The sequence below is a fragment of the Anas acuta genome, chromosome 25 (assembly GCF_963932015.1).
Source record: "Anas acuta chromosome 25, bAnaAcu1.1, whole genome shotgun sequence".
In the NCBI taxonomy this organism is placed as follows: domain Eukaryota; kingdom Metazoa; phylum Chordata; class Aves; order Anseriformes; family Anatidae; genus Anas; species Anas acuta.
In genome coordinates, this window is record NC_089003.1 from 4951152 (window position 1) to 5227598 (window position 276447).

Sequence of the window (276447 nt, forward strand, 5' to 3'; positions counted from 1 at the left end):
GATTTCCCCTTGGTGAATCCACACTGACAATTCCAGTCACTAGTGGCGTTCCCCTGTGTTCAGTACTGGGGCCACTCCTCTCTAATGTCTTTATCGATGATCTGGATGAGGGGATTGAGTGCACCGTCAGTAAGTCTGCAGATGACACCAAGTTAGGTGCATGTGTTGATCTGCTCGAGGGTAGGAAGGCTCTGCAGGAGGATCTGGATAGGCTGGACAGATGGGCTGAGGCCAACCGTATGAAGTTCAACAAGGCCAAGTGCCGGGTCCTGCACCTGGGGCACAACAACCCCAAGCAGAGCTAGAGGCTGGGAGATGAGTGCTTGGAAAGCTGCCTGGCGGAGAAGGACCTGGGAGTATTGGTTGATAGTTGGCTGAATATGAGCCAGCAGTGTGCTCAGGGGGCCAAGAAGGCCAACAGCATCCTGGCTTGCATAAGAATCAGTGTGGCCAGCAGGTCTAGGGAAGTGATTGTCCCCCTGTACTCGGCTCTGGTGAGGCTGCACCTCCAGTACTTTGTTCAGTTTTGGACCCCTTGCTACAAGAAGGACATGGAGGTGCTCGAGCGAGTCCAGAGAAGGGCAACGAAGCTGGTGAGGGGTCTGGAGAAAAAGTCTTACGAGGAGCAGCTGAGGGAGCTGGGCTTGTTCAGCCTGGAGAAGAGGAGGCTCAGGGGTGACCTTATCACTCTCTACAAGTACCTTAAAGGAGGCTGTAGCGAGGCGGGGGTTGGTCTATTCTCCCATGTGCCTGGCGACAGATTGAGGGGGAATGTGATAATGTTGCACCAGGGGTGTTTTAGGTTGGATATTAGGAAGAACTTCTTTACCGAAAGGGTTGTTAGGCATTGGAATGGGCTGCCCAGGGAAGTGGTGGTGTCACCATTCCTGGAGGTCTTTAAAAGACGTTTAGATGTAGAGCTTAGGGATATGGTTTAGTGGAGGACTGGTTAGTGTTAGGTCAGAGGTTGGACTAGGTGATCTTGAGGTCTCTTCCAACCTAGACAATTCTGTGATTCTGTGATTCCTCATAACCTTCTTCTCTTCCAATTGCTTGGAGATAGCATCCAGAACAAGCTGTTCCAAGACCTTTCCAGGGACAGAGCTGAGACTGACTGGCCTGTAGTTTCCCGGATACTCCTTCTTGCCCTTCTTGAAGACCGGAGTGACAATGGCTATTCTCCAATCTTCAGGCACCTCTCCTGTTCTCCAGGACCTTTCAAAGATGATAGAGAATGGTTTGGTGATCACCTCTGCCAACTCTCTTAGCATACATGGATGCATCACATCAGGACCCATGGATTTGTGAGCGCTGATCCCATTCAGATGCTACCGAACCACTCCCTTCTCAACAAGGGTGGAGATCTCCACTTCCCAGACTCTTTCTCCTCCTCCAGAGTTCAGGAGTCCCGTGGGGAAGTCCTTGAAGCAAAGAGTGTAGCAAAGAAAACATTCAGTATCTCTGCTTCAGTGAGACCCCACCTGGAGTGCTGTGTTCAGCTTTGGGGCCCCCAGCACGGGAAAGATATAGACCTGTTAGAGTGAGTCCAGAGCAGAGCCATGAAGATGATCAGAGGGGACCCATCCAGCACTTCCAGTGAGTCTTCTGCCCTCACTGATACATTCCTGCCCTAGAAGTCCTTGGACATTTCATCCCAGCACTCTAAAGAAATCATCACTGCGGAATGGCCATGGCCTAGATCTGCAAGTAAAAAGGCAGCAGTGCAGGAAACCAGCACACAGCCCATATCATTTGTTGGGATGGTTTGCATTCAAGACGAACCTGTCAGAAAATTGTTACCTCTGCCAAGGGTGCCTCTGGGCCTGTGGCAATGAAGTACCAGTATAAAAGGCAGACCAGCTCCTTGCTCTCTCATCCAATTCTGTAGCTTCATCCTCCTTGGGAACCAGGTGAGTCTGAAGCCCTCTCTCCTCCTCTTCTCAATTAGAAGGGATCTTGCATCAATAGACATCTCATCTGGTGGTGGTTCAGAGCTATGCTGGGCCTTGGAGTTCCTTGACATGGGAGAATGGTGGAGAGAGAAGTTCTGTGTAGAGAGAGACTGTGACATGGTGCAGAGGCAGCCTTTTGGATTATGCGCTCTGTGATGGTGTCATTGGATCTTCCTCTCTGCCCTCTCTCCCAGGTGCATCTCCAGCCCAAGACATGTCCTGCTACAACCAGTGCCTGCCATGCCGGCCCTGTGGCCCGACTCCACTGGCCAGCAGCTGCAATGAGCCCTGTGTCAGGCAGTGCCAGAACTCCACCGTCGTCATTGAGCCCTCTCCCGTGGTGGTGACCCTGCCCGGCCCCATCCTCAGCTCCTTCCCGCAGAACACCGTTGTAGGATCCTCCACCTCTGCTGCCGTTGGCAGCATCCTCAGCTGTGACGGAGTCCCCATCACCTCCGGGTGCTGTGACCTCTCCTGCATTACCAGCCGCTACTGTGGCAGAAGGTGCCTGCCCTGCTAAAGCCACTGCCCATGGCCCTGGGGTTCCAGCACGACCATGGTGCTGGACAATAGAAGGAGGAGTCTTCAGGCCATTGCTTTCAGAATGACTGACCTTCCTCACCTCCTCTGGCAAACATTGGCAGGAGCCTGACCAGGGGCTAGCCTGAGATCTCTGAAAACATGGCCCAAGTCTCTTCTTCCATTCCTCCACCTACCGCCTTGCCCCCCTTTTCGTACTGTTCTCCTCCCTTGCGCTGTGGGGATCATCAGATCCGGCCCTGCCACTGTGGTAACAGCAGACTAATGCCCTGCATGAACTCCTCCATGGGCGAAGGATGCTGCCTCTTGGTTGGCCCTGGTGATCCCTGCACTGAAGGGCCTCTGCTCAGAATGACCTCCTTTTCCTCTCTACACTAATTAAAGTTTTCTGCATCACCAGCCTTGGTTGTACATGTTTCTTCCCTCTGCATATACCCTCCTCAACTGCCCACCGAGAAAGGTTTTGCCCTTGGTGGGTATAAGATGGGTGTTTAAGGAGCCTCTTCCCCACTCCTAGAACAATGGGAGGTTGCGACACACTGCAGAGGGTCCTCTCTTGGACACTGCCCCTTGGGGCTGAAGAAGACATCCCTGCCTTTAACAGAGGTAGGGGTATCTACCCTTGCCTTGCAGCGTCTCTGCCCACAGCTCCCCCCTGTCCTGCAAACAGAGAGCACAACCTCTGCTGTCCTCACGGGAAAAGCTATGAGCCTGTGGGAGGCTGTGGAGGCTTGGCACCCTGTAGGCTCTTAGGAACGGGCTTCTTCTTGCTCAGGACAGTGCTGTGCTGGGGAAGCAGGTGGGGACAGAAGATGGATGGCAGATGTGGGGAATGGGTGGAATAAGTGCTGGAATGATCCACCACTTCTACTCCACCTTCATCTTCCCTCTTTCGCCCTACCTCAGGGCTATGGCCAGCACACATGGGTATGTGCGGCAGGAACATGTGTCCCATGAGGCCCAACTGCCCCCAGCAGAGCACTTGGCAGTGCCCAGGTGATGGCACACATGCAGGGCTGATCCCCTTCCACAAGTCAGCATCGGTGTTCGCCGTAATGGACCATACATGGCAATCTCCAGTCCCTGAGGACCCTGAACCCATATGGGGTGGGTCAGTGCAGAGACAGCAAGCAGTTTGCATGCCCCCACACTGCTCTAGGGTGCCCACTTGCCCTCAAGCATGCAGCAGCTTTCCTCAGGTGCAGGACGTGCACTCACAGGGACTTCCTCATGCTCATTTCCACTTTTCCTGACCATTTGCTTTGCTCCTGCTCAGGCAAGCTGTTTCTCTGTTTCTTCTTTTGGTTATGTAGAGGCTATGTTCAGGATGTGTGCAGCTATCTGGTGCCCAGTTGCACTTCAAGGATGCCCATTGTTTCCAGGCCCTGTTCGACTGCTGGCAGATATTTTTCCTGTCAGTGCTTTTCACCCCCATGATGTTTCTCACCAGTATCTAATTAGAGCATAGTAACCTCTGTAACAGCTCCCATCAGAAGGGAGCTGTCCTTCCTCCCTGTCTTTCCCTGCTTAATTACAGAGCTCTTTCCTTATGGATACACGTATGTCCCTGCTTCGTACAGCCTTGTCACATCCAGAAGGAATCAACCATGCAAGCAAGAGACGAGCCAAAGGTGTGCTGGGGTAAACCCTTTGTCTTTCCTGGTGTCAGAGGAATGGAATCAGCCACAGCTGCAAGAGAATGCAACCAATTTAGCCCAGGTGAAGGTATGGCACTGCCAGGGCTAAGGTGTGGGGTAGACCACAGGAAAGAGACCCAGGCAGAGCTCTAACAAACATTTCTGCTTTGTTGGGATGGCCCATTGCCCTGGAAGGGCTTGGCCCATGTTGCAACCCAAAATATGACTAGTAGTTCCTGGAGACATTGGCTTCTTAATTGCTCTGCTGTTTATTGCCTACCTTAAATGCCCCAGGACACTGTTAGCAGTATATAATGCTTGGGTGAAGTTCTGGGTGCATGTCATTGGCAAATGGACAAAACTGTGGTTGGGATACGCTTCTACGTTTGCACAAGGCAGCTTAGCTTGGTTGAAAAACACGCTACCATGAGCAAACACCTTTGCTCTAAAATAAGACGTTAGGCTGCCCCTTTGCCTTCAGGAGAAACAGCCAGACATGGGCTGGATGGGATTCTGTATCCTCTGCGATGCATTTCTGAGACAATGCTGGCCGGCCTTTATAGACAACTGTGAGGAGATAGGCCTGTCTCCAGCACTGACTCCCAGAAGAACCTGGCAGTGTCCAGGGGCGGAAATCCCTGACTGACAGGCACTCTCAGGAGCCTCACAGCAGTCTGCTTCTCCTATACATCCCAAGGTCATCGATGGACAGCCACGCTGAGGCACTCCAAACATTGTTACCCTGAATTAAACCAAGGATGCAAACTGTCCTGATTCGGTCCTTGTTTGGGCATGAATTTGGGAGAAACTGAGGAACATTGTTGCAGAGTGAGGAAAAGGAGGGCTCAGGAGAAAGGGGCTGTGTTTCAGTGCCTCTTCCCTGCACACACCTCTGCCAGGCTGCTGCCATCTCCGTTCAGCTGCACCCAGGCTCCAGACCCTTTCAGCAGAACCGAAGTGCCTTGGAGGGGCCGGGCTGGCGGGGGAACCCCCGCGGCTGCGGGACGAGGTGGTCCTGGCGGGCGGAGCGGCAGCGCCCCCTGGGGGCTGTGCCCCTGCCTCGCCCCCGCCACACACGCCCGGCCCCGCCCGCCACGGTTCCTGCACGGCCGCAGCCCCGGCTCCTCTCCCCGTGGCTCTCAGGGCGCAGTAATACACCGCCGCGTCCCGAAGCTGGGGCTCGGTGAGCCACAGGGTGCTGGACCGGCGGTCTGCTGCCACCACGAGCCACCCCGGCAGGTCCGTCAGTTCTCTGGAACCACTGAAAGCGCTCATGAGGAATGCGGGTCCTTGGCCCGGGAGATGGCGGTACCAGTAGATGACCTCGGTGATTTGGATGTTGGGGTGTGAGCAGGTGATGTTGATGCCCGTGCCCTCGGTGGTCTGTGCCCACGGCTCCTGCTGCACCTGGGCTCTGCACACAGCCACTGCCGAGAAAGAAAGCAGGAGAAAACTCAGAAAACGTCTTTCCTGCACCGAAAATATCACGCAGGGGGAGAGGGGAGAAGAAAACGGTTGATAGCCGATGCGAGCTTTTTCTCAGAAGAAAGCACACAAAGGCATTTCACTGGGAATGGTTATTAGGGGACCAAGTCGGAGCAGGGCTGTTTGGGAGGAGAGTCCGAGCCAGGAGGAGAAGGGAAGCAGGCAGCAATGAGTGGGGGTGTGCCGAAAGGAGAGGAGGAAGGCAGGGAGCAAGGCAAGGTGGGATGGAACTGCCAACTGAGCTCGCTGGAGGCAGGCGGGATGGCTGCAGAGGGAGGCCAGAGGGGAGCGAGGTCCGTAAGAAGCCGGCGGGCCAGAAGCGAGGGCAGCCCCGTCCCGTCCCGTCCCGTCCCCGGCGCCGGCAGCCCCGCGCACCCAGGAGCACCGCGGCCAGCGCCGCCAGCCCTGCGGCCCGGCCCTGCCGCATCCCGCCGCTCCGCCGCCCGCGCCGCGCTGCCCCCGCCAGCCCCGGCTCTGCTCCGCCCGCGGCGCCTCCTCCCCGCCGCCGCCGCCCGGCGCCGCCAGCTCCGCCCCGGGGCCGCTCGGGGGCTGGCCCGGGCTGCGAGTGCTGGGCGCCTGTGGGCGGGCAGGGCTTCGGCTGCTGCCCGCGGGGCTCTGCCCGTCCTGTAGCCCAGCCCGGGATAGGAGAGGCAGAGGGAGAGAGAGTGGGAGATGGAGCGGGAGCGAAAGGGCGAGGGAGCAGAGACAGCAGCTGCCCGTCTGCTACGGCATCTCCTTTGGGAGTGGGAAGGGGAGAGGAGGGCAGTGAACATGGTAGGAGATGAGGAGGCATAGAGGAGAGCAGAGAAGGAGCCTCAGCCCCATGTACCCCACGCAAGTGATGTGACTGCCCACATTTGGTCTCCTCACTGCCTCCCTCAGTCAGGTTTGTATCCCTGTGTGTTGTTTCCAGCTTCCTGCTGTTCTTTCTCTCGGCCCCCCTCCCAAGTGCTGAAGGGCTGATTCTAGGGTGGGAAACAAGGAGGGAGGAGCTGAAAGGTAAGAAAGAAAATGAGGGCTGCTGTGGAAGCAGTGATGGCAGCTTCCCCAAGACCTCCATTGCAGAAGAGAGTAGAGAAAACGGCATGGCCCTGAAAGCAGAGACAGAGAACACAGCAGGGGAAACAAAGAAAAAACCTCCCTCGGTTTTGCATGGCTTCCTTCATTTTCTCGGTCCCTAGGCTGCAGATTGGTGCATGGAGCAGAGGGAATCACAGCCCTGGAGAAGATGGACACCACTTTGTTGTGGGGCAAGTTGGCAATGGGTTGGGTATAGAGGAGGGAACGTAGCCCCCGGCATGATACAAGTGCAGGGAAGTGAGAGTGAGCAGACAGTGTCTTGTGTCTCCTCACATGTCTACATTCAGAGGGAGGAGCACCCTGCAGGAGCTCAAGGAGCACAGGAAAACTGGTGGTGCTGTTGTATTCAAGAAGCACAGCAGTCCAGAAGCTCTCTGCAGAAGGCAGCTGCATGACTGACAGCGAGTCCCAGAAGGAGCTGCGATTGTGTAGGGCCAGAGCAGGGCAAACGAAGGGTGAGCGCCGCTTGTGCCAAGGAGGGGAGCAGGAGCTCAGCCCACAGGCCTCCCACCAGACTGGAGTTCTGCAGTGGGTGGCAGATGCACGCAGCTTGGTCATAGGCCATGAGTGTGAAGAGGACATCCCAGTTTAGGCCCGCTAGTGGAGGAAGAGGAGCCAGACCACACAGCTGGAAAAGTTAATTGTCCATAAAGAGGCGTTCTGACCAAGACATGGCACATGTCAATGAATGAGAGGTTTCCAAAGACAAATTACACAGAAGGATGCATGGGCTATTTGGGCACCACACATGAGTGTATTCCCAACCTGGATCAAGAGGTAGATATCTGAGTCCAGAATAAAGAGCAGCAGCTCTCAGCTCTCAGACAAACCCAGCAGCAACAAAAGAAACCTCTCTCTAGACCTTCCCCTCACTCCTGTGGGAAGGAGATAGAGTTGCTGCTCAGGATTCCTTGCCTTCCACCACTCGATATTTTCTGGAGGTAAAACACAGCAGGGCCTCAGCAATCCAGGATGTTCCTTGACAGACAGTTGAAAGTAAAATCCGAACTCTGGAGTTCAGGAGAGCAGTATTTGTTTTCTTCACTGTGTGCACAACTCTCTCTGTGCGTTCCCAAATATACTTCAGTATGCATCCAGGAGTGTCTGTGAGTGCACCCATGAAATCATGCATCTTTTGACATCAGCAGCAGTGTGCATGAGTGCTGTTCCCTCCGCCCGCTTTTGATATCATGAATGATATCGGTACGTGATCATGGGTCACCCTGGGAATTAACAGAAACAGTGATCCGTCAACAGCATCCCTCCAAGGCTGATATGTGGTGACTGTGCATGATCCTCCCCCAGAGGATCACAGGCTGCACCTCCAGCACGCATGTAGTCCAACCCTGTTTTCAGAGCGGGTCTCATCAGATCAGGTTGCTTAGGATCAAGTCCAGGCAAAGTCTGAACTTTTCAGAGGGTGGAGCTCCAATAGCATCTCTTTGGCAATCTGCTCTAGGACTTGATCGCCTTCAGGGTAAATATTCCTTCCATGTATATTTCATCCATATAACCAAGCCTACCAATTTCTGAAATTGCACGCATTAGCCCCAGACTTGCTATGCTTCATCTCCAGAGTTCAGCTCTGTGTCCTTTGAATCCCCCTGTGAAGTGGGAGTAGACAATACACATGTCTGTTTGGCTTTCTGTGTTGCACCCACAGGGTCTTTCCCTCCTCCCACAGCACAGCAACACCAGGACCCATATTCCTCTGGTTCAGTACCACTTCTGCCCAAGGTTTCAGGCCCTGCATGACTCAGCACCAGGCCCATGAGTCACAGATGTATGTGTGGCATTGGTTTCCCCATGGGGGACCTCTGTCCCACCCCACACACCACTGACACTGCACCGGCAGCAGATCCACGCAGGGCTGGGCCTGCTCGAAGAGTGCAGGATTTCTCAGCCTTTCTCCTTGTACATAAAGCTAACACCATCCTTTTGAACACTCTAGCCATGGGGAGTGCAGCTGTGTCCTGGCCTGGAGAGGCAGGGAGGGGTGTCTGCCACCATGCTCTTTCACTCTGAATCCTGTGGTACAGAATTAAAGAAAGGATCCAAACTGTTGTGGGTCCATCCTTGTTGGGGACTGACATTGGCAATGAACTTCTTAGGGTCAGGAGAAAGAGGGCTTCAGATACAGAAGGCCGCATTTCAGCATGTGTGCAGTGGGCACTTCTGGGCTGTTTTTGTTCTGTGATTGCTCAGCTCTTCTCAGGTTCCTTCTTCCTCTCTTCTTGCCAACTAAACATCCACCACACAGCTCTCTCACACAATCTGCTGAAAGCAAGATGTGGGGAGAGAATGTGATTTAAGCTAAAGGGCTTACAAGTATAGACAGGGATAATATAATTAAATGAAAAAGGAAGAATAATTATGAAACTAAAGAGTGAAGGGTGTTTGGAAACAAATTGAGAGAAAATTATACTCCACTTCCCATCAGCAAGTGATGTTCGTTGAAGTCTTTGGAAGCACTGACTCAGTATGCCCACCCCTGTTTTTCCTTCCCCTTTCACATCTTTCCTGCTGAGTGTGACATCATCCAGTACGGAACATCCCTTTGGTTGGTTTAGGTCAGCTGCCCTGGTGATGTCCCCTCCCAACCTCGTGCCCACCCCCCACCTCCTTGCTTTGGGGGGCTTGGAGAGAGTCTTGATGCCGTGTCACCACTGCTCCACTATAGCCCCAATGTTAGTGTGATGGCAATGCTGTTCTAGCTCCAAGTGCAGAGCACAGCACTCTAGGGGCTGCTGTGGGGAATGCTGAGTTTGTCCCACATAGCCCCAATACAGGCAAGTGCCCACAAGGGAGGAACATGTGCATGAATGTGACAACATGTACAGCAAAGACAGAATTTGAGCAAAGCACATGTTTTGAAGAGATAGAGAGGGGAGGCGGACTGTGAGCCTTCCAGAAGGCACGGGAGCCAGGTCTCTTGACAAAACAATGTCAGCTTTCTTGGGCCTTGAACTTAAGGCCTGAGAAGCCCATTTGTTAGGCTGAGTAGCAGTGGTAAGGAAAGTGCTGGAGTGCCCCGACTGATCACTGGTGGGTGTCATGACAGAAATAAGCTTGCGTCATGTAAGGAGGTGGTGTATGATTTTATTCATTTTTTAAAGCAAAAACGAAAGGCATCAAGTTATGGGAGTGAAGAAGGAATTCCCTATGGACAGGATCTGCAGTGTGTGTCTTGGGAAAACCCAGCCGGCTCTGTCCGATGCTGGTAGAAGGCAGGATCACCTGCACATGAAAGGTTTCCTTTCTGTGTACATTCATCTTGTTATTCCTTCTAACTAAAACAGCCACTGACCTGTTGGGCCTTTCTTTTGTGATCCAGAAAGGGCCCTGCACAACGTCTCCCCCTTTACAGACACCCCTGGGTCAGAGCAGGAGGAGGCAAAACAGGCCAGCAGGTTTTCCCTGAGGGCAGTGTCAGCAGGGTTAGGGTCACAGGCAGGAGCTGGGTCACCTGTAATCAAAAGAGCCCCAGAGAGTCCCTAGGGAGTCACCCTGACTGACAACATTTGCCTTTACTGGACTCTTCCAGCACTTGAGCAGTCTTCTGCCCACACTGACATGTGTTGCCTGGAAATACTTGGGCCTCCCTACCTGCCACTCAGGAGTTGCCTTCTTTGGGGAAAGGGCATAAAGCAGGAAATGAAAAGCAGCATCACAGGAAGGCAACACACATCCCGTATCATTAGGTGGGATGTTTTGCATTCAAGAGCAGCTTGTCAGAAAATAGTCCCTGCTTCAAGGGATGCCTCTGGACACGGGGCAGCTAAGGCCCACTATAAAAGCCAGCCCAGCTCCGTGCTCTCTCATCCACTTCTCTGGCCTTCTTCTTGTTGGGAACCAGGTGAGTGTGAAGCCTTTTCTTGTTCCCCTCATTCTCCCACAGGAGGACTCAGTTCCTTGGACCTTTCAGCTGCTATCAGCTGTGTGCCCTGCCAAATCTTGGGACTGCTGGTTGTGGGAGAGTCAAGGGGTAGAAGGTTTGTCATGGAGGAAGATTGGGCCTTTGGTATGATGGCTCTTATGCTGAAGCCTAGGGTGTATCCTGGCTGCGGTGGCTCTTTTTGGGCCCTGTCAGGATGCAGCCAAGAATGACTCGCACATCCCTGCACAGCCTCCAGCTCACAGTACTGCCTGTGCCTTGGATCTGTTAGGGTGGGGTGACTGGCTGCTACTCATGCATTTCCATGTTAAACTTCCTATCTGCCCTCTCTCCCAGGTGAACCTCCTGCCACCAGACATGTCCTGCTACGACCAGTGCCAGCCATGCCAGCCCTGCGGCCCTACCCCGCTGGCCAGCAGCTGCAATGAGCCCTGCGTCAGGCAGTGCCAGAACTCCACCATCGTCATCCAGCCCTCTCCCGTGGTGGTGACCCTGCCCGGCCCCATCCTCAGCTCCTTCCCGCAGAACACGGCTGTGGGATCCTCCACCTCTGCTGCCGTTGGCAGCATCCTCAGCTGTGACGGCGTCCCCATCAACTCTGGGTGCTGTGACCTCTCCTGCATTACCAGCCGCTACTGTGGCAGCAGGTGCCGCCCCTGCTAAAGATGCCAGACAGTGCCCCAGACCAGGACCCCAGGAACTCACAACATGCTGCTGGCCAAAATGGATGGAAGAAGAGACCTCATGTTGTTGTTTTAAGAGGACCTGACCATCTCTGGCTTGTCCTGTAAGGATAGATAGGAAGGGGCCAGCCTGGAGTCTATGACAACATGACCAATGTCTACCTAACCTGTTTTCCACACGCTCTTTTTCTTTCTTTGCTTTCTTGCCCTCTCCTTTGCATGAGGCCCCCAGAAACCAGCCTGGAGAGACCTGGTAGACCCTCTCCCCATGTGGGCCAGGTAGATTGATGCCCTGTTGCAAGTCTGCCATTGGAAAAGCTGAACAGATTTTTGTCTGCTCCTGCTGTGCTACGATCTCGGGGCCTCCTCTTGGAGTCACCTCCTTTCCCTCCTGAGCCTTGATAAACATTTGCAGCAACCCTGAGTGTGTCCCTGTGTGGTCTTTTCATCTGGATACTGATGGCCAAGGGAGAAAACCATTCCTTAGTGGGAATAGGCTGGGGGCACTGCCTCATTCCTCTAGGCACTGGAGGGTGGGGCATACTGCAGCAATTCATCTTTCAGGCACTGTCTCTCGAAGGTGAGGAAGACATCTTTAGTTCCTCCACAGCCAATGGCCACCAGTCCTTGACTTGTGACGTCTCTGCCTAGACAAGCGCTGTTGACATTGTAGGCCCCAGCCCTTGGGGAAGAGTGTTTGTCTTGCTATGGGTGGAGCTGTGCTGGGGATGGAGGTTCAGACAAAGATGATCTCAAAGGATCAGGCCCTGTGAACTCAACTCCTTTTTTATGAAGGCAGGCCCAGGACAGGCACCGGTGCAGAAACACTCATGGCTTCTCTGTCTTGCTTTCTTTTTCCCAAGCATGGATCATCTTTCATCAGGCCTTGGAACTCAGAGGCCCACAGGCAGTACAACCCCATCATGGTCCCGAAAAGAGATCATGTGGGGGCAGATATCCCACTGTCTCTGATGAGACATGGCAGTGAGAATGCGACCTGGTTGTGCACTCAGCAAGGTCTGTATATGGGCGCTGAATGTCACAGGGTATGCACCAGCCCAACCACAGGGCACACGCTGGGGGATCTTCTCCCAGGCACCAAGCTCCTCTGTCATTCCCAGAGCCATGAGGATGAAGTGGTCCTTGTGCTTCATGCAGCACCACTGCTCTCCACACCCAGGCAAGGGCCTTCCCACAGTAGCACACCTTGGGGCCCTGTGGTGTGGGGGTGATTTAGTTTCACACAGGCTGTACATGCTGCCAGTGCCAAGGGACCAGGATGGGGGATGGGGCTATTGCTCCATGGTGTGAGGATGGGGTGACCTCTCCCCAGGCCAGGTTCTCTGGGAGGCAGTGCTAGCTCAGGTGGCAGCGCAAGGGCAACAAGCATCAGAACCAAGCCCACCAAAGTCCAGGATAACCATGGCTCCCAGCTCTGGCCTGAGCCCTAGCCCAGGGTCTCTGCATAAGCTCAGGCCTAGCATAGCCCTGCCCCAGCTCTGCTGCATGTGTGCCTGTGCCTGGCCTTGCCTAATCTTGTCTTGTCTTGGTAAAAAGGCATCATCCACATAGCATCTCATTGTCTCTGAAAACCATCGAAAAACAGAATGCTAGGATATACTAAGTTAGAACAGAAAAACAAGGGTCATCAAGTCCATCTCCTCTAGCTTCACCTGCAAACTACGGGTATGAGACTGTTGTCCGTGTGGTGCAATTTCCTGAAGTAACTAGGAAAATAAAACTAACATTCACATTTCAAAGAAAATGTACAGCATTGAAGAGGCTTTCAGGGTGGGGTGTAGCTGCATTATAAGCTGCACTTTTTGCTACCCTGATCCAAGGACCTGTCATGTTTTGACAAACGCTGTACCCTAGTGTACTGTTGCTCATTATAATATCATTATAATACCAAAACACACCTCCATCCCAAAAGCTACCTGCCTCCAAGGTGTGACCACCCCACACTGAGCATGCGCTCTGAATTTCTTGGAGCCTATTACTTTAAACAGAGACGGGAGAACTTTTCACCAATCATAATGTATTGGATGTAGGAATAGAAGGTATTTTGAGCAAGTTTGCTGATGACACCAAACTTGGAGGAGTTGTGGACTCGAATGAGGGTGGAAAGGCCTTGCAGAGGGATCTGGATAGGTTGGAGAGCTGGGCGATCGCTAACCGCATGAAGTTCAATAAGAGCAAGTGCCAGGTCCTGCACCTGGGACGGGGAAACCCTGGTTGCACGTACAGACTGGGCGATGAGATGCTGGAGAGCAGCCTAGAAGAGAGGGATCTGGGGGTCGTGGTAGACAGCAAGTTGAATATGAGCCAGCAGTGTGCCCTGGCAGCCAGGAGGGCCAACCGTGTCCTGGGGTGCATCAAGCACGGCATCCCTAGTAGGTCAAGGGAGGTGATTGTCCCGCTCTACTCTGCACTGGTGCGGCCTCACCTCGAGTACTGTGTGCAGTTCTGGGCACCACAGTATAAAAAGGACATGAAACTGTTGGACAGTGTCCAGAGGAGGACTACAAAGATGGTGAAAGGCCTGGAGGGGAAGACGTACGAGGAACGGCTGAGGGCACTGGGCCTGTTCAGCCTGGAGAAGAGGAGGCTGAGGGGAGACCTCATTGCAGTCTACAACTTCCTCGTAAGGGGGTGTCGAGAGGCAGGAGACCTTTTCTCCATTAACACCAGCGACAGGACCCGCGGGAACAGGGTTAAGCTGAGGCAGGGGAAGTTTAGGCTTGACATCAGGAGGAAGTTCTTCACAGAGAGAGTGGTTGCACACTGGAACAGGCTCCCCAGGGAAGTGGTCACTGCACTGAGCCTGACTGAATTTAAGAAGAGATTGGACTGTGCGCTTAGTCACATGGTCTGAACTTTTGGGTAGACCTGTGCGGTGTCAAGAGTTGGACTTGATGATCCTTAAGGGTCCCTTCCAACTCAGGATATTCTATGATTCTATGATTCTATAACTAAGATATGCGTGACTAGAGTCACTCAAGCTCCACCTAAAAGACAGAAAATAATATAAATTGGCCTAAGAGAGAGGGGATGTTAGGGAAGATACCACCATCAGGGGAGATACCATCCCAAGGGAATACAACATCCTCAGGACCTCCTGACTCCTGGGACCAGTCAATGGGCTGAGCCTCTCTTCCCCCCCATTGGGACACATTTGGGTGAGGTTTGAACACTTGGTTATAAATCTCTCTGGAGTCTTTGATCCTTTTAATGCGTTAATATCTAGGCTGCGCACCTGTAACACCTGTAACATCTGTAACACCTGTAATGCCTGTGTCACCTGTGTATTTCATGCATGCTAGCTTGCTTTTGCAGGCAGTATCGCCGGCAATCCAAAGAACCCGTGTACCTGTTGCTGTAATAAATCGTACTTAATTGCATTGTTATAGCTCTCATTAAGCGCGACTAGTGTAAGGGTGGTTATACGTTATTGGTGAATCTGTGACTGTGATAGTTCAGTGTTCTGAATCCAACCAGACCCCTAACAGTTAATACGCTATTAGTGAATATCTGACTGGACCGTAATGGTTGATGTGTTATTGGTGAAATTTGTGATTGTGATAGTTCAGTACCCTGAATCTGACTGGGCCCATAATGGTTAATCAGCTACACCCCTTAACATGACAGTCCGAATGCTTCTTGAACCCCAGCAGGCTTGTTGCTGTGACCACTTCCATGGGGAACCTTTTCCAGTGCCCAAACTCACTTGCCATGCACTTCTTAGTAAACTGCATATATAGACAGAAAAGTACTCAGAGAATGGGAACCGTGATGGGGTGGGATAAGGTGGGGTGCATAAGCAGGAAATGCCTTGTGGTGAGTGAAAAACAAGGGAACAGGGAAAGTGTGTGGATACAGTCAAGGATCTTGCTCAGCATTATAGCCTCACAGGCCAGGCTCAGAAGAGGCCCAGCACCAGAGCAGAAACAGGCAATGGTGTTCCTGGTACCCCCTCCGCACCCATGCTCTGAAGGAGAGCAGGAAGCAAAGTTTCTTTCTCATGACTGAGGTATAATGCAATGCCTCGTGTGTGGCAATCAGAGAGCAACATTGTGAAAATGAGAAACTCAGTGATACCCTGGAGAAGGGGAAAAAATATATATGCCAGGCAGCTGGAAACACAAATGGTTCACCTGATGACATGGAAAGTCTCCAGTGTTTGGGGAGCAATGGTGGTGGAGTACAAGTTCTCCAAGAAGGTGAGCGTGCTGAGTAAAAAGTGAATTGGGGTATTCAGCGGGTGGTGGTCACTCCCCACAGTGACAAACGGAAGCCATTCCCCATCGCCTTCAGAGATGAGGAGAAGATAATGACAAAGAGGATGATGTGCCAGCCACAATGGTCTGTTAAGCTCAGAAGAAGGTATTCAGTCCCAAAGGTCCTGTTCTTTGGTCCAGGCTTTGGACATGAACTGGCTGAAGGTCTGGAGATAACCTGGTGGCTGGGGTGCAAATGCACTTTACTGACTGACTCATTGAAGAGAGGGAAGAACCCTGCAAATCTCTGTCAGAGTTACTTCTAGGGGTCTCTGGGCTGGGCTGGACAGGGCTTGAAGCAAGCAGCTTTATCATGGGCTGGCAGGAATTTACTCAACCTGGGGCTGAGGGGCTGAGAGCAATCCCCCAGGGGAGTTCTGTTTCCCAGCAGGCTCTGTCCTATTCCGGCAGCCTGCGAAGGGAGGAAAGGACCATGTGGTCCATGTCACCCAGTCAGGATCAGCAATCTCCACACAGCCACATACACCAGCCTGTCTGGGAAAGAGGATCTGGCTGGCAGGTCATGGAGTGAACATGTGAAACAGTGCTGCAAGGGGAGAGCTGAGGGCCCCATCACAGACCTATGCCTTGCACAGATACATCCTTTCCCTCACCGGTGTTGTTGCACAGCCAGGGCAGCTCTGTGCAGCAGGGTGTCACTCACAGCACAGAGGTACAAGGCGCTGTCAGAAAGCTTGACTTCCTTCAGACGCAGAACACTGGATTTCTCCTCAGTGTTCAGCTCCGTGGTGAAACGGTCCCTCTGCTTGGTGCCTGCTCCTGCTTGATAAGAAATCAGTTGAGGGGCTTGTCCCTTCTTCTGCTCGTACCAGAGCAAGCCATAAAATCTGGAGGTTTCATATGTGCAATTTGTCTGGAAGGTGTTTCCCTGCTCCACGGAGACTTGTCCTTCTTCCTGGGTGACGGACACCTGCCCCGTGGTTTCTGGAAGAAAGAGAAGTTCAGTAGCTCTAAAAGGAAGCCTTGAGGCATCCAAACAGGAGTGAATTCAGACCTATGGGAGATAAGTCTCCCTGTCCTTTACTGGGCTGAAATGTCACAAGGCTGGAGCAGTGCAAGGTGGTCTGGGGGCAGAGCTCCCTGGCCAGAGCAGACCCTGAGGAGAGCTGTGCTGTGTGCCTGCTCCTCCTGCCTGCTCTCCTTCTGCGCAGAGGACCAGGGCATGGCCTGTCACACCTGGCTTTGTGTGCTGGGACCAGTACCCTCCAGCAGGTTGAGGGGCCCACGCAGCTATGGAGAAAAGGTTCAACCTGCTTCCTCGATCCTGTCATCTCAGGGGCCTCCAAGTCCCATCAGTACAAACAAAGCTGAGGTGAGTGGTGGCAGGAGGGAGCCCTGGCTGTGCTGATGAGCAGGGAGGGAATGATTTTGGAGGCCATGGCAGGAACACAACAGGCAGAAGACAGAGTGGACACCCTGGTAATGAGTCCACTTGGACACAGTCTGGCTTATTCTATAGGAAAGGAAAAATGAGGGGCTGCAGAGACATTTCCCTGTGATTCAAGATTTGTTCCCCACATAAATGTGGTAAGGCTGACGAGGGCTTCCTGGGGAAAGAAGATTTATGTCTTGATTAAAAGCCAGCACTTACCCAGCAGTTGCCCCAGAAAGGCAGTGAGGATGAGATACCCACGCTGCATGCTGAGACCGACCCTCCTGTTTGCTGTGGGAGAGAGAGTCAGAAAAGCACCTCCCAGCCCCAAGAGAACAGAGCTGCCGGATGTGACACCTGGGGAGATTCAGTGACAAGATATATTCTGGTCTGACTGTGCCCAGAATGCTCCCTGGGGCTTCTCTCTCCTTCAGCAGGAGCAACCATTGAGGATTGTCACAGTCAGGGGTCCTGGAAGCTGTGGAGGCCACATCATGTGCAGGGGCTGCTCTCATCTCCTCTCCCAGTGGGATCCTCACCTCCTCAGCTCCAACTGCCTTTTCTTCCCCACCAAACTTGTGCACCTTCACCTCAGCTCCTTTGGGATGTTCCTATTTCCTCTGGGAGCAGAAGACACTTTGATTTCTCTCCCACATCCCCAGAAAGAAGGGAATAACCATGTTATGCAGTAGCTAAGGAGCTCTGGCCGTGTGCTGTCTGGTGGGATAACGTAGCATTTGCAAGAGGAACCTGTCTCCAATGGGGTGTGGGATGCCACAAGCCCAGAGGGGACAAGGACCAGCTGTTCCATAGGGTAAAGGGTGGGGAGTCAGCAGAGAAATAGGTGTGGGTTCAGTGGGTCACGTGCACTCACAATGATGGGCCACATGGGGCACCCACCCAGGGCCACATCCCTGGGAGTTTCTGCTTCCCTGATGCTCGGTCCCCCTCTATCACCACCCCTAACACCTTGTCTGGCTTTTCTGTACCTGGCTAGTTGCGTTGTCTTCCCCCATACCTCCCTCAGCACACCTCTAATGTGGAATTCTCAGACACCCAAAGGAATGACTCTCTAAGCCCTGCAGACCCCTACTGTTCCTTTCATACCCACCAGGCAGTGTTAACTTTCTCCTGAGAGAGGGAGTTAGAAGAATCTTTTCAAGTAGAGATACAGCACTGACAGCATTAAACTAGGATGCTACGTAGTGTCTTTACTAACTATGCTGCATTGTGCAAATTAACTAAAACAAGAAGCCTTGGGCCCCTTACCAAGGTCAGTTCTCTTAATAAGAGTGTAAGCGTATCTTAAGAAACTGGCAAAACTGGTCTTGTGGATGGACAAGAGCCAAGGAGCAACTGAGTCTGTGCAAAGACAAGAGGTCAACTAGTGGTGACGAGGATGAGTAATCAACCTTCATCCCCATGACCTCCAATGACCACCACCAGGACACGCTGTGCAAGTGCAGATGGGAGGATTTAATGGAAATGATTCTTTGGATCTAATTTTAATATGAAGCGGGGACATGTTATGAATATGTATAGGCGTATTGTGAAACTTCATGTATATGTAACTCTTTACTGCATATAACCAAGGCAAGTTGCCGCGTCAGGTGCGCATGACTTTGGTGGGACTATCCCCCATACTGCCCTGAATAAACATACCTACTTTACAATCTTATTGATTCTGGAGTCCGTTTTCCGCAAGTCACTCCCTCTCTCCAATAAATTTACCGTATGAAGCAGTTAATCCACTTCACTGCCTGTGGTGTCCCGAAACAGAAGGAGATTTTTTGTGGAGAAGTTTGGGATCTGCATGGCAGTTCACCTGAGCAGCCACAGAGCTCTTCTGTGCTGTACAGAGCTGTGCTGTCCATATCTTTTGGCATGTGGCAGTGAGCATGTGGTGAGTCTGTAGGAGTGAATCAACGTGTTGTTTGATGAATAGAGTTGTCCATTTCTAAGAAAAAGCACAACAAATCCCAGAAAATCTCCAGATAACTTGCCAGTGAATCTCAGCAGGAGCAGGACCTGCAGCATGTGCCTTGCCCTGACAAGTGGTCTGTCTTATGTTCTTTGGTGAGCTCCACCACAACCACTCTCAGTCCCCCTCATCAGAAGAGGGTGAGAAGAAAGAAATTTGATATAAGGGAAAAGTAAGAGAGAAAAATAAGCAAGGGCCGCACAGAAGCACAGAGAGAAAAGAAAATTATTCTCTACTTCCCCTCAAAGTGATGCTTGGCCATCTCCTGGCAAGCAGGGCCTTAATACTCATAGCAGTTGTTTGGGAGGACAGATGTCTTCATAATGAGAGCTCCCCCATTTCCTACCCCTTTCCCACCTTTTATTACTGAGTGTGACATCACATGGTATGGTATATCCCTTTGGTTGGTATGGGTCCGCCACCCTGGTGATGTCGCATCCCTACCTCTTGCCCACCTCCTGCTTCCTGGCTTTGGGGGGCTTTGAGGAAGTCCTGATGCTGTGCCCTCTGCTCAGCAGTCAGCACCTCTGCTCACACAGACAGTAGTGATTCCTGCACCAAGGACAGACCTTCAACAGTGCTGGCTAGTGCAGCAAACTCCTCAGTGACTCAGTCCTTTGGCAAGATGCAAGGTTCCACAAGGTGTCACTAGAGTGAGTGTCAAGCACAGATATTTGTTGTATTGCCAGGACTTCATCTCAGCGCCAGAGGTCCTGGATTTGGGCTTGGGACAAAGCTTGTACAACAAGCTCTTGAAACGTTACCGATGCAGAAAATGGACGAAACCCAATGTGTCTGTTCTGAGGCTCCCTCGGGCCTGTGCTGTTTAACTCCAGGCCCTGCAAGGGGACTTCCAAGCATCGGCAACAACCCCACGTGGCTCCGGCTGTGGCTGTGCACCCGCCTCGCCCTCGTCCCACCTGCCTGGCCCCACGCACTGCAGGGCACCCCCTGATGCCCCCAGCTCCGCAGGCCGTTGGCTGCCTTTGCTGCAAGGGCACACTGCTGGCTCGTGTGTGGCTGGGTGCCTCCTGCACCCAAAACCCTTTCCTGCAGGTCTACTTCCTTGGCAGCCAGTCCCCACCCCGTGTTATTCTGGGGGTGGTTCCAGCCCAAGAGGAAAATCCTTTTCTTTGCTCCTTTGCACCATCATGAGGTTCTGGTCAGCCCCTTCCTCCAGCCAGCCTGTGTTCTCCACAGCACATTTGTGACCTACGCAGTCACCACCTGTGTGCCCTGGTTGGGGACCATGCACAAACTGACAAAGGGTGCCTTCCTTCCGACTACTTGTGGCCTTAATGAAAGCATTCTGCAGGACTGGATGTCTCTGGCATTGCCAGCTGCTACTCGGGCAGAAGGTGCCCTCCATGTCAAAGGTGCTGGGCAGGGCGTGTGGGAAGGGCTCCCAGGAACTATGAACACTGTGCTTGATGGGCAGCCATAGTGAACCACTCCAAATGCTGAGCATTCATCTGGTGCAAGGAGGGGATCAGTTTACTCTTGGCACTGTGTGATCCCTTTGCTGTGATATCCCACATGCATAGGAGTGACAGCTGCCCCTTTGCCTTCAGGAGAACCAGTCTGACATGGGCTGGATGGGAATCTGTCCCCTCTGCTATGCAATTCTAGAACAATGCTGGCAGGCCTTTATAGACGGGTGTGAGGAGATGGCCCTGGCGCCAGCACTGACTCCCAGGAGGACCTAGCAGTGGCCAGGGGGTGGAAATCCATGACTGATAGGCACCATCAGGAGCCTCACAGCAGTCTGCTTCTCCTATACCAAGGATCCAAACTGATACGGTCCTTGTTGAGGCCTGAATTCTGCAGGAACGGAGGGTGATTGTTGCAGCGTGAGGAAAAGGAGGGCTCAGGAGAAAGGAGCTGTGTTTCAGTGCCTCTTCCCTGCACACATCTCTGCCAGGCTGGTGCCGTCTCCATTCAGCTGCTCTCAGGCTCCTTCTGAGCCCGGGAACCTGCTTCTCTGCAGAACTCATGCACAGAGCACAGGAGAGTGCTGCCAAGTGCACATACCCTTGTGATAAAGGGGAAACAAGGACACACGCACGTGCTCATCTATACCTGCATGGAGTCCTGCACAAATATGTGCATGCACGTGCATTCACACAATGTCAGCTGCACAGTGGCTGTCACAAGACAAGAGCAGATGTGTGAACACAAGCAACCAGGCACTCAGGTGAGTGCACAAGGTGAGCCTACAAGGAAAGGTTCTGTATTCTGGGCCTTGATCTCACAGCAACTGGGGCTGGTGGGAATGTGAAGCTCAAAGGCAGCCTTGGCTGCAGTGACAGTGAAATGGTGGAATTGAGGATCCTGAGAACAGCGGGGAGGAAGCACAAGAAACTTGCTGCCCTGGACTTCTGGAGAGCAGACTTTGGCCTGCTGAGGCATCTGCTTGGTAGAGTACCATGATACAAAGCTCTGAAGGGCCCAAGAAAGCTGGTTAGTATTCAAGGATCACCTCCTCCAAAGTCAGGAGCGATGCGTCCCACCAAAGAGGGAGTCAGGCAAAATGCCAGGAGACCTGCATGGATGAACATGGAGCAACTGGCTAAACTCAAACATGACAGAAAAGGCCATAGAGGGTAGGAGCAAGGACAGGTCACCTGGAAAGAATACAGGGAAATTGTCTGAAGAGCAAGTTAGGAGAGCTGAATCAAAGAGAATATTTAGCCAAGGAAAGACGCTTTGTTTACATGCTTGTCTGCCTTGACAGAAGCATGACCAGAAGGTGGAGGGAGGTGATTCACAGCCTCTGCTCCGTTTCAGTGAGACCCTGCCTGGAGTGCTGTGCTCAGCCTTGGTCCCTTGGCACAGGAAAGATATAGACCTGTTAGGATGGGTCCAGAAGACAGCCATGAAGATAATCAGAGGACTGGAATATGTCAGGGGATAATGGTTTAAAACTAAAAGCGAGACAATTTAGATGAGATATTAAAAGAAATTCCTTACTAACATAGATGAGGTCAAAAGCCAGTAGAACAAATCACACACCTGGGGAGGCAACAAGGGACCATCAGAGTGAGTTGACGAGGAAAGGAAGGGAAGGATATGGCATGTCCTCATTCACAGACACGGTTTGGAATCCAACTGAAGCTCATGGGAGTTTCTTCCTCAGAATGGAACTTCAAACAACCCCAATAGAGTGACCAAGACAGACATCACCTGACTGCCTGGGACCTGTCCAGCACTTCTGGTGAGTCTGCCCTCACTGATGCATTCCTGCCCTAGAAATCATCCTCCATGGGGAGGTTTCTAACGCCTCCATGGGGAGTGCAGCTGTGTCCTGTAGAGGCAGGGAGAGGTGACTGCCACCATGCTCTTACACTCTGAATCCTGTGGTACAGAATTAAAGAAAGGATACAAACTGTTGCGGACCCAACTTTGTTGGGAACTGAAATTGGCAATGAACTTCTTAGGGTCAGGAGAAAGAGGGCTTCAGATACAGAAGGCTGCATTTCAGCATGTGTGCAGTGGGCACTTCTGGACTGTTTTTGTTTTGTGATTGTTCAGCTGTTCTCAGGTTCCTTCTTGCTCTCTTCTTGCCAACTAAACTCTACCACACAGCTCTCTCACACCCCCTGCTGAAAGCAAGATGTGCGCAGAGAATGTGATTTAAGCTAAAGGACATACAAGTGTAGATAGGTATAATATAATTAAGTGAAAAAGAAAAAAAATTATAAAACTAAAGAGCGAAGGTTGTTTGGAAACAAACAGAGAAAATTATACTCCACTTCCCATCAGCAAGTAATGTTCGTCGATGTCTTTGGAAGCACTGACTCAGTATGCCCACGCCTGGTTTTCCTTCCCCTTTCACATCTTTACTACTGAGTGTGACATCATCCAGTACGGAATATCCCTTTGGTTGGTTTAGGTCAGCTGCCCTGGTGATGTCCCCTCCCAACCTCGCGCCCACCTGCATATCTGCTGGCTTTGGGGGGCTTGGAGAGAGTCTTGATGCTGTGTCAGCACTGCAGGAAAGCGAATAAAGCAGGAAATGAAAAGCAGCATCACAGGAAGGCAACACACATCCCGTATCATTAGGTGGGATGTTTTTCATGCATGAGTACCTTGTCAGAAAATAGTCCCTGCTTCAAGGGATGCCTCTGGACATGGGGCAGCTAAGGCCCACTATAAAAGCCAGCCCAGCTCCGTGCTCTCTCATCCACTTCTCTGGCCTTCTTCTTGTTGGGAACCAGGTGAGTGTGAAGCCCCTTCTTGTCCCCCTCATTCTCCCACAGGAGGACTCAGTTCCTTGGACCTTTCAGCTGCTATCAGCTGCATGTCCTGCCAAATATTGGGACTGCTGATTGTGGGAGAGTCAAGGGGTAGAAGGTTTGTCATGGAGGAAGATTGGGCCTTTGGTGTGATGGCTCTTATGCTGGAGCCTAGGGTGTATCCTGGCTGCGGTGGCTCTTTTTGGGCCCTGTCAGGATGCAGCCAAGAATGCCTCGCACATCCCTGCACAGCCTCCAGCTCACAGTACTGCCTGTGCCTTGGATCTGTTAGGATGTGGTGGCAGGCTGCTCCTCATGCATCCCCATGTAGAGCTTTCTATCTGCCCTCTCTCCCAGGTGAACCTCCTGCCACCAGACATGTCCTGCTACGACCAGTGCCGGCCATGCCAGCCCTGCGGCCCGACCCCGCTGGCCAGCAGCTGCAACGAGCCCTGCGTCAGGCAGTGCCAGAACTCCACCATTGTCATCCAGCCCTCTCCCGTGGTGGTGACCCTGCCCGGCCCCATCCTCAGCTCCTTCCCGCAGAACACGGCTGTGGGATCCTCCACCTCTGCTGCCGTTGGCAGCATCCTCAGCTGTGACGGCGTCCCCATCAACTCTGGGTGCTGTGACCTCTCCTGCATTACCAGCCGCTACTGTGGCAGCAGGTGCCGCCCCTGCTAAAGATGCCAGACAGTGCCCCAGACCAGGACCCCAGGAACTCGCAACATGCTGCTGGCCAAAATGGATGGAAGAAGAGACCTCATGTTGTTGTTCTGAGAGGACCTGACCCTCTCTGGCTTGTCCTGTAAAGACAGATAGGATGGGGCCAGCCTGGAGTCTATGACAACATGGCCTATGTCTACCTAACCTGTTTTCCACACGCTCTTTTTCTTTCTTTGCTTTCTTGCCCTCTGCTTTGCATGAGGCCCCCAGAAACCAGCCTGGAGAGACCTGCTAGCTCCTCTCCCCATGTGGGCCAGGTAGATTGATGCCCTGTTGCAAGTCTGCCATTGGAAAAGCTGAACAGATTTTTGTCTGCTCCTGCTGTGCTACGATCTCGGGGCCTCCTCTGGGAGTCACCTTCTTTCCTCCCTGAGACATGATAAACATTTGCAGCAACTCTGAGTGTGTCCCTGTGTGGTCTTTTCATCTGGATACTGATGGCCAAGGGAGAAAACCATTCCTTAGTGGGAATAGGCTGGGGGTACTGCCTCATTCCTCTAGGCACTGGAGGGTGGGGCATACTGCAGCAATTCCTCTTTCAGGCAGTGTCTCTTGAAGGTGAGGAAGACATCCCTAGTTCCTCCACAGCCAATGGCCACCAGTCCTTGACTTGTGATGTCTCTGCCTAGACAAGCGCTGTTGACATTGTAGACCCCAGCCCTTGGGGAAGAGTGTTCGTCTTGCTATGGGTGGAGCTGTGCTGGGGATGGAGGTTCAGAAAAAGATAATCCCAAAGGATTGCATAAACTGGGAATGGGAAATTGTCTAGGGGATAGCCCTCTGTCTCTCATCGACTTTCACCTTTCCGGCACCACGTGATCATGGGCATCATGTCTGGGCATGGAGAGCAGGAACAGCTTCCCTGTGCATCCCAATCACACTTCAGCACAGCGTCTGGCATGGCCCAGCTATTGGCAAGACAGGGACTGATGGCCAAACACTCATGGCTGCTTGGTCTTCCTTTCTTTTTCCCAAGCATGGGTCAGCTTTCATCAGGCTGTGGAACTCAGAAGCCCCATGGGTGGCACAATCACACTATGTTTCAGAAAAGCCATTCTGTGGGGCAGATATCCCACAGTCTCTGATGAGACATGGCAGTGAGAACGGGACCTGGTTGTGCACTCAGCAAGGTCTGGTTATGGGCCGTGAATGGCACAGGGTATGCACCAGCCCAACCACAGGGCACATGCTGGGGGATCTTCTCCCAGGCACCAAGCTCCTCTATCATTCCCAGAGCCATGAAGATGAAGTGGCCCTTGTGCTCCATGCAGCACCAATGCTCCCCACACACAGGCAAGGGACTTCCCACATCTGCAAACCTTGGGGTCCTGTGGTGTGGGGGTAGATTAGTTTCACACAGACTGTACATGCTGCCAGTGCATGTCTGTTTTCTATTCTTGTCCCTGACTTTTTCTCTTGTGTCAGTTTCCAAAAACCAAGTAGGTCAGACAAAGCTGGAGTATTTGACAGAAATTATTTATTCAGGTTTCAAAGAAATGTTAATGTTATAATATTATATAAAAATTTATATTATATTTATATATTTATATATAAATATATATATTATATTATATATATAAATTATATATATATATAATATATATATAATATATATATAATTTATATATATAATATAATATATATTTATATATATATATTTATATATATTATATATTATATAATATTATATATATTATATTATATTATATTATATTATATTATATTATATATATAAATATATATATTATATATATATTGTATTTATAAATAATATAAATGTTAATAATATTATATATATATATTTTGCATTGCTAGATTTCTTCGTGTCCCACGGTGCTGTAAGACGTACAATAATTTTCTGCATAAAAGAAGCTCCCAACTCATAAGAATTCCAGCCAGCAACAGAAATACTGCTATACAAGATCATCAGCATCAACCCAGTGTTTTGGTTTTTTTTTTCGACCAAAGTGAATAGATATTATGCTTCAGAGTGTTGCAAAAGAAACAAAGATATAAATGAAATGTTAGAAGCAAGTCACAGAATCATAGAAACATAGACTATCCCGAGTTGGAAGGGACCCATTAAGGATCATCAAGTCCAACTTCTGGCACCACACAGGTCTGCCCAAAATTTTAGGCCATGTGACTAAGTGCACAGACCAATCATTTCTTAAATTCAGACAGGCTTGGTGCAGTGAGTACTTCACTGGGGAGCCTGTTCCAGTGTGCGACCAACCTCTCGGTGAAGAACCTCTTCCTGATGTCCAGAATAAATCTCTCTGGTCTCAGCTTGACACTGTTCCCACAGGTCCTATCACTGGTGATTATGGAGAACAGGTCAGCACCTGCCTCTCCACTCCCCCTCATGAGGAAGTTGTAGACTTCGATGAATCTCCCCTCAGCCTCCTCTTCCAGAGGCTGAACAGGCCAAGTGACCTCAGCCACTCCTCATATGTCATCCCCTCTAGGCCCTTCACCACATTTGTTGCCCCAAGTATTTTTAGTCTCTACTTTTATCAGTTCAGCTTTTTCTGAACAGGGTTGCGGAATGCTCAGGAGATGATGAGTTTTAAATGTTTACCTTGATGGAACTTTTTTTTTTTTTTTTTTTCCCCCAATATCAAGTGCAGCATTCTGACTCTCAAACTAAAATTTTGCAGCTGTTCAGTCAGCTCCAGGCATGTTCCCAGGCAAGAACCGGAGGGAAGGCATTATTCCTACAGAGGTGTTCAATGTCTCCAGAGAATCCTTGGGGCAATGATCCCGGGGGTAGATCAGACCCCTGCTGAGACACGACTGAGGCTGGTGCTGCCTTCCCTGAGAGCACAGAGAAAAGAGGGCCCATGGCTGTCCCCTGCTGGGAGCTGCCTGGGCCAAGCTTTTCTTTCTCCAGGTTGCGTTGCTTCTTGCTCTTGCAAGCAGACAGAAGAGCTTCCTCAAGCCTTACGATGTAAAAACCCCATATTCAACATGGTTTGTGAGACAGAGTAGCTTCATCAGTGCAGCTTCATTTCTCCTGCCTGGTCTCAGAATTTGCAGCCTACAGGACACCCAGCTTGTCCCAGACATGCAATACTGCGCTGCCACAGCAGCTGGTCATTATGACACTTCTCCCTGTTCAGGGGCTGAGGATGATCCCACATGCCTCCAGCTCCCCTGAGGATTTCCCCTTGGTGAATCCACACTGACTATTCCAGTCACTAGTGGCGTTCCCCTGGGTTCGGTACTGGGGCCAGTTCTCTCTAATGTCTTTATCGATGATCTGGATGAGGGGATTGAGTGCACCCTCAGTAAGTTTGCAGATGACACCAAGTTAGGTGCGTGTGTCGATCTGCTCGAGGGTAGGAAGGCTCTGCAGGAGGATCTGGATAGGCTGGACAGATGGGCTGAGGCCAACCGTATGAAGTTCAACAAGGCCAAGTGCCGGGTCCTGCACCTGGGGCACAACAACCCCAAGCAGAGCTACAGGCTGGGAGATGAGTGCTTGGAAAGCTGCCTGGCGGAGAAGGACCTGGGAGTATTGGTTGATAGTTGGCTGAATATGAGCCAGCAGTGTGCTCAGGGGGCCAAGAAGGCCAACAGCATCCTGGCTTGTATCAGAAGCAGTGTGGCCAGCAGGTCATGGGAAGTGATCGTCCCCCTGTACTCGGCTCTGGTGAGGCTGCACCTCGAGTACTTTGTTCAGTTTTGGAACCCTCGCTACAAGAAGGACATGGAGGTGCTTGAGCGAGTCCAGAGAAGGGCAACGAAGCTGGTGAGGGGTCTGGAGAACAAGTCTTACGAGGAGCGGCTGAGGGAGCTTGGATTGTTCAGCCTGGAGAAGAGGAGGCTCAGGGGCGACCTTATCATTCTCTACAAGTACCTTAAAGGAGGCTGTAGCGAGGCGGGGGTTGGTCTATTCTCCCATGTGCCTGGCGACAGATTGAGGGGGAATGGGATAATGTTGCACCAGGGGTGTTTTAGGTTGGATATTAGGAAGAACTTCTTTACCAAAAGGGTTGTTAGGCATTGGAATGGGCTGCCCAGGGAAGTGGTGGTGTCACCATTCCTGGAGGTCTTTAAAAGACGTTTAGATGTAGAGCTTAGGGATATGGTTTAGTGGAGGACTGGTTAGTGTTAGGTCAGAGGTTGGACTAGGTGATCTTGAGGTCTCTTCCAACCTAGACAATTCTGTGATTCTGTGATTCCTCATAACCTTCTTCTCTTCCAATTGCTTGGAGATAGCATCCAGAACAAGCTGTTCCAAGACCTTTCCAGGGACAGAGCTGAGACTGACTGGCCTGTAGTTTCCCAGATACTCCTTCTTGCCCTTCTTGAAGACCGGAGTGACAATGGCTATCCTCCAATCTTCAGGCACCTCTCCTGTTCTCCAGGACCTTTCAAAGATGATAGAGAATGGTTTGGTGATCACCTCTGCCAACTCTCTTAGCATACGTGGATGCATCACATCAGGACCCATGGATTTGTGAGCGCTGATCCCATTCAGATGCTACCGAACCACTCCCTTCTCAACAAGGGTGGAGATCTCCACTTCCCAGACTCTTTCTCCTCCTCCAGAGTTCAGGAGTCCCGTGGGGAAGTCCTTGAAGCAAAGAGTGTAGCAAAGAAAACATTCAGTATCTCTGCTTCAGTGAGACCCCACCTGGAGTGCTGTGTTCAGCTTTGGGGCCCCCAGCACGGGAAAGATATAGACCTGTTAGAGTGAGTCCAGAGCAGAGCCATGAAGATGATCAGAGGGGACCCATCCAGCATTTCCAGTGAGTCTTCTGCCCTCACTGATACATTCCTGCCCTAGAAGTCCTTGGACATTTCATCCCAGCACTCTAAAGAAATCATCACTGTGGAATGGCCATGGCCTAGATCTGCAAGTAAAAAGGCAGCAGTGCAGGAAACCAGCACACAGCCCATATCATTTGTTGGGATGGTTTGCATTCAAGATGAACCTGTCAGAAAATTGTTACCTCTGCCAAGGGTGCCTCTGGGCCTGTGGCAATGAAGTACCAGTATAAAAGGCAGACCAGCTCCTTGCTCTCTCATCCAATTCTGTAGCTTCATCCTCCTTGGGAACCAGGTGAGTCTGAAGCCCTCTCTCCTCCTCTTCTGAAGTAGAAGGGATCTTGCATCAATAGACATCTCATCTGGTGGTGGTTCAGAGCTATACTGGGCCTTGGAGTTCCTTGACATGGGAGAATGGTGGAGAGAGAAGTTCTGTGTAGAGAAAGACTGTGACATGGTGCAGAGGCAGCCTTTGGGATTATGCGCTCTGTGATGGTGTCATTGGATCTTCCTCTCTGCCCTCTCTCCCAGGTGCATCTCCAGCCCAAGACATGTCCTGCTACAACCAGTGCCTGCCATGCCGGCCCTGTGGCCCGACTCCACTGGCCAGCAGCTGCAATGAGCCCTGCGTTAGGCAGTGCCAGAACTCCACCGTCGTCATTGAGCCCTCTCCCGTGGTGGTGACCCTGCCCGGCCCCATCCTCAGCTCCTTCCCGCAGAACACCGTTGTAGGATCCTCCACCTCTGCTGCCGTTGGCAGCATCCTCAGCTGTGACGGAGTCCCCATCACCTCCGGGTGCTGTGACCTCTCCTGCATTACCAGCCGCTACTGTGGCAGAAGGTGCCTGCCCTGCTAAAGCCACTGCCCATGGCCCTGGGGTTCCAGCACGACCATGGTGCTGGACAATAGAAGGAGGAGTCTTCAGGCAATTGCTTTCAGAATGACTGACCTTTCTCACCTCCTCTGGCAAACATTGGCAGGAGCCTGACCAGGGGCTAGCCTGAGATCTCTGAAAACATGGCCCAAGTCTCTTCTTCCATTCCTCCACCTACCGCCTTGCCCCCCTTTTCGTACTGTTCTCCTCCCTTGCGCTGTGGGGATCCTCAGATCCGGCCCTGCCACTGTGGTAACAGCAGACTAATGCCCTGCATGAACTCCTCCATTGGCAAAGGACGCTGCCTCTTGGTTGGCCCTGGTGATCCCTGCACTGAAGGGCATCTGCTCAGAATGACCTCCTTTTCCTCTCTACACTAATTAAAGTTTTCTGCATCACCAGCCTTGGTTGTACATGTTTCTTCCCTCTGCATATGCCCTCCTGAGCTGCCCAACGAGAATGGTTTTGCCCTTGGTGGGTATAAATAAGATGGGTGTTTAAGGAGCCTCTTCCCCACTCCTAGAACAATGGGAGGTTGCGACACGCTGCAGAGGGTCCTCTCTTGGACACTGCCCCTTGGGGCTGAAGAAGACATCCCTGCCTTTAACAGAGGTAGGGGTATCTACCCTTGCCTTGCAGCGTCTCTGCCCACAGCTCCCCCCTGTCCTGCAAACAGAGAGCACAACCTCTGCTGTCCTCACGGGAAAAGCTATGAGCCTGTGGGAGGCTGTGGAGGCTTGGCACCCTGTAGGCTCTTAGGAACAGGCTTCTTCTTGCTCAGGACAGTGCTGTGCTGGGGAAGCAGGTGGGGACAGAAGATGGATGGCAGATGTGGGGAATGGGTGGAATAAGTGCAGGGATGCCCGACTGCTTCTACTCCACCCTCATCTTCCCTCGTTTGCCCTACCTCAGGGCTATGGCCAGCACACATGGGCATGTGCGGCAGGAACATGTGTCCCATGAGGCCCAACCGCCCCCAGCAGAGCACTTGGCAGGGCCCAGGTGATGGCACACATGCAGGGCTGATCCCCTTCCACAAGTCAGCATTGGTGTTCGCCGTAATGGACCATACATGGCAATCTCCAGTCCCTGAGGACCCTGAACCCATATGGGGTGGGTCAGTGCAGAGACAGCAAGCAGTTTGCATGCCCCCACACTGCTCTAGGATGCCCACTTGCCCTCAAGCATGCAGCAGCTTTCCTCAGGTGCAGGACGTGCACTCACAGGGACTTCCTCATGCTCATTTCCACTTTTCCTGACCATTTGCTTTGCTCCTGCTCAGGCAAGCTGTTTCTTTGTTTCTTCTTTTGGTTATGTAGAGGCTATGTTCAGGATGTGTGCAGCTATCTGGTGCCCAGTTGCACTTCAAGGATGCCCATTGTTTCCAGGCCCTGTTCGACTGCTGGCAGATATTTTTCCTGTCAGTGCTTTTCACCCCCATGATGTTTCTCACCAGTATCTAATTAGAGCCTAGTATCCTCTGTAACAGCTCCCATCAGAAGGGAGCTGTCCTTTCTCCCTGTCTTTCCCTGCTTGATTACAGAGCTCTTTCCTTATGGATACACGTATGTCCCTGCTTCGTACAGCCTTGTCACATCCAGAAGGAATCAACCATGCAAGCAAGAGACGAGCCAAAGGTGTGCTGGGGTAAACCCTTTGTCTTTCCTGGTGCCAGAGGAATGGAATCAGCCACAGCTGCAAGAGAATGCAACCAATTTAGCCCAGGTGAAGGTATGGCACTGCCAGGGCTAAGGTGTGGGGTAGACCACAGGAAAGAGACCCAGGCAGAGCTCTAACAAACATTTCTGCTTTGTTGGGATGGCCCATTGCCCTGGAAGGGCTTGGCCTATGTTGCAACCCAAAATATGACTAGTAGTTCCTGGAGACATTGGTTTCTTAATTGCTCTGCTGTTTATTGCCTACCTTAAATGCCCCAGGACACTGTTAGCAGTATATAATGCTTGGGTGAAGTTCTGGGTGCATGTCATTGGCAAATGGACAAAACTGTGGTTGGGATACGCTTCTACGTTTGCACAAGGCAGCTTAGCTTGGTTGAAAAACACGCTACCATGAGCAAACACCTTTGCTCTAAAATAAGACGTGAGGCTGCCCCTTTGCCTTCAGGAGAACCAGCCAGACATGGGCTGGATGGGATTCTGTATCCTCTGCGATGCATTTCTGAGACAATGCTGGCCAGCCTTTATAGACAGGTGTGAGGAGATAGGCCTGTCTCCAGCACTGACTCCCAGAAGAACCTGGCAGTGTCCAGGGGCGGAAATTCCTGACTGACAGGCACTCTCAGGAGCCTCACAGCAGTCTGCTTCTCCTATACATCCCAAGGTCATCGATGGACAGCCACACTGAGGCACTCCAAACATTGTTACCCTGAATTAAACCAAGGATGCAAACTGTCCTGATTCGGTCCTTGTTTGGGCCTGAATTTGGGAGAAACTGAGGAACATTGTTGCAGCGTGAGGAAAAGGAGGGCTCAGGAGAAAGGGGCTGTGTTTCAGTGCCTCTTCCCTGCACACACCTCTGCCAGGCTGCTGCCATCTCCGTTCAGCTGCACCCAGGCTCCAGACCCTTTCAGCAGAACCGAAGTGCCTTGGAGGGGCCGGGCTGGCGGGGGAACCCCCGCGGCTGCGGGACGAGGTGGTCCTGGCGGGCGGAGCGGCAGCGCCCCCTGGGGGCTGTGCCCCTGCCTCGCCCCCGCCACACACGCCCGGCCCCGCCCGCCACGGTTCCTGCACGGCCGCAGCCCCGGCTCCTCTCCCCGTGGCTCTCAGGGCGCAGTAATACACCGCCGCGTCCCGAAGCCGGGGCTTGGTGAGCCACAGGGCGCTGGACCGGCGGTCTGCTGCCACCACGAGCCACCCCGGCAGGTCCCTCAGTTCTCTGGAACCACTGAAAGCGCTCATGAGGAATGCGGGTCCTTGGCCCGGGAGATGGCGGTACCAGTAGATGGAGTCACCAGTCTGCATGTTGGGGTGTGAGCAGGTGATGTTGATGCCGGTGCCCTCCCTGGTCTCTGCCCATGGTTCCTGCTGCACCTGGGCTCTGCACACAGCCACTGCCGAGAAAGCAAGCAGGAGAAAACTCAGAAAACGTCTTTCCTGCACCGAAAATGTCACGCAGGGGGAGAGGGGAGAAGAAAACAGTTGATAGCCGATGCGAGCTTTTTCTCAGAAGAAAGCACACAAAGGCATTTCACTGGGACTGGTTATTAGGGGACCAAGTCGGAGCAGGGCTGTTTGGGAGGAGAGTCCGAGCCAGGAGGAGAAGGGAAGCAGGCAGCAATGAGCGGGGGTGTGCCGAAAGGAGAGGAGGAAGGCGGGGAGCAAGGCAAGGTGGGAGGCAACGGCCGGCTGAGCTCGCTGGAGGCAGGCGGGATGGCTGCAGAGGGAGGCCAGAGGGGAGCGAGGTCCGTAAGAAGCCGGCGGGCCAGAAGCGAGGGCAGCCCCGTCCCGTCCCGTCCCCGGCGCCGGCAGCCCCGCGCACCCAGGAGCACCGCGGCCAGCGCCGCCAGCCCTGCGGCCCGGCCCTGCCGCATCCCGCCGCTCCGCCGCCCGCGCCGCGCTGCCCCCGCCAGCCCCGGCTCTGCTCCGCCCGCGGCGCCTCCTCCCCGCCGCCGCCGCCCGGCGCCGCCAGCTCCGCCCCGGGGCCGCTCGGGGGCTGGCCCGGGCTGCGAGTGCTGGGCGCCTGTGGGCGGGCAGGGCTTCGGCTGCTGCCCGCGGGGCTCTGCCCGTCCTGCAGCCCAGCCCGGGATAGGAGAGGCAGAGGGAGAGAGAGTGGGAGATGGAGCGGGAGCGAAAGGGCGAGGGAGCGGAGACAGCAGCTGCCCTTCTGCTACGGCATCTCCTTTGGGAGTGGGAAGGGGAGAGGAGGGCAGTGAACATGGTAGGAGATGAGGAGGCATAGAGGAGAGCAGAGAAGGAGCCTCAGCCCCGTGTACCCCACGCAAGTGATGTGACTGCCCACATTTGGTCTCCTCACTGCCTCCCTCAGTCAGGTTTGTATCCCTGTGTGTTGTTTCCAGCTTCCTGCTGTTCTTTCTCTCGCCCCCCCCCAGGTACTGAAGGGCTGCTTCTAGGTAGGAAACAAGGAGGGAGGAGCTGAAAGGTAAGAAAGAAAATGAGGGCTGCTGTGGAAGCAGTGATGGCAGCTTCCCCAAGACCTCCATTGCAGAAGAGAGTAGAGAAAACGGCATGGCCCTGAAAGCAGAGACAGAGAACACAGCAGAGGAAACAAAGAAAAAACCTCCCTCGGTTTTGCATGGCTTCCTTCATTTTCTCGGTCCCTAGGCTGCAGATTGGTGCATGGAGCAGAGGGAATCACAGCCCTGGAGAAGATGGACACCACTTTGTTGTGGGGCAAGTTGGCAATGGGTTGGGTATAGAGGATGGAACATAGCCCCCGGCATGATACAAGTGCAGGGAAGTGAGAGTGAGCAGACTGTGTCTTGTGTCTCCTCACATGTCTACATTCAGAGGGAGGAGCACCCTGCAGGAGCTCAAGGAGGACAGGAAAACTGGTGGAGCTGATGTATTCAAGGAGCACAGCAGTCCAGAAGCTCTCTGCAGAAGGCAGCTGCATGACTGACAGCGAGTCCCAGAAGGAGCTGCGATTGTGTAGGGCCAGAGCAGGGCAAACAAAGGGTGAGCGCCGCTTGTGCCAGTGAGGGGAGCAGGAGCTCGGCCCACAGGCCTCCCACCAGACTGGAGTTCTGCAGTGGGTGGCAGATGCACGCAGCTTGGTCATAGACCATGAGTGTGAAGAGGACATCCCAGTTTAGGCCCACTAGTGGAGGAAGAGGAGCCAGACCACACCCCTGGAAAAGTAAATTGTCCATAAAGAGGCGTCCTGACCAAGACATGGCACATGTCAGTGAATGGGAGGTTTCCAAAGACAAACTACACAAAAGGATACATGGGCTGTTAGGGCACCACACACGAGTGTATTCTCAGCCTGGATCAAGAGGCAGATGGCTGAGAACTCCAGAATGAAGAGCAGCAGCTCTCAGCTCAGAAAAACCCAGTAGCTACAAAAGAAACCTCTCTCTAGACCTTCCCCTCACTCCTGTGGGAAGGAGATAGAGTTGCTGCTCAGGAGTCATTGCCTTCCACCACTCGATATCTTCTGGAGGTAAAACACAGCAGGGCCTCAGCAAGCCAGGATGTTCCTTCAGAGAGAGTAGAAAGTAAAATCAGAACCCTAGAGTTCAGAAGAGCAGCATTTGCTTTCTTCACTGTGTGGACACCTGTCTTTGTGCGTGTGTGCCCAAATATACTTCAGTATGTATCCAGGAGTGTCTGTGAGTGCACCCATGAATTCATGCATCTTTTGACATGAGCAGCAGTGTGCATGAGTGGTATTCCCTCTACCCACTGTTGATGTCATGAATCATACCAGTATGTGATCAAGGGTGACCGTGGGAATTAACAGAAACAGTGATTCGTCAACAGCATCCCTCCAAGACTGATATGTGGTGACTGTGCATGTTGCCCCATGCTTCCTGAGCAGTCCTAATGAGAGGTCATCTGAGAAACCCTCCAGAGGATCACAGGCTGCACCTCCAGCACGCACGTAGTCCAACCCTGTTTTCAGAGTGGGTCTCATCAGATCAGGTTGCTAAGGATCAAGTCCAGGCAAAGTCTGAACTCTTCCAAGGATGGAGCTCCAATAGCATCTCTTTGGCAATCTGCTCTTGGCAAACCATGCAATCTTGCATGGGAAACCATGTTCTTACACTCTGAATCGGGTGCTAAAGAATTAAAGAAAGGATACAAACTCTTGTGGGCCCATCCTTGTTGGGGACTGAAATTGGCAATGAACATCTTAGGGCCAGGAGAAAGAGGGCTTCAGATACAGAAGTCCACATATCAGCATGTGTGCTGTGGGCACTTCTGGGCTGGGTTTGTTCTGTGATTGTACAACTGTTCTCATGGACAGAGCAGTGAAGAATGCCCTGTGCTGACCAGCCCATTTTCTTATGAGGAGGGGCCACACAGGTCTCACAGACACCTACCTGCTCATGCACACCTGCGTGGAATCATGCAAAACGCCATCCACAGACACTTGCACAAATCCAGCACACAGGCTGTCCTCGTTTCACACTGATGACCAGCTAAATTCCACACCACAGCTCTCTCACACCCCCTGCTGAAAGCAAGATGTGGAAAAAGAATGTGAGTTAAGGTAAAGGGTTTACATGTTGACACAGGGATAACATAATTAAAGGATTAAAAAAATAAAAAACAAATAAAAAAGAGCAAAGGCTGTTTGGAAACAAATTGAGGGAAAGTTATTCTTCACTTCGCATCAGAAAGTAGTGTTTCTCCATGTCTTTGGAAGCCTGGACTCGGTATACCTGTCTACTCACCCTGATTTTCCTTCCCCTTTCACATCTTTACTGCTGAGTGTTCGATTACAGAATATCCGTTTGGTTTGTTTAGGTCAGCTGCCCTGGTGATGTCCTCTCCCCACCTCTTTCCCACCTGCATACCTCCTGGCTTTGGGAGGCTTGGAGAGAGTCTTGATGCTGTGTCACCACTGCTCCACTGTAGCCCCCATGTTGGCAATGCTGTTCTCGCTCCAAGTGCAGAGCACAGCACTCTAGGGACTGCTGCGGGGAATGCTGAGTCTATCCCAGGCAGCCCCAGTACAGGCAAGTACCCACAAGGGAGGAACATGTGCATGAACGTGACACAGTGTGCAGCAAAGATTCTGGACAGCATTTGGTCCAAGTACATATTTAACGTGATAGAGAGGGGAGGTGGACTGGGAGTCTTGCAGAAGGCACCGGAGCCAGGGCTCTTGACAAGACAATGTCAGCTTTCTTGGGCCTTGCACTTAAGGCCTGAGAATCCCATTTGTTAGGCTGAGTAGCAGTGGTAAGGAAAGTGCTGGAGTGCCCCGACTGATCACTGGTGGGTGTCATGACAGAAATAAGCTTGCATCATGTAAGGAGAAGATGTATGATTTTATTTCTTTTTTTAAAACAATAAATGAAAGGCATCAAGTTATGGGAGTGAAGAAGGAATTCCCTATGGACAGGATCTGCATTGTGTGTCTTGGGAAAACCCACCCAGCTCTGTCCGATGCTGGTAGAAGGCAGGATCACCTGCACATGAAAGCATTCCTTTCTGTGTACATTCATCTTGTTATTCCTTCTAACTAAAACAGCCACTGACCTGTTGGACCTTTCTTTTGTGATCCAGAAAGGGCCCTGCACAACCTCTCCCCCTTTACAGACATCCCTGGGTCAGAGCAGGAGGAGGCAAAACAGGCCAGCAGGTTTTCCCTGAGGGCAGTGTCAGCAGGGTTAGGGTCACAGGCAGGAGCTGGGTCACCTGTAGCCAAAGGGGCCCCAGAGAGTCCCTAGGAAGTCACCCAGACTGACAACATTTGCCTTTACTGGACTCTTCCAGCACGTGAGCTGAGTCTTCTGCCCACACTGACATGTGTTGCCTGGAAATACTTGGGCCTCCCTACCTGCCACTCAGGAGTTGCCTTCTTTGGGGAAAGGGCATAAAGCAGGAAATGAAAAGCAGCATCACAGGAAGGCAACACACATCCCGTATCATTAGGTGGGATGTTTTGCATTCAAGAGCAGCTTGTCAGAAAATAGTCCCTGCTTCAAGGGATGCCTCTGGACATGGGGCAGCTAAGGCCCACTATAAAAGCCAGCCCAGCTCTGTGCTCTCTCATCCACTTCTCTGGCCTTCTTCTTGTTGGGAACCAGGTGAGTGTGAAGCCTTTTCTTGTTCCCCTCATTCTCCCACAGGAGGACTCAGTTCCTTGGACCTTTCAGCTGCTATCAGCTGCGTGTCCTGCCAAATCTTGGGACTCCTGGTTGTGGGAGAGTCAAGGGGTAGAAGGTTTGTCATGGAGGAAGATTGGGCCTTTGGTGTGATGGCTCTTATGCTGGAGCCTAGGGTGTATCCTGGCTGCGGTGGCTCTTTTTGGGCCCTGTCAAGATGCAGCCAAGAATGCCTCGCAGATCCCTGCACAGCCTCCAGCTCACAGTACTGCCTGTGCCTTGGATCTGTTAGGATGTGGTGGCAGGCTGCTCCTCATGCATCCCCATGTTGAGCTTTTTATCTGCCCTCTCTCCCAGGTGAACCTCCTGCTCCCAGACATGTCCTGCTACGACCAGTGCCGGCCATGCCAGCCCTGCGGCCCAACCCCGCTGGCCAGCAGCTGCAACGAGCCCTGCGTCAGGCAGTGCCAGAACTCCACCATTGTCATCCAGCCCTCTCCCGTGGTGGTGACCCTGCCCGGCCCCATCCTCAGCTCCTTCCCGCAGAACACGGCTGTGGGATCCTCCACCTCTGCTGCCGTTGGCAGCATCCTCAGCTGTGACGGTGTCCCCATCAATTCTGGATGCTGTGACCTCTCCTGCATCACTAGCCGCTACTGTGGCAGCAGGTGCCGCCCCTGCTAAAGATGCCAGACAGTGCCCCAGACCAGGACCCCAGGAACTCACAACATGCTGCTGGACAAGAATGGATGGAAGAAGAGACCTCATGTTGTTGTTTTAAGAGGATCTGACCATCTCTGGCTTGTCCTGTAAAGACAGATAGGAAGGGGCCAGCCCGGAGTCTATGACAACATGACCAATGTCTTCCTATCCTGTTTTCTACACGCTCTTTTTCTTTCTTTGCTTTCTTGCCCTCTCCTTTGTGTGAGGCCCCCAGAAACCATCCTGGAGAGACCTGCTAGCCCCTCTCCCCATGTGGACCAGGTAGATTGATGCCCTGTTGCAAGTCTGCCATTGGAAAAGCTGAACAGATTTTTGTCTGCTCCTGCTGTGCTACGATCTTGGGGCCTCCTCTTGGAGTGTCCTCCTTTCCCTCCTGAGCCTTGATAAACATTTGCAGCAACCCTGAGTGTGTCCCTGTGTGGTCTTTTCATCTGGATACTGATGGCCAAGGGAGAAAACCATTCCTTAGTGGGAATAGGCTGGGGGCACTGCCTCATTCCTCTAGGCACTGGAGGGTGGGGCATACTGCAGCAATTCATCTTTCAGGCAGTGTCTCTTGAAGGTGAGGAAGACATCTTTAGTTCCTCCACAGCCAATAGCCACCAGTCCGTGACTTGTGGCATCTCCGCCTAGACAAGCGCTGTTGACATTGTAGGCCCCGGCTCTTGGGGAAGAGTGTTCGTCTTGCTTTGGGTGGAGCTGTGCTGGGGATGGAGGTTCAGACAAAGATGATCTCAAAGGATAGCAGAAACTGGGAATGGGTAATTGTCTTGGCAATGGCCCTCTGTCCCTCATCAACTTTCACATTTCCTCTACCACCTAATCATGGGCGAGGTGCTTGAGCGGGTCCAAAGAAGGGCGACAAAGCTGGTGAGGGGCCTGGAGAGCAAGTCCTATGAGGAGCGGCTGAAGGAGCTGGGTTTGTTCAGCCTAGAGAAGAGGAGGCTCAGGGGTGACCTTATTGCTCTGTATAAGTACATTAAAGGAGGCTGTAGCGAGGTGGGGGTTGGCCTGTTCTCCCATGTGCCTGGTGACAGGACGAGGGGGAATGGGCTAAAGTTATGCCAGGGGAGTTTTAGGTTAGATGTTAGGAAGAATTTCTTTACTGAAAGGGTTGTTAGGCACTGGAACGGGCTGCCCAGGGAGGTGGTGGAGTCACCATCCCTGGAAGTCTTCAAAAGACGTTTAGATGTAGAACTTAGGGATATGGTTTAGTGGGTACTGTTAGTGTTAGGTTAGAGGTTGGACTCGATGATCTTGAGGTCTCTTCCAACCTAGAGATTCTGTGATTCTGTGATTCTGTGATTCTGTGATCATGTCTGGGCATGGAGAGCAGGAACAGCTTCCCCGTGCATCCCCATTACACTACAGCACAGCGTCTGGCATGACCCAGCTGTTACCAAGATGCATAGGGCTGAGGGGATCCACAGGTTTGTACTGGTACCAGTCCCATCAGGCCACACACTGGAGCCTCCAGGCCTTGTGAACTCAATTCCTTTTTCATGAAGGCAGGCCCAGGGCAGGGACCAATGCCCAAACACTCACGGCTGCTCAGTCTTGCTTTCTTTTCCCCAAGCATGGATCAGCTTTCATCAGGCCCTGGAACTCAGAGACCTCATAGGTGGCACAATTGCACCATGCTCCAGAAAAGACATTCTGTGGGGGCAGGTATCCCACAGTCTCTGCTGAGACATAGCAGTGTGAATGGGACCTGATTGTGCACTCAGCAAGGTCTGTGTATGGGCCGTGAATGTCACAGGGTATGCACCAGCCCAACCACAGGGCACACGCTGGGGGATCTTCTCCCAGGCACCAAGCTCCTCTGTCATTCCCAGAGCCATGAGGATGATGTGGCCCTTGTGCTCCATGTAGCCCCACTGCTCTCCACACCCAGGTGAGGGCCTTCCCACAGTAGCACACCTCGGGGCCCTGTGGTGTGGGGGTGCTTTACTTTCACAAGGACTCTTGGCCCCTAGTCCAAAGACTCTGCTCATGCTCAGGCCTAGCATGGCATTGCCCCAGCTCTGCTGCCTGTGTGCCTGTGCCTGGGCTGGCCAAATCTTGTCAGCCTGGCCTAGCCAGCCTCTTAGGTGGTGCAGGGCCATCACTGGATGGAGCCTTCATCCAGGCCTCTCTGGAGTCTGGCCTATCAGGTATTAGCCCCGGCCCAGCTCTCATGCTGGGACCGAGACTTTCTACGCATAACACATCTCTTGCCTGGGTTAGAGCAATAATCAATAGGTGCTTCTGAGCCAGAATTATCTCCTGGCTAACACTGAAGTCTGAGATGGAGGAGCATATTCACAATTTGGAGATTCACAATTGTCTTGGAAATGACAGAATCCTTCTGGAGAACAAGTCCCCTCCACATCCAGAGTTGTTGCACAGCCAGGGCACCTTCCTGCACCAGGGTGTCACTCACAGCACAGAAGTACAAGGCGCTGTCAGAAAGCTCGACTTCCTTCAGCCGCAGAACACTGGATTTCCTCTCAGTGTTCAGCTCCGTGGTGAAACGGTCCTTCTGCTTGGTGCCTGCTCCTGCTTGATAAGAAATCAGTTGAGGGGCTTGTCCCTTCTTCTGCTGGTACCAGAGCCAGGCATCAAGTGTGGAGCTCTGGTACATGCAATGGGTCTGGAAGGTGTTTCCCTGCTCCACAGTGACTTGTCCTTCTTGCTGGGTGACGGACACCTGCCCCGTGGTTTCTGGAAGAAAGAGAAGTTCAGCAGTTCTGTGGGGAAATCTCCAGACAGCCAAACAGGAGTGAATTCAGACCTGTGGGAGATAAAGCCCCTTGTCCTTTACTGGGCTGAAAGGTCTCCAGGGCTGGGGCACAGCAAGGTGGTGTGGGGGCAGAGCTCAGAGCTCCCTGGACAGAGCGGACCCTGAGGAGAGCTGTGCTGTGTGCCTGCTCCTCCTGCCTCACACATCAGGCAGAAGACAGACTGGACACCCTGGTAATGTCCATGGGAGGAGAGCTTTCATGTCCCTGTATCCACTTGGACACAATCTGTCTGTTTCTATAGGAAAGGGCAAAATGAGGGACTGCAGAGACTGATGAAACCTTCTCTGGTGACAGTAGGTGGACCAGAAGAGAGATGCAGAAAAGACATGAACTGAAAAGAAGATAAACAGGAGACATCTCTTTTGCACCTCCATTTGCAAAGTTTGAAGAGTAACAGCATCATGAGAGAACTATTCCAAGCACCAGAAATGGGAGACAACATTTACCAATATTTTCCCTGTGATTCAAAAGCTGTTCCCCACATAAATGTGGTAATGCTGACGATGGCTTCCAAGGAAAAGAAGATTTATGTCTTGATTAATAGCCAGCACTTACCCGGCAGTTGCCCCAGGAAGGCAATGAGGACAAGATACCCACGGTGCATGCTGAGACCGACCCTCCTGTTTGCTGTGGAGAGAGAGTCAGAAAAGCACCTCCCAGACCCAAGAGAACAGAGCTGCCGGAAATGACTCTGCTGGGGGAACAAGGGCAGATTCAGTGACAAGATATATTCTGGTCTGACTGTGCCCCAAATGCTCCCTGGGGTTTCTCCCTCCTCCAGCTGCAGCAACCACTGAGGATTGCCACAGTCAGGGGTCCTGGAAATTCTGGGAGGCACATCATGTGCAGGGGCTGCTCTCGTCTCCTCTCCCAGTGGGGTCCTCACCTCCCCAGCTACATCTGCCTTCTCTTCTGCACACACACTGCTTGGCCATTGCTGATGTCAGGGCAGTCTTCCCCACTGAGCTTGTTCTTTCTACCCTGGGGTCCTCTGCTCCATAGAGATGTTCCTATTTCCTGTGGGAGGAGAAACACTTTGATTTCTCTTCCACATTTCCAGAAAGAAGGGAGGAACCATGCTATGCAGCAGCCCAGGTTTTCTGACTGTGTCCTGTTCTGGTGGGATAACCTAGCATTTGCAAGAAGAACGGGGCTCCATTGGGGTGTTGGATGGCACAAGCCCAGAGGGGAGCAGGACAATCTGTTCCATAGGGCAAGGAGTGAGGAGTCAGCAGGAAAAAGGATGTGGGTTCAGTGGGTCACATGCATTTACAATGATGGGCCACAAGGGACATCCATTTGGCTCTTTAATCACCAGACCACACAGCTGGAAAAGTAAATTGTCCTATCTGATGAGAAAGCACCTAAAAGAAAAAGAGGCATCCTGACCAAGACATAGCACATGTCAGTGAATGGGATGTTTCCAAAGACAAACGACACAAAACGATGCAAGGATGTGTTGGGCACCGCCGTCACGAGTGTATTCCCAGTCTGGAGCAAGAGGTAGATATCTGAGTCCAGGATGAAGAGCAGCAGCTCTCAGCTCTTAGACAAACCCAGCAGCAACAAAAGAAACCTCTCTCTAGACTTTCCCCTCACTCCTGTGGGAAGGAGATAGAGTTGCTGCTCAGGAGTCATTGCCTTCCACCACTCGATATCTTCTGGAGGTAAAACACAGCAGGGCCTCAGCAAGCCAGGATGTTCCTTCAGATAGAGTAAAATGTAAAATCAGAACCCTGGAGTTCAGGAGGGCAGTATTTGCTTTCTTCACTGTGTGCACACCTATCTTTGTGTCTGCCCAAATATACTTCAGGATGCATCCAGGAGTGTCTGTGAGTGCACCCATGAATTAATGCATCTTTTGACATGAGCAGCAGTGTACATGAGTGCTGTTCCCTCCGCCCGCTTTTGATGTCATGAATGATATCGGTATGTGATCAACGGTCACCCCGGGAATTAACAGAAACAGTCAACAGCATCCCTCCAAGGCTGAGATGCGATGACTGTGCATGTTGCCCCATGCTTCCTGAGCAGTCCTAATGAGAGGTCACCTGAGAAACCCTCCAGAGAATCACAGGCTGCATCTCCAGCACACACATGTTTCTTCCATGTATCTAACCAAAACTACCCGTTTCTGAACTTTCACTTATTGGCCCTAGACCAAGTATGCTTCATCTCCAGAGTCCAGCTCTGTCTCCTTTGCATCCTTCTGTGAAATGGGAAAAGACAATGCACATGTCTGTTTGGCTCTAGGTGTGGCACCTACAGGGTTTGTCGTCCTTCCTCCCACAACACAGCAACACCAGGACCCATGCTCCTCTCATTCACTGCAATTTCTGCCCAAGGTTTCACGCCCTGCATGATTCAGCACCAGGCGCATGATTCCCAGACATATATGTGGCACTGGTTTCCCCATGGGGGACCTCTGTCCCACCTGATACACTACTGACACCGTACCAGCAGCAGATCCACGCAGGGCTGGGCCTGCTCGAAGAGGGCAGGATTTCTCAGCCTTTCTCCTTGTCCATAAAGCCAACACCATCCTTTTGAACTCTCTAGCCATGTGGAGTGCATATGTGTCCTGGCCTGGAGAGGCAGGGAGGGGTGACTGCCACCATGCTCTTACACTCTGAATTCTGTGGTACAGAATTAAAGAAAGGATCCAAAGTGTTGTGGGCCAATCCTTGTTGGGGACTGAAATTGGCAATGAACTTCCTCGGTTCGTGAGGCAGTGGTATACAGATACAGAAGGACACATTTCAGCATGTGTGCTGTGGGCACTTCTAGGCTATTTTTGTTTTGTGATTGTTCAGCTGCTCTCAGGTTCCTTCTTCCTCTCTTCTTGCCAACTAAACTCCACAACACAGCTCTCTCACACCCCCTGCTGAAAGCAAGATGTTGGGAGAGAATGTGATTTAAGCTAAAGGGCTTACAAGTGTAGATAGGTATAATATAATTAAATGAAAAAGAAAGAAAAATTATAAAACAAAAGAGTGAAGGGTGTTTGGAAACAAATTGAGAGAAAATTATACTCCACTTCCCATCAGCAAGTGATGTTCGTCGAAGTCTTTGGAAGCACTGACTCAGTATGCCCACCCCTGGTTTTCATTCCCCTTTCACATCTTCACTGCTGAGCGTGATATCATTCAGTATGGAATATCCCTTTGGTTGGTTTAGGTCAGCTGCCCTGGTGATGTCCGCTCCCAACCTCTGCCCACCTGCATACCTTCTGCCTTTTGGGGCTTGGAGAGAGTCTTGATGCTGTGTCACCACTGCTCCAATGTAGCCCAAAGGTTGGTGTGATGGCAATGCTGTTCTCGCTCCAAGTGCAGAGCACAACACTCTAGGGGCTGCTGTGGGGAATGCTGAGTCTATCCCAGGCAGCCCCAGTACAGGCAAGTACCCACAAGGGAGGAACATGTGCATGAACGTGACACAGTGTGCAGCAAAGATTCTGGACAGCATTTGGTCCAAGTACATATTTAACGTGATAGAGAGGGGAGGTGGACTGGGAGTCTTGCAGAAGGCACCGGAGCCAGGGCTCTTGACAAGACAATGTCAGCTTTCTTGGGCCTTGCACTTAAGGCCTGAGAATCCCATTTGTTAGGCTGAGTAGCAGTGGTAAGGAAAGTGCTGGAGTGCCCCGACTGATCACTGGTGGGTGTCATGACAGAAATAAGCTTGCATCATGTAAGGAGAAGATGTATGATTTTATTTCTTTTTTTGAAGCAAGAAATGAAAGGCATCAAGTTATGGGAGTGAAGAAGGAATTCTCTATGTACAGGATCTGCATTGTGTGTCTTGGGAAAACCCACCCAGCTCTGTCCGATGCTGGTAGAAGGCAGGATCACCTGCACATGAAAGCATTCCTTTCTGTGTACATTCATCTTGTTATTCCTTCTAACTAAAACAGCCACTGACCTGTTGGACCTTTCTTTTGTGATCCAGAAAGGGCCCTGCACAACCTCTCCCCCTTTACAGACATCCCTGGGTCAGAGCAGGAGGAGGCAAAACAGGCCAGCAGGTTTTCCCTGAGGGCAGTGTCAGCAGGGTTAGGGTCACAGGCAGGAGCTGGGTCACCTGTAGCCAAAGGGGCCCCAGAGAGTCCCTAGGAAGTCACCCAGACTGACAACATTTGCCTTTACTGGACTCTTCCAGCACGTGAGCTGAGTCTTCTGCCCACACTGACATGTGTTGCCTGGAAATACTTGGGCCTCCCTACCTGCCACTCAGGAGTTGCCTTCTTTGGGGAAAGGGCATAAAGCAGGAAATGAAAAGCAGCATCACAGGAAGGCAACACACATCCCGTATCATTAGGTGGGATGTTTTGCATTCAAGAGCAGCTTGTCAGAAAATAGTCCCTGCTTCAAGGGATGCCTCTGGACATGGGGCAGCTAAGGCCCACTATAAAAGCCAGCCCAGCTCTGTGCTCTCTCATCCACGTCTCTGGCCTTCTACTTGTTGGGAACCAGGTGAGTGTGAAGCCCCTTCTTGTCCCCCTCATTCTCCCACAGGAGGACTCAGTTCCTTGGACCTTTCAGCTGCTATCAGCTGCATGTCCTGCCAAATCTTCGGAGTGCTGGTTGTGGGAGAGTCAAGGGGTAGAAGGTTTGTCATGGAGGAAGATTGGGCCTTTGGTGTGATGGCTCTTATGCTGGAGCCTAGGGTGTATCCTGGCTGCGGTGGCTCTTTTTGGGCCCTGTCAGGATGCAGCCAAGAATGCCTCGCACATCCCTGCACAGCCTCCAGCTCACAGTACTGCCTGTGCCTTGGATCTGTTAGGATGTGGTGGCAGGCTGCTCCTCATGCATCCCCATGTTGAGCTTTCTATCTGCCCTCTCTCCCAGGTGAACCTCCTGCCCCCAGACATGTCCTGCTATGACCAGTGCCAGCCATGCCAGCCGTGCGGCCCAACCCCGCTGGCCAGCAGCTGCAATGAGCCCTGCGTCAGGCAGTGCCAGAACTCCACCATCGTCATCCAGCCCTCTCCCGTGGTGGTGACCCTGCCCGGCCCCATCCTCAGCTCCTTCCCGCAGAACACGGCTGTGGGATCCTCCACCTCTGCTGCCGTTGGCAGCATCCTCAGCTGTGACGGTGTCCCCATCAATTCTGGGTGCTGTGACCTCTCCTGCATTACCAGCCGCTACTGTGGCAGCAGGTGCCGTCCCTGCTAAAGATGCCAGACAGTGCCCCAGACCAGGACCCCAGGAACTCAGAACATGCTGCTGGACAAGAATGGATCGAAGTGCAAACTTTGTGCTGTTGTTCTGAGAGGACCTGATCCTCTCTGGCTTGTTCTGTAAAGACAGATAGGAAGGGGCCAGCCTGGAGTCTTATGACAACATGGCCTATGTCTACCTAACCTGTTTTCCACACGCTCTTTTTCTTTCTTTGCTTTCTTGCCCTCTGCTTTGCATGAGACCCCCAGAAACCATCCTGGAGAGACCTGGTAGACCCTCTCCCCATGTGGGCCAGGTAGATTGATGCCCTGTTGCAAGTCTGCCATTGGAAAAGCTGAACAGATTTTTGTCTGCTCCTGCTGTGCTACGATCTCGGGGCCTCCTCTTGGAGTCACCTCCTTTCCCTCCTGAGCCTTGATAAACATTTGCAGCAACCCTGAGTGTGTCCCTGTGTGGTCTTTTCATCTGGATACTGATGGCCAAGGGAGAAAACCATTCCTTAGTGGGAATAGGCTGGGGGCACTGCCTCATTCCTCTAGGCACTGGAGAGTAGGACATACTGCAGCAATTCCTCTTTCAGGCAGTGTCTCTTGAAGGTGAGGAAGACATCCCTAGTTCCTCCACAACCAATGGCCACCAGTCCTTGACTTGTGGCATCTCTGCCTAGACAAGCGCTGTTGACATTGTAGGCCCCAGCTCTTGGGGAAGAGTGTTCGTCTTGCTATGGGTGGAGCTGTGCTGGGGATGGAGGTTCAGACAAAGATGATCTCAAAGGATTGCAGAAACTGGGAATGGGAAATTATCTTGGGGGTGGCCGTCTGTCTCGCCTCCATGTTCACCTTTCCGGCACCACCTGATCATGGGTATCATGTCTGGGCATGGAGAGCAGGTACAGCTTCCCTGTGCATCCCTATAAGATTTCAGCACAGTGTCTGGCATGGCCCAGCTGTTGCCACGATACATAGGGCTGAGGGGATCCACAGGTTCGTACTGGTACCAGTCCCATCTGGTCACACACTGGAGCCCCCAGTCCCTGTAAAATCAACTCCTTTTTCATGAACTCAGGCCCAGGACAGGGACTGATACCCAAACACTCATGGCTGCTCGGTCTTGCTGTCTTTTCCCCAAGCATGGATCAGCTTTTGTCAGGCTCCAGATCTGAGGCTACATACGTGGCACAATTGCACCATGCTCCAGAGAACAGATCATGTGGGGGCAGATATCCCACAGTCTCTGCTGAGTCATAGCAGTGAGAATGGGACCTGATTGTGCACTCAGCAAGGTCTGTGTATGGGCCGTGAATGGCACAGGGTATGCACCAGCCCAACCACAGGGCACACGCTGGGGGATCTTCTCCCAGGCACCAAGCCCCTCTGTCATTCGCAGAGCCATGAGGATGTAGTGGCCCTTTTGCTTCATGCAGCACCACTGCTCTCCACTCCCAGGCAAGGGCCTTCCCACATCTGCAAACCCTGGGGTCCTGTGGTGTGGGGTGATTTAGTTTCACACAGACTGTACATGCTGCCAGTGCCATGGGACCAGGATGGGGGATGGGGCTATTGCTCCATGGTGTGAGGATGGAGGTACCTCTCCGTAGGCCAGGTTCTTTGGGAGGCAGTGCTAGCTCAGGTGGCAGCGCAAGGGCAACAAGCATCAGAACCAAGCCCACCAAAGCCCAGGCAACCACATCTTACAGCTCTGGCCTGACCCCTAGCCCAGGGTCTCTGCACAAGCTCAGGCCTAGCATAGCCCTGCCCCAGCTTTGCTGAGTGTGTGCCTGTGCCTGGCCTGGCCTAATCTTACCAGTCTGGCCTGGCCAGCCATCTGGGTGGTGCAGCGCCATCACTGGATGGAACCTTTAGCCAGGCCTCTCTGGGGTCTGGCCTTAGTCTGCGCCCCAGACCCAGCTCTCACGCTGGGACCAAGACCTTCTATGCATAACATATCTATTTCCTGGGTTAGAGCAATAATCAATAGGTGCTCCTGAGCCAGAATTATCTCCTGGCTAACACTGAAGTCTGAGATGGAGGAGCATATTCACAATTTGGAGATTCATTCACCTTTGTCTTGGAAATGACAAAATCCTTCTGGAGAGTAAGTCCCCTCCTCCTCCAGAGTTGTTGCACAGCCAGGGCAGCTTCCTGCACCAGGGTGTCACTTACAGCACAGAGGTACAAGGCGCTGTCAGAAAGCTCGACTTCCTTCAGCCGCAGAACACTGGATTTCCCCTTAGTGTTCAGCTCCGTGGTGAAACGGTCCCTCTGCTTGGTGCCTGCTCTTGCTTGATAGGAAATCAGCTGAGGGGCTTGTCCCTTCTTCTGCTCGTACCAGAGCAAGCCATTAAAGCTGGAGGTTTCATATGTGCAATTGGTCTGGAAGGTGTTTCCCTGCTCCACGGAGACTTGTCCTTCTTCCTGGGTGACAGACACCTGCCCCATGGTTTCTGGAAGATAGAGAAGGTCAGCAGTTCTGTGGGGAAATCTCCAGACAACCAAACAGGAGTGGATTCAGACCCGTCCTTTCTCTCTGTCCTTTACTGGGCTGAAAGGTCCCCACGGCTAGGGCACAGCAAGGTGGTGTGGGGGCAGAGCTCAGTGCTCCCTGGCCAGAGCAGACCCTGAGGAGAGCTGTGCTGTGTGCCTGCTCCTCCTGCCTGCTCTCCCAGAGGACCAGGGCACTGTCTGTCATGCCTTGCTTTGTGTGCTGGGACCAGTACCCTCCAGCAGGTTGAACGGCCCACACAGCTATGGAGAAAAGGTTCAACCTTCTTCCTCGATCCTGTCATCTCAGGGGCCTCCAAGTCCCATCAGTACAAACAAAGCTGAGGTGAGTGGTGGCAGGAGTGAGCCATGGCTGTGCTGACAAGCAGGAGGACACTGTAGGCCACAGCAGGAAGACATCAGGCAGAAGACAGACTGGACACCCTGGTAATGTCCATGGGAGGAGAGCTTTAATGTCCCTGTATCCACTTGGACACAATCTGGCTTTTTCTATAGGAAAGGGAGAAATGAGGGACTGCAGAGACTGGTGAAAACTTCTCTGGTGACAACAGGTGGAGGAGAAGAGAGACGCAGAAAAGAGACGGACTGAAAGAACTTAAGTAGCAGGAGAGGTCTCTTTTCCATCTCCTCTTTCCAAATTTCAAAGAATAACAGCATCTTGAGAGAACCAGATCATGAACCAGAAATGGGAGACAACATTAAGCAACCAGAAATGGGAGACAACATTTAGCAACGTTTTCCTTGTGATTCAAGAGTTGCTCCTCACATAAATATATTAAGGCTGACGAGGGCCTTCTGGGGAAAGAAGATTTGTACCTTGATTAAAAGCCAGCACTTACCCGGCAGTTGCCCCAGGAAGGCAATGAGGACAAGATACCCACGGTGCATGCTGAGACCGACCCTCCTGTTTGCTGTGGAGAGAGAGTCAGAAAAGCACCTCCCAGACCCAAGAGAACAGAGCTGCCGGAAATGACTCTGCTGGGGGAACAAGGGCAGATTCAGTGACAAGATATATTCTGGTCTGACTGTGCCCCAAATGCTCCCTGGGGTTTCTCCCTCCTCCAGCTGCAGCAACCACTGAGCATTGCCACAGTCGGGGGTCCTGGGAATTCTGGGAGGCACATCATGTGCAGGGGCTGCTCTCGTCTCCTCTCCCAGTGGGGTCCTCACCTCCCCAGCTACATCTGCCTTCTCTTCTGCACACGCGCTGCTGGGCCATGGCTGATGTCAGGGCAGTCTTCCCCACTGAGCTTGTTCTTTCTACCCTGGGATCATCTGCTCCATAGAGATGTTCCTATTTCCTGTGGGAGGAGAAGATACCTTTATTTCTGTCCCACAGCCCCAGAAAGAAGGGAAGAACCATGTTATGCAGCAGCCCAGGTTTTCTGGCTGTGTCCTGTTCTGGTGGAATAACCTAGCATTTGCAAGAGGAACAGGGCTCCATTGGGGTGTTGGATGGCACAAGCCTAGAGGGGAGCAGGACAACCTTTTCCATAGGGCAAGGAGTGAGGAGACAGTAGGAAAAAGGACATGGATTCAGTGGGTCACGTGCGCTCACACTGATCAGCCACAAGGGACACCCATTTGGCTTTTTAATATAACACCTAGTAATGCAATTTGAATAGACAGCTGAAAAACAAAGATTAGGAGTATTCTAATGTGAAGTCACCATGTACTATCCTAATTACAAGAGTAAAAATCATGCCCCTGTGCTGGGAGACCCCGGCCCAACAAGGGACTCTTCCTCTCTGAGGATGTGCAGAATGATTCTGTCATGGCAGCACTATGGTAGTATGTAACCATTCAGAGGAGCGGGGATTGTACAAACATGCAAATGTATTGAGAAGGGGTTTTATGAAAGTGGAAAGTCTTAAGGGGTTCCTGCTTTGTGGGAAACTAACAGCTACCCAGACTTGCACTATTCTGAAATAATGTCTTGACTATGTCTGTGGATTGGCTCAGAATACACTGGGTAACAAATCTGGACTTTTTACCTGGTTGTGTCTCCTTCTCCTTCATCTGCACCTCCAGCGTCCTTGGTGGAGGGTAGCGTGAGAATCACAGAATCACAGAATCTCTAGGTTGGAAGAGACCTCAAGATCATCGAGTCCAACCTCTAACCTAACACTAACAGTCCCCACTAAACCATATCCCTAAGTTCTACATCTAAACGTCTTTTGAAGACTTCCAGGGATGGTGACTCCACCACCTCCCTGGGCAGCCCATTCCAGTGCCTAACAACCCTTTCAGTAAAGAAATTCTTCCTAACATCTAACCTAAAACTCCCCTGGCATAACTTTAGCCCATTCCCCCTCGTCCTGTCACCAGGCACGTGGGAGAACAGGCCAACCCCCACCTCGCTACAGCCTCCTTTAAGGTACTTATACAGAGCAATAAGGTCACCCCTGAGCCTCCTCTTCTCTAGGCTGAACAAGCCCAGCTCCTTCAGCCGCTCCTCATAGGACTTGCTCTCCAGGCCCCTCACCAGCTTTGTCGCCCTTCTTTGGACCCGCTCAAGCACCTCGATGTCCTTCTTGTAGCGAGGGGCCCAAAACTGAACACAGTACTCAAGGTGCGGCCTCACCAGAGCCGAGTACAGGGGGATGATCACCTCCCTAGCCCTGCTGGTCACAGTGTTTCTGATACAAGCCAGGATGCTGCTGGCCTTCTTGGCCCCCTGAGCACACTGCTAGCTCATATTCAGCCAACTATCAACCAATACTCCCAGGTCCTTCTCTGCCAGGCAGCTCTCCAACCATTCCTCTCCCAGCCTGTAGTTCTGCTTGGGGTTATTGCGCCCCAGGTGCAGGACCCTGCACTTGGCCTTGTTGAACTTCATACAGTTGACCTCAGCCCATCGGTGCAGCCTATCCAGATCCTCCTGCAGAGCCTTCCTACCCTCGAGCAGATCGACACACGCACCTAACTTGGTGTCATGTGCAAACTTACTGAGGGTGCACTCAATGCCGTCATCCAGATCATTGATGAAGATGTTAAAGAGGACCGGCCCCAGCACCAAGCCCTGGGGGACGCCACTAGTGACTGGTCTCCAACTGGACTTGGCTCCATTTACCACGACTCTTTGGGCCCAGCTATCCAGCCAGTTTCTAACCCAACGGAGCGTGCGCCAGTCCAAGCCCAGAGAAGCGGAAAAGTCCTCGACATCATCAAAGCACTGTTCTGCAACAGCCAAAACACTTGTTTCTTTGGCTGATAATTCCCTTTCCAACCTTCTGTTTTCTTCCTCTAAACTTCCAGCCCACTCCTTCTCAATTTTCCACGTTGCAGCTAATAACCAGCACGCTCCTTCCTTCCTTTTCTCATTCCTTATATTACACACATCTTTCCAGTTATTAAATTCATTTATTGAGGCATTTAGATTGTGGTGTATTGACCTTAGCCATCGCTGCTTTGCATCTTGCCTTCCATTTCCAAGAAAACCCTTTCACAGTGTGGCCCATTTATCAAGGGAACCATTCATTATTCTAACACAAGGCTCCTGCTGACTACACCCAGCTCTGTCTCACAACACTACAGAGCACTGGCAGGTTCCTTAGGGATCCTTGGCAGAATGAGGACCGGCCACTGGTTGTGGTTGTAACTAGAAATTTATTACTACAAAATAAATTACAATAAAATACTAAAAATTACTACAAAAACATAAAGCTTACTACAAATAAATTACTAGTTGAATTACTAGAATGATAACACCAATGCCCTTTCTCACCACAATGGTGGGTGTCTCCACATGCTGCGGCCAGTGGGAGGGAGAGACAAGGAGGCAGGGGTGCACATTAGCAGCCTCCTTCCACATGATGGATATTTGCCTTGCTGTTGGTTATGCTAACCACACTGCCAGGCATCAGGAGCAGGGGCTGCTGGCTCACCACAAGCCCCAGGTGTCCTTGGTGGGCAGGCTCAGCTCAGAGCGCTATGCAAACTGTGATGAGACGGAACTGCACCTCACAGCACCCACACCTTCCTGTATAAAGCTGCAAGCTGAGGGCACCAGTGTGGGCTCAGTGCACACAGGTAGACAGCGCTGTCCTGGAGCTTGGCATCTTGCACGTGGAGAAGCACCTGGGAGTTCTCCATGGAGAGCACAGAGGAGATCCTCTCAGAATGCACATGAGGCTTGAACTTGCTCACCTGCAGCAAGAACTGAGGGGACTGGGTCAGGCGCTGCTGGTACCAGAAGATATAGGGAGCAAAGAAGCTGGTGGAGAAATTGCAGTGCAGAGTAGCGTTGTGTCCCACCTGGATGGCAGTTTCTTGGGCAAACTGCACCACAGAGTCCTTCTGTGCATGACCTGCAAAGCCAGAACAGCATCTCATCACTGCTTGAAGATGTATCTGTATCCTCTCTCTCCTTTGTGTATCATTTCACCAACTTTCTCACTGTCTCCACTCTCCATCTCCCTTTTCATGGGCTGTAAAATGCTGAGCTAAATACACATGCACTCTTCTTTCTGCAGGTGTTATTCAATTCCCATACCCAAGTCTGTCAGCTTACCTACTTTTTAGCAGTATCTTACCAGGCTTCGAGTCCATCCATATCTATGAACAATACATGTAAGAACACTAGGCATCTGCAAAGGAAAAGTGCAGATGCTTATTCATCCCTGTACACTCGTTGCTCCTGACATCTCCCAGACTGTCTCCCGTACTGGTCTTCAGCCTCTGCTCTCCCTACAGAAAGCACTTCCACTTCTTCCAGGGAGGCAGGACTCCAATTTGCCCCCTCCAGAAATGTTGGGATGCCATCTGGCCCCTAGCTTGCCCTCCTGAATGTCACATCTCACCAAAGTCTGACAGTGCCAACAAGGCTGCCAGGAAAAGCAGGACCATGTCACGCTCTCGCCTTCACAGGGTGCCCACGTAGTGCCTGGAAAGAGGGAGCTCAAGCTTGCGAGTTTACTTCCCCCTCTGCCAGCTCAAAGCAGCCTCTAAACCTCAGCACAGAGGGTGGAGCAAAGCTCTCCCCCTGCTGCTCCTTGGGGCTCACCTCTGCCCCAGCAAGGCTCTCAAGAGAGGGATGGACTAGTGGCTAAAGCAGTCAGAAAGGAATCCAGCCAGTCTTTGCTGTGCTCCAGGACCCCTTGGCCAGCCAGAAGTGTTCCAGCACAGGGAGCGTCACACTTGTGCAGTTAGCTCACAGCTGCAGGCCTGTGAAGGCTAGGACATTTCACTTGGTCAGCAGTAAGGCAAAAGGGCACCAACATGGCTGCTGTGTGCTTCCCTCTTTTTGCCCCTCCTGGCAGGTGGGCAGCCCCAGCAAGGGGCAAGTGTCCCCAGTGGCCTCCCGCTGCCATCCAGAACCCAGCCAGACACAGAGACCTGCACCCACCTCTGCTGTCAATGAAGATGGGGTTCCTCACCCCCTGCACCCAACCCCTCAGGAGAGCCATGGTCTCTCATGCTGGCAGGGAAGGACACCCCACCACGGCCCTCTGCTCAGTCAGCAGCTCTGCACACACACACAGGAGTGAATCCTGCACCAAGGGCAGACCTTCGACAGCGCTGGCTAGTGCAGCAACCCCCTCAACGACTCAGTCCTTTGGCAAGATACAAGGTTCCAACACATGTCATTAGAGTGAGTGTCCAGCAGAGATAGTTGTTGTATTGTCAGGATATTGTCTCAGCGCCAGAGGTCCTGGATTTGGGCTTGGGACAAAGCCTGTACAACAAGCTCTTAAAACGAGGCACAAAAGAGAATGGAGGAAACACAATTTGGCTGTTCTGTGGCTGTGCCCCTGCCTCATCCCCGCCCAACCTGCCCGGCCCCATGCACTGTGGGACACCCCCTGACCCTCCCAGCTCTGTAGGCCATTGGTTGCCTTTGCTGCAAGGGCGCTGTGAAATGTGTTCATCTGATTCGTGTCAATAAGGAGTAACACTAGGGCCGCTTGGTATGATGGATGTGACCTTCTGTCTTACATACCCTTTTATAACCACAAGCCTAAGAAAAACAGAGTGGTTAATGCATATAGTTCTTGTATCTTGCAAAGGAATGTTTTAGCAATTCGTGTCAATAGAGAGCTTGAAGGGAAATATATTTGTAGGCTTTTCCTTGAAGTCTCTGATATCTGGGGGGTTTCAGAATATCTGCTAACTATTATGACTATTGCATGGGACACTATGCAAGGCTCTCATATCTGGCCAGAAGATTAAGGAGATGGGGAGAACTGAAGAACAACTAAAAGACAAAGCTTGCAGGGGACGCTGCACAAGTCTCTGACATACAGCCAAGTTGGACAAAGGAGAAGGACAAGAGGGAGGAAGACTTTGAGCCTTCAGCACAAGAGACCCCCAGGGACCCCCAGAGACACCACTGGAGACTGATACGCATGCTCCAGTAGGAGGGTTTGGATTCTGGAAACTAATTATAATAACCCTGTTTTTTTTAGAAGTAGTAATAAATATGTATTAGTCTAGGAGCATAAAAATCAGCTGCTTGATGTAACTGGTATGCATCTTGGTGGAGCAGAGACTCCTGGCGCACCCAGCACTGTTTGCTTACCTCTATTCCTTTAATAAATTGTAAACTTTGATTATAGTCCTATTTTGAAGGCTGAGCCATTTCTTACAGCACACTGCTGCCTCGTGCGCAGCTGGCTGCCTCTTGCACCAAAAACCCTTTCCTGAGGGTCTGCTTCCATGGCAGCCAGCAACCACCCTGCATTACTATGGGGCTGCTTCCAGCCTTAGAGGAAAATCATTTTCTCCAGCCTGCCTGCATTCCCCAAAGCCCCCTCGTGACCTACGCTGTCACCACCTGTGTGCCCTGGTTTGTGCCATGCACAAACTGGCCAAGGGTGCCCTCCTTCCGACTGCTCATGGCCTTAATGAAAGCATTCAGCAGGACTGGATGTCCCTGGCATTGCCAGGTGCTGTTCAGGCAGAAGGTGCCCTCCATGTCAAAGCTGCTGGAGAGGGCCTGAGGGAAGAGCTCCCAGGAACTATGAACACAGTGCTAGATGGGCAGCCATGCGGAAGCACTCCAAATGCTGAGCATTCCTCTGGCCAAAGGAATGGTGTGGATCAGTTTACTCTTGTAAATGTGACCAATTTGCTGTGAAATCCCATACATAGAGGAGCAGCACCTGCCCCTTTGCCTTCAGGAGAACAAGCCAGACATGGGCTGGGTGGGAATCTGTCCCCTCTGCGATGCATTTCTGAGATAATGCTGGCAGGCCTTTAAAGACAGATGTGAGGAGATAGGCCTGGCTCCAGCACTGACTCCCAGGAGGACCTTGCAGTGTCTGGGAGTGGAAATCCCTGACTGACAGGCACTATCAGGAGCCTCATAGCAGTCTGCTTCCTTTGCTCTGTCTTGTGGCCATTACTCCTTGTCCTGTCCCCGCAATCCACTGAAAAGAGGTTGGCTAAATCCCTCTGTCCCGCAACACCTCAGGTATTTATACACATTGATGAGATCCCCTGTTGGTCTTCTTTTCTCCAGGCTGAATAGACCCTGTTCTCTCAGCGTTTCCATATAGAGAAGATGCTCCAGACCTCGTATCATCTTTGTGGCCCTCTGCTGGACTCTTTCCAGGAGATCCTTGTCTTCTTTGTACTGGGGAGCTCAGAACTGGACACAGTACTCCAGGTGAGGCCTGACCAGGGCAGAGTAGAGGGGGAGGATCACCTCCCTTGACCTGCTGGCCACGCTTCTTTTAATGCACGCCAGGATCCAATTGGCCCTCTTGGCCACGAGGGCACAGTGCTGGCTCATAGTCAGCCTGTTGTCCACCAGGACCCCCAGGTCCTTCTCCCCACAGCTCCTCTCCAGCAGGTCATCCCCCAGCCTGTACTGATACATGTGGTTGTTCCTTCCCAGGTGCAGGACTCTACACTTGCTCTTTTTAAACCTCATTTGGTTTCTTCCTACGCATCTCTCCAGACTGTCGAGGTCTCGCTGAATGGCAGCACAGCCTTCTGGCATGTCAGCCACTCCTCCCAGCTTTGTGTCATCAGTGTACTTGCTGAGGGCAGACACTATTCTCTCATCAAGGTCATCGATGAAGATGTTGAACAAGACTGGACCCAGCACCGACCCCTGGGGAACACCGCTAGTCACAGGTCTCCAGCCAGACTCTGCGCACCTGATCACCACCCTCTGAGCTCAGCCAGTCAGCCAGTTATCAACCCACCATACTGTCCATTCCTCTATCCAACACATTCTCAGCTTTGCTAGTAGGATGTCATGGGAGACAGTATCAAAAGGCTTGCTAAAGTCAAGGTAGATGACATCCATTGCTCTCCCCTCATTTACCCAGCTGCTGATGCCATTACAGAAGGCAATGAGGTTGGTTGAGCACGACATCCCCTTGGTGAGTCCACGCTGACTACTCCGGTCACTAGTGGCGTTCCCCAGGGCTTGGTACTGGGGCCAGTCCTCTTTAATGTCTTTATCAATGATTTGGATGAGGGGATTGAGTGCACCCTCAGTAAGTTTGCAGATGACACCAAGTTAGATGCATGTGTCAATCTGCTCGAGGGTAGGAAGGCTCTGCAGGAGGATCTGGATAGGCTGCACCGATGGGCTGAGGCCAACCGTATGAAGTTCAACAAGGCCAAGTGCCGGGTCCTGCACCTGGGGCACAACAACCCCAAGCAGAGCTACAGGCTGGGAGATGCGTGCTTGGAAAGTTGCCTGGCGGAGAAGGACCTGGGAGTATTGGTTGATAGTTGGCTGAATATGAGCCAGCAGTGTGCTCTGGGGGCCAAGAAGGCCAGCAGCATCCTGGCTTGCATAAGAAGCAGTGTGGCCAGCAGGTCTAGGGAAGTGATCGTCCCCCTGTACTCAGCTCTAGTGAGGCCGCACCTTGAGTACTGTGTTCAGTTTTGGGCCCCTCACTACAAGAAGGACATGGAGGTGCTTGAGCGAGTCCAGAGAAGGGCAACAAAGCTGGTGAGGGGTCTGGAGAACAAGTCCTACCAGGAGCAGCTGAGGGAGCTGGGCTTGTTCAGCCTGGAGAAGAGGAGGCTCAGGGGTGACCTTATCACTCTCTACAGGTACCTTAAAGGAGGCTGTAGCGAGGTGGAGGTTGGTCTATTCTCCCATGTGCCTGGCGACAGATCGAAGGGGAATGGGCTAAAGTTGCACCAGAGGTGTTTTAGGTTGGATATTAGGAAGAACTTCTTTACCGAAAGGGTTGTTAGGCATTGGAATGGGCTGCCCAGGGAAGTGGTGGTGTCACCATTCCTGGAGGTCTTTAAAAGATGTTTAGATGTAGAGCTTAGGGATATGGTTTAGTGGAGGACTGGTTAGTGTTAGGTCAGAGGTTGGACTAGGTGATCTTGAGGTCTCTTCCAACCTAGACAATTCTGTGATTCTGTGATTCCTCATAACCTTCTTTTCTTCCAATTGCTTGGAGATGGCATCCAGAACAAGCCGTTCCAAGACCTTTCCAGGGACAGAGCTGAGACTGACTGGCCTGTAGTTTCCCAGATACTCCTTCTTGCCCTTCTTGAAGACCGGAGTGACAATGGCTATCCTCCAATCTTCAGGCACCTCTCCTGTTCTCCAGGACCTTTCAAAGATGATAGAGAATGGTTTGGTGATCACCTCTGCCAACTCTCTTAGCATACGTGGATGCATCACATCAGGACCCATGGATTTGTGAGCGCTGATCCCATTCAGATGCTACCGAACCACTCCCTTCTCAACAAGGGTGGAGATCTCCACTTCCCAGACTCTTTCTCCTCCTCCAGAGTTCAGGAGTCCCGTGGGGAAGTCCTTGAAGCAAAGAGTGTAGCAAAGAAAACATTCAGTATCTCTGCTTCAGTGAGACCCCACCTGGAGTGCTGTGTTCAGCTTTGGGGCCCCCAGCACGGGAAAGATATAGACCTGTTAGAGTGAGTCCAGAGCAGAGCCATGAAGATGATCAGAGGGGACCCATCCAGCATTTCCAGTGAGTCTTCTGCCCTCACTGATACATTCCTGCCCTAGAAGTCCTTGGACATTTCATCCCAGCACTCTAAAGAAATCATCACTGTGGAATGGCCATGGCCTAGATCTGCAAGTAAAAAGGCAGCAGTGCAGGAAACCAGCACACAGCCCATATCATTTGTTGGGATGGTTTGCATTCAAGATGAACCTGTCAGAAAATTGTTACCTCTGCCAAGGGTGCCTCTGGGCCTGTGGCAATGAAGTACCAGTATAAAAGGCAGACCAGCTCCTTGCTCTCTCATCCAATTCTGTAGCTTCATCCTCCTTGGGAACCAGGTGAGTCTGAAGCCCTCTCTCCTCTTCTTCTCAAGTAGAAGGGATCTTGCATCAATAGACATCTCATCTGGTGGTGGTTCAGAGCTATGCTGGGCCTTGCAGTTCCTTGACATGGGAGAATGGTGGAGAGAGAAGTTCTGTGTAGAGAGAGACTGTGACATGGTGCAGAGGCAGCCTTTGGGATTATGCGCTCTGTGATGGTGTCATTGGATCTTCCTCTCTGCCCTCTCTCCCAGGTGCATCTCCAGCCCAAGACATGTCCTGCTACGACCAGTGCCTGCCATGCCGGCCCTGTGGCCCAACCCCGCTGGCCAGCAGCTGCAATGAGCCCTGCGTTAGGCAGTGCCAGAACTCCACCGTTGTCATTGAGCCCTCTCCCGTGGTGGTGACCCTGCCCGGCCCCATCCTCAGCTCCTTCCCGCAGAACACCGTTGTGGGATCCTCCACCTCTGCTGCCGTTGGCAGCATCCTCAGCTGTGACGGAGTCCCCATCACCTCCGGGTGCTGTGACCTCTCCTGCATTACCAGCCGCTACTGTGGCAGAAGGTGCCTGCCCTGCTAAAGTCACTGCCCATGGCCCTGGGGTTCCAGCACAACCATGGTGCTGGACAATAGAAGGAGGAATCTTCAGGCCATTGCTTTCAGAATGACGGACCTTCTTCACCTCCTCTGGCAAACACTGGCAGGAGCCTGACCAGGGGCTAGCCTGAGATCTCTGAAAACACGGCCCATGTCTCTTCTTCCATTCTTTCACCTACCTCCTTGTCTCCCTTTTCGCAGTGTTCTTCTGCTCCGTTGGGTTATGGGGCTACTCAGATCCAGCCCTGCCACTGTGGTAACAGCAGACATATACCCTGCATGAACTTCTCCATGGGAAAATGACGCTGCCTCTTGGTTGGCCCTGGTGATCCCTGCACTGAAGGGCATCTGCTCAGAGTGACCTCCTTTTCCTCTGTACACTCATTAAAGTTTTCTGCATCACCAGCCTTGGCTGTAGATGTTTCTTCCCTCTCCATATACCCTCCTCAACTGCCCAACGAGAATGGTTTTGCCCTTGGTGGGTATAAATAAGATGGGTGTTTAAGGAGCCTTTTCCCCACTCCTAGAACAATGGGAGGTTGCGACACACTGCAGAGGGTCCTCTCTTGGACACTGCCCCTTGGGGCTGAAGAAGACATCCCTGCCTTTAACAGAGGTAGGGGCTATCTACCCTTGCCTTGCAGCGTCTCTGCCCACAGCTCCCCCCTGTCCTGCAAACAGAGAGCACAACCTCTGCTGTCCTCACGGGAAAATCTATGAGTCTGTGGGAGGCTGTGGAAGCTAGGCATCCTGCAGGCTCTTAGGAACGGGCTTCTTCTTGCTCAGGACAGTGCTGTGCTGGGGAAGCATGTGGGGACAGAAGATGGATGGCGGATGTGGGGAATGGGTGGAATAGATAGAGAAAACGGCGTGGCCCTGAAAGCAGAAACAGAGAACACAGCAGAGGAAACAAAGAAACAACCTCCCTTGGTTTCGCATGGCTTCCTTCACCTTCTCGGTCCTTAGCCTGTAGATTGGTGCATGGAGCAGGGGCATTACAGCCCTGGAGAAGATGGACACCGAAGTTGGCGATGGGGTGGGTATAGAGGAGGGAACGTAGTCCCCGGCATGATACAAGTGCAGCCAAGTGAGAGTGAGCAGACTGTGTCTTGTGTGACTGTCAAAACTGGTGTGACTGTCAAAACTGGTGGTGCTGTTGTGTCCTGGCCTGGAAAGGCAGGGAGAGGTGACTGCCACCATGCTCTTACACTCTGAATCCTGTGGTACAGAATTAAAGAAAGGATTCAAACTGTTGTGGGCCCATCCTTGTTGGGGACTGACATTGGCAATGAACTTCTTAGGGTCAGGAGAAAGAGGGCTTCAGATACAGAAGGCCGCATTTCAGCATGTGTGCAGTGGGCACTTCTGGGCTGTTTTGGTTCTGTGATTGTTCAGCTGTTCACAGGTTCCTTCTTCCTCTCTTCTTGCCAACTAAACTCCACAACACAGCTCTCTCACACCCCCTGCTGAAAGCAAGATGTGCGCAGAGAATGTGATTTAAGTTAAAGGGCTTACAAGTGTAGAAAGGTATAATATAATTAAATGAAAAAGAAAGAAAAATTATAAAACTAAAGAGTGAAGGGTGTTTGGAAACAAATTGAGAGAAAATTATACTCCACTTCCCATCAGCAAGTGATGTTTGTCGATGTCTTTGGAAGCACTGACTCAGTATGCCCACCCCTGGTTTTCATTCCCCTTTCACATCTATCCTGCTGAGTGTGACATCATCCAGTATGGAATATCCCTTTGGTTGGTTTAGGTCAGGTGCCCTGGTGATGTCCCCTCCCAACCTCGCGCCCAACCCTAATCTCCTGGCTTTGTGGGGCTTGGAGAGAGTCTTGATGCTGTGTCACCACTGCTCCACTGTAGTCCCCATGTTGGCAACGCTGTTCTAGTTCCAAGTGCAGAGCACAGCACTCTAGGGGCTGCTGTGGGGAATGCTGAGTCTGTCTCAGGCAGCCCCAGTACAGGCAAGCACCCACAAGGGAGGAACATGTGCATGAACGTGACACAGTGTACAGCAAAGATTCTGGACAGCATTTGGTCCAAGTACATAGTTTGACATGATAGAGAGGGGAGGTGGACTGGGAGCCTTGCAGAAGGAACCGGAGCCAGGGCTCTTGACAAGACAATGTCAGCTTTCTTGGGCCTTGCACTTAATGCCTGAGAATCCCATTTGTTAGGCTGAGTAGCAGTGGTAAGGAAAGTGCTGGAGTGCCCCGACTGATCACTGGTGGGTGTCATGACAGAAATAAGCTTGCATCATGTAAGGAGAAGATGTATGATTTTATTTATTTTTTAAAACAATAAATGAACGGCATCAAGTTATGGGAGTGAAGAAGGAATTCCCTATGGACAGGATCTGCACTGTGTGTCTTGGGAAAACCCACCCGGCTCTGTCTGATGCTGGTAGAAGGCAGGATCACCTGCTCATGAAAGGTTTCCTTTCTGTGTACATTCATCTTGTTATTCCTTCTAACTAAATCAGACACTGTCCTGTTGGGCCTTTCTTTTGTGATCCAGAAAGGGCCCTGCACAACCTCTCCCCCTTTACAGACATCCCTGGGTCAGAGCAGGAGAAGGCAAAACAGGCCAGTAGGTTTTCCCTGAGGGCAGTGTCAGCAGGGGTATGGTCACAGCCAGGAGCTGGGTCACCTGTAGCAAAAAGGGCCTCTGATAGTCTCTAGGGAGTCACCCAGATTGACAACATTTGCCTTTACTGGACTCTTCCAGCACGTGAGCTGAGTCTTCTGCCCACACTGACATGTGTTGCCTGGAAATACTTGGGCCTCCCTACCTGCCACTCAGGAGTTGCCTTCTTTGGGGAAAGGGCATAAAGCAGGAAATGAAAAGCAGCATCACAGGAAGGCAACACACATCCTGTATCATTAGGTGGGATGTTTTGCATTCAAGAGCAGCTTGTCAGAAAATAGTCCCTGCTTCAAGGGATGCCTCTGGACATGGGGCAGCTAAGGCCCACTATAAAAGCCAGCCCAGCTCCGTGCTCAATCATCCACGTCTCTGGCCTTCTTCTTGTTGGGAACCAGGTGAGTGTGAAGCCCCTTCTTGTCCCCCTCATTCTCCCACAGGAGGACTCAGTTCCTTGGACCTTTCAGCTGCTATCAGCTGCAGTGTCCTGCCAAATCTTGGGACTGCTGGTTGTGGGAGAGTCAAGAGGTAGAAGGTTTGTCATGAAGGAATATTGGGCCTTTGGTGTGATGGCTCTTATGCTGGAGCCTAGGGTGTATCCTGGCTGCGGTGGCTCTTTTTGGGCCCTGTCAGGATGCAGCCAAGAATGCCTCGCACATCCCTGCACAGCCTCCAGCTCACAGTACTGCCTGTGCCTTGGATCTGTTAGGATGTGGTGACAGGCTGCTCCTCATGCATCCCCATGTAGAGCTTTCTATCTGCCCTCTCTCCCAGGTGAACCTCCTGCCCCCAGACATGTCCTGCTACGACCAGTGCCGGCCATGCCAGCCCTGCGGCCCAACCCCACTGGCCAGCAGCTGCAATGAGCCCTGCGTCAGGCAGTGCCAGAACTCCACCATCGTCATCCAGCCCTCTCCCGTGGTGGTGACCCTGCCCGGCCCCATCCTCAGCTCCTTCCCGCAGAACACGGCTGTGGGATCCTCCACCTCTGCTGCCGTTGGCAGCATCCTCAGCTGTGACGGTGTCCCCATCAACTCTGGGAGCTGTGATCTCTCCTGCATCACTAGCCGCTACTGTGGCAGCAGGTGCCGCCCCTGCTAAAGATGCCAGACAGTGCCCCAGACCAGGACCCCAGGAAATCAGAACATGCTGCTGGACAAGAATGGATGGAAGAAGAGACCTCATGTTGTTGTTTTAAGAGGATCTGACCATCTCTGGCTTGTCCTGTAAAGACAGATAGGAAGGGGCCAGTCTTGAGTCTATGACAACATGACCAATGTCTTCCTATCCTGTTTTCTACACGCTCTTTTTCTTTCTTTGCTTTCTTGCCCTCTCCTTTGTGTGAGGCCCCCAGAAACCAGCCTGGAGAGACCTGCTAGCCCCTCTCCCCATGTGAGCCAGGTAGATTGATGCCCTGTTGCAAGTCTGCCATTGGAAAAGCTGAACAGATTTTTGTCTGCTCCTGCTGTGCTACGATCTCGGGGCCTCCTCTTGGAGTCACCTCCTTTCCCTCCTGAGCCTTGATAAACATTTGCAGCAACCCTGAGTGTGTCCCTGTGTGGTCTTTTCATCTGGATACTGATGGCCAAGGGAGAAAACCATTTCTTAGTGGGAAGACACTGAAGGGTGGGGCATACTGCAGAAATTCCTCTTTTCAGTCACTGTCTCTTGAAGGTGAGGAAGACATCCCTAGTTCCTCTATAGCCAATGGCCACCAGTCCTTGACTTGTGACATCTCTGCCTAGACAAGCGCTGTTGACATTGGAGGCCATAGCTCTTGGGGAAGAGTGTTCGTCTTGCTTTGGGTGGAGCTGTGTCGAGAACGGAGGCTCAGACAAAGATGATCCCAAAGGACTGCAGAAACTGGGAATGGGTAATTGTCTTGTCGATGGCCCTCTCTCTTGCCTCCACATCCACCTTTCTGGCAACAACTGATCATGGGCATCATGTCTGGGCATGGAGAGCAGAAACAGTTTCCCTGTGCATCCCCATCACACTTCACCACAGTGTCTGGCATGGCCCAGCTGTTGCTAAGATGCATAGGGCTGAGGGGATCCACAAGTTTGTACTGGTACCAGTCCCATCAGGTCACACACTGGAGCTCCCAGTCCGTGTGAACTCAACTCCTTTTTCATGAACTCAGGCCCAGGACAGGGACCGATGCCCAAATACTCATGGCTGCTCAGTCTTGTTTTCTTTTTCCCAAGCATGGATCAGCTTTCATCAGGCCCTGGAACTCAGAGGTCCCATAGGTGGTACAACCCCATCATGCTCCAGAAAAGAGATCATGTGGGGGCAGATATCCCACTGTCTCTGATGAGACATGGCAGTGAGAACGGGACCTGGTTGTGCACTCAGCAAGGTCTGTATATGGGCGCTGAATGTCACAGGGTATGCACCAGCCCAACCACAGGGCACACGCTGGGGGATCTTCTCCCAGGCACCAAGCTCCTCTGTCATTCCCAGAGCCATGAGGATGTAGTGGCCCTTTTGCTTCATGCAGCACCACTGCTCTCCACTCCCAGGCAAGGGCCTTCCCACATCTGCAAACCCTGGGGTCCTGTGGTGTGGGGGTGATTTAGTTTCACACAGACTGTACATGCTGCCAGTGCCATGGGACCAGGATGGGGGATGGGGCTATTGCTCCATGGTGTGAGGATGGAGGTACCTCTCCGTAGGCCAGGTTCTTTGGGAGGCAGTGCTGGCTCAGGTGGCAGCGCAAGGGCAACAAGCATCAGAACCAAGCCCACCAAAGCCCAGGCAACCACATCTTACAGCTCTGGCCTGACCCCTAGCCCAGGGTCTCTGCACAAGCTCAGGCCTAGCATAGCCCTGCCCCAGCTTTGCTGAGCGTGTGCCTGTGCCTGGCCTGGCCTAATCTTACCAGTCTGGCCTGGCCAGCCATCTGGGTGGTGCAGCACCATCACTGGAAGGAGCCTTTAGCCAGGCCTCTCTGGGGTCTGGCCTTATTCTGCGCCCCAGACCCAGCTCTCACTCTGGGACCAAGACCTTCTACACATAACACATCTTTTGCCTGCTAAAGTTTTTGCAAGAAAACGGCGCCTCATTGAGTGTATCATTGGTGTTTGATGTAGATACTTGGGAACATGCAGAGACAATTGTCTGGGACACTGCTTCTTCGGGAAATACCACAGTGGTAGAAGTAATGACGACTTGGTGTTTAGTAACTGAAGCATTGAGAGCTTTTATATTGTATAAACTCACTTTAGGATAGAATAAATCTTGTAGTTAAAATATAATGAGAACAAAATATACGACACCTTGTTATCTGTCGACCTTCAGTTATGCTGAAACTTGAGCTAACTTGAGCCAACTCGGCATTCCTGTGGCTTGGAAAACAACTGATTCAGCCAACCTGGCATTCTTTAGCAAAAGGTGAGAAGTACACCATGAGGAAGACCACGGTCTTCCTCCCAAAGACCACTGCCCACGTCCTGAAGACCCTGGCCCACAATTCTTTTGAGGCTTCCTTGAGCGCAAGGACTGATAAGCTAATTAGCATATGAAGCGAGAGTAGGCAGGTTTAGGTAATGAACATGTATAGGCATTAATAGAATATTTGTTGTTTTGCTGTATAAATATGAGATAGTTTGTTACTTCGAATATGCACGTTAGGTGGAAGGATCCCCCGTGCATCCAGCGCTGACAATAATGGATACTTCGTCACTTAGAAATTTCGGCTTCGATCTTTGAATCAATCTTGTACCCCAGATAGGACAGCCTGTCTGCCGGACTGCAGGACCTGCTGGGAATAGGACTCCCTAGGGTACCCCCAGGATTTCTCGGAGGGACTCCTTGACCCAATGGATCACTGTGGAGGCAGACAAGGATCCCATCTCTGTAAGTGACAGTATTCTTTATTTTAGTTTTGGTTTGTTTGTTTGGTAGACTGGTCATTTGAAACTGCCCATAAGTAGGAAGATAAAAGTTCTGCCAGGTGGTGTATACTTTTGTGGCTAGCACCTTAAGTATATGTTTGATTTTGTTGACATTTAATTGCCATTTGGAAGCTGGCAAGTTTGCTTTAAGGTTCATTTGTTTGGTTTTGTTGGCATTCAATTGCCCTTTGGAACCTGGCAAGTTTGCTAGTAAGGTTCATTTGTTACAATGTTACTTATTTTGGTTTTCTGACTTATGGCATATGGAATTTGACTCTGATTATTGTTATTGTGATTTTGGCAATATTCTTGGTGATAATAGTAAGTTCTTGGCGTCTCTATAGAAAGATACCTGTGTGCTGCATTTTGTAAGTGGTAAGTGTGTTCTGAAAGTGTGAACTGGGAAAATGGGAGGAAGGCAAACTGGTGGTATTTTAAAGAAAAGCCATTTAGGATGTGTTTTGAGTTATTGGAAGGATATTGGAGGATCTGCCGGTGGAAGTGTGAACAGGAAAACATTGATAAAATATTGTAATCAATGGTGGCCACTTTATAAGCTGGAATGTGGAGAAAAGTGGCCTTTTAATGGAACTTTAAACTATAATACTTTGCTACGGTCAATGTTGTTTTTGAGAAGAAGAACAGGATGAAATGTTGTATACTGATGTTGTTTCAGCATCTTGGTGGGAAAAGGTATGGAATTAAGTTGGCCCCTGACTGAGCCTTTGATGTTGGCATTAGAAAAGTACAGGCTGGAGATAGATAAAGGAAGTGTTAAAAAGGTTGTTGAAAGTGTTAAAGGTGTTTGAAGTTGAATGAGCAGGGAAAGAGGATGTAGGAATGTTAATAGTTCTGCCTCAGCCCAAGGATGAGATCTTAAAATCACAGGTGTTAGCCCTCTGGGGCAAAGGGATCGTGATGGGTCCAAGAGAGTTGTCATGGAAACAGAAAAGCAGTTAACTCTTAAAACAACCTGAGTTCATTTACGAGCTCAGACTGCAGATGGGACTGCTCAGGGAACTGTGGACAATTGCATTCCCCTGACCAACCCCCACTGAGACCCTAATCATCCCGAAAATTATGAATGGTTAAGTAAATACTAAAATCTGGATGAATTGGGAATTGAGAATATGCTTCCAACAAGGTCCAAAAGAAACCTCTATGGAATTTTTGGACCAACTCTGAAATGTAAGGAAAAATTAAAAAAAAATAATAATAAAATAAAAAAATAAATAAAAAGATTTGATTTGGACCTGGCTTGGGAGGACAAATTGACTAGCCTTTTCCTAGGGTAATCATTGGCCCCTGATTTCAACAGGAACGAGAGATGATTTAGATCAAAAGGAATTTACTCCGATAACTGCTCGTACAAGGAGTAAAGTAGGGCTAGTAATTCAAGCCCCTTTGTGGCAAGCCATGGGAACTAACGGGCCTGCCAGAAAAAGGGTGCCCTTTAAAACAAATGATTTAGATTCCTGGAAGGAAGCAGTAAAAGGGTACCAAGATGATCCAGAGGCAGTTGCTATAAGATTTGAGCTAATTGTGAAGAACTTAGATCCAGATTGGAAAGATATAGATATAATGCTGGCTGCATTATCCGAGACAGAAAAAACAACTAGTAATTAAAACTGCTCGGACACAAGTACAAATTCAAATAGTAACGGGAGCTTCTTATTCAGTGCTGAACCAGAAACTAATACCAGAAAATAAAGACTTTGTGACTGTGATGGGATCCACTGGCCAACAAGAAAAATTTTTTTTCTTAAAACCATTGAAATATAAATTGGGAAAACAAATGGGGATACATAGATTTTTATATCTACCTGGATCTCCAAAATCTCTATTAGGTCGAGATTTGTTAGAAAAATTAGAAGCAGAAATTGTCTTTGAAAAAGAGAAAATGGAATAAAGGATAGGAGAAGAACAACTAATAAATGTGTTGACCTTGACACTAATAGAAACTGACCCTAAAAGTGAAATACCCTTAGAGATCACAGATCAAGTATATCCAGGAGTTTGGGCCACGAAGTCCCTGGAAGAGCTAAAAATGTGACCCCAATAATTATTAAATTAAAGCCAGGAGAGAAACCCATTAAGGTTAAGCAATATCTTTTGAGGATAGAAGATAGGAAAGGAATTAAAGAGACAATTGATAAATTTCTACAGTATGGATTATTGATTGAATGCAAATCAGAATACAATACACCAATATTGCCAATTAAAAAGGCAGATGGAAAAAGCTATAGGCTAGTTCAGGATTTGAGGGCCATAAATAAAATCACTGAGGATATACATCCAGTAGTGGCAAACCCTTATACTTTGCTGACTAAATTAAAGAACAGTCAAGTCTGGTTTACCGTACTGGATTTAAAAGACGCCTTCTTCTGCCTAACCTTAGCCACAGAAAGCCAAAACCTATTTGCCTTTGAATGGGAAAACCTCAACGCAGGCAGAAAGATGCAGCTTACGTGGACGGTTCTAGCTCAAGGATTCAAGAATAGCCCCATTATTTTTGGAAACCAATTAGCAAGGGAATTCGAGACTTGTGTTATAAATGAAGTCTCACCTCAATCTGAATTTAGTAATATATATAAAAGAAATATTTATAAAAGGTATAAAAGGCAGTTAAACAGCACTGGGTGTGCGGGGAGTCTACTCTCCACCAACACGCACACATGAACATCAAACATTCTAAATATACAGAACATTGCTTTACATACTAAACCCGAGTACGCCTATTCATACGTACAATCAGATATGGTAACAAACAATCCTTTAAGTTCTATGACTTAACAGTCTCCATTTTCCATTCCTTTTCTTGACTACAAACAAGTCTCCATTTTCCATTCCTTTTGAACAATATGTCTCGCTTCAAGTTGTCAAGCAACTCGGTCTTTGGGCCTTATGTATCCCGTTCTTCCCGAATCGAAGAAAAGCACATCCATCTCCTTTTCAAGGCCCATGGGGCCTGGGTCAAAAGGCACGTCCAGGTCACCAGGGGGCGTAACAGCAAAAGCTTTCGATGGCTGTAGCAGCAGATGGCGTAGCAGTCGGATCAGTAAAGGAGCCCGCAGCTCCCTCACTGTCTGGCAAACCACACACGTCTGGCTGTGGTCCCACAGGGCTCTTTAAGGCCTCAGAGACTGCTCGCCAGGTGCCAAGCAATCCCACTGCAACCTTGTCATTTTTAGTTGCAGAGTCCCACACCTTGACCTCAGTTTGGTTCCATGTTTCAGGATCATAAACTGTCCGATTATTTACAGGTAGAATAAGCTGTAAGGTTACCAGGACAGTCTTTGTTTCTAAGGACGTATGATTCCCCATAATGTGCAACTGTTTACCAGCGAGGGGCAGTTGTGTGCACAGGTCCGCTTCTCTCAGCTTGAGCTTCTTTCCAGCTCCGGTGTGCCCATTTCCAGCAACTTTCAGTACAAGCTTCTCTGAGCGGTTTGCTGAGTTTGGCTGAACCTATCTTCATGAGGCAATCAAAGTGCCTGTTCCCATCCTGGTCTCCATTCTGCCAGCCTGTTCCTCTTCACTTCTTTTTCCTGCTTCTTTATTGATGACATAACTTCATCACATCGCGTTGCCTTTTTTTTTTTTATCTTGAGGGCAGGCTCCCCTCTTATACCCTTCTCTCCACAGCAGTTCTTTTCAAAACAACTTTTCATTGGCCAAACAACTTTGAATGTAACAACAACAGCAAACACCCAGAAACTTCCATGCCTTAATGGCTGGAGAAAAAGAAAACCCAGACTGCATGGAGTCTCCTGAATCACCCTTCTTTGTTCCCTCTAAACTCTTTTATATTCCTGATAGCATCATCGTTAAGAGTCTAATGTTATCTCAACCACGGGGCTTTCCAACCCCCATGGCCACATTCCCACATCTCCCCCTTCTTTATTAATATCAACCATTTTCTTGACTCGAATTACCACTCCATATATAACACTTGGATACCTCTGGACACTGAAGGGGCTTTGTTACACTATGTAGATGATCTCTTAATAGCTACCGAGACTAAAGAGAGTTGTATTCACTGGACTATAAGTCTCCTTAATTTTCTGTGTTTAAATGGATATTGAGTCTCTCAACAGAAACCCCAGCTGGTTCAATAAAGCATGACCTATTTGGGATTTGAAAGTTCGGGAGGACAACGAGAACTAGGAACTGAACATAAGGAAGTCCTTTGCCAGACTCCAGAACCCCAAACGGTAAAGGAGCTATGAACCTTTTCAGGAATGACAGGTTGGTGTCGCCTTTGGATTTATAATTATGGACTAATGGTAAAGCCTCTATATGAATTGATAAAGAGTAATCAGTCAAAGTTAGTCTGGACTGGAGAAGCACAAAAAGCCTTTAAACAACTTAAACGAGAATTGATGCACGCTCCGACTTTGGGATTACCGGATCTCTCAAAACCCTTTTGGTTGTTCTCTCATGAGAGACAAGGGATAGCTTTGGGAGTACTAGCACAAAGAGTGGGTCCCTATAAACGAGCAGTAGCCTACTTCTCTAAACAATTAGATGAAGTAAGTAAAGGATGGCCCAGATGCTTTCGGGCTGTTGCAGCTGTTGTTATCAATATACAAGAAGCTCTGAAGTTTACAATGGGACAGAAAATGACAGTATTAGTCTCCCATATGGACTCAGCAGTTTTGGAACAAAAAAGAAACCATTGTCTTTCGCCACAAAGATTTTTAAAATATCAAGCAATATTAGTAGAACAAAATGGTGTGGAAATTGTGGTCACTAATGTCGTAAATCCAGCTTCTTTCCTTAGCGGAACTCTGGATGAATCCATAACCCATGATTGTATAGAAACAATGGAGACTGTGTATTCTAGTCGACCTGATCTTAAGGAAGAACCTTTAGAAGATGCTGATGAATCTTGGTATACTGATGGAAGCACCTTTGTGAAACAAGGACAATGTAAGGCAGGGTACGCCATTACAACCACTCAACAGGTAATCGAGTCCAAACCATTACCCCCTGGGACGTCCGCCCAGAAAGCAGAGATAATTTGTCTTACGTGAGCACTGGAACTAGCAGCAGGAAGGAAAATAAATATTTGGACAGATTCTAAATATGCATTTGGCGTGGTGCATGCTCATGGAGCAATTTGGAAAGAACGTGGATTGCTGACCACTCAAGGAAAACAGATAAAACATGCTGAAGAAATTTTAAAAATTGTAAGAGGCTGTAAAGCAACCAGAAAAGATAGCTATCATGCATTGTCGGGGACATCAAAAGGGGAATGCCTATTTTGAAATTGGAAATTGATTGGCAGATCAGGAGGCTAAGCGGGCAACTGAATAACTGAAGTGATGGCATTGTCTTTGATACCAGACAGTAAAATCCAAACTACATACATGAACCAAAGCCAAATTATGCAAAAGAAGACCTAAAATTAATTGAAGATTTGAAAGGTAAAAGGAAACCAGATGGATGGGTATTTTTAAAAGATAACCACGTAATAATACCCTCTAATTTGACATGGCCCATAGTTCTTACGGAACACAGTAAAACACATTGGGGAGCTGACACATTGCATAAGAGCCTGAGTCAGACATTAGTGGGACAAAATTTATATACAACAATAAAACAAGTAACTCAACAATGTAGCATTTGTTTATACAATAACCCCAATACCAAGAATAGAATAAAATTTGGAATAATTGGTAAAGGAAATTATCTGGGGCAACAGTGGCAAATTGATTTTTCAGAACTCCCTAGAAAAGGGGGGTATTGTTATTTACTGGTTCTGACTGACATGTTTTTAGGATGGTCCAAAGCCTTTCCCTGTCGAACAAACAAAGCAAGAGAAGTGGTTAAAGTCTTGTTAAATGAAATAATACCATGCTTTGGGATTTCAGTAGCAATGTCTTCTGATAAAGGTTCACATTTTTGTGCACAAGTGGTACAACAGATAAGTAAGATTCTAAAGATAGATTGGCAACTACATACTCCTTATAGACCGCAGGCAAGTGGACAGATAGAAAAAATGAAACATTTAATTAAACAAAAAATAGCTGAAATCGGACAAGAAGCTAATTTGTCACAGCCTCAATCTCTCCCTTTAGCATTACTTAGAATCAGAGTTAAACCTAGAAAAAAAGAGAATTTGAGTCCCTTTGAAATCTTATATGGAAGGCCGTATCAATGTCTATTTAGTGGAGAGGATCTAACGCAGTTAGAACCAGAATATTTATATGCTTATACAACTGAACTTCAGAAACAATTAAATAAAGTACATAAATTTGTTTTAGGGACCAGGGCTAGAGGGTTGGATCAACCAATCCACCCCTTTAAGACCAGGGATTATGTATATATAGAGACTTTTTCAGGACAACCCTTAGAGGAAAAATGGAATGGACCGTATCAGGTGTTTCTGACAACTCATAGTGCTATCAAGATTAGAGAACAAGCCGCTTGGATCCACCATTCCCGAGTGAAGAAACCTCCAGAAGTCCCCTGGAAAGTAACGCCAGGTGACGGTGAAATGAAACTAAAGCTTAGTCAAACAAAATGAGGACATTATGGTCGGGAGTATTTGGTAATATAGTTGGCAGAAATTTTGTTGATAGAATTGTTTTGTTTCTATGGCTTATAGTTGTAATTGTGATTCAAGAAGGTGCCTCTATGATAATAGAGAATGGTGAGTGGCCTTGGACCGAAGCCATAACAACAGAGGATAAAAGCATTAATGGAAAGTTAGCAGTTATGGTCATCTGGCGAAAAAATGGTAACCATTTATTTACACCATCAGAATGGTGAAAATTAGGGGAAGAGTGAACACACCAAAGAACCATAGAGGAAGAAATTAAGTTAGCCACAGACAAAACTAAAACAACCCCTACAATCATCCTTATTGGCATTGGGAACTAGCCAATGGCAAGTTTCAAAGGTGTTACCGAGATGGGAAAAGGCTGAAGACCAAGACCACAAAATAATAATAGATGCACTTAGTATGGTTCAAGATAATGTATCTTTAGCTCTTAGTTGTATGCAAGCACAGTTATGGTTGCAGGCAACAGCTGGCTTGATCATTAGGAAAGGAAGTGAAGGCATGTTTCCGGCTGAAGTCCGAAAGACTGTTTGGGACAATGCCAATGATTTTGAGAAGAAGTTCCAGTCTTGGTGGACTCTGGTAAATTTTACCTATGATCCCATTGTTAACATGGCTACTGCCTTTGTGCTTACTATACGTAATGCCACAGTTTATGTTACCCACCCGATCACTGCACTAGGATTAAACCATGAGGAGACAGTGCTCTATCCTTTGGAGCATAGAACATGGGCACAGATGGAGAATGGGAAATGGCAGTCTGTAAATCTAAAATCATGTGTTAGCCGGGATCAAGGATTTATTTGTGAAAGCAATACAAATGATGCTCAGGATGTATGTTTTGACATGGAGCAAGGTGTTTGCCACTTTGAAATTCATCCAAATACTAGTCAAAAGACTGTGCTTGTATATATTAGTCAAGGCTGTGTGTGTTTAAGAACTGCTTGTGATTTTGTAGAAGTAGATAAGGAGAACATAACTCTCCGTAGCAAAAATCATTCTAACTTTTGTATTTGTAACTGTTAGAATCATCGGGTGTAATTTTCTATATTTGTCACCAGTGGTATCCCACCAGTTGATCAAGTCTAACAGCACAATGTATCATTGGTCCCAGCCAGCATGGGTTTGTGAAGGGTAGGTCCTGCCTAACTAACCTGATTTCCTTTTATGATAAGATCACCCGTATGGTGGACCAAGGGAAACCAGCTGATGTGATTTTTTTGGACTTCAGCAAGGCTTTTGACATGGTTTCCCATAGGATCCTACTGGACAAAATGTCCACCATACAGCTAAATAAAAACATCATACGATGGGTGAGCAATTGTTTAACGGGCAGAGCCCAAAGGGTTATGGTAAATGGGGCTGCGTCAGGCTGGCGGGCGGTCACCAGTGGGGTCCCTCAAGGCTCCATTTTAGGGCCGGTACTTTTCAATATTTTTATAAACGATCTGGATGTAGGAATAGAAGGCATTTTGAGCAAGTTTGCTGATGACACCAAACTTGGAGGAGTTGTGGACTCGAATGAGGGTGGAAAGGCCTTGCAGAGGGATCTGGATAGGTTGGAGAGCTGGGCGATCACCAACCGCATGAAGTTCAATAAGAGCAAGTGCCGGGTCCTGCACCTGGGACGGGGAAACCCTGGCTGCACGTACAGACTGGGCGATGAGACGCTGGAGAGCAGCCTAGAAGAGAGGGATCTGGGGGTCGTGGTAGACAGCAAGTTGAATATGAGCCAGCAGTGTGCCCTGGCAGCCAGGAGGGCCAACCGTGTCCTGGGGTGCATCAAGCATGGCATCGCTAGTAGGTCAAGGGAGGTGATTGTCCTGCTCTACTCTGCGCTGGTGAGGCCTCACCTCGAGTACTGTGTGCAGTTCTGGGCACCACAGTATAAAAAGGACATGAAACTGTTGGACAGTGTCCAGAGGAGGGCTACAAAGATGGTGAAAGGCCTGGAGGGGAAGACGTACGAGGAACGGCTGAGGGCACTGGGCCTGTTCAGCCTGGAGAAGAGGAGGCTGAGGGGAGACCTCATTGCAGTCTACAACTTCCTCGTAAGGGGGTGTCGAGAGGCAGGAGACCTTTTCTCCATTAACACCAGCGACAGGACCCGCGGGAACGGGGTTAAGCTGAGGCAGGGGAAATTTAGGCTTGACATCAGGAGGGGGTTCTTCACAGAGAGGGTGGTTGCACACTGGAACAGGCTCCCCAGGGAAGTGGTCACTGCACTGAGCCTGTCTGAATTTAAGAAGATATTGGACTGTGCGCTTAGTCACATGGTCTGAACTTTTGGGTAGACCTGTGCGGTGTCAAGAGTTGGACTTGATGATCCTTAAGGGTCCCTTCCAACTCAGGATATTCTATGATTCTATGATTCTATGATCCCCCATGCATCCAGAGCTGACAATAAAGGAAAAAGAGCTGTTTTCTTATGGATCCACTTATGGCCCTGCTTGGTACAGCCTTATCATGTCCAGAAGGAATCAACCATGCAGGCAAGAGAGATGAGCCAAAGGTGTGCTGGGGTAAACCCTTTGTCTTTCCTGGTGTCAGAGGAATGGAATCAGCCACAGCTGCAAGAGAATGCAACCAATTTAGCCCAGGTGAAGGTATGGCACTGCCAGGGCTAAGGTGTGGGGTAGACCACAGGAAAGAGACCCAGGCAGAGCTCTGACAAACATTTCTGCTTTGTTGGGATGGCCCATTGCCCTGGAAGGGCTTGGCCTATGTTGCAACCCAAAACATGACTGGTAGTTCCTGGAGACATAGGTTTCTTAATTGCTCTGCTGTTTATTGCCTACCTTAAATGCCCCAGGACACTGTTAGCAGTATATAATGCTTGGGTGAAGTTCTGGGTGCGTGTCATTGGCAAATGGACAAAACTGTGGTTGGGATACGCTTCTACGTTTGCACAAGGCAGCTTAGCTTGGATGAGACACACACTATGCTGAGCAAACACCTTTGCTCTAAAATAAGACGTGAGGCTGCCCCTTTGCCTTCAGGAGAAACAGCCAGACATGGGCTGGATGGGCATCTGTCCCCTCTGCGATGCATTTCTGAGACAATGCTGGCTGGCCTTTATAGACAGGTGTGAAGAGATAGGCCTGTCTCCAGCACTGACTCCCAGAAGAACCTGGCAGTGTCCAGGAGTGGAAATCCCTGACTGACAGGCACCATCAGGAACCTCACAGCAGTCTGCTTCTCCTATACATCCCAAGGTCATCGATGGACAGCCACACTGAGGCACTCCAAACATTGTTACCCTGAATTAAACCAAGGATGCAAACTGTCCTGATTCGGTCCTTGTTTGGGCATGAATTTGGGAGAAACTGAGGAACATTGTTGCAGAGTGAGGAAAAGGAGGGCTCAGGAGAAAGGGGCTGTGTTTCAGTGCCTCTTCCCTGCACACACCTCTGCCAGGCTGCTGCCATCTCCGTTCAGCTGCACCCAGGCTCCAGACCCTTTCAGCAGAACCGAAGTGCCTTGGAGGGGCCGGGCTGGCGGGGGAACCCCCGCGGCTGCGGGACGAGGTGGTCCTGGCGGGCGGAGCGGCAGCGCCCCCTGGGGGCTGTGCCCCTGCCTCGCCCCCGCCACACACGCCCGGCCCCGCCCGCCACGGTTCCTGCACGGCCGCAGCCCCGGCTCCTCTCCCCGTGGCTCTCAGGGCGCAGTAATACACCGCCGCGTCCCGAAGCCGGGGATCGGTGAGCCACAGGGCGCTGGACCGGCGGTCTGCTGCCACCACGAGCCACCCCGGCAGGTCCGTCAGTTCTCTGGAACCACTGAAAGCGCTCATGAGGAATGCGGGTCCTTGGCCCGGGAGATGGCGGTACCAGTAGATGACCTCGGTGATTTGGATGTTCGGGTGTGAGCAGGTGATGTTGATGCCCGTGCTATCGGTGGTCTGTGCCCATGGCTCCTGCTGCACCTGGGCTCTGCACACAGCCACTGCCGAGAAAGAAAGCAGGAGAAAACTCAGAGAAGGTATTTGCTGCACCAAAAATGTCACGCTGGGCGTGAGGAGAGAAAACAGTTGACAGTTGATGCGAGCTTTTTCTCAGAAGAAAGCATACAAAGGCATTTCACTGGGACTGGTTATTAGGGGACCAAGTCGGAGCAGGGCTGTTTGGGAGGAGAGCCCGAGCCAGGAGGAGAAGGGAAGCAGGCAGCAATGAGTGGGGGTGTGCTGAAAGGAGAGGAGGAAGGCAGGGAGCAAGGCAAGGTGGGAGGCAACGGCCGGCTGAGCTCGCTGGAGGCAGGCGGGATGGCTGCAGAGGGAGGCCAGAGGGGAGCGAGGTCCGTAAGAAGCCGGCGGGCCAGAAGCGAGGGCAGCCCCGTCCCGTCCCGTCCCGTCCCCGGCGCCGGCAGCCCCGCGCACCCAGGAGCACCGCGGCCAGCGCCGCCAGCCCTGCGGCCCGGCCCTGCCGCATCCCGCCGCTCCGCCGCCCGCGCCGCGCTGCCCCCGCCAGCCCCGGCTCTGCTCCGCCCGCGGCGCCTCCTCCCCGCCGCCGCCGCCCGGCGCCGCCAGCTCCGCCCCGGGGCCGCTCGGGGGCTGGCCCGGGCTGCGAGTGCTGGGCGCCTGTGGGCGGGCAGGGCTTCGGCTGCTGCCCGCGGGGCTCTGCCTGTCCTGCAGCCCAGCCCGGGATAGGAGAGGCAGAGGGAGAGAGAGTGGGAGATGGAGCGGGAGCGAAAGGGCGAGGGAGCGGAGACAGCAGCTGCCCTTCTGCTACGGCATCTCCTTTGGGAGTGGGAAGGGGAGAGGAGGGCAGTGAACATGGTAGGAGATGAGGAGGCATAGAGGAGAGCAGAGAAGGAGCCTCAGCCCCGTGTACCCCACGCAAGTGATGTGACTGCCCACATTTGGTCTCCTCACTGCCTCCCTCAGTCAGGTTTGTATCCCTGTGTGTTGTTTCCAGCTTCCTGCTGTTCTTTCTCTCGGCCCCCCCCCAGGTGCTGAAGGGCTGATTCTAGGGTAGGAAACAAGGAGGGAGGAGCTGAAAGGTAAGAAAGAAAATGAGGGCTGCTGTGGAAGCAGTGATGGCAGCTTCCCCAAGACCTCCATTGCAGAAGAGAGTAGAGAGAACGGCATGGCCCTGAAAGCAGAGACAGGGAGCACAGCAGGGGAAACAAAGAAACAACCTCCCTCTGTTTCTCAGGTTTTGAATGGCTTCCTTCACCTTCTCGATCTTTAGGCTGTAGGTGGGTGCATGGAGCAGGGGCATCACAGCCCTGGAGAAGATGGACACCACTTTGTTGTGGGAGAAGTTGGCAACGGGGTGGGTGTAGAGGAGGGAACGTAGCCCTCGGCATGATACAAGTGCAGGGAAGTGAGAGTGAGCAGACAGTGTCTTGTGTCTCCTCACATGTCTACATTCAGAGGGAGACCAGGAGCACCCTGCAGGAGCTCAAGGAGCACAGGAAAACTGGTGGTGCTGTTGTATTCAAGAAGCACAGCAGTCCAGAAGCTCTCTGCAGAAGGCAGCTGCATGATTGACAGCGATTCCCAGAAGAAGCTGTGATTGTGTAGGGTCAGAGCAGGGCAAACGAAGGGTGAGCGCCGCTTGTGCCAAGGAGGGGAGCAGGAGCTCAGCCCACAGGCCTCCCACCAGACTGCAGTTCTGCGGTGGGTGGCAGCTTGATCATAGGCCAAGAGTGAGAAGAGGACATCCCAGTTTAGGCCCGCTAGTGGAGGAAGAGGAGCCAGACCACACAGCTGGAAAAGTAAATTGTCCATAAAGAGGCGTTCTGACCAAGACATGGCACATGTCAGTGAATGAGAGGTTTCCAAAGACAAACGACACAAGAGGATGCAAGGGCGTGTTGGGCACCACCATCACGAGTGTATTCCCAGTCTGGAGCAAGAGGTAGATATCCGAGTCCAGAATGAAGAGCAGCAGCTCTCAGCTCTCAGACAAACCCAGCAGCAACAAAAGAAACCTCTCTCTAGACTTTCCCCTCACTCCTGTGGGAAGGAGATAGAGTTGCTGCTCAGGATTCATTGCCTTCCACCACTCGATATCTTCTGGAGGTAAAACACAGGAGGGCCTCAGCAAGCCAGGATGTTCCTTCAGAGGCAGTAGAAAGTAAAATCAGAACCCTGAAGTTCAGGAGAGCAGCATTTGCTTTCTTCACTGTGTGCACAACTATCTTTGTGTGTGCCCAAATATACTTCAGTGTGCATCCAGGAGTTTCTGTGAGTGCACCCATGAATTCATGCATCTTTTGACATGAGCAGCAGTGTGCATGAGTGCTGTTCCCTCCGCCCGCTTTTGATGTCATGAATGATATCGGTATGTGATCAAGGGTGACCGTGGGAATTAACAGAAACAGCGATCCGTCAACAGCATCCATCCAAGGCTGATATGTGGTGACTGTGCATGTTGTCCCATGCTTCCTGAGCAGTCCTAATGAGAGGTCAACCGAGAAACCCTCCAGAGGATCACAGGCTGCACCTCCAGCACGCACGTAGTCCAACCCTGTTTTCAGAGTGGGTCTCATCAGATCAGGTTGCTAAGGATCAAGTCCAGGCAAAGTGTGAATTCTTCCAAGGATGGAGCTCCAGTAGCATCTCTTTGGCAATATGCTCCAGTACTTGATCACCTTCAAGGTAAATATTTCTTCCGTGTATCTAACCAAAACTACCCATTTCTCAACTTGCACGCATTAGCCCTAGAATAAGTATGCTTCATCTCCAGAGTCCTGCTCTGTTTCTTTTTCGTACTCTTGTGAAGTGGGAGTAGACAATGCAAAAGTCTGTTTGGCTTTTTGTATGGCACCCCCAGGGTTTGTCCTTCCTCCCACAGCACAGCAACACAAGGACCCATGTTCCTCTGGTTCAGTGCCACTTCTGCCCAAGGTTTCAGACCCTGCATGACTCAGCACCAGGCCCATGAGTCACAGATGTATGTGTGGCATTTGGTTTCCCCATGGGGGACCTCTGTCCCACCCCACGCACCACTGACACCGCACCAGCAGCAGATCCACGCAGGGCTGGGCCTGCTCGAAGAGGGCAGGATTTCTCAGCCTTTCTCCTTGTCCATAAAGCCAACACCATCCTTTTGAACTCTCTAGCCATGTGGAGTGCATATGTGTCCTGGCCTGGAGCGGCAGGGAGGGGTGACTGCCACCATGCTCTTTCACTCTGAATCCTGTGGTACAGAATTAAAGAAAGGATCCAAAGTGTTGTGGGCCCATCCTTGTTGGGGACTGAAATTGGTAGTGAACTTCCTCGGTTCGGGAGGCAGTGGTATACAGATACAGAAGGACACATTTCAGCATGTGTGCTGTGGGCACTTCTGGGCTATTTTTGTTTTGTGATTGTTCAGCTGCTCTCAGGTTCCTTCTTCCTCTCTTCTTGCCAACTAAACTCCACAACACAGCTCTCTCACACCCCCTGCTGAAAGCAAGATGTGCGCACAGAATGTGATTTAAGCTAAAGGGCTTACAAGTGTAGATAGGTATAATATAATTAAATGAAAAAGAAAGAAAAATTATAAAACTAAAGAGTGAAGGGTATTTGGAAACAAATTGAGAGAAAATTATACTCCACTTCCCATCAGCAAGTGATGTTCGTCGAAGTCTTTGGAAGCACTGACTCAGTATGCCCACCCCTGGTTTTCATTCCCCTTTCACATCTTTACTGCTGAGTGTGACATCATCCAGTACGGAACATCCCTTTGGTTGGTTTAGGTCAGCGGCCCTGGTGATGTCCGCTCCCAACCTCGTGCCCACCCCCCACCTCCTGCCTTTTGGGGCTTGGAGAGAGTCTTGATGCTGTGTCACCACTGCTCCACTATAGCCCCAATGTTGGTGTGATGGCAATGCTGTTCTTGCTCCAAGTGCAGAGCACAGCACTCTAGGGGCTGCTGTGGGGAATGCTGAGTCTGTCCCAGGCAGCCCCAGTACAGGCAAGTACCCACAAGGGAGGAACATGTACATGAACGTGACACAGTGTGCAGCAAAGTTTCTGGACAGCATTTGAGCAAAGCACATGGTTTGACGTGTTAGAGAGGGGAGGTGGACTGGGAGCCTTGCAGAAGGAACCGGAGCCAGGGCTCTTGACAAGATAATGACAGCTTTCTTGGGCCTTGCACTTAATGCCTGAGAATCCCATTTGTTAGGCTGAGTAGCAGTGGTAAGGAAAGTGCTGGAGTGCCCCGACTGATCACTGGTGGGTGTCATGACAGAAATAAGCTTGCATCATGTAAGGAGAAGGTGGATGATTTTATTTATTTTTTAAAACAATAAATGAAAGGCATCAAGTTATGGGAGTGAAAAAAGAATTCCCTATGGGCAAGATCTGCATTGTGTGTCTCGGGAAAAGACACAAAGTGTCTCTGTCCAATGCTGGTAGAAGGCAGGATCACCTGCAGATGTAAGGTTTCCTTTCTGTCTACATTCGTCTTGTTATTCCTTCTAACTAAATCAGACACTGTCCTGTTGGGCCTTTCTTTTGTGATCCAGAAAGGGCCCTGCACAACCTCTCCCCCTTTACAGACATCCCTGGGTCAGAGCAGGAGAAGGCAAAACAGGCCAGCAGGTTTTCCCTGAGGGCAGTGTCAGCAGGGTTAGGGTCACAGGCAGGAGCTGGGTCACCTGTAATCAAAAGAGCCCCAGAGAGTCCCTAGGGAGTCACCCTGACTGAAAACATTTGCCTTTACTGGACTCTTCCAGCACTTGAGCAGTCTTCTGCCCACACTGACATGTGTTTCCTGGAAATACTTGGGCCTCCCTACCTGCCACTCAGGAGTTGCCTTCTTTGGGGAAAGGGCATAAAGCAGGAAATGAAAAGCAGCATCACAGGAAGGCAACACACATCCTGTATTATTAGCAGGGATGTTTTGCATTCAAGAGCAGCTTGTCAGAAAATAGTCCCTGCTTCAAGGGATGCCTCTGGACATGGGGCAGCTAAGGCCCACTATAAAAGCCAGCCCAGCTCCGTGCTCTCTCATCCACTTCTCTGGCCTTCTTCTTGTTGGGAACCAGGTGAGTGTGAAGCCCTTTCTTGTCCCCCTCATTCTCCCACAGGAGGACTCAGTTCCTTGGACCTTTCAGCTGCTATCAGCTGCGTGTCCTGCCAAATCTTGGGACTGCTGGTTGTGGGAGAGTCAAGAGGTAGAAGGTTTGTCATGGAGGAAGATTGGGCCTTTGGTGTGATGGCTCCTGTGCTGGAGCCTAGGGTGTATCCTGGCTGTGGTGGCTCTTTTTGGGCCCTGGCAGGATGGAGCCAAGAAGCCCTCGCACATCCCTGCACAGCCTCCAGCTCACAGTACTGCCTGTGCCTTGGATCTGTTAGGGTGTGGTGGCAGGCTGCTCCTTGTGCATCTCCATGTTGAGCTTCCTATCTGCCCTCTCTCCCAGGTGAACCTCCTGCCCCCAGACATGTCCTGCTATGACCAGTGCCGGCCATGCCAGCCCTGTGGCCCAACGCCGCTGGCCAGCAGCTGCAACGAGCCCTGCGTCAGGCAGTGCCAGAACTCCACCATTGTCATTGAGCCCTCTCCCGTGGTGGTGACCCTGCCTGGCCCCATCCTCAGCTCCTTCCCGCAGAACACCGTTGTGGGATCCTCCACCTCTGCTGCCGTTGGCAGCATCCTCAGCTGTGACGGTGTCCCCATCAACTCCGGGTGCTGTGACCTCTCCTGCATTACCAGCCGCTACTGTGGCAGCAGGTGCCGCCCCTGCTAAAGATGCCAGACAGTGCCCCAGTCCAGGACCCCAGGAACTCAGAACATGCTGCTGGCCAAAATGGATGGAAGAAGAGACCTCATGTTGTTGTTCTGAGAGGACCTGACCATCTCTGGCTTGTCCTGTAAAGACAGACAGGAAGGGGCCAGCCCGGAGTCTATGACAACATGGCCAATGTCTACCTAACCTGTTTTCCACACGCTCTTTTTCTTTCCTTGCTTTCTTGCCCTCTGCTTTGCATGAGGCCCTCAGAAACCAGCCTGGAGAGACCTGCTAGCTCCTCTCCCCATGTGAGCCAGGTAGATTGATTCCCTGTTGCAAGTCTGCCATTGGAAAAGCTGAACAGATTTTTGTCTGCTCCTGCTGTGCTATGATCTCAGGGCCTCCTCTTGGAGTCACGTCCTTTTCCCCCTGAGCCTTGATAAACATTTGCAGCAACCCTGAGTGTGTCCCTGTGTGGTCTTTTCATCTGGATACTGATGGCCAAGGGAGAAAACCATTCCTTAGTGGGAATAGGCTGGGGGCACTCCCTCATTCCTCTAGGCTCTGGAGGGTGTGACATACTGCAGCAATTCATCTTTCAGGCACTGAATCTTGAAGGTGAGGAAGACATCCATAGTTCCTCCACAGCTAATAGCCACCAGTCCTTGACTTTTGACATCTCTGCCTAGACAAATTATGATGAAATTGGAGGCCCTGGCTCATGGGGAAGAGTGTTTGTCTTGATTTGGGTGGAGCTGTGCTGGGGATGGAGGCTCAGACAAAGATGATCCCAAAGGATTGCATAAAATGGGAATGGATAATTGTCTAGGGGATAGCCCTCTTTCTCTCCATGCAGCACCACTGCTCCCCACACCCAGGCGAGGGCGTTCCCACATCTGCACACCTCGGGGCCCTGTGGTGTGGGGGTGATTTAGTTTCACACAGGCTGTACATGCTGCCAGTGCCTTGTGTCCAGGATGGAGGATGAGGCTATTGCTCCATGGTGTGAGGATGGGGGGACCTCTCTCCAGGCCAGGTTCTCTGGGAGGCAGTGCTGGCTCAGGTGGTGGTGCAAGGGCAACAAGCATCAGAACCAAGCCCACCAAAGTCCAGGATAACCATGGCTCCCAGCTCTGGCCTGACCCCTAGCCCAGGGTCTCTGCACAAGCTCAGGTCTAGCATAGCCCTGCCCCAGCTTTGCTGAGTGTGTGCCTGTGCCTGGCCTTGCCTAATTTTGTCTTGTCTTGGTAAAAAGACATTGTCCACATAGCATCTCATTGCCTCTGAAAACCACAGAATAACAGAACGCTAGGTATCCTATAACAGACAAACAAAGGTCATCAAGTCCATCTCTAACTTCATGCAGGATTACCTGCAAATGAAACCACATGTCCTCAAGTGTTGTCCGAATGCTTCTTGAACCCCAGCAGGCTTGTTGCTGTGATCACTTCCATGGGGAGCCTTTTCCAGTGCCCAAACTCACTTGCCATGCACTGCTTAGTAAAGTATATATATTGACAGATATGTACTTAGAGAATGGGAACCGTGATGGGGTGGGAGGCATAAGCAGGAAATGCCTTGTGGTGAGTGAAAAACAAGGGAACAGGGAAAGTGTGTGGATACAGTCAAGGATCTTGCTCAGCATTATAGCCCCACAGGCCAGGCTCAGAAGAGGCCCAGCACCAGAGCAGAAACAGGCAATGGTGTTCCTGGTACCCCCTCCGCACCCATGCTCTGAAGGAGAGCAGGAAGCAGAGTTTCTTTCTCATGACTGAGGTATAATGCAATGCCTCATGTGTGGCAATCAGAGAGCAACATTGTGAAAATGAGAAACTCAGTGATACCCTGGAGAAGGTGAAAAAATATATATGCCAGGCAGCTGGAAACACAAATGGTTCACCTGATGACATGGAAAGTCTCCAGTGTTTGGGGAGCAATGGTGGTGGAGTACAAGTTCTCCAAGAAGGTGAGCGTGCTGAGTAAAAAGTGAATTGGGGTATTCAGCGGGTGGTGGTCGCTCCCCACAGTGACAAACGGAGGCCATTCCCCATCGCCTTCAGAGATGAGGAGAAGATAATGACAAAGAGGATGATGTGCCAGCCAAGATGATCTGTTAAGCTCAGAAGAATGAATTCAGTGCCAAAGGTCCTGTTCTCCTTTGCCATGGCTCTAAGAGTTCAGAAGGAGATGATGTCACACTGAGGTTCCATGCTGCACTAAGAGTAGCCATAAACATCAACCAAAAACCTCTTCCTTGCCTCTCATGGCCTCTCATGATCTCTCATTTTCCTTCACAGAATCACACAGAATCACAGAATTTCTAGGTTGGAAGAGACCTCAAGATCATCGAGTCCAACCTCTGACCTAACGCTAACAGTCCCCACTAAACCATATCCCTAAGCTCTACATCTAAATGGCTTTTGAAGACTTCCAGGGATGGTGACTCCACCACCTCCCTGGGCAGCCTGTTCCAATGCCTCACAACCCTTTCAGTAAAGAAGCTCTTCCTAACATCTAACCTAAAACTTCCCTGGCGCAACTTTAGCCCGTTCCCCCTCGTCCTGTCACCAGGCACGTGGGAGAACAGGCCAACCCCCACCTCGCTACAGCCTCCTTTAAGGTATCTGTAGAGAGCGATAAGGTCACCCCTGAGCCTCCTCTTCTCCAGGCTGAACAAGCCCAGCTCCTTCAGCCGCTCCTCATAGGACTTGTTCTCCAGGCCCCTCACCAGCTTCGTCGCCCTTCTTTGGACTCGCTCAAGCACCTCGATGTCCTTCTTGTAGCGAGGGGCCCAAAACTGAACACAGTACTCGAGGTGCGGCCTCACCAGAGCCGAGTACAGGGGGATGATCACCTCCCTAGCCCTGCTTGTCACGCAGTTTCTGATACAAGAAGGCCGTTGGCCTTCTTGGCCACCTGAGCACACTGCTGGCTCATATTCAGCCGACTGTCCACCATCACTCCCAGGTCCTTCTCTGCCTGGCAGCTCTCCAACCACTCATCTCCCAGCCTGTAGCTCTGCTTGGGGTTATTGCGCCCCAGGTGCAGGACCCGGCACTTGGCCTTGTTAAACTTCATGCAGTTCATGCAGCATAGTCCTTCTATCTGCCCTCTCTCCCTCACATTCTACTTCCATATAGAGAGCCATACAAACAGCTGTCCATCCTTCTCCAGGCATCCACCTACCCACTCTTCACTTCATGACCCTTCTTGAAGTGAGATACAAATTACAGTCTTTCCAGTCCAGATTCTCTTTTCTGTTCTTGTCCCTGACTTTTTCTCTTGTGTCAGTTTCCAAAAACCAATTAGATCAGACAAATTTGGAGTATTTGATATATATTATTTATTAAGGTTTCAAAGAAATACTTAAGTTCTTTATTTTTTTTTTATTTGTGTTGCTTGTGAAAGTTTTTTTGTATCCCACAGTGCTGTATCATGTACAATAATTTTCATCATAAAAGAATCTCCCAACTCATAAGAATTCCAGCCAGACAACAGAAATACTGTTATACACGAACATCAGCATTAACCCAGGCTTTTTGTTATGTTTTGTTTTGTTTTGCTTTTCAAACAATGTGAAGAGAAATTAAGCTTCAGAATGTTGCAAAAGAAACAAACATAAAAAAAAATGAAATGTTAGAAGCAAGTATTTTTAATCTCTGCTTTTCTCAGTTCAGCTTTTTATGAACAGGGTCGTGGAATGCTCAGAAGAAGATGATGAGGAAAGAGTTTTAAATATTTTCCTTGGTGGAACTTTTTTTTTTTTTTCCTCCAATATTAATTACAGCATTCCAATTCTCAAACTGGAATTTAACAGCTCCAGTCATGTTCCCAGGCAAGAACCGGAGGGAAGGCATTGTTCCTGCAGAGGTGTTCAATGTCTCCAGAGAATCCTCAGGGCAATGACCCCGGGGGTAGATCACACCCCTGCTGAGACAAGACTGAGGCTGGTTCTGCCTTCCCTAAGAGCACAGAAGAAAGAGGGCCCATAGCTGTCCCCTTGCTGGCAGCTGCCTGGGCCAAGTTTTTCTTTCTCCAGGTTGCTTTGCTCAAGTTTCCTAAAGTCTGAGGACATCAAAATACCATATTCAACATGGTTTTGAGACAGAGGATGCTTCATCAGCATAGCCTCACTTCTCCTGTCTGACCTTGGCATTTGCAGCCTGTAGGACACCCAGCTTGTCCCAGAAACACACCAGGTTGTCCCATGCACACAATCCCCCACTGCTGCAGGAGCTGGTCACTATGACACTGCTCCCTGTGCAGGGGCTAAGGATGATCACACATGCCTCCAGCTCCCCTGAGGAGATGTCAACGAACTCAGTGGGCTATAGGTCTTCGTTTATCTCTTGCTCTGATTGCTTGCTGTGGTTAATTGTTCTTTCCCTTAGGCACAGGCTTTGGACATGAAGTGGCTGAAGGTCTGGAGATAACTTGGTGGCTGGGATGCAAATCCAATGTAAGGACTGACTCATTGAAGAGAGGGAAGAACCCTGCAAATCTCTGTCAGAAATACTTCTAGGGGTCTCTGGGCTGAGCTAGTTAGGGCTTGAAGCAAGCTACTTAGTCATTGGCTGGCAGGAATTTACTCACCCTGGGGCTGAGAGGCTGAGAGCAATCCCCCAGGGGAGTCCTGTTTCCCAGCAGGCTCTGTCCTATTCCGGCAGCCCGTGATGGGAGGAAAGGTCCATGTAGTCCGTGTCTTCCAGCCAGGGTTAGCCATCTCTGCACAGCCACATACACCAGCCTGTCTGGGAAAGAAGATCTGGCTGGCAGATTGTGGAGTGAACACGTGAAGCAGTGCTTCAAGGGGAAAGCTGAGGGCCCCATTGAAGACCTGTGCCTTGAATAGACACATCTTTTCCCTCACCAGTGTTGTTGCACAGCCAGGGCAGCTCTGTGCAGCAGGGTGTCACTCACAGCACAGAGGTACAAGGCACTGTCAGAGAGCTTGACTTCCTTCAGATGCAGAACACTGGATTTCTCCTCAGGGTTCAGCTCTGTGGTGAAACGGTCCCTCTGCTTGGTGCCTCTTCCTGCTTGATAAGAAATCAGCTGAGGGGCTTGTCTCTTCTTCTGCTCGTACCAGAGCAAGCCATTAAATCTGGAGGTTTCATATGTGCAATTGGTCTGGAAGGTGTTTCCCTGCTCCACGGAGACTTGTCCTTCTTCCTGGGTGACGGACACCTGCCCTGTGGTTTCTGGAAGAAAGAGAAGTTCAGCAGTTCTGTGGGGAAATCTCCAGACAGCCAAACAGGAGTGAATTCAGACCTATGGGAGATAAGTCTCCCTATTGTTTACTGGGTTGAAAGGTCCCAAGGCTGGGGCAGTGCAAGGTGGTTTGTGGACAGAGCTCAGAGCTCCCTGGCCAGAGCAGACCCTGAGGAGAGCTGTGCTGTGTGCCTGCTCCTCCTGCCTGCTCTCCTTCTGCGCAGAGGACCAGAGCACAGCCTGTCATGCCTTGCTTTGTGTGCTGGGACCAGTACCCTCCAGCAGGTTGAGGGGCCCACGCAGCTATGGAGAAAAGGTTCAACCTGTTTCCTCATCCCAGTCATCCCTGGGGGCTCCAAGGACCATCAGTACAAACAAAGCTGAGGTGAGTGGTAGCAGGAGGGAGCCCTGGCTGTGCTGATGAGCAGGGAGGGAATGACTTTGGAGGCCATGACAGGAACACATCAGGCAGAAGACAGAGTGGACACCCTGGTAATGTCCATGGGAGGAGAGCTTTAATGTCCCTGAGTCCACTCGGACACAATCTGTCTTCTTCTATAGGAAAAGGAGAAATGAGGGGCTGCAGAGACATTTCCCTGTGATTCAAGATTTGTTCCCCACATAAATGTGGTAAGGCTGACGAGGGCTTCCTGGGGAAAGAAGATTTATGTCTTGATTAAAACCATGCACTTACCCAGCAGCTGCCTCAGGAAAGCAGTGAAGATCAGATACCCACGGTGCATGCTGAGACCGACCCTCCTGTTTGCTGCGGGAGAGAGTCAGAAAAGCACCTCCCAGCCCCAAGAGAACAGAGCTGCCGGATGTGACACCTGGGGAGATTCAGTGACAAGATATATTCTGGTCTGACTGTGCCCAGAATGCTCCCTGGGGCTTCTCTCTCCTTCAGCAGGAGCAACCATTGAGGATTGTCACAGTCAAGGGGTCCTGGAAGCTGTGGAGGCCACATCGTGGGAAGGGGCTGCTCTCATCTCCTCTCCCAGTAGGATCCTCACCTCCCCAGCTACAACTGCCTTTTCTTCCCCACCAAACTTGTGCACCTTCACCTCAGCTCCGTTGGGATGTTCCTATTTCCTCTGGGAGCAGAAGACACTTTGATTTCTCTCCCACATCCCCAGAAAGAAGGAAGGAACCATGCTATGCAGCAGCTAAGGAGCTCTGGCCGTGTGCTGTCTGGTGGGATAACGTAGCATTTGCAAGAGGAACCTGTCTCCAGTGGGGTGTGGGATGCCACAAGCCCAGAGGGGACAAGGACCAGCTGTTCCATAGGGTAAAGGGTGGGGAGTCAGCAGAGAAATAGATGTGGGTTCAGTGGGTCACGTGCACTCACAATGATGGGCCACATGGGGCACCCACCCAGGGCCACATCCCTGGGAGTTTCTGCTTCCCTGATGCTCGGGCCCCCTCTATCACCACCCCTAACACCTTGTCTGGCTTTTCTGTACCTGGCTAGTTGCGTTGTCTTCCCCCATACCTCCCTCAGCACACCTCAAATGTGGAATTCTCAGACACCCAAAGGAATGACTCTCTAAGCCCTGCAGACCCCTACTGTTCCTTTCATACCCACCAGGCAGTGTTAACTTTCTCCTGAGAGAGGGAGTTAGAAGAATCTTTTCAAGTAGAGATACAGCACTGACAGCATTAAACTAGGATGCTACGTAGTGTCTTTACTAACTATGCTGCATTGTGCAAATTAACTAAAGCAAGAAGCCTTGGGCCCCTTACCAAGGTCAGTCTCTTAATAAGAGTGTAAGCGTATCTTAAGAAACTGGCAAAACTGGTCTTGTGGATGGACAAGAGCCAAGGAGCAACTGAGTCTGTGCAAAGACAAGAGGTCAACTAGTGGTGACGAGGACGAGTAATCAACCTTCATCCCCATGACCTCCAATGACCACCACCAGGACACGCTGTGCAAGTGCAGATGGGAGGATTTAATGGAAATGATTCTTTGGATCTAATTTTAATATGAAGCGGGGACATGTTATGAATATGTATAGGCGTATTGTGAAACTTCATGTATATGTAACTCTTTACTGCATATAACCAAGGCAAGTTGCCGCGTCAGGTGCGCATGACTTTGGTGGGACTATCCCCCATACTGCCCTGAATAAACATACCTACTTTACAATCTTATTGATTCTGGAGTCCGTTTTCCGCAAGTCACTCCCTCTCTCCAATAAATTTACCGTATGAAGCAGTTAATCCACTTCACTGCCTGTGGTGTCCCGAAACAGAAGGAGATTTTTTGTGGAGAAGTTTGGGATCTGCATGGCAGTTCACCTGAGCAGCCACAGAGCTCTTCTGTGCTGTACAGAGCTGTGCTGTCCATATCTTTTGGCATGTGGCAGTGAGCATGTGGTGAGTCTGTAGGAGTGAATCAACGTGTTGTTTGATGAATAGAGTTGTCCATTTCTAAGAAAAAGCACAACAAATCCCAGAAAATCTCCAGATAACTTGCCAGTGAATCTCAGCAGGAGCAGGACCTGCAGCATGTGCCTTGCCCTGACAAGTGGTCTGTCTTATGTTCTTTGGTGAGCTCCACCACAACCACTCTCAGTCCCCCTCATCAGAAGAGGGTGAGAAGAAAGAAATTTGATATAAGGGAAAAGTAAGAGAGAAAAATAAGCAAGGGCCGCACAGAAGCACAGAGAGAAAAGAAAATTATTCTCTACTTCCCCTCAAAGTGATGCTTGGCCATCTCCTGGCAAGCAGGGCCTTAATACTCATAGCAGTTGTTTGGGAGGACAGATGTCTTCATAATGAGAGCTCCCCCATTTCCTACCCCTTTCCCACCTTTTATTACTGAGTGTGACATCACATGGTATGGTATATCCCTTTGGTTGGTATGGGTCCGCCACCCTGGTGATGTCGCATCCCTACCTCTTGCCCACCTCCTGCTTCCTGGCTTTGGGGGGCTTTGAGGAAGTCCTGATGCTGTGCCCTCTGCTCAGCAGTCAGCACCTCTGCTCACACAGACAGTAGTGATTCCTGCACCAAGGACAGACCTTCAAGAGTGCTGGCTAGTGCAGCAAACTCCTCAGTGACTCAGTCCTTTGGCAAGATCCAAGGTTCCACAAGGTGTCACTAGAGTGAGTGTCAAGCACAGATATTTGTTGTATTGCCAGGACTTCATCTCAGCGCCAGAGGTCCTGGATTTGGGCTTGGGACAAAGCTTGTACAACAAGCTCTTGAAACGTTACCGATGCAGAAAATGGACGAAACCCAATGTGGCTGTTCTGAGGCTCCCTCGGGCCTGTGCTGTTTAACTCCAGGCCCTGCAAGGGGACTTCCAAGCACCGGCAACAACCCCATGTGGCTCCGGCTGTGGCTGTGCACCCGCCTCGCCCTCGTCCCACCTGCCTGGCCCCACGCACTGTGGGGCACCCCCTGATGCCCCCAGCTGCACAGGCCGTTGGCTGCCTTTGCTGCAAGGGCGCGCTGCTGGCTCGTGTGTGGCTGGGTGCCTCCTGCACCCAAAAGCCTTTCCTGAGGGTCTGCTTCCTTGGCAGCCAGTCCCCACCCCGTGTTATTCTGGGGGTGGTTCCAGCCCAAGAGGAAAATCCTTTTCTTTGCTCCTTTGCACCATCATGAGATTCTGGTCAGCCCCTTCCTCCAGCCAGCCTGTGTTCTCCACAGCACATTTGTGACCTACGCAGTCACCACCTGTGTGCCCTGGTTGGGGACCATGCACAAACTGACAAAGGGTGCCTTCCTTCCGACTACTTGTGGCCTTAATGAAAGCATTCTGCAGGACTGGATGTCTCTGGCATTGTCAGCTGCTACTCGGGCAGAAGGTGCCCTCCATGTCAAAGGTGCTGGGCAGGGCGTGTGGGAAGGGCTCCCAGGAACTATGAACACTGTGCTTGATGGGCAGCCATAGTGAACCACTCCAAATGCTGAGCATTCATCTGGTGCAAGGAGGGGATCAGTTTACTCTTGGCACTGTGTGATCCCTTTGCTGTGATATCCCACATGCATAGGAGTGACAGCTGCCCCTTTGCCTTCAGGAGAACCAGCCTGACATGGGCTGGATGGGAATCTGTCCCCTCTGCTATGCAATTCTAGAACAATGCTGGCAGGCCTTTATAGACGGGTGTGAGGAGATGGCCCTGGCGCCAGCACTGACTCCCAGGAGGACCTAGCAGTGGCCAGGGGGTGGAAATCCATGACTGATAGGCACCATCAGGAGCCTCACAGCAGTCTGCTTCTCCTATACCAAGGATCCAAACTGATACGGTCCTTGTTGAGGCCTGAATTCTGCAGGAACAGAGGGTGATTGTTGCAGCGTGAGGAAAAGGAGGGCTCAGGAGAAAGGAGCTGTGTTTCAGTGCCTCTTCCCTGCACACATCTCTGCCAGGCTGGTGCCGTCTCCATTCAGCTGCTCTCAGGCTCCTTCTGAGCCCGGGAACCTGCTTCTCTGCAGAACTCATGCACAGAGCAGGGGAGAGTGCTGCCAAGTGCACATACCCTTGTGATAAAGGGGAAACAAGGACACACGCACGTGCTCATCTATACCTGCATGGAGTCCTGCACAAATATGTGCATGCACGTGCATTCACACAATGTCAGCTGCACAGTGGCTGTCACAAGACAAGAACAGATGTGTGAACACAAGCAACCAGGCACTCAGGTGAGTGCACAAGGTGAGCCTACAAAGAGAGGTGCTATTCTAGATATTGTTCTCACAGCAACTGGGGCTGGTGGGACTGTGAAACTCAAGGGTAGCCAGGGCTGCAGTGACAGTGAAATGGTGGAATTGAGGATCCTGAGCACAGCAAGGAGGAAGCACAACAGACTTGCTGCCCTGGACTTCTGGAGAGCAGACTTTGTCCTGCTCAGGCACCTATCTTCTTGGTAGTGTACCATGATATAAAGCCCTGAAGGGGAGATGGTCCCAAGGAGGCTGGTTAATATTCAAGGATCACCTCCTCCATGCTCTGGAGCGATGCATCCCAACATAGAGGGAGTCAAGCAAAATACCAGGATACCTGCGTGAATGAACATGGAGCAATTGGCTGAACTCAAGCATGACAGAAAAGGCCATGGAGGGTGGGAGCATAGACAGGTAATCTGGAAAGAATACAGAGACATAGTCTGATGGGGCAAGTTAGGAATCATGTTAAGAGAGCTTAATGGAAGACAGAATTGAATTGGAAGACAGAAATGAAGCCCCATATCCTCCTCTTCCGAAGAAAAAGGGATCTTGCAATAATAGACATCTCATCTGATGGTGGTTTAGTGCTGTGCTGGGACTTGTAGCTCCTTGCCACAGAAGAGAGGTGAAGAGAGAAGTTCTGTGTAGAGAGAGGCTGGCACATGCTACTGAGGCAGCCTTTTGGATTATGCACTACCTGATTGTCTCATTGCATCAGGCAGCTCTTTGAATGGCCTTGTCAGGACAAAGCGGTGAAGACTATGAGCCTCCTCATGCAACCTGGAAAGAATACAGAGAAATTGTCTGAAGAGCAAGTTAGGAGAGCTGAATTGAAGAGAATATTTAGCCAAGGAAAGAAGCTTTGTTTCCATGCTTGGCTGCCTAGACAGAAGCATGACCAAAAGGTGGAGGGAGGTGATTCACGGCCTCTGCTCCACTTCAGTGAGACCCTGCCTGGAGTGCTGTGCTCAGCCTTGGGCCCCTCAGCATAGGAAAGATATAGACCTGTTAGGATGGGTCCAGAAGAGAGCCATGAAGATAATCAGAGGACTGGAATATGTCAGGGGATAATGGTTTAAAACTAAAAGCGAGACAATTTAGATGAGATATTAGGAAGAAATTCTTTACTAACGTGGATGAGGTCAAAAGCCAGTAGAACAAATCACACACCTGGGGAGGCAACAAGGGACCATCAGAGTGAGTTGAGGAGGAAAGGAAGGGAAGGATATGGCATGTCCTCATTCACAGACACGGTTTGGAATCCAACTGAAGCTCGTGGGAGCTTCTTCTTCAGAATGGAACTTCAAACAACCCCAATAGAGTGACCAAGACAGACATCATCTGACTGCCTGGGACCTGTCCAGCACTTCCGGTGAGTCTTCTGCCCTCACTGATGCATTCCTGCCCTAGAAATCCTTGGACATTCCATCCCAGCACTCTAAAGAAACTGTCACTGGGGAACATCCATGGCCTAAATCTGAAAATGAAAAGGCAGCAGTGCAGGAAACCAGCGCACAGCCCATATCATTTATTGGGATGGTTTGCATTCAAGATGAGCTTGTCAGAAAATTGTTACCTCTGCCAAGGGTGCCTCTGGGCCTGCAGCAGTGAAGTAACCGTATAAAAGGCAGCCCAGCTCCCTGCTCTCTTATCCAATTCTCTCGCCTCATTCTCCTTGGGAACCAGGTGAGTCTGAAGCCCTCTCTCCTCTTGTAAAACGGAAGGGATCTTGCATCAATAGACATCTCATCTGGTGGTGGTTCAGTGCAATGCTGGGCCTTGGAGTTCCTTCCCATGGGAGAGGGGGGGAGAGATGTTCTGTGTAGAGAGAGGCTGGGACATGGTGCTGAGGCACTTTTTGGATTATGTGCATGACTGTTGCATTGTATCAGGCTGCTCTTTGAAAGGCCCTTTCAGGACAAAGCGATGAGACCGTGAGCCTCAAGACCATGAGATTCCTGGCACAGCCTCCACATCCACCCTCACCAGTTGCCCATGCAACTGGTGGGATAACCGGGCTGCTCCTCACCTACCCATGTGCTCTGCTTCCTCTCTACCATCTTTCCCAGGTGCATCTCCAGCCCCAAAACATGTCCTGCTATGACCAGTGCCTGCCATGCCGGCCCTGTGGCCCGACCCCACTGGCCAGCAGCTGCAACGAGCCCTGCGTCAGGCAGTGCCAGAACTCCACCGTTGTCATTGAGCCCTCTCCCGTGGTGGTGACCCTGCCCGGCCCCATCCTCAGCTCCTTCCCGCAGAACACCGTTGTGGGATCCTCCACCTCCGCTGCTGTTGGCAGCATCCTCAGCTGTGACGGAGTCCCCATCACCTCCGGCTGCTGTGACCTCTCTGGCATTTCCAGCCGCTACTGTGGCAGAAGGTGCCTGCCCTGCTAAAACGACTGCCCATGGCCCTGTTTTTTTTCTCCAAGGAAGTATTGGAGAAAACTTGCTGGACAAAGGAGGAATCTTCAGGCTATTGCTTTCAGAATGACTGACCTTCCTCACCTCCTCTGGCAAACATTGGCAGAAGCCAGATCAGGGGCTATCCCAAGTTTTCTGAAAACATGGCCCATGTCTCTCCTTCCATCCCTCCACCTACCTCCTTCTCTCCCTTTTCTTTGTGTTCTCCTGCTCCCTTGGGCTGTGGGGATTCTCAGAGATAGCCCTTCCACTGCAGGAACAGCAGACACTTGCCTGCATGAACTCCACCATAGGCAAGGGACACTGCCTCTGTGTTGGCCCTGGTGATCCCTGCACTGAGGGGCCTCTGCTCAGAGTGACCTTCTTTTCCTCTCTACACTCATTAAAGATTTCTGCATCCCAGCCTTGTTTGTACATGTTTCTCCCCTCCACATATGCCCTCCTGAGCTGTCCAGGGAGAATGTAGCAGTGGGGGAAAGGCCAGTGAAGTAGTGGGGCATCCATGGAGAAAAAAGATTTTACATAGCTAAAGGTGGCTGATCAAAGTGGACATGGAGGAGCTGAGATTGGGTCTGAAGGAAGAAGAGCAGTTTGTTGGAAGTGGAGTTAACGTGTTGCTTGTATTCACTGAAGAAGAGCTTCTGCAAAAGTGGCTTCTGGTATGGAAGACAAGCCCTCAGGGATCGTGAGGCAAAGAAGCAAAAGATTACAGTCAGTGGCTCCTTGAGGTCTATTTGGTTATCTGTTGGCAGGAACCTGACACAGGCTGGAAGGCTTGGCATGGACAGCGTCAGTCTGCAGGGCTTGCAGGGTTCTTCCTTCAGGGGTCCCTGAGAGCTGAAGCCTTTGGGTTTCCCAAGAGGGCTTTGGGGCCAGACTCACTGGAGCAGGCAAGTGCAGGCAAAGCAAGTAAGGAACAGGGGAGGTGGGAGACTCAACTATATCAAGGAAAGAGCTTTGCAAGCATGTATCTGCAGTACATGGGTCAGCAAGGCTGGCTGTTGGGTTTGAGGACTTTCTCCAGCAAGGGAAGTACAGAGGGGAGAAGGGGAAAGTGGAAGAAGAGGGATCTCTGCATGTCTGGGAGCACCCTGAAAAGGAACTGTGAGCCCTGTGCCGAACTTCCACACCTGTTGATTTACAGGCCTCTCTCTCTGCAATGTGTTAGTGACTTGAAAGAAGCAGTGGGAGCAGAACTATGTGGAGGTCTCTCTGGTGCTACACACAGCTCATGCAGTCAGGTATGCCCCTCCAACAACGCTGGGTGTGCCATACTGCCCCCTCACACCTAGCTGGGTGTGACCCACATCAGACCCCCAGCGACCTACCAGGAAGAACTAATGGGCCTCAGCAGGACCGGTCCGGGCCAGGGCTGGACTGGCGGGGGAACCTCCGCGGGTGTAGCACAAGACCGCCCCGGCCGGCAGAGCAGCAGCGCCCCCTGGGGGCTGTGCCCCTGCCTCGCCCCCGCCACACACGCCCGGCCCCGCCCGCCACGGTTCCTGCACGGCCGCAGCCCCGGCTCCTCTCCCCGTGGCTCTCAGGGCGCAGTAATACACCGCCGCGTCCCGAAGACGGGGCTCGGTGAGCCACAGGGCGCTGGACCGGCGGTCTGCTGCCACCACGAGCCGCCCTACCGGGTCCGTCAGTGCTCTGGAGCCTCCAGTACCGAACACTAGGAATGCGGGTCCTTGGCCCGGGAGATGGCGGTACCAGTGGATGACTTCACCAGTCTGGATGTTGGGGTGTGAGCAGGTGATGTTGATGCCGGTGCCCTCCCTGGTCTCTGCCCACGGCTCCTGCTGCACCTGGGCTCTGCACACAGCCACTGCCAAGAACAAAACGAAGGAGAAAACTCAGCAAATGGCTTTGCTGCACCGAAAATGTTATGCAGGGGGAAAGGGAAGAAAATGGCTGACGGCTGATGGGAGCATTCCCTCAGTAGAAAGCACACAAAGGCATTTCACTGGGAATGGTATTAGGGGACTAAGTCGGAGCAGGACTGTTTGGGAGGAGAGTCCGAGCCAGGAGGAGAAGGGAAGCAGGCAGCAATGAGTGGGGGTGTGCCGAAAGGAGAGGAGGAAGGCGGGGAGCAAGGCAAGGTGGGAGGCAACGGCCGGCTGAGCTCGCTGGAGGCAGGCGAGATGGCTGCAGAGGGAGGCCAGAGGGGAGCGAGGTCCGTAAGAAGCCGGCGGGCCAGAAGCGAGGGCAGCCCCGTCCCGTCCCGTCCCGTCCCCGGCGCCGGCAGCCCCGCGCACCCAGGAGCACCGCGGCCAGCGCCGCCAGCCCTGCGGCCCGGCCCTGCCGCATCCCGCCGCTCCGCCGCCCGCGCCGCGCTGCCCCCGCCAGCCCCGGCTCTGCTCCGCCCGCGGCGCCTCCTCCCCGCCGCCGCCGCCCGGCGCCGCCAGCTCCGCCCCGGGGCCGCTCGGGGGCTGGCCCGGGCTGCGAGTGCTGGGCGCCTGTGGGCGGGCAGGGCTTCGGCTGCTGCCCGCGGGGCTCTGCCCGTCCTGCAGCCCAGCCCGGGACGCGGAGGCGTGGAGGCGTGCGGGGAAAGGCTGAGGCAGCTCCTTCGGCACGGGAGAGGAGAGGGGAGAGGAGAGGAAGTGGGAGAAGTACAGAGATGTAGCGGAGTATAGGGTGAGGAGAAGATGGAGAGGGCAGAGGAGGCGAAGAGAGGGTGGTGAGAAAGCAGCTGCCCGTCTGCAGCGTCCCCAGCAGGAGGGGCACGCAGAGGGTAGGGGGCCGGCCTGATCAGGGCAACGTGGCACTGCTAAGCGACTGTCACCCATCTGTGGCTGCAGTCCCAGCATCAGCGCAAAGGTGCATGGTGCTGAAACTAGCAACCTGAGCCCTGGGGCCCCACCAGCTTGCGTCGCGGGGAGAAAGTCTCTGTCCAGGCTGAGGTCTGTGGCTGCCTCTTTCCCCATTACAGGCTCCACTGTTATGGAAGCTGAGCACATATCTGTGAGACACACAGACAGGGACATGCACACCCCATTTGAGGAATATACACCCAGACCGATATTCACAGTAGCTGCTTTTGGGGGCCCAAACCACTCTTGACACATTTGCCTGGAGGCTGAGACCCCGTTTCCCTGCTTCAGGAGCTTCATGGGGACCCCCTGGCTCCAGCCGCTGATAGCACAGGCAAGGGGTGTCCTCATGCCAAGCCTTACTCCAGCAGCTGGCACCAAACCTACTCCTGCTGCTCCACCAGGATCTCGCACTTTCTTCTTGCAGCACGTGTGCATGGGACAAAGCGAGATTACGCAGAGGTAAGGAAAGATTCCAGAAGAGGACAGGACAGATGGTGGTGTTCAGGTACAGGTCCAGCTGCACAAGTACATGGAGTGGCCCCTTTTGCACCCTGCTCTATCTGCCCTTGTGTGCTCCTTGCAGTTCCCCTTGCCCTGCACATCCCCTCATAGGTTTGTATAGGTCTGTCCTGCACCCATTCCAGCCTGTGTACTGGCCCACAGCTGTAACAGTTACATGGCCCAAGTTGATCTTCCTGGCAGTGGTGCCTGTGGGTTTGTGATAGGCCAGAAACTGGTGTAAATGGTGAGGTTTGTCTTTTCTTAGCATCCCGATTGACAAGGTCCCCAATCTGATAACCTCACTGGCATAAACTCAGTCACAGCCTCATATACCCACCACAAGTGGTGCAACTGTCCACATTTGGTCTCCTCACTGCCTCTCTCATCGTCTCTTGGTCAGGATTGTGACCCTGTGTGTTTTTTTGTGCTTCCTGCTGTTCTTTCTCTCTATCCCCCTCCCAAATGCTGATGGGCTGCTTCTAGGGAAGGAAAGAAGGAAGATAAGAAAGAAAGAAAGAAAGAAAGAAAGAAAGAAAGAAAGAAAGAAAGAAAGAAAGAAAGAAAGAAAGAAAGAAAGAAAGAAAGAAAGAAAGAAAGAAAGAAAGAAAGAAAAGCAAGCTGGAAGGTATGAAACGAAATCAGGGCTGTAGAAGCAGTGAGGCAGCTGCCCCCAGTCCTCCATTGTGGATGCGCATGGAGGAACACTGTGGTACTGAAAGCAGAGATAAATCACAGCATACAAAAACAAACAAACCTCTGTTTCTCAGTTTTCCCATGGCTTCCTTCAGCCTCTGGGACCTTAGGCTGTAGGTTGGTGTATGGAGCAGGTATATCACAGCCCTGGAGAAAATGGACACCACTTTGTTGAGGGAGACCTTGGCAACGGGGTAGGTATAGAGGAGGGAGTATGGTCCCAGGCACAACACAACCACAGCTAAGTGAGAGTGAGTGGACAGTATCTTGTGTCTCCTCATAGGCCTACATTCAGAGGGAGACCACAAGAGCACCCTGTAGGAGCTCAAGGAAGACAGGAAGTCGTCTGGAAAACTTAGTGGTATTGTAGCCAAGGAGCACAGCAGTCCAGAAGCTCTCAGCAGGGGCCAGCTGCATAACATCAACGACCCTGATGAGGGAATAGTGTCCACCCTCAGCAAGTATGCCAATGATACAAAGCTGGGAGGAGTGGCCGACACACCGGAAGGCTGTGCTGCCATTCAGTGAGACATGGGCAGGCTGGAGAACTGGGCAGGAAGAAACCAAATGAAGTTTAAAAAGAGCAAGTGTAGAGACCTGCAACTGGGAAGGAAAAAATGTATGTATCAGTACAGTCTGGGGGATGATCTGCTGGAGAGGAGCTGTGAGGAGAAGGACCTGGGGGTCCTGGTGGACGACAGGTTGACTATGAGCCAGCAGTGTGCCCCTGTGGCCAAGAAGGCCAATGGGGTCTTGGCATGCATAAAAAGGAGCGTGGGAAGCAGGTCAAGGGAGGTGATCCTCCCCCTCTGCTCTGCCCTGGTCAGGCCTCACCTGGAGTACTATGTCCAGTTCTGGGCTCCCCGGTACAAAAAAGACAAGGATCTCCTGGAAAGGGTCCAGAGGAGGGCCACAAAGATGATACAGGGTCTGGAGCATCTTCCCTATGTGGAAAGGCTGAGATACCTGGGTTTGTTCAGCCTGGAGAAAAGAAGACTGAGAGGGGATCTCATCAATGTGTATAAATGCCTGAGGTGTGGGAGACAGAGGGACTTGGCCAACCTCTTTTCTGTGGTTTGTGGGGACAGGACAAGGGGTAATGGCCACAAGATAAAACAGAGAGAGTGTTGCACCAACATGAGAAAGAACTTCTTCACAGTGAGGGTGACAGAGCACTGGCTGCCCAGGGAGGTTGTGGAGTCTCCTTCTCTGGAGATATTCAAGGCCCATCTGGATGCCTACCTGTGCTATCTGGAGCTTGGAGAGAGTCTTGATGCTGTGCCAGCACTGCTCCACAGTAGCCCAAACATTTATGCAATGGCAGTGCTAGCTCCAAGTGCAGAGCACAGCACTCTACGGGCTGCTCTGGGGAAAGTTAACTTCATCCCAGGCAGCCCCAGTTCAGGCAACTGCACACAAGCGAGGAACGTGTGTGTGAACATGACACAGTGTGCACTCATCTGAGACCCCATCAGAAAACAAGCCCAGCAGTTTCTGAACAGCATTTAGACGAAGTACATGGTTTGAAAAGGTACCCAGAGAGACTGCACAGAGAAGGGAGATGGACTGGGAGCCTTGCAGAAGGCACTGGAGACAGAGTTCTTGGCAAGACAATGACAGCTTTCTTGGGCTTTGCTAATAAGCGCTAAGAAACCCATTTGTTAGTCTGAGTAGCAGCAGTAAGGAATGTGCTAGAGTACACCATGGTGGGCACTGGTTGGTGTCAAGAGAGACATAAGCTTTCATCTTACAAGTAGAAGTTGTATGATTTATTTATCTGTTTTTTTAAACAAAAAAATGGAAAGTATGGGAGAGAAGAAAGAAGTCTCTACAGACAGGACCTGCACTCTGTGTCTTGTTAAAATCCACCTTGCTCTCTCTGATGCTGCAAAAAAGTAAGGTCACCTGCACAGGAAAGATTTAGTTGCTTTCTACATTTCTATTCTTGTTCTTTCTAAATAAAACACACAATTTCCTGTTGGGCCTTTCTTCTGAGTTCCAGAAAGGCCCTGAACAAGCAAGCCCCCCTCATACAGACATCCCTGGGTCAGAGCAGGAGGAGGCAAAACAGGCCAGCAGGTTTTCCCTGAGGGCAGTGTCAGCAGGGGTAGGGTCACAGGCAGGAGCTGGGTCACCTGTAGCCAAAAGGGCCTCAGAGAGTCCCTAGGGAGTCACTCAGACTGACATCATTTGCCTTTACTGGACTCTTCCAGCACGTGAGCTGAGTCTTCTGCCCACACTGAAATGCGTTGCCTGGAAATACTTGGGTCTCCCTACCCATCACTCAGAAGTTGCCTTCTCTGGGGAAGGGCATAAAGCAGGAAATGAAAAGCAGCATCACAGGAAGGCAACACACATCCCGTATCATTAGGTGGGATGTTTTGCATTCAAGAGCAGCTTGTCAGAAAATAGTCCCTGCTTCAAGGGATGCCTCTGGACACGGGGCAGCTAAGGCCCACTATAAAAGCCAGCCCAGCCCCGTGCTCTCTCATCCACTTCTCTGGCCTTCTTCTTGTTGGGAACCAGGTGAGTGTGAAGCCCCTTCTTGTCCCCCTCATAGTCCAAAGGCAGGTCTCAAATTTATGGACCTCTCAGCTGCTATCAGCTGTGTTGCATGCCAAATCTTGGGGCTGCTGGTAGTGGTAGAGGGAAGCAGTTAGAAGTTTTGTCATGGAGAAAGACTGGACCTTTACTATGATGGCTCCAGTGCTAGGGTCTAGGCTGTAACAGATAAGTTTTGGTGGCTCTTTTTGGGCCCTGGCAGGATGAGGCCAAGAAGCATTGGCATATCCCTGCACAGACTCCAACTCAAAGCCCTGACTGTGCAGTTCCCTCTCAGTGTGGTGACAGGCTGCTCATCATGCATGCCCACGTTGAGCTTCCTCTTTGCCCTTTCTCCCAGGTTCACCTCCTGCCACCAGACATGTCCTGCTACGACCAGTGCCGGCCATGCCAGCCCTGTGGGCCGACCCCGCTGGCCAGCAGCTGCAACGAGCCCTGCGTCAGGCAGTGCCAGAACTCCACCATTGTCATCCAGCCCTCTCCCGTGGTGGTGACCCTGCCCGGCCCCATCCTCAGCTCCTTCCCGCAGAACACGGCTGTGGGATCCTCCACCTCTGCTGCCGTTGGCAGCATCCTCAGCTGTGACGGCGTCCCCATCAACTCTGGGTGCTGTGACCTCTCCTGCATTACCAGCCGCTACTGTGGCAGCAGGTGCCGCCCCTGCTAAAGATGCCAGACAGTGCCCCAGACCAGGACCCCAGGAACTCAGAACATACTGCTGGACAAAAATGTATGGAAGAACAAACTTTGTGCTGTTGTTTTAAGAGGACCTGACCATCTCTGGCTTGTCTTGTAATGTCAGACAGGAAGGGGCCAGTCTGGCTTCTCTGACAACATGGCTAATGTTTACCTTTTTTGTTTCCTACTCACTCTGTTTCTCTCTTTTCTTTGTTGCCCTCTGCTCCCCTTCAAGCTCTCTGTGAGGCCCCCAGAAACTAGCCTGGAGAGACCTGCTAGCCTGTCCCCATACATGGGCCAGGTAGATGGTGCAACTGTGCCAAAGGAAAAGTTGAACAGATTTTTGTCTGCTCATCCTGCGCTGTGTTTTGGGGACTTCATCTTGGAGTCACCTCATTTCCCTCCTGAGACTCAATAAACATTTGCAGCAACCCTGAGTATGTTCTAGTCTGATCTTTCCATCTGCAGAAATGGACAGGGGAGAAAGCTATTTTTCTGGTGGGATTTATCTGGGGGCACTACCTCTCTCTTTTGGGCATTGGAGGGTGGGACGTACTGCAGCAATTCATCTTTCAGGCACTGTCTCTTGAAGCTGAGGAAGACATCTCTAGTTCCTCCACAGCCAATGGACACCAGCCCTTGACTTGTGATATCTCCACCTAGACACAGTCCCTTGATCTTAGAGGTCCCAGATCTTGGGGAATACTGTTGCTCTTGCTTTTGTTGGAGCTGTTCTGGGGACAGAGGCTCAGACAAAGATGATCCCAAAGGATCCCCAAGGATTGCAGAAACTGGGAACGGTTAATTGTCTTGGAAATGTCCCTCTGCCTCTACTCCATTTTCCCCTCTCCTCTACCACCTGTTCACAGGCACCACGTCTGGGCTGCTTGGTCTTGGTTTATTTTCCCCAAGCATGGATCAGTTTTCTTCAGGTCTGGGAACTCAGAGCCCCCATAGGTGCCACAAATCCACTTGCTCCAGAAAAGACCCTCTGAGGTTGCAGAAATCCTAGGCCCCACTGAGACATAGCAGTGAGTACGGGAGCTGTTCTCCTTTACCATGGCTCTAAGATTTCAGGAGATGATATCAGAATGACCTCAAAATGATCAGAATGATTCATCAGAATTCATCAGAATGATCAGAACGATGAAGCTTCAGGCCATTGCTTTCAGAATGACTGACCTTCCTCACCTCCTCTGGCAAACATTGGCAGGAGCCAGTCCAGGGGCTACCTTGAGATTTCTCAAAATATGTCCCATGTCTCTCCTTCCATCCTACCACCTACCTCCTTCTCTTCTTTTCCTTTGTGTTCTTCTCCCTTCAGGTCTGTGGCTCCTCGGAGCCAGCCCTTCCACTGAGGGAACAGCAGACACATGCCCTGCATGATCTCTGCCATGGTTGGCTCAGGTGATTCCTGTATGGAGGTCACTATGTCACCCGATTTTGATGTCATGAGTAATATCGGTATGAGTTCAAGGGTCACACTGGGATTTAACAGAAATATTGATCTGACAGCAGCATCGCTCCAAGGCTGAGATATGGTGACTGTGCATGTTGCCCCATGATTCCAGAGCAGTCCCAGAAAGAGGTTATCTGAGAAACCCTCCAGATGCTCATAGGTTGCACCTCCAGCATGCACGTATTTCAACCGTTTGTTCAGAGCAGGTCTCATCAGATCAGGTTGCTCAGGATCAAGTCAAGGCAAAGTCTGAAGTAATCCAAGGATGAAGATCCTTGGTAACCTGCTCCAAGACTCAACCACCTTCAGGGTAAATATTTCTTCCATATAGCTAACTAGAACAAAGTATTTCTGAACTTTCACCCATTGGCCCCAGTCTAAGTGCACTTCATCTCTAGAGTCCAGCTTCATCTCCTTTGCATCTTCCAGTGAAGTGGGAATAGACAATGCAAATGTCTGTTTGGCTTTCTCTGTGATGCTCACAGCATCTGTCCTTCCTCCCACAGCACAGCAACACCAGGATCCATATTTCTCCGGTTCAGTGCCACTTCTGCCCAAGGCTTCAGCCCCTGCATGACTCAGCACCAGGCCCATGATTCACAAACGTATGTGTGGCATTGGTTTCCCCATGGGGGACCTCTGTCCCACCCCACACACCACTGACACCTCACCAGCAGCAGACCCACACAGGGCTGGGCCTTCTTGAAATGGGCAGGATTTCTCAGCCTTTCTCCCTGTACATAAAGCTAACGCCATCCTTTAGAACTCTCTAGCCATGGGGAGTGCAGATGTGTCCTGGCCTGGAGAGGCAGGGAGGGGTGACTGCCACCATGCTTTTACACTCTGAACCCTGCACTCTGGAATTAAAGTATGTATCCAAACTGCTGTGGACCTTGTTGGGGACTGAAATTGGAAGTAGTAGAGGGTGAACTTCCTAGGGTAAGGAGAAGAAAGGCTGTAGAAACAGTCACAGAAGGCTGCATTTCAGCATGTGCTGAAATGTGCTGTGGGCACTTCTGGGCTGGGTTTGTTCTGTAGTTGGTGAGCTGTTCTCGGGTTCCTTCTTGCTCTGGCTGCTCTCTGAAGCTCATGGACTGAGCACTGGAGAATGCCCTGAGGTGATCAGCACATTCACTTGTGAGGGGGGACATACAGATCACACAAACATGCACCTGCTCATGCATGCTTGTGTGGAATCATGCAAAAATCACTGCCCACAGACACATGCATAAATCCAGCACACAGGCTGTGGTGTTTTCAAATGGATGGCTAACTTAAACTGCACCACGTGGCTTTCTCATTCCCCCACCTCAAAGAAAGATGTGAGGAGAAAATATTTAAACTACAGGGCTTATGAGTTGAGATATGATAGTTTAATTAAAGGAAAATAAAAGAAAGAGAGAAAAAAAAAATGAAGAACCAACAAGCAAAGCCCATTTGAAAGCAAACTGAGAGAAAACAACTATTCTCTACTTCCCATAAACAAATAATGATCATCCATGTCTTTGGAAGCAGAGCCTCAATAAGCCTAGCTGTTTTTTGAGTGGAACATAAGAGCTCCCCCTTTTCCTTCCTCTTTCACATTTTTACTGCTGAGTATGACATCATCCAGTTTGTAATAGCCCTTTGGTCAGTTTAGGTCAGCTGCCCTGGTGATGTCCCTTTCCCAAGTCTTGTCCACCCCCCGCCTCCTGTCTTTGGGGGGCTTGGAGAGAGTCGATGTTGTGCCAGCACTGCTCCACCATAGCCCCAACATGGTTGTGATGACAATGCTGTTCTAGCTCCAAGTGCAGAGCACAGCACTCTAGGGGCTGCTGTGGGGAATGCTGAGTCTGTCCCATGCAGCCCCAGTACAGGCAAGTGCCCACAAGAGAGGAACATGTGAATGAACATGACAGAGTCTGCGTTCAACTGAGGCCCACCTGGGAGCAACCCCAGCAGAGTTTCTGGGCAGCATTTGTACTTTGGGTGAAGTCCATGATTTCATGTGGTACCCAGAGTGGAGTAGGTCACAGCCAGTAGCTGGGTCCCAAAGTGCCCCTAAGGAGTCACCCAGGCGGACATCATTTCCCTTTACTGGACTCTTCCAGCATGTGAGTTGAGTCTTCTGCCCACACTGATATGTGTTGCTGCCACTCAAAAGTTGCCTTCTCTGAGGCAAAAGCACAGCATAAACCAGGAAATGAAAAACAGCAGCATCACAGGAAGGCAACACACATCCTGTATTATTAGCAGGGATGTTTTGCATTCAAGAGCAGCTTGTCAGAAAATAGTCCCTGCTTCAAGGGATGCCTCTGGACATGGGGCAGCTAAGGCCCACTATAAAAGCCAGCCCAGCCCCGTGCTCCCTTATCCACTTCTCTGGCCTTCTTCTCGTGAAGACTCAACAGGTGAGTGTGAAGCCCCTTCGTGTCGTGGTCATTCTCCAAAAGGACTGGGGCTGCTGTTTGTGGGAGAGGGAAGGGAGGAGAAGGTTTGCTATGGAGGCAGGCTTGGCCATCTGTACTGTGGTGGCTTCTGGGCTGTGGTCTAGGTTGTACCCAGATAGGTCCTGGTGGCTGTTTTTGGGCTCTTGTAGGATGAGGCCAAGAAGCCTTCACAAATCCCTCCAGCTCACAGCATGGCCTGTGCCTTGGTTCCCTCTCAGTGTGGTGACAGGCTGCTCGTCACGCATGCCCATGTTGAGCTTCCTCTTTGCCCTCTCTCCCAGGTTCACCTCCTGCCACCAGACATGTCCTGCTACGACCAGTGCCAGCCATGCCAGCCATGCGGCCCAACCCCGCTGGCCAGCAGCTGCAACGAGCCCTGTGTCAGGCAGTGCCAGAACTCCACCATTGTCATCCAGCCCTCTCCTGTGGTGGTGACCCTGCCTGGCCCCATCCTCAGCTCCTTCCCGCAGAACACGGCTGTGGGATCCTCCACCTCTGCTGCCGTTGGCAGCATCCTCAGCTGTGACGGCGTCCCCATCAACTCTGGGTGCTGTGACCTCTCTTGTATTACCAGCCGCTACTGTGGCAGCAGGTGCCGCCCCTGCTAAAGATGCCAGACAGTGCCCCAGACCAGGACCCCAGGAACTCAGAACATACTGCTGGACAAGAATGGACAGAAGAACAAACTTTATGTTGTTGTTTTAAGAGGAGCTGACTTGTCCTGTAAAGACAGACAGGAAGGGGCCAGCCTGGCTTCTCTGACAACATGCCCAATGTCTACTTTTCCTGTTTTCCACTCACTTATTCTTTTTCTCTCTTTTCTTTGTTGCCCTCTGCTCCCCTTCAAGCTCTCTGTGAGGCCCCCAGAAACTAGCCTGGAGTAACCTTCTATCCTCTCTCCACTTGTGCGTCCAGTTAGATGGATGCCCTGTGTCAGCTCTGCCTTAGAATGATTTTTGTCTGCTCCTGCTGCTCTCTGCCCTCGGGGCCTCCTCTTGGAGTCACCTAATTTTCCTCCTGAGACTCAATAAACATTTGCAGGAACCCTGATGGTGTCCCTGTCTGGTCTTTCCATCTTCATAGAGATGGCCAAAGGAGAAAGTTGTTGCTTTGGTGGAAATTTTGGTGTCCCTCACAGGTCTGCTGTTGGAACGTTACTGTTTCATGTCCTTATTAACAGCATAGACTTTGGGATCAAGTTCTCCCTCAGCAAGTCTGAAGATGACATCAAACTGAATGGACTATTCTATACAACTGAAAGAAGGGATGCCATCCAAAGGGACCTGGGCAAGCTTTAGAAGTGGGCCCAAATGAACCTGATGAGGTTCAACAAGTCTAAATGCAGGGTGCTGCACCTGGTCTGAGGCAATCCTGGACATGATTGCAGACTACGAGAAATACTCATTGAGACCAACCCCACAAAGAATGACTTGGGGATTGTGGCGGACAAAAAGCTCAACAAGAACCAGCAGTGTGTGCTTGATGTCCAGGATGGCAACTGCTTCCTTCGATGTATCAAAGAAGTAGTGGCCATAAGGCTGAGGGAGGTGATTGCCCCCTCTACTCTATCCTCATGAGGCCCCACTTGGAGTGCTACATCCAGGTCTGGGGCCCTCAGAACAAGAAGGATGTGGACCTGCTAGAGCGAGTCTGGAGGAGGGCTGGAAAGATGATCAGAGGACTGGAGTACCTCCCCTATGAAGAAAGGCTGATAGTGCTGGGGCTGTTCAGTCTACAGATGGGAAGGCTCTTGAGAGACCTCACTGCAACTTTTTAATACTTAAAGGGGGGTTATAAAAAAGATGTAGAACAACTTTTTACTTGGTCAGAAAATTTGATTGGTCTTCCATGATATTCTTGTCTCTAAAATGGAGAGACATGGATTTGACAGATGGACCACGTGGTAGGTAAGGAATTGGCTGATTGTTTGCACTCAGAACATTGCAGTAAATGGCTCAATGTCCAGGGGGAGATCAGATATGAGTGTTGTTTTTCAGGGGTCAGTACTGGGACTGGTACTCTTAAATATCTTTGTCAGTGACATGGACAGTGAAATTGAGTGTATCTTAACAAGCTTCCCAATGACACCGAGCTGTGTGGTGCGGACAACACGCTGAAGGGCAGGGATGTCATTCAGAGGGACCTTGACAGGCTTGAGAGGTGGGCCTGTGCGAACCTCATGAGGTTCAACAAAGGCCAAGTGTAAGGTCCTGCATCTGGGTCAGTCGATGCCAAGCACATCTATAGGCTGTATGGAGAGCAGCTCTGAGGGGAAGGACCTGGGGTTGCTGGCTGATGAGAAGCTCCAAGCACTTCTTGAAGCCCAAAAGGCTTGATGCTTTATCCACTTCCCTGTGGAGCCTTTTTCAGTGCCTGAACCATGCTAGTGTCAGTTGCCATGGACTGCTTAGTAAAGTATAAATATTGACAGAAAGATCTTCAAAGAATCAGAACTGTGGTGGGATGGGAGGCAGAAGAAGTGAATGCCTTGTAGTGAGTGAAAGACTATGGAACAGGGAGAATGGCAAAGATGATGCAGATGTAGGAGTCTGCCATGAAAAGTAGCATACTTCAGATGATGAGGGCAGAAAGGATACATTCAAGGTTCTCGCCTAGCATTGTACTCCCCAGGCCAGGCTCAGAAGAGGCCCACCACCACAGCAGAAACAGACAATAGTGTTCCTGGTATCCACTCTGCATCCATGCTCCTAAGGAGAGGAGGAAGCAGAGTTTCTTTCTCACGACTGAGATGTAATGCAATGCCTTGTGTGTGGCAATCAGAGCTCAATATTGAGAAGATGAGAAATTTAGTGATATCCAGAAGAAGTGGAAAAATAACTGTAATAGGCAGCTGGAAACACAAAAGTTTATTTCTCCTGAAGACATGGAAAGTCTCCAGTGTTTTGGGAGAAATGGTAATGGTATACCAGCTCTCCAAGAAGGTGAGCAGGCTGAGGAAGAAGTACATTGGGATCCTCATGTGCTGGGCACTCCCCCCAGCGACAAAGAGGAGATCATTCCCATCAGGATTAGGAGAAAGGTGGAGAATATAATGATCAAAAGGGCGATGTTCCAGCTGCAATTTTCTGTTGAGCTCAGGAGAATGAATTCAGTCCCAAAAGTCCTGATCTCCTTTGCCATGGCTCTAAGATTTCAGGAGATGATGTCAGAGTGAAGTTTTATGCTGCAATAAGAGCAGTAGTAAACATCCACAAAAAAAAACTTTTCCTAGCCTAAGTGGCTTTTCTCACGGCCTCTCCTGATCACTGCCACTCTCATTCTCCCTCCACCTTTCCTCTCTACTTCACAGTCTCCTTCTATATAGACAACCATACAAACATCTATCCATCCTTCTCCAGGTATACATCTACACACTTTTTTTTCATGACCCTTCCAGAAGTCATCTACAAATTACAGTCTGTCAAGTCCAGATTCATTTTTTTCCCTGTTTCTGCCCTCTTATCTCAAAGCAGTTTCCAATTACCAAGTAGGTCTGAAAAAATTGGAATATTTTATAGAAATTAATTGCCAAGGTTTCAAAGAGATTTTTAAGTTGATGGAAAGTGATGATGGAATTTCCCTGCTTTCCTGTATACTATGGGGCTGTGGAGAAAGGTCTACTGCACTTCAGCTAAGCCTGAATAACGAGGAAGGCCTGCTGCTGAGAAACATCTCATGTGAGGTTTCCTTTGGGGTATGATGACAAGGCCATATTGGGATGGTGTTGCACATCCTAGATGTCACAGGACTCTTACAGTGTCAGTGATGCTTTGTTGAAGCCATTTTCCCCAGACCGAGTGTCACCACCTCCCTTTATCCTCATCTCTCCAGGCATGCCCTACTCTCCCAGTAGCTGCAGAATCAGACAAAGGCCTCTCTGAAAATAAAGGCTATTTCATCCCCAGGGAGCCAGCTGAGACTCATGGAACTGTGTTTTTACCTGTTTCAGGAGGCAGGATGGCCTCAGAAACAGATGAGTGCTGGGAGGCACTTGGCCAAAGCTTGGGACCCTCCACAGGCAGACCCAAGCACTCCAGCCCTGAACACATATCCTCAGATTACCAGGGGCTGAGGCTGAACCAGCACCTGGCACACCACACAGACATAACACTATAGGTACTGGGACAGTCTGGACACATGCCTAGGATCAGGAGAATTACATACACATTGCACTAGCATATACCAAGAATATATACACATTTCACACACAGATCCATGGACACATGCAAACATGCATGTGCATGCATGCACACACAGTTCCATAGATGCCCTGAAAAATGCAGGCACAAACACCACATACACAGGAACACGAGGCCATGCATGTGTGCACATGCAGACATCAGGTACATGTGCACACTCAGTGCCTCTGATGGGTTCACAAGGGGTCTGCTCCACATGCGTGTGCACACATTCCCAATGGGGTAGGAGCAGAGGCCAAAGGCAGCTGACAGAGGAGATGCTGGGGACCTTTCTGGCAGAGCAGGGCTGTGGCACTCTGAACAGGACAAGGCTCCAGAGGATAGGACAGCACAGTATGGGGATGCGCAGGGACTGCCCAGAGAGAGGAATCCAAGGATGTCAACCCATTTCTCCAGAGGGCAGCTTTAGGAGGAAGAGAAGGGAAACCCCACAGTGCAGTCCACCTGCCTAGAAACCAGCCCCATAGGGCTGTTGGAGGAAGTTGGATGGGAGGGAAAGAGGAAGACAGGAAGACATGGCACATCCACATGCAGGGAAGCCCTTGGGTGACCAGGCAAGGATCGCAGGTCTGGGAGCAGCTGGGCCCCTTCCTGTTACTGCAGCCACATACAACACCACCAAAGTGCCGCAGGCAAGCACCACTTGCCTGTGCTGGACCCATCTGGCACTTGATCTGAGTCCTCTGCCACCACTGACTCAGTCCTGGCTCAGAAATCCTGGCTCAAAAAGCCTGTCCATCCCAGTACTCAGCAGAAGCTTCTAAAAGGGAATGGGTATGACATAATCCAGGAAACAGCTCCACAGCCCACATCATTACATGTATGTGGGAGGTTTTCCATTCATCACAAACACCCAGAAAAGTATCACTTCTGTGGAGGCTACCTCTGGTCCTAGGGCAGTGCAAGGCCACCAGAAAAGCCAATCCTGCTCCTTGACCCCCTCATCTCCTTCTTCTTGGGAACCTAGTGTGTCTGAAGCCCTTTCACATGTACTTTTCAACTAATGCCAATATGTGTTATGATGGGTCCTGGTGATGGTGGTCATGAGAGAGTGACTGGGAAAGGTGTGACTCAGACCATGTGGGACCTGGATGAGATGGATTGTCATCTAAGAGAGATGCAGGAGCCTTGTTGGTCCTGGCCACTCTTTTCGGATCATGTCTTGATGAAGACATTTTGCTCCCCACATGTCGCTGTGCTCTGCTTCCTCTCTGCCCTCTCTCCCAGCTGCACCTCCTGCCCCCTGACATGTTCTGCTATGACCAGTGCCTGCCATGCTAGCCCAATCCCACTGGCCAGCAGCTGCAATGAGTCCTGTGTCAGGCAGTGACAGAACTCCATTGTCATCATACAGCCCTCTCCTTTGATCGTGGCTCTGCCTGGCTCCATCCTCAGTTCTTACCCACAGAACACCATTGTGGGACCCTCCATCTCCACTGCTGATTGAAGCATCCTCAGCTGTGACAGAGTCCCCATCACCTTTGGGTGCTGTGACCTTTCTGGCATTTCCAACCACTACTATGGCAGATAGCGCCCCCCCCTGCTAAAGGTACTGGTGACACACCACATGAGGACTCCTGGGAACCCAGAAGGTGATGACAGACTGAGGACAGAACTTCTGGCCAATGATGTCTGAGAGGCTGAGCATCCAGTGTCCCCTCTCAAAAGGAAGGGAGATGGAGCTCTCTGAAAATATGGCCAAAGCCTATCTTCCATGTCTTTTACTCTCTCCACTATCTTCCCACTCTTCTGTTCTTCTGGGCCATAATGCCACCCATACCCATTCTGGGGGACCTGCTGGCCCCTCTCCCTCTGTAGGGAGGCAGATGGATGTCCTGTGGGATCTCTGCAATGGGTGATGGGCACAGATTTCTGGCACCTCCTGGTTCTGTTTGCACTGACAGCCTACTCTAGAAGTGACCCCATCTCCCTTGTCAGAGTCATTAACATTTTCTGCATCCAACCCTTTGCCTCCACCTGAGCCTTTTCATGGTGGTCTCATGTTACCAAGGAAGAAGGGCATTGCCTTTCTTCATATTCTTATCTTATTCATATTATTCATTTCTTTCTTCATATCCCCATTGGCAGGGGATATGATGAGCATGGGAGAGGGCCTTTCATCCTTCCCAGAGTAATATGACAGTAAGGCAGATGAAAATGAGGCTTTTTTTCAGGCACTGCCCCTTGGAGATACAGTTGTGGACAAAGTCACAGAGAACTGTTTAAAGTACAAGAAAACAACGGATTATCTCCTATGCTTCTCCCCACTCAGGGATCCCCTGCTCCTTGTGGGCAAGGGGAATCTGAATCTTGCTGAAGTTGTGTGCCAGCACCGTTATGTTCTCTTGACATACCCACTGAGGGAAGGTCCGTTCTACCAGAGCTCTGGGGAGAAGTCAGAAGACAAAGAAGCTTTTTGCATGGAACTTCCAGGCTCAGGTGAGTCTCTGTCCTGTTTCTTCCAGCCCTTGGTATGGAGAAGAGCCCATGGATCTGAATGGACCATGAGCTTTTTGAACAGAAAATGGCAAAAGCTGCCTTGTGCAGAGGTGCATGGGGAGAAGATTTCCAGGGCAGAGGCTCTTTCTGCACCTTCTCCTTTGTCTTAAGCCACTGACTTTATAGTGAGGCACTATGCCTGTCCCTGTGGGGGGAGTTTCTGCAGCAGTTGTTCATGGAGGCATTTCCCTTGAGGAGCCTCTTCTGTGCTAAGGAAAGAAAGGACACACAAACCCTTGGAGAAGAGAGCAGCACTCCAGGCACGGTTGGTTCCAGGGAGACTGAGCAGGTACAGGACATATGGTACCAAGACTGCCAGTCCACAATCCCAGGCAAGAACAGGAGGGAAGGCACTGTTAATACAGAGGTGTTTAATGTCCCCAGAGACTCCTTGGGGCTTTGATTCCAGGGGGTTGATTAGACCCCTGCTGAGACAAGCCTGACAGTCATCCTGACTTCACTTAGAGCACAGAGGAAAGAGGGCCCATTGATACCCCCTGCTGGTAGCTGCCTGGGTTGAGCTTTTCTTTCTCTGGGTTGCTTTGCTTCTTGCTCTTTTGATGTCTGAGGACACCAAAACACTACATTCATCATGGTTTGTGAGATGGAGGAAGCTTCATCAGCACAGACATTTTTCTTCTGCCCAGGCTAAGCTTTTGCAGCCTGCAGGATGCCCGGCTTGGCCCAAACATGCAATACCCTACTGCCGTGGGAGCTGGTCGCTATGACACTTCTCCCTGTGCAGCAGATGTGGATGATTTCCTCAGCTCCCCTGAAGAGACATCAATGACCCCACGGGGTTGTAAGTCTTTATGTCTTCCTCTGCTTGCTTATTGTGATGAACATGGAGTGCTTTAGGGCCTTTGGCAGTCAGGGTTGCTCTATGTGTTTTGTTCTGTCCCTCAGGCATAGGCTTTGCACACAGGCTGGCTGAAGGTCTGGAGATAACCTGGTGGCTGGGATGCAAATCCAGTTCATTCACTGACTCATTAAAAAGAGAGAAGAACCCTGTAAATCCCTGTTGGAACTTCTAACTGTCTCTAGGCTGGACTGTCGACGAAGGCTTGAAGCAAGCTGCTTAGTCATGGGCTGGCAGGAATTTGCTGAGAGCAAGCCCCTGCAGGGAGTCCTGATTCCAAGCAGGATCTGGCAGCCCTGGAAGAGGAAAAAAAATGCCTGCTGTGGATCAGGTCAGCCAGTCAGGGTCCGCCCTCTCTGCACAGTTTTGCTCCTTCTCAGGAAAGACGTTGTTCCTGTGTTTCTTCTTTTGCCTTTGTTGAGGGTAACTTCAGTATGTCTGCAAGTTCTCCAGTGCTCAGCTTTACTTCAAGGATGCTCAGGACCAGTTCCATAGCTGGCAGACATTTTTCCTGTCAGTACTTAACTGCCATCTAATGTCAGCACTTTCTCATTACAGACAGGTTACATCTGTAACAGCTCCCATCAGCAGGGTGCCTTGTTCTTGCTTGATTACAGCACTGTTTTCTTAGGATTCCACGTATGGCTCTGCTTGGTACAGCTTCGTCATGTCCAGAAGGAATCAACCATGCAGGCAAGAGGGAGGATCCAAAGTGTGCTGGGGTAAACTATTTGTCTTTCCTGGTGTAAGAGGAATGAAATCAGCTGCAGCTGCAAGAAAAAGTAACCAGTTTAACCGAGGTGAAGGTCTTTCCCTGCCACGGCTGAGATGTGAGGTAGACTATGGGAAAGAGTTCCAGGCAGAGCTCTGACAAACATTTCTGGTTTGTTGGGATGGCCCATTGCCCTGGAATGGCTATCCTGCGTTGCAACTCAATACAGGACTGGTAATTCCTCGGGACATAGGTTTCTTAATTGCCCTACTCTTTGTTGCTTGCTTTGAAAGTCAAACCACACTGTTAGAGGTAATTTAACCATTAGCTGAAGATCTTGGAAAGTATTCTTTGCAAGCAGAGAAAACTGTGGGTGCATGCTGCTGCTGTGTTTGCACCAGGGAGCTGAGCTTCAATGAAACATCCACTAAGCTGAGCATCTGTCTGGCACAAGGGGGATCACTGGGCTAAACTTTTCTTTCTGGGTTGCTTTGCTTCTTGCTCTTGCAAGCAGACAGAAGACCTTCCTTGAGTCTGAGGACATAAAAACACCACATTAAGTATGGTTTGTAAGACAGAGGAGGCTTCATCAGCACAGCCATGTTTCTCCTGCCTGGTCTCAGCATTTGCAGCCTGCAGGACACCTGGCTTGTCTCAGACATGCAATCCCCTACTACCATGGGAGCTGGTCACTACGATACTGCTCCCTGTGCAGCAGATGTGGATGATAGATTTTGCCAGCTCTCTTGAAGAGACAGCAATGACCCCAGCATGTTGTAAGTCTTTATTTATATCTCGATATGATTGCTTACTGTGATGAACACGGAGAGCTCTTGAGCATTTGGCAATCAGGGATATTCTATGTGTTTTGTTCAATCCCTCAGGCACAGGCCTTGCACATGGGCTGGCTGAAGGTCTGGAGATAACTTGGTGGCTGGGATGCAAAACCAGGTCATTTACTGACTCATTAAAGAGAGAGAGGAACCATGCAAATCTCAAATAGAACTTCTTCTAGGGGTCTCTGGGCTGGGATAGCTAGGGCTTGAAGCAAGCTACTTAGTCATGGGCTGGCAGGAATTTACTCACCCTGGGACTGAGAGGCTGAGAGCAACCACTGGGCAAGTCCTGGTTGCCAGAAGACTGCTTTACTCTGGGAGCCCAGGAAAGGATTAAAACTGAGGTCCAGGTCATCCAGTCAGGGTCAGCCCTCTCTCCACAGCCACAGACACCAGCCACTTTGGGAAAGGGGATATGGCTGTCAGATCTTGGGGTGAACAGGGGAAGTAGTACTGCCAGGGGAGAACTGAGGGCCCCATCCCAAAGGTCTGCCTTACACAGACATATCCCCTCCCTCAACGGTGTTGTTGCTCAGCCAAGGCAGCTCCCTGCACCAGGGTGTCACTCACAGCACAGAGGTACAAGGCGCTGTCAGAGAGCTCGACTTCCTTCAGCTGCAGAACGCTGGATTTATCTGAAGTGTTCAGCTCTGTGGTAAAACGGCCGTTCTGCTTGGTGCCTGCTCCTGCTTGATAGGAAATCCGTTGAGGGGCTTGTCCCTTCTTCTGCTGGTACCAGAACAAACCATAAAAGTTGGAGCTCTGGTACGTGCAATTGGTCTGGAAGGTGTTTCTCTGCTCCACGGAGACTTGTCCTTCTTCCTGGGTGACAGACACCTGTCCCATGGTTTCTGGAAGAAACAGAAGGTCAATAGCTCTGCAGGGAAGCCTCCAGGCCACCAAACAAGAGTTGATTCAGACCTGTGGGGGATAAGGCTCCTGTCCTTTGCTGGGCAGAAAGATCCCAAGGCCTGGGCACAGCAAGGTGGTTTGGGGACAGAGCTCAGAGCTCCCTGGACAGAGCGGACCCTGAGGAGAGCTGTGCTATGTGGCTGCTCCTCCTGCCTGCTCTCCTTCTGCCCAGAGGACCAGGGCACTGTCTGTCACCCACATACACAACACCCTCCAGCAGGTTGAGGGGCCTATGCAGCTTCTGGGAAAAGGTTCAACCTGCTTCCTCATCCCAGTCATCCTTGGGGGCTCCAAGGCCCATTTGTACACACAAAGCTGAGGTGAGTGGTGTCAGGAGGGAGCCTTGGCTGTGCTGACAAGTGGGAGGACATTGGAGGACATGGCAGGAACACATCATGCAGAAGACAGACTGGACACACTGGTAATGTTCAAGAGAGAAGAGCTTAATTGTCCCTGTATCCACTTGGACAGGATCTTGCTTCTTTCCATAGGAAAGGGAGAAATGTGGGACTGCAGAGACTGCTGCAATCTCCTCTGGTTACAGTAGGTGGAATAGAGGAGAAAGGCAGAGAGAAATGGACTGAAAGGATGAGAGAAACAGGAGATGGGATTCGGGACTCTCCTCTCTGTCTTTTCATTTCCAAGAATAACAGCATCTTGAGAGAAGTGGTGCAGAGTCAAAAATGGGAGGAAAACAGCATTTCCCTGTGAATCAAGATATGTTCCCCACATAAATGAGGTAATGCTGATGAGAGCTTCCTGGGGAAAGAAGATTTATGCCTTGATTGAAAGCCAGCACTTACCCAGCAGTTGCCCCAGGAAAGCAGTGAGGATGAGATACCCACGCTGCATGCTGAGACCGACCTTCCTGTTTGCTGCGGGAGAGAGAGTCAGAAAAGCACCTCCCAGCCCCAAGAGAACAGAGCTGCCGGAAATGACTCTGTTGGGGGAACAAGGGAAGACGCAGCAATGAGAAGTGATTTGTTCTGACTGTGCCCAAAATGCTCCTTGGGGTTTCTCCCCCTTCCAGCAGGAGCAACCATTGAGGATTTTCACAATGAGTAGCCCTGGGAGCACGGGGGGGCGACATCAGGGAAAGGGGCTGCGCTCATCTCCTTTCCTAATGGGGTCCTCACCTCCCCAGCTACAACTGCCTTCTCTTCTGCACACGCCCTGTTTGGCAACGGCAGATGTCAGGGGAGTTTTCCCCACTGAGCTTGTGGCATCTACCTCTGGCATCTTCAGCGCCATGGGGATGTTCCTATTTCCCCTGAGACAAGATGACACCCCAGGTTCTCTCCCACATCCCCATAAAGAAGGGAGGAACCATGCTGTGTAGCAGCCCAGTGTCTCATTCTGTGTCCTGTTCTGGCAGGATAACCTAGCTTTTGCAACAGGAACCTGGCTCTAATGGGGTGTGAGGTACTAAAAGCCCAGAGGGGACAAGGACAATCAATTCTGTAGGGGTGGGCAGTCAGCAGGGAAAAGGATATGGGATCAGTGGGTCTCCTGCACTCACACTGATAGACCACAGGGGGCACCCACCCAGGGCTACATCCGTGGCAGTCTTGGCTTCCCTGATGCTTGGGCCCCCTCTATCACCACCACTAACACCTTGTCAGGCTTGGCAACTATTGGGACCATTGCACTGTCTTCCCCCATACCTCAGCATATCGTGAAGGTGGAGGACTCAGACACCCACAGGAATGACACTCCAAACCCTGCAGACCCCAACTGTTCCTTTCAAACCCTCCAGGCAGCGTGAATATTCTTTCTCCAAAAAATGATGTACTGCATGGGCGGAAGGCATTTTTATTTGTCAACTAATTCCCTTTTCAACCTTCTGTTTTCTTCCTCTAAACTTCCAGCCCATTCCTTCTTAATTTTCCACAATGCATCTGACAACCAACACCTTCTTTCCTTTTCCCTTTCCTTACCTTACAAATCTTGCTATGTAGTTAGTTAATTCCCTGCAGCATTTGGATGGTGGCTTATTGACCTTAGCCTTTCCTGCTTTGGATATTGCCATCCATTTCCAAGAAAATGCTTCCACAGTGTGGCCCATTTGTCAAGGGAAGCATTCATTATTCTAATACAATGATCCTGCTGACTACTCACAATTCTGTCACCCAACACTACAGAACACAGGCAGGTTCTTTCTACAGTTTCTAGTGTTTATCACAGAGTAGAGTTGCACTACATTTTTAGGAGGCTCAGTTACATAAGATTTAGTCACCAGGACAGACCCTCTGCAGATCACCTATCACCATGTGATAAACTCACAGCTTGGAAACATGCTTTACATAAATGAACACTAGTCGCTCACTCAGTCCTCAGAGGAAAAAGACAATGGTGGATACATCCCTGACCAGCAGGGATCACAGGCTTTGCCTTCCAACAACAGTCCTGCACTAAGTCCCACTTAGGAATTGCTGCTGCCTGATTTTATAGACAGGGCTTGCTGTGCTGTTATTCTTCCCTATTCCCAAAAAGGTGTCACCATCTCCTGCCAACCCAGAACCTGGGTATTGATAACACTGATGGGTTTAATCCCCCATTCAATAGCTGCTCCCCACACCCTCGTGGTGACTCAGCACTGAGGGCTTGATAACACCAATGCCCTTTCTCACCTCAACAATGGCTGTCTCCACACACTGGGGCCAGTGAAGAGGAGAGACAAGGAGGCAGAGGTGCACATTAACAGCCCCCTTCCACATTCTGGGTATTTGCCTTACTGTTGGTTATGCTAACCACACTGCCAGGCATCAGGAGCAGGGGCTGCCACTCACACCTGGCTCACCACAAGCCACAGGTGTCCTTGCTGGGCAGGCTCAGCTCAGAGCTCCATGCAAACTGTGATGAGAGGGAACTGCACCTCACAGCACCCGCACCTTCCTGTATAAAGCTGAAAGCTGAGGGCACCAGTGTGGGCTCAGTGCACACAGGTAGACAGCGCTGTCCTGGAGCTTGGCATCTTGCACGTGGAGAAGCACCTGGGAGTTCTCCATGGAGAGCACAGAGGAGATCCTCTCAGAATGCACATGAGGCTTGAACTTGCTCACCTGCAGCAAGAACTGAGGGGACTGGGTCAGGCGCTGCTGGTACCAGAAGATATAGGGAAGAGAGCTGCTGGTGGAGAAATTGCAGTGCAGAGTTGCATTGTGTCCCACCTGGATGGCAGTTTCTTGGGCAAACTGCACCACAGAGTCTTGTGCATGACCTGCAAAGCCAGAACAGCATCTCATCACTGCTTGAAGATGTATCTCTTCTCTCCCTCTCTCCTGTGTCTATCATTTCACCAAATTTCTCACTGTCCCCACTCTCCATCTCCCTTTTCATGGGATGTGAAATGCTGAGCTAAGTACACATGCACTCTTCTTTCTGCAGATGCTATTCCCATACCCAAGTCTGTCAGCTTACCTACTTTTTAGCAGTATCTCACCAGGCTTTGAGTCCATCTGCTCTCTTTCTCCCTCAGCTCTATTAACAGTTTGTCTCTCTTCCCACATGCAGCACAAGAGATGAGCCATTCCTTCTGTACCTCATGTCATTATTTTTTACTGCAACATTTACTCCATACTTCACACAATGTGATGTGTCCTTGCTTTGTCCTCATGTAGCATCTCAGTTCTTGACCGAACTTAGCTTTCTTTCCAGGTCTACCAAGGATTACATTCATGCTGATGGCACATCCAGGCACATCTAGGCACATTTAGGAGGGCACAAGCTCCTATCTACTGTTCTGTTCTGTTCCCTAGCAGCAACCTCTCTTTCACCATCCATACCTATGAACAATGCATATAAGATTGCCAGGCATGTGCAAAGCAAACATGCAGAAGCTCATTCATCCTTGTATACTCATTGCTCCTGACATCTCCCAGACTGATTCCTGTACCCATCTGCAGCCCCTGCTCTCCCTACAGAAAGCACTTCCAGTTCTTCCAGGGAGGCAGGACTCCAATTTCTCCCCTCCAGAAATGATGGGATGCCATCTCCCCCCTAGCTTGCCCTCCTGAATGTCACATCTCACCAAAGTCTGACAGTGCCAACAAGGCTGCCAGAAAAAGCAGGACCATGTCACGCTCTAGCCTTCACAGCATGCCCACGTAGTGTCCGGAAAGAGGGAGCTCAAGCTTGTGAATTCAGTTCTCCCTCTGCCAGCTCAAAGCAGCCTCTGAACCCCAGCACAGAGGGTGGAGCAAAGCTCTCCTTCTGCTGCTCCTTGGGGCACACCTCTGCCCCAGCAAGGCTCTCAAGAGAGGGATGGACTAGTGGCTAAAGCAGTCAGAAAGGAATCCAGCCAATCTTTGCTGTGCCCCAGGTTCTCTATGGCTGGGCACAGGTTGTTCAGCACTGCGAGTTTCACACTTGCACAGTCAGCTGAAGGCTTCTGAAGACCAGTTTTTTCACTCGGTCAGTGGTAAGGCAAAACGACACCAACATGGCCACTATATGCTTCCCTCTCTTTGCCCTTCCTTGAATGGGGCAGCCCCAGCAAGGGGCAAGTGTCCCCAGTGGCTTCCCACTGCCATCCAGAACCCAGACAGATACAGAGGCCTGCATCCATCTCTGCTGTCAATGGAGAAGAGATGCCTTCTGCTGCCCTTGTCCTATTCTTCCCTAGGGGCTGTCTGGATGGAGGTAGGACCAGGCACAGGCAAAGGTGCCTAGACCCAGGTGCCCTACTTTCTCTGCCAGTCTGGTTATCCTTCACCTCTGCCCTGGGCAAGGGGGAAGGCTCTGCAAGGAAACATCTCCATTGACAGTGCCTGCTGCAAAGCCCCCTCCGCCAGGGAGAGCCACACTTTTTTACGCTGTCAGAGAAGGATGCCCCACCACGGCCCTCTGCTCAGCAGTCAGCACCTCTGCACACACAGACAGGAGTGAATCCTGCACCAAGGGCAGACCTTCAACAGCGCTGACTAGTGCAGCAAACTCCTCAACGACTCAGTCCTTTTTTCAAAATCCAGGACTCCAAAAGCTGTCATTAGAGTGTCCAGTGTCCAGTGCAGATATTTGTTGTATTGCCAGGACGTCATCTCAGTGCTAAAGGTACTGAATTTGGGCTTGGGACAAAGCCTGTACAACAAGCTCTTAAAACACAACTACAGAGGATGGAGGAAACCAAACCTGACTGCTGTGATGCTCGCTCGGGCCCGTGCTGTTTAACTCCAGGCCCTGCAAGGGGACTTCCAAGCACCGGCAGCGCCCCCACGCGGCCCGGCTGTGGCTGTGCCCCCGCCTCACCCCCACCCCACCTGCCCGTCCCCACGCACTGCGGGGCACCCCCTGATGCCTCCAGCTCCGCAGGCCGTTGGCTGCCTTTGCTGCAAGGGCGCGCTGCTGACTCGTGTCCGGCTGAGTGCCTCCAACACCCCACAGCCTGTCCTGCAGGTCTGTTTCCTTGGCAGCCGGCCCCCACCCTGCATTATTCCTGGGGTGCTTCCTGCCCAAGAGGAAAACCCTTTTCTTTGCTCCTTTGCACCATCATGCAGTTCTGGTCAGCCCCTTTCTCTAGCCTGCCTATGTTCTCTGAAGCCAAAGAACCAGCCCCACAGAGACCGGCCCTGCACAGAAGGATGTGGTTGTTGTTGTTGTTGTTGATAGCAAGCTGAATATGAACCATCAGTGTGCCCTGGCAGCCGGAAGGGCCAACTGTATCCTGGGTTGCATCAAGCACAGCACTGCTAGTTGGTCGAGGGACGTGATTGTCCAGCTCTACTCTGCGCTGGTGCAGCCTCACCTCGAGTACTATGTGCAGTTCTGGGCACCACAGTATAGAAAGTATGTGAAACTATTGGAGAGTGTCCAGAAAAGGGATACTTGGATGGTGAAGGACCTAGAGGGGAAGACTTAGAAGGAGCGGCTGAGGTCACTTGGCCTATTCAGCCTGGAAAAGAGGAGGCTGAGGGGAGACCTCATCGCAGCCTACAGCTTCCTCATGAGGGGGAGTGGAGAGGCAGGTGCCGATCTATTCTCTCTGGTGACCAGCAATAGGACCTGAGGGAATGGAGTCAAGCTGTGACAGGGGAGGTTCAGGTTGGATATCAGGAAGAGGTTCTTCACCGAGAGAACTAGAACTCGCGCACTGGAACAGGCTCCCCAGGGATGTAGTCACAGCACCAAGCCTGTCAGAGTTTAAGAAGCATTTGGACTATGCTCTCAGTCATATGGTCTGAAGTTTTGGGTAGACCTGTATGGAGCCTGGAGTTGGACTTGATGATCCTTGTGGTTCCCTTCCAACTCAGGATATTTTATGATTCTATAAGCCCAGTTGTGACCTACGCTGTTACTACCTGTGTGCCCTGGTGGGGGCCATGCACTAACTGGCCATGGGTGCCCTCTTCCGAATGGTTGTGGCCTTAATGAAAGCATGCAACAGGACTGGATGTCTCTGGCATTGCCAGCTGCTTTCTGGCATTGCCAGCTGCTACTCAGGCAAAAGGTGCCCTCCATACCAAAGCTGCTGGCCCAGGGCCCATGGGAAGGGCTCACAGGAACATGGTGCTCAATGGAAAGCCACACTGAGGCATTCCAAATATTGTTACCCTGAATTAAACCAAAGATCCAAACTGTCCTGATATAGTCCTTTTTGGGGCCTGACATTGACAATAACAGAGGGTGATCGTTGCAATGTGAGGAAAAGTAGTGCTCAGGAGAGAGGAGCTGAGTTTCAGTGCCTCTTCCCTTGTGTCCTGGTTTCAGCTAGGATAGAGTTAATTTTCCTCCTAGTAGCTGGTAGTGCGCTGTGTTTGGGATTTAGGGTAAGAATAATGTGGATACCATGCTGATGTTTTAATTGTTTCAGAGCAGTGCTTACAATAAGCCAAGGACTTTCCAGCTTCTTACACTGTCCTGTCAGTGGGCAGGCTGGGGGTACAGCAGGAGCTGTGAGGGGACAGCACCAGGACAGCTGACCTTAACTGTCCAAATGGATATTCTGTACCATAGGACATCACACTGAGCAATTAATATGCAGTGGCTGGCCAGGGAGCAGAGACCGCTGTTCAGGGATATGCTGGATATCAGTCATCAGGTGGTGAGCAATTGCACTGTGCATCACTTGTTTTGTACACATTAGTAGTAGTAATACTGTTATCATTATCATTATTATTATTATTTTCCTTTCTTTTCTGTCCTAATCAACTGTATTTAACTCAACCAACAAGCTTTCACTTTTTTTTTCAATTCCATCCCCCATCCCACAGAGGGGGGTGGGAGGGTGAGACAGCTGCTGTGTGGTACTTAGCTGCTGGCCGGGTTAAATCACAACACCTGGACAGATCTCTGCCAGGCTGGTGCCTTCTCCATCCAGCTGCACTCAGGCTCCTTCTGAGCCTGGGAACCAGCTCCACTGCAGGGCTCATGCACAGAGAAGGGGACAGTGCTGCCACTATGCACATTCCCTTATAATGTGATTGTGCCTGACAAATCTGGTGGTTCTTTTACAATGGTGGATAGTGTCGTGGTTCCGCTCGAGTGGGCAGCCGAGCTCCACCACAGCCGCTCTCTCACTCCCCCTCCTCAAAGAGGAATGGGGAGAAAATATGTGAAAGGGGCTCAAGGATTGAGATAAGGACGAGAAAATCATGCAATAATTAGTGTAATGGGCAAACCAGACTCAGCATAAGAAGACAGATAGTAAGATTTATTGCTCATTACTAGCAAGCTAGAGAAGTGAGAAACAAAGGAAAGAAACCAAAAGCACCTTCCCCCCCATCCACCCTCTTCCACCTCCTCCCCCCGAGCGGCGCAGGGGAACGGGGGAATGGGGGTTATGGTCAGTCTACAGCACTTCTTCTCTGCCGCTCCTTCTCGGTCACTCTCGTCCCCTGTGCTGTGGGGTCCCACCCACGGGATGCAGTCCTTGACGAACTGATCCGGCGTGGGCTTCCCACAGGCAGCAGCTCTTCCAGAACTGCTCCAGATATGGGTCCGTACCACGGGGTCCATCCCTCAGGAGAAAACTGCTCCAACCTGGCTCCCCTACGGGCAGCAGCTCCTGCCAGATCACCTGCTCCTGCGTGGTCTCCTCTCCACGGGCTACAGGTCCGGCCCGGAATCTGCTCCGGCAGGGGTCTTCCACAGGTGGCAGCCTCCGTCGGTGCAGGGCCACCTGCTCCACCGTGGTCTCCTCCACGGGCTGCAGCGTGAAACCCTGCTCCACCGTGGTACTCCATGGGCTGCAGGGGGACATCCTGCTTCACCATGGTCCTCACCACAGGCCGCAGGGGACTTCTGCTCCGGCGCCTGGAGCACCTCTCCCCCTCCTTCTACACTGACCTTGGCACCTGCAAGGCTGTTTCTCACTCCCTTGACTCTCCCGGCTGCTGTGTGGCGCAGCGTTTTTTTCCCTGTCTTAAATATGCTCTCACAGGCGCAAAACAACATCGCTTATTGGCTCAGATCTGGAAAACAACGGGGCCCTTCCCAAACATGGGGCGGCTTCTAGATCTTTCTCACAGAAACCACCCCTATGGCCCCCTGCTACCAAACCTTGCCACGTAAACCCACTACATTCCACCCCTCGCCTCTGTGAAAAGCATATTTAAGATTACTCACAATATACTCTTACTTTACAATTATCACAACAACCTTCACAAACTTCACTTAAATCAAAAAGAAAACAAAATTCACCACACCAAAATAAACATAACATCATCACAGCACCGACAAGGTGGACATTTTACACACACACCACCCCTCGTCCCTTCACCACACTAACATCTCACAGTTACTGCTTTCTTAAATTCTTCACAACTTGTACATTCTTAACAATCATCCTGCACATATTTTGCCCGTTACTTCTACCAACTATCATCCTTATCTCAAATTCCTCGAGCCCCACGTTGGGCGCCAAAAAGGACTGTCGTGGTTCCGCTCGAGTGGGCAGCCGAGCTCCACCACAGCCGCTCTCTCACTCCCCCTCCTCAAAGAGGAATGGGGAGAAAATATGTGAAAGGGGCTCAAGGATTGAGATAAGGACGAGAAAATCATGCAATAATTAGTGTAACGGGCAAACCAGACTCAGCATAAGAAGACAGATAGTAAGATTTATTGCTCATTACTAGCAAGCTAGAGAAGTGAGAAACAAAGGAAAGAAACCAAAAGCACCTTCCCCCCCATCCACCCTCTTCCACCTCCTCCCCCCGAGCGGCGCAGGGGAACGGGGGAATGGGGGTTATGGTCAGTCTACAGCACTTCTTCTCTGCCGCTCCTTCTCGGTCACTCTCGTCCCCTGTGCTGTGGGGTCCCACCCACGGGATGCAGTCCTTGACGAACTGATCCGGCGTGGGCTTCCCACAGGCAGCAGCTCTTCCAGAACTGCTCCAGATATGGGTCCGTACCACGGGGTCCATCCCTCAGGAGAAAACTGCTCCAACCTGGCTCCCCTACGGGCAGCAGCTCCTGCCAGGTCACCTGCTCCTGCGTGGGCTCCTCTCCACGGGCTACAGGTCCGGCCCGGAATCTGCTCCGGCAGGGGTCTTCCACAGGCGGCAGCCTCCGTCGGTGCAGGGCCACCTGCTCCACCGTGGTCTCCTCCACGGGCTGCAGCGTGAAACCCTGCTCCACCGTGGTACTCCATGGGCTGCAGGGGGACATCCTGCTTCACCATGGTCCTCACCACAGGCCGCAGGGGACTTCTGCTCCGGCGCCTGGAGCACCTCTCCCCCTCCTTCTACACTGACCTTGGCACCTGCAAGGCTGTTTCTCACTCCCTTGACTCTCCCGGCTGCTGTGTGGCGCAGCGTTTTTTTCCCTGTCTTAAATATGCTCTCACAGGCGCAAAACAACATCGCTTATTGGCTCAGATCTGGAAAACAACGGGGCCCTTCCCAAACATGGGGCGGCTTCTAGATCTTTCTCACAGAAACCACCCCTATGGCCCCCTGCTACCAAACCATGCCACGTAAACCCACTACAGATAGGGAAAGAGCAATTGACATCATCTGCCTGGACTTGTGCCAAGTATTTGACACCATCCGGCACAACATCCTTCTCTCTGAGCTGGGGAGGCATGGACAGATGGAATGCTCGGTGGATAAAGAATTAGCTGCATGGTCGCGCTCAGACCATGCAGCTGATGGACCCTTGGTATCCCTCAAGGGTCTGTACTGAGACCGGTATTAGTTAATATCTTTCCTGGGGGCATGGAGTATGGCACTGAGTGGCACCCAGAAAGTTTGTTGATGATACCAAGAGGTGCGTTTGACACATTAGAGGGAAGGGATTCCATTCATGGAGACTTAGCCAGGCTTGAGAAGTGGGCCCATGCAAGTCTTATGAGGTTCAACAAGGCCAAGTGCAAGGTCCTTCGTGTGGATCAGGGCAATCCCAATCACAACTATGAGCTGGGCTGTGAATAGGTTGAGAGGAGCCCTGAAGAGAAGGACTTGGTGTAGGTGTTTGATGAAAAACTCAACATGAGCAAGCAAAGTGCACTTAGAGCCCAAAAGGCCAACCATAATCTAAGCTGCATTGAAAGAGGCGTGAGCAGCAGGTGGTGGGAGGTGATTCTCCCCCTCTACGTTGCTCCAGGAAGACATCAACTGGAGTGCTGCATTCAGCGCTGGGGCTCCCAGCACAAGAAAGACAAAGACCTGTTAGAGTGGGTCCAAAGGAGGGCCACAAAGAGGATCAGAGGGCTGGAGTACGTCAAGGGGTAATGGTTTTAAACTAAAGAAGAGTAGATTTAGATAAGTTATTAGGGAGAAATTGTTTACTATGGGGGTGATGACAGAGTGGAAGAGGTTCCCCAGAGAACCTGTGGAAGCCCCATCCCTAGAAATATTCAAGGCCTGTTTAGGTGGATTTACATGGCAAGGTTTTCTTCAGAGGAGCTGGAAGAGGGTGGATGTGGGGAAGAAGTTGCAATGAACACCCAGACTCCAATGCAAGTTGCAAGCAAAGGAAAAGAATTTTTTATTGGCTCTTCTCTATCTGTCCTGAGATAGCGCAATACCATAGAAACCTCCTAGTGACAGAGTACAGCCTATGAGCACTTTGGTATTTTCTCACTGTCCAAGGTTAAGCAATTTCATGTTAGCGCTTATACTACAAAAACAACCTTTTGGTGTTCCCTATATCCTCCTAATCATCACGTTCCCAGGGCTTTCTGCTGACCAAAGCGATATGACTTTGGTGGCTATCCAAGTTCATATACACCTCTGGCCCAAGAGAAAGTGGTTTTAGTTTGTTTTCTTTGTTTCTCACTTCTCTAGCTAGTTAGTAATAGGCAATATGTTTTCTTAATCTCAGAATACTGAGACTGTTTTGTCCATAACAACAGTTTTTGAGTGATTTCTCTGTCCTTATCTCAAACCTTGAGCTCATTTCATCATATTTTCTCCCCTTTCCCTTTGAGGAGGGTGAGTGAGAGAGCAGCTGTGGTGGTATTCAGATGCAGAGCTGGGTAACACCACCTCAGCCACATTGGATGGCATTCTGAGTAGTCTATTCCAGTGGAAAGTGTTCATGCACATGGCAAGGGGGGTTGATCTAGATGATCTTTAAGGTCCATTCCAATGAAAGACATTCTATGATTCTGCCATTCTGTGATTTTACGGCATCGCTTATGAATTTACAGACTGCACAGAGAAACGCAGAGTCAAAAGCGGAAAGAATGTTAATCCTGGAGAGCGGTGTAAATGGGGATACGATCAAAAGCCAGTACAACAAATCACACACTAGGGGATGTAACAAGGGACCATCAGAGTAAGTTGAGGAGGAAAGGAATGGGAAGGATGTTCAATATCTTCATGCATAGGAGTCCTTGGGCATTTTTCTGAGACTTGGTGGAGCTTCTTCCTCAGAATGGCACATTAAACATCCCCAACAGTGTCACCCAGAAACACATCACCTGACTACTCAAGACATATGCCGCACTTGAGATGAGTATTCCGCCCTCACAGATGCATTCCTGCCCTAGAAATACTTGGACGTTTCATCCCAGCACTCTAAAGAAGCCATCACTAGGGCATGGCCATGACCTAAAATCTGGAAATGAAAAGGCAGCAGTGCAGGAAACCAACGCACAGCCCATATCATTTGTTGGGATGGTTTGCATTCAAGATGAGCTTGTCAGAAAATTGTTACCTCTGCCAAGGGAGACTCTGGGCCAGCAGCAATGAAGGACCAGTATAAAAGGCAGCTCAGCTCCCTGCTCTCCCATCCAATTCTCTCGCCTTGTCCTCCTTGGGAACCAGGTGAGTCTGAAGCCCTCTCTCCTCCTCTTCCAAAGTGGAAGGGATCTTGCATCAATAGACATCAAATCCGATGGTGGCTCAGAGCTATGGAGTTCAGTGCCTTGGAGTTCCTTGCCATGGAAGAGGGCTGGATAGAGAAGTTCTGTATAGGGAGAGGTTGGGAAAGGGGTCTGAGGAAGCTTTTGGTTTATGTGCTATGTGACTATGTGAGGGTGTTCCTGAGCCAGGCTGCTCTTTGAAGGGCCTTGTCAGGACAAAGTGATGAACACCATGTGCCTCCTGGCACAGCCTCCACATCCACCTTCAGCAGTTGCCTTGGCTCTTTTGTGATGGGGTAACTGAGCTGACCCTCACCTACCCATGTGCTCTGCTTCCTCTCTACCATCTTTCCCAGGTGCCTCTCCAGCCCAAGACATGTCCTGCTACAACCAGTGCCTGCCATGCCGGCCCTGTGGCCCGACTCCACTGGCCAGCAGCTGCAACGAGCCCTGCGTCAGGCAGTGCCAGAACTCCACCGTTGTCATTGAGCCCTCTCCTGTGGTGGTGACCCTGCCCGGCCCCATCCTCAGCTCCTTCCCGCAGAACACCGTTGTGGGATCCTCCACCTCCGCTGCCGTTGGCAGCATCCTCAGCTGTGACGGAGTCCCCATCACCTCCGGCTGCTGTGACCTCTCTGGCATTTCCAGCCGCTACTGTGGCAGAAGGTGCCTGCCCTGCTAAAGAAGCCAGTGGCCATGGCCCTGGGGTTCTTCTCCCAGGAACTTCGTATATGGTGCTACACAAAGGAGGAATCTTCAGGCCATTGCTTTCTCAGCTCCTCTGGCAAATGCTGGCAGGAAGGGGCCAGCCTGTGCTTTCTGAAAACATGGCTCATGCCTCTCCTTCCATCTCTCCACCTACCTCCTTCTCTTCCTTTTCCTTGTGCTCTTCTTCTCCCTTGGTCTGTGGGGCTCCTTAGTGCCAGCCCTCCCACTGCGGTAACAGCAGACACATGCCCTGCATGAACTCCACCATGAGCAAGGGACACTACCTCTATGTTGGCCTTGGTGATTCCCACACTGAGGGGCTTCTGCTTGGAGTGACCTCCTTTTCCTCTCTACACTCATTAAAGATTTCTGCATCCCAGCCTTGTGTGTAGATTTTTCTTCCCTCCGTGTATGCCCATCTGAGCTGCCCAGGGAGGATGGCTTTGCCCTTGGTGGGTATAAGACGGGTGTTTATGGAACCCCTTCCCCACTCCCAGAAGAATGGCAATTTGTGACACACTGCAGAGGGTTGTCTCTTGGGCACTGCCCCTTGGAGATGGAGAAGACATCCCTGGCTTTTGCAGAGAGATAGAGGGAGGGTAAGGGAAGGAAGAGAGGAGGGGAAGCGAAGGGAGAGGAGGGGACGGGAGAGGAAGGCAGGGGAGGGTATTGAAGGGAAGAGGAGGTGAATCATCACAGCACTGGATAATATGGATGTTATTTTGTTCAGGGAGATGTTGGCAAGGGGTGTGTATAGAGGAGGGAGCATGTCCCAGGGCAAAACACAACCATAGCCAAGTAAGAGCGAGCAGACAGTGTCTTGTGTCTCCTCAGATGGCCTCTGCCCAGGCTGAGGAGTGCAGCTGCCCACTTTCCCCTTTGCAGGCTCCACGGTTATGGAAGCTGAGCACATAACCAGGAGACACACAGACAGGGATGTGTATGCCCCGTCTGGGGAAGATATACCCAGTCTGGTACTGGCAGTGGCTGCTTTTGGGGGCCCAAAATGCTCCTGATGCATTTGCCTGGAGGCCGAGACCTCCTCCCCCTGCTCCAGGAGCTGCACAGGGACGTCCTGGCTCCAGCAGCTGACAGCATAGGCCGGGGGCAGCCTCGCCCCCAGTCTGACTCTGGCAGCTGGCACCAAATCTGCTCTCATTTTTCTACCAGGAGCTGGCACTTTCTCCTTGCAGTACACGTGCACACAGGTAAGGACAGATTCCAGAGGAGGACAGGACACCCCGCTCCGTCTGCCCTTGTGTGCTCCTCCCAGCTCCCCTTGCCCTGCACGTCCCCACATGGGTTTGTATGGGTCTATCCCACACCCATTCCTGCCGGCGTCCATGTTTCACAACCATTGCAGTTGCAAGGCTCAGGCTGATCTTCCTGGCAGTGGCACCTGTGGCTTCTTGATAGGCCAACAACCGGTGTGAATTGCGAGGTTTCTGTCGTGATCGCTTTCATGTTTCTTTGGTCTGGTCGCTGTCTCTGTATGCTTGTTGATTGTGTTCCCTTTTCTTAGCGTCCCAACTGAAAACATCCCCAATCTGATAATCGCGCTAGCATAAACACGGCCACAGCCCCGCATAGCCCCCCACAAGTGGTGTGCCCCCTCCCCCCCTCACTGCCTCCCTCATCATCTGTCAGAGAAAACAAACAAAGAAACAAACACCCTTTGTTTCTCAGTTTTCCCATGGCTTCCTTCACCTTATAGGTCTTCAGGCTCTAGGTTGGTGCATGGAGCAGGGGCATCACAGCCCTGGAGATGATGAACACCACTGTTCAGGGCGATGTTTGCAATGGGGTGGGTAGAGAGGAAGGAGCATGGCCCCAGGCACAACACAACTGCAGCCAAGTGAGAGTGAGCAGACGGTGTCTTGTGTCTCCTCACAAGCCTACTTCCAGAGGGCAACAAGGAACACCCTACAGGAGCTCAAGGAAGACAGGAAAACTGATGGTGCTATTGTAATCAAGGAGCACAGCAGTGCAGAAGCTCTCAGCAGATGCCAGCTGCATGACAGGTAGCAAGTCCCAGAAGAAGCCGTCAGTTACTATGTAGGGGCAGCACAGGATTATCGAAGCAGGAGTGCCACTTGTGCCAAGGAAGGGTGCAGGAGCTCAGTCCACAGGCTTCCCACCAAACAGGCACATACCTTCTCTCCCATGGCAGTGGATGGTAGATGCCAACAGATCTATCCTGGTCCTTGAGTGTGAAGAGAAGATCCCATTTTAGGCCCACTATTAGAGGAAGAGGAGCTAGACCACACAGCTAGAGAACAAAATTATCCTCGCTACACAGAAGGCATCTAAAAGCATAAGAGGCATCCTGACCAAGACATGGCAGGGATGACACCCACTAGATCAGGTTGTCCAGGGCCATCTGGTCGTGAACACCTCCAGGGACTGGGCATACACACCTTCTCTGTGCATGCTGTTCTAGTGCCTCAACAACCTTTGTATTGCCTCCTAACATCTAATCTAAATCTCCCTTCCTTTACTTTAAAGCCATTATCCCTAAATCCTATCATTACCTGATGTACTAGATGTTGCTCTCCATCTTTTTTATAAGGCCCTTTTAAGTATTAAAGAGCTGCAATCAGGTCTCTCTGGAGCCTTCTCTTCTGCAGACTGAACATCCCCAGCTCTCTCAGACTTTCTTTGTAGGAGAAGTGCTCCAGCCCTCCAATCATTTTGTGGCTGTCCTCAGGACCTACTCTAACAGGTCCACATTCTTCTCGTGCTGGGGACCCCAGACCTGGCTGCAGCACTCCCAAGTGGGACCTCGCAAGGTCATAGCAGAGGGGGACAATCACCTCCATTGACCTGCTGGCCACTTCTCTTGATACAGCCCAGGATGCAGTTGCCATTCTGGGTTACAAGTGCGTGCTGATGGCTCATGTTGCACTTCTTGTCCACCAGAACCCGCAAAAGTCCGTCTCTGCAGGGCTGCTCTCAATGACTTCACCCATTCTGTGCCCATGCCTGGGATTGCTCCAAACCAGGTGCGGCACGTTGCAGTTGGACTTCTTGAACCTCATGAGGTTCACATGGGCCCACTTCTCAAGCTTCTCCAGGTCCCTTGGGATGGTATCCCTTCGTTCTGCTGTACCAACTGCATTGGTCAGCTTCATGTCATAAAAAGACACGAAACAGAACCAGTCTGTAGGCAGACACCGGAAGGACACCAAAATTCCCACCAAAGCAATGGCTTTCTCCCTTGGCCATCTCTTTGCAGATGGAAAGACCAGACAGGGACACACTCGGGGATGCTGCAAAAGTTTATTGAATCTCAGGAGGGAAAAGAGGTGACTACAAGAAGAGGCCCTGAGAGTGGAGATCAGCAAGAGCCACCAAAATCTGTTCAGATTTTGAATGGCAGACTTGCCACAGGGTATCCATCTAACTGGACCCACAAGTGGAGAGAGGCTTGCATGTCACACCAGGTTGGTTTCTGGGGATTTCACAGAGAGCTTGGAGGGCAGCAGAAGGCAACAAGGAAAAGAGAGAAAAAGAGTGAGTGAGTGGAAAACAGAAAAGGTAAACATTGGCCATGTTGACAGAGAGACCAGGTTGGCCCCTTCCTGTCTGTCTTTACAGGACAAGACAGAGATGGTCAGCCCCTCTTAAAACAGGAGCGTGAAGGTCTGTTCTTCTGTCCAGCAGCATGTTGTGAGTTCCTGGGGTCCTGGTCTGGGGCACTGTCTGGCATCTTTAGCAGGGGCGGCACCTGCTGCCACAGTAGCGACTGGCAATACAGGAGAGGTCACAGCACCCGGAGTTGATGGGGACTCCGTCACAGCTGAGGATGCTGCCAACGGCAGCAGAGGTGGAGGATCCCACAACGGTGTTCTGTGGGAAGGAGCTGAGGATGGGGCCGGGCAGGGTCACCACCACAGGAGAGGGCTGGATGACGATGGTGGAGTTCTGGCACTGCCTGACGCAGGGCTCATTGCAGCTGCTGGCCAGCGGGGTCGGGCCACAGGGCTGGCACGGCAGGCAGGGCTGGCACTGGTCGTAGCAGGACATGTCTGGGGGCAGGAGGTTCACCTGGGAGAGAGGGCAGGGAGGAAGCAGAACATGGGGATGCATGACGAGCAGCCTGTCACCACACCCTAACAAAACCAAGGCACAGGCCATAGTGAGAGCTGGAGGCTGTGCAGGGATGTGTGAGGGCTTCTTGGCCTCATCCTGCCAGGGCCCAAAAGGAGACACCAGAGACTATCTGGCTACAGACTAGGCCCTAGTCCAGAAGCAATCTTAATGCACACCCAGCATCCCTCTGTGAGAAACCTGCTTCCCTCCTCCACAACCAGAAACCCCGAAATTTGGCATAGAACAGAGCTGATTGTAGCTGAGAAGTCCATGGAGACGAGACCTCGGATAATGAGGAGGACAAGAAGGGGCTTCACACTCACCTGGTTCCCAAGGAGGAGAAGGCCAGAGAAGTGGATGAGGGAGCACGGGGCTGGGCTGGCTTTTATAGTGGACCTTAGCTGCCCCATGTCCAGAGACATCCCTTGAAGCAGTGATTATTTCCTGACAAGCTCCTCTTGGATGCAAAACATCCCAGCTAATGATATGGGCTGTGTATTTCCTTCCTGTGATGATGTTTTTCATTTCCTGCTTATGCTGTTTCCCAGTTATGTCGCCTTTTGAGTGGCAGGTAGGAAGGCCCAGGTATTCCCAGGCAACACATGTCATTGTGGACAGAAGACTCAGCTCACATGCTGGAAGAGTCCGGTAAAGGCAGATGATGTCAGCCTGGGTGACTCCTTAGGGGCTCTTTAGAGCCCTTTTTGCGACAGGTGTCCCAACTCCTACTGTGACCCTAATCCACCTAACACTGTCCTCAGGGAAAACCTGCTGGCCTGCTTTGCCTCCTCCTGCTCTGACCCAGGGATGCCTGTATGGGGGGAGAAGTTGTTCAGGGCCCTTTCTGGATCACAAAAGAAAGGCCCAACAGGACATTGTCTGTTTTATTTATAAGGAATAAGAAGAGGAATGTAGACATAGAGTAAATCTTTCATGTACAGGTGACCTGGCTTTTGTGCAGCATCAGACAGAACTACATGGATTTTTTCCAAGACACACAGTGCAGATCCTGTCCCTAAAGAATTCCTTCTTCACACCCATGCCTTGATGCCTTTCATTTTTGTTTTTTTTTTTTTAAATTAAAAAAACATACACCTTCTCCTAGGCACGCCCTCCTACCCGAGTAGCTGCAGACCCTGACAAAGGGCCCTCTGAAAATAAGGGTTATTTCATCTGCTGAGAGCCTGTTGAGTCTCAAGGAATTGTCTTTTCACCTGGGTCAGGATCCAGGACAGCCTCACACAAACAGATGTTCCCCAGAGAGCTGTTGGGATGCACTGGGGAAGGATTTGGTCTAGGCTTGGGGCTCTCCACAGTGAGACCCAAACCCTCCAGCCCTGAACCCATGTCAACAGACTACCAGGAGGTAACACTGCACCAGCACCTGGCAGCACTACACAGACATGACACAGGTCCTGGGACCAGCTGGACATATGCCCAGGGTCAGGTGAATTATGTGCACACAGATGCACTGGCAAATACTGTGTTGGGTCTGTCTGGGATGGAGTCACCTTGCCCTGCAGCAGCCCACACAGTGCTGTACTCTGCACTCGTAGCTTGAACAGCACTGATACCACTCCAGTGTTGTGTCTATTTCTGCATAGTGCTGGCACAGCATCAGGACTTCTTCCAAGCCCCCAAGAGCCAGCAGGCTGGGGGTGGGCTAGTGAAGAGGAGGGGACATTGCCAGGGCAGCTGACCTAAACCAGTCAAAGGGATATTCCATAACACCTGATGTCACACTCAGCCATAAAAGGTGGAAAGAGGAAGAAGAGGGGACGGGTGGGCTCTCGTTGTGAAAATGTCTGTTTTACTCAGGTGGGCAGCCGAGCTCCATCACAACCACTCTCTCACTCCCCCTCTCCTCAAACAGAAAGGGGGAGAAAATACAACACAGACAACTCGAGGTTTGAGATGAGAAAGGTTTAATTAAAGGGAAAAAGAATGGGGAGAAAAAGAAACAAAAGAAACAATAAGTCTGTGCGGAAGCATAGAGAGAAGGAAAAAAAATATACTCTACTTCCCATCAACGAGCGATATTTGGCCACGTCCTGGGAAGCAGGATCTCAAAACGCATAGTGGTTGTTCAGGAGGAGGTGTTCTGTGGGAAGGAACTGAGGATGGGGCTGGGCAGGGTCACCACCACAGGAGAGGGCTGGATGACGATGGTGTAGTTGCACTTGGACTTTTAATTTAAAAAAAAAAAAAAAAAAAAAAAAAAAAATGAAAGGCATCAAGGCATGGGTGTGAAGAAGGAATTCTTTAGGGACAGGATCTGCACTGTGTGTCTTGGAAAAAATCCATGTAGTTCTGTCTGATGCTGCACAAAAGCCAGGTCACCTGTACATGAAAGATTTACTCTATGTCTACATTCCTCTTCTTATTCCTTATAAATAAAACAGACAATGTCCTGTTGGGCCTTTCTTTTGTGATCCAGAAAGGGCCCTGAACAACTTCTCCCCCCATACAGGCATCCCTGGGTCAGAGCAGGAGGAGGCAAAGCAGGCCAGCAGGTTTTCCCTGAGGACAGTGTTAGGTGGATTAGGGTCACAGTAGGAGTTGGGACACCTGTCGCAAAAAGGGCTCTAAAGAGCCCCTAAGGAGTCACCCAGGCTGACATCATCTGCCTTTACCGGACTCTTCCAGCATGTGAGCTGAGTCTTCTGTCCACAATGACATGTGTTGCCTGGGAATACCTGGGCCTTCCTACCTGCCACTCAAAAGGCGACATAACTGGGAAACAGCATAAGCAGGAAATGAAAAACATCATCACAGGAAGGAAATACACAGCCCATATCATTAGCTGGGATGTTTTGCATCCAAGAGGAGCTTGTCAGGAAATAATCACTGCTTCAAGGGATGTCTCTGGACATGGGGCAGCTAAGGTCCACTATAAAAGCCAGCCCAGCCCCGTGCTCCCTCATCCACTTCTCTGGCCTTCTCCTCCTTGGGAACCAGGTGAGTGTGAAGCCCCTTCTTGTCCTCCTCATTATCCGAGGTCTCGTCTCCATGGACTTCTCAGCTACAATCAGCTCTGTTCTATGCCAAATTTCGGGGTTTCTGGTTGTGGAGGAGGGAAGCAGGTTTCTCACAGAGGGATGCTGGGTGTGCATTAAGATTGCTTCTGGACTAGGGCCTAGTCTGTAGCCAGATAGTCTCTGGTGTCTCCTTTTGGGCCCTGGCAGGATGAGGCCAAGAAGCCCTCACACATCCCTGCACAGCCTCCAGCTCTCACTATGGCCTGTGCCTTGGTTTTGTTAGGGTGTGGTGACAGGCTGCTCGTCATGCATCCCCATGTTCTGCTTCCTCCCTGCCCTCTCTCCCAGGTGAACCTCCTGCCCCCAGACATGTCCTGCTACGACCAGTGCCAGCCCTGCCTGCCGTGCCAGCCCTGTGGCCCGACCCCGCTGGCCAGCAGCTGCAATGAGCCCTGCGTCAGGCAGTGCCAGAACTCCACCATCGTCATCCAGCCCTCTCCTGTGGTGGTGACCCTGCCCGGCCCCATCCTCAGCTCCTTCCCACAGAACACCGTTGTGGGATCCTCCACCTCTGCTGCCGTTGGCAGCATCCTCAGCTGTGACGGAGTCCCCATCAACTCCGGGTGCTGTGACCTCTCCTGTATTGCCAGTCGCTACTGTGGCAGCAGGTGCCGCCCCTGCTAAAGATGCCAGACAGTGCCCCAGACCAGGACCCCAGGAACTCACAACATGCTGCTGGACAGAAGAACAGACCTTCACGCTCCTGTTTTAAGAGGGGCTGACCATCTCTGTCTTGTCCTGTAAAGACAGACAGGAAGGGGCCAACCTGGTCTCTCTGTCAACATGGCCAATGTTTACCTTTTCTGTTTTCCACTCACTCACTCTTTTTCTCTCTTTTCCTTGTTGCCTTCTGCTGCCCTCCAAGCTCTCTGTGAAATCCCCAGAAACCAACCTGGTGTGACATGCAAGCCTCTCTCCACTTGTGGGTCCAGTTAGATGGATACCCTGTGGCAAGTCTGCCATTCAAAATCTGAACAGATTTTGGTGGCTCTTGCTGATCTCCACTCTCAGGGCCTCTTCTTGTAGTCACCTCTTTTCCCTCCTGAGATTCAATAAACTTTTGCAGCATCCCCGAGTGTGTCCCTGTCTGGTCTTTCCATCTGCAAAGAGATGGCCAAGGGAGAAAGCCATTGCTTTGGTGGGAATTTTGGTGTCCTTCCGGTGTCTGCCTACAGACTGGTTCTGTTTCGTGTCTTTTTATGACATGAAGCTGACCAATGCAGTTGGTACAGCAGAACGAAGGGATACCATCCCAAGGGACCTGGAGAAGCTTGAGAAGTGGGCCCATGTGAACCTCATGAGGTTCAAGAAGTCCAACTGCAACGTGCCGCACCTGGTTTGGAGCAATCCCAGGCATGGGCACAGAATGGGTGAAGTCATTGAGAGCAGCCCTGCAGAGACGGACTTTTGCGGGTTCTGGTGGACAAGAAGTGCAACATGAGCCATCAGCACGCACTTGTAACCCAGAATGGCAACTGCATCCTGGGCTGTATCAAGAGAAGTGGCCAGCAGGTCAATGGAGGTGATTGTCCCCCTCTGCTATGACCTTGCGAGGTCCCACTTGGGAGTGCTGCAGCCAGGTCTGGGGTCCCCAGCACGAGAAGAATGTGGACCTGTTAGAGTAGGTCCTGAGGACAGCCACAAAATGATTGGAGGGCTGGAGCACTTCTCCTACAAAGAAAGTCTGAGAGAGCTGGGGATGTTCAGTCTGCAGAAGAGAAGGCTCCAGAGAGACCTGATTGCAGCTCTTTAATACTTAAAAGGGCCTTATAAAAAAGATGGAGAGCAACATCTAGTACATCAGGTAATGATAGGATTTAGGGATAATGGCTTTAAAGTAAAGGAAGGGAGATTTAGATTAGATGTTAGGAGGCAATACAAAGGTTGTTGAGGCACTAGAACAGCATGCACAGAGAAGGTGTGTATGCCCAGTCCCTGGAGGTGTTCACGACCAGATGGCCCTGGACAACCTGATCTAGTGGGTGTCATCCCTGCCATGTCTTGGTCAGGATGCCTCTTATGCTTTTAGATGCCTTCTGTGTAGCGAGGATAATTTTGTTCTCTAGCTGTGTGGTCTAGCTCCTCTTCCTCTAATAGTGGGCCTAAAATGGGATCTTCTCTTCACACTCAAGGACCAGGATAGATCTGTTGGCATCTACCATCCACTGCCATGGGAGAGAAGGTATGTGCCTGTTTGGTGGGAAGCCTGTGGACTGAGCTCCTGCACCCTTCCTTGGCACAAGTGGCACTCCTGCTTCGATAATCCTGTGCTGCCCCTACATAGTAACTGACGGCTTCTTCTGGGACTTGCTACCTGTCATGCAGCTGGCATCTGCTGAGAGCTTCTGCACTGCTGTGCTCCTTGATTACAATAGCACCATCAGTTTTCCTGTCTTCCTTGAGCTCCTGTAGGGTGTTCCTTGTTGCCCTCTGGAAGTAGGCTTGTGAGGAGACACAAGACACCGTCTGCTCACTCTCACTTGGCTGCAGTTGTGTTGTGCCTGGGGCCATGCTCCTTCCTCTCTACCCACCCCATTGCAAACATCGCCCTGAACAGTGGTGTTCATCATCTCCAGGGCTGTGATGCCCCTGCTCCATGCACCAACCTAGAGCCTGAAGACCTATAAGGTGAAGGAAGCCATGGGAAAACTGAGAAACAAAGGGTGTTTGTTTCTTTGTTTGTTTTCTCTGACAGATGATGAGGGAGGCAGTGAGGGGGGGAGGGGGCACACCACTTGTGGGGGGCTATGCGGGGCTGTGGCCGTGTTTATGCTAGCGCGATTATCAGATTGGGGATGTTTTCAGTTGGGACGCTAAGAAAAAGGAACACAATCAACAAGCATACAGAGACAGCGACCAGACCAAAGAAACATGAAGGCGATCACGACAGAAACCTCGCAATTCACACCGGTTGTTGGCCTATCAAGAAGCCACAGGTGCCACTGCCAGGAAGATCAGCCTGAGCCTTGCAACTGCAATGGTTGTGAAACATGGACGCCGGCAGGAATGGGTGTGGGATAGACCCATACAAACCCATGTGGGGATGTGCAGGGCAAGGGGAGCTGGGAGGAGCACACAAGGGCAGACGGAGCGGGGTGTCCTGTCCTCCTCTGGAATCTGTCCTTACCTGTGTGCACGTGTACTGCAAGGAGAAAGTGCCAGCTCCTGGTAGAAAAATGAGAGCAGATTTGGTGCCAGCTGCCAGAGTCAGACTGGGGGCGAGGCTGCCCCCGGCCTATGCTGTCAGCTGCTGGAGCCAGGACGTCCCTGTGCAGCTCCTGGAGCAGGGGGAGGAGGTCTCGGCCTCCAGGCAAATGCATCAGGAGCATTTTGGGCCCCCAAAAGCAGCCACTGCCAGTACCAGACTGGGTATATCTTCCCCAGACGGGGCATACACATCCCTGTCTGTGTGTCTCCTGGTTATGTGCTCAGCTTCCATAACCGTGGAGCCTGCAAAGGGGAAAGTGGGCAGCTGCACTCCTCAGCCTGGGCAGAGGCCATCTGAGGAGACACAAGACACTGTCTGCTCGCTCTTACTTGGCTATGGTTGTGTTTTGCCCTGGGACATGCTCCCTCCTCTATACACACCCCTTGCCAACATCTCCCTGAACAAAATAACATCCATATTATCCAGTGCTGTGATGATTCACCTCCTCTTCCCTTCAATACCCTCCCCTGCCTTCCTCTCCCGTCCCCTCCTCTCCCTTCGCTTCCCCTCCTCTCTTCCTTCCCTTACCCTCCCTCTATCTCTCTGCAAAAGCCAGGGATGTCTTCTCCATCTCCAAGGGGCAGTGCCCAAGAGACAACCCTCTGCAGTGTGTCACAAATTGCCATTCTTCTGGGAGTGGGGAAGGGGTTCCATAAACACCCGTCTTATACCCACCAAGGGCAAAGCCATCCTCCCTGGGCAGCTCAGATGGGCATACACGGAGGGAAGAAAAATCTACACACAAGGCTGGGATGCAGAAATCTTTAATGAGTGTAGAGAGGAAAAGGAGGTCACTCCAAGCAGAAGCCCCTCAGTGTGGGAATCACCAAGGCCAACATAGAGGTAGTGTCCCTTGCTCATGGTGGAGTTCATGCAGGGCATGTGTCTGCTGTTACCGCAGTGGGAGGGCTGGCACTAAGGAGCCCCACAGACCAAGGGAGAAGAAGAGCACAAGGAAAAGGAAGAGAAGGAGGTAGGTGGAGAGATGGAAGGAGAGGCATGAGCCATGTTTTCAGAAAGCACAGGCTGGCCCCTTCCTGCCAGCATTTGCCAGAGGAGCTGAGAAAGCAATGGCCTGAAGATTCCTCCTTTGTGTAGCACCATATACGAAGTTCCTGGGAGAAGAACCCCAGGGCCATGGCCACTGGCTTCTTTAGCAGGGCAGGCACCTTCTGCCACAGTAGCGGCTGGAAATGCCAGAGAGGTCACAGCAGCCGGAGGTGATGGGGACTCCGTCACAGCTGAGGATGCTGCCAACGGCAGCGGAGGTGGAGGATCCCACAACGGTGTTCTGTGGGAAGGAGCTGAGGATGGGGCCGGGCAGGGTCACCACCACAGGAGAGGGCTCAATGACAACGGTGGAGTTCTGGCACTGCCTGACGCAGGGCTCGTTGCAGCTGCTGGCCAGTGGAGTCGGGCCACAGGGCCGGCATGGCAGGCACTGGTTGTAGCAGGACATGTCTTGGGCTGGAGAGGCACCTGGGAAAGATGGTAGAGAGGAAGCAGAGCACATGGGTAGGTGAGGGTCAGCTCAGTTACCCCATCACAAAAGAGCCAAGGCAACTGCTGAAGGTGGATGTGGAGGCTGTGCCAGGAGGCACATGGTCTTCATCACTTTGTCCTGACAAGGCCCTTCAAAGAGCAGCCTGGCTCAGGAACACCCTCACATAGTCACATAGCACATAAACCAAAAGCTTCCTCAGACCCCTTTCCCAACCTCTCCCTATACAGAACTTCTCTATCCAGCCCTCTTCCATGGCAAGGAACTCCAAGGCACTGAACTCCATAGCTCTGAGCCACCATCGGATTTGATGTCTATTGATGCAAGATCCCTTCCACTTTGGAAGAGGAGGAGAGAGGGCTTCAGACTCACCTGGTTCCCAAGGAGGACAAGGCGAGAGAATTGGATGGGAGAGCAGGGAGCTGAGCTGCCTTTTATACTGGTCCTTCATTGCTGCTGGCCCAGAGTCTCCCTTGGCAGAGGTAACAATTTTCTGACAAGCTCATCTTGAATGCAAACCATCCCAACAAATGATATGGGCTGTGCGTTGGTTTCCTGCACTGCTGCCTTTTCATTTCCAGATTTTAGGTCATGGCCATGCCCTAGTGATGGCTTCTTTAGAGTGCTGGGATGAAACGTCCAAGTATTTCTAGGGCAGGAATGCATCTGTGAGGGCGGAATACTCATCTCAAGTGCGGCATATGTCTTGAGTAGTCAGGTGATGTGTTTCTGGGTGACACTGTTGGGGATGTTTAATGTGCCATTCTGAGGAAGAAGCTCCACCAAGTCTCAGAAAAATGCCCAAGGACTCCTATGCATGAAGATATTGAACATCCTTCCCATTCCTTTCCTCCTCAACTTACTCTGATGGTCCCTTGTTACATCCCCTAGTGTGTGATTTGTTGTACTGGCTTTTGATCGTATCCCCATTTACACCGCTCTCCAGGATTAACATTCTTTCCGCTTTTGACTCTGCGTTTCTCTGTGCAGTCTGTAAATTCATAAGCGATGCCGTAAAATCACAGAATGGCAGAATCATAGAATGTCTTTCATTGGAATGGACCTTAAAGATCATCTAGATCAACCCCCCTTGCCATGTGCATGAACACTTTCCACTGGAATAGACTACTCAGAATGCCATCCAATGTGGCTGAGGTGGTGTTACCCAGCTCTGCATCTGAATACCACCACAGCTGCTCTCTCACTCACCCTCCTCAAAGGGAAAGGGGAGAAAATATGATGAAATGAGCTCAAGGTTTGAGATAAGGACAGAGAAATCACTCAAAAACTGTTGTTATGGACAAAACAGTCTCAGTATTCTGAGATTAAGAAAACATATTGCCTATTACTAACTAGCTAGAGAAGTGAGAAACAAAGAAAACAAACTAAAACCACTTTCTCTTGGGCCAGAGGTGTATATGAACTTGGATAGCCACCAAAGTCATATCGCTTTGGTCAGCAGAAAGCCCTGGGAACGTGATGATTAGGAGGATATAGGGAACACCAAAAGGTTGTTTTTGTAGTATAAGCGCTAACATGAAATTGCTTAACCTTGGACAGTGAGAAAATACCAAAGTGCTCATAGGCTGTACTCTGTCACTAGGAGGTTTCTATGGTATTGCGCTATCTCAGGACAGATAGAGAAGAGCCAATAAAAAATTCTTTTCCTTTGCTTGCAACTTGCATTGGAGTCTGGGTGTTCATTGCAACTTCTTCCCCACATCCACCCTCTTCCAGCTCCTCTGAAGAAAACCTTGCCATGTAAATCCACCTAAACAGGCCTTGAATATTTCTAGGGATGGGGCTTCCACAGGTTCTCTGGGGAACCTCTTCCTCTCTGTCATCACCCCCATAGTAAACAATTTCTCCCTAATAACTTATCTAAATCTACTCTTCTTTAGTTTAAAACCATTACCCCTTGACGTACTCCAGCCCTCTGATCCTCTTTGTGGCCCTCCTTTGGACCCACTCTAACAGGTCTTTGTCTTTCTTGTGCTGGGAGCCCCAGCGCTGAATGCAGCACTCCAGTTGATGTCTTCCTGGAGCAACGTAGAGGGGGAGAATCACCTCCCACCACCTGCTGCTCACGCCTCTTTCAATGCAGCTTAGATTATGGTTGGCCGTTTGGGCTCTAAGTGCACTTTGCTTGCTCATGTTGAGTTTTTCATCAAACACCTACACCAAGTCCTTCTCTTCAGGGCTCCTCTCAACCTATTCACAGCCCAGCTCATAGTTGTGATTGGGATTGCCCTGATCCACACGAAGGACCTTGCACTTGGCCTTGTTGAACCTCATAAGACTTGCATGGGCCCACTTCTCAAGCCTGGCTAAGTCTCCATGAATGGAATCCCTTCCCTCTAATGTGTCAAACGCACCTCTTGGTATCATCAACAAACTTTCTGGGTGCCACTCAGTGCCATACTCCATGCCCCCAGGAAAGATATTAACTAATACCGGTCTCAGTACAGACCCTTGAGGGATACCAAGGGTCCATTAGCTGCATGGTCTGAGCGCGACCATGCAGCTAATTCTTTATCCACCGAGCATTCCATCTGTCCATGCCTCCCCAGCTCAGAGAGAAGGATGTTGTGCCGGATGGTGTCAAATACTTGGCACAAGTCCAGGCAGATGATGTCAATTGCTCTTTCCCTATCCACCATTGTAAAAGAACCACCAGATTTGTCAGGCACAATCACATTATAAGAGTAAATATCACACCCCTAATCTGAGAGACCCTGCCCTAACGAGGGACCCTTCCTCTCTGAGGATGCGCAGAACAATTCTGACATGGCAACACTATGCTAATTAAGGAAGCAATCAGAGGCAATGGGATTATACAAGCACATAAATGTATTGAGAAGGGGTTGTATAAAAGTAGTGAGGAAATTTCTAAGGGGTGCCAGATTTGTGGGAAGTCACTGGGTACCCTGACTTGCACAATTCCAAAATAAACAATCTCTCAAACCTTCCGTGTGTATTGGCTCATTGCACACCAGATGATGGATCTGGAATTTTAACCTGCTTGTGCCCCCTCCCAGCTTTTTATGCACCTCCAGCCTCCTTGGTGGGAGCCTGGTATGAGAAGATAAAAAGTCCTTAAATTTGTAGAACAAGAGTACTGCAGAAGTTAAAATGTATGTGTCATTGGATGAGAATTCCCTTTTCAATCTTAGGTTTTCTTGGTGTCACCATCTCCTGGCAAACCAGTACCTGCGTATTGATAACCCTGATGGGCTTAATCACCTTGTCAGTAGGTGCTCCACACACCCTCGCGGTGACTCAGCACTGGGGACCTGATAACACCAGTGCCCTTTCTCACCTCAACAATGGCTGTCTCCACACACTGGGGCCAGTGAAAGGGAGAGACAAGGAGGCAGGGGTGCACATTAACAGCCCCCTTCCACATTCTGGATATTTGTCTTACTGTTGGTTATGCTAACCACACTGCCAGGCATCAGGAGCAGGGGCTGCCACTCACACCTGGCTCACCTCAAGCCCCAGGTGTCCTTGCTGGGCAGGCTCAGCTCAGAGTTCCATGCAAGCACTGGTGAGAAGGAGTTGTTCCTCACAGCACCTGCACCTTCCTGTATAAAGCTGCATGCTGCAGGTGCCAAAGTGGGCTCAGTGCACACAGGTAGACACCGATTTCCTGGAGCTTGGCATCTTGCATGTGGAGAAGCACCTGGGAGTTCTCCATGGAGAGCACAGAGAAGATCCTCTCAGAATGCACATGAGGTTTGAACCTGCTAACCTGCAGCAAGAATTGAGAGGATTGTGTCAGGCGCTGGTGGTACCAGAAGATGTAGGGAGCAGAGTTGCTGGAGAAGAAATTGCAGTGAAGAGTTGTGTTGTGTCCCACCTCGATGGCAGTTTCTTGGGCAAACTGTAACACAGAGTCCTTCTGTGTGTGTCCTGCATGCAGACTGTAACAAGGAGTTCTTTTGTGAATGACCTACAAAGCCAGAACAGCATCTCATCACTGCTTGAAGATGTATCTCTTCTCTCCCTCTCTCCTGTGTCTATCATTTCACCAACTTTCTCACTGTCCCCACTCTCCATCTCCCTTTTCATGGGATGTGAAATGCTGAGCTAAGTACACATGCACTCTTCTTTCTGCAGATGCTATTCCCATACCCAAGTCTGTCAGCTTACCTACTTTTTAGCAGTATCTCACCTGGCTTTGAGTCCATCTGCTCTCTTTCTCCCTCAGCTCTATTAACAGTTTGTCTCTCTTCCGGCATGCAGCACAAGAGATGAGCCATTCCTTCTGTACCTCATGTCATTATTTTTTACTGCAACATTTACTCCATACTTCATACAAGATTATTTTTCCTTGCTGTGTCCTCATGTAGCATCTCTGTTCTTGCATGGACTTCTTTCCATGTTTACCAAGGATTACGTCCATCTCCACATACACTGACAGAATTTTGACCAGAACATCTAGGAGGGCACAAGCTCCTATTTGCCATCCTGATCTGTTCCCTAGCAGCAACCTCTCTTTCACCATACATACATATGAACAACGCATGTAAGATTGCTAGGCATCTGCAAAGGAAACATGCAGATGCTTATTCATCCCTGTACACTTGTTGCTCCTGACATCTCCCCGACTGATTCCTGTACCCATCTGCAGCCCCTGCTCTCCCTACAGAAAGCACTTCCAGTTCTTCCAGGGATGCAGGACTCCAATTTCCCCCCTCCAGAAGTGATGGGATGCCATCTTGCCCTTAGCTTGCTCTCCTGAAAGTCAGGTCACAACTAAAGGCCTCCATGCCAACAGGCATGCATGGATGGACAAGGAGCAACTGGTAAACTGTATGAGAAAGAAGAGGCCTACAGAAAATGGAAGCGAGGACAGGTACCCTGGCAGGAACACAGAAGAATCATCAGCAGCCAGGGATCAGGTTAGGAAAACTAAAGCCCTATTAGAATTTAATTTGGCCAAGGACATCAAGGACAACAAGAAAGGCTTCTCTAGGCATATCTGTGATAAAAGGAAGACCAGGGAAATTTCAGGTCCTCTCCAGAAGGAAACAGGGAACCTGGTTACCCAGAATTTGTGAAGGCTGAAGTATTCAATCATTTTTTTTGCCTCAGACTTCACCAGCAAAAGCTCTAGGCAGTCCTCGGCTGCATTAGCAGTGTTGCCAGCAGGTCGAGGGAGGTGGTCATTCCCCTTTACTCAGCACTGGAGAGGCCACTCTGGGAGTAGCATGTCTGTGTCTTAGCTCTCCAGGACAGCAAAGTCAAAGACATCCTGGAGAGAGGCAATGACAGGCCACAGTGACGACTGAGAGACTGCAGCATCACTCCTCTGAGGAAAGGCCAAGAGACCTGTGACTGCCTGGGAGTCACTGCAAACTCCAAGGAGGAGTTTGCCTTCGTTGATGAGGACTGGATTAAGGACTGATTAAGTAAGCTGGACCACGGGTCCTGATGGGATGCACCTGTGTGTGCTGAGGGTGTTGGTGGAAGTCATTCCTAGGCCACTCTCCATCATCTTTGGTAAGTTGTGGGTAACAGGAGAGGTGCTTGAGGACTGGAGGAAAGCAAATGTCACTCCGGTGCCCTTGAAAGGGGCAATAAGGAGGACCAGGGTAACTATAGACTGGACAGCCTCACCTCTATCCCTAAAAAGGTGATGGAACAAGTTATCCTTGGTGTTGTCTGTCCTGGTTTCAGTTAGAACAGAATTAATTTTCTTCCTAGTAGCTGGTGGAATGCTATGTTTTGGCTTAGGATGAGAAGAGTGCTGATAACACCCCGATGTTTTAATTGTTGCCGAGCAGTGCTTATACTAAGCCAAGGACATCTCAGTTTCTTGCTCTGTCCTGCCAACGGGCAGGCTGGGGGTGCAGTAAGAGCTGGGAGGGGACAGACCCGGGACAGGTGACCCAAACTAGCCAAAGGGGTATTCCATACCATCTGACGTCATGCTAAACAATATATAGGGGTGGCTAGCTGGGGGGAGGGGGCCGGACTGCTCGGGGTTAGGCTGGCCATCGGTCAGTGGGTGGTGAGCAATTGCATTGTGCATCACTTGTTTGTACACATTATTAGTAGTAGTACTATTATCACCATTGTATTATTATTATTATTATTATTTTATTATTATTGTTATTATTATTTTCCTGTCTTATTAAACTGTCTTTATCTCAACTCACGGGCTTCACTTTCCATTTCTCTCCCCCGTCCCAGAGAGGGAGGGGGGAGGGTGAGCGAACGGCTGCGTGGTGTTTAGCTGCCGGCCGGGCTAAACCACGACATTGTCTCTAGGCTTATCAAGGAGAAAAGGGTCATTAGGGGCAGTCAACATAGCTTCACCTCGGGGAAGTCGTGCTTGACCAACCCGATAGGCTTTTATGAAGACATAACCAGATGGATAGGTGATGGTAAATTAGTGTACATGGTCTATCTTGATTTCAGTAATGCCTTTGACATCATCTCCCACAGCATCCTTGCTGCTAAACTGAGGAGGTGTGGCCTGGATGATCAGGTAGTGAGATACACTGTGAACTGGCTGAAGGGAAGAAGCCAGAGAATTGTGGTCAATAGGACAGAGTCTAGTTGGAAGCCTGTATCTAGTGGAGCCCCTCAAGGGTTGTTACTGGGACCGGTGATGAGGGAATAGAGTGCAGTGTCAGCAAGTTTGCTGATGACACTAAACTGGGAGGAGTGGCTGATGTTCTAAAAGGCTGTGCTGCCATCCAGTGGGACCTAGACAGACTGGAGAGTTGGGCAGGGAGAAATTTAATGAAATATAACAAGGGCAAGTGATGCCACCCACTAGATCAGGTTGTCCAGGGCAATCTGGTCTTGAACATCTCCAGTGACTGGGCATACACGCCTTCTCTGTGCTGTTCTAGTGCCTCAACAACCTTTGTATTGCCTCCTAACATCTAATCTAAATCTCCCTTCTTTTATTTTAAAACCATTCCCCCTTTGACATCCCCCCCACTGTCAAAAGACAAGAACAGATGTGTGAACACAAGCAACCAGACACTCAGGTGAGTGCACAAGGTGAGCTTATGAGGACAGATGCTATGCTGGACCTCGTTCTCACAGCAACTGGGGCAGATAGCATGTGAATCTCAAGGGCAGCCTTGGCTGCCCTGACTGTGAAATGGTGAAATTTAGCATCCTGAGCACAGCAAGGAGGGAGGACAGCAAGCTTGCTGCCCTGGACTTTGGGAGAGCAGACTTTGTCCTCCTCAGGGATCTCCTTGGTAGTGTACCATGATACAAAACGCCGGAGGGAAGAGAGGCCTAAGAAAGCTCAGGCCTAAGAAAGCTCAGGAGAGATGCATCCCGACAAAAAGGAGTCAGGCAAAATGCCAGCAAGCCTGCATGGATGAACAAGGAGCAACTGGTAAACTCTATGAGAAAAAGGAGGCCTATAGAGGGTGGAATCGAGGACAGATAGTCCGGGAGGAGCACAGAAAAATCATCAGAACATCCAGGGATTAGGTTAGGAAAGCTAAAAACCCCATTAGAATTTAATTTGGCCAGGGACATCAAGGGCAACAAGAAAGGCTTCTCTAGGTACGTCTGTGATAAAAGGAAGACTAGGGAAATTGTGGACCTCTCCGGAAGGAAATGGAAAACCTGGTTACTCAGGATATGGTGAAGTCTGAGTTAGCCAATGTCTTTTTTGCTTCAGCCCTCACCAGCAAGAGCTCTAGACACCTAGCCCAAGTCTCAGAAGGCAAAAGCAGGGACTAGGAGAATGAAGAACCACTGATCAGGTTCAGGTTCAAGACCAACAAAGGAACGTGAAGGTGCACAAGTCCATGGGATTAGATGAGATGCATCTGTGGGTCTTATGGGAAGTGGTGGGTGATGTTGCCAAACTACTGTGCATCCTAATTGAGAAGACAAAGGGAACTACATGCTGGCCAGCCTCACCTCTGTGACCCACAAGATCATGGAACAGATCCTCCTGGAAACTATGCTTGCACACACAGAAAATAAGGAGATGATTGGTGAAAACAAACATGGCTTCACTAGGGGCAGATTGTGCCTGACAAATCTGGTGGTTCTTTTACAATGGTGGTGTAGTGGGTTTACGTGGCAAGGTTTGGTAGCAGGGGGCCATAGGGGTGGTTTCTGTGAGAAAGATCTAGAAGCTGCCCCATGTTTGGGAACAGCCCCATTGTTTTCCAGAGCTGAGCCAATAAGTGATGTTGTTTTGTGCCTCTGTGAGAGCATATTTAAGACAGGGAAAAAAAACGCTGCGCAACACAGCATCTGGGAGAGTGAAGGGAGTAAGGAATGGCCTTGCAGGCACCAAGGTCAGTGTAGAAGGAGGAGGAGACGTGCTCCAGGCGCCGGAGCAGAAGTCCCCTGCGGCCTGTGGTGAGGACCATGGTGAAGCAGGATGTCCCCCTGCAGCCCATGGAGTACCACGGTGGAGCAGGGTTCCATGCTGCAGCCCATGGAGGAGACCACAGTGGAGCAGGTGGCCCTGCAGCGACGGAGGCTGCCACCTGTGGAAGACCCCTGCCGGAGCAGATTCCGGGCCGGACCTGTAGCCTGTGGAGAGGAGCCCACGCAGGAGCAGGTGACCTGGCAGGAGCTGCTGCCCGTGGGGGAGCCAGGTTGGAGCAGTTTTCTCCTGAGGGATGGACCCCGTGGTATGGAGCCATATCTGGAGCAGTTCTGGAAGAGCTGCTGCCTGTGGGAACCCCACGCTGGATCAGTTCATTAAGGACTGCATCCTGTGGGAAGGACCCCACAGCACAGGGGATGAGAGTGACCGAGAAGGAGCGACAGAGAAGAAGCACTGTAGAGTGACCATAACCCCCATTCCCCCGTTCCCCTGCACCGCTCGGGGGAGGAGGTGGAAGAGGGTGGATGGGGGGGAAGGTGCTTTTGGTTTCTTTCCTTTGTTTCTCACTTCTCTACCTTGTTAGTAATGAGCAATAAATCTTACTATCTGTCTTCTTATGCTGAGTCTGTTTTGCCCGTTACAATAATTATTGCGTGATTTTCTCATCCTTATCTCAACCTTTGAGCCCTTTTCACATATTTTCTCCCCATTCCTCTTTGAGGAGGGGGAGTGAGAGAGCGGCTGTGGTGGAGCTCGGCTGCCCACTCGAGCGGAACCACGACAGGTGGATAGGGAAAGAGCAATTGACATCATCTGCCTGGACTTGTGCCAAGTATTTGACACCATCCGGCACAACATCCTTCTCTCTGAGCTGGGGAGGCATGGACAGATGGAATGCTCGGTGGATAAAGAATTAGCTGCATGGTCGCGCTCAGACCATGCAGCTAATGGACCCTTGGTATCCCTCAAGGGTCTGTACTGAGACCGGTATTAGTTAATATCTTTCCTGGGGGCATGGAGTATGGCACTGAGTGGCACCCAGAAAGTTTGTTGATGATACCAAGAGGTGCGTTTGACACATTAGAGGGAAGGGATTCCATTCATGGAGACTTAGCCAGGCTTGAGAAGTGGGCCCATGCAAGTCTTATGAGGTTCAACAAGGCCAAGTGCAAGGTCCTTCGTGTGGATCAGGGCAATCCCAATCACAACTATGAGCTGGGCTGTGAATAGGTTGAGAGGAGCCCTGAAGAGAAGGACTTGGTGTAGGTGTTTGATGAAAAACTCAACATGAGCAAGCAAAGTGCACTTAGAGCCCAAACGGCCAACCATAATCTAAGCTGCATTGAAAGAGGCGTGAGCAGCAGGTGGTGGGAGGTGATTCTCCCCCTCTACGTTGCTCCAGGAAGACATCAACTGGAGTGCTGCATTCAGCGCTGGGGCTCCCAGCACAAGAAAGACAAAGACCTGTTAGAGTGGGTCCAAAGGAGGGCCACAAAGAGGATCAGAGGGCTGGAGTACGTCAAGGGGTAATGGTTTTAAACTAAAGAAGAGTAGATTTAGATAAGTTATTAGGAAGAAATTGTTTACTATGGGGGTGATGACAGAGAGGAAGAGATCTTTTAGATGCCCAATTTGTAGAGATCTTCTAGATGCCCAAGAGAGATCTTACCAATGCCCGATTTTTGGAAATGTTCAAAGATATTTTGGATGGGGCTCTGGGCAGACTATTCTGCTGGAAAGTACTCATATCCATGGCAGGGAGTTCACTCAGTGATCTTTAAGGTCTATTCCAATGAAAGCCATTCTATGATTCTGCCGTTCTGTAATCCTATGGCATTGTTTATGAACTCAGATTGCACAGAGAAGGGCAGAGTCGAAAAGGCAAAAATATAAATTCTGGAGGGCAGTGTTAATGGGGATGGGATCAAAGCCAGTAGAAAAAATCACAGACCTGGGGATGCAAGAAGGGACCATCAGAGTGAGTTAAGCATGGAAGGAAAGCGAAGGATGTGACACATCCTCATGCACAGCTGCCTTTGGACATCCTTCTGACACTTGCTGGAGCTTCTTCCTCAGAACGGGAGAAGTCCAATAAAGTGATCCAAACAGACATCACATGACTACTCAGGACATATACAGCCCTCACAGATGAGTATTCTGCCGTCACAGATGCATTCCTGCCCTAGAAATACTTGGACGTTTCATCCCAGCACTCTAAAGAAGCCATCGCTGGGACATGGCCATGACCTAAAGTCTGGAAATGAAAAGGCAGCAGTGCAGGAAACCAACACACAGCCCATATCATTTGTTGGGATGGTTTGCATTCAAGATGAGCTTGTCAGAAAATTGTTACCTCTGCCAAGGGAGACTCTGGGCCAGCAGCAATGAAGGACCAGTATAAAAGGCAGCTCAGCTCCCTGCTCTCCCATCCAATTCTCTCGCCTTGTCCTCCTTGGGAACCAGGTGAGTCTGAAGCCCTCTCTCCTCCTCTTCCAAAGTGGAAGGGATCTTGCATCAATAGACATCAAATCCGATGGTGGCTCAGAGCTATGCTGGGCCTCAGAGTTTCTTGCCATGGGAGAGGGGTGGATACAGAAAGTCTGTGTAGACAGTGACTGGGACATGGGTCTGAGGCGGCTTTTGGTTTATGTACTATGTGAGAGCGTTCCTGAGCCAGGCTGCCCTTTGAAGGGCTTTGTCAGGACAAAGTGATGAAGACCATGTGCCTCCTGGCACAGCCTCCACATCCACCTTCAGCAGTTGCCTTGGCCCTTTTGTGATGGAGTAACTGAGCTGATCCTCACCTACCCATGTGCTCTGCTTCCTCTCTACCATCTTTCCCAGGTGCCTCTCCAGCCCAAGACATGTCCTGCTACAACCAGTGCCTGCCATGCCGGCCCTGTGGCCCGACTCCACTGGCCAGCAGCTGCAACGAGCCCTGCGTCAGGCAGTGCCAGAACTCCACCGTTGTCATTGAGCCCTCTCCCGTGGTGGTGACCCTGCCCGGCCCCATCCTCAGCTCCTTCCCGCAGAACACCGTTGTGGGATCCTCCACCTCTGCTGCTGTTGGCAGCATCCTCAGCTGTGATGGAGTCCCCATCACCTCCGGCTGCTGTGACCTCTCTGGCATTTCCAGCCGCTACTGTGGCAGAAGGTGCCTGCCCTGCTAAAGAAGCCAGTGGCCATGGCCCTGGGGTTCTTCTCCCAGGAACTTCGTATATGGTGCTACACAAAGGAGGAATCTTCAGGCCATTGCTTTCAGAATGACTGACATTCCTTAGCTACTCTGGCAAATATTGGCAGGATCCAGCCCAGTGTCTACCCTGAAATTTCTGAAAACACAGCCCATGCCCCTCCTTCCATCCCTTCACCTACCTTCTTCTCTCCCTTTTCTTTGTGTTTCTTCCTTGGGCTGTGTTGCTTCTCAGAGCCAGCCCTCCCACTGCGGTAACAGCAGACACATGCCCTGCATGATCTCCACCATAGGCAAGGGACAGTTGGCCTTTTGATTGGCCCTGGTGATCCCTGCACTGAGGGGCTTCTGCTTGGAGTGACCTCCTTTTTCTCTGTATACTCATTAAAGATTTGTGCATCCCAGCCTTGACTGTAAATAATTTTTCCCTCTGCATAGTCCGTCCTGAGCTGTCCAGGAAGAATGTAGAAGTGGGGGAAAGGCCAGGGAAGGAGAGGGACACGCATAGAACAAAAGGATTTCCCAAAGCTAAAGGTGAAGAAAGGACAAAGGTGGATCAAAGTGGCCATGAAGCAGTTGAGATTGAGTCTGAAGGAAGGAGAGCAGTTTGTTGGAAGTGGAGTTAAAGTGTTGCTTGTATTCACTGAAGAAGAGCTTCTGCAAAAGTGGCTTCTGGTACGGAAAGAAGCCCAACATCGCTGGGTGTGCCGTCCTGACCTCTCACACGTAGCTGGGTCTGACCCACATCAGACCACCAGCGACCTACCCGGAAGAACTAATGGGCCTCAGCAGGACCGGTCCGGGCCAGGGCTGGACTGGCGGGGGAACCTCCGCGCCTGTACCGTAAGACGGCCCCCGCCGGCAGAGCGGCAGCGCCGCCTGGGACCTGTGCCCCTGCCTCGCCCCCGCCACACACGCCCGGCCCCGCCCGCCACGGTTCCTGCACGGCCGCAGCCCCGGCTCCTCTCCCCGTGGCTCTCAGGGCGCAGTAATACACCGCCGCGTCCCGAAGACGGGGACGGGCGAGCCACAGGGCGCTGGACCGGCGGTCTCCTGCCACCACGAGCCACCCCGGCAGGTTCGTCAGTGCTCTGGAGCCTCCAGTACCGAGCTCTAGGAATGCGGGTCCTTCGCCCGGGAGATGGCGGTACCAGTGGATGACTTCACCAGTCTGGATGTTGGGGTGTGAGCAGGTGATATTGATGCCGGTGCCCTCGGTGGTCTCTGCCCATGGTTCCTGCTGCACCTGGGCTCTGCACACAGCCACTGCCAAGAAAGAAAGCAGGAGAAAACTCAGAAAATGTCTTTCCTGCACCGAAAATGTCACAAAATGGGAAAGGGAAGAAGAAAACAGTTGACAGCTGATGGAAGCATTTCCTCAATAGAAAGCACACAAAGGGATTTCTCTGGGAAGGGTTATTTGGGGACCAAGTCAGAGCACGGCTGTTTGGAAGGAGGGTCCGAGCCGAGCCAGGAGGAGAAGGGAAGCAGGCAGAAATGAGTAGGGGTGTGCCGAAAGGAGAAGAGGGAGGCAGGGAGCAAGGCAAGGTGGGAGGCAACGGCCGGCTGAGCTCGCTGGAGGCAGGCGGGATGGCTGCAGAGGGAGGCCAGAGGGGAGCGAGGTCCGTAAGAAGCCGGCGGGCCAGAAGCGAGGGCAGCCCCGTCCCGTCCCGTCCCCGGCGCCGGCAGCCCCGCGCACCCAGGAGCACCGCGGCCAGCGCCGCCAGCCCTGCGGCCCGGCCCTGCCGCATCCCGCCGCTCCGCCGCCCGCGCCGCGCTGCCCCCGCCAGCCCCGGCTCTGCTCCGCCCGCGGCGCCTCCTCCCCGCCGCCGCCGCCCGGCGCCGCCAGCTCCGCCCCGGGGCCGCTCGGGGGCTGGCCCGGGCTGCGAGTGCTGGGCGCCTGTGGGCGGGCAGGGCTTCGGCTGCTGCCCGCGGGGCTCTGCCCGTCCTGCAGCCCAGCCCGGGACGCGGAGGCGTGGATGTGTGCGGGGAAAGGCTGAGGCAGCTCCTTCGGCACGGAAGAGGAGGCGGGATAAGAGAGGGAGTAGCAAAGGGAGAGAGAAAGGGAGAGGGAGCAGAGACAGCAGCTGCCCGTCTGCAGCGTCCCCAGCAAGAGGGGCAGGCAGGGGGCAGTGGGCAGCGCCAGGCCAGGTCGGGTCTGGTATGCGGTGCTGCGAGCAGTGGTTCCCGGGCTGCGGCCGGCACTGCACTTGGACGGGGCGCACCGACAACACCCCGAGCCCCAGGGTCCCTCCAGCTGGTGCTACCCGTGGAACTTGGCAGCACCGGTCGAGGGCCTCTGCCCAGGCTGAGGAGTGCAGCTGCCCACTTTCCCCTTTGCAGGCTCTACGGTTATGGAAGCTGAGCACATATCCAGGAGACACACAGACAGGGATGTGTATGCCCCGTCTGGGGAAGATATACCCAGTCTGGTACTGGCAGTAACTGCTTTTAGGGGCCAAAAATGCTCCTAATCCATTTGCCTGGAGGCCGAGACCTCCTCCCCCTGCTCCAGGAGCTGCACAGGGACGTCCTGGCTCCAGCAGCTGACAGCATAGGCCGGGGGCAGCCTCGCCCCCAGTCTGACTCTGGCAGCTGGCACCAAATCTGCTCTCATTTTTCTACCAGGAGCTGGCACTTTCTCCTTGAAGTACACGTGCACACAGGTAAGGACAGATTCCAGAAGAGAACAGGACACCCCGCTCCGTCTGCCCTTGTGTGCTCCTCCCAGCTCCCCTTACCCTGCACGTCCCCACATGGGTTTGTATAGGTCTATCCCACACCCATTCCTGCCGGCGTCCATGTTTCACAACCATTGCAGTTGCAAGGCTCAGGCTGATCTTCCTGGCAGTGGCACCTGTGGCTTCTTGATAGGCCAACAACCGGTGTGAATTGCGAGGTTTCTGTCGTGATCGCCTTCATGTTTCTTTGGTCTGGTCGCTGTCTCTGTATGCTTGTTGATTGTGTTCCCTTTTCTTAGTGTCCCAACTGAAAACATCCCCAATCTGATAATCGCGCTAGCATAAACACGGCCACAGCCCCGCATAGCCCCCCACAAGTGGTGTGCCCCCTCTCCCCCATTTGGTGTCCTCACTGCCTCCCTCATCATCTGTCAGAGAAAACAAACAAAGAAACAAACACCCTTTGTTTCTCAGTTTTCCCATGGCTTCCTTCACCTTATAGGTCTTCAGGCTCTAGGTTGGTGCATGGAGCAGGGGCATCACAGCCCTGAAGATGATGAACACCACTGTTCAGGGCGATGTTTGCAATGGGGTGGGTAGAGAGGAAGGAGCATGGCCCCAGGCACAACACAACTGCAGCCAAGTGAGAGTGAGCAGACGGTGTCTTGTGTCTCCTCACAAGCCTACTTCCAGAGGGCAACAAGGAACACCCTACAGGAGCTCAAGGAAGACAGGAAAACTGATGGTGCTATTGTAATCAAGGAGCACAGCAGTGCAGAAGCTCTCAGCAGATGCCAGCTGCATGATAGGTAGCAAGTCCCAGAAGAAGCCGTCAGTTACTATGTAGGGGCAGCACAGGATTATCGAAGCAGGAGTGCCACTTGTGCCAAGGAAGGGTGCAGGAGCTCAGTCCACAGGCTTCCCACCAAACAGGCACATACCTTCTCTCCCATGGCAGTGGATGGTAGATGCCAACAGATCTATCCTGGTCCTTGAGTGTGAAGAGAAGATCCCATTTTAGGCCCACTATTAGAGGAAGAGGAGCTAGACCACACAGCTAGAGAACAAAATTATCCTCGCTACACAGAAGGCATCTAAAAGCATAAGAGGCATCCTGAGCTAGCCATTGTACATATCAGTGAAGGGGAAGTTGCAAAAGATAAACTACATAGGAGAGTGCAAGATGGTGTTAGGAAGGTGTTAGGAAGAACTTCTTTACTTAGGAAGAACTTCTTTACTGAAAGGGTTGTTAGGCACTGGAACAGGCTGCCCAGGGAAGCGGTGGAGTCACCATCCCTGGAAGTCTTTAAAAGACGTTTAGATGTAGAGCTTAGGGATATGGTTTAGTGGGGACTGTTAGTGTTAGGTCAGAGGTTGGACTCGATGATCTTGAGGTCTCTTCCAACCTAGAAATTCTGTGATTCTGTGATTCTGTGTTTGGGCACCATCATCACTAGTGAATTCCCAGTCCAGATCAAGAGATAGATGTCTTAGAACAGTATGATAGAATTATAGAACCATAGAATGACTTGGGTTGGAAGGAACCTTAAAGATTGTTGAGTTCCAGCCCCTCTGCCATGGACAGGGAAGCCACCAATTAGATCAGATTGTCAGGGGCACTCTGGTCTTGAACACCTCCAGGGATTGGGCATATACATGTTGTCTGTTCATACCGTTCTAGTGCCTCAACAACCTCTATGTTTCCTCCTAACATTTAATCTAAATCTCCCTTCTTTTAAATTAAAGCCATTCCCCCTAGTCCTATCATTACCTGACTTAGTAAAAAGTTGCTCCCCATCTTTTTTATAAGCCCCCTTTAAGTACTGAGCAAGACATAGTACACGTGAGTGAAGGGGAAGTTGCCAAAGACAAACTACATGGGACAGCTCAAGTGCTGGTTGGGCACCACCCTCACCACCATGAGTGTATTCCCACTCCAGGTCAAGTGGTAGATGACAGAGAACGGTATGACAGAACCATAGAATGGCTTGGGTTGGAAGGGACCTTAAAGATCACCGAATTCCAGTCCCCCTGCCAAGGCACTTGGGCCAGGGCTCTTGGCAAGACATCAGCTCTCTTGGGCATTGCATTTAACAGTTGAGAATCTCATTTATTAGCCTGAGTAGTAGCGGTAAGTTAATCTGCTGGAGTGCCCCTACTGAGCACTCCTGGGTGTCAAGGCAGGCATAAGCTTACATCATTTAAGGAGAAGGTGTACTTTTATTTTATTTTATTTTATTTTATTTTATTTTATTTTATTTTATTTTATTTTATTTTATTTTATTTTATTTTATTTATTTCATTTCATTTTATATTTTATTTTTTTAAGAAGAATGAAAACCTTCAAGCTGTGGGAGTGAAGAAGGAATTTTCTATGGACAGGATCTGCACTGTGTGTCTTGGGAAAATTCACATGTTTCTGTCTGATGCTACAACAACAGCAGTTTCCCAGTGCCTGAAAGATTTACTTTCTGTCTACATTCCGCTATATATTTTGTAGCACTAAAACAGACACTTGGTTTTCTGTTGGGCCTTTCTTTAGAGATCCAGGAAGGGCTCTGTACAACCTCTCCCCTCATACAGACATCCCTTGGTCAGAGCAGAAGGAGGCAAAACATGTCAGAAGGTTTTCCCCAAGGGCAGTGTTAGGTGGGGTATGGTCACAGGTAGGAGCTGGGAAACCTGTGGCCAAAAGGGCCCCAAAGAGCCCCTAAGGAGACACCCAGGCTGACGTCATTTGCCGTTACTGGACTCTTCCAGCCTGTGAGCTGAGTCTTCTGCCCACAATGACCTGTGTTGCCTGGAAATACTTGGGCCTCCCTACCTGCCAATAAAAAGGTGACTTAACTGGGGAAAAGGCATGGCACAAAGCAGGAAATAAAAAACATCACAGGAAGGAAATACACAGCCCATATCATTAGCTGGGATGTTTTGCATTCAAAAGGAGCATGTCAGAAAATAATCACAGCTTCAAGGGATGTCTCTGGACATGGGGCGGCTAAGGTCCATATAAAAGCCAGCTCAGCCCCGTGCTCCCTCATCCACTTCTCTGGCCTTCTCCTCCTTGGGAACCAGGTGAGTGCGAAGTTCTTCCTTGCCCCCTCACTCTTCAACAGGACAACTAATCTCTGCGGACCTCTTAGCTGCAGTCAGCTCTGTTCCATGTCAAATCTTGGGGCTGCTGGTAGTGGGAGAGGGAAGTGGGGAGAAGGTTTACCATGGAGGAAGTCTGGGTGTGTACTACAATGGCTTCTTGGCTAGAACCTTGGCTGCAGCCAGATAGGCCCTGATAGCTTCTTTGGGGCCCTGGCAGGATGAGGTCAAGAATCCCTCACACATCCCTGCACAGCCTCCAGCTCCCAGCACGGCCTATGCATTGGTTTCCTCAGGGTGTGGTGACAGGCTGCTCGTCATGCATCTCCATGTTGAGCTTCTTCCCTGCCCTCTCCCCCAGGTGAACCTCCTGCCCCCAGACATGTCCTGCTACGACCAGTGCCGGCCATGCCAGCCCTGTGGCCCGACCCCGCTGGCCAGCAGCTGCAACGAGCCCTGTGTCAGGCAGTGCCAGAACTCTACCATCGTCATTGAGCCCTCTCCTGTGGTGGTGACCCTGCCCGGCCCCATCCTCAGCTCCTTCCCTCAGAACACCGTTGTGGGATCCTCCACCTCTGCTGCCGTTGGCAGCATCCTCAGCTGTGACGGAGTCCCCATCAACTCTGGGTGCTGTGACCTCTCTTGTATTGCCAGCCGCTACTGTTGCCGCCCCTGCTAAAGATGCCAGACCCTTTCCCAGACCAGGACCCCAGGAACTCACAACATGCTGCTGGACAGAAGAACAGACCTTCATGATATTGTTTTAAATTGAGCTGACCATCGCTGTCTTGTCCTGTAATGACAGATAAGAAGGGGCCAACAAGGGTTCTCTGACAACACAGCTCATATCTACCTATTCTGTTTTCCACTCACTCACTCATACTTTTTACCCTCTATTTCTTTTTGCCCTCTGCTCCCCTCCAAGCTCTCTGTGAGGCCCCCAGGAACCAGCTTGATTTGAGTGCCCTCAAGCCTCTCTCCACTTGTGGGCCAGGTAGATGTAGCAACTCTGCAATAGGAAAAGCTGAACAGATTCTTTTTCTTCTCCTCCTGAGCTTCACTCTTGGGGCCTCCTTTGGAGTCACCTAATTTTCCTCCTGAGACTCAATAAACATTTGGAGCAACCCTGAATGTGTTCTGGTCTCGTCTTTCCATCTGCATAGAGATGGCCAGGGAGAAAGTCATTGCTTTGGTGGGAATTAGCTGTGGCTGTGGGCACTGCCTCAATCCTCTAAGCTTTGGACGGCGGTTCACACTGCAGCAAATCACCTTTCAGGCACTGTCTCTTGAAGGTGAGGAAGACATCCCTAGTTCTTCCACAGGCAATGGCCACCAGTGCTTGACTTGTAAGTCTCTGCCTAAATAAGTTCTGTTAACATTGGAGGCCCCAGCTCTGGGGCATCTTGCTTTGGGTGGAGCTGTGCTGGGGGTGGAGGCTTGGACAACGATGTTCCCAAAGGATTGCAGAAACTGGGAATGGGTAATTGTCTTGGGGATGGCCCTCTGTCTCGTCTCCACTTTTCCCTCTCCTCCAGCACCTGATCCTAGGCAGCATGCCAGGGTTTGAAGAGCAGATATAGCTTCCTTGAGCAGCCTTATCACCCTTCAATACAACATCTGGCATGGCACAGCTATTCCCACAAGTTCGTACTCCTACCAGCTACAGCAGGACGCATTGGAACACCCAGTCCCTGTGAACCCAACTCCTTATTACATGAAGGCAGGCCCAGGACAGGGACTGGTGCCCAAACAGTCATGGCTACTGCATCTTGGATTCTCTTCCCCAGGCATGGAACAACATTCAACAGACCCAGGAACTCGAAGGTTCCATAGGTGCCACAACCCCACAATGCTCCAGATAAGACATTCTGTGAATGCAGAAATCCCAATGACCACTGAGAGATGGCAGTGAGAATGGGACTCAGCAGGATCTGTATATGGGCCCTGAATGGCACAAGACATACACCAGCCCAGCCACAGGGCACACACTGGGGGATCTTCTCCCAGGCATCAAGCTCCTCTGTCATTCCCAGAGCCACAAGGATGAAGTGGTCCTTGTGCACCATGCAGCACCACTGCTCCCCACACCCAAGTCAGGGCCTTCCCACAGTAGCACACCTTGGGGCCCTGTGGTGTATGCAGGGTGTACACAGTGCTGTGCACTTTGCTTTCACACAGATTCTACATGTTGCCAGTGCAACTTCTGCACATAACACATCTGTTGCCCAGCTTACAGCAATAATCAATAGGTGCTCCTGAGCCAGAAATGTGTCCTGTCTAAGACTGATGTCTGAGGTGTAGTAGCATACTCACAATTTGAGATTAACTTTTTTCTAGGAAATAGAAAAAACCTTCTAGAGAACAAGTCAAATTGTTGATGCCATCTTTCCTATTCCCTGCCTGCAGCATAAGTTAATCAAGGAGAACAAGACCAACATTTAAAAAAGATGTTGTCCACATAGCATCTCAATTTCTCTGAAAAACATATAAGAACAGTACTGTAGGATATCCTGAGTTAGAACAGACCCACAAAGATCACTGAGTCCCTCTCCTCTTGCTCCACAGAGGACTACCTACAAATTATACCACGTCTGAAGGTTCAAACGCTTCTTGAACCCCAGCAGGCTTCATGCTGTGACCACTTCCCTGGAGAATCTATTCCAGTTCCCAAGCCATGCCAGTCTCACTTGCAGCACACTGTCAAGCAAAGTACAAATATTGACATAAAGGTCCTCAGAGAATGGAAACTGTGGTGAGATTGGAGGCACAAGCACAGAATGCCTTTTGGTTAGTGAAAGACAAGGGAAGAGAGAGAACGGCAAAGAGGACGCAGATGTAGGGGTCCCAGATGCCCTGGGACCAGCTGGACACATGCCTAGGGTCAGGTGAATTATGTGCACATGTGCACTAGCACATACCAAGAATGCATACGCAATACACACACAGATTGATGGACACATGCAAACATGCATGTGCATGCATAAATGCACAGTTCCATAGATGCTCTGAAAAATGCAGGTGCAAACACTGCATACGCAGGAACACGAGGCCATGCATGTGTACACATGCAGACATCAGGTACATGTGTGCACTCAGTGCCTCTGATGAGTTCACAAGGGCTCTGCCCCACACATGTTCACACACATTCCCGATGGGGCAGGGGCAGAGGCCAAGGGCAGCTGACAGAGGAGATGCTGGGGACTTTTCTGGCAGGGCATACCTGTGGCATTCTGAGCAGGACAAGGCTCCAGAGGACAGGACAGCACAGTGTGGGGATGCACAGGGACTGCCCAGAGAGAGGAGTCCAAGGAGGTCAACCCATTTCTCCAGAAGGCAGCTTTATAAGGAAGCAAAAAGAAACCCATCAGTGCAGCCCACCTATCTGGAAGCCAACCCCATGGGGCTGTTGGAGTAAGTTGGGAGGGAGTGACGGAGGGAGGAAAGGAGGGAGAGTAGAAGAGATGACATATCTGCACATAGGGAAGCCCTCAGATGACCAGGCAAGGACTGCAGGGCTGGGAACAGCTGGGTCCCTTCCTGTTACAAATCACAAACAACACCACTCCAGTACCACAGGCCAGCATCACTTGTCTGCACTGGACCAACCATGTGCTTGAGCCAAGTCCTCTGCTACCACTGACTCAGTCCTTGCCCAGAAATCACACAGAAATTGCACACAGAAGAAGCCTCCAAAAGGGAATGGGTGTGGCATAAGCCAGGAAATCATAAAGACAGTGTAGAGGGGGAAACAGCCCTACAACCCATGTCATTAGCTGGGAGGGTTTCCATTCATCACAAGCCCCCTAGAAATTTATCACTTCTCTGAAGGCTACCTCTGAGCCTGGGACAGTGCAAGGCCACCAGAAAAGCCAGCCCAGCACCTCACCCCCCTTCTCTTCTTCTTCTTGGAAACCCAGCGTATCTGAAGCTCTGATAAGATCCCCCAGCATGGGGGATCTGCTGGCTTTTCTCCCTCTTTTGGGCTGATTCCTCATGTACTGGGTTGTGGTAATGGTGGTCATGAGAGAGGAATTGGGAAAGTTGTGACTCAGAGACTATGTGGGACCTGTCTGTGGTGGATTGTCATCTAAGAGAGACGCAGTATCCTTGTGGGTCCTGGCCACTCTTTTCAGATCATGTCTAGATCAAGATATTTTGCTCCTCACATGTCCCTACACTCTGCTTCCTCCCTGCCCTCTCTCCCAGTTGCACCTCCTGCCCCAACACATGTCCTGCTACAACCAGTACCTGCTGTGCCAAGTCCTGCAGCCCAATGCCACTGCCAGCAGCTGCAATGAGCCCTGCATCAGGCAAGGCCAAAATTCAACTACCATCATCCTGTGATGGTGGTTCTGCCAGACCCCATCCTCAGCTCTTACCCACAGAACTCTGCTGTGGGATCCTCCACCTTCACTGCTAGTTACAGGATCCACAGCTGCGATGGAGTCCCTGTCAACTTTGGGTGCTGTGACCTTTCGTGCATTTCCATCTGCTGCTGTGGTAGAAAGTGCTAAAGCCACTGGTGACACACCACACAAGGACCCCTGAGAACCCAGAAGGTGATGCTGGACTGAAGACAGAGCTTCTGGCCAATGATGTTTGAGAGGCTGAGCACCCAGTGTCCCTCTTCCAAAAGAGTGTAGCTGGGGCTCTCTGAAAACATGGCCAAAGTCTAACTTCCATGTCTTCTTCTTTCTCTCTACTCTATTCCCTCCCTTCTGTTCTTCTAGGCTGTTAAGACCTCCATACACAGCCTGGGGGTTCTGCTGGTCCCTCTCCCTTTGTGGGACAGGCAAATGGATGTCCTGTGGGATCTCTACCATTGGTGATGCGCACAGACTTCTGGCACTTCCTTGTGCTACTTGCCACCTCTGACAGCCTCCTCTAAAAGTGATCTCATTTCCCTCATCAGCATCATTACATTTTTCTGCATCCCACCCTCACATTGCAAGGTAAGAAAGGCACTGGTGTGCAGGGGAATATGGTGAGCACAGGAGGGTGTGTTCAGACTCCCAGTGGAATATGGGACACACTGTAGTGGGGACACTTCAGGCACTGTCCCTTGGAGCTACAGTGGTGTACAAAATCACAGTGATTTTGTACAAGAAAACAATTTTTTTTTTTTTTTGTATTTTGGTATTATTATTTTTTTGTACAAGAAAACCAAAAAAAAACACAAAAGATTTTGTGTACTCACAGGGATCACAGGGGTGTACAAGAGAACCAGAGATCCTTTCCTGTGCTCCTCCCCACTCAGGGATCCCCTGTTCCTTGGGGGCTGGAGGAATACGGTTCTTTCTGAAGTTGTGTGCCAGCACCGTTATGTCCTCTCTAAATGCCCACTGAGGGAAGGTCCACGCTACCAGCCCTGGGGAAAAGTCAGAGGACAAATAAGTTTTTTTGCATGGGACTTCCAGACTCCGGTGAGTCTCTGTCCCATTGCTTCCTGCCCATAGTATGGAGCAGAGCCCACAGATTGCCAGAGTGAGGGACTGTGCCTATGCCTAGGGTGGGGAGGGGTGGTGGTGGGGTGTTCTGCAGATGGTGCTGTTCATGGAGGCATTTCCCTTGGGAAGCCTCCTCTGTACTCAGGGAAGAAAGGACACAAATACCCCTGGGGGAAGAGAGAAGAGCTCCAGGCATGGCTGGTTCCAGGGTGACTGAGCAGTTACAAAACGTGGTACCAAGAGTGCCAGTCCATAATCCCAGTCAAGAACAGGAAGGAAAGCACTGTTCCTGCAGAGGTGTTCAATGTCCCTAGAGACCCCTTAGGGATGTTATATATGGAGTGGTAATTCTTATCGAGAAAATGGTTGATATTAATAAAGAAGGGGGAGATTTGGGAATGTGGCCATGGGGGTTGGAAAGCCCCATGGTTGAGATAACATTAGACTCTTAACAATGAGGCCATCAGGAATATAAAAGAGTTTAGAGGGAACAAAGAAGGGTGATTCAGGAGACTCCATGCAGTCTCTGGTTTCTTGTTCTCCAGCCATTAAGGCATGGATGGAAACCCAAACATCTGGGTGTTTGCTGTTGTTGTTACATTTAAAGTTGTTTGACCAATGAAAAGTTGTTTTGAAAAGAACTGCTGTGGAGAGAAGAGTATAAGAGGGGAGCCTGCCCTCAAGATAAAAAAAAAAAAAAGGCAACGCGATGTGATGAAGTTATGTCATCAATAAAGAAGCAGGAAAAAGAAGTGAAGAGGAACAGGCTGGCAGAATGGAGACCAGGACGGGAACAGGCACTTTGATTGCCTCATGAAGATAGGTTCAGCCAAACTCTGCAAACCGCTCAGAGAAGCTCGTAGAGAAAGTTGCTGGAAATAGGCGCACCAGAGCTGGAAAGAAGCTCAAGCTGAGAGAAGCGGACCTGTGCACACATACCTCCTTAGAAACAAAGACTGTCCTGGTAACCTTACAGCTTATTCTCCTTCTTAACAATTAGACAGTTTATGATCCTGAAACATGGAACCAAACTGAGGTCAAGGTGTGGGACTCTGCAACTAAAAATGACAAGGTTGCAGTGGGATTGCTTGGCACCTGGCGAGCAGTCTCTCTGGCGAGCAGGCCTTAAAGAGCCATGTGGAGCCACAATCACAAACGTGCGGCTTGCCAGATAGTGAGGGAGCTGCGGGCTCCTTTACTGATCCAACTGCTACGCCATGGGCCCCTCTGCTGCTACAGCCATCGAAGACTTCTGCTGTTACTTCTGCCTGCACTGAGCTCTTCTTTCTGGGTTGCTTTGCTTCTTGCTCTTGCAAGCAGACAGAAGAGCTTCCTTGAGTCTGAGGACATTAAAACACCACATTCAGCATGGTTTGTGAGATGGAGGAACCTTTATCAGCATATCCTCATTTCTCCTGCTTTGTCTCAGCATTTGCTGCATGCAGGACACCTAGGTTCTCCCAGACGTACAATCCCCCACTGCTGTGGGAGCTGGTCACTACAAAACTGCTCTCTGTGCAGGAGCTGCAGATGATCACATACCCCTGGCACCCCTGAGGAGACAACAACCACCCCATCTGGTTGTAAGTCTTCATTTATATCTTTCTTTGCTTGCTTATTGTGATGAACATGGAGATCTCTTGGGCATTTGGCAATCAGGGATATTCTATGTGTTTTGTTCTGTCCCTCAGGCACAGGTTTTGGACATGAACTGGCTGCAAGTCTGGAGATGATGAAATGGCTCAGAAAAAAATACATTTTATTTACTGACTCATTGAAGAGAGAAAAGTACACAGCAAATCTCTGTCAGAACTTGTTCTAGGAGTCTCTGGGCTCAGCTGGCCATGATTTGAAGCAAGTTGATTTATCATGGGTTTTCAGGAATTTACTAAATCTGGGATCAAGGGGCTGAGAACAAGCCCCCAGGGGAATCTTGGTTCCCAGCAGGATCTGCCCTATTCAGGTAGCCCAGGAAGGGAAGAAAAACAGAGCACTGTGGTTCTGGTCAGCCAGTCAGGGTCAGCACTCTTTGCACAGCCACAGGCACCAGCCCCTTTGGGAAAGGGCATCTGGCTGGCAGATCTCAGGGTGCACAGGGGAAGCAGAGCAGCCAGGGGACTGAGGACGCCATCCCAGAGCTCTGCCTTGCACTCCCTTCCCAGGGTTATTGCTCAACCAGTGTAGCTCCCTGCACCAGGGTGTCACTCACAGCACAGAGGTACAAAGCGCTGTCAGAGAGCTCGACTTCCTTCAGCTGCAGAACACTGGATTTCTCCGTGATGTTCAGCTCCGTGGTGAAACGGTCACCCTGCTTGGTGCCTGCTATTGCTTGATTTGAAAGCAGCTGAGGGCCTTGGCTCTTCTTCTGCTTGTACCAGAGCAAGCCCCTAAAGTAGGAGGTCTCGTATGTGCAGGTGGTCTCAAATGCATTTCCCTGCTCCACAGTGACTTGTCGTTCTTGCTGGGTGACGGACACCTGCCCCATAATTTCTGGAAGAAAGAGAAGGTCAGCAGCTCTGTAGGGAAGTCTCCAAGCAGCCAAACAGGAGTGAATTCAAAGCTGTGGGGGATAAGGCTCCCTGTCCTTTGCTGGGCAGAAAGGTCCCAAGGCCCAGTCACAGCAAGGTGGTTTGGGGGCAGAGCTCCTTAAGCCAGAGCGGACCCTGAGAATAGCTGTGCTGGGTGCCTGCTCCTCCTGTCTGTTCTCCTTCTGCCCAGGGGACCAGGACACAGCCTTTCATGCCTAGCTTTGTGTGCTGAGTCCAGCAACCTCCAGTAGGTTGAGGGGCCCATGCAGCTACAGGGAAAAGGTTCAACCTGCTTCCTAATCCCTGTCATCTCTGGGGATTCTGATGCCAATCAGTATACACAGGCTGAGGTGAGTGGTGTCTGGAGGGAGCCCTGGCTGAGTTGACAAGCAGGAGGACATTGGAGGCCAAGGCAGGAATGCATCAGGCAGAAGACAGACTGGACACCCTGGTAATGTCCATGGGAGGAGAGCTTTAATGTCTCTGTAACAAGCTTTAATGTCTCTCCAACTGAAATCTCATCTGGTGGACTAGAAGAGAGAGGCAGAAAGAATTGGACTGAAATAACAGGAAAATTAGGAGAATGACCTCATGTCTCTCTTGGTGCAGAGCCAGTAATGGGAGCCAACATTTATCAGCATTTCCCTTTGAATCAGGAGTTGTTCCCCACTTAAATGTGGTAAGGTTGATGAGGGCTTCCTGGGGAAAGAAGATTTATACCTTGATTAAAAGCATGCACTTACCCGGCAGTTGCCCCAGGAAGGCAGTGAGGACGAGATACCCACGCTGCATGCTGAGACCGACCCTCCTGTTTGCTGCAGGAGAGAGAGTCAGAAAAGCACCTCCCAGACCCAAGAGAACAGAGCTGCCGGAAATGACTCTGCTGGGGGAATAAGGGGAGATGCAGCAATGAGAAATGATTTGTTCTGACTGTGCCCAAAATGCTCCCTGGGGTTTCTCCCAATTCCAGCAGGAGCTACCATTGAAAAATTTCAGTCAGGAACCCTGCTGTGCAACATCCCAGGGACTGTGGCTGTTTCTATTTCTGTTAGGAAAACCTAGCATTTGCAAGAGGAACCTGGCTCCAGTGGGGTGTGGGATGCCACAAGCCTGGGGTAGAGGGGGAACAAAGTCAACCTATTCCATAGGGGGAGGTGTGGTGAGTCAGCAGGGAAAAGGATGTTGGATCAGTGGGTTCCCAGCAGCTGAAAGGGCATCTGAAAGGGCGTAACTTGACCTAGGCTATTCCCTTTTCCTTTTGGTGTTATCTCCAACTAATGGTATTTTAATTGGAATTGGAGGGTCACTCTTACTGGCCTTCATCTACATTCATGATCCATCCTCACAGATAATAAAAAAAAGAGAACCACCATAATTCATAATTTTTTAGTTAGAATTTTTCATGTTACAGACATTGCCTTGTGTTCTTTCGTGGTGTTCCAGAATAGTTTGGCTCCATCTGTCTCTTTGTCCTGCAGTCAAGTATCAGAAGCATCAAAAAGCTCTTCCTTAACCTTCTTTTGAAGGCTGAAGAACACTGTTTCTCTCTGCCACTCATCATGGCTCACACTGATGAATAAGCACAAATTTCACATCTGGAAGGAGCCTCTGCAGTTCACCTGACTCAACATCCTGATCATGCAGGGCCAGCAGGGTGTCCTTGGCTATGTCCAGAAGGCTTTTGAAAATCTACCAGGATGAAGACTCTACAGCCTGGTGGGGCCATCTCCTCCAAGGCGTGGTCAACCATGCAGTGAAAAAGTATTTGCTAATGCTCAGAAAGAGCCTTCTGTGTTTCATTTTGTGGCCATTGCTTCTTGTCCTGGCACTCATCCCCACAGAGAGGAGTCTGACTCCATCTTCTTTGTGCTGTCCCTTCAGTTATTCCTATACATGAATGAGATCCACCTGAGCCTTCTCTTCTTCAGGCTGAGCAGTCCCAGCTCTCTCAGCCTTTCCTCAGAGGAGAGATGCTCCAGTCTCTCAATTGTCACTGTGACTCTTCTTTGTCTCTCTCCAGTATTTCTTTGACTTTCCTGTCCTGGGGAGCCAAGACACATATAGAAATGAGAGCCAACATTTAGACACTCTACTCCTGGAGTGGCCTCTCCAGTGCTGAGTAAAGGGGAATGATCTCCTCCCTCGACCTGCTGGCAACACTGCTAATGTATCCGAGGACACCATTAGCCCTCTTTGCAGACAGGACACAGTGTTGGTTCATGGTCAGCTTGGTGTACACCCAGGGCTTTTTCTGCCAAACTGCTCTCCAGACTGTCAGCATGTTATGCACCCCATGACCATCTTGGTGGCTGTTGAGGGATGCTAGCGAAGTTGCTGCCTCTGGCAGGTACCAGAGCATTGGGACTCTGGTTCTAGACTGCTTAGTGCACCCAGAGACCTTCAGAACTCTCTGTTCTTTGCTGATGGATGGGACTTCTGCTTTCCCTTTTGCAGGCTGGGCCAGTAGCAAACCTGAGTGTGTATCCGAGGAAGGAACACACATGGAGACACATACAGGACACTAATATAGCTGCTCATACAGACTGCAGCCACAGGCAGGTCACTGCCTTTAACAACACCCAAAAGAACGCCACCAGCACTCATCAAAACGTTCCCTACGGAGAGCCAAGCCCCATTCCTCTCCTCTGTCTGGTCAGGATTGAAGATCCCTGCTGGAAACACACAACCTCACCTACTAGATGTGCAATCACACCCATGTTCATGCATTCCATCTCTTGGGAGGAACGAATTAAAAGGAAATGAATGGCAAGGAGGATGGGATGAGAGTGGCAGATTGGCAAGGAGGATTGTAAATGCACTCAAGTGACCTTGCATCTGGGAATGCGCAAAATCTGGAGAGAACTAATGTAGGAAACGTTGCAGCACGGGCCCTCAGCCCATCTCGTGATCCTGCCTGGAGCCTGGCTCCTCCCTCCCAGCACGTGGTCCCCCTCCTTTCCTCTGGTGAGGCCAATCTGATGTTTGCTTTCCCGAGGGATGCATGCCATCACCCATTGGTCTTGCAAGCATCCCCACCCTCACAGAGATCTCTCAAAGATTGCCATGGGTTCTCAGCATGCCCAATTTCTATGCCTGGGTCCTGGGCTCCCTTAGCCACCTCTGACTGAGACTTTACAGACAGTTTTCCTCTCATTCACCAGCTAGTCCGTCTTGAAATATGCTTAAGAAATGGCATAGATACACCTCCACATATCATGTTAAAGTCACTAAGTGTTGTGGTTTAACTGATGGGCATCTAAGTACTGTGAGACGTATGCTAACTGCCCCTCTGCTGTGGTGAGGGGAGAGAACCGGAAAAAAAGAAGTGTAAGAGCTCATGGGTTGAGATAAGGACAGTTCAATAAGAAGGAAAGGCAGAAATAAAAATAATAAAAGAAAACAACCACCAAACTAGTGACACATAATGCTATTGCTCACCAAAAGCCAAGCAATGCCCAGCCATTCCCTGAGCAGTGGCAGCACCCTCATCCAACTCCCCAAGGCATCATGGATGAGCAGGACATCACATGTCATGGGATATCCTTTTGTCCATTTTGACTCTGCTGTCTTTGATACCACTCGATCATTAGCTCTGTTTCCCCTAAAAGAGATAAAATATGTCCTTTGAGGACAGGGTAAGATAACCCAGGCCTTGGAGGTGTCAAGAGGATGATTAACTGAAGAATTGCTAATCAAGAAGAACATTATGTTGACATTCTTGAGGGAAAACATCCTGATGTGTGTCCTTGAATACAACATCAGTCAATGTAATCTGAATAGATGGCTGAAAAGCAAAGATCAGGAGTATTCCAATGTGAACTCTCTCTATACTATCCTCATTATAAGAGTAAATATCACACCCCTAATCTGAGAGACCCTGCCCTAACGAGGGACCCTTCCTCTCTGGAGTATGTTAAGGGCTAATGGTTATAAACTAAAAGAGTATATATTTATATTAGGCATTAGGAAGAAATTGTTTACTATGCGGATAGTGATACAGAGGAACAGGCTGTCCAGAGAACTTGCGGATGCCCCGTCCCTGGAAATATTCAAGTTCACATTGGATGGGAATCTGGGAAGCCTGTTCCAATGGAAAGTAACCATACCCATGGCAGAGGATTTGAACTTGAAGATCTCTAAGGTCTCTTCCAACCAAAGACATTATATTATACTGCCATTCTGTGATTCTATGGTATTGTTTGTGAACTCGCAGATGGCACAGAGAAGGTCAGAGTCGAAAAGGGAAAGAATATAAATTCTGGAAGGCAATGTAAATGGGGATGGGATCAAAAGCCAGTAGAACAAATCGCATACCTGGGGAGGCAACTACGGACCAAGAAAGAGTTAAATACGGCAGGAAAGGGAAGGACGTGACACACCCTCATGCACAGAAGTCCTTCAGAAACCAACTGAAGCTTGTGGGAGCTTCCTCCTGAGTATGACACTTCAAACAGCCCCAACAAAGTGACCCAGACAGACATCATCTCACTGCTCAGGACACATCTATCACTTGAGTTTTCTGCCATCGCTAATGCATTCCTGCCCTAGAAATCCTTGGGCCTTTCATCCCAACACTCCAAAGAATCCTTAAATGGGGCACGGGCAAGACCTAAATCTGGAAATGAAAAGGCAGCAGTGTAGGAAACCAACACAGACCATACATATTATTAGTTGGGATAGTTTGCATTCAAGATGAGCTTGATAAAAAATTATTACCTTTGTTAAGGGTGTCTCATGGCCTACAGCAATGAAGGACCAGTATAAAGAGCAGTCCAGCTCCCTGCTCTCCCATCCAGTTCTCTCGCCTTGTCCTCCTTGGGAACCAGGTGAGTCTGAAGCCCTCTCTCCTCCTCTTCCAAAGTGGAAGGGATCTTGCATCAATAGACATCTCATCTGGTCGTGCTTCAGTGCTATGCTGGGCCTCAGAGTTTCTTGCCATGGGAGAGGGGTGGATACAGAAAGTCTGTGTAGACAGTGACTGGGACATGGGTCTGAGGCGGCTTTTGGTTTATGTACTATGTGAGAGCGTTCCTGGGCCAGACTGCTCTTTGAAGGGCCCTGTCAGGACAAAGCGATGAACACCATGTGTTTCCTGGCACAGCCTCCACCTCCACCCTCAGCTGTTGCCTTGGCCCTTTTGCGATGGGGTAACTGAGCTGGTAAGTCACCTATCCATGTGCTCTACTTCTTCTCTGCCCTCTCTCCCAGGTGCATCTCCTGCCCAAGACATGTCCTGCTACAACCAGTGCCTGCCATGCCGGCCCTGTGGCCCGACCCCACTGGCCAGCAGCTGCAACGAGCCCTGTGTCAGGCAGTGCCAGAACTCCACCATTGTCATTGAGCCCTCTCCCGTGGTGGTGACCCTGCCCGGCCCCATCCTCAGCTCCTTCCCGCAGAACACCGTTGTAGGATCCTCCACCTCCGCTGCCGTTGGCAGCATCCTCAGCTGTGACGGAGTCCCCATCACCTCCGGCTGCTGTGACCTCTCTGGCATTTCCAGCCGCTACTGTGGCAGAAGGTGCCTGCCCTGCTAAAGAAGCCAGTGGCCATGGCCCTGGGGTTCTTCTCCCAGGAACTTCATATACGGTGCTACACAAAGGAGGAATCTTCAGGCCATTGCTTTCAGAATGTCTGACCTTTTCAGCTCCTCTGGCAAATGCTGGCAGGAAGGGGCCAGCCTGCGCTTTCTGAAAACATGGCTCATGCCTCTCCTTCCATCCCTTCACCTACCTCCTTCTCTCCCTTTTCTTTGTGCTCTTCTCAGAAGAGGGGTCTCAGCTCAGAGTGACCTGCTTTTGCTCTGTACACTCATTAAAGAATTCTGCATCCCAGCCTTGGCTGTAGATGTTTCATCCCTCCGTGTATGCCCTCCTGAGCTGTTCTGGGAGAATGCAGTGTGCTCAGGTGGCCAAGAAGGCCGACGGCATCCTGGCTTGTATAAGAAGCAGTGTGGCCAGCAAGGTTAGGGAAGTGATTGTCCCCCTGTACTTGGCTCTGGTGAGGCTGCACCTTGAGTACTGTGTTCAGTTTTGGGCTCCTCGCTACAAGAAGGACATCGAGGTGCTTGAGCGAGTCCAGAGAAGGGCGACAAAGCTGTTGAGGCATCTGGAGAACAAGTCGTACCAGGAGCGGCTGAGGGAGCTGGGCTTGTTCAGCCTGGAGAAAAGGGGGCTCAGGGGCGACCTTATTGCTCTCTACAGGTACCTTAAAGGAGGCTGTAGCAAGGTGGAGGTTCTCCCACATGCCTGGTGACAGGCAAGGGGGAATGGGCTAAAGTTGCGCCAGGGGAGTTTTAGGTTGGATGTTAGGAAGAACTTCTTTACCTAAAGGGTTGTTAGACATTGGAACAGGCTGCCCAGGGAAGCGGTGGAGTCACCATCCCTGGAGGTCTTTAAAAGACGTTTAGATGTAGAGCTTAGGGATATGGTTTAGTGGAGGACTGTTAGTGTTAGGTCAGAGGTTGCACTCAATGATCTTGAGGTCTCTTGCAACCTAGAAATTCTGTGATTCTGTGATAATGGCTTTGCCCTCGGTGGGTATAAGATGGGTGTTTATGGAGCCCCTTCCCCACTCCCAGAAGAATGTGAGGTTGCAACACACTGCAGAAGGTCTGCAGTGTGTTGGGCACTGACCCTTGGAGGGGAAGAAAACATCCATGGCTATCGCAGATTGGGAGAGATAGAGCAAGGAAGGGGAAGGGACAGGGGAGAGGACGGGAGTGGAGATTGGGGGGGGAGGGAGGAGAAGGAGAGAAGGAAGGGGATGGGATGGGATGGGATGGGATGGGATGGGATGGGATGGGATGGGATGGGATGGGATGGGATGGGATGGGATGGGATGGGATGGGATGGGATGGGATGGGATGGGAGGCATCACACCACTGGAGAAGATGTATGCCACTTTTTTGAGGGAGACATTAGCAATGTGATTGGTACAGAGGAAGATGGGATGGCCCCAGGCACAATATAATCACAGTCAAGTATGACGGGTAGCAGTGTGACGGGTAGCAGGCCCCAGAAGAAGCTGTCAGTGACTGTGTAGTGCCAGTGCAGGGCAATGAAAGGCAGAGTGCCACTTCTGCCAAGGAGGGGAGCCCACAGGCCTCCCACGAGACAGGCACAGACCTTCCTTTTCATGGCACTGGAGTACTTCATTGGGTGGCAAATGGACACATATTGGTCATAGGCCATGATTGTGAAGAGTAGATCCCAGCATTTAGGCCCACTAGTAGAGGAAAAGGAGCCAGACCACACAGCTAGAGAATAAAATTATTCTCTCTGCAGAGAAGGCATCTAAAAGCATGAGAGGCATCCTGACCAAGACATGGCACATGTCAATAAAGGGGAAGTTGCCAAAGACAAACTACATGAGATTTCAAGTGCTGGTGGGGCATCACTATTAGAAGTGTATTCCCAGTCTGGATAAAGAGGTAGATGACTGAGAAGAGGATGATAGAATTATAGAACCATAGAATGGCTTGGGTTTGAAGGAACCTTAAAGATCATCGAGTTCCAGCCCCCCTGCCATAGGCAGGGATGCCACCCTGTGGTGCCATTGCCTGAAGTAACTAGGAAAATAAAACTAACATTCACATTTTAAACTAAATGTACAGCATTGAAGAGGCTTTCAGGGTAGGGCATAGCTGCATTACCTGAGTGTTCCCTAGGCTTAGATGCTATCGTGCTGGGGGAACTTGGTGTGCTAGCTCTAATGAGCATTATGGAGTGTAGAGTGAAGTGGAGACACCATGGCTAGGCTCTGTGACCAGGTGGGGACTCGATTGTTCTTGTGCACACCGAGACCTATAAGCTGCACTTTTTGCTACCCTGATCTAAGGACTCATCATGTTTTGACAAATGTTGTACCCTAGTATACTTTTACTCATTATAATATTATTATAATACCAAAACACACCTCCATCCCAAAAGTTACCCGCCTCCAAGGTGCAACCACCCCTCACTGAGCAAGTGCTCTGAATTTCTAAGAGCCTGTTACTTTAAACAGAGACGGGAGAACTTTTCACCAATCATAACTAAGATATGCTTGACTAGAGTCACTCAAGCTCCACCTAAAAGATAGAAAATAATATAAATTGGCCTAAGAGAGAGGGGATTGTTAGGGAAGATACCACCATCAGGGGAGATACCATCCCGAGGGAATACAACATCCTGAGGACCTCCTGACTCCTGGGACCAGTCGACGGGCTAAGCTTCTCTTCTCCCCCCATTGGCTTTTGGGTGAGATTTGAACACTTGGTTATAAATCTCTCTAGAGTCATTGATCCTTTTAACACGTTAATTTCCAGGCTGCACACCTGTAACACCTGTAACGCCTGTGTCACCTGTGTATTTCATGCATGCTAGCTTGCTTTTGCAGACAGTCACTATCGCTGGCAATCCAAAGAACCTGTGTACCTGTTGCTGTAATAAATCACACTTGATTGCATTGTTCCTGGTCGTGATAGCTCTCATTAACTGTGACTGGAGTAAGAGTGGTTATACGTTATTGGTGAATACGTGGCCATGATAGTTCAGTGCTTTGAATCTAACCAGACCCCTAACAGTTAATGCATTATTGGTGAATCTGTGATTGTGCTGGTTCAGTACCCTGAATCCGACCCGGCCAATAACAGTTAATACACCCCTTAATGCGACACACCCACTAGATCTGGTTGTCCAGGGCAATCTGGTCTTGAACACCTCCAGGGATTGGGCATACACACATTCTCTGTGCATGCTGTTCTAGTGCCTCAACAACCTCTGTGTTGCCTCCTAACATTTAATTTAAATCTCTCTTCTTTTAATTTAAAACCATTCCCCCTAGTCCTATCATTACCTGACCAAGTAAAAAGTTGCTCCCCATCTTTTTTATAAGCCCCCTTTAAGTATTAAAAAGCTGCAATGAGGTTTCCCCAGAACCTTCTGTTCTGCAGACTGAACAGCTCTCTCAGACTTCCTTTGTAGGAGAAGTGCTCCAGCCATCCAATCATTTTGTGACTGTCGTCAGGACCTACTCTAACAGGTCCACATTCTTCTCGTGCTGGGGACCCCACACCTGGCTGTGGCACTCCAAGTGGGACCACACAAGGTCATAGCAGAGGGGGACAATCACCTCCATCGACCTGCTGGCCACTCCTCTTGATACATCCCAGGATGCAGTTGCCCTTCTAGGTTACAAGTACCCACTGCTGGCTCATGTTGTGCTTCTTGTCCACCAGAACCCCCAAGTCCTCCTCCACAGAGCTGTTCTTAATAAGTGCTTCACTCTGTCTGTACCCATGCCAGGGATTGCCCTGATTCAGGTGCAGCACCTTTCAGTTGGACTTGAACCTCATGTGATTCACATGGGCCCACTTCTCAAGCTTCTCCAGGTCCCTTTGGATGGCATCCCTTCCTTCTGTTTTATCAACTGCACCACTCAGTTTGGTGTCATCTGCAAACTTGCTGCACTCAATCCCATGCTCGATGTCATTGATAAAGATTTGAAAGAGTACCAGTCCCAAGACAGAACCCTGAGGGGCACCACTTGTCACCAGCCTCCACCTAGGCATAGAGCCATTGACCACCAGTCTCTCAGTGTAGCCTTCAAGCCAGTTCCTTATCCACTGCATGTTCCACCCTTCAAATCCTTCTCTCTGCAATTTGGAGCTCAGAATGCCATGTGAGACTGTGTCAAAGGCATTAAAGAAGTCCAGGCAGAAGACATTTGTCAGTCTTTGCCTGTCAACTGATGCCTTCAATCCACAGAAGTGACTCATAGAAGGCTACCAGATTGTTCAGGCATGACTTGTGCTTGTTGAAGCCATACTGGCTGTTATGGATCACCTCCTTACCCTGCACAGTCTTTGACATTGCTTCCAGAAGGATCTGTTCCATGATGTTCCCAGGTAGATAGATGAGGCTCATCAATTTGTATTTCTCCAGGACCCCCTTTCAACCCTTTCTAAAAATGGAAGTGACACTTTTTCCACTCACCAGGGAATTCACCTGACTGCCTTGGCTTTCAGATTGGATGGAGAAAGGCTTGACTTTCTAGGCTTCAAAAGCTCGACTTTCAAGGCTTGACTTGACATCAGCCAGTTCCCCGAGGACCCTGGGATGCATGGCATTGGGCAACATAGATTTGTACCTGATCAGTTTTGTCCGGTGATCTCAAGCCTGCTCTTCCCTTAAAGTGGGAGGGACATTGCTCCCCCAGCCCTCACCTGAAGGTTCTGGGGTTTGAGAGATGTGGGAAGCTGAGTGGCAGAGAAGACTAAGGCAAATAAGTTGAGTACCTCAGCCTTCTCCTTGTCTGTCCTTACCAGTTCTCCCTTCTCATTTATTGTTGGGATTGCACTCTCCTTTCCTTTATTTTCTGGCCAATGAATCTATAGAATCCCATCTTGTTATTATTTGCATCCCTTGCCAGGCTCAGTTCCAGCTGTGTCTTGGCTTTCCTGATCCTAACCTTGCACATCCAGACAGCATCCCTGTACTCTTCCCAGGCCACATGTCCCTGATTCCACTGCCTGTGCATTTTCTTATTGTGCCTTAGTCTGACCAGCAAGCCCTTGCTCATCCACGCTGGTTTTCTGACTTCCCTGCTCGCTTTCTTACAAAGGGGATGGAGAGCTCTTGTGCTCTCAGAAAAGTGTCCTTAAAGAGTTGCCAGGTCTGTACACCTCCGTTACCCTAAGGACAGTGTTACAGGGGATCTCATCCACTAGGTCATTAAACAGCTGTAAGTTTGCTCATAGGAGGTTCAGAGTCCTGAATTTGCTCTCCAGCAGGCCCATGTTCCTAGAGATCAACCTCAACCAGGGTGTGTTCACTGCAGCCCACACTGCCTCAGATCTTAATCACTTTAATGAGCTCTTCTGCATTGGAGAACACCAGGTACAGTAACGCTTCTGTGGTTGGCACCAATATATGGAAGTGAAGAAGGAATTCTCTATGAACAGGATCTGCACTGTGTTTCAGATATGCACAGGGTTCCTGCACATGAAAGATATACTTTCGGTCTACATTCTTATTACTACTCCTTCTAAATAAAAGAGAAAATTTCCTGTTGAGCCTTTCTTTTAACAGCCAGAAAAGGTCCTGCACAACTTCTTCCCCCATACAGACATCCCTGGGTCAGAGCAGGAGGAGGCAAAACATGTCAGAAGATTTTCCCTGAGGGCAGCGTTTGGTGGGATAGGGTCACAACCTGGGAGCTGGGCCACCTCTGGACAAAAGGGTCCCAAAGAGCCCCTAAGGAGTCACCCAGGCTGACATCACTTGCCTTTACTGGACCCTTCCAGCACATGAGCTGAGTCTTCTGCCCACACTAAAATGTGTTGCATGGAAATACTTGGGCCTCCCTACCTGCCACTCAAATGTTGCTTTAATTGAGGAAAGGGCATAAAGCAGGAAATGAAAAACAGCAGCACAGGAAGGAAACACACAGCCCATATCATTAGCTGGGATGTTTTGCATTCAAGAGGAGCTTGTCAGAAAATAATCACAGCTTCAAGGGATGCCTCTGGACATGGCGCAGCTAAGGTCCACTATAAAAGCCAGCCCAGCCCCGTGCTCCCTCATCCACTTCTCTGGCCTTCTCCTCCTTAGGAACCAGGTGAGTGTGAAGCCCCTTCTTGTCCCTCTCATTCTCCACAAAGGAGTCTCAGCTCTATGGACCTCTTAGCTGCAATCAGCTCTGTTCCATATCAAATCTTGGGGCTGCTGGTAGTGGGAGAGGGAAGTGGGGAGAAGGTTTGCCATGGAGGGAGTCTGGGTGTGTACTACAATGGCTTCTTGGCTAGAACCTCAGCTGTAGTGAGATAGGCCCTGTTAGCTCTTTTTAGGCCCTGTCGGGATTAGGCCAAGAATCCCTCGCACATCCCTGCACAGCCTCCAGCTTCCAGCATGGCCTGTGCCTTGGTTTTGTTAGGGTGTGGTGACAGGCTGCTCGTCATGCATCCCCATGTTCTGCTTCCTCCCTGCCTTCTCTCCCAGGTGAACCTTCTGCTCCCAGATATGTCCTGCTACGACCAGTGCCGGCCATGCCAGCCCTGTGGCCCGACCCCGCTGGCCAGCAGCTGCAATGAGCCCTGCGTCAGGCAGTGCCAGAACTCTACCATTGTCATTGAGCCCTCTCCTGTGGTGGTGACCCTGCCCGGCCCCATCCTCAGCTCCTTCCCTCAGAACACCGTTGTGGGATCCTCCACCTCTGCTGCCGTTGGCAGCATCCTCAGCTGTGACGGAGTCCCCATCAACTCCGGGTGCTGTGACCTCTCTTGTATTGCCAGCCGCTACTGTTGCCGCCCCTGCTAAAGATGCCAGACCCTTCCCTAGACCAGGACCCCAGGAACTCACAACATGCTGCTGGACAGAAGAACAAACTTTTTGCTGTTGTTTTAAGAGAAGCTGACCATCTTTGCCTTGTCCTGTAAAGACAGACTGGACGGGGCCAGCCTGCGTTCTCTGACAACACAGCCAATGCCTACCTTTCCTGTTTTCCAGTTACTCACTCTTTTTCTCTTTTTTCCTTGTTACCCTCTGCTTTCTCTGAGGCCCCCATAAACCAGCCTGGCTTGACCTGTATGCCTCTCTCCATTTGTGGGCCAGGTAGATGAATGTCCTGTGGCAAGTCTGCTATTGCAAATGCTAAATAGATTTTTGTCTGCTCCTGCTGCTCTGCACTCTCAGGGCCTCTTCTCGTAATCACCTCTTTTCCCTCCTGATATTCAATAAACTTTTGCAGCATCCCCGAGTGTGTCCCTGTCTGGTCTTTCTGTCTGCAAAGAGATGGCCAAGGGAGAAAGCCATTGCTTTGGTGGGAATTTTGGTATCCTTCCGGTGTCTGCCTACAGACTGGTTCTGTTTCATGACTTTTTATAACACCAAGCTGAGGGGTGTATTTGCTACAGCAGAAGGAAAGGATGCCATCCAAAGGGACCTGCACAGGCTTGAGAAGTTGGCCCATGTGAACCTCATGAGGTTCAACAAGTCCAACTGCAAGGTGCTGCATCAGGTTTGGGGCAATCCCAGGCATGGGCACAGAATGGATGAAGAACTCATTGAGAGCAGCCCTGCTGAGATGGACTTGGGGGTTCTTGTGAATGACAGACTCAACATGAACCAGCAGTTCACACTTGCAGCCCAGAATGGCAACTGCATCCTGGGCTTTATCAGAAGAGGAGTGGCAAGCAGTTCGAGAGAAGTGATTGTCTCCCTCTACTCTGTCCTTGTGAGGCCCCACATGGGGTACTGCATCCAGGTCTTGGGCCCTGAGCACAAGAAGGATGAGGATCTGTAAGAGTGAGTCCAGAGGAGGGCTACAAAAATTACCAGAGGGGTGGAGCCTTTCTCCTACAAAGAAAGGCTGAGAGAGCTGGGGTATTCGTCCTGGAGAAGAGAAGGCTCAGGAAGACTTCATTGCAGCTTTTCAATACTTAAAGGGGTCTTATGCCCTTAGATGGGGAGGGACTCTTTACTCAGGGAAATAATGACAGGGCAAGGGGAAAAGGTCTCAAACTAAAAGAGGGGAGATTTAGATTAGACTTTTGGAGGAAATTCTTCACTGTAAGGTTAAAGAGGAACTGAAGCAGGTTGAAGAGAAGTTGTGAATGCCCCATCCCTGAAGGTGTTCAAGGCCAGGCTGGATGGGACATTGGCCAACCTGATCTAGAGGGTGGCATACTATAGGTATGTCAGTGATAAAAGTAAGACTAGTGAAATTGTGGGCCCTCTCCTGGAGGAAACTGGATACCTGGTTATCAAAGATATGCTAAAGGCTGAGTTACTCTATGACTTTTTTGCTTCAGTCTTCACCAGCAAGAGCTCTAGCCATTTAGCCCACAAGTCCCAGAAGGCAAAGGCAGGGACCAGGAGAATGAAGAAGTGCCTGCTCTAGGAGATGATCAAATTCAAGAACAGCTAAGGAACCTGAAGGTCCACAAGTATATGGGACCTGATGAGATTCATCTGCACGTCCTGAGGGAAGTGGTTGATGAAGTATCTAAGCCACTATTTGTCATAATTGAGAAGCTGTGGCAGAATGGTGAAGTTCCCACTGACTGTAAGAGGGGAAAAATAACTCCCCATTTTTAAAAAGGAAAACCGAAAGACTCGGAGAAGTACAGGCCAGTCAGCCTCACCTCTGTACCCAGCAAGACTATGGAGAAGATCCTCCTGGAAACTATGCTGAAGCACATTAGGAGATGACTGGTGACAGCCTGTATGGCTTCACTAAGGGCAGATTGTGCCCAGCAAATCTGGATGGCCTTCTATGATGGGACTAAAGAACTGGTGGATACAGAAAGCGCAACAGACATCATTACCTGGATTTGTGCAAAGCATTTGACACTATTTCCCATTATATCCTTGTCTCTAAACTGGGGAGACAAAGATTTGACAGAGGGACCACTCGGTGGATAAGGAATTGGCTGGATGGTCACACAGAGAGTGTGGTCAATGTCTCAATGTCCAAAATGAGATCAGTGATGAGTGGTATCCCTCAAGGGTCTGTACTGGGACCAGTATTAGTTAGTATCTTTCTTGGTGACATAGAGCCGTGCATATGACACATTGAAGGGAAGGAATGCCATCCAGAAGGACCTAGACAAGCTTGAGAAGTTGGCCCATGTGAGTCTCCTGACGTCCAGCAAGGCCAATGTAAGGTCATTTGCATGGATAAGGGCAATCCCAACCACACAGGCTGGACTGAGAATGGCTTGAGAGAAGCCCTGAAGAGAAGGACTTGGTGGAGGTGTTTGATGAAAAAATCAACATGAGCAATCAAAGTGAACTTACAGCCCAGAAAGTTAACCATAATCTCAGCTGCATTGAAAGAGGTGTGACCAGCATGTGGAGGGAGGTGCTTGTCCCCTTCATTGCTTCTATGTGACCCATCTGGAGTGCTGCATTCAGCTCTGGGGCCCCCAGCATAATAAAGCCATAGACCTGTTAGAGTGGGTCCGGAGGAGTGCCGTGAAGATGATCAGAGAACTGGAGTATGTTAAGGGCTAATGGTTATAAACTAAAAGAGTATATATTTATATTAGGCATTAGGAAGAAATTGTTTACTATGCGGATAGTGATACAGAGGAACAGGCTGTCCAGAGAACTTGCGGATGCCCCGTCCCTGGAAATATTCAAGTTCACATTGGATGGGAATCTGGGAAGCCTGTTCCAATGGAAAGTAACCATACCCATGGCAGAGGATTTGAACTTGAAGATCTCTAAGGTCTCTTCCAACCAAAGACATTATATTATACTGCCATTCTGTGATTCTATGGTATTGTTTGTGAACTCGCAGATGGCACAGAGAAGGTCAGAGTCGAAAAGGGAAAGAATATAAATTCTGGAAGGCAATGTAAATGGGGATGGGATCAAAAGCCAGTAGAACAAATCGCATACCTGGGGAGGCAACTACGGACCAAGAAAGAGTTAAATACGGCAGGAAAGGGAAGGACGTGACACACCCTCATGCACAGAAGTCCTTCAGAAACCAACTGAAGCTTGTGGGAGCTTCCTCCTGAGTATGACACTTCAAACAGCCCCAACAAAGTGACCCAGACAGACATCATCTCACTGCTCAGGACACATCTATCACTTGAGTTTTCTGCCATCGCTAATGCATTCCTGCCCTAGAAATCCTTGGGCCTTTCATCCCAACACTCCAAAGAATCCTTAAATGGGGCACGGGCAAGACCTAAATCTGGAAATGAAAAGGCAGCAGTGTAGGAAACCAACACAGACCATACATATTATTAGTTGGGATAGTTTGCATTCAAGATGAGCTTGATAAAAAAATTATTACCTTTGTTAAGGGTGTCTCATGGCCTACAGCAATGAAGGACCAGTATAAAGAGCAGTCCAGCTCCCTGCTCTCCCATCCAGTTCTCTCGCCTTGTCCTCCTTGGGAACCAGGTGAGTCTGAAGCCCTCTCTCCTCCTCTTCCAAAGTGGAAGGGATCTTGCATCAATAGACATCTCATCTGGTCGTGCTTCAGTGCTATGCTGGGCCTCAGAGTTTCTTGCCATGGGAGAGGGGTGGATACAGAAAGTCTGTGTAGACAGTGACTGGGACATGGGTCTGAGGCGGCTTTTGGTTTATGTACTATGTGAGAGCGTTCCTGGGCCAGACTGCTCTTTGAAGGGCCCTGTCAGGACAAAGCGATGAACACCATGTGTTTCCTGGCACAGCCTCCACCTCCACCCTCAGCAGTTGCCTTGGCCCTTTTGCGATGGGGTAACTGAGCTGGTAAGTCACCTATCCATGTGCTCTACTTCTTCTCTGCCCTCTCTCCCAGGTGCATCTCCTGCCCAAGACATGTCCTGCTACAACCAGTGCCTGCCATGCCGGCCCTGTGGCCCGACCCCACTGGCCAGCAGCTGCAACGAGCCCTGTGTCAGGCAGTGCCAGAACTCCACCATTGTCATTGAGCCCTCTCCCGTGGTGGTGACCCTGCCCGGCCCCATCCTCAGCTCCTTCCCGCAGAACACCGTTGTAGGATCCTCCACCTCCGCTGCCGTTGGCAGCATCCTCAGCTGTGACGGAGTCCCCATCACCTCCGGCTGCTGTGACCTCTCTGGCATTTCCAGCCGCTACTGTGGCAGAAGGTGCCTGCCCTGCTAAAGAAGCCAGTGGCCATGGCCCTGGGGTTCTTCTCCCAGGAACTTCATATACGGTGCTACACAAAGGAGGAATCTTCAGGCCATTGCTTTCAGAATGTCTGACCTTTTCAGCTCCTCTGGCAAATGCTGGCAGGAAGGGGCCAGCCTGCGCTTTCTGAAAACATGGCTCATGCCTCTCCTTCCATCCCTTCACCTACCTCCTTCTCTCCCTTTTCTTTGTGCTCTTCTCAGAAGAGGGGTCTCAGCTCAGAGTGACCTGCTTTTGCTCTGTACACTCATTAAAGAATTCTGCATCCCAGCCTTGGCTGTAGATGTTTCATCCCTCCGTGTATGCCCTCCTGAGCTGTTCTGGGAGAATGCAGTGTGCTCAGGTGGCCAAGAAGGCCGACGGCATCCTGGCTTGTATAAGAAGCAGTGTGGCCAGCAAGGTTAGGGAAGTGATTGTCCCCCTGTACTTGGCTCTGGTGAGGCTGCACCTTGAGTACTGTGTTCAGTTTTGGGCTCCTCGCTACAAGAAGGACATCGAGGTGCTTGAGCGAGTCCAGAGAAGGGCGACAAAGCTGTTGAGGCATCTGGAGAACAAGTCGTACCAGGAGCGGCTGAGGGAGCTGGGCTTGTTCAGCCTGGAGAAAAGGGGGCTCAGGGGCGACCTTATTGCTCTCTACAGGTACCTTAAAGGAGGCTGTAGCAAGGTGGAGGTTCTCCCACATGCCTGGTGACAGGCAAGGGGGAATGGGCTAAAGTTGCGCCAGGGGAGTTTTAGGTTGGATGTTAGGAAGAACTTCTTTACCTAAAGGGTTGTTAGACATTGGAACGGGCTGCCCAGGGAAGCGGTGGAGTCACCATCCCTGGAGGTCTTTAAAAGACGTTTAGATGTAGAGCTTAGGGATATGGTTTAGTGGAGGACTGTTAGTGTTAGGTCAGAGGTTGCACTCAATGATCTTGAGGTCTCTTGCAACCTAGAAATTCTGTGATTCTGTGATAATGGCTTTGCCCTCGGTGGGTATAAGATGGGTGTTTATGGAGCCCCTTCCCCACTCCCAGAAGAATGTGAGGTTGCAACACACTGCAGAAGGTCTGCAGTGTGTTGGGCACTGACCCTTGGAGGGGAAGAAAACATCCATGGCTATCGCAGATTGGGAGAGATAGAGCAAGGAAGGGGAAGGGACAGGGGAGAGGACGGGAGTGGAGATTGGGGGGGGAGGGAGGAGAAGGAGAGAAGGAAGGGAATGGGATGGGATGGGATGGGATGGGATGGGATGGGATGGGATGGGATGGGATGGGATGGGATGGGATGGGATGGGATGGGATGGGATGGGATGGGATGGGAGGCATCACACCACTGGAGAAGATGTATGCCACTTTTTTGAGGGAGACGTTAGCAATGTGATTGGTACAGAGGACGAAGGATGGCCCCAGGCACAACATAACCGCTGTCAAGTGAGAGTGAGTGGAGAGCATCTTCTGTCTCCTGACATGTCGGCTTCTAGAAGGCAACAAGTAACACCCTCAGGAGCTGAAGGAGGACAGGAAGTGCGCTGGAAAACTGATGGTGCTGTTGTAATCAAGGAGCACAGCTGTGCAGAAGCTCTCAGCAGAGACTAGCAGTGTGACGGGTAGCAGGTCCCAGAAGAAGCTGTTGGTGACTGTGTAGTGCCAGTGCAGGGCAATCAAAAGGGGAGTGCCACTTCTGCCAAGGAGGGGAGCCCAAAGGTGGTTGCAACACACTGCAGATGGACCTCTCTTGGGCACTGGCCATTGGAGCTGAAGAAGACTGGCCTCTGGCAAGTGAACATCCACCCTTGTCTTACAGCGTCTCTGCCCACAGCTACCCACACCGGTCCAGCAAACAGGGAGCACAACATATACACCATATGGCCCAACCGCCTCCAGAACAGCACTTGGCAGGGCCCAGGTGTTGGCATACATGCAGGACAAACTCCCTTCACAACTCAGCATTGGTATTAGGCACACTGGGCCACACACTGTAATATCCAGTTTCTGAGGACCCAAAAACCCCTTGGGCAGGGACAGCCCAAGGACAGCAAGCAATGCCCATGCATCCATGCTGCTCTGGGGTGCCCACTTGCCTGCAAGAATGGAGAAGCTTTCCTCAGACCCAGGACCTCTGAGGCCCCTCCAGTGTCAGGACCACATCTGCTCCAGGGAAGCTCTGTGCAAGAGTTGATCACCCTCTCCCCCTAGGGACATGGCCATGACAGTGTGACACCTGCACTCACAGGAAACTCCTCACACTTATTTCTGCTTTCCCAGACCCTTTTATTTATTTATTTTTTTCCTCCTTCTCGGGCAAGAAGTTTATCCTGTGTTCCTCCTTTTGCCTTTGTTGAGGGTATCTTCAGGATGTCTGCAGCTCTCTGGTGCCCAGATGCACTTTAAGGATGCCCATGATTTCAAGGCTCAGTTCTCAGGCTGGCAGACATTTCTCCTGTCAGTGCTCAGCTGCCACCTGATGTTGGCACTTTCCCATTACAGGCAGGTTACCTCTGCAACAGCTTCCATCAACAGGGTGTCATGTCCTTGCTCAATTACAGCACTGTTTCCTTATGGATCCACGTACGGCCCTGCTTGGTACAGTTTTGTCGTGTCCAGAAGGAATCAACTATGCAGGCAAGAGGGAGTATCCAAAGGTGTTCTGGGGTAAACTCTTTGCCTTTCCTGGTGTCGGAAGAATGCAGTCAGTCACAGCTACAAGAGAAAGTAACCAGTTTAGCCCAGGTGAAGGTCTGGCCCTGCCAGGGCTGAGGTGTGAGGTAGACCGCAAGAAAGAGACCCAGGCAGAGCTCTGACAAACATTTCTGGTTTGTTGGGATGGCCCATTGCCCTGGAATGGCTGGCCTGTGTTGCAATACTCTAACTGCTTGGCAGTTCCTGGGGACATAGGTTTCTTAATTGCCCTACTTTTTATTGCCTACTCTGAAAGCTCCAGGAGACTGTTAGCAGTATATAAACCTTGGGTGAAGTTCTGCGCACATGTCCTTGGCAAGTGGAGAAAACTGTGGATGGGAGCTGCTTCTGTGTTTGCAGAAGGGAGCTGAGCTTGGATGAAGCACCCACTAGGCTGAGCATCCCTCTTGCGCAACTGGAAATCACTTTGCTGGTTGCACTCTGAAACCCCTTTGCTCAGAAATCTCTCAGGTGAAGGAGTGACAGATATCCCCTTTGCCTTCAGGAGAACCAGCCTGAAATGGGCTGGATGGGAATCTGTCCCCTCTGCGATGCATTTCTGAGACAATGCTGGCAGGAGTCTATAGACAGGTGTGAGGAGATCAGCCTGGATCCAGCACTGACTCCCAGGAGGACCTGACATTGTCCAGGGGTGGAAATCCATGACTGACAGGCACTATCAGGAGCATCGCAGCAGTGTGATTCTCCTGTACATCCCAAGGCACAAAACAGAGGAGGCATGCATGGGGACTGAAAGAGATCTTTGGCAGGCTTAAAAGATCCTTGAGGTTTCCACTGTGTCCCCCCTTCAAGCACAGGACAAACAAACATCTGTTGGCCATGTCACAGGTGTGGTTGATCGGACCTTGAATATGGCATGGTTGATTGTTCACACAAGGCAAAATCAGCTCAACATCCTCATCAAGAGGAGGATCGAGGCTGAGAGGAAGAGGCATAGGACTTGGGAGACACCCTGTAGCGGGGGGGGAGGGAAAGCGCTGGACAAGAAAGGGGCACGCATGGAGTGAAAAGAAATTTCCTGAGCAGTTGAAGAAGCTGATTTGGATTCTGAAAGAAGGAGAGCTATTTCATGGTGTTGGTGATACTTTGGTTTTTCCTCACAGTAGTTGAGCTTCTGTGGAAATGGCTTCTGGTATGTAAGATGAGCCCTCAGTGATTGTGACAAAGAAGCAAAACAATATGCCTCAAGGTCCCTGGCTCTTTGAGATGTATTTGGTCATCTGTTAGCAGAAACCTGACACAGCTTTGAAGGCTTGGCAGGAAGAGTGGCAGTCTGAAGGGCCTGCAGGGTTGTTCCTTCAGGCGTTCCTGAGAGTCAGAGCCTTCAGACTTCCCAAGAGGATGTCTGAACAGCCCAAACATAGTGCTGGCAGGCAGGTGCAGGCAAGGCAGGCAAGGAAAAGGGGAGGCAGTAGAGAAGGCACAGGTATCAAGGAAAGAGACTCACAAGTGTATGGCTGGCAGATATCGTTGTCCAATAAAAACACTGGATTCATTATGTGGTATGCAGTGAGCCAATCCACACACTAAGTCAAGGGATTGTTTATTTCAGAGTTGCACAAGTCTGGGTATGCAGTGGTTTCCCTCAAAAGCTGGCAAGTATAAGGCCTTTCCATGCCACTCTTTATACAATCCCTTTGCAGTATATTTACATGTTTGTACAATCCCATAGCCTCTGAGAGGTTACATAATTAGCATAGTGCTAACATGTCAAAGTCATTCAGCTTATCCTCAGAGACTGGTTGTGATAAGAGAAACTGCTGGAGTGCCCCATGCCCACCTGTTCTGCTGAGTGTCGTGACAAAAATAAGCTTCTTTCACATTAGGATCCTCTTCTTTTTCTATCTTACAAAAACAGACACTAAATTACCCGTGCGTCCTTGTGTTTTTGTTTTTGTTTGTTTGTTCTTTTTTGGTTGGTTGGTTGGTTGGTTGGTTTTGTTTTGCTTATTGTTTTGTGGTTTTTTTTTTTGTATGTTTGTTTTGTTTTTGTTGTTGTTGTTGTTTTTCTTTGTTTTTTTTTTTTTTTTCGAGATCAGTAAAGGGCCATGCACAAACTTTACCCAAAAATGGGTATTCCCATATGAGAACAGAAGGAGGAAAAACATGTCAGAAGGTTTACCCTGAGAGCAGCATTTAGTGGGATAGGGTCACAACCTGGGAGCTGGGCCACCTCTGGACAAAAGGGTCCCAAAGAGCCCCTAAGGAGTCACCCAGGCTGACATCATCTGCCTTTACTGGACCCTTCCAGCACATGAGCTGAATCTTCTGCCCACACTAAAATGTGTTGCATGGAAATACTTGGGCCTCTCTACCTGCCACTCAAAAGTTGCTTTAATTGAGGAAAGGGCATAAAGCAGGAAATGAAAAACAGCAGCACAGGAAGGAAACACACAGCCCATATCATTAGCTGGGATGTTTTGCATTCAAGAGGAGCTTGTCAGAAAATAATCACAGCTTCAAGGGATGCCTCTGGACATGGCGCAGCTAAGGTCCACTATAAAAGCCAGCCCAGCCCCGTGCTCCCTCATCCACTTCTCTGGCCTTCTCCTCCTTAGGAACCAGGTGAGTGTGAAGCCCCTTCTTGTCCCTCTCATTCTCCACAAAGGAGTCTCAGCTCTATGGACCTCTTAGCTGCAATCAGCTCTGTTCCATGACAAATCTTGTAATTGCTGGTATTGTGAGTGGGAAGTGGGGAGAAGATTTGCTATGTAACGAGTGACAGGTGTGCTGACAGGCTGCTCCTCATGCATCCCCATGTTCTGCTTCCTCCCTGCCTTCTCTCCCAGGTGAACCTCCTGCCCCAAGACATGTCCTGCTACAACCAGTGCCAGCCCTGCCTGCCATGCCAGCCCTGCGGCCCGACCCCGCTGGCCAGCAGCTGCAATGAGCCCTGTGTCAGGCAGTGCCAGAACTCCACCGTCGTCATTGAGCCCTCTCCCGTGGTGGTGACCCTGCCCGGCCCCATCCTCAGCTCCTTCCCGCAGAACACCGTTGTGGGATCCTCCACCTCTGCTGCCGTTGGCAGCATCCTCAGCTGTGACGGAGTCCCCATCAACTCCGGGTGCTGTGACCTCTCTTGTATTGCCAGCCGCTACTGTTGCCGCCCCTGCTAAAGATGCCAGACCCTTTCCCAGACCAGGACCCCAGGAACTCACAACATGCTGCTGGACAGAAGAACAAACTTTTTGCTGTTGTTTTAAGAGAAGCTGACTATCTTTGCCTTGTCCTGTAAAGACAGACTGGACGGGGCCAGCCTGCGTTCTCTGACAACACAGCCAATACCTACCTTTCCTGTTCTCCAGTTACTCACTCTTTTTCTTTTTTTCTTTTTTTCCCTTGTTACCCTCTTCTGAGGGTAACCTCTTCTGTGAGGCCCTATAAACCAGCCTGGATTGACCTGCATGCCTCTCTCCATTTGTGGGCCAGGAAGATGGATACCCTGTGGCAACTGTGCTATAGGAAAAGCTGAAAAACTTTTGTATGTTCATTCTGCTCTCTGCTCTCAGGGCCTCCTCACCTGATTTCCCTTCTCAGTCTTCTCATTTCCCTCCTGAGACTCAATAAATGTTTGCAGCATCCCAAAGTGTGTCACGGTGTGGTCTTTCCTTCTGCATAGAGATGGCCAAGAGAGAAAGCCATTGCTTTAGTGGGAATTAGCTGTTGGCACTGCCTTACTCCTCTGTGCATCGGAGGGCGGGGCACACTGCAGCAAGTCATCTTTCAGTCACTGTCTCTCGAAGCTGAGGAAGACATCCCTAGTTCCTCCACACCCAAATGCCACCAGTCCTTCAGTTGTGACATTTCTACCTAGGCATGTTCCCTTGACCTTGAAGGTGCCATCTCTTGGGGAAGAGTGTTCATCTTGCTTTGGGTGGAGCTGTGCTGGGGATGAAGGCTTGGACAAAGATGTTCTGAATGGATGGCTGAAACTGGGAATGAGTGATTGTCTTGAGGTTGGCCCTCTGTCTCTACTCCACTTTTCCCTCTCTTCCACCACCTGATCATGAACAGAATTCCTGGGCATGAATAGCAGATTCAACTTGCCTGTGCAGCCCTATCACCCTTCAGCACAGAATCTGGCATGGCCCAGCTGTTGCCAAGATACATAGTGCTGAGGGGACTCACAAGTTCGTGGTACTACTATATACAGGGGTGCACTCAATTTCATCATCTATGTCATTGAAGAAGATATTGAAAAGCACTGGCCACAAGACAGAGCCCTGATGGACACCACTCATCACCATTCTCCATCTGAATATAGAACCATTGACTACTACCCTCTTGGTGTGACCACCAAGCCAATTCTTTATCAATCAGATGGTCTACTCTTCAAATATATATTTTTCCAATTTAGAGATTAGGATGTCATGTAGCACTGTGTCAAAGTCCTTACAGAAATACAAGGAGGTGACATCAGTCTTCCCATGTTGACTGATGCAGTTATTTCATCATAGAAGGCCACCCAATTGGTCAGGCACAAATTTACCCTTGCTGAAGCCATGGTGGCTATCCTGGATCACCTCCTTGTCCTGCATATACCTTAACATTGCCTGCGGAAGGATTCCATTTTACCACCAGTCAGAAGACTGAGGCAAAGTTAAGTACCTCTGCCTTCTACACATCTGTCATTACCAGTCTTCATTTGTCAGAGGCACTACTTACCTTAGTCTTTCTTTTGTGTCCAATGTACCTGCAGAACCTCTTCTTGTTATTATTGTGAATTTCACAATAAATTGTGAAATTTATTTCTGTCTTGGCTTTCCTCATCCCATCCCTGCACATCTGGACAGTGCTTGTATACTCTTCCCAGGGGACACGGTCCTGTTTCCACCGTCTGTGCATTTTCTTCTTTTGCCTGTTTGACCAGCACATCCTAATTCAACCATACTGGTTTCCTAACTTCTTGCTTGATTTATTACACATGGGAATAAAGAGCTCTTGCGCTCCAAGGAAAATATCCTTAAAGAGTTGCCAGTTCTGATCAGATCGTCTGTCCCTAAGGACTGTGTCCCATGGGATATCATCCACTAGGTCTTTTAACAGATGGAAGTTTTTTCTTCAGAGGTTCAGGGTCCTGACTTTGCTCTTTGCCAGGCCCGTATCCCTCAACATCACAAACTCAAATTGTGTGTGGTCACTGCAACCTAGGCTTCCTCCAATCTTAATCTCTTTTATGAGCTTTTCTACACTGTTGAGCACCAGGTCCAGTAATGTTTCTCCTTTGATTCATTTCTCTAGTACCTGGATGAGGGAGTTTTCCGCAATAGATTCCATGTGTCTCCTGGATTGCTTACTGCCTGCCACATGGCTTTCCCAGCAAACATTCATGTGGTTGAAATCCCCCAGGAGGATGAGAGCCTGTGAGCATGATGTTTCCTGTAGCTAGGGCAAGAAGGGCTCTTCAACAGACTCTTCTTGATAAGACAGCCTGTAGTAGACCCCAACCACAAGATGCCCTTAGTTGGTCCAGTCCTTAATTTTTACTCACAGGCTCTCAACCTGCTCTTGGCTTTTTCTTAGGAGGAACTCTTCACTATCTTAACATACTCTTCACATTTCCTAACATAGAGGGCAACACCCCCACCCTTCCTTACCTGACTGTCTCTCCTGTAAAGCTTGTAGCCCTCCATTCCAATGTTCCAGCTGTGTGATTCACAGAATCACAGAATGTTAAGGATTGGAAGGGACCTTGAAAGATCATTTAGTTCAATTCCCCTGCCAGAGCAAAAACACCTAGATCACATTACAAAGGAATGTGTCCAGGTGGGTTTTGAATGTCTCCAGAGAAGGAGACTCCACAACCCCCCTGGGCAGCCTGTTCCAGTGTTCAATCAACCTCACCATGAAGAAGTTTCTTCTCGTATTTAAGTGGACCCGCCTATGTTCCAGCTTGCACCCATTGCCCCTTCTCCTATCATTGGATGTCACTGAGAAGAGCCTGGCTCCATCCTCTTGACACTCACCCTTTACATATTTATAAACATTAGTAATGTCACCCCTCAGTCTCCTCTCCTCCAAGCTAGAGACACAGCTCCCTTAGCCTTTCCTCATAAGGGAGATGTTCCACTCCCTTAATCATCCTCATGGCTCTGTGCTGGACTCTCTCAAGCAGTTCCCTGTCCTGAGGGGGCCAGAACTGGATGCAATATTCCAGATGTGGTCTCACCAAGGCAGAATAGATAGGGAGGAGAACCTCTCTCAGCCTACTAACCACACCCCTTCTAATATGCCCCAGGATGCCATTGGCCTTCTTGGCCACAAAGGCACAGTGCTGGCTCATGGTCATTCCACTGTTCATCAGGACCCCTAGGTCCCTTTGCCTTATGCTGCTCTCCAGCAAGTCAGTTCCCAATTTATACTGGTGCCTGGAGTTGTTCTTGCCCAGATACAGAACTCTATACTTGCCTTTGTTATATTTCACTAGATTTCTCCACGCTCAACTCTCCAGCTTGTCTAGGTCCCACTAAATGCCAGCATAGACTTCCAGTGTGTCAGCCACTCTTCCCAGTTTAGTGTCATCAGCAAACTTGCTGACACTGAACTCTATTCCCTCATCCAAGTTGTTGATGAATATATTGAATAATACTGGTCCCAGTACTGACCCCTGAGAGACTCCACTAGATATAGGCCTCCAACTAGACTCTGTCCTATAGACCACAACTCTCTGGTTTCTTCCTTTCAGCCTGTTCACAGCTAACCTCACTACCCGATCATCCAGATCACACTTCCTTAGTTTAGCCGTGAAGATGCTGTGGGAGACTGTCAAATGCTTTACAATCAAGACAGACCATGTCCACTGCTTCACCATCATCTATCCACCTGGTTATATCTTCATAAAAGTTATCAGGTTGGTCCAGCATTCCCCTTGCTGAAGCCATGTTGACTGCCCTTAATGACCCTTTTGTCCTTGATATGCCTAGAGATAACATGAAAGATAAGTTGTTTCACCACCTTTTCAGGGGTGGAGGTGAGGCTGGCCAGTCTATAATTACCTGGGTCCTCCTTCTAGACCTTTTTGAAGACTGGAGTGACATTTGCTTTCCTCCAGTCCTCAGGCACCTCTCCCATTACCCACAACTTACCAAAGATGATGGAGAGTGGCCTAGCAATGATTTCTACCAGCTTCCTCAGCACCTGCAGGTGCATCCCATCAGGACCCATGGATTTATGGATGTCCAGCTTGCTTAAACAGTCCTTAACCCAGTCCTCATCACCAAGGCAAACTCCTCCTTCATTCCGACTCCGGAATGGGCCTCCAGGGTACCCAGAAGAACAAAATATTTGAAGAAGCCCTTTCTGTTGTCCTTGACTCCTCTTGCAAGGTTTAATTCTAAGGAAGCCTTAGCCTTCCTAGTTGCCTCCCTACATCCTCTGACAACAGCATTATATGCCTCCCAGGTGGCCAGCCCCTCCTTCCATGATCTGTAAACTCTCCTCTTCAACTTGAGTTTGCCCAGCAGTTCCCTGTTTAACCATGCAGGTCTCCTGGCTCTCTTTCTTGACTTCCAACCTGTTGAGATGCTCTGATCTTGAGCTTGGAAATAGCAGTCCTTGAATTCTAACCAACTGTCTTGGGCCCCTTTAAATTCAAGCACCCTGTCCCATGGGATTCCCTCTAGCAATTGCTTGGAAAGGCCAAAGTTGGCTCTACTGAAGTCCAGGGTTGCAATTCTGTTGGGTATTCTGTTCCTGATATATGATATCTTGAACTCCGCCATCTCATGGTTGCTGCTACCAAGCCTGCCCTCAACTTTCACCACTTCAACCAGCCCCTTTTTGTTAGTGAGGACAAGATCCAGCACCCCTCCTCTCCTAGTTGGCACATCCACCATTTGCATCAGGAAGTTATCATCAATGCACTGGAGGAACTGCGGATGGCTGGCTGAGTAGGCCTTACAGCAAATGTCAGGGTAGGTGAAATCCCCCATGATAACCAGGGCCTGTAATTGAGAGGCTGCTCTCAGCTGCCTGTAGAAGGCCTTGTCAACTTCTTCATACTAATCTGGTGGCCTGTAATAGACACCGATAACAGTATCCGCCATGCCAGCCTGTCCCTTATTTCTCACCCACAGACTCTCAACTCACTCCTCATCCACCCTTGGACAGTACTCAATCTATTGTAGTTGCTCTCTCACATAAAGAGCTGCTCCAACACCTCGCCTTTCTGGTCTGTCTTTCCTGAGAAGGACATAACCATCCATGACCATGTTCCAGTCATGTGAGCTGTCCCACCATGTCTCTGTAATTCCCACCGGATCATAATCTCCTGACCGAACACGGATTTCTAACTCCTCCTGCTTATTCTCCATGCTGTGTTCATTGGTGTACAGGCATTTGAGGGTGCGAGCTGAGCATGTCAATTTAAACCAAGGAAGGTGAGAGGTTGCCTGATGCTTCCTCAATGCTATAATGCTGCCCCACTGGTGCAAGCCCAGATACAGCCCCATCCCCCTTCAAATCTAGTTTAAAGCTCTCCAAATAAGCTCTGCTAATTCCTGTCTCAGAACTCTCTTGTCTCTGAGATAAACCTTTCTTGCGTATTACTGTCAGGCCTGGTGTTTTATAAAACCAGCCATTGTAAAAGAACCCAAAGCCCTGCCTGTAGCACCAGTCACATAGCCAAGCATTTATGGACTGGATCCTTCTATTATGTTCTAAGTCATTACCCAAGAATGGAAGGAGAGAGGAGAAAACAGCTTGTGCTCTAGACTCCTTCAACAACCGTCCCAAAGCCTTTAAGTCTTTCTTCATTCCCCTCATATTATGGGATGCAGCTTCCTCCCTACTTATAGGGAATATCAGAAGCAGGTATTAGTCTGTTGACTACACCAGGCTGGGGAGTGTCCTGGTGATACCTGGGCTCCAGGTAGACTGTAGACTTCCCTATGATGAGGGTCAATGCTGCATATTGGGCCCTCTGCTCCTCTCAGAAAGGAATCTCCTACTACGGTTACCCTTCTTTTTTTCTTTTTGGAGTCAGTCTTGAGGCATGGTGTCAACTGCCTTTTTCTATGTGATCTCATAGGCAGGCCTTCTACCACATCCTTGCCTACCTCTCCTTCAAGATCCAGGCCATCAAACCTATTATGAAGGGGTACCTGGGGAAGATAGGGAGGGAGGGAAGGGGAGTGCCCACAAAGCCAAACTGGAACTTGCTTCCAACCCTCCTCTTCTTTTTGGTCCTTTCCCTTTGACCAATAGTGACAGGGCAGAGGCTCCACCACACTCTGGGTGGCATCCCCCTGGCGTCCTTCTCTCTGGCACACCAGGGAGTTACTCCACCAATCAATCTCCTGCTTACACTCCCTGACATTTCTCAGCCCCTCCACCTCCTCCTTGAGCTCAGCCACCATGGTGAGCAGACTTTCCCCCTGAGAACAGGCGGTTTCCCCGCTGCCCTCTCTTGGCAGCAGCAGGCTGAGGCACTCCCTGCAACCAGAGGCCTGAACCGCCACATCTCTAGGCAGGCCCTCCATGGGTTGCCACAGCCTTTTTGGAGTGAGCTCTCTGCCTAGTGGACACCATGGTAGGTTTGTAATCTTGCACACTGCTGATAGTTGGTGCAGAGCTCCTGCTCCTTGTCACAGCAGCTGCTCACCAGTGCGCATGTGCTGATGGCCACTCCCTCTTCATGGTGGGCAGCGAGGTGTCCCTGTCCTCCTGGAGGCTTTTTCTAGGCAGAGGGCGTGGGAGTAGTCACCGTTGTCCTGGCAATGCCCACTCCCTGTCAATCTCTTGAGAGAGAGATGGTGGTGCTGCCTGGTGTGCCGCTGTCCCGGGTCACCGCTGGTGAAGCAAGGGCCCAAAATCTCCCTGTAAATTGTAATTAGTTGCTGCAGCTGGGCCAGCTCCAAAGTGTCTGACCTTGATGACTGAGGGCTAGTTCCTGTTTACAGCCAATTAAATCTCCCAACTTTGCACTGATTGCCCTGGTTCATCCCACCACATCTCTGTGATAACAATTAGATCATAGTTTTCTAATGGCACTGTGGCTTCCAGCTCCTCCTGCTTGTTTCCCATGCTACGTGCATTAGTATACAAGCATTTCAGGGACCTGATCTCCTTACTTTTCATGACTCATGTGTATGTTTAGGAAAATTCAGATGTATTTCATTCAACTTAGCCCCTTGTGGGGAAGACTAGGAGACCTTGTGGGGCCTCACTAGTATGCAGTTCATCAAAAATTGTCATGCTTATCACTGCTTATCCCTAGCTTATCACTGGTGGGCCTGCTTTTATCCCTTTCCCCCTTCAAATCTAGCTTAAACCCCTATCAATCAGCCCTGCTTACTCCATGACAAAAATCCTTCCCCTCCTCAGAGAAAGGTGTTCCCCACCAGGAGTTAGTAGGCCTGGTATCATGACACCAAGATGACGCTATAGGTACTGGGACCAGCTGGACATATGCCTAGGGTCAGGTGAATTATGTGCACAATAGCACATCCCAAGAATGCATACATATTACACACACAGATCCATGGACACACGCAAACATGCATGTGCATGCATGCACACACAGTTCCATAGATGTCCTGACAAATGCATATGCTAATACTGTGTGCACAGGAACATGAGGCCATGCATGTGTGCCTGGTCTGCATGTGCAGACATCAGGTACATGCATGCACTCAGTACCACTGATGGGTTCACAAGGGCTCTGCCACACACATGTGCACATATTCGTGATGGGGTAGAGGCAGAGGCCAAGGGCAGCTGACAGAGGAGATGCTGGGGACCTTTCTGGAAGGGCACGACTGTGTGCTCTGAGCAGGACAAGGCTCTGGAGGAGAGGACAGCACAGTGTGGGGATGCACAGGGGCTGCCCAGAGAGAGGAGTCCAAGGAGGTCAACCCATTTCTCCAGAGGGCAGCTTTAATGCGAAGAGATTGGAAACCCCACAGTGGAGCCCACCTGTCTGGAAGCCCACCCCATAGGACTGTTGGAGCAAGTTGGGAGAGAGGGAAAGAGGAAGACGTGGCACATCCACATGCACATGCAGGAAAGCCCTCAGGTGACCAGGCAAGGATTGCAGGGCTGGGAACAGCTGGGCCCCTTCCTGTTACCACAGTTCATAACAACGCCACCACAGTGCCCCAGGCCATCATCACTTGTCTGTACTGGACCCATCTGGTGCTTGAGCCAAGTCCCTTGCCACCACTGACTCAGCCCTAGCCCAGAAATCCTGGGGCCTCTCCATCCCAGAACTCTGAAGAAGCCTCTAAGAGGGAATGGGTGTGGCATAAGCCAGGAAATGAAAGGACAGTGTAAAGGGGAAACAGCCCCACAGCCCATGTCATTAACTGTGAAGTTTTCCATTCATCACGAGCACTCTAGAAAATTATCACTTCTGTGGAGGCTACGTCTGGGCCTGAAGCAGCAAAGGGTCACCAGAAAAGCCAGATGAGATCCTCGACTCCCTCATCTTCTTATTCTTGGGAACCCAGTGTATATGAAGCCCTTTCCCCATATCCTTTTCCAGTAATACCGATACATGTTGAGCTAGGTATTGGCGATGGTGGTCATGAGAGATCACAGTCAGGAAAGGTGTGACTCAGAGACCATGTGGGACCTGGCTGAGTAGAATTTCCATCTAAGAGAGAGGCAGCTTCCTTGTTGGTCCTGACCACTCTTTTCAGATCATGTCTGGATGAAGACATTTTACTCCTCACATATCCCTGCACTCTGCTTCCTCCCTGCCCTCTTTCCCAGTTTCACCTCCTGCCCCAACACTTGTCCTGCTATGACCAGTGCCTGCTCTGCCAAGCCCTGCAGCCCAATGCCACTGTCAGAAGCTGCAATGAGCCCTGCAGCAGGCAGTGCGAGTGTCATTCCAAAGTCATCATCCAATCTGTTTCTGTGATAGTGGCTCTGACAGGCTCCATCCTCAGCTCACAGACTGCACAGAGAAGGTCAGAGTCGAAAAGGGAAAGAATATAAATTCTGGAAGGCAATGTAAATGGGGATGGGATCAAAAGCCAGTAGAACAAATCGCATACCTGGGGAGGCAACTACGGACCAAGAAAGAGTTAAATACGGCAGGAAAGGGAAGGACGTGACACGCCCTCATGCACAGAAGTCCTTCAGAAACCAACTGAAGCTTGTGGGAGCTTCCTCCTGAGTATGACACTTCAAACAGCCCCAACAAAGTGACCCAGACAGACATCATCTCACTGCTCAGGACACATCTATCACTTGAGTTTTCTGCCATCGCTAATGCATTCCTGCCCTAGAAATCCTTGGGCCTTTCATCCCAACACTCCAAAGAATCCTTAAATGGGGCACGGGCAAGACCTAAATCTGGAAATGAAAAGGCAGCAGTGTAGGAAACCAACACAGGCCATACATATTATTAGTTGGGATAGTTTGCATTCAAGATGAGCTTGATAAAAAAATTATTAGCTTTGTTAAGGGTGTCTCATGGCCTACGGCAATGAAGGACCAGTATAAAGAGCAGTCCAGCTCCCTGCTCTCCCATCCAGTTCTCTCGCCTTGTCCTCCTTGGGAACCAGGTGAGTCTGAAGCCCTCTCTCCTCCTCTTCCAAAGTGGAAGGGATCTTGCATCAATAGACATCTCATCTGGTCGTGCTTCAGTGCTATGCTGGGCCTCAGAGTTTCTTGCCATGGGAGAGGGGTGGATACAGAAAGTCTGTGTAGACAGTGACTGGGACATGGGTCTGAGGCGGCTTTTGGTTTATGTACTATGTGAGAGCGTTCCTGGGCCAGACTGCTCTTTGAAGGGCCCTGTCAGGACAAAGCGATGAACACCATGTGCTTCCTGGCACAGCCTCCACCTCCACCCTCAGCTGTTGCCTTGGCCCTTTTGCGATGGGGTAACTGAGCTGGTAAGTCACTTATCCATGTGCTCTGCTTCTTCTCTGCCCTCTCTCCCAGGTGCATCTCCTGCCCAAGACATGTCCTGCTACAACCAGTGCCTGCCATGCCGGCCCTGTGGCCCGACCCCGCTGGCCAGCAGCTGCAACGAGCCCTGTGTCAGGCAGTGCCAGAACTCCACCATTGTCATTGAGCCCTCTCCCGTGGTGGTGACCCTGCCCGGCCCCATCCTCAGCTCCTTCCCGCAGAACACCGTTGTGGGATCCTCCACCTCTGCTGCCGTTGGCAGCATCCTCAGCTGTGACGGAGTCCCCATCACCTCCGGCTGCTGTGACCTCTCCGGCATTTCCAGCCGCTACTGTGGCAGAAGGTGCCTGCCCTGCTAAAGAAGCCAGTGGCCATGGCCCTGGGGTTCTTCTCCCAGGAACTTCATATACGGTGCTACACAAAGGAGGAATCTTCAGGCCATTGCTTTCAGAATGTCTGACCTTTTCAGCTCCTCTGGCAAATGCTGGCAGGAAGGGGCCAGCCTGCGCTTTCTGAAAACATGGCTCATGCCTCTCCTTCCATCCCTTCACCTACCTCCTTCTCTCCCTTTTCTTTGTGCTCTTCTCAGAAGAGGGGTCTCAGCTCAGAGTGACCTGCTTTTGCTCTGTACACTCATTAAAGAATTCTGCATCCCAGCCTTGGCTGTAGATGTTTCATCCCTCCGTGTATGCCCTCCTGAGCTGTTCTGGGAGAATGCAGTGTGCTCAGGTGGCCAAGAAGGCCGACGGCATCCTGGCTTGTATAAGAAGCAGTGTGGCCAGCAAGGTTAGGGAAGTGATTGTCCCCCTGTACTTGGCTCTGGTGAGGCTGCACCTTGAGTACTGTGTTCAGTTTTGGGCTCCTCGCTACAAGAAGGACATCGAGGTGCTTGAGCGAGTCCAGAGAAGGGCGACAAAGCTGTTGAGGCATCTGGAGAACAAGTCGTACCAGGAGCGGCTGAGGGAGCTGGGCTTGTTCAGCCTGGAGAAAAGGAGGCTCAGGGGCGACCTTATTGCTCTCTACAGGTACCTTAAAGGAGGCTGTAGCAAGGTGGAGGTTCTCCCACATGCCTGGTGACAGGACAAGGGGGAATGGGCTAAAGTTGCGCCAGGGGAGTTTTAGGTTGGATGTTAGGAAGAACTTCTTTACCTAAAGGGTTGTTAGACATTGGAACAGGCTGCCCAGGGAAGCGGTGGAGTCACCATCCCTGGAGGTCTTTAAAAGACGTTTGGATGTAGAGCTTAGGGATATGGTTTAGTGGAGGACTGTTAGTGTTAGGTCAGAGGTTGCACTCAATGATCTTGAGGTCTCTTGCAACCTAGAAATTCTGTGATTCTGTGATAATGGCTTTGCCCTCGGTGGGTATAAGATGGGTGTTTATGGAGCCCCTTCCCCACTCCCAGAAGAATGTGAGGTTGCAACACACTGCAGAAGGTCTGCAGTGTGTTGGGCACTGACCCTTGGAGGGGAAGAAAACATCCATGGCTATCGCAGATTGGGAGAGATAGAGCAAGGAAGGGGAAGGGACAGGGGAGAGGACGGGAGTGGAGATTGGGGGGGGGGAGGAGAGGGAGAGAAGGAAGGGAATGGGATGGGATGGGATGGGATGGGATGGGATGGGATGGGATGGGATGGGATGGGATGGGATGGGATGGGATGGGATGGGATGGGATGGGATGGGATGGGATGGGATGGGATGGGAGGCATCACACCACTGGAGAAAATGGATGCCACTTTTTTGAGGGAGACGTTAGCAATGTGATTGGTACAGAGGAGGAAGGATGGCCCCAGGCACAACATAACCGCAGTCAAGTGAGAGTGAGTGGAGAGCATCTTCTGTCTCCTGACATGTCGGCTTCTAGAAGGCAACAAGTAACACCCTCAGGAGCTGAAGGAGGACAGGAAGTGCGCTGGAAAACTGATGGTGCTGTTGTAATCAAGGAGCACAGCTGTGCAGAAGCTCTCAGCAGAGACTAGCAGTGTGACGGGTAGCAGGTCCCAGAAGAAGCTGTTGGTGACTGTGTAGTGCCAGTGCAGGGCAATCAAAAGGGGAGTGCCACTTCTGCCAAGGAGGGGAGCCCAAAGGTGGTTGCAACACACTGCAGATGGACCTCTCTTGGGCACTGGCCATTGGAGCTGAAGAAGACTGGCCTCTGGCAAGTGAACATCCACCCTTGTCTTACAGCGTCTCTGCCCACAGCTACCCACACCGGTCCAGCAAACAGGGAGCACAACATATACACCATATGGCCCAACCGCCTCCAGAACAGCACTTGGCAGGGCCCAGGTGTTGGCATACATGCAGGACAAACTCCCTTCACAACTCAGCATTGGTATTAGGCACACTGGGCCACACACTGTAATATCCAGTTTCTGAGGACCCAAAAACCCCTTGGGCAGGGACAGCCCAAGGACAGCAAGCAATGCCCATGCATCCATGCTGCTCTGGGGTGCCCACTTGCCTGCAAGAATGGAGAAGCTTTCCTCAGACCCAGGACCTCTGAGGCCCCTCCAGTGTCAGGACCACATCTGCTCCAGGGAAGCTCTGTGCAAGAGTTGATCACCCTCTCCCCCTAGGGACATGGCCATGACAGTGTGACACCTGCACTCACAGGAAACTCCTCACACTTATTTCTGCTTTCCCAGACCCTTTTATTTATTTATTTTTTTCCTCCTTCTCGGGCAAGAAGTTTATCCTGTGTTCCTCCTTTTGCCTTTGTTGAGGGTATCTTCAGGATGTCTGCAGCTCTCTGGTGCCCAGATGCACTTTAAGGATGCCCATGATTTCAAGGCTCAGTTCTCAGGCTGGCAGACATTTCTCCTGTCAGTGCTCAGCTGCCACCTGATGTTGGCACTTTCCCATTACAGGCAGGTTACCTCTGCAACAGCTTCCATCAACAGGGTGTCATGTCCTTGCTCAATTACAGCACTGTTTCCTTATGGATCCACGTACGGCCCTGCTTGGTACAGTTTTGTCGTGTCCAGAAGGAATCAACTATGCAGGCAAGAGGGAGTATCCAAAGGTGTTCTGGGGTAAACTCTTTGCCTTTCCTGGTGTCGGAAGAATGCAGTCAGTCACAGCTACAAGAGAAAGTAACCAGTTTAGCCCAGGTGAAGGTCTGGCCCTGCCAGGGCTGAGGTGTGAGGTAGACCGCAAGAAAGAGACCCAGGCAGAGCTCTGACAAACATTTCTGGTTTGTTGGGATGGCCCATTGCCCTGGAATGGCTGGCCTGTGTTGCAATACTCTAACTGCTTGGCAGTTCCTGGGGACATAGGTTTCTTAATTGCCCTACTTTTTATTGCCTACTCTGAAAGCTCCAGGAGACTGTTAGCAGTATATAAACCTTGGGTGAAGTTCTGCGCACATGTCCTTGGCAAGTGGAGAAAACTGTGGATGGGAGCTGCTTCTGTGTTTGCAGAAGGGAGCTGAGCTTGGATGAAGCACCCACTAGGCTGAGCATCCCTCTTGCGCAACTGGAAATCACTTTGCTGGTTGCACTCTGAAACCCCTTTGCTCAGAAATCTCTCAGGTGAAGGAGTGACAGATATCCCCTTTGCCTTCAGGAGAACCAGCCTGAAATGGGCTGGATGGGAATCTGTCCCCTCTGCGATGCATTTCTGAGACAATGCTGGCAGGAGTCTATAGACAGGTGTGAGGAGATCAGCCTGGATCCAGCACTGACTCCCAGGAGGACCTGACATTGTCCAGGGGTGGAAATCCATGACTGACAGGCACTATCAGGAGCATCGCAGCAGTGTGATTCTCCTGTACATCCCAAGGCACAAAACAGAGGAGGCATGCATGGGGACTGAAAGAGATCTTTGGCAGGCTTAAAAGATCCTTGAGGTTTCCACTGTGTCCCCCCTTCAAGCACAGGACAAACAAACATCTGTTGGCCATGTCACAGGTGTGGTTGATCGGACCTTGAATATGGCATGGTTGATTGTTCACACAAGGCAAAATCAGCTCAACATCCTCATCAAGAGGAGGATCGAGGCTGAGAGGAAGAGGCATAGGACTTGGGAGACACCCTGTAGCGGGGGGGGAGGGAAAGCGCTGGACAAGAAAGGGGCACGCATGGAGTGAAAAGAAATTTCCTGAGCAGTTGAAGAAGCTGATTTGGATTCTGAAAGAAGGAGAGCTATTTCATGGTGTTGGTGATACTTTGGTTTTTCCTCACAGTAGTTGAGCTTCTGTGGAAATGGCTTCTGGTATGTAAGATGAGCCCTCAGTGATTGTGACAAAGAAGCAAAACAATATGCCTCAAGGTCCCTGGCTCTTTGAGATGTATTTGGTCATCTGTTAGCAGAAACCTGACACAGCTTTGAAGGCTTGGCAGGAAGAGTGGCAGTCTGAAGGGCCTACAGGGTTGTTCCTTCAGGCGTTCCTGAGAGTCAGAGCCTTCAGACTTCCCAAGAGGATGTCTGAACAGCCCAAACATAGTGCTGGCAGGCAGGTGCAGGCAAGGCAGGCAAGGAAAAGGGGAGGCAGTAGAGAAGGCACAGGTATCAAGGAAAGAGACTCACAAGTGTATGGCTGGCAGATATCGTTGTCCAATAAAAACACTGGATTCATTATGTGGTATGCAGTGAGCCAATCCACACACTAAGTCAAGGGATTGTTTATTTCAGAGTTGCACAAGTCTGGGTATGCAGTGGTTTCCCTCAAAAGCTGGCAAGTATAAGGCCTTTCCATGCCACTCTTTATACAATCCCTTTGCAGTATATTTACATGTTTGTACAATCCCATAGCCTCTGAGAGGTTACATAATTAGCATAGTGCTAACATGTCAAAGTCATTCAGCTTATCCTCAGAGACTGGTTGTGATAAGAGAAACTGCTGGAGTGCCCCATGCCCACCTGTTCTGCTGAGTGTCGTGACAAAAATAAGCTTCTTTCACATTAGGATCCTCTTCTTTTTCTATCTTACAAAAACAGACACTAAATTACCCGTGCGTCCTTGTGTTTTTGTTTTTGTTTGTTTGTTCTTTTTTGGTTGGTTGGTTGGTTGGTTGGTTTTGTTTTACTTATTGTTTTGTGTGTTTTTTTTTTTTTTTTTGTATGTTTGTTTTGTTTTTGTTGTTGTTGTTGTTTTTCTTTGGTTTTTTTTTTTTTTTTCGAGATCAGTAAAGGGCCATGCACAAACTTTACCCAAAAATGGGTATTCCCATATGAGAACAGAAGGAGGAAAAACATGTCAGAAGGTTTACCCTGAGAGCAGCATTTAGTGGGATAGGGTCACAACCTGGGAGCTGGGTCACCTCTGGACACAAGGGTCCCAAAGAGCCCCTAAGGAGTCACCCAGGCTGACATCACTTGCCTTTACTGGACCCTTCCAGCACATGAGCTGAATCTTCTGCCCACACTAAAATGTGTTGCATGGAAATACTTGGGCCTCCCTACCTGCCACTCAAAAGTTGCTTTAATTGAGGAAAGGGCATAAAGCAGGAAATGAAAAACAGCAGCACAGGAAGGAAACACACAGCCCATATCATTAGCTGGGATGTTTTGCATTCAAGAGGAGCTTGTCAGAAAATAATCACAGCTTCAAGGGATGCCTCTGGACATGGCGCAGCTAAGGTCCACTATAAAAGCCAGCCCAGCCCCGTGCTCCCTCATCCACTTCTCTGGCCTTCTCCTCCTTAGGAACCAGGTGAGTGTGAAGCCCCTTCTTGTCCCTCTCATTCTCCACAAAGGAGTCTCAGCTCTATGGATCTCTTAGCTGCAATCAGCTCTGTTCCATGACAAATCTTGGAGTTGCTGGTATTGTGAGTGGGAAGTGGGGAGAAGATTTGCTATGTAACGAGAGACAGGTGTGCTGACAGGCTGCTCCTCATGCATCCCCATGTTCTGCTTCCTCCCTGCCTTCTCTCCCAGGTGAACCTCCTGCCCCAAGACATGTCCTGCTACAACCAGTGCCAGCCCTGCCTGCCATGCCAGCCCTGCGGCCCGACCCCGCTGGCCAGCAGCTGCAATGAGCCCTGTGTCAGGCAGTGCCAGAACTCCACCGTCGTCATTGAGCCCTCTCCCGTGGTGGTGACCCTGCCCGGCCCCATCCTCAGCTCCTTCCCTCAGAACACCGTTGTGGGATCCTCCACCTCTGCTGCCGTTGGCAGCATCCTCAGCTGTGACGGAGTCCCCATCAACTCCGGGTGCTGTGACCTCTCTTGTATTGCCAGCCGCTACTGTTGCCGCCCCTGCTAAAGATGCCAGACCCTTTCCCAGACCAGGACCCCAGGAACTCACAACATGCTGCTGGACAGAAGAACAAACTTTTTGCTGTTGTTTTAAGAGAAGCTGACCATCTTTGCCTTGTCCTGTAAAGACAGACTGGACGGGGCCAGCCTGCGTTCTCTGACAACACAGCCAATGCCTACCTTTCCTGTTTTCCAGTTACTCACTCTTTTTCTTTTTTTCCCTTGTTACCCTCTTCTGAGGGTAACCTCTTCTGTGAGGCCCTATAAACCAGCCTGGATTGACCTGCATGCCTCTCTCCATTTGTGGGCCAGGAAGATGGATACCCTGTGGCAACTGTGCTATAGGAAAAGCTGAAAAACTTTTGTATGTTCATTCTGCTCTCTGCTCTCAGGGCCTCTTCACCTGATTTCCCTTCTCAGTCTTCTCATTTCCCTCCTGAGACTCAATAAATGTTTGCAGCATCCCAAAGTGTGTCACGGTGTGGTCTTTCCTTCTGCATAGAGATGGCCAAGAGAGAAAGCCATTGCTTTAGTGGGAATTAGCTGTTGGCACTGCCTTACTCCTCTGTGCATCGGAGGGCAGGGCACACTGCAGCAAGTCATCTTTCAGTCACTGTCTCTTGAAGCTGAGGAAGACATCCCTAGTTCCTCCACACCCAATTGCCACCAGTCCTTCAGTTGTGACATTTCTACCTAGGCATGTTCCCTTGACCTTGAAGGTGCCATCTCTTGGGGAAGAGTGTTCATCTTGCTTTGGGTGGAGCTGTGCTGGGGATGAAGGCATGTGGGAGAACCTCCACCTTGCTACAGCCTCCTTTAAGGTATCTGTAGAGAGCAATAAGGTCGCCCCTGAGCCTCCTCTTCTCCAGGCTGAACAAGCCCAGCTCCTTCAGCCACTCCTCGTAGGGCTTGTTCTCCAGGCCCCTCAACAGCTTCGTCGCCCTTCTCTGGACCCGCTCAAGCACCTCCATGTCCTTCTTATAGCGAGGGGCCCAAAACTGAACACAGTACTCGAGGTGCGGCCTCACCAGAGCCGAGTACAAGGGGACGATCACCTCCCTAGCCCTGCTGGATCTTCATGATCCTCCTCTGTACCCATTCTAACAGATTAACATCCTTCTTGTTCTGGGGACCCCAGACTTGGATACAGTACTCCAAGTGGGGCCTAACAAGGGCAAAAGGAAAAGAAAGGGCAGAAGGGCAGAAGGGAAAAATCCCCTCCTTTGACTTACTGGCCACTCCTCTTTTGATGCAGACCAGGATGTAGTTGGCCTTGCGGGCTGCAAGTGCACACAGACACCTCATGTTAAGCTTTGCATCCACCAGATCCCCCCTTCTCTGCAGGGCTGTTCTTACTAAGTTCTTCTCCCGTCTGTACTTCTGTCTGGGATTGCCCTGGCCCAGGTACAACACCTTGCACTTAGACTTGTTGAACCTCGTACGGTTTACATGGGCCTACTTCTCAAGCTTGTCCAGGTCCCTTTGGATGGCATCCTTTCCTTCTATTGTATAAACCACGGCACTCAGCTTGGTGACATCTGCAAATTTGCTGAGGGTGCACTAAATTACACTTCTGTCTCCTCCTCTAGAAGTGACCTTGTTTGTTTCGTCAGAGTCATTAAATTTTTCTGCATCCCACCTACACCCTCCACATGATGCTTCTTATGGTGGTCTTATGTTGCCAGGGAGGAAAGATATTGCCTTAGTTGGCAGGGTATGTGGTGAGCACAGGAGGGGGCCTTTCATCATTCCCAGAGGAATGTGACAGAAGGACAACGGGTCCCTTTCAGACAGAGTCCCTTGGAGTGGCAGAAAAAGTCAGAGGAATATGTGTAATGCACAAGAAAACCATGGATCATCTCCTGTGCTCCTCCTCACTTGGGATCCCCTGTTTCTTGGGGCCTGGGGGAATCTGGTTCTTGCTGAAGTTGTGTGCCTGCACTGTAATGTGCTCTAGAAATGCCCACTCGGGGACAGTCCACCCTGACAGAACTTTGGGAAAAAGACAGAGGACAAAGAAGCTTTTTGAATGGTAGTGCCAGGCTCAGGTGAGTCTAACCAGTTGCTTCCAGCTTTTAGTGCACAACAGAGCCCATAGATCAGAATGGACCACGAGCTTTTTGCACATCAAATGGCAAAATCTGCCTTGTCCAGGGGTATATGGGGAGAACAGTTGCAGGACAGAAGCATTTTCATCTTCTCCTTCCTCTCACACCAGTCCCTTTGGGAAAGAGGATCTGACTGATCTATCATTCATTCTCCCAATACTTCAAGAACATCTCTGCAATGCTTAGACTGTGGTTTCCTCAGAAAGGCAGTGAGGACAAGATACCTGAGGTGGATACTGAGATCAAACCTCCTGTATGTGTGAGAAACTCAGAAATAACACGTTCCCACCAAGAGACTCAAGAAAACAGACCTGCAGGAAGTGACTTGGGCAAGAGGAACAAAGAAGGGAATGGGAAGGAGAAAATTCTTGTTCTAAGCATGCCTGAGGTACCCCTGCTTGGGGTTTTCCCTCCTCCAGTAGTGATATGTGTTGCTTCTGCAGAAAACAACTTCACAGCTGGGAATAAATGTCTGCACTTCTGCACACTCTTGATGAACTAGGGTTTATGAGGTTTTACATTATATCCTATGGTCCTAGTTCTCTGGTGATGATTCTGTTTCTTCTGGGAACAGATAGCTCCTTCTGTTTCTACCATCTCTCCCCTTTCCTTCTTCTACTACCCAGTAACAATGCCTCCTCTTCAGGTCCCCAGAAATGGGTGAAGAACCTTGCAGTGAAGCAACCCCAGGTGTGTGGCTGTGTCCTGCTGGGGTGGAATGACATGCAACCCCAGGGAAGAACTAACTAGGTTCCAACAAGAACTTGAAAGTCAAAAACAGCTTTCATCAAATCTCTGCATAATAATGCTAATTATAATAACAAAAGCAGAAATAACAAAATAATAATATTATGTGTTCTTCAGTTTCCTAAGAGCTGAAGAACATTAGCTCATTAGCTGAAGAACATGAGAGTATTAAGGCCATCAGGACATTTCATATAATCATAGAACCTTCATCCCATGGAATGCATCATGTGCAACCTCAGCATAAAAAGGGAATCCCAGGAGACATGGCTAGTCCAAAGGCACACACAGATTCACCCAGAAAAGGCAGTTCTCCTGTAGGAGTCCTCCAGGAGGTCATCACTCCAAAGCTGTCCTCCCATGTACCCAGGCTGGACAGGAAAGTGCCTTAAAGCTTTCTCATCCTAGGTTGTACAGCAGAGGAAAAGCAAATTCCAAAAAATTAAGACTTCTGCCTTTTCAATGTAAGGAGTGAAAGGAGGGTTGGCCTACAACTGGTGACAGACCTCTCTGACACATCCTCCTGTGCAAACATCATGGGAGTCTATCCTGCCTCGACGTCTGTGCCTCCTCTCTCACCAAACTCAAGGCTTTGCCTAGTCGATGTCTCCTGGCTCCTGCATGGTATCTAGAGCAAACTCCTCTCAGCATACCTCAGGGCTGCAGGTCTCACAAACACGATGGTGGACACTCCCAAACCCTGCAGACCCTATGTGACCCTGTCAGGCATCCCAGGCAGGCACTGTGCACTTTCTCCCTTTATCTTACAAGGTAGCTCCTGACCCAATACATGAAGTTTAGTACCACACTGTCACATCCCATCTCTATTCTTAGTCTTCCATAACTAGTCTTACTAGTTCCTTAGAATCAAAGTCTAGTTTAGGTTGGACAAGACCTCTGAAGATCATCCATTCAGATTCTCTGCTCGGAAAATGTCTCATTAGATGAGGTTGAACAGGACTGTACCCAGTCAAGGCTTGAAATTTTTCAAGGCTGGAGACAACCTGTGGACAACCTACTTGATAATTTTCAGGAAAAAAAAATTAAAAAAAATTATAATATCTAAATAGAACTTGCCCGGTTCTAAATGGTGTCTGCGTGTCTGTCATCTCTCATCCTATCACTGTGCACTCTTGAGAAGAGCCTAGTTACATCTCTTCCAGATCCTCCAAGCATGTCATGGTAGACACACACAAGGTAGCTACAATTTGACCTTTGTTATTCCTAAGGCCCCATTCCTTCAGCCTCTCTTAATCTGTCCACAAAGCCTTCCAACTGTCTTGGTGGCTTTTAATGGACCTCCTCCCACAGATCAGTAGCTTTCCTAGACCAAGGAGCCCCAGACTGAACACACAACCCAGTGCAGTCTCATGAGTGCCAAATAGAGGAGAAATATCACTTCTCTGGGTCTGCTGGCTACACTTCTGCTGACACAGCACAGAGTGCATTTGGTCACCTCTGCCGCAAGGAGACACTGCTGATTCATCTTCAGCCATTGGTCACCAGACATCTGCTGTCTGACCTCTGCCTACATCACTGTCTACATCAAGAATCAAGAAGGTGCCTGTCCCCAGAGGAACTGCTGTCTCTTTAGTCATGTCTTCAGAGGATAATCCTGTGATGAGCAGTCTCACAATTCCTTTGAAAACCCGTGTTAAGGAAACTTTAGCTATTGGCAACTGGCCAGCATTTTTCACTGCTGATCTGGCAGTGCTGATTCATGGCATGAGACTGTGGCAGAAGTCATGCTTATGGGCACATGAAGAACTCTTCTCTGAATTGCCCCCAGCCAGAATGTGTTTCCAGCTCTCCAGACCCAAGAGCAGAACACCTGTAGAACAGAAACTGCAAGCACGTTACCTGAGCAGGTTGTTTTTTTTGTCTTCTGCCCACACTTCTCCATGATTGCTCAGCCATTGAACGGTCTCCCTCCAAAATCTACAGTAGTACTAAGGCATTGCTTTCTTTTTTACAGGACATTATAAAGGAACAGGGAATGATTAACACAACTAACAGTCCTTATCACTGGGACTTTTAATAGAAGGAGAGTTTGAGACATATAAAATACCATTTTGCTGTGTATTAGTAGTGCCCATACATTCCAGTCTATTTACTGTTGAAGTCACTTTTCTTGTAAAACCCTGAATCCTGATGTCTTTGGGCACTTCTCAAGCATGAGGAGAGAACCAAATTCAACCTCCTGCTGAGATGCAAAAGATCAGTTTCTCAACTTGTCTACATTCTCATCATCCACAGGCACAGGCCCTCTTTTTTTTTTTTTTTTTTATTCCAGTGCTTCATTCTCTTTGCCTACTTCTGTTTCTTGCTGTCTAGTTTGTTCTTCTGACATTTCCACCTGACAATCACCACAATCCTTGGTGTAAAAGGTTGTCCTTTGTGTATCACATCAGAAGGCCTCACTGTAAATGCCTTCACATTTACTCCCACACAGAACAAAAAATTCAGGGGCCATGGCTTGTTTTCTCAGCTTCCACCACAGCTGCTCTCCAGAGTGAGCTTTTTGGTTCCCAATGCAGGCATTGTAACCCAAGAGTTATATGTACAGAAAACTAGGAAACAGTCCCCAAGGCAGCCAGCTACAGAGATGGAGGAGAGATGTTAAAAGCAGTGGGACAGCTCAAGGGGCTGGACAGGGAATCTCCTCTGTTCTTTGGCTTATGGGTCATAAATCCTCTGCTGAGGATTTATTTGATCTTCATATGCAGGTCTAGGAAGAGATTTTCCCTCCTTGGGCTACACTGGGCAGGATGGAAAACACAAAAGCAGACATATCTCCTATGAAGAGCCCTCTTCTCAAGCACTAGCCATCAGTGGTTTCCCTGAAATAGGTCTTCTTTTGAACACGTCAGTTTTGCTGGACCATTTGGCTTATTTCCCAAGGCTTCAGGTCTGGTTTCAGCTGTAAAAGTCACCCAGCATGTTCTTAATGATAACTCTCCCTACTGCACAGACTGGAGAGGCAGAGACCCAGACTCACCAGATCTACATCCAAACAATGGCAGAGAACTAACCACTCCCCAGGGCACCCCTCGTGCCTTTCTGTGCAGTGCTGCAGGCAGTAGTGTAGGTTCAGCATACAGAGACAGACAGTATTAGCCTGGGGCTTGGTATGCCATACAGGAAGAAGCAACAGGGAGTTCTCTGCAGACTATGCAGAGAAGAACTTCCATGAATCCACCTAGGGTACTGATCATGTATCAGAAAATGTAGAAATCAGAGTTGCTGGTGGAGAAATTATATTACATCTTAATGCAGTCTCACACCATGATGGGTGTTTCTGTTAAGAACTGGAACTTCTGTGCATGACCTGGGAAGCCAGAAACTCATTTTTACACTGCTTGACTCTATATCTGTCCTACTATCACTTTATCAGCTCCTCCCTCTCCCCACTGTCTGTCTCACTTTTTATAATCTAGAAAATGTTGATCCATTAATCTGGATCTTTATACTGCAGCCTTATACTGCAGGCTCATGTCAAAACCCATACAACAGTCTGCCAGTACATACTGCTTTAGGAAGTATCTCACCAGGCATTAACTCCATCAGTTGTCTCTATAGCTGCTACTGGCATGTAGTAACAGTCAGTTTCTCATTTGACAGGGGAGTGGCAAGTTTTCCTGTTTCTTCTTCTGTTTACACTTCTCACCAAATATTTTCTCCTTAGTTCATGCCACATGATCTGCTCATACCTGGTCCTCCTGCAGCTTTTAACTTAATTTTGCTTTAACCTAATCTTCTTTGTGTGGCTTTAAGGGCTTTGTCCCTTCCTACATAGGTAGACCTCATTTTATTCAATAATTCTGGGAATGAAGGTCTGCATGGAGTATGGTCTCTTCCACAGAAGTTGTCTCTTTCTCTAAACATTTATGTAAAAAATAATATATGTAAAGCTATTTGCAAACAAAAGAAATGTGCAGAGTGTTATTCCTCTTTTTATGGCCATAAGTGACCAAATGAGGATTTCAGGGCTGGGCCTCTTCCCCTTAAGAGCATAGCAAACAGCCCCACCAGAGAGCCCTAGACTGACATCTCTGGACCCCTCTAGTGTTTAATCCATGTATTCTGTGCACACTGAAGCATTCTTACCCCGGAAATCCCGGGACTTCTCATCACAGCACTCAAAAGAAGCGTCCATGAAGGAATGGGCATGACATAAACCAGGAAATGCAAAAGCAGCAAAGAGGAGCACAGCTGCACATCCCATGTCATTAGCTGAGATGTTTTCCGTTCATTATGAGCATGTTAGAAAAATGTCACTTATGCAAAAATTGTCTTAGGGCCTGAGGCAGTGCAGGGTCAGTATAAAAGCCAGCCCAACTTCTCTCTCTCTCAACCACTTCTCTCACCTTCTTCTCCTTGGGAACCAGGTAAGTTGGAATCCCCTTTTTTTTCTCCACCTCTCTTCTAGCCTTCAAGGACATCTTAGCTAATACTTATTCCTTGGTCTTATGTTAGTGCTCTGAGATTCTGTTCATGGGAGAGAGCAGAAGACACATGGTCTCTCATGGGAAAAGGTTGAATCTTTGAGTACAGGCTAGGCAGGAACATCCCTGGGTCTGTTTGAAGGACTGTGGTGGACTCAAAGAGGCCCATACCGCCCACACAGACTCCAGCTCCACACTCCAGCAGGTGTGGGTTGTAGGCTGTGTCCCTCTGCTTTGCTTCCTCCCTGCCTCTTCCCCAGGTGTACCTTCAGCCCCAGAACATGTCCTGCTCTGATAAATGCCAGCCATGCCAGCCATGCTCACCATGTGGACCCTGTGGCCCGAGCCCTCTGGCCAGCAGCTGCAATGAGCCCTGCGTCAGGCAGTGCCAGGCTTCCACTGTTGCCATTGAGCCACCTACTGTGGTGGTGATTCTTCCTGGCCCCATCCTCAGCTCCTTCCCGCAGAACACCGTTGTGGGATCCTCCACCTCTGCTGCCATTGGCAACATCCTCAGCTGTGATGGAGTCCCCATCAACTCTGGGTGCTGTGACCTCTCTTGTATTACCAGCTGCTACTGTGGAAGAAGGTGCCCCCCTTGCTAAAGCCATGGGTGACAGCCCAAAAGAGGACACCTCATAACCAGGAACCCACAAGCTGACGCCAGACTGATGATGGAGATCTTTCTTGGTCATTGCTTTCAAGAGGGACTGAGCACCCCCTGCTCATCCTGCAAAGGGTGGTAGCCCGTTGGAAGGGACTAGCCTGGTCTCTCTGAAAACATGGTCAATGCCTCTCTTTCCCTTTCTCCACTCTCTCCTTTCCCTCCTTTTTCTTTGTTATTTTCTTCTCCCCTGGTCCATGAAACCCCCCAAAGCCAGCATAGGGGGCAACTGGTGGCCACTCTCCTTCAGCAGGAACTGTGGGAACTGCCCCTTGGCCATGGAGAACTGATTCTCTGCTGCCCGTGGTGATCCTTTCTCTGGGGCTCCTCTTGGAGCCATCTTGTTTTCTTCTTTAGACACATTAAAGTCTTCTGCATCTCGTCTTGTGACTCTGTGTGGTCTTTTCTTCTGTAGGCACCCTCCAAAAGCTGTCCAGGGAGAAAGGATTTATTTGGGGAGGGATAAAACAGGGACACAAGAGTATCCTTTCATCATTCCTAGAGGAAAAGGGTGGTGGGACTCACTGCACTCAATCCCTTTCAGGTACTGCCCCGTAGAACTGAGGAGGACACTTCAGGCTACTTCATAGTCCACCATCAGCTTTTCCTTGCAGCATCTCTGTCCAGAAATATTCCCCTGGCTTCAGAGCATATCTTGCAGGAGAGTACAATTTCTGCTACCCTCAGGTGAGGAGTCCAGTGTTACAGGAGGCCCTGGGCAGTCAGCAGATCCATAAGCTCCCTGGGGCACATAGTCTGGGTACTTAGGCAGGGGGTGAAGGGCCTGAAGTCATCTAGCAGCCTGGGGAAGACAGAAACAGAGCAGAGATCACATCCAAAGATCTGCAGGGACCCTTGTCCTTCTATCCTGACAGGGTCACCCAGCCCTTTTTACGGCCATGTGTGAACAGGCTGGGACAAATAGATCAGCAGGAAATCACTGCGAAGAATCCCCCAGCATGTCTGAGGATGTTTTCCTCATGATCCAATTGGTATACCTTTTATATAGCCCTCTTGCTGGGACTTCCAGAGTCTGAGTTCATCTTCTCTTTCTGTTCTAATCAAGTAGTTGGAGAAGCCAAGAGCTACCCTGAGCCTCTCCCCTCCCCTCCCCTTCTTTTCCCTCTCCTCTCCTCTCCTCTCCTCTCCTCTCCTCTCCTCTCCTCTCCTCTCCTCTCCTCTCCTCTCCTCTCCTCTCCTCTCCTCTCCTCTCCTCTCCTCTCCTCTCCTCTCCTCTCCTCTCCTCTCCTCTCCTCTCCTCTCCTCTCCTCTCCTCTCCTCTCCTCTCCTCTCCTCTCCTCTCCTCTCCTCTCCTCTCCTCTCCTCTCCTCTCCTCTCCTCTCCTCTCCTCTCCTCTCCTCTCCTCTCCTCTCCTCTCCTCTCCTCTCCTCTCCTCTCCTTTCTTTTTTCTCTTCTCTTCTCTCTTCTCTCCCTAAGGTGAGAAGGCCCTGTTCTTTTAGCCTGTCTTTGCATGCCAAGTTCTCCTCAGTATGCTGTTTGCCTTCTCTGCTACAAGGGTACGTTCCTCACTCTAGTTCAATTTATCTAGTAGGACCCAACATATTTTTCTGCTGAACTGCTTCCTAGATAGTTAGCCCTCAGCCAGTACTTGTACGTGAGGTTGTTATTCCCAAGATGCAAGAGCTTAACCCTGTTCCTGTTGAACTTTTTGAAGATTTCATCAGCACATTACTCCAGCCTGTTCAGATTCCTCTGACTAGCAGAAATGACGTGCAGAAAATGTCACTGTACTGCTCCCATGCAGCCTGTTTCTCATTCCACCTTCTCTTACACATTCTGTGTCCTTCCTTTGGGTGTGTTACCCACAACAAGACCTCACCCACAGCAAAACCCCACTCCAAAGCTGTGGTTTGTTAAATCTATTTCTGTTGCTGCCAGAGGGACAAAACCAGCCCCTTCTTCAAATTAAGATAACCCCACATGGTAGACCAGAGCAGAGAGCCTGGCAAACCTCTGACAAATGTTTCTGGTTTGCTGGAACTGACCGCTGCCATGAAATGCCTGACTCTCATTGCAACTCTCTATCTAGTAATTCCTGGATGCACAGCTTTCTCAACTGCGTTGTTTCTAATTGCCTGTTTTGAATACCCAGGGTGCCAGTAATGGAGATTGTGGGTGGAAATCTAAATATTTGTGTAGGTCAAAGGAGCAGTGTGCAGGGATGATCCTGAGAGAAGAGGCCAAGTGATGCCCCCATGTGGAATAGAGACGGTTCCAGACAGCTCAGAAAGGTACCTGCTGCTGGCCAAACTGAGCCACTGAGTGATGTTTGCACCTCTGTGAGAGCATACTTAAGAAGGGATGAACAATGCTACATAGTAACAGTGAGAGAGAGGAATGAGAAAATGTAAGAGAAGCAACACTGCAGACACCAAGGTCAGTGCAGAAGGAGGGCAGGAGGTGCTCCAGGCACAGAGTAGACGTTCCCCTGCACCCTGTAGAGAGGCCCATGGTGGAGCAGGCTGTGTCCCCCTGCAGCCCATGAGTTCCTATGCTGGAGAAGTTAATGAAGAACTGTATCCTATGTGAGGGACTCCATGCTTGAGCCAGGACAGAGGAAGAAGGAGCAGTAGAGACAAAGCATAATGAACTGACTGCAGCCCCGATTCTCCATCCCCCCATATCACCTGAAGCAAGAGGAGGGGAGGTAGAAGAATCAGGACTGAATTTGAGCTAGGGAAGAAAGGGAGTGGATGGGAAATTATTTTAAATCTGTTTTAGTTTTCTTTCAGTTCTCACTGTTCTACTCTGTTAACAGTTGGCTTATTGCTATATATTAAATAAGTATAATTATATTGTATTGTTATTATATTAAATTATGATTGTTGCCATTATTAAATTAATCTTCCCCAAGTTGAGTCTGTTTTCCCCACGATGGTAATTGGTGAGTGATTTGTCCTTAATCAATGATTTTTTTTTATTGTATTTTCTTCCTCTGTCCTGCTGAGGAAGGGATGTCTAAGAGTGACTTGGTGGGCACCTGGTGTCCAGCCAAGGTCAATTCACCACATCTCTCTTAAAAACAAGACACCGACACATGAAGAAATGGGGCTGCTCTTTAAGGGTTATGCAACAATGAGGTAAACCTGTGGCAGAAAGCCAAGGAAAGGATTTGCCAGGGGCATGGCAGCTATTCTGCAGACAGGGAAAGACACCTGGAATGCCCCAAGCTGTCAGGTACACAGAATTGTGCTCTGGATACAGAGCACTTGAGAGCGTTGTTCTAGCTGTGCATTACAGCCAAAGAGGTATTGCCTGGAGAAAGCCTCCAGATCTCCTTTGGTCTTCTAAGTCAATAGCCCAATGCCCAGCAGACAGCTGCTGTGTTCATATGGTAGCTGTGATTGGGATATTCAGAGCAGCCAGACAGCTCCAGAATTACTAAGACAGTGATTCTTAGATCAGTGATCAATCCCACTCTGAAGACCTCTATTGTGCCCACCTGGCAGCACACCCTGCCCAGTTCTTGTGACCAGGATGAATCAACATGGAACTAATTGAACTAACTAGGAATGACTCAAACACCTCTGAAGTACTTTCCTTCCTTCTACAAATGGAGACAGGCATCCCATCGTAACCTTGACACTGACCCTGTCACTGCCTTGTCCCTGTAGCTGTCATAGATTTGGCCTACAATCACTCAAAGGAGCTTTTCTTTCTGTTGTGGGAGGAATCTTAGCAGAGAGCCTTAGGGATGGAAGGAGTGGGGATGGTGGGAGAAATTGTATTGCTTACAGCCCAGAGCCTTCTCCTCCCCTTCCCACCCATTTCTAGAATCAGGAGGCATATCATCGTGTGTAAGGGCCAGGATAGGTAGGGCAAGTCCCCTATTCTTCTGTCACACCTGTAGAGTGCCTTATGAAGCTCCCTGGTTACACAGATTTGCAGAGCTGAGGTGTCTCACAGATTGCATGTCCCCAACTCCAGTCAGACAGAGCAGCTCCAGAAGAGCGACTATCGTCCAAATCCCTGTGATTCCGATGTGTTGAGTGGCTTTCCCCTCAGCATGAATTTGCTTTCCCCCTAGCCCCTCTCCTGACAGATGCTAATGCCTATGACTGCTTGGAATTTTTCTTGTCCCATTGTGCTTCTACTTAGAGCCATGGAGATTCATCCCATTGCAAATGAATAGGGTAGGGATGGGGGAAGGCTAGGAACAAGAACAGGAGAAGGTCTCCGAGTGTAAGAGGATAACCTAACAAACAGCATGCAACAAGAAGAATGAGAGAGCAGAAATACATCACAACTTCCTCCGTTGCCCATCATTTCAGTCTCCAATGGGCCTCTGGTAAGCATCATTTTGTTAAGTGATGTACAGAGTGTGCAGACCTGCTCCAGCTACATCCCTGCTTGAACGAGAGACTGCAGTCACGGCAAACAAGTCCAGGGTGCTGAGCACTGATCCCCTGGCTGTGGCCAACACTGCTGCAGCTGTGGAAAGCCAGCAGCAGGAGAATGTCAAGTGCCGGGGGACGGGGGTATTGTGCCCCAACAGCACCCTGAGCCCTGGGCCCTGCCGGTTGGTGCCACCCATGGATCTGGCACTGCCAGTGAAGGGTCCTGTGAAAGGCAGGCAGTGATGGCTGGCATGGCAGCTCAGAATCACAGAGCAAGCAGGAGCCTCTACTCAGACCCAGGGCCTGAGGGCGGCTCCATGGGAAGGAACAGCAGGAGCCAAGACACCTGCAGCAACACCAGGTGTGCAGGAGTGCAGGCAGAAGCTTTCCCTGGCGTGGGCACCTAAGCTGAGGGGCCACTTGGGCCCTGCAAGCAGCCCAAGGGGAAGGGAGAGGCAAAACAGCAGGCTTGGAAGCAAGCTAAGTGGAAGGAACTAGTTATAAGGATTTTCATTTTTTTATTATCAGATCTTAACCACTTTAATACACAACCCCCTGGGGCCTCTTAGACCTCCCAGGGCATTTTCCCATAGGATTCTGTCCAGCAGGTCCCTGAAAGGGTGGAAATCTGCTCTCGTGGAGTGGAGGGCTGTAATTCTGCTTTCTGCTTTGCACAGTCGCTGCACAGTCCAATCATGACATCTATTGCAGCTTATCTCCAAATCCCCAATAAGATCACAAGCCTGCAAGTGTGTGTATGCTGATTCTTGTCTCACATATTTCTGTTATTAAGCTTGAAAAGCAAGTCTGTGAGTCAGTCAAGGTCAGGATGAGGTCTTGTGACAGTCTGGCACAGTCACACAAAGTCCAGTGATCACCAGTTGTGTTCATAGGGAAGAGGCGGGTCTCAGGTCAAGCTGGGAAGTCATCCACATGTCAAAGTCGAATCTGAGGTAAGTGGGGTCCATGGCCAGATACAGGCACAGATGTGTCACAGCTGGAGCTGTAACTCAGGTTAGGGTCAACCTCTAGAACTTCAACTTTAAAGGTGCTCCCAAAAGAAGGGGACTCAGCCCTGACTGAAGCCCTTACAAACTACCTGCAGCCCCTGTTGGAAAGGACTTTGCCTGACACCCCCCTTGGAATTGCAGCAGGCTTTGTGTGTATGTTCCTGCCTTCCCAGACACAGTTTCTGGGCACTCAGACTCAGATTTTAATGGGGGACATGGATGGCCTGGTGAGTGAAAACCAAAGGAGGCTTCACTTGTTTGGCTCTCCCTGTGCAACCCAGGGTGGCTGTCCTACATCTCACAATGGAGCAATATTTAGACCTCTGCTCCTCTAATTCAATACCCATTTGGCCCAAGAGTCCCGGTCCCAGACTCATTCAGCTCTCAGTGGATGAGCTGGAGAGGTGCATTTGGCATTGGCAAGGACACAAGGAGACTATGCCCCATCCCAGCCACCAGCAACACTGCATCATCAGGGGGTGCACTCACAGATGTGGCTTAAATGAGGTGGGCATGATTTGTTGGCCTTTCTGTATATAAAGCAAGACAGGGACTACATTTCAGTGCTAGTCCTCCGGACACTTCTCAACCAGGTTGAAGCTATCACCGTTCAGCTACAAATGGGCTCTTTCTGGAAAAGGGGAAATGATACTCTGTGGTACTCATGCATACATCAAGGAGGGAGTCCCTCTTGCTATGACCTGCACATGGCTTCATGATGAGGGGTCACACAAGTACAGACATACCTGTGGACATGAACATATGCATGCAATCATGGAAAAATCTCACATGCTTGCAAAAATCTCATGCTTATGTAAAGCCAGCATGCAGTCAAGCACACAAACAAAAATTATGTACAGGTAAACATCAGCAATTCTGCAACTATGGACTCTGCTGAGGAGATGCAGTGGACCACACTGGCAGAACATGACTAAAGGACTCCAGTGAAGGACCAGGCCCCAGACATGCTTTTGATATTATCTGAAGACCCTCAAAGACTGCACAGAGAGGGAGTGATGCAAAAGATCCCAGTGACATTTTCCTGAAGGCACTGTTAGTTGGGATATGGTCAAACCCCATGGCAGAAGCCCACCTGCATGCAACAAGAAGTGTCCGTCAGAGAGGTGGAGTGAGCAAGATAAAAGAATGTGGCACATCCTCAAGGGAGCCCAAGTCACACGGGATTCCTTGGTAATCCAGCCAAGAAGTTCAAGAACATTGCCCCTTTCCACGTCCACATCACCTGTCTGTATGGACCCCTCCAGCACTTGATCTGAGTCTTCCATCTGCGCTGATGTGTTTCTGCCCCAGAAGTCCTTGGGCCTTTTATATGGCACTTAAAGTAGACCTCTTATGGGAATCACATGGGGTAAGACAGGAAATGAAAAGGCAAGAATGCAGGAAATTAGAACACAGCCCATATCATTAGCTGAGATGTTTTGCATTGGACACGAGACTGTCAGAAAATTATTACGTTCACAATGAGCGCCTCTGGTCCTGGGGCAATGCAGAGCTACTATAAAAGCTCACACAACTCTCTGCTCTCTAATCCACTTCTCTTACCTCCTCCTCATTGGGAATTAGGTGTGTATGATGCCTCTTCTCCTTCTTCAAGATCAGCTCTCTCCTCAATGAATGTCTGACTTGATACCAATTGTCCTAGCCTGGGAATGGCAGCTTCTTCTTATAGGAGAAAGAAGGGGAGAGTAAGCCTTCTACAGAGTGAGGATGGGACTTGGTTGAGGTGGATCCTAGGCTTTGAGCTAGGCAGTGAATGTTAGACCAGTAGGAGTCTTGATTTGCTTCCTCCTGTCCTCTCTCCCATGTGCATCTGCAGCACAGACACATGTCCTGCTCAGACAAGTGTCAATGATCCCAGCTGTGACAGCTGTGCTGTGACCTCTCCTGTTTCAGCAGCTGCTACTGTAGCAGACTACTAAAACTGTTAAAGCTGCTGCAGGCAATCCCAGAGAAGGAATCCACAAGATGGTTCTGGACAGGAAACAGAGCTTTAGCGCCTTGTATTTAGAACAGCTGTTCGTTGCTGGCTTCTCAAAAAAAAAAAAAAAAAAAAAAAAAAAGTGGCAAAAAAGAACCAGTCTGTTTTTTCAGTCTGTTTTTTGCTCCACCTAAGGACTTCAAGGACTTGCATGCCAAGGGCACTCAGCACCGTGGGACAAGGTCATACCTAGAAATGGGAGAGAACAGATGTTTTCTATCAGAAGGAGAAACCACCAGGGCTCAGGGACTCCATCCAGCATTGGTGATTCCCATGAGCTGGAGGAGAGACATGAAAAGCAATAGAACAACTTGTGGCATATATAGGAGTTGAGATGAACAGAACTTTTCACTCAGTCCCAGGCTAATGTTTGTGGTGTGTTTTTTTCACATGCTGAGGGTTTGGCTTATGCCCAGATGCAGGGCTAAGAAGGAAGTTTTCTTCTTCAGGCTATTCTGGCTAAGAGGTAAAACCACAAGAGCAGTGCTGTCTTCCAACAAGGGCTCCCTTTTGCCATGGTGTTCATCAGAGGAGGCTGAGAGAATAAGAGCAAAAGAAGCTGGTCCAGTCACTCTTTGAATCCATGACAGTTTTGCTGACAGCTTTGCTGGACTGTTTTGCTCTTTTCTCAAGATTCTGGATCTGAAAAAAAAAAAAAAAAAAAAATCACACCAGCTTGCTCTTAATGGCATTTGTTTCTTTTGCAAAGTCTGGGATGTTCTCACCATAGAATCATAGAATTATAAAATGGCTTTGGTTAGAAGGGACCTCAAAGACCATCTAGTTCCAATCCCCCTGCCATAGGCAGGGTTGCCACCAACTACATGAGGTTGCTCAGGGCCTCATCTAACCTGGTCTTGAACACCTCCATGGATGGGACATCCACAGTCTCTCTGGGCAACATGTTCCAGTGCCTCACGACCCTCTGAGTGAAAAATTTCCTTCTAACCTCTAATCTAAATCTCCTCTCTTTTAGTTTAAAAATATTCCCCCTCATTCTGTCAATATCTGATTGAGCAAAGAGTTTCTCTCCATCTTTTTTATAAGCCCCCTTCAAGTAGTGAAAGGTTGCAATGAGGTCATCCCAGAGCCTTCTCTTCTGTAGGCTGAACAGCGCCATCTCTCTCAGCCTGTCTTCGTAGGAGAGGTACTCCAGCCTCCTTTTCATCCAAATCATCTTTGTGGCCCCCCTCTGGACCCACTCCAACAGATCAATATCCTTCTTGTGCTGGGGGCTCCAGACCCGGACACAGCAATCCCAGTGGAGAGGAGAGAGGGACAATCACCTTTCTTGACCTGCTGGCCACTTCTCTTTTGGTGCAGCCCAGGATACAGTTGGCCTTCTGGGCTTCGAGCATGCACTGCCAACTTATATTGAGCTTTTCATCCACCAGAACCCCCATGTCCTTCTCAGCAGGGCTTCTCTCAAGTAGTTCTTCTCCTAGTCTGTGGTCATACCCAGGATTGCCTCAAACTAAGTACAGCACACTGTGTTTAGACTTGTTGAACCTCATTAGGTTCATGTGGTCATTAGGCTCATTAGGTCCACTTCTCAAGCCTGTCCAGGTCCCATTGGATGGCATCCCTTCCATCATATCAATCACACCACTTAGCTTGGTGTCATCTGCAAATTTGCTGACGGTGCACTTGATCCCACTGTCTATGTCGTTGATGAAGATATTAAAGAGCACCAGTCTGAGAACAGACCCCTGATGTACACCACTTGTCACTGGCCTCCACTCGGACATAGATCGTAGACCACCATGCCCTGGGTGAGACCTTCAAGCTAATTCCTTATCCTCTGAATGGTCCATCCATCAAATCCATATCTCTCCAAGATGTCACGTGACACTGTGACAAAGGCCTTGCAGAAGTCCAGCTAGATGACATTGGTCAGTCTTCCTCTACCAACTGATGCAGTCACTCCATTGTAGAAAGCCACCAGGTCAGCCACAATTTACCCTTGGTGAAGCCATACTGGCAGTCTTGGATCACCTTTTTGTCTTGCATGTGTCTTAACATTGCTTCCAGGAGGATTTTTTCCATGATCTTGCCAGGCACAGAGGTGAGGCTTATTGGTCTGTAGTTTCCTAGGTCCTCCTTTCTACCCTTTTTAAAAATGGAAGTGATGTTTCCCTTTTTTCAGTCATCAGGGTCTTCGTCTGACTGCCAGGACTTTTCAAATAAGATGGATAGAGGTTTGGCAACTACATCAGCCAATTCCTTCAGGACCTTGGAATGGATGTCATCAGGCACCATAGACCTGTATGTGTTTAATTTCACTAGGTGGTCTCAAACTTGCTCTTCACTTACAGTGGGTGGGACTTTTCTGCCCTAGCCTCTATCTATGGGTTCAGGGAAACAAAATACTTGGGAAGTCTGACTATCAGTGAAGACTGAGGCAAAGAAGTTGTTGAGTACCTCAGCCTTCTCCATGTCTATCATTACCAGTTCTCCCTTCTCATCCATCAGAAGAGGGACACTCTTCCTTGGCATTTTTTTTTCTGAGCAACGCATCTATAGAATCCCTTCCTGTTGTTCTTTGCATCCCTTGCCAAGCTCAGTTCCACCTGTGCCTTGGCTTTCCTCATCCCATCCCTGCACATCCAGACCAAACCCCTGTACTCTTCACCGGCAACACGTCCCTGTTTCCACTGCCTGTGCATTTCCTTCTCATGCCTCAGTTTGACCTGCAGGTACCTTGCTCAGCCATCCCAGTTGTCTGTCCTCCATGGTCACTGTTTTATGCAGGGGGGATGGAGAGTTCTTGCGCTGTAAGGAAAACATCCTTAAAGAGCCGCCAGCTCTGCTCAGCTCCTTTGTCCCTAAGGACCATGTTCCACGGGATCTCATTCTATGAAGTCTTTAAACAGCTGGAATTTTGTTCTTTGGAAGTTCAGGGTCCTGACTTTGCTCTTTGCTAAGCCTGTACTCCTCAAGATCACAAACTCAGCTAGGACATGGTTGATGCAGCCCAGACTGCCTCCAGTCTTGACGTCTTTAATGATCTTCCACATTAATGAGCATGAGGTCAAGTAACACTTCTCATTTGGCTGGTTTGTCTAGTACCTGGACCAGGATGCACTCTATGAATCTTCTAGATTGCTTACAGCATGCTGTGTAGTTTTCCCAACAAACATCTGGGTGGTTGAAGACCCCAACAGGATGAAAGCGTGTGAGTGTGACGCTTCTTGTAGTTGAAGCAAGAATGCCTCATCCAGACTCCCTTGATCGGGCAGCCTGTAGTAGACCCCAACCACAAGCTGTTCTTTATTGGTGCAGTCTTTAACTCTCACCCATAAGCTCTTAACCTGTCTGTGGTTGTTTCTCAAAGGCAACTCTTCACAATCAATTCCTTCCCTAATGTAGAGGGCAACACCCTTTCCCTTCATTTCCTGTCTATCCCTTCTGAAGAATTTATAGTCCTCTATTCCAATATGCCAATTATGTTATCCAACCCACCACATTTCCATGATAGCAATCAGTTCACATTTGTCTAATTGCACCACAGTTTCCAATTCCTCTTGCTTGTTTCCCATGCTGCATACTTTGGTGTAGAGGCATTTCAGCTGGGCAATGTCATATTGCATTTCTAGAACCCTTCCTTGATTGCACTGGGACAGTTCCCAAGTATTTCCCTGCCGTTACTCAGAATGATGGTGTTCTCATATATGCTTTCGTCACTCAGAGGAGCACCCCCTTCCCCCACCACATCTAGTTAAAGCCCTCACGATAAGCCCAACCAGCTTACTGCTGAGAACACTCACACCCCACCTGGACAGCTCCGCCCCATCTGGTGTCAGCATGCCCAGTCCCTCAAAAACACTTCCAAGGTTGCATTGCTGGACATTAGCTCATACCTACACGCAAATAGTGCTGAAAGTGGGAGGGGGAACAGCTCCACATGGCATGTGCACACACACACACGCACACTCTTTCTGTGTAATGCTGAATTCTGAGGGCAACAATGTGCTATCTTGGAACAAAACATCCCACACACAGAAAATCCTATAGGAGCTCTCCAAGGCAGATGTTCAGCCATTTCCAGGAAAGCAGGGCTCATTATGCATAATGGTTACTTGGAAGACAAATGCTGTAACTCCAAATGTCCTCCACTCCTCCTTCTTTCCTCCTTGCTTTTATTGCTGAGCATGACATCATACAGTAGAGAATACCCCTTTGGTCAGTATGGGCCAGCTGTCCTGGCTGTGTCCCCTCCCAACTTCTCTGGGGGATGGTTGGACCAGTTGATCTTGGAGGTCTTTTCTGACCTTAATGGTTCTATTATTCTGTGATTCTTGTGCATCCCCAGCCTCATCTCCAGAAGGGCAGCATGAGAAGCAGAAAAGATCTCGACTCTGTGCAAGCAATGTTCAGCAACAACTGAAACATTGGTGTATCTACATTACTCTTATCACAAATCCAAAACACAGCATTATTCAAGCCTATACGAAGAAAATTAAATCAATCCCAGCCAAAACTAGGCCACTCAGGTGCAGAGAAAAACACACAGAATCTACCAAAGGTCTGTACTTATTCACCCACAGCAGCATCTGAGAGGCCCAGTGCTCATTGTGAGGAAAGGAATGAAGCTACAATCTTTGCTATGCCATAAATTTCCTAGGGCTAAGGACAGGTATTTCAACACCAAGAAATTCTTACTTGCACAGTGAGGCCACATCCAGGCTTCTCACAACCCTCCAAGTCAGATGGTACTTGAGCATCCTCTCTGGCAGACTTGCCCTGCTGTAGAACCACTGCCTCTAAACTCCAGGTAAGATTGCCAAAGGGGTCATGGGCACCTGAAAGTTAATGTAGTAGATTAAGAGATCATCCAGTCAACTGTCCAGCAATAGGAGACTGCTGGATGCCTTCCAGCATCTAGTGTGTTATGGTAAGTTCAACCAGCCTATCCATTCCTCATTAAGGGAGGTATTCAGGATGTCTTTCTCTGGCCATATAGCACCCAGCTGGACATGGGATCTGTATCCTATGAGTAGGTAAGATTCCCCCTTTTAGCACACTCATGTCCACCTCTTCTATAGGTACTGAATAGATGAAGGTAGGACCAGGCAGAAAGGTTCCCCAGGGTCTAGCTGGACCAAGGACTTTCCTCCCAGTGGTCTCTTTCCAGTTTTAATAAAACTCAGAAATTCAACGCCTTTTCTCAGGTTAAAAATGTAGTAATTCACTCCTGAGGCATGAACTTAGCCCTCAAACGTCTATTTACAAGTGTTTGTAGCAGATGTTCATCCAATCTCAAGGACCTTGTGTCAAAAATAAAGAGTCGTGTTTGGGTTTGAGGAAGGTCGTGGACAATAAGAGCTTGGTCTCAAAACTAGCCACTGTGAGAAATCCTTGAAGGTGTTGGTAACCTATACTTCCCTTTCACATGACTGAGGTGAGCTTGAACTCCTAACATTTTGAGACCTCGGACTGGCCAGTGCCAGGTGGGCAGGCAGGGAAACCATCACTTCCACTCCTCCCAGCAGGCCCAGCAGGGGCTGTGCCCCTACCACACCCACCCAGCCCCACCCACCTTGGTTCTTGCCCAGCTGCAGTACCAGGTGCTCTCCCCATGTCTCTCAGGGCACAGCAATACACTGCCGTGTCCCTGTGCCGCAGCTGGTCAAGCCACAGAGTGCTGAACCAGTGGTCTACTGCCACCGACAGCTGCCCCACTGGGTCCACCACCAGTACAGAGCTTTTGTGAGTGCTCACAAAGAATGGAGGGCCTTGGCCTGGGAGCTGAAGGTACCAGTGAACGTAGTTACAGGTCTAGATGTCAGGGTGTGAGCAGTTAATGTTGATGCCAGTGCCCTCTCTGCCCACAGTTTCTGCTGCACCAAGGCTTGGCCAGCAGACAGTTCATTGAAAACAGAAGGCAAGGCAAGAGAGCATCAGCAATCCCTGAGCTCTGATGTCACTTTTCCTAGAGAAACACTAAGGAACATTAGCAGTTAGGCAGAACAGGCTGCAATGCATGGAGAAATGTGCCGTGGGTACAAGCAGCAAGGAAGGAGGGTGATGTCACTGTGTGTGTGTGGAGTGCATGCAATAGGCTGGGAGTGAATCTGAAACAGATGTCATGAGAGAGGGGGTTAAAGTCAGATGGATGGACATTTAGAGGAAGAGCAGGATGAGAGTTAGGGGTGGTAGAGTGAAGGACAGTGAGCTGAGCTGAGAACAATAATAACAACAATAATGCACAGGGTGCCGAAGAGTACATGTATAGGAAAGAGAATGGGACAGTAGCCTCATACTGGACAGAGCCAACGGAGGCGATACAAGAATCCCAAGTGAGGACTCAGAGAGCTGGGAAAGGCAGAGGAGAGATGGCTGAGAGGCAGGGAGAAGGAAAGGCCCTGAAGAACAAGAAGGAAGAGTTGGCACCGGGCCCTCTGCAAAGTAGCCCGATCCCAGCCCAGGCCCCTGCAGCCCACAGCCTTGACACATCCTGCTGCTCCGCTGCCCATGCCATGCTGCCCCCACCAGCCCAGTCTCTCTGCTCTGGCCACAGTGCCTCCTCCCCACCATGGCACCTCCACCCTGCCAAGGCCACCCAGTTTGCCTTGTGGCTGTGCCCAGTGCTGTCACAATTTAGGGGCTGGCCTGGGCTGCAAGTGCTGGGCGTCTCTATGTGGGCAGGCACTGGGACCTTGTCCACTCCAGTTGCTGGCACCACAAATCCAGTAATGCCTTCACCCCAGTCTGATTCCACTTGCTGGGTCTGTTCAGCCTGGAGAAAAGAAGACCGAGAGGGGATCTCATCAATGTGTATAAATGCCTGAGGTGTTGGAGACAGGGATTTGTCCAACCCTTTTTCAGTGCTTTGTGGGGACAGGGCAAGTAACGGTCACAAGATAGAGCACAGGAAGTTCTGTACCAACATGCAAAATAACTTATTCATGGTGAGGGTGATGGAGCACTGGAACAAGCTGCCCAGAGAGGTTGTGGAGTCTTCTTCTCTGGAGATATTTAAGGCCTGTCTGGATGCCTACCTGGGCAGCCTGCTCTAAGGAACCTGTTTTGGCAGGGGTGTTGGACCCGATGATCTTTCAGTGTCCCTTCCAACCCCTTCAGTTCTGTGATTCTGTGATTCATTGCACCCTTCCTTTGGGTATTTGTACAACTGTTCACATTTTTCTTTGGCTGGGGCTCCTAACATAGAGTCATCAACATATTGCATTAAGGCCCCTTTATTCTTGCTCTACCAGTTATTGAAATCTGCTCCCAAAGCAGTCCAAAATACATCGGGACTAAATAGCAAGCTGCTAGTCTACACATTGATGAGATAACCTCTGAGCTTCCTCTTCTCCAGAGGTGTTCCAATCCTCTGATCATCTTGGTGGCCCTACATTGGATTTCTTTCAATATGTCAATGTCTTTCTTGTAATTGAGGGCCCCAGAACTGGACATGGTGCTCTGGGTGTGGCCTCACCAAAGCCGAGTAGAGAGGAAGGAATGCTTCTCTCTACCTGCTGGCAATATTTTGCTAGTTCAGCCAAGAATACCTTTAGCCTTCTTATCAGCAAGAGCACATTCCTGACTCAACTTCAACTTAGTATACACCAGGAGTTCTAGTTCCTTTTCTACAGAGCTGCCTTCCAGCTGGATGACCCCCATGGCTTGTTCCGCCCCATGTGCAGGACTCCACAGTTCTCTTTATTGAACTCCATGCAATTCTTCTCATCTGAACTATCCCATCTCTCAAGGTTCCCTTGGATGTCTGCACAGCGCTCTGGTAAATCAGCCACACAACCCACTTTTGTGTAATCTGGTATTTTATTAATGGTTAACTCCATCAACTAGATTGTTGATGAAGATCTTAAACAGGACAAGACCAGGATCAACTGTTTGAGAAGTGTGCTGAGTGATCCTGAACACTGTGGTATCAGAGCATGATTTTGGGAGAGGCAAGAAAAGGAGGACTCAGGAGGCAAAGGCTGCATTTTAGAGACAGATCTAAGGACAGCTCTTCCTCCTTCTTGGGCTCTCACAATCAGCTGAAATCAGAGCGCTCCTGGCCCAATGAAACCGCAGGCCCATGTCTCCACAACATGGGTTCTGGAGAGTGCTACACTATGACCTGCCTATCCCCTCATCATGAGAGGAGAGACATTCAGACACACACACCTGCTCATGCACACCCCTTGAATTGAAACAAATCCAGTATGCACACAGGCTTGTCTAAAGGGGGAACTCTTCCCTACTTCCAGTAGGCCAGAAAAAGAAAATACGTGATCTCTGGAAACAAGTCTCCTATCTGGCCCCCTCTTGAATACTGTGTGTGGTTATGGGCTCCAAAATATAAAAAGGATACTAAGAGACCCAAATGCATCCAGAGGAGGGCAAGAAAACTGATAAGAAGGATGGAAGACATGTCCTGAAGTGGTCAGGCAACAGGACATGAAGATGTTTGTAGGCCCCTTCCATTGGAACTGTTCTATTCTAAATTTCATGCCGCGTGGTCAAAGGGGAGCTGCAGGCCTGAGGAGACAGGTAGGAACCGCCTGCCCATTCCCAGACTGGAACTGCAGTGCTCAGGAGGCAAAGGAGGTGGCCAGGGACACAACCTTCACAGCCATCCCCAGCAGGGTAAAAGGGTCCCTGATGGTCTTCTCCTGCCATGCAACATGAAGCCGGAGACAGGACAGTACCTGTGTCACAGCACACATTCCTGCAGAGCAGGGCTGGTTTTCTGCTGCATAATGACACCAGTCCCTAGCCCTCTCCATCCAGCACTTCTCTGGATATTTAGGGGGTCGTCATTAGAGACAGCCCAGGCAGATTCTAGGGTACACAGGAGCAGTTGCAGAATCACCTGAGGACACACCAGGAACTCCTCTGGCTGAGCAGGGGAGCAACCTGGGGCTGGCCGAGGCACCAGACGCACTGATGGTTTTGCTAGGGAGTCCTCATCAGTGACAGCCCAAGCAGATGTGGTGGCCCAACATGTGCACCAAGGCCTCACCAGAGCTGCATTATGGGAATGAGAGTCAAAAGCAGCAAGGCAGACCACCTGCCTGTGAAGGCCACATTCAAGCACCAACAGAGAGAACCTGCAGGGTGAACAAGAGGGGGACTTGCCACATCCTCCCACACAGGAGCCCCATGGCGTCCAAGTGGGGATCGCAGGGCTGGGCGCAGCTGGGCTCTTCCTGCCCCTGAGGCTGTAAACAACCCCATATGGCTGCCCCATGTCAATGTCCCCCGCCTGCACGTGACCCCTCCAGCACTCAAGACTCATCTCCTGATGGCACGAATGCACTGCTATCCCAGAAATCCTTGGGCCTCCCACCTCAAGCCTTCAAGGCGCCGCCGGTCCAGCTAAACAAGGTAACAAAAAGGCATCAGTGCAGGAAATCAAAACACAGTCCCCATATCATTAGCTGGGATGTTTTGCATTTCAGATGAGCTTCTCGGAAAATTATTACTTCCCCAGAGGATTCCTCTGGACCTGGGGCAGTGCAGGACCAATATAAAAGGCAGACCAACTCTTGGCCCTCTCGTCTGCTTCACTGCCCTTCTTCTCCTTTGGAAACAAGTGAGTTGGAAGCTCGGTCCTGAGGGCGGTCTTGGGGCTGCCTGTCATGGGAGGGAAAGCGGAGAGAAGGTCTGGCATGGGGGGAGTCCGGGGCTGGGCTGAGGGTACTCAAGGTCTCTGGGATGGGAAAGAGCTTTCTTGGGGCTGGTTCTCTTTGCCCAGTGTCTTGGGGAACAGACCAAGAGTCCCATGGGCCTCCCTGGACACCCTCTGCCCAGCATGTGCCTTGGCATCATCACGGTGGCCTGGCAGGCTGCTCCTCCCTCACCCCCATTCTCCTCCGGGCCCTCTCTCCCACCAGGTGCACCTCCTGCCCCAAGACATGTCCTGTTACAACCAGTGCCTGCCGTGCCTGCCTTGCCAGCCCTGCGGTCCAACCCCACTGGCCAACAGCTGCAACGAGCCCTGCGTCAGGCAGTGCCAGAACTCCACCGTCGTCATTGAGCCCTCTCCCGTGGTGGTGACCCTGCCCGGCCCCATCCTCAGCTCCTTCCCACAGAACACCGTTGTGGGATCCTCCACCTCCGCTGCTGTTGGAAGCATCCTCAGCTGTGACGGAGTCCCCATCAACTCCGGATGCTGTGACCTCTCCTGCCTGGGCAGCCGCTACTGCGGCAGAACCTGCCTCCCCTGCTAAAGCTGCTGCAGGTGGCCTCCACCAACACAGAATATGGTAATGGACTGACCACCAAGATGGCTCCACCTGCAAAGGCAGGTGGCTAGAACCTCTCCTGGACTCCTGAAAATGTGGCCCGTGCCTAACTTTCCGATTTCTCACTCTCTTCTTTCTTCCCCTTTTCTCTGTTGCCTTCTGCTCTCCTGGACTGTTGACGCCTGCAAAGCCAGTCTGGAAAGGGCCCGCTTCTCCTCTCCCTCTGTGGGGCACACAGACAGACACCCAGTGCAAAGTCCACCCTGGCCAAGGCGCAGAGACTCCTAGCTCCTCCATGTCTCTCCAAACCATGGCCCCCACTCAGAGGTCCTCCCTCCCCTCTTTCAAATCATTAAAGTTCTGCTGCATCCCAGCCTGGGGCTCTGCGTGGTCCTTCCCTCTCTAGACACTCTCCCAGGCTGCTGGGGAGAAAGCTGATGCTCTGAGGAGATCTTGCAGACACAAAGGAAACCCATGCCCATTCCCAGCAGGTGAGAAACAGCCAGGGAGCTCCTGTCAGACATCGTGCCTTGCAGCTGAGAAAGCAGCCTCTAGGACCTGCCATGTTTCACCTCTGCACAGAAATGTCCTCCTTGTCCTTTAAACACATCCTGTGGATGGAGAGCCTAACCAGTACCTGACTGAGGACGTGACCTCCCTGACCACAGGGGGCAGTGGCAGTGGCACTGGGGCATGCTTCTGCCTCCAGCATCTGTGAGCCCTCCTTGGCAGGCGGCTCCTGCATCTGGAGGACCCCTTTCCCTCTTCCAGGTGTCTGTGGGAGGGAGGGTGGTAGCCTTTCCAGCGCTCCTTGCCTTGGCTTAGCCTTCTTTGTGGGTCCTTCAGGTGTTTTGTCTATCCCCGGTCATTTCATGCCAGCATTTCCCCCAGCATGCCTAGAGGAGGTGCAGTTTCTAAATGGAGAATTGCTCCACCTGCTGATAGCAGACTCCCTGTCTCTAGGTACACCTGTGTAAACAGTGCATGCGGGGCTACATCTTATCTCTGAGGAGCCCTGAAGAGTCTTGTTCGCCCATTGCTTACGACAAGCCTCAAGCTGCCATGTGCAGCACCTGCTCTTCCTACAGGAAATCTCCTGGTTTTGCCAGCAGGTCAGGCCTCCTCTCTTCCCTCTCCAGCACTGGCAGGACACCCACTGCCCTGTACCTCCCCAGCCAGGCAGCTGAGTCTCAACAGAGTCTGCCAGACCCACCAGGACCCACTGGAAAACCTCAACTGTGTCATGCTCTCCACACAACAAGGTGCCCAGGCAGCTCCTGGAGAAGCTTGCAAGCTCATGGGTTCTCCTCCCTCTGACAGCTCCAAGCCACCTCCAAACCTCAGAACAAAGGGTGGAGCAAAATGCTCTGTGGGCTGCCTAGGATCCCACATCTCTGCCTCAGGGAGCCTTTCTGCACACATCACCTCACAGTGAACATGCTTGCTCAGCCAAAGGAAGAGAGTCAAGCTGCCACCTCAGCTGGGCCCCAGGCTCCCCAGGGCCAGGACCAGGTTTTTGAGCACTGGCAGCTTCCAGCTGGTGCAGCCATACCACAGTTCAGCCTTTCCAAATACTCTTGGGCACAAGGGCTCTGAACTGCCTTGAAGGTGCTCACACCCCCTTGTAAAACAGCTGCCTCTAAGGGCCTACTCAGAGATGTGACAGCAGGTGCCTGTCTTTGCCATAATGGTCATGAAATAGCTGAGCTCAAAAGATTTAGCACAAGAAAAAGTGCACTGCAGAGTTGCCCTACCCCCTCCCCCACTTCTACCCCCCCCTGCAAATTTTAAGAGATCAACTCTAAGCTACTCAGGGAGCTAGTGAGCAGCGTCCCCTGGCAGTCTGCTCTAGAGGGCTTGGAGTTCCCTGAGAGACAGCCAGTTTCCAAGAACCACCTTTAAAAGACCCAGGAGGAGGCAATCCTATCGTGTCACAAGTCAAGAAAGGGCGAGCAGAAGAACGGCTTGTCTAAAGGAGGACCTCCTCCCTACTTCCAGTAGACCAGAAAAAGAAAATACGTGATCTCTGGAAACAAGTCTCCTATCTGGCCTCCTCTTGGATACTGTGTGTGGTTATGGGCTCCAAAATATAAAAAGGATACTAAGAGACCCAAATGCATCCAGAGGAGGGCAAGAAAACTGATAAGAAGGATGGAAGACATGTCCTGAAGTGGTCAGGCAACAGGACATGAAGATGTTTGTAGGCCCCTTCCATTGGAACTGTTCTATTCTAAATTTCATGCCGCGTGGTCAAAGGGGAGCTGCAGGCCTGAGGAGACAGGTAGGAACCGCCTGCCCATTCCCAGACTGGAACTGCAGTGCTCAGGAGGCAAAGGAGGTGGCCAGGGACACAACCTTCACAGCCATCCCCAGCAGGGTAAAAGGGTCCCCAATGGTCTTCTCCTGCCATGCAACATAAAGCCGGAGACAGGACAGTACCTGTGTCACAGCACACGTTCCTGCAGAGCAGGGCTGGTTTTCTGCTGCATAATGACACCAGTCCCTAGCCCTCTCCATCCAGCACTTCTCTGGATATTTAGAGCAATTTCCATCCTCCCATGGTGTTCTTGCTCATTTGGAAAGTTTGTCTTTATCACCCGACAGAAGAACACTGGCCTGAACTCACCATCCATGGCACCAACTACACTTTGTATGGAGGAGGGGAAGGCAGAAATTTCATCAATGTTGTCCCACAGGTGACAGCTTTCCATGCCGCACAATTGATCAGCCACAGGTTTTAGTGTGAATCCGCCAGCAGGATTCCTACTGCTCTTCTTGATCTTTCCATGCCTTTTCATCTCATAACAACACAGATGCTGTCCCAACAAAGTTAAAGGAGATATCGTTGAACATTCAGAACAAATACCAGAAATTCTGACCAAAGAGGCCTGTCTCTGTACAGAAGCTGGCAAGCATCTTAATAGCTCTCTTCCCTTGTGCAAAGTGCTCTCTACTGAGATGGACTTTGCTCACCCAGTGTCCCCACTGAGTGTTGTGTAAGGTGGCCACAGAACCCCTCCACTGACAACCAAGTCCCAGGGAAGCACAAGCTGCATTGTACCTCCTCAATTCTTTAAGGCAACTGTCTCTTCACCACAGTAGAAATGCACATCACGATCAAGCCAATAGCACATACTGCATGCAAATTGCTTCTGACATCAGAGTACTTCTACATACTACTCTTATGCACGAGTATTGTGTCATGAAAAGACAAGCGAACCATGCTGATGGAGAACAGCTCATGTAAAAAAACAAAGTTCTCTATGTCCTTTTTCCTTGCCTTGCCTTTCTTTCCCTTGCCTTGCCTTTCTTTCCGTTGGCTTGCCTTGTCTTGTCTTGCCTTGCTTTCCCTTCTCCATCATGACAAATCTGTAGCAGAATACCAGCATCATCCAGATAGACGTACAGCCATGCACAAGTGCTAATGCACTCCCCTTGCAATGAAACAAATCCAGTATGTACACAGGAGCAATTAAGCACGCACACCTGCACCTGAAACCCCACCTAGAGCACAACATTCAGCTTTGGAATTCCAAACAGAAGAAGGACAAGGACCTACCGGAGCAAGCAGAAAGCAGGCCAAAAGGATGCTGAGAGACCTGGAACACCCCTCCTATGAAGACAGGCTAAGCAGTTGGGGTTGTTCAACCTAAAGGAGGGAAGTCTCTGGGAACAGGTTAGAGAAGCCTTCCAATACATAAAGGAGCCCTACAAGAAACCTGGAGAATCAGGCTTTATGAGGGAGTGCAGTGTTAGCATGCTGGCTTTTAACTAAGAAGGGTAGAATTCCATTAGATAATAAGAAGAAATTCTTCACTGTGACAATAATGAGGCATTAGACCAGGTTACCCAGAGAAGTTCTGAATGCCCCAAGCCTAGAAGTGGTCAAGGCCAGGTTGGTTGGGGCTTTGAGCAACCTGGTCTAGCTGTAGATGTCCCTGCCCTTGGCAGGCAGTGTGGAAGTAGATGATCTCATATGGTCCCTTCCAACCACAATGAAACTAGAATTCTAGGGTACACAGGAGCAGTTGCGGAATCACCTGAGGACATACCAGGAACCCCTCTGGCTGGGCAGGTCAATGCTTGAGCAACCTGGGGCTGGCCGAGGCACCAGACACACTGATGGTTTTGCTAGGGGGTCAACATCAGAGACAGCCCAAGCAGATGAGGTGGCCCAACAGGTCATGCCACAGCTGCATTATGGGAATGAGAGTCAAAAGCAGCAAGGCAGACCACCTGCCTGTGAAGGCCACATTCAAGCACCAACAGAGAGAACCTGCAGGGTGAACAAGAGGGGGACTTGCCACATCCTCCCACACAGGAGCCCCATGGCGTCCAAGTGGGGATCGCAGGGCTGGGCGCAGCTGGGCTCTTCCTGCCCCTGAGGCTGTAAACAACCCCATATGGCTGCCCCATGTCAATGTCCCCCGCCTGCACGTGACCCCTCCAGCACTCAAGACTCATCTCCTGATGGCACGAATGCACTGCTATCCCAGAAATCCTTGGGCCTCCCACCTCAAGCCTTCAAGGCGCCGCCGGTCCAGCTAAACAAGGTAACAAAAAGGCATCAGTGCAGGAAATCAAAACACAGTCCCCATATCATTAGCTGGGATGTTTTGCATTTCAGATGAGCTTCTCGGAAAATTATTACTTCCCCAGAGGATTCCTCTGGACCTGGGGCAGTGCAGGACCAATATAAAAGGCAGACCAACTCTTGGCCCTCTCGTCTGCTTCACTGCCCTTCTTCTCCTTTGGAAACAAGTGAGTTGGAAGCTCGGTCCTGAGGGCGGTCTTGGGGCTGCCTGTCATGGGAGGGAAAGCGGAGAGAAGGTCTGGCATGGGGGGAGTCCGGGGCTGGGCTGAGGGTACTCAAGGTCTCTGGGATGGGAAAGAGCTTTCTTGGGGCTGGTTCTCTTTGCCCAGTGTCTTGGGGAACAGACCAAGAGTCCCATGGGCCTCCCTGGACACCCTCTGCCCAGCATGTGCCTTGGCACCAGATGGGCCAACTGAACTTTGTATGGAGGAGGGGAAGGCTCGAATTTCATTAATGAGCTCTTTAAAATCATGAAAGTTCTGCTGCTTCCCAGCCTGGGGCTCTGCGTGGTCTTTCTTCTGTCCTTCTTTCTTCACCACCCTTTCTTTTCAGTTGGAAAGATATGATTTTGAAACTCCGTCTTAGACTAGGTTTGGGGTTTTTAGAACCCTGTAGAGTTTTGTTCCCCCTTTGATATCTACTGCTTAAGATGTGTCTCATGTTGTCATGTGCAGCGCCTGTAGGAAAGCTCCCAGTTTTGTCAGAGGGTCAGGCCTTCCTTCTTCCCCTACCAGCACTGGCAGGACTCCCACTGCCCTTCTCCACTCAGCCAAGCAGTTCTGTCTCATCAGTGTCCGATAGTCCTGCTAGTGCTGCTAGGTAAATCTTTACTATGTCATGCTCTCTACTGAGTACGTTTTCTTACATGAACTGTTCTCCATCAGCAAGGAACAGTTGTTTTTTCATGATGCAATACTCATGCATAACAGCTGTCTATGGAATTACTCTGACAGAAGAAGTAATTTGTATGTCATACATGTGAATATTTTGGTCATGATGTACACTTCTTCTCTGGTGAAGGCTGAGCATTGTGTCAACCTGCAGAAGACAATACCTAAAGGGAGAGTGCAATGAAGATGGAGCCAGGCTCTTTTCAGTGTTGTAATGTGTCAGGACAAGTGGCAATTGGCACAAACTGGAAAACAAGAAGTTCTATCTAAACATCAGGAAGCACTTCTTTACCATGTATGTGATGGAGCACTGGCACAGGTTGCACGAAGACGTTGTGGAACCTACCTTCTTGGAGACCTTCAAAATCTGCCTAGACAACATCCAGGGCAACCTGCTCTGGATATCCCTGCTTGAGCAGGAGGGTTGGATCAGATGACCTCCAAACTCCTTTCCAACCTTAATCATTCTGTGATTATATGTGTCCTAGCCAACTATTGTATCTCCTTTGGCCTGAGTACTGCAGTTTCAGACTGGAAACTGTCGGTAGGTTCCTTCCTGCCACCTCAGGCATGCAGCTCTCCTTTTCCAATCTAACCTGAAGTTTAGACTGGCTTTGTGCCATTCCAACATATCCTAGCTGTCTCTTCTCCAAACTAGACAAACAAGGCACAGAGGTGAGGCACAGAACAGAGTGGGTCCAAAGGAAGTCTGCCTAAGCAGCAGGAAGAGAGTTTTGTGTGCCCCTTTGGGATGAAGTTTGGAGAGTGCTTTGAGCTGACTGGTAGAGAAGATGGGAACTCTCAAGCTCCAGTTCCTCTTTCTGCAAGCTGCCACGCACCCTCTGAAGGCAAAAGTGGGATATAGTCCTGTTGTTTTTTTTCTGGCAACCCTGAAAGGAACGGCAGAATTTGGTGAGGCATGGGCAGGCAGCCCTAACTGCTCCCAGCCTGATTTTTTTCTGAAATTTTTCACAGGTTAAGGTCTGAACCTCTATTAGAGGAAAAGCAGGTTGTAGATCAGCATAAAGAAGACTGGGCCAAGCTTTGCCTGTTAGCTAGGATTAGCTTTGCCACAAGACATTAGGCTCAATTTGCAGCTAAAAGTCTGGTAATCCCTTAGTCAATTTCTTTTGAAGTAGTCTTGTTGTCTACCTCCTTGAAGCATGAATAATCACCACAGTTTCTTGGGATGAATAAATAATGCATTCCTGTGGTGTCTTTTAGCTGTAATGCAAATCTTCTGATTGAGATCTCAGAATGTTTGCATGAGATGAGGGAATACTGGACAATAGCTGCCAATGTGTTTGCACAGAAGAGCTAAGCTGTAATGAGAAATCTGCTAAACTGAGCATTACTCAGGAGTAGTCACTTCATCAGAGACGAAGGGACATCCATTTGCCCTGTCCCCAACTTGATGTGGGCTGGCTTCTGGTGCTTGTGGGACAAGAATCACAGAATCACAGAATGTTAGGGATTGGAAGGGACCTTGAAAGATCATCTAGTCTAGTTCCCCTGCCAAAGCAGGAACACCTAGATCAGGTCACACAGGAATGCATCCACGCAGGTTTTGAATGTCTCCAGAGAAGGAAACCCCTCTGGGTAGCCTGTTCCAGTGTTCTGTCACCCTCACTGTGAAAAAGTTTCATCTGGTATTTAAGTGGAACCAGTTTGCACCCACTGCCCCTTGTCCTATCATCATATGTCATTGAGTAGAGCCTGGCTCCTGACACTCACCCTTTACATATTCAGAAACATTAATAATGTCACCCCTCAGTCTCCTCTCTTCCAAGCTAGAGACCCAGCTCCCTCAGCCTTTCCTTGTAAGGGAGATGCTCCACTCCCTTAATCATCTTCATACCTCTGCACTGGACTCTCTCAAGCAGTTTTATGTCCTTCTTGAACTGAGGGGCCCAGAACTGGATGCAATATTCCAAACGTGGTCTCACTAGAGCGGAGGGGGGGGGGGGGGGAAGGGAAGGGAAGGGAAGGGAAGGGAAGGGAAGGGAAGGGAAGGGAAGGGAAGGGAAGGGAAGGGAAGGAAGGGAAGGGAAGGGAAGGGAAGGGAAGGGAAGGAAGGGAAGGGAAGGGAAGGGAAGGGAAGGGAAGGGAAGGGAAGGGAAGGGAAGGGAAGGGAAGGGAAGGGAAGGGAAGGGAAGGGAAGGGAAGGGAAGGGAAGGGAAGGGAAGGGAAGGGAAGGGAAGGGAAGGGAAGGGAAGGGAAGGGAAGGGAAGGGAAGGGAAGGGAAGGGAAGGGAAGGGAAGGGAAGGGAAGGGAAGGGAAGGGACAAAGGAGGCCCACAAAAAGGGCTGGAGCACCTATTCTATGAAGAAAGGCTGAGGGAGCTAGGGATGTCCTTTGTCTTTGTCTTTGTCTTTGTCTTTGTCTTTGTCTTTGTCTTTGTCTTTGTCTTTGTCTTTGTCTTTGTCTTTGTCTTTGTCTCCCCTCCCCTCCCCTCCCCTCCCCTCCCCTCCCCTCCCCTCCCCTTCCCTCCCCTCCCCTTCCCTTCCCTTCCCTTTCCCTTCCCTTCCCTTCCCTTCCCTTCCCTTCCCTTCCCTTCCCTTCCCTTCCCTTCCCTTCCCTTCCCTTCCCTTCCCTTCCCTTCCCTTCCCTTCCCTTCCCTTCCTTCCCTTCCCTTCCCTTCCCTTCCCTTCCCTTCCCTTCCCTTCCCTTCCCTTCCCTTCCCTTCCCTTCCCTTCCCTTCCCTTCCCTTCCCTTCCCTTCCCTTCCCTTCCCTTCCCTTCCCTTCCCTTCCCCCTGGGTGCTGAGGGAGATGATGCAAGTAATTGCTAGGCCACTCTCCGTCATCTTTGGTAAGTCATGGGGAACAGGAGAGGTGCCTGAGGACTAGAGGAAAGCAATCGTCACTCCGGTCTTCAAAAGGGGCAAGACGGAGGACCTGGGTAACTATAGACAGGTCATCCTGAACTCCATCCCTGAAAAGGTGATGGAACAACTTATCCTTCATGTTGTCTCTAGGCATATCGAGGATAAGATGGTCATTAGGGGCAGTCAACATGGCTTCACCAAGAGGAAGTCATGCTTGACCAACCTGAAAACCTTTTATGAAGACATAACCAGGTAGATGGTAAAGCAGTGGACATGGTCTATCTTGATTTCAGTAAGCCTTTGACACCATCTCCTACACCATCCTCACAGCTAGACTGAGGAAGTGTGGTCTGGATGATCAGGTAGTGAGGTGGACTGTGAACTGACTGAAGAAAAAAAAGCCAGAGAGTTGTGGTCAGTGATACAGAGTCTAGTTGGAGGCCTGTATCTAGTGGAGTCCCTCAAGGGTCGTTACTGGGAGCAGCATTATTCAATATATTTATCAATGTCTTGGATGAAGGAATTGAGTGCACTGTCAGTTTGCTCCTATCTGTCTGTAGGGGGCCTCATTTACTTGGTCTGTTTCACCAAGTAGTCTGTAGCAGACACCACTATAAGGTTACCTAACTCTTTCATCTGTTTAATCCTAACCAATAAAGTCTCAGTCAGCTCCTCATTCATCCCCAGGCAGAGCTTCATGTATTCCAACTGGTCTCTGACATAGAGGGCAATGCCCACTCCTTGTCTCCATAGCCTGTCCTTCCTAAACAGCCTTTATCCTTCCACTGCAACATTTCAGGCATGGAAGCCATCCCACCATGTCTCCATAATCCCAGTAAGACCATAGGTCTAGAACTATGTACCCATCTCAAACTCATTTATTCCCCATACTGTATGCATTAGCTTACAGACACTTAAGAGGGGCACATCAGCATGTTGGATTCCTATGGATAGTTTAGGACATATCTCCATAAGGCTGCACAGTAGGAACCATTGCTAATCTGCAACTGCTGGAGGTGATCCTGCTTAAACTCCATTTTGTTGATTTTGTGATCTGTTCCTATCACATCACTCCATGACCTTTATTCAGCAACCCTATCCATCATTCTCACAAGGCTGCTGGTTACACTGCTCCTGTCCCTATTTATGACTTTAAAAGAGTTTCCTTCCTTTTGAAGTCAGACATTCTGTTGGCAAAAAAAGTCTTTGCCACACTTAGTAAGGAGCTTCCCATCTCTCACAAAAATACACTGATCATCAAACAAGGTCCTATGATCATAGAGCAAAAAACTGTCACTGACATCAGTTCAGCAGCCAATTATTGACCTGTACTGTCCGTGTTAATTGTCTCACATCCTTTCAACACCCCAGCAGAATTAAGGAGATCACCTGAGTCCCCATGACCTTCACTACATATCCATAACCTCTATAGAAAGTTTTGATAATGTCTTGGTTTGACTAAATAAACCTCTTCTACATCCCAACCCCACAAAATAAGCATAGGAAGCTTCCTATGGCACTTCTCCCACAGTAGGGAGGGGAGATGGAAAGTTGGCAGCATGACCACCATGGCCACACAGCCCTAAGTAAGCAGATATTTGGAATCCAGAGGGTGATCTTACACATGAAGAATAAAAATGAATGGAAGCCTGTGTTAACAATCACTAAACACCCAAACACCCACAAGGTATTAAGCATCACCAAACACCTAATCCCAGAAAAAACAATGAGCATCACCTCTCTCCACAGGCATCCTGCAAGAGCTGCTGCAAGGGAAGGACAACTCAGAGGCACAGGGTGAGATGCAGAAAACTTTAATATTAGAGTCAAAAGAGGGAAACAAGGTCACTCTGAAAGGGGGTCCCAGTGCAGGAAGCATGATGGGAAGAAGAGAGCCTGTGCTTGAAGGCCATGACGGGCATCCTGCCAGCTGTCCATGTGCCCACTCCACTGACGGAGAAGGACCAGAAGATCCTCTCTAGGCTGATGTTGATGGATTCAGAGCTCAGTGGAGTAGGTCTGAGCAGAAAGGACACAGGTGGGAAAGGAAAGAGTGCAGAACAAGAAAGGTAGACATGGGCCGTGCTTTCCAAGAGCCCAGGCTGGCCCCATTCTCTTGCAAGATGTGCTGGGGTAGTTTGATCCCCCACCCCCCCCCCCCAAACAGAAGAAGCTGATGCTCTGTGCTCAATCTACTAACTTGTGCTCACTACAAACTTCTGGGTCCTTGTGTGTCTTTCTCCAGAGCCATTGCCAGCACCTTTAGCAGGGGAAGCACCTCCTGCCACAGTAGCGGCTGCCCAAGCCAGAGAGGCCAAAGCCCCCGGAGGAGATGGGCACTCCCTGAGAGCTGAGGATGCTGCCAACGGCAGCAGACGTGGAGGATCCCACGGCGGTGTTCTGTGGGAAGGAGCTGAGGATGGGGCCGGGCAGGGTCACCACCACGGGAGAGGGCTGGATGACGACAGTGGAGTCCTGGCACTGCTGGACACAGGGCTCATTGCAGCTGTTGGCCAGCGGGGTCGGGCCACAGGGTCCGCATGGCAGGCACGGCAGGCACTGGTTGTAGCAGGACATGTCTCGGGGCAGGACGTGCACCTGGTGGGAGAGAGGGACAGGAGGAACATGGCAGTGATTGCTGAGCAGCATCCAACCCACCACTGGATAGCAACAGCACATGCTGTCTGGGGACCTGTCAGCTGTGTAAGGAAACCCACAGCTTTCTCCTTCCCTTTGTCTCCAATCTCCTTGTCAAGAAGGAGCTGGGCTTGTTCAGCCTAGAGAAGAGGAGGCTCAGGGGTGACCTTATTGCTCTGTATAAGTACATTAAAGGAGACTGTAGCGAGGTGGGGGTTGGCCTGTTCTCCCATGTGCCTGGTGACAGGACGAGGGGGAATGGGCTAAAGTTACGCCAGGGGAGTTTTAGGTTAGATGTTAGGAAGAATTTCTTTACTGAAAGGGTTGTTAGGTACTGGAACGGGCTGCCCAGGGAGGTGGTGGAGTCACCATCCCTGGAAGTCTTCAAAAGACGTTTAGATGTAGAGCTTAGGGATATGGTTTAGTGGGGACTGTTAGCGTTAGGTCAGAGGTTGGACTCGATGATCTTGAGGTCTCTTCCAACCTAGAAATTCTGTGTGATTCTGTGTGATTCTGTGTGAATAACCTAGCCCAGAGCTTTGGAGACACCTCAGTCAAGCTCAAGCTTCTCTCCATGACACACCTGCAGCTCCCTTCCCTCTCCCATTAATAGCACTCCAAAGATCCAGGAGAATATGAAGGGGCAGGCATGTGCTAAGAAATCCCCTAGGATGAAAAGGAAGAGAAAAGGACTTCAGACTCACCTTGATCCCAAGGAGATGGAGGTGACAGGAGTGGATGAGAGACTGAAGAGATGGGGCCACTTTTATACCTATCCTCCACCACCCCAGGCCCACAGTCACTCTACGCAGGCCGTAATTTTCCAGCAGAGTCACCTCAAATGCAAAATAGCCTTTCTAATGGCACAAGTCGTGTTTTGGTTTCGGTGACCTCTGCCATTTCATTTCCTCATTACTGACTTGCCCATTTGGCCACAGAGGCTCCTTTCAAGTACAAGGATAACAGGTCAAGCATTTCCCCTGGCAGGAACACATCAGTAGGGACTGAATATGAGCCCCATGTTCCTGAGGGGCTCTATGCAGGCATGGGACATGTGCCTGTGGAAATGCATTGACCACATTTGGACCCTCTTTACAAGAAAGCGCACATATCCTTCTGGCTATGCAGTGCCTTCCTCAATACCCAAAGTTTCCTTTGCCTGAGGACACAGCACATCCTTATCCCACTTGGCCTAGCTCCCAGCCTGCTCCACCAGTCACACACCTCATTAGGCAAGGCAGGAGCATGGGCAGATGGGCTGTGCTGCAGCTGTGAAATGTCCTGGCACAGGACAGCTCCTTCTGGGGTGACGTTGTCTGCTTATTTGGCCCTGTTCCCTCTTGCAGCTGTCCCATGGGCTCTTCAGCCAACCCATGTTGTCAGCTGCTATAAGAAAACTGAAGTTGGCTCTCCTGAGCCCAATGTTGCTCAGCAAGTCCTGGGGAATCAGTTTTGTGGACTGGCCAGACGCATTCCCTGACCAGCAGTAAAACCAAAGACCTACCCTCTTGTGCAAAAGATGCTGACAATCCTGAGGCATGAGAGTTCTGGTCAGAAGGTCATGCTGCAGGGTAAAAGCTGTTGAGGCTGCATTGAGAGTGGCACAGCTCGAGCTCAGGCTCAGAGGGAGCTGCCTGGCCAGAGGGAGATTTGATATGCATGGTGCTCAGGCCTGCAGACAGCATGCACTCTGGCTTGGCTTCACGCCAAAAGTGTGGCACGTGGCCAATCCCAAATTAGAGCACGACTCGTCCTGGGCAGGGAGAGTCTGTCCCAGGAAGTTTGCCTGCTGAAGGCATTCCCTTGCCCTCCTGGGGTGTGTCCCAGCTGCCTCCCATGTCTGCAGGGCAGGGAAGTGCTTTGATCATGCAGCAGGGATGCATTGCCTCCTTGATGGAGTCTGGGAGGTGTTTCTGTAGCCAGGGCCCTTGTGAGCAAGTCCCCTCCCTGAGCATGCCCAGCCACATGGCAGTGCCCATTCCTGCCAGCCCTCGCTTGTTGAGTGGGAGCTTCCTTGTCCCCCCAGTGGTGCTGGCTTGTTCTGTTGCCTGAGGAGGGCTTTGGGACATGGCAGAGGATGTGTGCTGAAGCCCTAATGCTAGGAGAAGACGTATTGCCTGGGACCAAGAGACGAGTCCCAGCTGGGGGGGGGGGAAGTTTTCTGCAATCCCAGGGGACGTCCTGTCCTCTACCTGAATACAACCACTCCTGCACTCGGGCTCCTTTTCTGCCCAATACTGATAAGAACCTGCTGTGGTCTTCATTGAGTCTCTCATAGCTCCATTAGAAAGTAACCTGTATGGTAAAATAGGCATGTCAGAAATGAGGAAATGAAATGGCAGAGCTGATGGAAACCAAAACAAAATCTGTGCCATTAGGAAGCCTATTTTGCATTTGAGGTGAGTCTGATGGAAAATTACAGTGTCCATAGAGTGACTTTGGGCCTGGGGGGATGCAGGAGAGGTATAAAAGTGGTCCCATCTCCTCAGTCTCTCATCCACTCCTGCCACCTCCATCTCGCTGAGATTAAGGTGAGTCTGAAGCCCTTTCCCCTCTTCTTCTTCCCTGGGGATTTGTTAGCAGATGCCTGCCCCTTCATCCTCTGTTGGTTCCCGGGGATGCTACTCATGGGAGAGGAAAGAGAACAGCACGTGTATCAGGGAGAAAAGTTGGGCTCTACTGACATGTATCCCAAGAAATGGGCCAGGTGAGGACCTGGCTCAGTCTGGACACTCTTGAGAGAACTTTTGAGTTGAGCCTTAAGGAGGATTTCTTGAGCTTCATTATACAGCTGCCAGCTCCCCAAAGAGCATGTGCCATGGCTCTCCTGGGGTGGACTGGCAGACTGATCCTCTATCACCTATGTGCTCGTCCTGTCCCTCTCTCCCTCAAGGTGCACGTCCTGCCCCAAGACATGTCCTGCTACAACCAGTGCCTGCCATGCCTGCCATGCGGACCCTGTGGCCCGACCCCGCTGGCCAACAGCTGCAATGAGCCCTGTGTCCAGCAGTGCCAAGACTCCACTGTCGTCATCCAGCCCTCTCCCGTGGTGGTGACCCTGCCTGGCCCCATCCTCAGCTCCTTCCCGCAGAACACCGCCGTGGGATCCTCCACGTCTGCTGCCGTTGGCAGCATCCTCAGCTCTCAGGGAGTGCCCATCTCCTCTGGGGGCTTTGGCCTCTCTGGCTTGGGCAGCCGCTACTGCAACACAAGGTGCCTCCCATGCTAAAGCTGCTGGTGATGGTCCTGGAGAAAGACCCCCAGGAATCTAGAAGTTGGTAGCGGACTGGGCATGGAGCATTGGTTTCTTGTATTCAGAGAGGTCAAACCATCCCCAGCAACCCTTGCAAGAGGATGAAGCCAGTCCGGACTCTTGGAAAAATGTCTGCCTTTCCTCTCCTTCACTCTCTCCTTTTCCACCAATGTCCTTCTTTGCTCAGCACTGCTCCACTGGGCTCTGAGTCCCACAGCATCAACCTAGAGAGGACCAGCTGGCACTTCTCCCACAGTAAGTGGGATGGACTGATGATGGGATGCCTGTCATGGCCCACATTTTACAATCTCATCCGTCTCTGGTGCTTCCTTCACTGGGGCCTCCTCTCAGAGTACTGCTGTTTCCATCTTTTGACTCTAATATTAAAGTTCTGCTGCATCCCAGCCTTCGCCTCTGAGTTGTCTTTCTCCTGCAACTACTCTTCTAGGATGCCTGGGGAGAGAGGTGTTGCTCATGGGTAGTTCTGTGAGTGGGTGGTTGGTGATGCTCATTCTTAGCCATCATTAACAAAGGCTTGCATTCATTTTGGTGTGCACACTGTTTCTTCTTCTTCGATTAGTACAATAGCATAGTAAGGAAGGAGGAATGACTACATCCTTGGCAAGAAGGAGGGCATAGGTGCTCAGGAGAAGACAGGAAATCCCTTCCTAACAACAACACTGCAGAACTTGCTGTGCTTGGTCCAAGTCTTTCTTGCTACACAGCCCCAAACTCGGTGTAACGTTCCTGATGCATTTGAAGGAATGCTAAGCAGAGTGCAATTATCACCAGCCTTGAGCACCTGACTATGCTTCTGCTCATACAGCCCAGAATGTCATTGGTATCCTCGGTGTCCCAGAGCACTGCTGGGAGTCACTTCTCTTTGGATGAGTTTACCAACCAAGTAACTTTTCCTGGACCATCTTTCGGTCTGCTGTAATAGAGGGGCTGCAAGATGGATGATGTGGCGTGAGGGCTGGCTGGCAGGAAGGCATCTGCCAATCCGAGCTCTGGGTTACCTGTGCGCTGCTTTGAGGAGCTCATGGATGACCCTTAGATACACTCAGTCAGCATCTGCTGCCTCTCCTCCTGTCCTCAGTCTCTCTCTGCCTCTGTCTTCCCCACAAAGTTTTGCAGGAAGCCCAGGGAACAGATGGAAGGAGTAGGGGGAGGAGGACATGCACTACCTGTGAGTACGAGCAGAGAAAATATGGATGAGAATGAGCAGAGAAAATACAATGGGAAAAATAATATCATCTCACAAGTGGAGATAAGGGAAATGAAATTTAAGGAAAAAGAAAGAGAAAAAATAAGCAGAGGATGCAAGGAAGAAAAAGGAAACAAATTATTCTCTCCTTCTGAACAGTAAGCGATTTTCAGCCACATCTTGGGAACCTGGGCCTCAGTAAACATAGTGGTTGTTTGGAAGGACAGATTATTTCGTAACAAGAGCACTCATTCTTCTTCCTCTGTTCTGCTACTGGGTGTGACAACAAATGGTGTGGAATAGCACTTTAGTTGGTTTAGGTCAACTGCCCTGATGATAACCCCTCCCCACCACTTACCCATTCCCCACCTCCTGCCTTGGGGCCTCGTAGAAAGTCTTGATGCTATGCGAGCACTGCTCCAGAGTAGCACAAACACTGGTGAGATAGCAATGCTCTTCTAGCTCCAAGTGCAAAGCACAGCTATCTAGAGGCTACTGTGAGGAATGTTAATTCGGTGCCAGGCAAATGCTAGACTGTAATGTGAAGGTGCAGAGTGAGAGACATAGAAGGCCTTGACGCCGAGCTCAATCGCTGGAGTGTCACCTCCACTGTTTTAGCCACACAAACAGGACCCAGCACTTAGGACCCAGCACTTGCTCTTGTTAAACTTCATGCATTTGGTGATTACCCAGCTCTCCAATCTGTCCAGATCTCTCTGCAAGGCCTTTCCACCCTCACCCGAGTCCACAACTCCTCCAAGTTTGGTGTCGTTGGCAAATTCGCTCAAAATATCTTCTAGTCCTACATCCAAATCATTTATAAAAACATTGAAGAGGACTGGCCCTAAAATGGAGCCTTGGGGGACCCTGCTAGTGACCATCCACCAGCCTGATGTGGCCCCATTTACCACAACCCTTTGAGCCCTGCCCGTCAGCCAATTGCTCACCCACTGGATGATGTTTTTGTTTAGCTGGATGCTGGACATTTTGTCCAGTAGGATCCTATGGGAAATCGTGTCAAAAGCTTTGCTGAAGTCCAAAAAGATCACATCAGCTGGTTTCCCTTGGTCAACTAGATGGGTGATCTTATCATAAAAGGAAATCAAATTTGTTAAGCAGGACCTACCCCTCATGGACCCATGCTGGCTGGGACCAATGGCTGCGTTGTCCCCCAGGTGCACTTCAATAACTTCAAGCATAATCTTCTCCATAATTTTACCAGGCACTGACGTAAAACTGACTGGCCTGTAATTATTAGGGTCTATTTTCTTGCCCTTCTTGAAAAGTGGTACATCTGCCAGCTTCCAGTCTATTGGGACGTCTCCAGATTCCCAAGACTGTTGAAAAATAATTGAGAGAGGTTCTGTGATGACGTCAGCCAGCTCTTTAAGCACCCTGGGATGAATCCCACCTGGACCCATGGACTTGTATGGATCCAGGTGGAGCAACAAATCCCACACATGTTCAGGGTCTGTTGGGAGTTTCTCATTCCCACTGTCATGGTCCTCCAGCTCAGGGCATCCTAGGTCATGAAGCCCATCATCAGTGTTGAAGATGGAGGCAAAGAAAACATTAAACGTCTCTGCTTTGCCTATGTCCTTGTCTGTAATGTGACCTTCCACATCAAGTAGCGGACCTATGTTTACTTTGGTCCTCCTTTTTCTGTTAACATATCTAAAAAACACCTTTTTATTGTCTCCCACAGACCTGGCCAGCTTCAACTCTAATTGGGCTTTGGCCATATGAATTTTCTCCCTACAAACGTGAACAGTGTCCCTGTATTCCTTTCATGTTACCTGACCCTGCTTCCAGCAGGGTCAGTACATTTTCTTTTTTCTCCTAAGCTCCAGTAGAAGATCCCTGGTCAGCCAGGCCAGCCTTCTGCCCTACCTGCTTGACTTCTGATATTTTGGAATTGCCTGATCCTGTGCTTTTAGGAGACAGTGCTTAAAGACTGACCAGCATTGAGGGACGCTAATGCCTTCAAAAGCAATTTCCCAGGGGACCTTGCTGACTAGTTCCCTGAGCAGCCTGCTTTCCCCATATCCAGGGCTGAATTTTTGGTGGCAGTTTTCCATCTGTCACCAAAAATTTTAAACTCAACCACTTCATGGTCACTATGGCCAAGACAGCTACCAATTGCCATGTCCCCCACAAGAGCCTCTCTGTTCTCCAGCAACAGACCTAGGTCAACTTTCCTAGTTGGCTCCCTTCACACCTGCACCAAGAAGGTATCATCTAGGTGCTGTAGGAACCTCCTGGATTTGCTCATGTTGGCTGTGTGGTAATCCCAGTTGATGTCTGGCAAGTTGAAGTCCCCCATAATAACAAGGGGAGTTGATCTTGAGGCATCTTTTAGTTCTACAAAGAATAATTTGCTGGTGTTGTTGTCCTGGCTGGGTGGCCTGTAATAGACTCCCACGACATCCCCTTTACTTGTTTGTCTCTTAATCCTTACCCAGAGGCTCTTACCTTTGCCATCGCCAACTTCAAGTTCCACAGAGTCCAGCCCCTGCTTCACGTACATTGCCGCCCCCACACACACAACCTTGCCTACTGTCTGTCACTCCTGAAGAGCCTGTAACCATCTATTGCGACACACCAGCCACAGGACCCATCACACCATGTTTCACTTATGCTGGTGATGTCATAGGTGTGGGATTGGGCCAAGACTTCTAGCTGATCCATTTTATTCCTCGTACTGTGTGCATTTGTGTAGAAGCAATTCAAATGTGCCTCACTGCATGCAGCACCTTGTGAAGCAAAAGTCTGTTAATAAAGACAGCTTATGAGGGGAACGGTAGACAAAAAGAGAAAAGACAAGTGATGCAAAGGCAGTGTTTCAGTACCTCCCACCAGCAGACCAATGCCTGGCCAGTCACTGCAGAATGGCTACTTTGGAACAACTGTCCCATGGTTTGTTGCTGAGCATGATGTGATATGGCATGAAATATCCGTTTGGTCAATTTGGGTCAGATGTTCTAGCTGCGTCCCCTTCTGAGCACTTCCCACTCTGATGGTTACACATTGCTGGCAAACTAAACTTCACCAAACTGCTCTGTTACTCCCCATCATGAAAGGATGAGAAGGGTGGGAGAAAGTACTATAGGGAAAAAAAAGTCTTCTCACATATGGAGAAAATGACAGTGGAATTCAAAGAAAAGGAAAGAGAAAAACAAGAAAAGATGTGCAGAAGCTAAGAGAAAACGATTATTCACTCCACCCCACCACTATCAGCCACGTCCTGGGAAGCTAGGCCTCAAAAGTGTAGTGGTTGTTTGGGAGGATAGATGTTTTCTCAATGACAGCATCCCTTCCACCTTCTCAGTCTTCTTTTTTTTTTTAATTATTTTTTTTTTCTGGGTGTGATGACAAATGGTGTGCAATAACCCTTTGGTTGCTTTAGCTCTGCTGCCCTGGTGATATCTCATCCCTTCCTCCTGCCAACTCCCCACCTCGGGCACTTAGGGGGCTTGTAGAGAGTCTTGATGATATGCAAGTACTGCTCCATAATAGCCCAAGGATTGGTAAGATAAAAAGCTCTTCTAGCTCCAAGTGCAAAGCACAGCTATCTAGAGGCTACTGTGGGGAAAGTTAACAGGCTAGCACTTGCTCGACTGTTCTCTGGGATTGCAGAGAGGAAAAATAGAAGGCCTTAAGGCTGAACTAAATCACTGGTGTGACACCTCCACTGTTTTAGCCACACAATCAGAACACAGCACCATACTGCCTATGGTGAAGGCAGTTGCCTCCATCACAGCCAGAGCCAGTACAGCCTGCTTCCCCCACTCCCTCTCCTGGTCTGCTCCGGGGCCATTTTCTGCACGAGCCTCCCCGCCCAGCACAGCTGCCCCCAGAGCAGAAGGAATTGCCGCCCCTCCTCTTGCCTCTCTCCCTCTCCCCTGCTGCCCCCTTCCCAGGAACCTGTGTGGCTGCTGCCCTTCCAGGGCCTCCTACAGCTCTGGCTCCTCAGTGGAGGCCCGCAATGACAACATGCCGTCTTCAGCAGGCTGTGCACTGAGGCCGAGATGGCACGCCAGGACAGAGAGGCAGCAAAGCTGGGCCTGATGGCCAGGGGCCCTGCAGAGCTCATGGGCACCTCCATCAGGTGTGAGTGACAGTGCTTTCCCAAGGGGCCCGTACTCCCCAGTTGCCCCACATGCCAACTGATGTCCCCAGAGCAACAGCATTGGTCCTGACAGCAGGTGTCTGGAGTGTCTACAGGGAAAAGAAAACCAAGCAGTGAAGATCGGGATGAAGCAGAAGTTTAATATTAGAGTCAACACAGGGAAATGAGGTCACTCTCTGAAGAGGCCCCAATTCAGATAGCCAGCAGCTTTAGCAGGGGAAGCACCTCCTGCCACAGAAGCGGCTGCCCAAGCCGGAGAGGCCAAAGCCCCCGGAGGAGATGGGCACTCCCTGAGAGCTGAGGATGCTGCCAACAGCAGCAGAGGTGGAGGATCCCACAGCGGTGTTCTGCGGGAAGGAGCTGAGGATGGGGCCAGGCAGGGTCACCACCACGGGAGAGGGCTGGATGAAGACGTTGGAGTCCTGGCACTGCTGGACACAAGGCTCATTGCAGCTGTTGGCCAGCGGGGTCGGGCCACAGGGTCCGCATGGCAGGCACGGCAGGCACCGGTTGTAGCAGGACATATCTTGGGGCAGGACGTGCACCTGGAGGGAGGGAGGGACAGGAGGAGCACATAGGTGAGAGTGGAGCATCATACTGCCCACCAAGAGAGAACCATGGCACATGATGTTTCGTGAACTGGCAGCTGTGTAAGGAGGCCCACAGCTTTCTCTTCCCTCCGTCTGCAGTGTCCTTGGTAAGAATGTCAATATCCACAAAGATCCCCACGTAGCCCATAGCGTCAGATACACCTCATCCAAGCCCCAGCTCCTCTCCATGACACACCTGCCAATCCCTTCCCTCTCCCATGGCTAGTGCTCCCAAGATGCAGAAGTCTATGAAGGTGCAGGCATCTGCTAACAAATCTCCAGGGAAGAAGAAGAGGGGAAAGGGCTTCAGACTCACCTTGATCCCAAGAAGATGGAGGAGGCAGGAGTGGATGAAGACACAGAGGAAATGGGGCTGCTTTTATACCTCCCGTGAACTGCCTCAGGCCCACAATCACTCTGTGCAGGCCGTAATTTTCCATCAGACTCACCTCAAATGCAAAATAGGTTTCCTAATGGCACAGATTTTGTTTTGGTTTCCATCAACTCTGCCATTTCATTTCCTCATTTTTGACATGCCTATTTTACCATACAGGCTACTTTCTAGTGGTGCTATGAGAGACCCAAGTAATACCCCAGCAGGATCACATCAGTATGGGCAAAAAAGGAGCCCGAGTGCAGGAGTGGTTGCATTCAGTCAGAGGACAGGACATGGCTTTGTGCACTTCAGGGAATGGTTGGTGATGTGTTTTGCAGGAAGAGGGCCTGCTCCTCATGGAGCTGCAATCACAGCAGAGCACCCAAGGTCCTGTTCATTAAGAATGCACCATAAGCTTCTCTCTTGTCCCTCCCTCATTGCTCCATCCAACGGTCACTGGTCTTTGCCTCCCCAGGCATCCAGGCTGTGCCAATGCTTTCAGCTGTCTGCCTTGATGCCATTACCACTTCCACTAACTTGGGAGGAGACAGCAACTGGGGGCCCGCTGGTGCACTCTGGTGCAGGGCTGCCACAAGGGGAGACCTAGACAGCCTGCGGGAATGGGCCCTCAGGAACCTCAAGGCAATCTAGAAGGACAAAAGGCAGGTCCTGCACAGGATGGGGAACAAACTCTTGCAGCACTGCAGACTGGGGACTGAACTACCCTCTGATCCTGCGTCCCCTGGACCTCCTCTGAGTAGGTCTGCCCCCAGAGTAGGGTCAGACATGAAGGGTGGAAGGCAAGGGACACACAAGCCTCACCCTCCTGGCCAAAGAGATGGGGCTGTATGTAGGAGCTCTCCTGAGTGCTTTCTGGAGGGAAAGAAAGGCTTGCAGAAAACATCTTCCCCCTTGATGGGACTCGTCTCTGGGTCCCAGGCAATACGTCTTCTCCTAGCATTAGGGCTTCAGCACACATCCTCTGCCATGTCCCAAAGCCCTCCTCAGGCAACAGAACAAGCCAGCACCACTGGGGGGACAAGGAAGCTCCCACTCAACAAGCGAGGGCTGGCAGGAATGGGCACTGCCACGCGGCTGGGCATGCTCAGGGAGGGGACTTGCTCACAAGGGCCCTGGCTACAGAAACACCTCCCAGACTCCATCAAGGAGGCAATGCATCCCTGCTGCATGAACAAAGCACTTCCCTGCCCTGCAGACATGGGAGGCAGCTGGGACACACCCCAGGAGGGCAAGGGAATGCCTTCAGCAGGCAAGCTTTCTGGGAGAGACTCTCCCTGCCCAGGACGAGTCATGCTCTAATTTGGGATTGGCCACGTGCCACACTTTTGGCATGAAGCCAAGCCAGAGTGCCTGCTGTCTGCAGGCCTGAGCACCATACGTGCCAAATGCCCTTCTGGCCCAGCAGCTCCATCTGAGCCTGAGCTCAAACTGTGCCACCCTCCAGGCAGCCCCAACAGCCATCACGCTGCAGCATGACCTTCTGACCAGAACTCTCATAACTCCAGAAGATCACAGGATCATTGGAAAACTTTGCACAATAGGGCATGTCTTTGGGTGCGCTGCTGGTCAGGGAATGCATCCAGCCAAAGTGCATGGTACGGAAAGGAGAGTGGTGGAGCAAGACACTGTCCCCGTGAACAACTCAGTCCTCTGGTAGTGAGAAGGGACCCGATTCCCCAGGACTTGCTGGGCATCATTGTGCTCAGGAGAGCAACCTTTGCCTTCCTCACAGCAGCTGACGACATGGCTTGCCTGAAGAGCCCAGGAGACAGCCACAAGAGGGAACAAGGCCAAGGATACAGAAAACATGTCATTAAAAAGGAGCTGTCTTGTGCCAGTTCATTTCAAAACTGCAGCACAGCCCATCTGCCTATGCAGGCAATGAGCTGTGACTGGTGGAGCAGGCTGGGAGCCAGGCCAAGTTGTAGAAGGATGTGCTGTGTCCTCAGGCGAGGGAGGCTTTGGTCATCCAGGAGGGCTCTGCATAGACAGAAGGATATGCAGGACCCCTCCAGCACTTGGGACTCATCTTCTACCCCTTCTGACCTACTCTATGGTGGTTTTACTCAGCTGGGCAGCTGAGCTGCATCACAACCACTCTCTAATTCCCCCGCCTTAAAGGGAAGGGGGAGGAAATGCGATGAAAAGGGATCAAGGGTTGAGATAAAAACAGGGAGATCTATCACCAGTTATAGCCACAGACAAGACAGACTCCGAATAGGGAGATTAATGTAATTTCTTACCTATTACTAACAAGCTAGTGCAGTGAGAACCTGGAAGCAAACTAAAAACACCTTCTCCCCCAGCCACCATCTTCGTCGTTCTTCCTCCAGGTGGCACAGGGGAACATGCAGTGGGGCCTTTGGTCAGTCCGTAACATTTTGACTCCGCCCCTCCTTCACAGTAACTCTCTGCCCTTGTTCCAATGTGGGGTCCCTCCCACAGGATTTAGTCCCTCCTGAATTGATCCTGCGTGGGCTTCTCATAGGCAGCAGCTCTTCAAGAACTGCTGCAAATATGGGTCCATACCACAGGGTCCATCCATCAGGAAGAAACAGCTCCAGCACGGGTTCCCCCACGGGCGGCAGCTCCCCCCAGAATCCCTGCTCCTGCGTGGGGTCCTGTCCACCGGCTGCAGCTCCGACCCAGGGCGTGCTCCACTGTGGTCCTCTCCATGGGCCACAGCCTCCTTTGGGCAAGGACCACCTGCTCCACTGGGGGATCCTCCATGGGCTAGTGTGGAGATGTGCTCCACCATGGTACCCATGGGCTGCAGGGGGACAGCCTGTTCCACCAGAGGCCTCTCCACGGGCCACAGGGGAACTTCTGACTGAATGGAGTCAAATCTAGCTCTTGACGAGTGGTGCTCCCCAGGGTTTTTGGTGTTGGGGCCATCATCTTTAATGTCTTTGTTTAAAGACATCATAGCCCTGGAGTGTGTCCAGAGAAGGGCTACAAAGCGGTGAAGGGTCTGGAGCGCAAGTCCTGTGAGGAGCAGCTGTGGAAACTGGGGTTGTTTAGTCTGGAGAAGACGAGGCTCAGAGGAGATGTTAGTGCCCTCTACAACTACCTGAAAGGAGCTGGGGGTTGGCCTCTTCTCACAGATAACTCGTGGTAGGACTAGAGGGAATGGCCTCGGGTTGCACCAGGGGAAGTTCAGGTTGGAAATGAGGAGAAATTTATTCTGAGAAAGAATAGTCAGACGTTGGAAGGGGCTGTCCTGGGGCAGTGGTGGAGCGACCATCCCAGGGGGTGTTTAAAGAAAGGTTGGCTGTGGTACTTGGGGACATGCTTTAGTGGATGATATTGGTGATAGGAGGTGCTTGGACCAGATGATCTTGGAGGTCTTTTCCAACCTTAATGATTTCATGATTCTATGAGTCCGCTTTAGGACCTGGAGCGCCTCCTCCCTCTCCTTCTTCACTGAGCTTGGTGTCTGCAGGGCTGTTTCTCACTCCTCGCTGTTCCAGCTGCTGTTGTGCCGGAGTAGTTTTCCTTTTCTTAATTCTGCTCTCACACAGCCAAAAAAAACATTGCATATTGGCTTGGCTCTGGACAGCAGCAGGCCAGTTTGGAGCCACCTGAAACTGGCTCTTATCTAACATGGGGCAGCTTCTGAGTGTGCTCAGCACTGAGAAAAGAAGAATGAGACAGGATCTTAATAATGTTTACAAATATCTTAAGTGTGGGAGATGGAGGGAATTGGCCAACCATTTTTCAGTGGTTTGTGGGGACAGGGCAAGGGGCAATGGCCAAAAAATGGCTCACAGGAAGTTCCGCACCAACATGCAAAAGAACTTTTTCATGGTAAGGGTGATGGAGCACTGGAATAGCCAGGCCAGGGAGGCTATGAAGTCTCCTTCTCTGGAGAAATTCAAGTCCTGTTTGGATGCCTACAAGGGCAACCTGCTCTATTGAAACTGCTTAGGCAGGGGGGTTGGAACCGATGATCTCTAGAAAACCCTTCCAACCCCTACAATTCTGTGATTCCGTGATTCTGGACACCTCTGTCAGAGGCCACCCCTGAAGAACCCCGTTACCAAAACCTTGCCACAGACACCGAATACACCCTCCAGCACTTAGGACTCATCTGCTGCCCTACTGACGTGTCCCCACTCAGGGAAATGCTTGACCTCTCATCCTGTTACTTAAAAGCAGATTCTGATGCCAAATGGGCAAATCAAAAATGAGGAAATGAAATGACAGAGTTGACAGAAACCAAAGCACAACCTGTGCCATTAGGAAGGCTATTTTGCATTTGAGGTGAGTCTGCTAGAAAATTACGGCCTGCGTAGAGTGCCTGTGGGCCTGGGGCAATGCAGGAGAGGTATAAAAGAGGCCCCATCTCGTCACTCTCTTCATCCACTCCTCTCACCTCCATCTCCCTGGGAACAAGGTGAGTCTTAAAGCTCCTCTCTTTCTCCTCCTTTACATCCCTGGGGATTGTCTCACAACATACCTGCACCTTCCTTCTCTGTTGGGTCTTGTGGTTGCTAGTCATGAGCAAGGGAAGGGGTCAGCAGGCGTGTCATGAAGTGAAGCTGTGGCTTGGCTGACATACGTCCCGAGATACAGGCTTGTTAGGGAGCTTATTCGGCCTGGACGTTCTTGCCAAGGACATTGGGGCTAAAGGAAAGGAGAAGGCTGAGGGCCTCCTTTCACAGCTGCCAGCCCCCCAAGTAGCATCTGCTGTTGCTCTCCAGTGGTGGGCTGGCAGACTGCTCCTCTCTCACCAACAATATTCCTCTGGGGCCTCACTCCCACCAGGTGCACGTCCTGCCCCGAGACATGTCCTGCTACAACCAGTGCCTGCCGTGCCTGCCATGCGGACCCTGTGGCCCGACCCCGCTGGCCAACAGCTGCAATGAGCCCTGTGTCCAGCAGTGCCAGGACTCCACCGTCGTCATCCAGCCCTCTCCCGTGGTGGTGACCCTGCCTGGCCCCATCCTCAGCTCCTTCCCGCAGAACACTGCCGTGGGATCCTCCACGTCTGCTGCCGTTGGCAGCATCCTCAGCTCTCAGGGAGTGCCCATCTCCTCTGGGGGCTTTGGCCTCTCTGGCTTGGGCAGCCGCTACTGTGGCAGGAGGTGCTTCCCGTGCTAAAGCTGCTGGTGATGGCCCGGGAGGAAGACCCCCAGGGACCCAGACGTTGGTAGTGGACTGGGCACAGAGCATAGGCTTCTTGTGTTCACGGCGGCCAAACCTCTCCATCACGCCTTGGAAGAGGATGGCTCTCTCAGAGAGCATGGCCCATGTCTGCCTTTCCCCTCCTCCACTCTCTCCTTTCCCACCCGTGTCCTTGTTACTCACTGCAGCTCCACTGTGCTCTGAATCCCACAACGTCATCGCTGAGAGGACCTGCTGGCCCTTCTCCTGCAGTGGAGCAGACAGGTGGCCAAATGGTAGCCTGCCCACCATGGCCACACAGCTCACATTCTCGTCTGCCCCTGGTGATTCCTGCACTTAGGCCCCCCCTTGGAGTGACATCCTTTCCCCCGTTTGACTCTAATATTAAAGTTCTGCTGCATCCCAGCCTTTGCCTCTGAGTTGTCTTTCCCCTGCAGCTGCTTTTCCAGGATGCCTGGGGAGAGAGGTGTTGCTCATGGGTAGTTCTGGGAGCAGGTGATTGCTGATGCTCATTCTTAGCAATTATTAACACAGACTTGCATTCAATATGCTTCTTCATGCATCAGGTCACCCTCTGGATTTTAAATATGTCGTTACTTAGAGCTGGATGGATTTATCCAACGTAGTTGAGTGGCCTCTGTGCATTTTGGTGTGCACAGTGTTTCTTCTTCTCTGATAAGCACAACAGCATGAAGCAAGTAGTAAAGAACAAGGGATGACTAGGTCCTTGACAAGGTGGAGGGCATAGCTGCCCAGGAGAAGACAGGAAATCCCTTCCTAACAACAACACTGCAGAACTTGCTGTTCTTGGTCAAAGTCTGTCTTGCTACACAGCTCCAAACTGGGCACAGTGTTCTTGATGCATTTGGAGGAGTGCCGAGCAGAGTGGGATTGTCACTGCCCTCAATGACACCAATCTGAGTGGTGCAGCTGATAGAAAAGAAGGAAGAGATGCCATTCAAAGGGACCTCCTCAGGCTGGCGAAGTGGGCCTGTGTTAACCGCATGAGGTTCAACAAGTCTAAGTGCAAGGTGCTGCACCTGGCTCAGGGCAATCCCAGACAGGAGTACAGACAGGGAGAAAAACTCATCGAGAGCAGCCATGTGGAGGGAGACTTGGAGAGAGACTTTACCCTACTCTGCCCTCGTGAGGCCACATTTTGAGTAGTGAGTCCAGGTCTGGGGCCTCAGGCACAAGAACGATGTGGACTTCTTAGGGTGAGTCCATCGTAGGGTAAAATATGATCAGACGGCTGGAGCACCTCTCCTCTGAAGAAAGGCTGAGAGAGCTCAAGAAGTTCAGCATGGAGAAGAGAAGGCTCTGGGGAAACCTCGTTGTGACCTTTCAGTACTTAAAGGGGTCTCAGAAAAAAAGATTGAGAAGAACTTTTTACTTGGGTAGAAAATGATAGGGCAAGGGGTAATGGTCTTAAACTAAAAGAGGACAGATTTAGACTAGACCTTAAGAGGAAATCTTCACTGTAAGGGTAGTGAGGCACTGGAACAGGTTGCCAAGAGAAGCTGTGGATGCCCCATCCCTGGAGGTGTTCAAGGCCGTTCTGGATGGGGCCTTGGCCAATCTGATACAGCAAGTGACATCCCTGTCTGTGGCAGGGGGCTTAGAGTTAGATGATCATTAAGGTCACTTCCAATCCGAGTCCATAAATGATTCTATAATTCTTGAGCTCCTGACTAAGCTTCTGCTCATACAGCCCAGAATGTCATTGGTGTCTTCGGTGTCTCGGAGCACTGCTGGGAGTCACTTCTCTTTGGGTGGGTTTACCACCCAAGTAACTTTTCCTGGGCCAGGTTTTGGTCTGCTGCCATAGAGGGGCTGCAAGACAGGTGATGTGGCATGAGGGCAGGCTGGCAGGAAGTCATCTGCCAGACTGGGCTCTGGGTCACTACGGTGTTGCTTTGGGGAGCTCATGGATGGCCCTTAGAGACACTCAGTCAGCACACGCTGCCTCTCCTCCTGCCCTCGGTCACTCCCTGCCTCCCTCTTCCCCACAAAGTTTTGCAGGAAGCCCAGGGAACAGATGGAAGGAGTAAGGGGAGAAGGACATGCACTGCCTGTGAGCCTGTCTGGTGGCTTGACGCCCAGCAAGGATCTAAGCACCCACCACCCACTCACTCACATCGCAGCCACAGTGGGGTAGGGGTGGCAGTTGGAAGACCAAGAGACAGAAAAACTCCCCAGTCAATATAAAGACATTTTAAGAAGGGCATGAGAAAAAAAGAGAAAAAACTAATGATGCAAAGGCTGTGTCTGACCACCTTCCACCAACAGACCAATGCCAATGAGCTCTCTGCAGGATGGCTACTTTGGAAGAACTGTCCTGCCGTTTTGTTGCCGGGCATGATACTCTATCGTATGCAATATCCCTTTGGTCGATTTGGGTCAGCTGTCCTAACTGTGTCCCCTCCTGAAAACTTCCCCAACCCTTCCCCTGCTCTGTGAAGGTGCAGAGGGGGAAACATAGAAGGCCTTGATGCTGAGCTCAATCGTTGGAGTGTCACCTCCGCTGTTTTAGCCACACAATCAGAACATAGCACCATATTGCCTATGGTGAAGACAATTGCCTCCATCACAGTCAGAGCCAGTACAGCCTGCTTCCCCCACTCCCTCTCCTGGTCTACTCCGGGGCCATTTTCTGCACGAGCCTCCCCGCCCAGCACAGCTGCCCCCAGAGCAGAAGGAATTGCCGCCCCTCCTCTTGCCTCTCTCCCTCTCCCCTGCTGCCCCCTTCCCAGGAACCTTTGTGGCTGCTGCCCTCCCAGGGCCACCTGCAGCTCTGGCTCCTCAGTGGAGGCCAGCAATGACAACATGCCGTCTTCAGCAGGCTGTGCACTGAGGCCGAGATGGCACGCCAGGACAGAGAGGCAGCAAAGCTGGGCCTGATGGCCAGGGGCCCTGCAGAACTCATGGGCACCTCCATCAGGTGTGAGTGACAGTGCTTTCCCAAGGGGCCCGTACTGCACAGGGCCTCACCCTTTGGGAAAGTGAATGGACCCTTGTGCCCAGCACACCCACTGAAGTCCCCAGAGCAACAGCATTGCTCCTGACAGAAGGTGTCTGGAGTGTCTGCAGGGGAAGGAAAACTCAGAGGCACAGGCTGGGATGCAGCAGAACTTTAATATTAGAGTCAAACGGGGGAAAGGAGGTCACTCCGAGAGGGGGCCTAAGTGCAAGAAGCAAAAGGGGCAGATGAGAGCATGAGCTGTGTGGACATCATGGGCATCCTGCAAGATATCTATCTGCCCACTGTGCTGAGGGAGAAGGGCCAGCAGGTCCTCTCAGCGATGACGTTGTGGGATTCAGAGCACAGTGGAGCTGCAGTGAGTAACAAGGACACGGGTGGGAAAGGAGAGAGTGGAGGAGGGGAAAGGCAGACATGGGCCATGCTCTCTGAGAGAGCCATCCTCTTCCAAGGCGTGATGGAGAGGTTTGGCCACCGTGAACACAAGAAGCCTATGCTCTGTGCCCAGTCCGCTACCAACGTCTGGGTCCCTGGGGGTCTTCCTCCCGGGCCATCACCAGCAGCTTTAGCACGGGAAGCACCTCCTGCCACAGTAGCGGCTGCCCAAGCCAGAGAGGCCAAAGCCCCCAGAGGAGATGGGCACTCCCTGAGAGCTGAGGATGCTGCCAACGGCAGCGGAGGTGGAGGATCCCACGGCGGTGTTCTGCGGGAAGGAGCTGAGGATGGGGCCGGGCAGGGTCACCACCACGGGAGAGGGCTGGATGACGACAGTGGAGTCCTGGCACTGCTGGACACAGGGCTCATTGCAGCTGTTGGCCAGCGGGGTCGGGCCACAGGGTCCGCATGGCAGGCACGGCAGGCACTGGTTGTAGCAGGACATGTCTCGGGGCAGGACGTGCACCTGGTGGGAGTGAGGCCCCAGAGGAATATTGTTGGTGAGAGAGGAGCAGTCTGCCAGCCCACCACTGGAGAGCAACAGCAGATGCTACTTGGGGAGCTGGCAGCTGTGAAAGGAGGCCCTCAGCCTTCTCCTTTCCTTTAGCCCCAATGTCCTTGGCAAGAACGTCCAGGCCGAATAAGCTCCCTAACAAGCCCGTATCTCGGGACGTATGTCAGCCAAGCCACAGCTTCACTTCATGACACGCCTGCTAACCCCTTCCCTTGCCCATGACTAGCAACCACAAGACCCAACAGAGAAGGAAGGTGCAGGTATGTTGTGAGACAATCCCCAGGGATGTAAAGGAGGAGAAAGAGAGGAGCTTTAAGACTCACCTTGTTCCCAGGGAGATGGAGGTGAGAGGAGTGGATGAAGAGAGTGACGAGATGGGGCCTCTTTTATACCTCTCCTGCATCGCCCCAGGCCCACAGGCACTCTACGCAGGCCGTAATTTTCTAGCAGACTCACCTCAAATGCAAAATAGCCTTCCTAATGGCACAGGTTGTGCTTTGGTTTCTGTCAACTCTGTCATTTCATTTCCTCATTTTTGATTTGCCCATTTGGCATCAGAATCTGCTTTTAAGTAACAGGATGAGAGGTCAAGCATTTCCCTGAGTGGGGACACGTCAGTAGGGCAGCAGATGAGTCCAAAGTGCTGGAGGGTGTATTCAGAGACCATGGTAATGTTTTTGGTAATGGGGATCTACTTGGGTATCCTCTATGAGAAGTATCTAGAAGCTTCCCAAGAGCTGCCTGTGGACCTCCTCTGAGTAGGTCTGCCCAAGGGGCAGGCTCAGACATGGATGGTAGGGAGAAAGGACATACAGGGCTCACCCTCCTGGCCAAAGAGATGGCTGTGTGTAGGAGCTCTCCTGATGCTTTGTGGATGGGAATGAAAGGGTTACAGAAAACATCTTCCCCCTTGCTAGGACTTGTCTCTAGGTCCCAGGCAATACGTCTTCTCCTAGCATTAGAGCTTCAGCACACCTCCTCTGCCATGTCCCAAAGCCCTCCTCAGGCAACAGAACAAGCCAGCACCACTGGGGGGGACAAGGAAGCTCCCACTCAACAAGCGAGGGCTGGCAGGAATGGGCACTGCCACGCGGCTGGGCATGCTCAGGGAGGGGACTTGCTCACAAGGGCCCTGGCTACAGAAACATGTCCCAGATTTCTTCAAGGAGGCAATGCATCCCTGCTGCATGATCAAAGCACTTCCCTGCCCTGCAGACATGGGAGGCAGTTGGGACACACATCACAGGATCTTTGGCACACTTTGCACAATAGGGCATGTCTTTGGGTGCGCTGCTGGTCAGGGAATGCATCCAGCCAAAGTGCATGGTACGGAAAGGAGAGTGGTGGAGCAAGACACTGTCCCCGTGAACAACTCAGTCCTCTGGTAGTGAAGGGGCCTGATTCCCCAGGACTTTCTGGGCATCATTGTGCTCAGGAGAGCAACCTTTGCCTTCCTCACAGCAGCTGACAACATGGCTTGCCTGAAGAGCCCAGGAGACAGCCACAAGAGGGAACAAGGCCAAGGATACAGAAAACATGTCATTAAAAAGGAGCTGTCTTGTGCCAGTTCATTTCAAAACTGCAGCACAGCCCATCTGCCTATGTAGGCAATGAGCTGTGACTGGTGGAGCAGGCTGGGAGCCAGGCCAAGTTGTAGAAGGATGTGCTGTGTCCTCAGGCGAGGGAGGCTTTGGTCATCCAGGAGGGCTCTGCATAGACAGAAGGATATGCAGGACCCCTCCAGCACTTGGGACTCATCTTCTACCCCTTCTGACCTACTCTATGGTGGTTTTACTCAGCTGGGCAGCTGAGCTGCAACACAACCACTCTCTAATTCCCCCGCCTTAAAGGGAAGGGGGAGGAAATGCGATGAAAAGGGATCAAGGGTTGAGATAAAAACAGGGAGATCTATCACCAGTTATAGCCACAGACAAGACAGACTCAGAATAGGGAGATTAATGTAATTTCTTACCTGTCACTAACAAGCTAGAGTGAGAAACTAAAAACACCTTCTCTCCCCATCCACCCTCTTCTACGTGCTGATGGACATTTCTCACAGAGGTCACCAAAGCAGAACGCCGTTACCAAAACCTTGCCACGGAAACCCAAAATTCCCTCCAGCACTTAGGACTCATCTGCTGCCTTACTGACGTGTTCCCGCTCAGGGAAATGCTTGACCTCTCATCCTGTGTCCTTGTTACTCACTGCAGCTCCACTGTGCTCTGAATCCCACAACGTCATCGCTGAGAGGACCTGCTGGCCCTTCTCCCTCAGCACAGTGGGCAGATAGATATCTTGCAGGATGCCCATGATGTCCACACAGCTCATGCTCTCATCTGCCCCTTTTGCTTCTTGCACTTAGGCCCCCTCTCGGAGTGACCTCCTTTCCCCCGTTTGACTCTAATATTAAAGTTCTGCTGCATCCCAGCCTGTGCCTCTGAGTTTTCCTTCCCCTGCAGACACTCCAGACACCTTCTGTCAGGAGCAATGCTGTTGCTCTGGGGACTTCAGTGGGTGTGCTGGGCACAAGGGTCCATTCACTTTCCCAAAGGGTGAGGCCCTGTGCAGTACGGGCCCCTTGGGAAAGCACTGTCACTCACACCTGATGGAGGTGCCCATGAGTTCTGCAGGGCCCCTGGCCATCAGGCCCAGCTTTGCTGCCTCTCTGTCCTGGCGTGCCATCTCGGCCTCAGTGCACAGCCTGCTGAAGACGGCATGTTGTCATTGCTGGCCTCCACTGAGGAGCCAGAGCTGCAGGTGGCCCTGGGAGGGCAGCAGCCACAAAGGTTCCTGGGAAGGGGGCAGCAGGGGAGAGGGAGAGAGGCAAGAGGAGGGGCGGCAATTCCTTCTGCTCTGGGGGCAGCTGTGCTGGGCGGGGAGGCTCGTGCAGAAAATGGCCCCGGAGTAGACCAGGAGAGGGAGTGGGGGAAGCAGGCTGTACTGGCTCTGACTGTGATGGAGGCAATTGTCTTCACCATAGGCAATATGGTGCTATGTTCTGATTGTGTGGCTAAAACAGCGGAGGTGACACTCCAACGATTGAGCTCAGCATCAAGGCCTTCTATGTTTCCCCCTCTGCACCTTCACAGAGCAGGGGAAGGGTTGGGGAAGTTTTCAGGAGGGGACACAGTTAGGACAGCTGACCCAAATCGACCAAAGGGATATTGCATACGATAGAGTATCATGCCCGGCAACAAAACGGCAGGACAGTTCTTCCAAAGTAGCCATCCTGCAGAGAGCTCATTGGCATTGGTCTGTTGGTGGAAGGTGGTCAGACACAGCCTTTGCATCATTAGTTTTTTCTCTTTTTTTTCTCATGCCCTTCTTAAAATGTCTTTATATTGACTGGGGAGTTTTTCTGTCTCTTGGTCTTCCAACTGCCACCCCTACCCCACTGTGGCTGCGATGTGAGTGAGTGGGTGGTGGGTGCTTAGATCCTTGCTGGGCGTCAAGCCACCAGACAGGCTCACAGGCAGTGCATGTCCTTCTCCCCTTACTCCTTCCATCTGTTCCCTGGGCTTCCTGCAAAACTTTGTGGGGAAGAGGGAGGCAGGGAGTGACCGAGGGCAGGAGGAGAGGCAGCGTGTGCTGACTGAGTGTCTCTAAGGGCCATCCATGAGCTCCCCAAAGCAACACCGTAGTGACCCAGAGCCCAGTCTGGCAGATGACTTCCTGCCAGCCTGCCCTCATGCCACATCACCTGTCTTGCAGCCCCTCTATGGCAGCAGACCAAAACCTGGCCCAGGAAAAGTTACTTGGGTGGTAAACCCACCCAAAGAGAAGTGACTCCCAGCAGTGCTCCGAGACACCGAAGACACCAATGACATTCTGGGCTGTATGAGCAGAAGCATAGTCAGGAGCTCAAGAATTATAGAATCATTTATGGACTCGGATTGGAAGTGACCTTAATGATCATCTAACTCTAAGCCCCCTGCCACAGACAGGGATGTCACTTGCTGTATCAGATTGGCCAAGGCCCCATCCAGAACGGCCTTGAACACCTCCAGGGATGGGGCATCCACAGCTTCTCTTGGCAACCTGTTCCAGTGCCTCACTACCCTTACAGTGAAGATTTCCTCTTAAGGTCTAGTCTAAATCTGTCCTCTTTTAGTTTAAGACCATTACCCCTTGCCCTATCATTTTCTACCCAAGTAAAAAGTTCTTCTCAATCTTTTTTTCTGAGACCCCTTTAAGTACTGAAAGGTCACAACGAGGTTTCCCCAGAGCCTTCTCTTCTCCATGCTGAACTTCTTGAGCTCTCTCAGCCTTTCTTCAGAGGAGAGGTGCTCCAGCCGTCTGATCATATTTTACCCTACGATGGACTCACCCTAAGAAGTCCACATCGTTCTTGTGCCTGAGGCCCCAGACCTGGACTCACTACTCAAAATGTGGCCTCACGAGGGCAGAGTAGGGTAAAGTCTCTCTCCAAGTCTCCCTCCACATGGCTGCTCTCGATGAGTTTTTCTCCCTGTCTGTACTCCTGTCTGGGATTGCCCTGAGCCAGGTGCAGCACCTTGCACTTAGACTTGTTGAACCTCATGCGGTTAACACAGGCCCACTTCGCCAGCCTGAGGAGGTCCCTTTGAATGGCATCTCTTCCTTCTTTTCTATCAGCTGCACCACTCAGATTGGTGTCATTGAGGGCAGTGACAATCCCACTCTGCTCGGCACTCCTCCAAATGCATCAAGAACACTGTGCCCAGTTTGGAGCTGTGTAGCAAGACAGACTTTGACCAAGAACAGCAAGTTCTGCAGTGTTGTTGTTAGGAAGGGATTTCCTGTCTTCTCCTGGGCAGCTATGCCCTCCACCTTGTCAAGGACCTAGTCATCCCTTGTTCTTTACTACTTGCTTCATGCTGTTGTGCTTATCAGAGAAGAAGAAACACTGTGCACACCAAAATGCACAGAGGCCACTCAACTACGTTGGATAAATCCATCCAGCTCTAAGTAACGACATATTTAAAATCCAGAGGGTGACCTGATGCATGAAGAAGCATATTGAATGCAAGTCTGTGTTAATAATTGCTAAGAATGAGCATCAGCAATCACCTGCTCCCAGAACTACCCATGAGCAACACCTCTCTCCCCAGGCATCCTGGAAAAGCAGCTGCAGGGGAAAGACAACTCAGAGGCAAAGGCTGGGATGCAGCAGAACTTTAATATTAGAGTCAAACGGGGGAAAGGATGTCACTCCAAGGGGGGGCCTAAGTGCAGGAATCACCAGGGGCAGACGAGAATGTGAGCTGTGTGGCCATGGTGGGCAGGCTACCATTTGGCCACCTGTCTGCTCCACTGCAGGAGAAGGGCCAGCAGGTCCTCTCAGCGATGACGTTGTGGGATTCAGAGCACAGTGGAGCTGCAGTGAGTAACAAGGACACGGGTGGGAAAGGAGAGAGTGGAGGAGGGGAAAGGCAGACATGGGCCATGCTCTCTGAGAGAGCCATCCTCTTCCAAGGCGTGATGGAGAGGTTTGGCCGCCGTGAACACAAGAAGCCTATGCTCTGTGCCCAGTCCGCTACCAACGTCTGGGTCCCTGGGGGTCTTCCTCCCGGGCCATCACCAGCAGCTTTAGCACGGGAAGCACCTCCTGCCACAGTAGCGGCTGCCCAAGCCAGAGAGGCCAAAGCCCCCAGAGGAGATGGGCACTCCCTGAGAGCTGAGGATGCTGCCAACGGCAGCAGACGTGGAGGATCCCACGGCAGTGTTCTGCGGGAAGGAGCTGAGGATGGGGCCAGGCAGGGTCACCACCACGGGAGAGGGCTGGATGACGACGGTGGAGTCCTGGCACTGCTGGACACAGGGCTCATTGCAGCTGTTGGCCAGCGGGGTCGGGCCACAGGGTCCGCATGGCAGGCACGGCAGGCACTGGTTGTAGCAGGACATGTCTCGGGGCAGGACGTGCACCTGGTGGGAGTGAGGCCCCAGAGGAATATTGTTGGTGAGAGAGGAGCAGTCTGCCAGCCCACCACTGGAGAGCAACAGCAGATGCTACTTGGGGGGCTGGCAGCTGTGAAAGGAGGCCCTCAGCCTTCTCCTTTCCTTTAGCCCCAATGTCCTTGGCAAGAACGTCCAGGCCGAATAAGCTCCCTAACAAGCCTGTATCTCGGGACGTATGTCAGCCAAGCCACAGCTTCACTTCATGACACGCCTGCTGACCCCTTCCCTTGCTCATGACTAGCAACCACAAGACCCAACAGAGAAGGAAGGTGCAGGTATGTTGTGAGACAATCCCCAGGGATGTAAAGGAGGAGAAAGAGAGGAGCTTTAAGACTCACCTTGTTCCCAGGGAGATGGAGGTGAGAGGAGTGGATGAAGAGAGTGACGAGATGGGGCCTCTTTTATACCTCTCCTGCATTGCCCCAGGCCCACAGGCACTCTACGCAGGCCGTAATTTTCTAGCAGACTCACCTCAAATGCAAAATAGCCTTCCTAATGGCACAGGTTGTGCTTTGGTTTCTGTCAACTCTGTCATTTCATTTCCTCATTTTTGATTTGCCCATTTGGCATCAGAATCTGCTTTTAAGTAACAGGATGAGAGGTCAAGCATTTCCCTGAGTGGGGACACGTCAGTAGGGCAGCAGATGAGTCCTAAGTGCTGGAGGGTGTATTCGGTGTCCGTGGCAAGGTTTTGGTAACGGGGTTCTTCAGGGGTGGCCTCTGACAGAGGTGTCCAGAATCACGGAATCACAGAATTGTAGGGGTTGGAAGGGTTTTCTAGAGATCATCGGTTCCAACCCCCCTGCCTAAGCAGTTTCCCTAGAGCAGGTTGCCCTTGTAGGCATCCAAACAGGACTTGAATTTCTCCAGAGAAGGAGACTTCATAGCCTCCCTGGCCTGGCTATTCCAGTGCTCCATCACCCTTACCATGAAAAAGTTCTTTTGCATGTTGGTGCGGAACTTCCTGTGAGCCATTTTTTGGCCATTGCCCCTTGCCCTGTCCCCACAAACCACTGAAAAATGGTTGGCCAATTCCCTCCATCTCCCACACTTAAGATATTTGTAAACATTATTAAGATCCTGTCTCATTCTTCTTTTCTCAGCGCTGAGCAGACTCAGAAGCTGCCCCATGTTAGATAAGAGCCAGTTTCAGGTGGCTCCAAACTGGCCTGCTGCTGTCCAGAGCCAAGCCAATATGCAATGTTTTTTTTGGCTGTGTGAGAGCAGAATTAAGAAAAGGAAAACTACTCCGGCACAACAGCAGCTGGAACAGCGAGGAGTGAGAAACAGCCCTGCAGACACCAAGCTCAGTGAAGAAGGAGAGGGAGGAGGCGCTCCAGGTCCTAAAGCGGACTCATAGAATCATGAAATCATTAAGGTTGGAAAAGACCTCCAAGATCATCTGGTCCAAGCACCTCCTATCACCAATATCATCCACTAAAGCATGTCCCCAAGTACCACAGCCAACCTTTCTTTAAACACCCCCTGGGATGGTCGCTCCACCACTGCCCCAGGACAGCCCCTTCCAACGTCTGACTATTCTTTCTCAGAATAAATTTCTCCTCATTTCCAACCTGAACTTCCCCTGGTGCAACCCGAGGCCATTCCCTCTAGTCCTACCACGAGTTATCTGTGAGAAGAGGCCAACCCCCAGCTCCTTTCAGGTAGTTGTAGAGGGCAGAAACATCTCCTCTGAGCCTCGTCTTCTCCAGTCTAAACAACCCCAGTTTCCACAGCTGCTCCTCACAGGACTTGCGCTCCAGACCCTTCACCGCTTTGTAGCCCTTCTCTGGACACACTCCAGGGCTATGATGTCTTTAAACAAAGACATTAAAGACGATGGCCCCAACACCAAAAACCCTGGGGAGCACCACTCGTCAAGAGCTGGATTTGACTCCATTCAGTCAGAAGTTCCCCTGTGGCCCGTGGAGAGGCCTCTGGTGGAACAGGCTGTCCCCCTGCAGCCCATGGGTACCATGGTGGAGCACATCTCCACACTAGCCCATGGAGGATCCCCCAGTGGAGCAGGTGGTCCTTGCCCAAAGGAGGCTGTGGCCCATGGAGAGGACCACAGTGGAGCACGCCCTGGGTCGGAGCTGCAGCCCGTGGACAGGACCCCACGCAGGAGCAGGGGTTCTGGGGGGAGCTGCCGCCCGTGGGGAAACCCGTGCTGGAGCTGTTTCTTCCTGATGGATGGACCCTGTGGTATGGACCCATATTTGCAGCAGTTCTTGAAGAGCTGCTGCCTATGAGAAGCCCACGCAGGATCAATTCAGGAGGGACTAAATCCTGTGGGAGGGACCCCACATTGGAACAAGGGCAGAGAGTTACTGTGAAGGAGGGGCGGAGTCAAAATGTTACGGACTGACCAAAGGCCCCACTGCATGTTCCCCTGTGCCACCTGGAGGAAGAACGACGAAGATGGTGGCTGGGGGAGAAGGTGTTTTTAGTTTGCTTCCAGGTTCTCACTGCACTAGCTTGTTAGTAATAGGTAAGAAATTACATTAATCTCCCTATTCGGAGTCTGTCTTGTCTGTGGCTATAACTGGTGATAGATCTCCCTGTTTTTATCTCAACCCTTGATCCCTTTTCATCGCATTTCCTCCCCCTTCCCTTTAAGGCGGGGGAATTAGAGAGTGGTTGTGATGCAGCTCAGCTGCCCAGCTGAGTAAAACCACCATAGAGTAGGTCAGAAGGGGTAGAAGATGAGTCCCAAGTGCTGGAGGGGTCCTGCATATCCTTCTGTCTATGCAGAGCCCTCCTGGATGACCAAAGCCTCCCTCGCCTGAGGACACAGCACATCCTTCTACAACTTGGCCTGGCTCCCAGCCTGCTCCACCAGTCACAGCTCATTGCCTGCATAGGCAGATGGGCTGTGCTGCAGTTTTGAAATGAACTGGCACAAGACAGCTCCTTTTTAATGACATGTTTTCTGTATCCTTGGCCTTGTTCCCTCTTGTGGCTGTCTCCTGGGCTCTTCAGGCAAGCCATGTCGTCAGCTGCTGTGAGGAAGGCAAAGGTTGCTCTCCTGAGCACAATGATGCCCAGCAAGTCCTGGGGAATCGGGTCCCTTCTCACTACCAGAGGACTGAGTTGTTCACGGGGACAGTGTCTTGCTCCACCACTCTCCTTTCCGTACCATGCACTTTGGCTGGATGCATTCCCTGACCAGCAGCGCACCCAAAGACATGCCCTATTGTGCAAAGTTTTCCAATGATCCTGTGATCTTCTGGAGTTATGAGAGTTCTGGTCAGAAGGTCATGCTGCAGCGTGATGGCTGTTGGGGCTGCCTGGAGGGTGGCACAGTTTGAGCTCAGGCTCAGATGGAGCTGCTGGGCCAGAAGGGCATTTGGCACGTATGGTGCTCAGGCCTGCAGACAGCAGGCACTCTGGCTTGGCTTCATGCCAAAAGTGTGGCACGTGGCCAATCCCAAATTAGAGCATGACTCGTCCTGGGCAGGGAGAGTCTCTCCCAGAAAGCTTGCCTGCTGAAGGCATTCCCTTGCCCTCCTGGGGTGTGTCCCAGCTGCCTCCCATGTCTGCAGGGCAGGGAAGTGCTTTGTTCATGCAGCAGGGATGCATTGCCTCCTTGATGGAGTCTGGGAGGTGTTTCTGTAGCCAGGGCCCTTGTGAGCAAGTCCCCTCCCTGAGCATGCCCAGCCGCGTGGCAGTGCCCATTCCTGCCAGCCCTCGCTTGTTGAGTGGGAGCTTCCTTGTCCCCCCAGTGGTGCTGGCTTGTTCTGTTGCCTGAGGAGGGCTTTGGGACATGGCAGAGGAGGTGTGCTGAAGCCCTAATGCTAGGAGAAGACGTATTGCCTGGGACCCAGAGACGAGTCCCATCAAGGGGGAAGATGTTTTCTGCAAGCCTTTCTTTCCCTCCAGAAAGCACTCAGGAGAGCTCCTACATACAGCCCCATCTCTTTGGCCAGGAGGGTGAGGCTTGTGTGTCCCTTGCCTTCCACCCTTCATGTCTGACCCTACTCTGGGGGCAGACCTACTCAGAGGAGGTCCAGGGGACGCAGGATCAGAGGGTAGTTCAGTCCCCAGTCTGCAGTGCTGCAAGAGTTTGTTCCCCATCCTGTGCAGGACCTGCCTTTTGTCCTTCTAGATTGCCTTGAGGTTCCTGAGGGCCCATTCCCGCAGGCTGTCTAGGTCTCCCCTTGTGGCAGCCCTGCACCAGAGTGCACCAGCGGGCCCCCAGTTGCTGTCTCCTCCCAAGTTAGTGGAAGTGGTAATGGCATCAAGGCAGACAGCTGAAAGCATTGGCACAGCCTGGATGCCTGGGGAGGCAAAGACCAGTGACCGTTGGATGGAGCAATGAGGGAGGGACAAGAGAGAAGCTTATGGTGCATTCTTAATGAACAGGACCTTGGGTGCTCTGCTGTGATTGCAGCTCCATGAGGAGCAGGCCCTCTTCCTGCAAAACACATCACCAACCATTCCCTGAAGTGCACAAAGCCATGTCCTGTCCTCTGACTGAATGCAACCACTCCTGCACTCGGGCTCCTTTTTTGCCCATACTGATGTGATCCTGCTGGGGTATTACTTGGGTCTCTCATAGCACCACTAGAAAGTAGCCTGTATGGTAAAATAGGCATGTCAAAAATGAGGAAATGAAATGGCAGAGTTGATGGAAACCAAAACAAAATCTGTGCCATTAGGAAACCTATTTTGCATTTGAGGTGAGTCTGATGGAAAATTACGGCCTGCACAGAGTGATTGTGGGCCTGAGGCAGTTCACGGGAGGTATAAAAGCAGCCCCATTTCCTCTGTGTCTTCATCCACTCCTGCCTCCTCCATCTTCTTGGGATCAAGGTGAGTCTGAAGCCCTTTCCCCTCTTCTTCTTCCCTGAAGATTTGTTAGCAGATGCCTGCACCTTCATAGACTTCTGCATCTTGGGAGCACTAGCCATGGGAGAGGGAAGGGATTGGCAGGTGTGTCATGGAGAGGAGCTGGGGCTTGGATGAGGTGTATCTGACGCTATGGGCTACGTGGGGATCTTTGTGGATATTGACATTCTTACCAAGGACACTGCAGACGGAGGGAAGAGAAAGCTGTGGGCCTCCTTACACAGCTGCCAGTTCACGAAACATCATGTGCCATGGTTCTCTCTTGGTGGGCAGTATGATGCTCCACTCTCACCTATGTGCTCCTCCTGTCCCTCCCTCCCTCCAGGTGCACGTCCTGCCCCGAGATATGTCCTGCTACAACCGGTGCCTGCCGTGCCTGCCATGCGGACCCTGTGGCCCGACCCCGCTGGCCAACAGCTGCAATGAGCCCTGTGTCCAGCAGTGCCAGGACTCCACCGTCGTCATCCAGCCCTCTCCCGTGGTGGTGACCCTGCCCGGCCCCATCCTCAGCTCCTTCCCGCAGAACACCGCCGTGGGATCCTCCACCTCTGCTGCTGTTGGCAGCATCCTCAGCTCTGAGGGAGTGCCCATCTCCTCTGGGGGCTTTGGCCTCTCCGGCTTGGGCAGCCGCTTCTGTGGCAGGAGGTGCTTCCCCTGCTAAAGCTGCTGGCTATCTGAATTGGGGCCTCTTCAGAGAGTGACCTCATTTCCCTGTGTTGACTCTAATATTAAACTTCTGCTTCATCCCGATCTTCACTGCTTGGTTTTCTTTTCCCTGTAGACACTCCAGACACCTGCTGTCAGGACCAATGCTGTTGCTCTGGGGACATCAGTTGGCATGTGGGGCAACTGGGGAGTACGGGCCCCTTGGGAAAGCACTGTCACTCACACCTGATGGAGGTGCCCATGAGCTCTGCAGGGCCCCTGGCCATCAGGCCCAGCTTTGCTGCCTCTCTGTCCTGGCGTGCCATCTCGGCCTCAGTGCACAGCCTGCTGAAGACGGCATGTTGTCATTGCGGGCCTCCACTGAGGAGCCAGAGCTGTAGGAGGCCCTGGAAGGGCAGCAGCCACACAGGTTCCTGGGAAGGGGGCAGCAGGGGAGAGGGAGAGAGGCAAGAGGAGGGGCGGCAATTCCTTCTGCTCTGGGGGCAGCTGTGCTGGGCGGGGAGGCTCGTGCAGAAAATGGCCCCGGAGCAGACCAGGAGAGGGAGTGGGGGAAGCAGGCTGTACTGGCTCTGGCTGTGATGGAGGCAATTGCCTTCACCATAGGCAGTATGGTGCTGTGTTCTGATTGTGTGGCTAAAACAGTGGAGGTGTCACACCAGTGATTTAGTTCAGCCTTAAGGCCTTCTATTTTTCCTCTCTGCAATCCCAGAGAACAGTCGAGCAAGTGCTAGCCTGTTAACTTTCCCCACAGTAGCCTCTAGATAGCTGTGCTTTGCACTTGGAGCTAGAAGAGCTTTTTATCTTACCAATCCTTGGGCTATTATGGAGCAGTACTTGCATATCATCAAGACTCTCTACAAGCCCCCTAAGTGCCCGAGGTGGGGAGTGGGCAAGAGGAAGGGATGAGATATCACCAGGGCAGCAGAGCTAAAGCAACCAAAGGGTTATTGCACACCATTTGTCATCACACCCAGAAAAAAAAAAATAATTAAAAAAAAAGAAAGACAGAGAAGGTGGAAGGGATGCTGTCATTGAGAAAACATCTATCCTCCCAAACAACCACTACACTTTTGAGGCCTAGCTTCCCAGGACGTGGCTGATAGTGGTGGGGTGGAGTGAATAATCGTTTTCTCTTAGCTTCTGCACATCTTTTCTTGTTTTTCTCTTTCCTTTTCTTTGAATTCCACTGTCATTTTCTCCATATGTGAGAAGACTTTTTTTTCCCTATAGTACTTTCTCCCACCCTTCTCATCCTTTCATGATGGGGAGTAACAGAGCAGTTTGGTGAAGTTTAGTTTGCCAGCAATGTGTAACCATCAGAGTGGGAAGTGCTCAGAAGGGGACGCAGCTAGAACATCTGACCCAAATTGACCAAACGGATATTTCATGCCATATCACATCATGCTCAGCAACAAACCATGGGACAGTTGTTCCAAAGTAGCCATTCTGCAGTGACTGGCCAGGCATTGGTCTGCTGGTGGGAGGTACTGAAACACTGCCTTTGCATCACTTGTCTTTTCTCTTTTTGTCTACCGTTCCCCTCATAAGCTGTCTTTATTAACAGACTTTTGCTTCACAAGGTGCTGCATGCAGTGAGGCACATTTGAATTGCTTCTACACAAATTCACACAGTACGAGGAATAAAATGGATCAGCTAGAAGTCTTGGCCCAATCCCACACCTATGACATCACCAGCATAAGTGAAACATGGTGTGATGGGTCCTGTGGCTGGTGTGTCGCAATAGATGGTTACAGGCTCTTCAGGAGTGACAGACAGTAGGCAAGGTTGTGTGTGTGGGGGCGGCAATGTACGTGAAGCAGGGGCTGGACTCTGTGGAACTTGAAGTTGGCGATGGCAAAGGTAAGAGCCTCTGGGTAAGGATTAAGAGACAAACAAGTAAAGGGGATGTCGTGGGAGTCTATTACAGGCCACCCAGCCAGGACAACAACACCAGCAAATTATTCTTTGTAGAACTAAAAGATGCCTCAAGATCAACTCCCCTTGTTATTATGGGGGACTTCAACTTGCCAGACATCAACTGGGATTACCACACAGCCAACATGAGCAAATCCAGGAGGTTCCTACAGCACCTAGATGATACCTTCTTGGTGCAGGTGTGAAGGGAGCCAACTAGGAAAGTTGACCTAGGTCTGTTGCTGGAGAACAGAGAGGCTCTTGTGGGGGACATGGCAATTGGTAGCTGTCTTGGCCATAGTGACCATGAAGTGGTTGAGTTTAAAATTTTTGGTGACAGATGGAAAACTGCCACCAAAAATTCAGCCCTGGATATGGGGAAAGCAGGCTGCTCAGGGAACTAGTCAGCAAGGTCCCCTGGGAAATTGCTTTTGAAGGCATTAGCGTCCCTCAATGCTGGTCAGTCTTTAAGCACTGTCTCCTAAAAGCACAGGATCAGGCAATTCCAAAATATCAGAAGTCAAGCAGGTAGGGCAGAAGGCTGGCCTGGCTGACCAGGGATCTTCTACTGGAGCTTAGGCGAAAAAAGAAAATGTACTGACCCTGCTGGAAGCAGGGTCAGGTAACATGGAAGGAATACAGGGACACTGTTCACGTTTGTAGGGAGAAAATTCATATGGCCAAAGCCCAATTAGAGTTGAAGCTGGCCAGGTCTGCGGGAGACAATAAAAAGGTGTTTTTTAGATATGTTAACAGAAAAAGGAGGACCAAAGTAAACATAGGTCCGCTACTTGATGTGGAAGGTCACATTACAGACAAGGACATAGGCAAAGCAGAGACGTTTAATGTTTTCTTTGCCTCCATCTTCAACACTGATGATGGGCTTCATGACCTAGGATGCCCTGAGCTGGAGGACCATGACAGTGGGAATGAGAAACTCCCAACAGACCCTGAACATGTGTGGGATTTGCTGCTCCACCTGGATCCATACAAGTCCATGGGTCCAGGTGGGATTCATCCCAGGGTGCTTAAAGAGCTGGCTGACGTCATCACAGAACCTCTCTCAATTATTTTTCAACAGTCTTGGGAATCTGGAGACGTCCCAATAGACTGGAAGCTGGCAGATGTACCACTTTTCAAGAAGGGCAAGAAAATAGACCCTAATAATTACAGGCCAGTCAGTCTCACGTCAGTGCCTGGTAAAATTATGGAGAAGATTATGCTTGAAGTTATTGAAGTGCACCTGGGGGACAACGCAGCCATTGGTCCCAGCCAGCATGGGTCCATGAGGGGTAGGTCCTGCTTAACAAATTTGATTTCCTTTTATGATAAGATCACCCATCTAGGTGACCAAGGGAAACCAGCTGATGTGATCTTTTTGGACTTCAGCAAAGCTTTTGACACGATTTCCCATAGGATCCTACTGGACAAAATGTCCAGCATCCAGCTAAACAAAAACATCATCCAGTGGGTGAGCAATTGGCTGACGGGCAGGGCTCAAAGGGTTGTGGTAAATGGGGCCACATCAGGCTGGTGGATGGTCACTAGCAGGGTCCCCCAAGGCTCCATTTTAGGGCCAGCCCTCTTCAATGTTTTTATAAATGATTTGGATGTAGGACTAGAAGGTATTTTGAGCAAATTTGCCGACGACACCAAACTTGGAGGAGTTGTGGACTCGGGTGAGGGTGGAAAGGCCTTGCAGAGAGATCTGGACAGATTGGAGAGCTGGGTAATCACCAAATGCATGAAGTTTAACAAGAGCAAGTGCTGGGTCCTAAGTGCTGGGTCCTGTTTGTGTGGCTAAAACAGTGGAGGTGACACTCCAGCGATTGAGCTCGGCGTCAAGGCCTTCTATGTCTCTCACTCTGCACCTTCACATTACAGTCTAGCATTTGCCTGGCACCGAATTAACATTCCTCACAGTAGCCTCTAGATAGCTGTGCTTTGCACTTGGAGCTAGAAGAGCATTGCTATCTCACCAGTGTTTGTGCTACTCTGGAGCAGTGCTCGCATAGCATCAAGACTTTCTACGAGGCCCCAAGGCAGGAGGTGGGGAATGGGTAAGTGGTGGGGAGGGGTTATCATCAGGGCAGTTGACCTAAACCAACTAAAGTGCTATTCCACACCATTTGTTGTCACACCCAGTAGCAGAACAGAGGAAGAAGAATGAGTGCTCTTGTTACGAAATAATCTGTCCTTCCAAACAACCACTATGTTTACTGAGGCCCAGGTTCCCAAGATGTGGCTGAAAATCGCTTACTGTTCAGAAGGAGAGAATAATTTGTTTCCTTTTTCTTCCTTGCATCCTCTGCTTATTTTTTCTCTTTCTTTTTCCTTAAATTTCATTTCCCTTATCTCCACTTGTGAGATGATATTATTTTTCCCATTGTATTTTCTCTGCTCATTCTCATCCATATTTTCTCTGCTCGTACTCACAGGTAGTGCATGTCCTCCTCCCCCTACTCCTTCCATCTGTTCCCTGGGCTTCCTGCAAAACTTTGTGGGGAAGACAGAGGCAGAGAGAGACTGAGGACAGGAGGAGAGGCAGCAGATGCTGACTGAGTGTATCTAAGGGTCATCCATGAGCTCCTCAAAGCAGCGCACAGGTAACCCAGAGCTCGGATTGGCAGATGCCTTCCTGCCAGCCAGCCCTCACGCCACATCATCCATCTTGCAGCCCCTCTATTACAGCAGACCGAAAGATGGTCCAGGAAAAGTTACTTGGTTGGTAAACTCATCCAAAGAGAAGTGACTCCCAGCAGTGCTCTGGGACACCGAGGATACCAATGACATTCTGGGCTGTATGAGCAGAAGCATAGTCAGGTGCTCAAGGCTGGTGATAATTGCACTCTGCTTAGCATTCCTTCAAATGCATCAGGAACGTTACACCGAGTTTGGGGCTGTGTAGCAAGAAAGACTTGGACCAAGCACAGCAAGTTCTGCAGTGTTGTTGTTAGGAAGGGATTTCCTGTCTTCTCCTGAGCACCTATGCCCTCCTTCTTGCCAAGGATGTAGTCATTCCTCCTTCCTTACTATGCTATTGTACTAATCGAAGAAGAAGAAACAGTGTGCACACCAAAATGAATGCAAGCCTTTGTTAATGATGGCTAAGAATGAGCATCACCAACCACCCACTCACAGAACTACCCATGAGCAACACCTCTCTCCCCAGGCATCCTAGAAGAGTAGTTGCAGGAGAAAGACAACTCAGAGGCGAAGGCTGGGATGCAGCAGAACTTTAATATTAGAGTCAAAAGATGGAAACAGCAGTACTCTGAGAGGAGGCCCCAGTGCAGGAAGCACCAGAGACGGATGAGATTGTAAAATGTGGGCCATGACAGGCATCCCACCATCAGTCCATCCCACTTACTGTGGGAGAAGTGCCAGCTGGTCCTCTCTAGGTTGATGCTGTGGGACTCAGAGCCCAGTGGAGCAGTGCTGAGCAAAGAAGGACATTGGTGGAAAAGGAGAGAGTGAAGGAGAGGAAAGGCAGACATTTTTCCAAGAGTCCGGACTGGCTTCATCCTCTTGCAAGGGTTGCTGGGGATGGTTTGACCTCTCTGAATACAAGAAACCAATGCTCCATGCCCAGTCCGCTACCAACTTCTAGATTCCTGGGGGTCTTTCTCCAGGACCATCACCAGCAGCTTTAGCACGGGAGGCACCTTGTGTTGCAGTAGCGGCTGCCCAAGCCAGAGAGGCCAAAGCCCCCAGAGGAGATGGGCACTCCCTGAGAGCTGAGGATGCTGCCAACGGCAGCAGACGTGGAGGATCCCACGGCAGTGTTCTGCGGGAAGGAGCTGAGGATGGGGCCAGGCAGGGTCACCACCACGGGAGAGGGCTGGATGACGACGGTGGAGTCCTGGCACTGCTGGACACAGGGCTCATTGCAGCTGTTGGCCAGCGGGGTCGGGCCACAGGGTCCACATGGCAGGCACGGCAGGCACCGGTTGTAGCAGGACATGTCTCGGGGCAGGACGTGCACCTGGTGGGAGTGAGGCCCCA

The 276447-nt window shown here is 50.8% G+C and overlaps 26 protein-coding genes, 2 long non-coding RNA genes, 5 pseudogenes and 2 gene segments (V, D, J or C); 24 read left to right on the forward strand and 11 right to left on the reverse strand.

The window, feature by feature from the left end:
* Positions 1-2093: 2093 nt before the first annotated feature.
* On the forward strand, positions 2094-2879 carry LOC137844594 (feather keratin Cos2-3-like). Its single transcript, XM_068661065.1, has one exon. It carries the CDS (start codon positions 2167-2169, stop codon positions 2470-2472), a length of 306 nt encoding a protein of 101 aa, XP_068517166.1. The 5' UTR covers positions 2094-2166; the 3' UTR covers positions 2473-2879.
* A 7504-nt stretch (positions 2880-10383) lies between these two features.
* On the forward strand, positions 10384-12027 carry LOC137844385 (feather keratin Cos1-2-like). Its single transcript, XM_068660738.1, has 2 exons — positions 10384-10556; positions 10926-12027. The coding sequence occupies exons 1-2, from the start codon at positions 10452-10454 to the stop codon at positions 11250-11252; spliced, it is 432 nt and encodes a 143-aa protein (XP_068516839.1). The 5' UTR covers positions 10384-10451; the 3' UTR covers positions 11253-12027.
* Positions 12028-22852: 10825 nt separating this feature from the next.
* On the forward strand, positions 22853-24178 carry LOC137844520 (feather keratin Cos2-3-like). The gene is made up of 2 exons (XM_068660970.1): positions 22853-23146; positions 23516-24178. Exons 1-2 carry the CDS (start codon positions 23042-23044, stop codon positions 23840-23842), a joined length of 432 nt encoding a protein of 143 aa, XP_068517071.1. The 5' UTR covers positions 22853-23041; the 3' UTR covers positions 23843-24178.
* A 5033-nt stretch (positions 24179-29211) lies between these two features.
* On the forward strand, positions 29212-29517 carry LOC137844382 (feather keratin Cos2-3-like). The gene has a single exon (XM_068660735.1). It carries the CDS (start codon positions 29212-29214, stop codon positions 29515-29517), a length of 306 nt encoding a protein of 101 aa, XP_068516836.1.
* Positions 29518-36574: 7057 nt separating this feature from the next.
* On the forward strand, positions 36575-38418 carry LOC137844384 (feather keratin Cos2-3-like). Its single transcript, XM_068660737.1, has 2 exons — positions 36575-37282; positions 37652-38418. Exons 1-2 carry the CDS (start codon positions 37178-37180, stop codon positions 37976-37978), a joined length of 432 nt encoding a protein of 143 aa, XP_068516838.1. The 5' UTR covers positions 36575-37177; the 3' UTR covers positions 37979-38418.
* Positions 38419-44565: 6147 nt separating this feature from the next.
* On the forward strand, positions 44566-46415 carry LOC137844624 (feather keratin Cos1-2-like). Its single transcript, XM_068661096.1, has 2 exons — positions 44566-45278; positions 45648-46415. Exons 1-2 carry the CDS (start codon positions 45174-45176, stop codon positions 45972-45974), a joined length of 432 nt encoding a protein of 143 aa, XP_068517197.1. The 5' UTR covers positions 44566-45173; the 3' UTR covers positions 45975-46415.
* Positions 46416-52162: 5747 nt separating this feature from the next.
* On the reverse strand, positions 52163-96863 carry LOC137844377 (T cell receptor alpha variable 9-1-like). The segment is given in 3 exon segments: positions 52163-52791; positions 96049-96207; positions 96638-96863. Coding segments are annotated over 3 exon segments (558 nt in total).
* LOC137844383 (feather keratin Cos2-3-like) lies at positions 58969-59274 on the forward strand. Its single transcript, XM_068660736.1, has one exon. The coding sequence runs from the start codon at positions 58969-58971 to the stop codon at positions 59272-59274; it is 306 nt and encodes a 101-aa protein (XP_068516837.1).
* LOC137844386 (feather keratin Cos1-2-like) lies at positions 62168-63481 on the forward strand. The gene is made up of 2 exons (XM_068660739.1): positions 62168-62344; positions 62715-63481. Exons 1-2 carry the CDS (start codon positions 62240-62242, stop codon positions 63039-63041), a joined length of 432 nt encoding a protein of 143 aa, XP_068516840.1. The 5' UTR covers positions 62168-62239; the 3' UTR covers positions 63042-63481.
* On the forward strand, positions 65224-82530 carry LOC137844380 (feather keratin Cos2-3-like). Of its 4 annotated transcripts, none has more exons than XM_068660731.1 (2): positions 65224-65801; positions 81765-82530. In XM_068660731.1, exon 2 carries the CDS (start codon positions 81786-81788, stop codon positions 82089-82091), a length of 306 nt encoding a protein of 101 aa, XP_068516832.1. In that variant the 5' UTR covers positions 65224-65801; positions 81765-81785; the 3' UTR covers positions 82092-82530. The 4 variants fall into 4 exon arrangements, with proteins under 4 accessions (XP_068516832.1, XP_068516830.1, XP_068516833.1 ...); XM_068660729.1 differs by lacking the exon at positions 65224-65801 and adding an exon at positions 75915-76388; XM_068660732.1 differs by lacking the exon at positions 65224-65801 and adding an exon at positions 76843-81395.
* LOC137844381 (feather keratin Cos1-1/Cos1-3/Cos2-1-like) lies at positions 94047-94559 on the forward strand. The gene has a single exon (XM_068660733.1). The coding sequence runs from the start codon at positions 94047-94049 to the stop codon at positions 94350-94352; it is 306 nt and encodes a 101-aa protein (XP_068516834.1). The 3' UTR covers positions 94353-94559.
* Positions 96864-100242: 3379 nt separating the features above from the next.
* LOC137844529 (feather keratin Cos2-3-like) lies at positions 100243-102801 on the forward strand. The gene is made up of 2 exons (XM_068660979.1): positions 100243-100921; positions 101292-102801. Exons 1-2 carry the CDS (start codon positions 100817-100819, stop codon positions 101616-101618), a joined length of 432 nt encoding a protein of 143 aa, XP_068517080.1. The 5' UTR covers positions 100243-100816; the 3' UTR covers positions 101619-102801.
* A 2388-nt stretch (positions 102802-105189) lies between these two features.
* On the forward strand, positions 105190-106970 carry LOC137844378 (feather keratin Cos1-2-like). Its single transcript, XM_068660728.1, has 2 exons — positions 105190-105478; positions 105799-106970. Exons 1-2 carry the CDS (start codon positions 105377-105379, stop codon positions 106123-106125), a joined length of 429 nt encoding a protein of 142 aa, XP_068516829.1. The 5' UTR covers positions 105190-105376; the 3' UTR covers positions 106126-106970.
* Positions 106971-114124: 7154 nt separating this feature from the next.
* LOC137844379 (T cell receptor alpha variable 1-1-like) lies at positions 114125-116853 on the reverse strand. The segment is given in 3 exon segments: positions 114125-114320; positions 115193-115473; positions 116338-116853. Coding segments are annotated over 3 exon segments (405 nt in total).
* A 1621-nt stretch (positions 116854-118474) lies between these two features.
* LOC137844387 (uncharacterized) lies at positions 118475-120052 on the reverse strand. The gene is made up of 3 exons (XR_011089890.1): positions 119565-120052; positions 118705-118754; positions 118475-118608 (listed from the first exon to the last, which is right to left on the reverse strand). It is a non-coding gene; the product is annotated as an uncharacterized lncRNA (long non-coding RNA).
* An 8102-nt stretch (positions 120053-128154) lies between these two features.
* On the forward strand, positions 128155-128592 carry LOC137844654 (feather keratin Cos1-1/Cos1-3/Cos2-1-like). Its single transcript, XM_068661131.1, has one exon. The coding sequence runs from the start codon at positions 128155-128157 to the stop codon at positions 128458-128460; it is 306 nt and encodes a 101-aa protein (XP_068517232.1). The 3' UTR covers positions 128461-128592.
* A 3171-nt stretch (positions 128593-131763) lies between these two features.
* Positions 131764-133619, reverse strand: LOC137844266 (feather keratin Cos1-2-like; annotated as a pseudogene).
* A 304-nt stretch (positions 133620-133923) lies between these two features.
* On the forward strand, positions 133924-136674 carry LOC137844267 (feather keratin Cos1-2-like; annotated as a pseudogene).
* Positions 136675-139834: 3160 nt separating this feature from the next.
* Positions 139835-140301, reverse strand: LOC137844629 (feather keratin Cos1-1/Cos1-3/Cos2-1-like). Its single transcript, XM_068661102.1, has one exon. It carries the CDS (start codon positions 140281-140283, stop codon positions 139978-139980), a length of 306 nt encoding a protein of 101 aa, XP_068517203.1. The 5' UTR covers positions 140284-140301; the 3' UTR covers positions 139835-139977.
* An 11217-nt stretch (positions 140302-151518) lies between these two features.
* LOC137844622 (feather keratin Cos1-1/Cos1-3/Cos2-1-like) lies at positions 151519-151824 on the forward strand. The gene has a single exon (XM_068661095.1). It carries the CDS (start codon positions 151519-151521, stop codon positions 151822-151824), a length of 306 nt encoding a protein of 101 aa, XP_068517196.1.
* Positions 151825-165422: 13598 nt separating this feature from the next.
* LOC137844628 (uncharacterized) lies at positions 165423-168451 on the reverse strand. The gene is made up of 3 exons (XR_011089958.1): positions 166382-168451; positions 166185-166295; positions 165423-165558 (listed from the first exon to the last, which is right to left on the reverse strand). It is a non-coding gene; the product is annotated as an uncharacterized lncRNA (long non-coding RNA).
* Positions 168452-170824: 2373 nt separating this feature from the next.
* LOC137844583 (feather keratin Cos1-1/Cos1-3/Cos2-1-like) lies at positions 170825-171247 on the forward strand. Its single transcript, XM_068661054.1, has one exon. The coding sequence runs from the start codon at positions 170825-170827 to the stop codon at positions 171128-171130; it is 306 nt and encodes a 101-aa protein (XP_068517155.1). The 3' UTR covers positions 171131-171247.
* A 10380-nt stretch (positions 171248-181627) lies between these two features.
* On the forward strand, positions 181628-182317 carry LOC137844591 (feather keratin Cos2-3-like). The gene has a single exon (XM_068661062.1). It carries the CDS (start codon positions 181841-181843, stop codon positions 182198-182200), a length of 360 nt encoding a protein of 119 aa, XP_068517163.1. The 5' UTR covers positions 181628-181840; the 3' UTR covers positions 182201-182317.
* Positions 182318-187386: 5069 nt separating this feature from the next.
* On the forward strand, positions 187387-188024 carry LOC137844284 (feather keratin Cos1-1/Cos1-3/Cos2-1-like). The gene is made up of 2 exons (XM_068660505.1): positions 187387-187473; positions 187698-188024. Exons 1-2 carry the CDS (start codon positions 187387-187389, stop codon positions 188022-188024), a joined length of 414 nt encoding a protein of 137 aa, XP_068516606.1.
* Positions 188025-197758: 9734 nt separating this feature from the next.
* Positions 197759-198245, forward strand: LOC137844572 (feather keratin Cos2-3-like). Its single transcript, XM_068661043.1, has one exon. It carries the CDS (start codon positions 197769-197771, stop codon positions 198126-198128), a length of 360 nt encoding a protein of 119 aa, XP_068517144.1. The 5' UTR covers positions 197759-197768; the 3' UTR covers positions 198129-198245.
* A 5091-nt stretch (positions 198246-203336) lies between these two features.
* Positions 203337-203974, forward strand: LOC137844285 (feather keratin Cos1-1/Cos1-3/Cos2-1-like). Its single transcript, XM_068660506.1, has 2 exons — positions 203337-203423; positions 203648-203974. Exons 1-2 carry the CDS (start codon positions 203337-203339, stop codon positions 203972-203974), a joined length of 414 nt encoding a protein of 137 aa, XP_068516607.1.
* Positions 203975-228708: 24734 nt separating this feature from the next.
* Positions 228709-229479, forward strand: LOC137844608 (feather keratin Cos2-3-like; annotated as a pseudogene).
* A 10138-nt stretch (positions 229480-239617) lies between these two features.
* On the reverse strand, positions 239618-241571 carry LOC137844519 (feather keratin 1-like). The gene is made up of 2 exons (XM_068660969.1): positions 241146-241571; positions 239618-240402 (listed from the first exon to the last, which is right to left on the reverse strand). The coding sequence occupies exon 2, from the start codon at positions 240379-240381 to the stop codon at positions 240067-240069; it is 315 nt and encodes a 104-aa protein (XP_068517070.1). The 5' UTR covers positions 240382-240402; positions 241146-241571; the 3' UTR covers positions 239618-240066.
* Positions 241572-242849: 1278 nt separating this feature from the next.
* LOC137844586 (feather keratin 1-like) lies at positions 242850-243912 on the forward strand. The gene is made up of 2 exons (XM_068661058.1): positions 242850-242972; positions 243335-243912. Exons 1-2 carry the CDS (start codon positions 242850-242852, stop codon positions 243668-243670), a joined length of 459 nt encoding a protein of 152 aa, XP_068517159.1. The 3' UTR covers positions 243671-243912.
* A 5327-nt stretch (positions 243913-249239) lies between these two features.
* Positions 249240-249768, reverse strand: LOC137844286 (feather keratin 1-like). Its single transcript, XM_068660507.1, has 2 exons — positions 249691-249768; positions 249240-249575 (listed from the first exon to the last, which is right to left on the reverse strand). The coding sequence occupies exons 1-2, from the start codon at positions 249766-249768 to the stop codon at positions 249240-249242; spliced, it is 414 nt and encodes a 137-aa protein (XP_068516608.1).
* Positions 249769-254333: 4565 nt separating this feature from the next.
* LOC137844532 (feather keratin 1-like) lies at positions 254334-255120 on the forward strand (annotated as a pseudogene).
* Positions 255121-258423: 3303 nt separating this feature from the next.
* On the reverse strand, positions 258424-259021 carry LOC137844526 (feather keratin 1-like). Its single transcript, XM_068660977.1, has one exon. The coding sequence runs from the start codon at positions 259002-259004 to the stop codon at positions 258690-258692; it is 315 nt and encodes a 104-aa protein (XP_068517078.1). The 5' UTR covers positions 259005-259021; the 3' UTR covers positions 258424-258689.
* Positions 259022-264641: 5620 nt separating this feature from the next.
* Positions 264642-265428, reverse strand: LOC137844533 (feather keratin 1-like; annotated as a pseudogene).
* Positions 265429-270192: 4764 nt separating this feature from the next.
* LOC137844548 (feather keratin 1-like) lies at positions 270193-270523 on the forward strand. The gene has a single exon (XM_068661007.1). The coding sequence runs from the start codon at positions 270208-270210 to the stop codon at positions 270520-270522; it is 315 nt and encodes a 104-aa protein (XP_068517108.1). The 5' UTR covers positions 270193-270207; the 3' UTR covers position 270523.
* A 5568-nt stretch (positions 270524-276091) lies between these two features.
* Positions 276092-276406, reverse strand: LOC137844287 (feather keratin 1-like). The gene has a single exon (XM_068660509.1). It carries the CDS (start codon positions 276404-276406, stop codon positions 276092-276094), a length of 315 nt encoding a protein of 104 aa, XP_068516610.1.
* Between the last annotated feature and the right edge of the window lie 41 nt (positions 276407-276447).

Coding starts and splice junctions, on each gene's coding strand:
- LOC137844382 (XM_068660735.1), top strand. CDS start 29,212: ATGTCCTGCTACAACCAGTGCCTGCCATGCCGGCCCTGTGGCCCGACT.
- LOC137844383 (XM_068660736.1), top strand. CDS start 58,969: ATGTCCTGCTACGACCAGTGCCTGCCATGCCGGCCCTGTGGCCCAACC.
- LOC137844583 (XM_068661054.1), top strand. CDS start 170,825: ATGTCCTGCTACAACCAGTGCCTGCCATGCCGGCCCTGTGGCCCGACC.
- LOC137844629 (XM_068661102.1), bottom strand. CDS start 140,283: ATGTCCTGCTACAACCAGTGCCTGCCATGCCGGCCCTGTGGCCCGACT.
- LOC137844654 (XM_068661131.1), top strand. CDS start 128,155: ATGTCCTGCTACAACCAGTGCCTGCCATGCCGGCCCTGTGGCCCGACT.
- LOC137844287 (XM_068660509.1), bottom strand. CDS start 276,406: ATGTCCTGCTACAACCGGTGCCTGCCGTGCCTGCCATGTGGACCCTGT.
- LOC137844284 (XM_068660505.1), top strand. CDS start 187,387: ATGGCGCAGCTAAGGTCCACTATAAAAGCCAGCCCAGCCCCGTGCTCC. Junction 187,474..187,697: donor TTCTCCTCCTTAGGAACCAG/GTGAGTGTGAAG, acceptor CTTCTCTCCCAG/GTGAACCTCCTGCCCCAAGA.
- LOC137844519 (XM_068660969.1), bottom strand. CDS start 240,381: ATGTCCTGCTACAACCAGTGCCTGCCGTGCCTGCCATGCGGACCCTGT.
- LOC137844529 (XM_068660979.1), top strand. CDS start 100,817: ATGCCTCTGGACACGGGGCAGCTAAGGCCCACTATAAAAGCCAGCCCA. Junction 100,922..101,291: donor TTGTTGGGAACCAGGTGAGT/GTGAAGCCCCTT, acceptor CCTTTCTCCCAG/GTTCACCTCCTGCCACCAGA.
- LOC137844586 (XM_068661058.1), top strand. CDS start 242,850: ATGGAAAATTACAGTGTCCATAGAGTGACTTTGGGCCTGGGGGGATGC. Junction 242,973..243,334: donor TCCATCTCGCTGAGATTAAG/GTGAGTCTGAAG, acceptor CTCTCCCTCAAG/GTGCACGTCCTGCCCCAAGA.
- LOC137844378 (XM_068660728.1), top strand. CDS start 105,377: ATGCCTCTGGACATGGGGCAGCTAAGGCCCACTATAAAAGCCAGCCCA. Junction 105,479..105,798: donor TTCTCGTGAAGACTCAACAG/GTGAGTGTGAAG, acceptor CCTCTCTCCCAG/GTTCACCTCCTGCCACCAGA.
- LOC137844622 (XM_068661095.1), top strand. CDS start 151,519: ATGTCCTGCTACAACCAGTGCCTGCCATGCCGGCCCTGTGGCCCGACT.
- LOC137844286 (XM_068660507.1), bottom strand. CDS start 249,768: ATGGGCTACGTGGGGATCTTTGTGGATATTGACATTCTTACCAAGGAC. Junction 249,576..249,690: donor GAGGGAAGAGAAAGCTGTGG/GCCTCCTTACAC, acceptor CCCTCCCTCCAG/GTGCACGTCCTGCCCCAAGA.
- LOC137844384 (XM_068660737.1), top strand. CDS start 37,178: ATGCCTCTGGACATGGGGCAGCTAAGGCCCACTATAAAAGCCAGCCCA. Junction 37,283..37,651: donor TTGTTGGGAACCAGGTGAGT/GTGAAGCCTTTT, acceptor CCTCTCTCCCAG/GTGAACCTCCTGCTCCCAGA.
- LOC137844526 (XM_068660977.1), bottom strand. CDS start 259,004: ATGTCCTGCTACAACCAGTGCCTGCCGTGCCTGCCATGCGGACCCTGT.
- LOC137844591 (XM_068661062.1), top strand. CDS start 181,841: ATGTGCTCTACTTCTTCTCTGCCCTCTCTCCCAGGTGCATCTCCTGCC.
- LOC137844624 (XM_068661096.1), top strand. CDS start 45,174: ATGCCTCTGGACATGGGGCAGCTAAGGCCCACTATAAAAGCCAGCCCA. Junction 45,279..45,647: donor TTGTTGGGAACCAGGTGAGT/GTGAAGCCCCTT, acceptor CCTCTCTCCCAG/GTGAACCTCCTGCCCCCAGA.
- LOC137844385 (XM_068660738.1), top strand. CDS start 10,452: ATGCCTCTGGACACGGGGCAGCTAAGGCCCACTATAAAAGCCAGCCCA. Junction 10,557..10,925: donor TTGTTGGGAACCAGGTGAGT/GTGAAGCCTTTT, acceptor CCTCTCTCCCAG/GTGAACCTCCTGCCACCAGA.
- LOC137844572 (XM_068661043.1), top strand. CDS start 197,769: ATGTGCTCTGCTTCTTCTCTGCCCTCTCTCCCAGGTGCATCTCCTGCC.
- LOC137844381 (XM_068660733.1), top strand. CDS start 94,047: ATGTCCTGCTATGACCAGTGCCTGCCATGCCGGCCCTGTGGCCCGACC.
- LOC137844380 (XM_068660732.1), top strand. CDS start 81,291: ATGCCTCTGGACATGGGGCAGCTAAGGCCCACTATAAAAGCCAGCCCA. Junction 81,396..81,764: donor TTGTTGGGAACCAGGTGAGT/GTGAAGCCCTTT, acceptor CCTCTCTCCCAG/GTGAACCTCCTGCCCCCAGA.
- LOC137844386 (XM_068660739.1), top strand. CDS start 62,240: ATGCCTCTGGACATGGGGCAGCTAAGGCCCACTATAAAAGCCAGCCCA. Junction 62,345..62,714: donor TTGTTGGGAACCAGGTGAGT/GTGAAGCCCCTT, acceptor CCTCTCTCCCAG/GTGAACCTCCTGCCCCCAGA.
- LOC137844520 (XM_068660970.1), top strand. CDS start 23,042: ATGCCTCTGGACATGGGGCAGCTAAGGCCCACTATAAAAGCCAGCCCA. Junction 23,147..23,515: donor TTGTTGGGAACCAGGTGAGT/GTGAAGCCCCTT, acceptor CCTCTCTCCCAG/GTGAACCTCCTGCCACCAGA.
- LOC137844285 (XM_068660506.1), top strand. CDS start 203,337: ATGGCGCAGCTAAGGTCCACTATAAAAGCCAGCCCAGCCCCGTGCTCC. Junction 203,424..203,647: donor TTCTCCTCCTTAGGAACCAG/GTGAGTGTGAAG, acceptor CTTCTCTCCCAG/GTGAACCTCCTGCCCCAAGA.
- LOC137844594 (XM_068661065.1), top strand. CDS start 2,167: ATGTCCTGCTACAACCAGTGCCTGCCATGCCGGCCCTGTGGCCCGACT.
- LOC137844548 (XM_068661007.1), top strand. CDS start 270,208: ATGTCCTGCTACAACCGGTGCCTGCCGTGCCTGCCATGCGGACCCTGT.